Source organism: Leopardus geoffroyi, chromosome C1, assembly GCF_018350155.1.
Source record: "Leopardus geoffroyi isolate Oge1 chromosome C1, O.geoffroyi_Oge1_pat1.0, whole genome shotgun sequence".
Taxonomy (NCBI): domain Eukaryota; kingdom Metazoa; phylum Chordata; class Mammalia; order Carnivora; family Felidae; genus Leopardus; species Leopardus geoffroyi.
The window spans coordinates 11,729,312-11,968,596 of NC_059328.1; the positions used below are offsets into that span (position 1 = coordinate 11,729,312).

General features: G+C 50.1%; 4 protein-coding genes and 2 long non-coding RNA genes across 12 annotated transcripts; 1 reads left to right on the forward strand and 5 right to left on the reverse strand.

Moving 5' to 3' along the window:
- Positions 1-31,191: 31,191 nt before the first annotated feature.
- On the reverse strand, positions 31,192-58,688 carry EPHA2 (EPH receptor A2). 2 transcript variants are annotated; one of them, XM_045475786.1, is made up of 17 exons: positions 58,480-58,687; positions 53,872-53,939; positions 51,500-52,169; positions 43,308-43,463; positions 42,876-43,208; positions 41,979-42,094; positions 41,123-41,276; positions 40,518-40,617; positions 39,954-40,009; positions 39,625-39,750; positions 39,342-39,527; positions 39,094-39,155; positions 38,783-38,992; positions 38,429-38,578; positions 37,559-37,752; positions 36,817-36,972; positions 31,192-32,160 (listed from the first exon to the last, which is right to left on the reverse strand). In XM_045475786.1, the coding sequence occupies exons 1-17, from the start codon at positions 58,562-58,564 to the stop codon at positions 32,055-32,057; spliced, it is 2,928 nt and encodes a 975-aa protein (XP_045331742.1). In that variant the 5' UTR covers positions 58,565-58,687; the 3' UTR covers positions 31,192-32,054. The 2 variants fall into 2 exon arrangements, with proteins under 2 accessions (XP_045331742.1, XP_045331741.1); XM_045475785.1 differs by having other exon boundaries at positions 39,094-39,527; positions 58,480-58,688.
- Positions 45,702-51,564, forward strand: LOC123597248. Its single transcript, XR_006712047.1, has 3 exons — positions 45,702-45,798; positions 46,648-46,738; positions 51,279-51,564. It is a non-coding gene; the product is annotated as an uncharacterized LOC123597248 (long non-coding RNA).
- A 30,286-nt stretch (positions 58,689-88,974) lies between the features above and the next one.
- Positions 88,975-104,818, reverse strand: ARHGEF19 (Rho guanine nucleotide exchange factor 19). 4 transcript variants are annotated; one of them, XR_006712048.1, is made up of 16 exons: positions 104,655-104,817; positions 100,458-100,901; positions 99,763-100,044; positions 99,493-99,601; positions 99,340-99,416; positions 98,769-99,031; positions 97,824-97,984; positions 97,566-97,718; positions 97,136-97,265; positions 96,924-96,998; positions 96,665-96,754; positions 96,326-96,486; positions 93,927-94,085; positions 93,524-93,603; positions 91,570-91,865; positions 88,975-88,985 (listed from the first exon to the last, which is right to left on the reverse strand). XR_006712048.1 is itself a non-coding variant. In XM_045475787.1 (16 exons), exons 2-16 carry the CDS (start codon positions 100,870-100,872, stop codon positions 91,181-91,183), a joined length of 2,418 nt encoding a protein of 805 aa, XP_045331743.1. In that variant the 5' UTR covers positions 100,873-100,901; positions 104,655-104,816; the 3' UTR covers positions 90,782-91,180. The 4 variants fall into 4 exon arrangements, 3 of the variants coding, with proteins under 3 accessions (XP_045331743.1, XP_045331744.1, XP_045331745.1); XM_045475787.1 differs by lacking the exon at positions 88,975-88,985 and adding an exon at positions 90,782-91,338 and having other exon boundaries at positions 91,761-91,865; positions 104,655-104,816; XM_045475788.1 differs by lacking the exons at positions 88,975-88,985; positions 104,655-104,817 and adding exons at positions 90,782-91,338; positions 101,982-102,999 and having other exon boundaries at positions 91,761-91,865.
- Positions 104,819-109,035: 4,217 nt separating this feature from the next.
- On the reverse strand, positions 109,036-112,340 carry LOC123599933. The gene is made up of 3 exons (XR_006713363.1): positions 112,261-112,340; positions 111,626-111,765; positions 109,036-109,381 (listed from the first exon to the last, which is right to left on the reverse strand). It is a non-coding gene; the product is annotated as an uncharacterized LOC123599933 (long non-coding RNA).
- Positions 112,341-118,384: 6,044 nt separating this feature from the next.
- CPLANE2 (ciliogenesis and planar polarity effector complex subunit 2) lies at positions 118,385-122,522 on the reverse strand. 2 transcript variants are annotated; one of them, XM_045475792.1, is made up of 6 exons: positions 122,371-122,522; positions 121,812-121,950; positions 120,403-120,555; positions 119,749-119,873; positions 119,310-119,446; positions 118,385-119,066 (listed from the first exon to the last, which is right to left on the reverse strand). In XM_045475792.1, exons 1-6 carry the CDS (start codon positions 122,371-122,373, stop codon positions 118,817-118,819), a joined length of 807 nt encoding a protein of 268 aa, XP_045331748.1. In that variant the 5' UTR covers positions 122,374-122,522; the 3' UTR covers positions 118,385-118,816. The 2 variants fall into 2 exon arrangements, with proteins under 2 accessions (XP_045331748.1, XP_045331747.1); XM_045475791.1 differs by lacking the exon at positions 122,371-122,522 and adding an exon at positions 122,265-122,366.
- Positions 122,523-132,129: 9,607 nt separating this feature from the next.
- FBXO42 (F-box protein 42) lies at positions 132,130-231,335 on the reverse strand. Of its 2 annotated transcripts, XM_045475793.1 has the most exons (10): positions 231,114-231,335; positions 180,863-181,129; positions 176,953-177,069; positions 165,161-165,295; positions 142,301-142,454; positions 141,025-141,135; positions 139,231-139,327; positions 138,690-138,746; positions 137,925-138,041; positions 132,130-137,035 (listed from the first exon to the last, which is right to left on the reverse strand). In XM_045475793.1, the coding sequence occupies exons 2-10, from the start codon at positions 181,110-181,112 to the stop codon at positions 135,920-135,922; spliced, it is 2,154 nt and encodes a 717-aa protein (XP_045331749.1). In that variant the 5' UTR covers positions 181,113-181,129; positions 231,114-231,335; the 3' UTR covers positions 132,130-135,919. The 2 variants fall into 2 exon arrangements, with proteins under 2 accessions (XP_045331749.1, XP_045331750.1); XM_045475794.1 differs by lacking the exons at positions 176,953-177,069; positions 180,863-181,129; positions 231,114-231,335 and adding an exon at positions 158,036-158,165 and having other exon boundaries at positions 165,161-165,270.
- Between the last annotated feature and the right edge of the window lie 7,950 nt (positions 231,336-239,285).

Below are 239,285 nucleotides of genomic sequence, written 5' to 3' on the forward strand. Positions count from 1 at the left end.
AGCATCTTTATTGCCTTCATCTTCTTCTTCCCTTGGCCAACTGACCCAGAAAGTACCATGCTGGCGACTCAGACCCAGCCACAGTTCAAGGCTGTGCATCGTGCGACCTGCACAAGGGTGCCCAGCTGAGGGGGAGGGCACTAGAACCCTTCCCATCCTCTGGTCAGCAAGCCCTGAGCTCTGGCACGGGCTGTGCCTGCCTGCATATGGGGTGCCTTTTTCTTAACACAAAGGTGTCACCTATTTGTTAAGGAGCGCTGTCTCCACCCAGATCTGCACAAAGTGTCCTATAGGCTAGCAACACTCCTGAGCTCAGACATCACCTGGTCCTGACCCCCACTGTGCAGAGTGGCGACTGAGACCCAGGAAAGATGGAACCGAGGCTGGTTAGGAGCAGAGCCAGGACTGGAACCCCACAGCCAGTGGGACTCCAGGCTCCACCGGGAGGGTTCAGGTGCTGGGTGCTACCTCTGGAGACCAGGCTGTGCCTGAGAAAGAAGGCCGCAGGCTGCACTCAGACGATGTGCATTCCCAGCACAGGCTTGGGACTGAGGGCTTCTAGCTGGAGTGGGGTGACAGGTCAGAGTCATCCCCCACCCTCCACCCCACTTCCCCCTAGGCAACAAGCTGGACTAGGTGGGATGAGGAGAGAGAAAGGCAAGCCTCCAGTCTGATGGAGGAGACACGGCCGCTGTGCTGGGCGTTGGGGAGACTGGGGCAAGACCAAACCCTGCCCTGGAGAAGCTTCCGGTCTGTGAGCAAGCAGGTGGTGTGTGTCCTTAGCACTTGGACAGACATCCCCCAGTTGTTCCACAGACAGGCTTTCTCGTGCTCATCACATTCTCAGTGGGGGAGAGTCCCGCTGACCCAAGTGGGGCCACTGGTGAGGACTTGAGGGCAGTTTCGGGTGCTTGGGTTAATAACAGCGACAACATAATCATGTGCCAGTTGCTGTGCCGAGACCCTTTCTGGTCCCGTCCTGTTAATCCTCCCAGTAACCCCAGGGGTGGGTCCAAGTCCTGGCCACACTGCAGCAGCCCTTAGACCCCTCACTTTCCCCTCTACCTTGACCTCTGGGGGGATTCTGAGCCTGGTAACTCCTGGGGACGGACAGCATCCCCTCCAACCCTGCTTCGTGATGTTTGCACAAGCTCTGCTCCCCCCTTGATCAGTCCACATCACATGTGTCCCTCGGTGTCACCACATAGGTCTTCCTGTTTCTCTCCCTCATTCATCCAATATTTATTAAACCTGTGCCTGCAATGTGTTGTCTGCCCAAACAATGGGATACACTTGGGAGGAATCAGCAAAGTCTCAGCTGTCTTGGGGATTAGAGAAGTTGTCGGCACGCTATAATCCTTGGGCCAAATCCAGTCCTTGGCCTGTTTTTGTAAATAAAGTTTTATTGAAACATACCCACGCTCATTTGTTTACCTACTATCTATGGCTGCTTCACCTTACAACAGCCTGAAATGGGAGGCGCCTGGGTGGCTCAGTCGGTTGAGCATCCAACTTCGGTTCAGGTCATGATCTTGCAGTTTGTGAGTTCGAGCCCCACGTCGGGCTCTGTGCTGACGGCTCAGAGCCTGGAGCCTGCTTTAGATTCTGTCTCTCTGTCTCTCTCTCTCTGCCCCTCCCCCACTCATACTCTGTCTCTCTCTCCTTCAAAAATAAACATTAAAAAAAAAAAAACAAAAAAAAACCAGCCTGAAATGGTATGGCCCTCAAAGCAAGAACGATTTCCTATCTGGCCCTTTGCAGAAAAAGCTTGCCAATATCTGACTTAGAGTCTGGCAGCGAAGAGATATTAACAAGTCACTAAGATAAATACAGATATTGACGGATTGTGAGAAGAGCCAGGAGGGGTGTAACAGGGGTCAGGAATTAAAACAGGGGTGGGGTTAGACTGGCCACCACTGCTTTTCACCTTCCGCCTCTGATACCCCGACCAGGTCATCCAGGGAAGGACGTGCATGGGCAGCATACACAACGTGCCAGCCCACTGGAAGGTCAAGTTTTGGAGAGGAGTGGCCTCCTGGGTTGTGTTTATGCCAGACAGGGGTGAGGGTCCTGCTGATGTCTGCAGCTTGGATCACGGCCCTCATTCTCCCATTACCCAGCCTCGCCTGGCCTCACGCCTCACAGCTTCTGTGTTCTCCATCTCCCCCGGCGGGGGTGGGGGTGGGGGGGCAGAACAGAGCAGGAAGTTCTGTTCCTTTTACAAATGGGGCAACAGAGACTCCTCATGTTTAATGACGTGGCCACCCCTTGCTGAGCTGCAGAGATCTTGATGTCGCGGGAGAGCCCCAGACGGTATTTAGGACACCAGGTTCTTTCCCAGGACTCATGTGAGCAAGTCCGTTCCCCTCTGGGCCTCAGTCTGTTCACCTGTAACCGAGAGGGTTGGAGAGGCAAACTTACAAGCTCTTTTCTGGATCTGCCAGCAGCACGCCGGGGCTCGCCCTCTCCAGGCCTCGGTTTGCTTCTGTAAAGTGGGGAGAGAAATTCTGCAGCTGGTCCCAAGCCAGGGAGATCACAGATGGGAAAGTGCTTTGAGCTCAGAGGAAGAAAGGAGCTTTTTAAACCCAGGGGGTTATTAGGGTGATGGGGATCAGTTGCGTGCTGATGTTTGGAAGGCCCCAGGGCAGTGTTTGGTCTGACCAGCAGAGGGCACTGTGGGGGAGGCTCTGGCCAGATTCTGAGCTGGAAAGCCTTTGTTCCTTCTAGAACAGGGACTCAGGCCCTACTGTGTGCCAAGCTTGCGGAGCTGAGTGTGGGGACATGGCCGTGAATGAAGGGTACCTGAGATGCTCCCAGTCTAGGTTTAGCGGGAGACATGGAACAAACAAATCTTGACACGGAGATGGGAGCTATGGTAGGAGCCAGACAGGCTTGGTGACCCTCTTGCTGGGGGCTCAAGAGAAACTGGAAGGGGTGGTCCAGCCTGAAGCCAGGGTGGGAGGTCTGGGCTGGAAGTCAGAGGGGTGACAAGGGGAAGGGAAGTATGGGAGATGCCTGGGTTTGAACCCTGGCTCTGCCCCCTACAGAAAATTACTTCACCTCTCTGGGCCTCGTGTTCCTCGTGTAACAGCATCTACTCACTGTGCTGTGGTGAGGTTCAACCAGCTGGCTGATACCTCCGGAACACCTCTATGGCAGGGCCTGACCCACGTAAGTTCCTTAAATGTTGCTGTTGTGACCTCAGGTTGATGCTTTGGATCTTGGCGGCTGAAGCCATGAGGGGCTTGTGTCCACTTTGGGGGAGGGTGATGAGGACAGGGCTGAGGATGGGGCCGCCTGGGGAAGAAGGAGGAGAGGACAGCCTGAGAGATTGGGGGGAGGGGTGCAGAGTTGGGGGAGGGTACAGTGAAGCAAGGGAGGGAGTTTGGAGGAGGAAAGAGCAGCCAAGCCCCTGTGCAGCCCCAAATTAAACTCCCTTGCTGAGTCACCTCTCTGGCCCCCTCCTCAGCTGTGTGCCCTTGAGCACACCCCTGGGCCCTGATGAGCCTCAGACCCCTGCTCTGTAAAATGGGGGAATAACTCCTGCATGAAGGGGACTTTAAAGATTTTTCAAGCCCTGGCCTGGCTCTGGGAGGAGCGTAAATGCAGCCCCCACCCCCATCATCTCCTATTGTGCCCCACGAGGGCCCCACGAGGGGCTGCATCAGGCTCTGTCCCCATAGTCACCCAGGCATTCTGCTTAGGAACCAGCCGAAGAGGAAAACCCCTAAAAACGAGCACGAGCACAACGCCGCTGGTCTCCTTTGCCCAGCCCTGCCCAGCCCAGCCCTGCCCGCTCCTGCTTTCCCAGTCCTAGAAGCGGGTGGGGAAGAAATCACACTTTGGGAAAGGTTTTTTGTTTTTTGTTTTTTTTTTTTCCCCAGTGGGTGGGGGCAGCAACCAGGTCACGATGTTGCTGACAGAGGGGCTCCCAGGACTCCACGAGGTGTCAGATGTTCCTGCTCCAGCAGGTAGGATAGAGGGCATCAGAATCCACTGGGAAGCTGGTTAAACATGTAGATTCTGGAGCTGCCACCCCCCCCACCCCCTCAGGCCCTGACTCCCTAGTGGGCTGAGGAGCTGGGGTTGGGGGCATCTGAGGAGGTCCAGCGGTCGGGCTTTGAGAGCTGCCAGGAGGGCCAAAGCCTGTCTGGGGAGGAGTCCGGGGTGGGCTGGGGAGGAGGTGGGCTTCTGGGCTCTTTGTGACAATGGGGGACACTTCCAGCAGGCTTGGGGGCCTCGAAGGTGGCAAGAAGGAAATAAGGGAGTCAGAAGTGCGGGAGAGGAAAAATAGCGACTGGCTCAGTCGGTGGAGCACGTGACTCTTGATCTCGGGGTTGTGAGTTCAAGCCCCATCTGGAGTGTAGAGACTTAAAAATGAAATCTTTAAAAACAAACAAAAAAAGAGGTGTGGGAGAGAAGGTGGGGCAAAGACACACACAGTGACGGCAAGCACATCCAGTTAAAAATAAAAATTCTTGGGGCGCCTGGGTGGCCCAGTGAGTTAAGCATTCGACTTTGGCTCAGGTCATGGGCTCACAGTTCGTGAATTTGAGCCCCGTGTGTTTGGCTCTGGGCTGACAGCTCAGAGCCTGGAGCCTGCTTCAGATTCTGTGTCTCCCTCTCTCTCTCCCCCTCCCCTGCTCATTCTCTCTCTCTCTTTTTCTCTCAAAAATAAATAAACATTAAAAAAAATAATAAAAATTTTTGGATTTCCGTCTCACTGGGTGACGGTCCTTGTGCACACTATTGCTTTTGGTCCTCGACCAGCCTAGGAAGTGGGGATTATTCGAGGACCATTGTGCTGATGAGGAAACAGGCTCAGAGAGGCAAGGCTAGGGGGGGGGGGGTGGATATGTGTCAGCTGGGACTTTGTCTAGGGCTGGTTCCTTTGGGGAACTTCAGAGTAGAGCTTTCTGAGCTTCAGAGTAGAGTCACTGTGATGCCTCCGTGGCCTGGGGACTCAGGCAGGAGGAAGGTCATGGCTGCACAGGAGCAAAGTCACACCTTCTGATCCTGGAGGTCTGGGGGAGGGGGTCAGTCATCAAGAGTGTTTGCCAGGCCTCGGACACTGAAGTCGGGGCTTGGGGGGGGGGACTGGGAGACAGGGCCTCAGTGACACTAGCCACTTGTTCCCTCTAGGGGAACCACAGGGTCTTGCTGCAGGCACCCAGGCCCTGCTGTCTCCCTGATTCTCGCGTGGAAACCCATACGGTACCCTAACGCATGACGGAGTCAGGCAGGGAGGCTAGGGCTGCTCATCTGTGTGTCCTGAGGAAGTGCCATCATGGGACTGTGGCCACTTCCCCTTTGCCCACCACTCAGAGGATCTCGTTCAGAGTCAGGCTCTGGAATGGAGAGCCCGGTCCAAACTTGGAGATGAAGAAGAGATTATCGAGGCTGGTGGTGGTACTGTGCCAGAGGTGGAGACAGGTGGGGAGGCGGGAGCAAAACTCGGTAGGACCTCAGGCTCCCAGCCTCCGAAATCCGAAGAGGTGTGGGAGAGAGGGTTGGGTAATTCTTGGTCCCCAACTGGCTAGCTCCTTCCCAGGCCAGCCTGCAGGCCATTTCCAGCCCTCAGCCCTCTCCCCGCTGTCTCTTCTCCTCCTCCCATTGTCAGCCCCCTCCCCATATCTCCCTAAGCCTCCCCCAACTGTCAGCCAGGGCAGCAGGCCTAGAGCACTTGGTGCAGGTGACGCCTTCGACCTTCTAACACTTCCTCTCCTTTCTCCGTGGGTGCCTGCTGGGGAGGAGGAGGAGGAAGGAGACACAGGGGTGGGGGGAGGGGGTTGATGCAGGGAGGCAGAGATGGGGAGAGCAGATCTCCGAGCAGGAGAGGGGAAGCAACTCTGGGAGGTTGGACAGAAAAGGGACATTCCACTGTGGCCAAGTGAATTAACCCGGCCCTGACCCGGCCAGGCTTACAGGTGGCCGTGAGGATGCGGGGGTGCTTCACCTGGCTTGTACTTAGTGCCCAAGGAAAGTTCGCTGTTATCAGCATTGGGGATGATGGCCTCTCGTGACCTTGTCTCACCCCCTCACTTCTCACCAGGGACACCGCGACTCAGAGAGGGTGTGGGTTCTGTCCCGGGTCACACAGCACTCAGAGCCAGCTGGGCTGGCGCCTCCCCAGGGTGGGTCCCTCAGGGGCGGGTTCCATTGTGCTCTCCCCAGCAGGAAACCGCTGTGCTCAGCAGCCTGGGCAGCGGGAGAGGAGGAACAAGTTTGGCTACGTGACTGGCAGGCCCCGGGGCTGAGCCAGGCCCAGCACCAAGAAAACAACCTGCTGGGGGCCGCCTGGGTAGGGCCGGGGGGGGGGGGGGGCACTAGGATGGAGACCGCCCTGCCTGGGGAGGGAGGCTGTCCTGGGACGAGGCCTGTGCCCCAAACCCACCAGCAGGGAGGCAGCGGGATGCTGACCAGAGGCTGCCCAGGCGGGGCGCAGGCATGTGGGCAGCAGGTCCAAGGGGTACACAGAGCACATGGGGGTGATTTGCACAGGCTGATTTGCACCCAGCTTACAGGAAACTGGGTGGCCATGCAGGAGGGGAGGAGGGCTCAGCCCTGGCCATGGGCAGCTGACTCCCAAGGGGCCCATGCCCACGGAAGCAAAGGTCCAGGAGAGAGGAGCTCCCCTCTGCCAGAAAGCCTGGCTGTAGGACTTGGAAAAGGCGGAGTCCTTCTCTGGGCCTCAGTTCCCCCTGGGGACTCATGGAACCATTGTCTCCCTCGTTGCTAGAAGAGGCTCAGGGCTGGCTGACTCAGGGCCCGGAAGCCAGTGGTGAGGAGAAGGCCCCACGGGCCCAGGTGGCCCCTGGCGTGGCCGGTCACCACGGGGAGAGCACTGAACGCCAGACCCAGCAGTCAGGATTTGTCAGGAAGCAGAGTGGGGCCGCTGAAGGATTCAGCACAGGGGAGGGGAGTGATCAGCTAAGGCTGCTGGGAGGGACCAGACTGGAGGCCAGGAGGACAGAGAGGAGGCCCCAGCTTGGGCAGCAGCAGGGGCCTGGAAAAGGAGTGGGGAGCCAGGTTTAATGCAGGTCAAGTAGATGAAATTAGGAGTACAGGCACAAGTGGGCGGCCTGGGGTCATTCCCAGCTCCTCCTTCCAGCCTGACGAGCTACACACATATCCACGGTGTGTTAAACTCCTTGCATCTTCTTTGAACATAAAACAAAGCGAGCTTGGAACTGGCAAGGAAGCAGGTGTCACAGGGTGACCCTGGGAGCTGGGGGTGGCAGGTGGTGGGCGGAACCTCAAGCCAGAGGGGGGAGACCTGGGTCCTGGATGCCAATCAGTGTCATTAGAGCTGCTTCCACAGCCCTGACCCATTGCTTAAGGGAAGGGAACTGGAAGAGAAGACCCTGCCTGGAAGAGAAGTCCCCTGTGTCTGGGATGAGCCGTGACCTTAAACTTGGCCACAGTCCGTGACTGCCTCACTCCGCTCTCTGAGAGAGGGGGTCCCTGCCCATGGCAGATCCATCCAGCTTATCACCAGTCTCCTTGGACTCTCATCTGTAAAATGGGACTATACTGGTGCTTGCCTCAGAGGGCTGATGGGAGGGAAAAATTAAGCCATGTGCAGAGAGGTGTGGCATGTACAAAGCACCTCACACATCTGGCTGTTGGTGTGGTCTCACCTGGGCCCTGAGAGGCAGATACAATCTACCCATCATGCAGAAGAGGAACACTGAGGCTCAGGGGGGTGACGGGGATTTGCCCACGATCACCCTGCAATTCTCACTATACAGCTCCCAAGCCTGGCTTCTCTGCATGGAGATGGCTGGGGGTGTGTGAGGGGATGGGTGGGGGCGGTAGGCTGGGGGTAGGATCCTCATGCCCTTCACGTGGTATGAAGGAGTGAGGACCCGGCCCTCCCATCCCCGCCCCAGCCCTCTTCTCCATCTCCCCTGGCCTGTCTCCCCTCCCCTGCCAAAGGCAGACCCTGAGACACATCAGGCCAGCAGCCTCATAAGCATCCCTTTCTGACTCCGCTATCCCTCCTTGGGGCTGCAGAGGCTCTCTTGGCTGTAACCCGAATCCTTTCTACCTTAGCCACAGCCTCTTTCTTCCCCCACTGCCTTCTGGGCTGGCAAATGGCAGGCATTCTTACTGAGGCGCACGGCAGCCCACTGATGTGGAAGAGAAGCCACGAACCCCTTCTCCGGGCATCATCTTTTCTGGCCCAGGGGCGCCCGAAGCTCTACCAGCCTTCCCCTCGAGAGGAGCTACAACTCAGAGGAGTTGCTGCGGACCCAAGAGAGAAATCAGGCAGAGAGGGCAATCAGACATCTGGTTCTAAGCAAGGGTCCAGGATCATTCTCCCCCAGCTTCCTTTCTTGTGCCCAAATCCAGCAGGACCAGAGCATTGAATGCCGACCGGAGCCAGGCAGGAGCCAGGCGGCTTCTCCTGGCACACCTGGCCAGGTGAGAAGGCAGTGAAGCCAAGAGCCAGCTCATCGCTTGGGTGTAAACAGCAGCCAGTGGGGAGTTGGCAGGCATCTCCTCTGCCCTTTCCCCAGCCCCCTCCCCTTGAGCCCCGCCCAGGGGAAAGAGGGTGTCCTAACTTGTTGGAGGAGTTTCCATCCCACACCTGTGCCCATACCGGGTGGGTGTGTGGGGTTGATTGAAGGGGGCCCACAGAGGATCTTTGTCCTCCAGGCTGCCCCCCCCACCAACTTCTCTTTCCTGGTGCTGGGAAGGCGCCAGGGTTCTTGGAATGCCGAGGCCCCCACCTCATCCAACCCATCCCAGATGCCTTTGCCACTCATTCCCAGGGCCCACGCCAGCAGAGCAGAGCAAGGGCAGTCTGGGAGCTGGATCATGCCCTGAAGGAGGGCCCCCTTGGCTCCTGTTCCCACCAGCTGAGAGCTGTGTCCTTTAGGAGAAGGGTGCAGCTCCAAGGCTTCCAGAAGCCGGAAGAAAACAAATCTCCACCGAGCATGGGGACCCTATGCCCTGAAGTTCACAGATATTGTCTGGGAGGTGGATATGGCTGCCTCCACTTTAAAGATGGGAAAAGTAGGGGCCCGCGGGTGGCTCAGTCAGTTAAGCGTCCGACTCCTGATCTCCGCTAGGGTCATGATCCCAAGGTTCGTGGGTTTGAGCCCCACGTTGGGATCTGCGCTGATAGCACAGAGCCTGCTTGGGATTCTCTCAGTCCTTTTCTCTCTTGGCCCTTCCCCCACTCATTCTCTCTCTCTCTCTCTCTCTCTCTCAAAATAAATAAATACACTTACGAAAAAGATGGGAAAAGTAAAGGGCACCCGTTGACTCTGTTCCTGATCTCAGGGATCTAAGTTCAAGCCCCACTTTGGGTATAGAGCTTACTTAAACAAATAAAACTTAAAGAAAAAAAAAAAAGTTAAAGATGGGGAAAGTAAGGCTGGTTGCATGAGAGTTTGGGCTCTACCTCATGTGCCCCTGTCTGCCCAATCCCCGGCACACAAGAGCTCAAGGTGTACTTGTGGAGCAGATGAATGGAACTCGGAGCAGGTAAGTGACCTGGTCAAGTTCACACAGCCAGAAAGTCCCTCAGCTGGGGATTAACCCAGGCTAGTCTGAATCCTAAACTCGGGTTGTTTTCAAGACCTTAGGCGCCAAGGTGGGGGCATCACCCACGCACACGTGCGCCCCATCCTGCTGTCGGATCCTGCTCACGCACATACGTGTACCTCCACGCACAGCCCTGGGCCGAGAGCCCCCACCTGCCATATACCACTCAGGCCCATGTAATGGGCCCTCCCCCCAACACCACCAATGGGCACACAAACTTCCTTCTGTGCTGGCCTCTCACACCCTCCTGCCGCCACCCCCTCCTTCACGCCTGGAGAAGGCAGGACGGAGCATGCCTTCTTCCGCCCCCACAGCCTTGGCACCCTCGCTGCCTCCCCAGGCCCCAGGAGCCACATTGGCATCGCTGCTCTGGAAAAGGCCGGGCCACTACAGAGCACCCCTGTTGGGAGGGCACTCCCAATAGACCTGCTTGGGGACCAGCTGGAGTCTTGGGCAGGGTGGGCAGGGGACTCGCTCTCCAAAGCAGGCTGTACATGGAACGGGCCCCTCCTGCTTCCCCACTGGTGGAGGCCCCCCAGGCAGGGGTGGCCAGGGAGGCAGGGACCCCGGGAAGCGCAGATGGCTTGTGCCAAACTGTGCTTTAGACTCCACGCAGTTTTTCATCGAACCCGACAGTAACCCTGGGAGATAGGCACTCATTTATCAGGTACCAGTACGATTCCCATTTTCTGGAGGGGTAAACTGAATCCCAGAGAATTAAGTGCACTGGCCCAAGGTCCCCAGTCCCCGGCATGCGACAGGTATTTGCTCAACATCTGTCTAGCGGATGAAGGTGCAAGAGGGGAAGTGACTTGTCCAAGAGCCTGAAAGAAGGTAGGATTTGAACCCGGGTCTGACTCTGGAGCCTCTTGGCTTCCTCTGTAGCTTTGGGACAGATCGACAAGGCGTGGCTGACATTGGCTCCTCACAGGCACCCCATGTGACGCGGCTAGCTCTCCAGGGCTCCATGCTGTTTCCCCTCATGTGGAGAGAGAAAAGCAGCCCCTGACAGCCGAGCCCTCCCTGTCAGGCTATGCTGTGCCCCTGGAAACAAGTGCAGTTTCACGGATCGCCAACATCAGACGAGGCTGCTCAACGACCTTGATGGATCAAGACAAAAGCGAAACCTCCGGGAGCCTGGGTGGCTCAGTTGGCTAAGCTTCTGATTCTTGGCTTCAGCTCAGGTCACCATCTCACCGATCTCACCATTTGTGAGTTTGAGCCCTGCGTCAGGCTCTGTGCTGAGCTCTCAGAGCCTGCTTGGGATTCCCTCTCTCTCTCTCTCTCAAAATAAATAAATAAATTTTAAAGAAAAAAAAAAAGACAAAGGCAAGACCACTCCGTAATCATGTCTGAACACAGACAAAAGTAACCATGGCCCAAACCACGAAAATGACCAGATGTCCCTCTATCTGGCTAAATGAATGACAGCTGCCTCTTTGCCAAACACAGCTTTCGCTTCAATTCGTTCCTCTTCCCTTCTAGATTAAAATGATCAAGATACCCAGTCACAGCATTACCCCTGCTCCCTGCCAGTGGCCAATCCAGAGCGAGGATCCACCCCCCTGGAATCCTCCCCAGGAGCACCCATCTCCAGCCCAGACCCTTTCTTAGACCCCACCAGCTCCCTCTCACCGGCCCCTTCTGAGGGGTGTGTTCTCCCTCCTCCCGGACAGCAGGAAGCCCGGCGTTGTTGGGGGCGTGGTTCTGGCGGTCTCTGGCCAGAAAGCATCCGCAGAGTCTTAGAACAAGTGAGCAAGATGTGTTTGCTCGGCCCATTTTGTTGATGCCTCTGGAGCCACGGGCCAGGAAAACGACAGCCTCTGATGAGGCGTGACCCCGGAGGGAGAGGAGCCTGTAAGCTCCCTCTGTCCCCAGGAGGCCGAGGTTCAGGCTCTCGGGGCTGGGGAACGGTGAACTCCGGCAGCACCTGTCAGCCCCATCCACCACAGCCCAGGTGTGGGCCTTGAAACCCCCTTCCACCACCACAACCACCAGAAATGGGCATCAGGCATGCGTGTGGGAGGAGCAGAGGAGGAAGTGAGCGCTGAGCCAGGAGTCAGAAGACCTGGGTTCAGGCCTTGCCTCCGCTTCTCATTAGTCACGTGACCTGAGCCTCAATTTCTACATCTGGATAATAGGGTGCGGTGGGGTGGGCTCAGTGGATTAAATAATGGGGGGGAACCCCTCCCCAGCTAGGATCACTCACCCAACTCTGTGTTATAAACTTTTCAGTGGTCAGGACAGAAATCTAGTCTCCCCTCAACTCCTGGCTCCCTTGGGTCAATCAGCCTTCACCTCCCAGGCTTGATGTTGCGGTGACCCGGGGAGCAGGTGAGGGACTGGGGTCCCATCTGTCCCCCGTCACTAGAATCCTGGCTATGCAGAGGACAGTATTCGTTGGAACCTTTCCTCAAAGCTTGGGGCTCAGGGCTCAGCGCCCCCACACCCTATCCGTCCTCTCTGTCAGGGACCCCGTCCAAGTCAAACAAGATGGTGCCCGAGGCGCCACAGGAAGGGCCCCGGGGCCTGTACAGAGGACACTCTGGCAGAGGCCGTTGAGGAAGAGAGTCTCTGTGGCTTCGTTCAGCTCCACATCCTGCTTCTCCTGTGACAAGAGGATGTGGCCTCCCTCCATTCGGCCCGGGGCAGGAGGAGAGGAAGGGGGCCAAAGCTGAGGGAGTGGAATGAGCCAAGGACTGGGACCTTTCCTGAAAGGAATTGTTCAGCACAGAAGGTCAAGGAAGTTTTGCTTTCCCTCAAGTGTAGCCCCGTCTTTGTCCAGGAAGCCGGATGGGGTGCCAAACCCACCTCCCAGCCTCACCCATTGGCCCCCTCCTCCCTCACACCCCCTCCTGATTCCCCAGCACCTCTCGGTGAAGACATCTCTTCATCTCTGTGAAGACACATCTTCATTCTGCCTGGAATGCCCTTCCCTCCCCCATCATTTGCTGGGTAATTGCTCCACATCCTTCAAGCCTCAGTTTAAATATTATCTCCTCCTGGAAGCCTCCCCTGGTTGGATCTCCTTGCAATGTACTCCACAACTCCCTCTGCTTCCCCTTCCCAACCTTGATGTCCCTCAGTTGCAACCAGCTATCTATCACCCTCCTCAAGGGTAAGGGACAGCTTCTGTGTTGTTAGGGCAGAATCCCCAGTGCCTGGGAGGGGCCTGGCATACTATGGGTGCCACATAAATGTTTGATGATGAGTAAATGCAGCAACAGAGACATGGAATCGCAGGACCAGGGACCTTGAGTTGTGAGAGCTTCTGATGGCAAAGCTCTGTGCAGGGCCTTGAGATTAAGAGAACCTGAGATGAATAGAGAAAGGGTGTATTCTGGGCACAGCCTGGGCAAAGGGAAGGAGATGCCAGTGGGAAATTATGGCTTTTGTAGGGGCTTCCGTCTCCAGGAATAGGGGGATAGATATTTTGAACGAAACGTCTACTGAAAACAATTGAAGTCTCCAGAGCCAATTCAAAAAGAGCTTCTTAAAACCATCAACCAATTAACTAGGTGGCAAAAAAATTCCCTAGTGAGAATCTAGGAGAAGGCAAAAATCCAGGGGGGAAAGCCCAGGGTAGAAGACCACATTTGTCTTGAATGCATTTACCAATCTGGAAGAAATGGCCTTGAAACTGAGTTGTGGTTTTGGCAGCCTTATGGGAGGCCAGGGAGGAGACAGGACGAAAGGTAAGCCCAGCTTTTTGTCCAAGATGGGGAGCCTGATACCTGGCATCTTCTTTAAACTGAGACATCCTCAGAATAAGGGTGAACCAGGAGAAAACCAAGCCTTGGGGTGCCTGGGTATCTTAGTCGGTTGAGCATCAGACTCTTGGTTTCAGCTCAGGTCATGATCTCACAGTTCGTGGGATAGAGCCCCACACTGGGCCCTGAGCTGACTGCGTGGAGCCTGCTTGGGATTCTCTCTCTCTCTCTCTCTCTCTCTCTCTCTCCCCGGCTTACTCATGCACATGCATGCACACACACACACACACTCTCTCTCTCAAAGTAAATAAACTTTAAAAAACAAACAAACAAAAAACAAGCCTTGAGTGAGCCCAAGCACCTGGGTGACTCTAATTTTGAACTTGAATTAAAGTGGCCTTGGATTAAAGTGTTTCCGGGTGCTTGGTAGAAGCAAACAAAAAACTCACCTGCAAGGAGGTATCATCATCTTAGGCCTCAGGTTATTTTCACAAATCATTTTCAAACACTGAGCAGAAGATAGTCAAAGATAACCAGACACACAAGAAAATAAGACACAACGAGCAAGAATCAGCACAATCAAAAGACGACAGAGATAAGAAGCATGTAGCATGAGAGAGGTGTTAGCTATAATGGTAATCATATTGCAATATATAAATGTATCAAATCAACATGTCCTACACCTTAAACTTATACAATATTATCTGTCAATTATATTTCAATTAAAGAAGACAATAGAAATAGACCACAATGACTTTAGTTATTGGAATTATAAAGAAATTATGACCTTAGGATCACACGTTCAAAGATCCTGATGGACAAGCTCCTCTGAAAATTCATATGGAAATGAAAGGGACCAGGGTGCCTGGCTGACTCAGTCAGTAGAGCCTGTAACTCTTGATCTCAGGGTTATGAGTTTGAGCCCAAGGTGGGGTGTCGAGATTACTTAAAAAGATAAAATCTTGGGCACCTGGGTGGCTCAGTCATTAAGCATCTGACTTTGGCTCAGGTCATTATCGCATGGTTTTTGAGTTCAAGTTCCACATGGAGGGAGCTCGAGCCCCACCTCAGGTGAGCTCGTGTCCCACTTCATATGAGCCCCACTTCTCTCTCTCTTTTTCTCTCTCTCTCCACCCCTCGCTCGCTTACACCCTCTGTCTATATATGGGATAGAATTGAGAGCCCAAAAACCCACACGTTATGGTCAATTGACTTTTTAAAGTTTATTTATTTATTTAGTTAGTTAGTTAGTTAGTAATCTCTATGCCCAACATTGGGCTCAAACTCATGACCCTGAGATCAAGAGTCACATGCTCTTCCAACTGAACCAGCAGCCAGGCACCCCTGGTCAATTGATTTTTTTAAGTTTATTTAGAGAAGGAGAGAGTGGGGGAGGGGCAGAGAGACAGGGAGAGTGAGAGAATCCCAAGGAGGCTCTGTGCTACAAGCATAGAACTAGATGCAGGGCTCAATCTCACAAACCATGAGATCATGACTTGAGCCAAAATCAAGAGTCAGACAGTTAAATGCCTGAGCCACCCAGGTGCCCCATCAATTGATTTTTGACCAGGGTGCCCAGAAAATCCAATGGGGAAATAGTCTTTTCAAGAAATAATGCTGAGACAACTGGATTTTCACGTGCAAAAGAACGAAGCTGGACCCCTCTACTTCACGCCCTTTATACCACATGCATCATTAACTCAAAATGGATCAGAGTCCTAACTCTAAGAGCTAAAATGATACAATTGTTAGACAAAAACGGGCATGCCCTTGGATTAGGCGACTGTTTCTTAGATATGACATATAAGTAGAAGCCAAGAAAAAGGCAGAAAATTGGACTTCATCAAAATAAAAACTTTCGTGCTTCCAAGGACCATCAAGAATTGAAAAGACACCCCATAGAACAGGGAAAATATTTGCGTCTCAAGTATCTCATAAGGGCCTAGTATCTAGAATAGATAAAGGATACTTAGAGCTCAATGATAAAGTGACAGATAACCCGATTTAAATACGGACAAAGGAATGGACATTTCGCCCAAGAAGATGTGTGAATGACCAATAAGCACACGTGAAGACACTTGACATCATCAGTTATTGGGAAAATGTAAATCAAAACCACAGCGAGATGCCTCTGCACACCCACTAAGATGGTTACAATACAAAAGAAGACATTAGCCACTGTTGGCAAGGGTGTGGAGCAGTTGGAACCTCAGACATTGCCAGTGGGAGTATAAAATTGTGCAGCAGGGGCACACGCCTGGCTCAGTCGGAAAAGCGTGTGACTCTTTCTTTTTAAAGTTTTAAAAAAATATTTAATGTTTATTTTTGAGAGAGAGAGAGACAGAGACAGAGCACCAGCAGGGGAGGGGCAGAGAGAGAGGAAGACACAGAATCCGAAGCAGGCTCCAGGCTCTGAGCTGTCCGCACAGGGCCCGACGCGGGGCTCGAACCCACCAACGGTGAGATCGTGACCTGAGCCAAGTCAGACGCTTAACCGACTGAGGCACCCAGGCGCCCCAAAGCGTGTGACTCTTGATCTCGGGGTCATGAGTTTGAGCCCCACGTTGGATGTAGAGGTTCCTAAAAAAAGTAAATAATCATATAAAAAATGAAATGAGGGGCGCCTGGGTGGCGCAGTCGGTTAAGCGTCCGACTTCAGCCAGGTCACGATCTCGCGGTCCGTGAGTTCGAGCCCCGCGTCAGGCTATGGGCTGATGGCTCAGAGCCTGGAGCCTGTTTCCGATTCTGTGTCTCCCTTTCTCTCTGCCCCTCCCCCGTTCACGCTTTGTCTCTCTCTGTCCCAAAAATAAATAAACGTTGAAAAAAAAAATTAAAAAAAAAAAAAAGAAAGAAATGAAATGGGGCAGCCACTTTGGAAAACAGTTTGGCAGCTCTTCACAAAGTTGAAGACGGAGTTATCATATGATGCAGTAATTCTAGTCCAAGGAAGATACCCCAGAGAATGAAAAACACGCTTACAAAAAAACTTACATTGGGGGCACCCACCTGGCTCAGTTGATAGAGCACGAGACTCTTAATCTCAGGGTTGTGAGTTCGAGCCCCACATCGGGTGTACAGATTATAAATAAATAAACTTAAAAAAAAAAACCCCAACAACTTATACTTGAATGTTCACTAACAGCATTGTGCCTAATAGCCAAAAAGTGGAAACAACCTAAATGTCCATGAACAAATGTGGTCCATCCACACAATGGAGTATTATTCAGCCAGAAAAAAAAAAAAAGAATGAAATACGGATAGGTCAGGAACGAACCTTGAAAACGTCGTGCTACGTGAAAGAAGCCGGACACAACGTCGCATATTGCGTTTATATGAAATGTCCAGAATGGGCAAAGCCGCAGAGCCAGAAAGCAGATCGGAGGTTGCCGGGGGCAGGGTGTGGAGAATGGGGACTTATAGGTATAGGCTTTCATCTAGGGATGATGAAAAGATTCTGGAATTAGTATTGAGTGTACTAAAAATGACTCGAGTGTATGTTTTCAAAAGGTGATCTCCTGGTATGTAAATTATATCTCAGTTGAAAAAAAAAAAAGATCCTTAGAGATAATGTTAGATGATAATAATGGCTAACACCTGTTGAGCCCTAGCTGCGTATCAGACTTGTTGTAAGCACTTTCCAGGCATTAATTCACTTATTCCTGGAGGTAGGTACTGTTATTGCTCCACTTTGCAGTGGAAAACTGAGGCAGAGAGAGGCCACCTGCCCGGGGTCACAGTAAGCGGCAGTCAGGATTCAAACCCAGGTGGAATTCTTCCCAGTACGGATTCTCCTTGCTCATCCAAGCCAACCAGTCACTGTTCATACAGGGAGCTCGAGACCCAGAGAGGGATGACGACTCACTCAGATCACACAGCAACCCAATGGGGAAGCCAGGATGAGAATCCAGAGTCCCCGCCTGGGTCCGCTCAGGAGGCCTTCAGGACCAAGCCTTATCCGGGCTGGGGGTTGCTATTAGGGGTCTGTGTGTTCCAGGGGCCTCAGGAAATTCTTCACGGAGAATAAAGAAAAAGAACAGCTCCTATGATGGAACACCTATCACAAGTTGAGTGCCATGCTCAGTACTCTATGCCTCATCTCAGCGAAGCTTCCCAAAGCCCTGTAACTTCCCCGTGTTGTAAAACTGGGTCCAGCTCAGACACTTGCCCGAGATCACACAGCGGGAAAAATACTGACTCGGCCGTATAGATTAGCATCCGCGTTCTAACCACCGCACTGCGATGGTTAGGAACGAAAGGCTAGTCGAATGAAGAAGAATTAAAGCCTTCCCTGGCAGATCCCAGGTCGACACTGTCCCTTGATGGGCTCCACAGATGCTGGGAGAGGGGACAGGGCCAGGGAAGGATGTTTTGGGGAGACTGGGTCAGCTGTTGGGTTAATCGACAGGTCCCAAGCCTGGCAGAGAGAGGGCCCGGGGACATGGCCAGAGGGGCGGGCAGTAAGCTGGGACTGTGAGTGGCGTCCTAGCTGGGAATCCGGGCAGCAAACAGCTCTGGGCAGGCTTCCAAGCAGGCATGGGCACCCAGAGCTTCCTGCTGTCCCTACCAACCGCCCCCTCCTGGTGGTCGTTCTTCATTTAGGGGAGGCCAGCTGGGCTGGGGGAGCCCCAGTGCGGGGCTCGGCACAGCCCTCAGATTCACCCCAATGCCGGTCCACCCTGCCCTGCCAGGGAGGCTCAAGGAAGGGGCGTGCCTCCTCCCCAGCACCCAGGAGTGCCTGGGAGAGTCAGCAGTGACTCAGGGCAGCGGTTGTGGCCCCAGTGCATTGGCTGCGGCGGGGGATCCCCATGACGAGGAGCCCCCACGTCTGGGTCCCCAAGTCTCTTCCCTGTCAGAATCTGCCAATGAGGACCTTATCTCCCTGCTGACTTGGAGAGGCTCCTCAGTTCTACAGGTCTGGGGTGGGGGCGAGAGGCAAGAAGGCCAGGTTACAGAGTGGCGATCGTCTTTCTCAGGGAGAGGAGGAGATGGGGGTCTGGGTTCCTGGCATGGAGTCACATCCACTCAACTCACATTTGCAGAGAGGCTGTAGTGTGGCCCCTTCAAGTCAGGGCATGAACTCTGCAGCCGACCTCCCTGGGTTCAAATCCCAGCTCATGCATTGACCAGCTGTGTCACTTTGGGCAAGTTACTTGACATCTCTGAGTCTCGGTCTCCCCATCTGTGAAATGGGCACAACGGTGGCGCCTACCTCATAGGATAATATATGCCAAGATAATATATAATATTAAGACAATATATGCAAAGTGTTCTAAACAAAGTGCTTAAAATAGCCCCTGGCTCTTCTAAGTGAAATTTTAACACCCAGTACTCAGCGTCTGGGTGCTGCTGAAAAGCCAAAGTTCCCAGCCTTCATGGAGCTCACGGCCAAGTGGAGGGTAGACAAACTATAATAAGGACTTGAATAAATAAACAAGATCGTCGTGATTTGGGGATAAGTGCTGGGAGGGAAATAAACAGAGGTTGATAGAGAGTGTGGAAGGGGGTGGGGGCGTCAGGAAAAACTGCTCTAAGGAGGGGATATTTGAGCAGGTTCTGGAAGAATGAGAAGGCAACTTGTGTGATGGTCTAGGGAGGGGTGTTCTAGTCAAGGCCAAAAGGAACCGCAAAGGTCCTGAGGCAGGAACGCATTTGGCATGCTCAGGGGGAAAAGAGGGAAAATGAGTATGCTGGATGATTCTTTGTTGTAGGGCCTGTCTTGTGTGTTATAGGATGTTTAGCCGCATCTTTGGTCTCTACCCACCAGATACCAGCAGCACGCTCCTCCAACTGTGACAAGCAAAAACATCTCCGGACATTGCCAGATGTCCTGTGGTGGAGGGCAAAATCCCCACAGTTGAGAATCGCCGGGTTAGGAAGAGAGCATGGTGGGAGGTGAGGCGAGCCAGGTTGCAGGGCCCATGGGGCCTTGGAAGCCACGTAGGAGAGTTGGGGGATGGGGCTGGGATGTGGCTGAGGAGAAGTGGGACCTGCCCCCGCCCCCTCCCACCCCAGCCCTGCCAGGGTGTGGCCCGACCCAGCTCTGCACCAGCCTCCGTGCTGCTACGCCATCTGAAGTCACCCTCCTGGCCTCCCCCAGCCTCCCCTCCTTGCCCCCCTGCTCTCGGGGCATACCCCCAGAGACCACACCCTGGGCTCTCAAGCCTCTGACCTCCTGCTCCTTCAGGTAGACCCCACCCCTGGGATACATGCGAAAGAGGTCCTCCAAAAATTGCCGGGGCGCCTGGGTGGCTCAGTCGGTTAAGCGTCCGACTTCGGCTCAGGTCATGGTCTCACGGTTTGTGGGTTCGAGACCCGTGTCGGGCTCTGTGCTGACAGCACAGAGCCTGCTTCAGATTCGGTGTCTCCCTCGGGCACAAATAAATAAACCTCAAAAATAAATAAACATTAAAAAATATTGCTTGAGGGCTGGGTGACCTCAGATGCACTGACCGGGACAAAAAGCAGGCGTGAGGCATCCTCCCTCGGTCCCCCTCCCTCTGTCCTCACTCAGGGGCAGCCCAGTGGGAAGCCCCTTTGACTGAGCCCCCTTGCCCTCCAGGGCTGCTCCTCCCTGCCCTGCTCTCGGGCTCCCTCTTTGTCAAACTCAACATCTTCTCTCTGGGCAGCTCTTGGGCCTCTCCTTGTCCCCCCACGACCACCCGGGCGTCCCCCCTCATCCTGTCTGTCTGTCTGTCTGCCTCCCAGCCCACCTCATCCTTCTGTCTCTGTCCTTTGCTGTCTCCTCTCTGCTTTGGTCTCTTTCCCTCCCTCAGACCCCCACCCCCACCCCGGCACGCTGCCTCCCCCCCAAGTCTGTCTCTCTCTCCTCCAGTGGCTCCAGTGGTTTGGATAAGCTCAGCTCCCTTCTGCCCAGATGACCTCACTTCCCCACCACATGCATGCACACATGCACTCCCTGTCACACAGAAGTACCCACAGACACAAACTGCACACACCCCCAAACGCGTGCACACACACACACACACGCACACACACACACACACACACACACACACACACACACACGAGGCTCTCCGGCTGGATCTCACTCTGAAGGGCCCAGCCCCGCCCAGACCTGATCTACCTGGCCAGGCCCCTGGGGAAGGGCCAGGCCCAGGCCAGGCTTACAGAAGGCAGACTCTGCTCAGAACCCACCAGCCTACATCCTGCCTGATCTCTGCACACCAGCCCCTCAGCGCCCTCCCGTCAACAGCCTCCCCTCTCCCCCTGGGACTCAGGGGGCCGATTCATGGGTCAGCATCCCCTTCCCTTCTCCACCCTTCCCCACCCTTCCCTCTGCCTTCTGCAAAGGCGGCCAGCCCTGGTCTGGGAGCTGGAGACCTGGGTCCAGCTGGCTCAGCCACCGAGACCCTGGGTGACCTTGGGCTCTTGCCTCAGTTTCCTCCTCTGTAAAAGGGGATCTTGACGTCAGTCTTGAAGTGCTGGGAGGATCAAAAGGGCGACTTCAGCCCGTGCCTGGCACGTAGCAGTTGCTCAGCAGTGACAGGCATGAGGATCCTCTGGATAGCCACCCGCCTGCCTGGGCTCTCAGACCCCCCGAGCCTGGGCCCTGGGCACCTCTGTAGTTAGCCCCCCACTGGCGGCCTGTCTCCAGGAGAACTTCCCGGCAGACTTGGGGGGTCGGAGGGAAGGGGGAGCCAGCCTCCTGCCCTCTAATTTAGATTCCTGGGTTTATGGCAGGAAGCGCAGGGAAGCTGACGCTGTAATTAAGGCGATTCCTGAGGCTGAGCGAGGAGGCAGGGAGAAGAGCCCACCGCAGGGTTGGCCCCCTACTTCTCTCTACCCTCTGCCAGAAGTCCCAACCTCAGGCCCGCAGCAGGCTCCTCTGCCTTAGATCCCCTGTTCCTGCACCCCATTTTGCAGCCCAGGAAACCAGAGATGGGCAGCAGGATACCCAGGGTCACACAGCACATAGGGACACATGCCTGACCCACTCTTGGGGGCCTCTGCCTCTGCCGGCTGTGGTCCAGCCTGGGGGTGCAGGGAGAGTCCAGACACGTGGCTTCTTTGTTCTGTCCACCTCTGGACCCCAGGCCCCCTCTTTCCTGAGTCTCCCCCTCCCCCCACATTCCTGAGGTGTCTGGGCAGAGTCTGGCCAGGGCTGTGGCAGGAGGGGCAGATCCTGCTCAGGGGGTCAAGACCAGGGCAGCAGCCTGGGACTGAACACCCACTTCCAGGATGGGCCTGTCCTAGCTGAGGCTTGGGACTAGACTGGGGCTGCGGTGGCTGGGAGGGGAGCTGGGGGCTCAGGCCCCTCTAACCATCCCTCCCACCCACAGGGCCTCAGAGCTGGAGCTCAGATCATTCTTCCACTCCTCACTGGGGAATGTTCGGCTCCTCCCCTCCAAGCCTCAGTGTTCTCATCTGTACAAAGGGTGCATCCTTTACCGGGGAGGCCAGTTCTGCTCCCTTGCCCTGGAATGACATGCCACCAGCTCCCACGTGCGGTCTTCACCAGCCCCTAACCCTCACCCCCCCAGATACCGCCCCCCCCACACACACACTAGTCCCAGCCCGATGGGGCTCTGTGGCCTCCGCATCCTCCTTGGTAAAAAATGAGGGATTTGAACAGAGTCAGGGGCTCCGACGCTGGGATTTCACATGCCAGTTCAAAAAATGGGGCAGGTGTGGGTGGGACTGTGACTTTTTGCTTTGCCAAGTTGAGATATTTTAAAAAAAAAACATCATCAAGCACAAAGACACAGGAAGAGCCAAGGTGAGACAGGGCACTCACACTCTGGCCCTTTCTCTAGCCCCAGCCAGCCGTGGACATCTTTGCTCCAGACTGCCTCAGATTCTGGACTGAGCTCAGGGCTCCAAACTGAGGGCTGGGCTCTTTGGGGGAGGCGTGTGGGCATGGGTGTGTGAGTGTGTGTGCGTGTGCACGTGAGTGTGTGTGTGTGAGGTGGTGTGTGGGTGACATTCCCGCCTCGTGAAGGGCCAGGCCTGCCTCACAGGCTCGGGGCAGGGCCAGTGCCCAGCCTGGGCCCCACAGAGTGAACCCTGGGGTCTGGTCTCCATATAGATGGAGGCGGGGGTGAGAGGGGTGCCGGGCATTCCTCAGGCTGGGGAGAAAGGGGGCTTTGTTGCCTGAAACCGAGCCACCCCCAGCCTCCTCGCGTGCCTGGGTACTCTGCCAAAGATGGAAAACCCACTCGGGTGGCGGTGGGGTGTGCTGAGCCCTCCTGAAGCCATTGCCTGTCCCCGCCTAGGCATCCCCTGTTGGCTGCACCCTACTCTCAGCCTAGGACCAGACAGGCCCTTCAAAGGGGGTGGACGCCAGCCTGGAAGGAGACTTGACTGAGGGCTGACACCCAAGGAGAGATGGGGTTGGGGCGGGGGGGTGTGTGCCAGCCCTGCGATGCCCTGCCCCCACCCTCAGCTGGGCACTCACACCATCACATCCGGTCCTCACCACAACTCTGTGAGAAGGGTCTGATTGGTCCCATTTTACAGAGGAGTAAACAGAGGCTCAGTGAGGGGAAGGCATGCGAGTTCATTGCAGAAGAGGAACTGCAACGCAAGCCCTCTGACCTCTGAGCTGGAGCCTCAGGGAGTCCTCCTCCTTCTTCTCTCAGAGACACCTGGGACAAGGAAGCGGCCACCTAGCTGTCCCCACGCTGAGCCTCCCTCTCTACTCAGAGAGGCCTGTCCGGAGCGGTCAGCTCTGTGGGGCCGGTCCCGGCCACCACCTTCCAGAGTTTCAGGGATCACATGACCTACAGCACAGGCCAGTGTGGCTCTCAGTAGTGCTCGCTGATGAGTGCTCAGTGATGCCACCGGGTGACCAGTCCTGTCCCTCTCTAGGCCTTGGCACCCCCATCTATGCCCCGAAGCTATCTTTCAGAGACTCTTGCCTGTTCTGGCTCCAGCTGCCTCTGGCTCCTTCTCCCAGCCCAGGGCTCTAGGGGACCCCCACCTCGCAGGCTGACATCGGGGATGTAGGAGGATGTCCTGCCCGCAGCCTCCGCATCACAGGCTCTGGTCCTACACCTGAGGGGGAGGCGGATAAGAGGCGCAGGGCCTGGCATGGGGACAATGACTGGTGGTGACAGCAGGGCCTCCAGCCTGACCTGCAGGCCTGGCTGGGGGAGGTGGCAGGCTCTGGAATGTACAGGCTCTTGCTATGCCCTCCCTTTGCAGCCTGTGACTCACTTCAGACCCGTTAAAACACAAAGCGCCTTCCTTTGTCCCCAGCCCATGCTTAATAGGATTGGGCGAGAGCGGGAGGGGGTATCTGGGGGGGGGGGCACCTCGCCTTCCACGGCCACAATGGGGCCCCGTGACATCACGCTGCCCCCTGTGGTGATGTCAGAGGCCACCACAATGGACCTTCCCAGACAGATGGCTGGGGATGGGGTGGGGGTGGGGGGATGGGGCTGCGACACCTGCAAGTTCGGTGGCTCAGTCCCCGGAGCTGTTCTGAAGAACAGCCCTGAGGACCAGGCAGGCAGGGGCTCCGGGCCCACAGTGGCACACAAATAAATCCACTTTTTATACGTCAACACTTAGATATTTTTTTTTTTTCCAAGGAGACCGCACGATTTTTTAAAAAAACACAACAGTTGAGGTTTTTCTTGCCCACCTCGCCTCCCCCAGTTCAAAACCATCGAGCTGCCTCCTGATGCCCACGCTTAGGATAAAAATCAAATCCTCAGCGGTGCCGCAAGGCCCTCTGCGTCCAGGCTCCTGCCGACCCCTGCAGCCTCGACCCTCCCTGTGGCCCAGGGCCCTGCCCTCAAAGCTGCAGCCACGCTGGTCTGCCTTCAGCCTCTGAGCCGAGCAACCCTTCATTCTCCCGGCTATCACCTCACCCTTCAAGCCAGCTCAGACAGCACCTCCTCCAGGAGGCCTTCCCTGACCTGCCCTACCCTGAGCAAGTTGCTCTCTCCTCTGGATCCCACAGTCCCCGTGCTTGTCAAACCGCAGAATTTATCTTCTGCGTGTTCTTGATGTTTCCCTGGGTCTTTCTCCCCAGCAGCCTGAGGAATCTGTGAGGGCACCCCCTGGGCTCTCCTACTCCCCACCCTCTCCCTGGCGCGTGCCAAGGACCACTCGTTGGTTCCTTCGTCAAATATGCGGGGGCATCCCACTGGGGAATCCAGGGGCCACCACACAGGCTCATGAAACTGGCCGCTGGGCAGGAGGCGGGCGTCAATGACAGATATTTATCACATCACGTGAGCCCACAGATGCAAAGAGTCAAAAGTGCAGGAAAGAAATGTGGTAGGGGGTCCAGGGCACTTTTAAGAGGGGTGGGGGGGGTACCTTCTCTGAGGCCGGACGCATGAGCTGAAAGGCAAGAGAAAGCCAGCTTGTCAGGTCAAGGGTGTGGGGAGGAGCTCCAGTCAACAGATGGCACACAGCAGGCCCTGGAGAATGCCCAAGGTAGGCTCGTTCATGCCAAAACCCATCAGTGTAGGGCGGGGCTCTGGGGCAAGGTGCTGGGTTCAAATCCTGACTCTGCTACTTCCCAGTTTTTGGGCTTTGGGAAAGCCCTCCCTTCTCCATGTCTCATGGTAGGGCGACCAAATAAATTATCGTCCAAATAGGGACAGAGCATGAAAAGGAACACTATCGCTAATTATATGGGACAACCGACCTAAATCGTCCTGGCCAAAGGGGGGGACACAATATCCCCCGCCCATGGGATACTTAGTAGCAGACTTGATGGAGTTCTTTTTTTTTTTTTTTTTTAATGTTTATTGATTTATTTTGAGAGAGAGAGAGAGAGAGCTAAAGCATGAGCAGGGGAGGGGCAGAGAGAGGGAGACAGAGGATCCAAAGCAGGCTCTGCACTGACAGCAGAGAGCCCCGTGTAGGGCTCGAACTCCTGAACCGCGAGGTCATGACCTGAGTTGATGTTGGATGCTTAACCGACTGAGCCACCCAGGCGCCCCTTGATACGGAGTTCTTGAGGAAAGGAAGCTGAGCTGCCTAGAAGAGTCAGGGGTGGACAGACACCTCTGAGAGCATTTCCAGCGGGATTCTCAGCCATGCGCTGAAGGCGGCCATGTCGGAGAGCTGGGGCTGATTTCCCCCAAATCAGTTAGCAGCAGGGGAGGAGGTTCTGGAAGTCTCTTAGAGGATGGGGAATTCCAGCTGGGTCTGGAAGAGTGAGTACAGGCAGAAATAGGGAAGGGGTGCGGGGGTGGGGAGAGCCAGGAAGGAGAAGCCAGGGCGGGTTCGAGGCGTCTGGCTGGCACAAGGGTGCCCTGTGAGGGCGCAGGGTCTGGGGGTGCTGGGCACGGGAGATGTGTCCCGGGGCTGCAGGGGTGTGGCTGTCTGTGCCCAGATGCTGAGGTGGGTCTAACTGACCCCTGAGGCCTGGTCCTTGGAGGGGGGGAAGGACCCCTCTGCCCAGCAGGAGACCTGGTCACGCAGCTCCCGGGCTCTGCCACACCAGTGTGGAAACTGCGTCCGTCCATCGGGCAGTGGAGGCCACTGGGGAATGTGATGAGGCTGCTGAAATGGGGCCAAGGCCCAGGGGGAGAGAGGGGGGCCCCCATCCCGGGCAGGGCGGGATGCGGCCGCAGCTTCCCAGAAACCGGGGTCTGGTTCTGCCGACAGGGACTGGCTGACAAGGCTTGGATTGAGACGCCAGACCCCGGGGGCTGGAGTGGGGCCTGAGGCCTGGGACTGCCCAGAAGAGGGCTGGGGTGGAGGCAGGAACCCCTCATCCCAGCCGGGATGGACTTCCGGCCTCCACATTGCCCAATGAGCACACTGAGCCCCAGAGACGCCGCGGGACGTGCCCAGGGCCCTCGGCAAAATCAACAGTTGTCCAATAGTGTCCCTGACTCTGTTCTTCCTGTCCAAAGGTCTTCCGGCTGCCCTGCTTCCCAGGAACGCCTAAGACCCCCAAATGTCAATCAGCAGCAGGCAGTGGGACGAGAGGGCCCTGGTCTCATAACCCTGCTCTGTCACTCCTGCTGAGGGACCTCGGTCTGACGCCATCACCGTGCTGAGCCTCTGTGTCCCCGTCTGTAAAATGGGGATAAACCCGTGCCTTGCAGAGTCATCGTGATCCTTCAATAAGACAGTGTGGGTCTCAGACTTGGCGCGCTGAGCGGCACACAGTAGGTGTTCAGAAACGCTGGTTTCCAGCCGGCCAGCGGGCACTGTGGCTGTCCGTGCAACGCGTACCCCTCACCAACACAACCCTCCTCTTGGGATGTTGACAATCTGGCCCCACATGGCTCCCCACTGGGTCCTAAGGCCCCCCATTCCCCTCATTGATTTGTTGATGGGGCAGATATTTATTGAGGGCCTATTAGGTGCCCAACACCGCTCTGGGGAGCAGGCGATCCAGGCATAAAGCACCGTGTGAGCTCACAGAGGGCCCGAGCTGAGAACGCAAGCACATCAGACACACATCCTCAACCTCTGTTCCAGCAGCATCTGCCCTGCGGTGGGCCCTATTCCCGGCCCTGGGCCACAGCTGGAGGTGGGGGTGGGGGCGGGAAGGAAGGCGGAGAGCTTGCCCATTCCTCTAGGATTCGCTAATTAATTAGGAGATCTGAGGCGGGTGCCCGGTGATACTGTTTTAACTTGCCACCTGGACCGGTTACAGCTGAGAAAGAGGGCAACCCCCACCCAGCACCCTCGTAATTGCTGCCTTCACCTTCTTCTGGGCTTGGTTGGGTGTATCAAAGGGCTACCAAGGCCCCTGCAGCTCAGAACCCGAGGAGCGCAGCGGCCTGAGGGCCCATTTCCCAGCTGAGGCAACTGAGGTCGGAGATGAAGGTTCTGCTTGGGGTAGAAACGAGAGCAGGGCTGGCATCATAGGGCTGCTCGTGACATGACAGCCAGGGCCTAGGGTGGCGTTGGAGCCAGAACATGGTTTGTCCCGGTCAAATGGGGGAGACTCAGGCCCTACCCACAGAGGTCTGGAGTATGGAGGGCAGGGACGGGCTCTTCTGGGGACATTTTGCCCTACCTTGCCTGGTGCTCTCCCACTTGACCTTTGTTTCAGCTTGGATGGCTCCTCCTCCTCCTCCTCCTCCAGGGAGCCTGCCTGAACCTTCCAGGATGGGTCAGTTGCCTCTTTCTTGCTCCTATTCGCTCACCTCCTCCCCCTCTTAGCCCGGGTCCTGCTGTATGGCCGCCCCTGCCCGCATCTAACTGAGAACTCTCTTCTTTCAGAGGAAAGACAGGGGCTTGATTCATCTCTGTGGCCCCATGCCCAGCCTGGCACAGAACAGGAAATGGCACTGACAAATTTGGAAACGTGGGGAGGTTATGTGGCCTCAGTTTCTCCAGAACCAATGCTTCTCAGATCGTATCTAGGGAGGTGCCCAACATGGCAGAGAGAGGGAGAATGTCCTGTCTTGGCAGTTGAGGGTGGCAAATGGAAATGCATGTTTTAAAGTTTATTCGTTTTATTTTGAGAGAGGGAGAGCATGAGCAGGAGAGGGGCAGAGAGAGAGAGAGAATCCCAAGCAGGCTCCACGCTGTCAGTGCAGAGCCCAACACAGGGCTAGAACTCACAAACTGGGAGATCATGACCTGAGCCAAAACCAAGAGTCAGATGCTTAACCAACTGAGCCACCCAGGTGCCCCAAACATTTTTTTAAAAGTAATCTCTAAAACCCAACGTGGGGCTTGAACTCACGACCCTGAGTTCAAGAGTGGCATGGTCCAGGGGTGCCTGGGGGGCTCAATCGGTTGAGCGTCCGACTTCGGCTCAGGTCATGATCTCACGGTTCATGAGTTCGAGCCCCACATCGGGCTCTGTGCTGACAGCTCAGAGCCTGGAGCCTGCTTCAGATTCTGCGTCTCCCTCTCTCTCTGCTCCTTCCCTGCTCATGCTGTGTCTCTCTCTTTCTCTTAAAAATATATGAATATATTTTTTAAAAATTAAAAAAAAAAAGACTGGCATGCCTTACCAACTGAGCCATCCAAGCGGCCCCAGGAAAGCATTTTATTAGGGGCTCCGTTTCATGGGACCAATACTGCCTGGGTTTGATTCCTTCCCCTGCCTTGCATGAGCCAGATGGCTCTGGCAGGTCATTTAATCTCCCTGTGCCTCGGTGTCCAAATCTGTAAAATGGGATAGCAGTGGTACCCACCTCAAGGGGTTGTTATAACTGTTAAACAATTAAACATGAGCAAAGCACTGAGAGCGGTGGCTGATCCCCACTGAATCCCTGTACAAGTGTTTGCTGATACCTGACCTTAAATTCCAGCAACAAGTTCCTACTGCCCTGGGTCTGTGTTTTCACTGATGATGTCAACGTGGTTACAGTAGTGTTTGCTGGGTTTCTCCACTGTAAAATTTCTGTTTCCTCCTCTTCTTTTTTTAACCCTTTCTACGCTTCCTTTCTTTGGAAGGTTTGCCACTGGGTCCACCGTACATTCAAAGCCTGGATTTGGAATTAACCACCTGCTGGCGGTGAGAACCAGCGTGAATTACGTGGAACTCTTCTATAAGGAAGATCTGTCTAGTCTTATTTTTTTATTTAGTCAGTCATTCAATCATTATTTATACCAGCTTAGACTCATAGATATTTTATTGGGTTTCAATTTAATTCTATGCTATTTGTTCTTTTTCGTTTTTTGTTTTTTTTTTTGTTTTTTCCTTTTAACGTTTAGTCTTTCTTGAGAGACAGAGAGACAGAGCATGAACGGGGGAGGGTCAGAGAGAGGGAGACACAGAATCCAAAGCCGGCTCCAGGCTCTGAGCTGTCAGCACAGAGCCCGACGCGGGGCTCGAACCCACGAACCATGAGATCATGACCTGAGCCGAAGTCGGACGCTCAACTGACTGAGCCACCCAGGCGCCCCGTTTTTTGTTCTGTGCAACTTGGTCTAGGTTTGGCCATTGGGATCTCTTTCAGCCTGGCTCCTGGGTCTGACATCCCCTCATCTGTTTATTTTTTGAGCATTTCCTTACTCTCCCTCCCTCCAGAATGCTCCAGACTAATTCTTGTATTTTCCCTGTCTTGGCCCTGGAAGCGGCCATTTCTCTAAGGAGCTCTGGGTTCTTTTATTAGAGGGTGGTGTTTAGGAGCCAAGATCTGGGGGCTGGACGTGCTTATTGCTGTGGGGGTGTCACGGCTTCTAGGCCTTCTAGAAGGCAGAGCTGGGTTTATTTTAACTTTTTAAAAAATTAAATTTCCCCTCTGGCCAATCATGAGATCCATTGGAGGCTCCAGACAGCTGCCCACTGGCCTTTGAGCACAGATCCCAGTCTGCAGCTCAGAGGCCTGTGCCCTTGGAGGGCTTCGTATCCATCAGGGCCCTGAGGGAGACAGCCCATGAGGCCATCTCTCTCCTGTGCTCAGCCACTTCCTGTGTCCACTTCTGCTCACCAGTGGGGCCAGCGGGTGGCTGAGTTGCTTTGGGAATGGGACTCAGGCCTGGCCTCACGTGCCATTGGGACCCAGCTCACCGTGGGATTGCAGGCTTGCTCCCTGCTGGACCCACAGTTCTCTCGTTGGCAATGGCAGTAACCATAGCCCAATAACAGAGCCATAGTGGCCACCTGGTCAAGCCAGGTAAGGGTCAGGGCCCGGGAAAGGCTGACTCAGCCACCAAGCTGCCACACCCAGCGGCCTAGTGCTAACGGGAGGAAGGCCTGGTGAGACGAACCAGTGCCTTCTTTTCCTTTCCCAACCCCAGCCCCACCCGATGCTGCATGGCTCCCTGATGCTTAGTGGGTCGGACCCGGACCCGGCTCCCCATGGAGGCCACTTTCCTGCAGTGGCAGGGGGTCAGGACAGAGCAGGCCAGTCTTGAGACCCCAAGGCAAGCCGAGCAGCCTCAGAATTTTGCTGTCCCCCAGCTCCAAGCTGAGTCAGGAGGCTGGGGTTCTGGGCCTGCCTCTACCAGTAACTTCTGCTTAGGGCACAGTAATCATGCCTCACCCTGCTTAAAATCTTCAGTGGCTCCCCACTGCCCATACCTGAAAATCCCCACTCCTGGACCTGCCTTACAAGGCCCTGCTTCGTACCCTAATGACATCGAAGTACTTGTGATTCCCCCTTGCACAACCACACGGTTTCACACCTCCAGTTTACTCTGCCTGCGTTGTCCTCTCCTACTGCTCCACTGGCTGATTGCCACTTGTCCCCACAATCCCTACATGTCTCAGTGCGGGAGCCACCCTCCACCAGGACACCTTCCTCCTCTGCCCCAGATCGTCTCTGCTCACCTGGTCATGTCCCTGGCCACCTATATACGACACCTTCCTGAGGCTCACTGCGAACGACCTCGGGCACGCAGGGCGGCAGCGTGATATCATGGAGAAGGCTCAGGGTTTGAAATCAGGACTCTGGCTTCCCCCGAGACCCTCTGCTCCTTGCTGCTGTGTGACTTAGGGCAAGTCACTGCACATCTCTGAGCCTCAGTCTCCTCATCTGTGAGAAAAGCATCTAATTGGGATTCCTGGCCCTGCTTCCAATTCTGGCCTCTGCCTCTGACTTGCCGTGTGGCCTTGGACAAGCCCTGTCCCCAGGCCCAAGCTCAGTTCTCCTCTTCTGTAAAACGGGGCTGCCACAAAATCTGAGTGCTGAGGTGCTAACAAGCCAAAACTCGTGGAAAGCCTCTGTAAACCTCAGAGCCCTACGTGGATGGTCGAAGAATCTATTGCAACGAGCTCTCCAGAGACGTGTGGGAGGGAGGCGGTGGCTGCTCTCATGGTTCTCCTGCCTCCCAGCCCTCCAGAAGTCTAGAGATCAAAGGTGACAGAGGCCTGCTGGCGTGGAGGCCAGGCTCGGCAGGGCCAGCTCCCTGCTCCCTGGCCCCCTGCCCACCTCCCACCCACCCCCACTCCCACACTTTCACGGCGTGTGCCTTGGACAAGAAGCTCTGTTTAAGCGCTCGGAGTGAACTCTCCACCCCCAGCTTCCAACACGGAAGGCCTCTCCGACCCCACGGCTCCCCCAAAGACTCAAAACCGAGATCAGTTTGAACCATCTGCAACTTTATTCCAGAGCAGAAATAAGTCGTTTCCTAACAATAAATATAAAAAAAATAATAATAAATTAAGGTTCGAAAAAAAATACCCAACAAAACAAAATCGTTAACACTGACAGAGTAGTGAATGCTGTCTCAAGGGGAGGGAGACCGGATGGACCGGCCCCCAGCCTGGGAATGTCTGACACAGGCCATCGTCTGTCCCCAGCCCTGGCCAGGCCCCCTGCCACACACACACATACTCTCCACAAAATATAAAATATATATTTAAAAAAACCTCAACACAACCAAGCATCCTGCGAGGGCCCCGGGGAAGCAAGATTTGGCCCGCTGGGGCTGAGGACAGGGCCTGGGGGGCTGAGGAAGGCACCAGAGGGACAGGGGAACCACCGTGGGTCTTGCCCAGCTGAGTTTGCTGGCTGTCTGATTCTCATTCGTGGGTGGGACTTGAGGTACCCTGTTCACACGGCCACAGGCTACCCCTCCCCGCCACCTCCCAAGACAGCAAAGGGGAGGTCAGTTTGGAAATGTCCTGTGTGTCTGTCTGAATGCCTTGGCGGGGCTCCTGCCCCAGGGGGTGCTGGGGCCATGGGGGTGCCTGCTAAGTGCTTGGCAGTCTGTCCTTTGTAGATGAACAGGCCCCCAGCTCGGGGTCCCTGAGCGTCTCCTCAGTTTAGGCCAAGGTGTCGTCCAAGACCACCACCCCCCCCAGCAGAGGCCTCAGGGTGGCATCCATATGGAATAACTAAAAATAAATAAGGTCCCTGGTGGCCCAGTGCAGAGCAGGCCGAGAGGCCACTCCATTTCTTCAAGTATTCTTGGCCGAGGGGGTTCGAGGCCGGCTGGGGCTCAGATGGGGATCCCCACTGTGTTCACCTGGTCCTTGAGTCCCAGCAGGCTGTAGGCGATGCGTTTCTGGTGGCCGGGCAGCCGCACCCCAATCCTCTTGATGTCGCTGTGGGTGAGGAAGGGAGGGAGTTAGGGGCTGGCTGGGGAGAGGTAGGGGAGAGGAGGGGGGCACGGAGGGGGCAGAGGCCTGACGGGAGGTTCTACATCCCGAGAGCTCACTAACATCGACAAAGTTAAGAAAGCGATAGAAGCCCTGATTCTGGGGGCACCCGCGGGGCTCTGCCAGTTAAGCGTCCGACTCTTGATTTCGGCTCAGGTCTTGATCTCACGGCTGGTGAGTTCGAGCCCCACGTCAGGCTCTGTGCGAACAGCCCAGAGCCTGCTTGGGATTCTCTCTCTCCCTGCCCCTGCCCCCCAAAATAAATAAATAAATAAACTTAAGTACCCATAAAGAACAGAAGCACCAACTCTAGAAGCTTCCCCCCCCCCAATCAAATCTGCACAATGATCTGTACAGCAGGTGCTCTTTACATCTCCATTTTGCAGATTAGAAAACTGAGACTCGGAGAGGTGAAGTCACACAGCTGGGAGGCGGAAAGAGATGGAAATTGAACAAGCCGCGAACCAGTGCCGACTCTGGGTCTGTCCTCTTCCCTAGGCAGCACTGACACCATCATCAGTTGCAGGGGAGCGGGGGCAGGGGGCAGGGACCCTCTAGGGGTGTTACTCAAAGCTCTCCCCCCAAGGTCTCTTCCCAGCCACCGCTTTATTTCACCCCTACTCCCTCCGGGTGCCCACTGCTAACAACTGAGGAAGAACTCAGGAACCGCTCCCAGCGGGACCTCGAAGGTTAAAGTTCTGCCGGCTCCCAATGGGAGGGGCTTGCGGGTCACCAGTCAGGTGACCAGGTCGCACTGAGGCAGGTGTTTTCCCTTTAGGAACCTCAATTTCCTCACCTGTAAAATGGGATGAGTACCTAGCCGAAGGCTGGCAGACCCCAGAAACTGGTGGCAGAGAGGGGGAAAAGCGGCATGGGTGCCAGATGGAAAGACGTGCCCAGGAGCCCACAGCCCCCTCCCGCCCCCCTTTCCATGCCTCTCCATCCTCTTATAAAACCACTTATGCTCCCAGGGGCCCTGGAGCAGGATGTTTATTGCTCACTCTGGGACTTTTCTCCTCCACCACCCGCACCCACCAGCCCAAACCCATGAAAACACCCAGGTTTTTATGGGCCGTCTCCTGGCTGTAAATGAAACTAATTATATGGTGCGAGCTCCTGTTTGCAATTCCGGAGACATGACTTTCCCACAGGCTCTGGGAGACCTCGGAGAAGTGCTGAGCGGGGAAGGGCAGACCCAGGGGCGCGGGGAGGGTGGCTCACGGACCTCCAACAGGGGCTGGCTGCTCCCACCATGGCAGGAAGGCCAGAAGTCCGACACCTGGGAGAACGTCCTGACCAAGCACCGCGGGCCATTCTGACCGAAACAGCTAAGGGTGCTGAAAACACAGCACTGCTTTCCCCACGCCTATAGGTCTCAAAGAGTGCTCCCAGGGAAGCACAGGATCCCGAGCCTAACTCCAGACTCACCGACCTTGAAGTTCTCCAGGTGGGGCAGGGAGTCTACATTTTATCGAGTCCCAAAGACCCTGACGTATGGTTTAAGAATCAGGGGGTTATGTGAGCGCTCGGAGGGTTACGACAGAGACCTAGTCCTCTGGGCTCCAGGACAGGCCTGGTACACAGTAGGTCCTCAAGGAGTACCTACTGAATGAATGAATGAATGAATGGCTGCTTTGGGGGACACGGAGCCAGGTCCCCGGGCCGCCCTGAGCCCCTCTCCCTAATCGGTGTAGTTAATCTGACACGGTGGGAGCGGAGGTTGTTCCCGAGACCCACCTGGGAACAAAAACCCTGGGCTGGGAGGCGAGAGGCCAAATTCTAGTCCCAGACTTCATCAAAGCCTTGAGCAGGTCCTGTCCTGTCTTTGGGTCTCAGTTTCTTTATATGTAAAATGGGAAGCTTTGGTGAGACGCTCCTGAGCCACCCACCCCAGCTCTGTCCTCTTTCAACACAAAAGAGACCCCGATACCTTCCCTGCCTCATTTGCTAACCAGAGACACAAAAGATGAGAATCACAGACGCGCTGATGCCTGCGGCCTTTGTAGACCATCCCAAGCCTGTTCCCGCCTCAGCCTCAGTCTCCCTCTTGCCATTCCCATCGACTCTCATCATGGGGGTAGGGAGACACGTGACGGGGGCTACCTCTCCTCTGAGGTCTCTCAAGGCCAACCCCGGTCCTGGGAAATTCAAAGGCCACACCTCCCCTGCCTACTGTGTGCTGGCCTGGCCACAAAGAGTGAGAGAGGGCTCCTGGGGCCTCGCATGTGAATGATCCGTGGCCTCAGCAAACAGTCCGTCGGCACAAGCCCACGCTGAGGGCACGAAGAGACCATAAGCCCCATCGGCCTGTGCCTCCGTCACAGAAAGCTGTAGTGCGTCACCCCAGACACGGGACAGGGCGTTTTCCTGGGGCACAGCGTCCCCTACTTCCTTAGTTCCTCAAAAGACGTGTAGAACCACCAGTCTAGCTAGACCCTCGAGCAACTCCAAAAGAGTGTGGTGGAGGCTCGATCTGAGAAAAGGTGGCCGCCGTGGGACCGCAGGAGAACAAGCAGCCAGCTCCTTGGGAGGGACCAGAGTGGGGTAGGGAAGGGACCCTGGAGCCTAAACCCCGACCCCATCGGGGAAAGTGCTGAGTTCTGAGACCAGCTCACTGCCTCCCACCGGGACTCACGGCCTGTGTAGACACAACCCTCAGGGTAAAAAAGTGCTCTAAGATCCCCATTCATTTCATTTATTTGAAATCAAGAAGGAGGCAGTGGTGGTGAGTCACACAGGCCTGAGCTCTGAGCACCACCGAGCTGGTGGGAGGAGGAGAGAGCATGGAATGACTTCCTGCCTTTATTCAGGCCTTTCGAAACACAGCACACATGCACACACACACATGCACACAGCCTCCCTCCATCCAAGATAGCCCTGTCCCTGCTCGTGGGAAAGGAATTGGCCAAGGAGCACCCCGGGCTATTTCGGGAAGCTTCTAAGAACATGTGTTTCCTGTAAGCACTTCACCTTGCCCTCAGCTCTGCTCACCCACAAGAGGATCTGTGCTGTCCCTGGTGGGAGCCCCTGGAGGGGCAAAGGGGCTGTTCCAGGAGGGGGCCCAGGAACCCTGGCATTTGCCCACAGGCTTCAGGCGGAAAGCCAGGGGGTGGAGGAGAGAGGAGAGTGATGTGGATTAAGCCCCTACGGGGTGCCATGTGCTGTCACCTGAACTGCACCCATGCAATCTATACAGCAGGGAAATGCAAACCAAGGTCCAAAGATGGACCCTAATTTGACCAAGGTCCCCTGCGAGGAAGCGGCAGATGTGGGGCCTGAAGCCAAAGTGTGACTGCACAGCCCGAGCTTGGGACTCTGCCGCTGGCTGGCAACAAAAATATCCTGGGACCCGTCTCCTCTCTCCTCGTCTCCAGGCCTCCCCCCGGCCAGCTCTGTCCCTGTCTGATTCCCCGTCCCCTGGGATGGGCCGTGGCCTGGTTGAAGAAGCTTTGACCAGCCATCAGAAGCCCAGCTGAGCGGTCTTCAAAGCCCCTGGAGAATATTCCTGCTCAGGCCCAGATCCCAGAACTTCTGTGACCCCGAACTGTGGGAGGCCCAGATTGACCCCTCCGTGTGATTCCCAAAACCTCCCAGCCCCAGGGCCCATTCCGGCCCTGACCTTGGACCCTCTATGAGCTGGGCTATTGGGACCTAATGCTATTTTTGGAGGCACAAAAGGCTAAGAGGATAATATCTTCTCCCCGCCGGGGCAGGAAGAGGCGTCCGAGCCAAGGCCATGCCGGGAAAGTTCCCCGATGTTGGAGGGGAAAGCAGAGCTCCCACAGGGCGGCCTGACACAGGGCTGTGCCCTGAGCCAGGGCCGGGGCAACTGGCACCTCTTGTCAGGCTGGACTGCAGGCCCAGAGTCAACCACCTGGGGAGACGTGAAGTCCAAGGGCTCTGCCCGTTTCTTTTCGGCATCCCGGGCAGGAGTGCTGCCCCTACCTGGCTGTGTGACCTTAGGCAAGCTACATAACCTGGCAGCCTCGGTTTCTGCACCTGCTAAATGGGGGAAGTAGTAACATCTACTCACAAGGCAATCAGGAAGTTCAAGGAGACACCAGCTGTGAAGACAAGCCTTTCTTTCCCCCAGATTCCCAGCTACAGACCGTGTGCCCTGAAGTGGGCCACGTAACCTCTCTGAACCTCAGTTTCTCCACGAAGGACCTCCGTGGTCCCTGAGCTCTGGGCTCTGACTGGCCAGGGCTGGAATCCTGCTGCTCGCCTAGTGGCCACGGGACCCTGGGCAAGTCACTGCCGTTCTCTGCACCCCCTTTTCTCACGTGTCTGGCGGGAATATTGACAAGACCCACCTGCCGAGCTAGCATGCATACGGATTCAAAGTGCTCAGGCTCACAGCTGGCGCATAGTCAGCCCTCGATAAGCACTGCTCTTATTACAATTACTATTATTTTCCCATTCTGGAAAAAAAAGATGCAGGAAGACGGAGGGGGGGGGGCGCGGGGGGGTGGGGTGGGTAGCCAGGAACGAGTGCCCAGAACTGCTGGCTGCCGTCCTGGTTCTGCCCTTCCTGTGAAGCCTCTCTCCCCCAAGAGAGAAAGAGAGAGTAAGGGGGAGCAGCGGGGAGGTGGGGAGACTCACTCATTGGTCATCTGCACCACCTTCTCGATGGCAGTGTAGCCGGCCGCCAGGAAGTGCTCTGTGTACTGCTGCATCTTGATGGACTCGAGCCACTCGGACACCGTGCGAAAGGGCACGCCCTCTGAGCCACTGGTGCTGGGCAGCCGGATAGACACGCTGCAACAGGAAGCCCCCACCTGCCAGTGAGGGACTGCCGCATCCAGGCTCCAAGCCTGCTGCTCCCTAAACCTGGGCAATTCGCCCAGCTGCCCCGTGCCTCAGTTTCCTTACCTGGGCAACAGGGAAGCCAGATCAGGCAGGGTTCAGGGAGACAGGCTGGCACGGCGCGAGCCCTCAGCGTTTACAGCTCCTGCTGCCCCCCTCTACCCCCGCTGGCAACGCCACCACCAATAACCACAAAATAATGAAATGTTAAGATTCAGGTTCCTGGGGGCACAGCCCCAGCCTGGCCACCTGCCAACACATAAAACACTTAATCGCCCTGTCTCAGCTTCCTCATCAACAAAAGGCGGATAATTACAGGACCCATCTCATCGGTTGTTTGAATGAGTTAAAACATGTCAGGCACGGCGCACACTGCCCAACACATTTCCCATATATGTCGATGGCGTCCATTGGCATTACCTGAGCCCCTGCCCAGTGTAAGTAAAGCCCCCTGTCCGCTAGCCCTGCCGGCCGCTGCACTGAAGCGGCTCAGGAGTCAAAAGTAGGGGCCGCCATGCACAGAGGATATGGAACTAACCGGGGGTCAAAGTCAGCCAGGGTCTTGAGGGAGTCGGGAGCTCGGATGAGCTTGTCGAGGATGCTGACGATGTCGGCGAACTTGGGGCGGCGGGCGCGTTCCTGCTGCCAGCACTGCATCATGAGCTGGTAGATGGCGGAGGGGCAGTCCATGGGGGTGGGGAGCCGGAAGCCTTCGTTGATGGCCTTCATCACCTGGGAAGGCAGGATGGTCAGGTGTGCCTTCACAGGTGCCAGATCTGGGCAGGGTCCCCGAGAAGGCCCCGTACATGCAGGTGGGCAGAGTAGGGAAGGGGAGCCCCAGAAACAGAGAGGATGGGCCTCCTTTCTTGACTCAGACCACAACTTTCAGAGGTACAGAGGGCTAGTGCTGAGGGTCTGTCTCCAGAGCCCCACGGAGGAAGGGGCACCTGACCCTGCACCCTCCAGGGCGCCTCAGGCTGAAGCCAGCCTGCCTCCAGTCTCGGGACATCTATAGGAGACACTCCTTCAGCTAGGAGCTAGACACACCTCCTTCCCCTTCCGTGTCTCAGCCTCCAGGCTTCGTGAGGCACCAGGCATGTGCACGCACACACACACAAACGCCTATATCACATGCACACGTGGGGGCACACACGCAGGAACGCAGACACCCTCCCCCCACACCCCTCCATCGGCTTGTTTCCTTGTCCTTCCACTGACTATAATCAGGGACTGGGCCTGGAGCCCAGCACAAGGCCTGACACATACTAGGCCCTCAATAAACATTTACTGAATGCACCAGACGAAGATTAGCCCCCAAAATTCTTCTCTGCCCAGCCCCTGGAGTTCAGAAACAGGCAAAGGGTTTCAGTTCGGCTCAGGAGAGGGCGGGCAGGGCGAGGGGGCCTACCTCATGGTTTGACAGCTCCCAGTAGGGCCGCTCGCCATAGGTCATCACCTCCCACATGACGATGCCATAGCTCCACACGTCACTGGCCGAGGTGAACTTGCGGTACGAAATGGCCTCCGGGGCCGTCCAGCGGATGGGAATCTTGCCACCCTGTGGGGGACCCAGGCCCGGTCACTGCTGCCCCTCTGGCCAGCCCCAGGACTCTGGCAGCCAGGCCAGATTTAGTCAGGGCCCCTCCTCCACGCTCCCTAGAGTGTTCTCGCCTCCTGAGGGCTGTGCCCAGGTGCCCAGAGTGAAGGTTGCTTCGCCCTCGAGCCCTTCATCCCCGGGGACGACAGCGGCCCCAGCACTTACGCTGGTGGTGTAGGTGGCCTCGGGGTCATCTTCCAGCACACGGGACAGGCCAAAGTCGGACACCTTGCACACCAGGTTGCTGTTGACGAGGATGTTGCGGGCGGCCAGGTCGCGGTGGACGTAGTTCATGTTGGCGAGGTACTTCATGCCGGCCGCGATGCCCCGCAGCATACCCACCAGCTGCAGCACGCTGAACTCGCCATCCTTCTCCTGCCAGAGGACAGGCCCTCAGCCACCAGCCCCCGAGCCCCCCGGGGCACCCCGGGCACACCAGCCCTGGACCCCCCACCTACCCCAACCCACATCCTCACCCGAAGGAACTTGTCCAGGGCCCCGTTCTCCATGTATTCAGTGATGATCATCATGGGCTTATCTGCAGAGGGTGGACACAGGTTTGAGGGGGTGGCCAGAGTCGTGGACAGGGGGCACCGCTGGGGGTGGGGGTGGGCACAGCTATGGTTGGTGGCAGCCCCTTTCCACCCCCGCCATGGCTGGTCCGGCCCCGGGGCGGGGGGAGGGGGGGGTGGTTTCCCGTCTCCAGCCTGGTGCCAGCCCTCACATTTGGAGACGACACCCTCCAGGCGGATGATGTTGTGGTGGCTGAACTGGCCCATGATGCTGGCCTCGCTCAGGAAGTCCACCCGCTGCTTCTCTGTGTAGCCGGCTTTCAGCGTCTTGATGGCCACGGGCACCTCCTTCTTCCCCGACGCCTTCAGTGTCCCCTTGTACACCTCCCCAAACTCCCCTGAAGGAAGACAAGGTGGGAGGAGCACCTCGTCAGCCCGGGGAATCGAGCGCTCCCAATCGGGTCCCAGGCCCCTCTGCTGGGGCGCCGCACTCACCTGCTCCGATCACCTTCTGCCGCGTGACACAGGATGGATGGATCTCAGTGGTGAACTTGAGCACAGCCTGGTTGGGGTCCTCGTATGTGTGGGGGTCCACGTACGTCTTTAGGGGCTTTAGTTGTTCTGGAAGGGAGCAGGAGGGGCGGGGTCACAGTTTGGGGAGGGGTCACCCAAGTGGAAGGGGAGGCCACGTGACCACCGAGCTCCTGGCCCCGCCCCTTTGAGCCGCCCACCCACGGCAGAGCCCTGGTTGCAAGGCTGTCCCCTATCTCCACCACAGAGCTCGGGGATGGCGGGGCGGGGCATGGAGGGGTGCTGCCTCTCACCTGACTTGGAGAAGTAAACGTCCTCGGAGGACTGGCGGGTCCGCAGGCTCTTCCTCCTGAGAGAACCCCCCCGGAGAACCAAACACACAGAGGGGTCAGCGACCTGCTCTGGCCAGGAGCCTCCTGCTCCCCTCTGGGCGCTTGGTGAGCTCAGCACTCCGCTCAGCAGGCAGAGGGTGCAGGGAAGGCAGCGGGAGAGGCGGGGAGGAAATGAGCAAGCAAGCAGGGCTCGCTCCTTGGGATCTACGCCCCATAATGGCCCCTTAAGTGGCCATAATGAGGGCTTTCCTCATTAGAGCTCCCAGAGCTTCCTGCCTGCGTGTCCAGAGGAAGTGTGGACACACCGTTACTACCAAGAGCAAAGATAACGACCGCCACGTCCTGAGCTCCTGCGGCGTGCCAGGCGCTGTGCTGGGCCCTTTACGGCTGGCTGCCTCTTCACAGCCCCCAGGAGGCAGGGATTAGATTACCATCAGCCCCATTTTCCAGACAGGAAACTGAGGTTCCCGCCCCCTCTGCGTCCCACCTCAGCCCTTGGGAAGCCCGGGCGGGGCTCCAACTAACCTGCGATGGATGAAGACGCCGATTCCTGCTAGCACCAGAAGCAAGATAACGCCAACAACCACACCACCGATCACCGCCATGTTGCCAGATCCTTCCGTGGCTGTCAGGGGAAACCAGCTGATGTCAAGGGAGTCCCCCACGCTCCAAATCACGGCAATGCCGTGGATTTGGATTTGCACCCAAAGGCCACTTGAGGGACCCGAGACATGTGCTGGATGCTTTTACTTGTGACGGTGCATGAGAATATTTATTCCCATTTCATAGATGGCAAATGATAGGTCCTCCCCAGGGAAAACAGTCAGTTTTCCAGGTGTGTGGGACTCTCTCGGTGACACGGGATTTGAACCGAGTCTGCCAATGCCGGACCCCACGTCCCTCCATCTCACAATACTGCCCTGAATGCACGTCCTTGGTCCCCCGCCCCCAGCCCTCAATTCCGCCCCTTTCCCCAGACTTGGGGCTGACCCCCACACAGGGCTATCCCAGGCCCAGGCTGACCAGGAGGGGGGCATTGCTAGTTCTCTGATCCGTTTCTGATCCGTTTCCTCCTCCCTGATGTCCCACCTGCTCTGTTTCAGGGCCCACGTTCCCGGTACCCGACTCACACAACGTCTGGAACTCATGAATCTTGCTGCCGGCCCCCTGGCCTTCCTGCGTCAGCGCCTGCACCTGGACCAGGTAGGTGGTATCCGGAGCCAGGTCGTCCAGGGTCACGGAGAAGCCCTCGGTGCGGCGCACGTTGTAGCTGTTGGAGTCCCCCTGGGGGTGGCCACGGCGAGAGGGGCCGACGATGAGGGCAGGGCAGGGGTATCAGCCCGCCAGAGACCACTCCCAGCCCAGCCTAGCAAGGAGGCTCACTTTCTCTAGCACACTCGACACTCTTCTTACAGATGAGGAAACCGAGGCTCAGAGGAAACGAAGTGAGTCACACAAGGTTATAGCCAGCAGGCGCACGACCCAAAACTCACACCTAGGTCTGTCTGACCAGGTTGGGTCAGGCTTTTTTAAAGACCAGCCTTTTAAAAAAATTTATTTTAATGTTCATTTATTTATGAGAGAGAGAGAGAGAGGGAGAGGGAGGGAGAGAATGAGCAGGGAGGAGCAGAGAGAGGGAGACACAGCATCCGAAGCGGGCTCCAGGCTCCGAGCTGTCAGTCCAGAGCCCGACGCGGGGCTCGAACCCACGAGCCGTGAGATCATGACCTGAGCCGAAGTCGGACGCTCAACCGACTGAGCCGCCCAGGCGCCCCCAAGACCAGGTTTTTGCCTGCATCCCGACTCTCTCTCCTGAAAATTCCAGCGCACTGTGTCTTCTCTCCCACAACACTCTGCTGTGCTGGCCTGGGAGAGGTGACTGCTGGGAAAACCCCCGGCCGCAGTGTCCCCATCTGCAGGATGTGATAAGCCCCTCTGACCAGCCAGTCCCCCTGCCTGCAGCCCAGCCCCGACCCTTCGAGTTACCTTCTTGCGGTAGGTGACCTCATATTTCCACACACGGCTCTGTTGTGGTGGGGGGATGCTCCAGGAGACACTGAGCGAGGTGGTGCTGCGGCCCTCCAGCTTCACCTTGGGGGGCTCTGGGCAGGACAGTGTTGGGGGGGAAGGGTGTGAGGAGCTGGTGGGGGGCAGGGGGGTGAGTGCACCCAGACCCAGTCTCACCCACAGCCCTGGTTCTTTCAGGGCTTTTCCTTTCTTTTTCTATTTTTTTCTTTTTTAATTTTTTAAATGTCTATTTATTTTTGAGACAGAGAGAGACAGAGCATGAACGGCGGAGGGTCAGAGACCGAGGGAGACACAGAATCCGAAGCCGGCTCCAGGCTCTGAGCCGTCAGCACAGAGCCCCACGTGGGGCTCGAACTCACGGGCTGCGAGATCATGACCTTGAGCTGAAGTTGGACGCTTAACGGACTGAGCCACCCAGGCGCCCCTCCCCCCGCCCCAGCTGGGATTCTTAACTTCCAGCCCCAGAGCACAGAGCCGCAGGCGCTGGATCCCGCGGGCTGGCACATTCGGGGTGCCCCATGAATATTTACGAGTGCATAAATAATAAAGTAAAGCGACAGGGGACTCTTGGTATAACCTGTCTGTGGACTGGGCACTGTTCTAAGAGCCTCATATATAATAGTTTATTGAATCCTCTCAATAACTCTATTCTTACTACTCCCATTTTACAGGTGAGGAAACTGAGGCCCAGAGAGGTCACAGAGCTCGGAAGCAACCCCACAGACCATGACTTTAACCACCTGCTGCTGCCTGTCTCCGGACACAGCTGCACCCTGGGTGGCCACCCTCCGGAAGCCCCGCCCACATCCCCCGCATCCCGGATGGCCTCAGAGGCACAGTCGGGCCAGCCCTCACCTGTCTGGTTGATGCTGACACTGGCAGTGCGGAAGCTGCGGCTGGCCACCAGGCCCGAGACACCGTTGCGGGCCTCTACCGCGAAGGTGTAGTTCATGTGCGGCTCCAGGTCACTGACGATCACGCTGGTGCGGGTCAGCGCGTGCGGCGGCTCGGAGTAGCGCACGCTGGCCTCGCAGGGCCCGCACTCGCCCGACTCGGGCCAGCACTGTTCACAGGTGACGCTGTAGATGATGTCCTCACGGCCCCCGCTGTCCTGGGGGGGCGTCCAGCGCAGCTCCACTTTGGCGCCCATGCCCACAGCCGTGAGGTAGTGCGGGGCGGAGGGCGGGCCTGCACAGAGGGCAGAGTTCAGGCCCCGGGAGCCTGGACGTGTCAACCGGCGTGCCACGCACCCCCCGGCCAACCTCCCCGACCCACTGCAAGACTCACGAGTGCAGGGCATCGACGGCAGGTCCTGCGGTGCCCGGAAGTAGCCTTCCTCGCACTCACAGAAGGTGGCCCCCTCGGGGGACAGCAGGGTGTGCACGGGGCACTTCAGACAGGGGCTCTCGGACACCTCGGACTTGAAGAATCCAGGGGAGCAGGCTGGCAGACACAGGGAGAGACAGTTCACCCCCTCAGCGGCTTCTCTAGTGGGACCTTGCCAGGGGACCCCGTGCAAGTTGCTAAACACACCCCTGTGGGCCTGTGTTCTCTCTGGAGAAACATCTTGTGATTGTTACACTGCGTGTTAACCGACTTGGATTTAAATTTTAAAACAATTAAATTAAAATTACAACGAGTGCCTCGTCCCTGTGCTCCGAACCTCCGCACCCTCCCCACCTGCTCTCGAAACAAGGGCCACACCTGAGCCTGGCGTTCAAGGCTTCCGTCTCCCCTTTCGGCTTCCGGAGAATCCGACCTCACACCTGGCTCGGCCCCGGACAGAGCGCGCTGCCCGCCTGCCTCCTCTCCTTTGATCTGTGCAGACCAGCCTGATGGGTCCCCACCTAAGGTTCAAGCTGCCCAGGGCAGTAACTACATCCACACCGTTGGTGCTTGTGGATGGACTCTCACCACCATCTCAGCTGATCAGCCAGGCACACCCGTTCAGGATGCCACCCCTGCAGGTGTTCCCCCACCCCAGGACCCGACTGCCTTCCTGTTCCGGGGCTGGCCCACCAGGAAGCAGGAAAGGCCGGTCCCCTCCTTCCCCCCCTCCCCCGGCATCTTCCGTGGAGCTGCCTCCAGGATCGAGTCATTTCCGCCACTCACAAGGGCCGCCAGGAAGCAGCTTTTCCTCCCCCTGGCCAGGCCGGCTAGGGGCTCAGGCACCTGACTCCAGAGGCTTCTTCCTCCCACCAGCCTGTCCTGCTCCTGCCCCAAGCCCCCTCCTGGCTTCCTAGGCAGGAAGCTGCCCAGACACAAGGCCCACTCTCCAGGGCAGCCCAGGGCTTAGGCAGCTGCTCAAGTGGCCAGGGTGGGGTGGGATCACCCTCTCCTACGACCTCTTCTGCAGCCCTACCATGACTGTGCCTCCCTCCAGCTTATTCTGCGGACAATGTCCTGAGACACCTCCCACCTTGGTGCCACATTCTTTGTTCTGTGGCACGAACCCTGAGATGAGACAAAGCCCCTGAACTCAGGGGACAGGAACACATGATAATGTCTGCCATTGGGGTGGGCAAGAGCTAAGGTCTGAGGAGTCAGAGTGGGGACGGTTCAGCTGGGGCTTAGAGGCTGAGTAGGAGTTCAGTGGGGCAGGGGTGTTGGAGGAAGGTCAGGCCGAGAAAGAGCAGGACTAACACAGAAAACACAGAAAGTACGAGTGGGGGCAGGAAGGCAATAAGGCTGACAGGTTTCCAGGGGCCAGATTGAGAAAGGCCTTTAATGCCAGGCCAAGGAGCCAGGACTTTATCCTAGGGACAATGAGTGCCACTGAAGGACTGAAGGTTTGATGCAGAGCAAAATGGCACGGTCAGATCCACACGGTCAAGAAAATTCTTGGGCAGAGTCTCCCTCCTTGTCCCGTTCCCTGTGTGAGAGGAGGAGGGGAGCAGGACTGGGAGTCAGGGGACAGGACCCCAAGGGCACGCTGGCAGCCCATTCCTCCACGTGCTGTCACGTCCGAACCCCAGCCCGGGCCCTGAAAGGGCGCAGGCCGCAGGGCAGGGGGCTCGTCAAGGACAGAGGGGGCCTGGGACCCAACTCCCGCTCTTGCAGAGCCTGGAGCCCCAGTCGCTAGCAGGGTGCGCTGATTGAGCACCTACTGTGTGCCGCTCCTGGGCCCAGCAAGCATCTGACACTCCTAGTCCCCACCACCAGCCTGTTAAACTGGCTCCCCGTTATCATTCATGCCACTTTCGGGGAGAGGAGTCTGATGCCCAGAGAGGCAAGACCACGTGTCCAAGGTCAACAAGCTCCTAAGACACGAAACCAAAACCTAAACCCAGGACGCTCGACTTTGAGCCCCTCTCCTCCCACAAACATCTTGATTTAGCACAAAGAGAAATCAACATTTCTAAAAGGAGCCCGAAGAGACAGGAGATGAGTCCTGACCCGCTTCAATAGCCAGAAAATCCCAAGACTAATTTCAGAGCAGCTGAGGGTAGCAGACTGGGGGGCGACGGGGGCAGCGGGGGGGGGGGGGGGCGCCTCCCTGACAAAGCTCTTTTCTCAGCCTGGGCACAATAATGGCCAATGCAAAGGAAAGGTAGAATCGAGCCCGGAGTGTTGGCTGGGGAACCAAGCCTCCTACTGTACTTCAGAAATCCACGTGTGTTTTGCATTCCTCCTTATGTATCTGTTACATCACAAAAATAGCTCTCTCCTCCCCCAAATGTTCAAGTAAAACTGAAATTCCAGAGAGCTGGGCCATTTTATGCTGGGATTTCACTCCCCCAAGTGCCCTGACTTGTCCCTGGAGGGGCCTGTGCGCTGGGTAAGTACTGGCTCCAGGTGTCTGTGCCCAATGGAGTGGGGACGTTCAGGGGCCCCTAGAACCACCATCACACCTTCCGGCCCAGGCCCTCAGGCTGGGGAGGGGCCCACAAACCCCCACAGCTCAGGCTTGGTTCTACCCAGAAGGTGTTAGCCACCTGCAACCCCCCCTCCCCGCCCCGTGCCCCCACTCCCCACCGGGCGGTTGCTCCCCAGCGCCCCCAGCCCTGTGCCAAGAGGAGGAAGGTGGAGGGTGGGGGGAAGAGTCGGCTTCCATTCTTTGGCCCCAGAGCCCGGGGGTGGCCTGACTGCTGCCGGCAGGAAAGAGGGAATTTGGAGAGATTTCCGCTGTGGATATGCTAGATAATACAGTGGAGAGGCAGCATCGACAGGGCAAGTACTTGCCTGACGGGAATGTGCTGCCCCCTCCTCCAGCCGCACAACTACGAGGGGCTGTCCTCGGGCGCCCTGGAGGGTGTGCCCGTGCTTGGGGGCGCCCCAGAATCTGCATGGAGGACACCAACCAACAAGCCCCCGCGTCTTTCTGACTTGGTTAGATTTCCTGGCATTCTGGACACGCAAGTGGGGACGGGGTCACGCACTGGGTGTTCGCACATACACAAACACCCATGGTCCCTTAGCCGACCGGGGAACTCCTATGCATCCCTCAATACCCAGCTTGAGCGCCTCTCCACAGCCGTCCCAGACTGCCCAACTTCTGGCCCTCTTCTGCCCCATTAGGGCATCTATTACTCCATCTTCTGTTTACCAAATAGAAGTTGGGCACTTCCTACGTGTCTGGCACAATCTGGGATACGATAGTGAGAGAGATAAACACTTTCTGCTTCAGGGGAATTCACAGCCTGGCTTTCGTGCTCCATTTGAAATGATTTCTGCTCACATGAGGATCTTCTCTGAGACCGGCAGCTCCTGGAGACCAGGTACAGAGTCTCATTTCTATGCATCCCATGGCCCGGCCCCGGGTCTGGCACGCAGTAGGTGTTCAGCTAACGTCTGTTGACCGGATGGATATAGGCGAATGAGCAAATGAACGCACGAAGATGGCAAAGCCTAGGACGTGTACGTTAAACACTCGCCACGGAAGTGAGTAGGGTTGCAGTGCCCTCGGAGGTCCTGCAGGGATGGCGCACCAGGATGCCCACCTGCCCGGCGCCAGAGCCCGGCCTTGGCACGCACACCTATGGAGAGCTTCTCTGGTGCAGGTTGCCTGGCAGGCCCGGGCGCCACCGAGCAGGGGAACTGGGGCACGGTGGCTGCGCCCAGAGCGGCACCCCGGTTTTTCCAGTTCCCAGTGCCCGCCTCTCAGATGGCAGAGTGGAGTGACTTAGGGACACACACCCTCTGGAGTGACGCAAATCTAGCCCCTGGCAGAGCCCCTCCCCCCAGGCCCAACCACCTCCCAAACTGGTAGTGGCGAGGTCACGGGGTCAAGAGGTCATAGTGGCAATTCACCTGGGGCCAGTCACCTCCCCGAGGCTCAGGGGGAAAGCGCGTGGACTTTGTCTCCTGCCCTGACGGGCAGCAAATGGTGACCCAGGAGTCATCGACCCTGCCGACGAGGGGAAACGTCCAGGGGAAATGTCGTCCAGGGGAAATGTCGGCCCCAGGCCCCAGACCCCGGTGGCTTCTCACTCCCCAGCAGGCTCTGGCAGCCCCATGTGGGGATGTCCCCGTGGCGAGCACCTTGCCCCTTTCACACACACCCTGGAGAATTATCTTCAGGCACATTCCTCCACCGTGCCAGAGATAAGCCTGGCTTCCCCCCACCGCCAGCCTCCGCCTCCTGCTGTCTCCCCACCACCAGCCTTTTATCTTCTGTTTGCTTTCCCTGCCTCCTTCCTTCCGTTCAGGGGACCCACTTACCTCCGGAGAGGGAGGGAGGGGCCACCCCACTGAGCTGCCGGGGTGTGAATTTGCCCCCTGTGTGAGCTGAGGGCGGGGCAGGCAGGGCACAGAGGTGGGGAGCGGCCATCCCATCCCATCCGTGGCTCCCACCCAGCAGGCCAGAGGAAACCACAGAAATCAGGCCCGGTGGCACTCCCCAGGAAGGGGACGTGCCCAAGAGTCAACAGCTCACAGAGCCGCCAGCCTGAGGATCAGTCATGTCCTGACTAAGCAGGGCTTCTGCCAACAGCCCCTGACACAGCCTGGGGCCACCCTACCCAAAGACCACCGTAACTAGAGACATCCCCTGCCCAGAGGATGCCTTCCCTTGCACTTTGGGCCCCCCACCCCCACCCCCACTAGGCCTGGGCCACTCAGGACGCCAGCACTAGGACCCTGATCCTTGCTGCACGAGGTGAGGTCACCCAGTCAACAGCTTGCCCGAGCAATCCAGGTTCTTAGGCTTTCAGTAGAAAGTCACAGGAGGTGGACTCTGATCACTAGATCGGCAGGGGTCCAACCCACCCACTTCACAGATGGGGAGAATGAGGCCCAGAGGGGACTTGCCAAGTTCCTATCGTTTATGGGTAGGATACATGCCAGGGGCAGCGAGCTGGGCACAGTACACTGCCCTCCTCCTGCCAGCTGCCAGCTCTTTTGGTCACTAGTCACTGTCTCCTCTCTCTGGGCCTCAGTTTCCTCATCTATAAAATGGAGCTAAAGTCCTCAGCCTTTCTGGGCTTGTGAAGACTGAAGGAAACCATGTGAAATGCTCAGCCTGGTGCCCGGACTGGGGTGTCCCTACGAACCGGGTGACAGGGAAACTAGACAGGAGACATCCCCAAGGAGACTGCCCCTTGAAGGAGCAGGAGCCTCCAAAGAAGGAATTCCTCACGGTGCCCACCTCCAGTTCTGGCCTCCCAGCTGCTAGGCTGAGCCTTTGGCCAAGGCCGCTGGCCACCTGCTCACCTGGCCGGCAGTGCCCACGGCCAAGGCGCCAGGCAGGGCCCCAGCAGCTCAGCTGCCGATGCCAGCACAGGAAGGAGAGACAAAGCCGCCCCGGGGGAGATGACGGTCAGCCTGAGAGACTCCGCTGTCCCCCCCCACCCCCCACTCCGGGCAGGGCTGGGGGCAGGCGGGGGACCGGAGTGAAGCTGGCTCATTCCTGACATAGCTCAGAAAGCTCTCCGGGCAGTGTGCCCACCTGTCCGATCACAGCACCTGGGAGGTGCCTCCCTGCCGTTGTCCATTTAACTCTTTCCTGAGTGCCAAGCTTCCTGGGGAAAGAACCCTGAAAAGGAGCGAACTCTGAAGATGACCTGGGCCAGGTGCTCAGTGACCTCAGGGAATCCACGCCCCTCTCTGGACTCCATCTGTCATCAGTAAAAGCCCCAGTGGGAGAATCTGGGTCCACGGCACTGTGGAGGGCCAGGCAGGGAGGGCGGGCCCTGCACCTGCCTCTGTTTCTCCTTCGGTGTGCTTAGTAACAGCCCCCGATCACCCTCCCTCCTGTGCCAGGACCCGCCATCCAGGGACTACCCAGAGAGCTTGTCTCCTGGCCAGGAGCTGAGTCAGGGATTCCAAAGGAACTGGTCATTTCCCGCCCCATTTCCCGGCCCATCCTCCGGCCCGGGAGCTGCAGCATCACCTGAATTCAAATCCTGATACGACCACACGCCTTAGCTGTGTGACTCCAGACAAGTCTCTTTGCCTCTCTGAGCCTCAGCCTCCTCAAGGTGGGCCGGATTGAGCAAGTGTTCGGATAAAGTGCTCGCCTAGCTCACACCTGCCGGTGAAGATCACTTGTCTACAGGAGTTACTGTTTTTCTCTCCACTGGCATCATGGTCAGGGGCTGCTGAGAACATCCGCAGGGATAAAGAGCAGCCAGGCTGGGGGTTCCCAGCCACACGGTGGCCCCTGGACCACACCGAAGGGAATTTTAATTGTGGTAGAGGGATCTCAAGGAAGAAAATCCAGGACTCCGGGCGGCTCACGGTTGAGAAGGATCCACCAGGAAAGTCAAAGATTTGCTCGTGGAAACCAGTCCTCCCTACCCGGGGCCCATCCAGCTCTTCACAAACAAAGCCTGCCAGAACCCTGACCCCCCGCCTCTAGGGGAAGGAAGGCTGCCCCCCGCCTTGCTGGAAAGAACACCCCCAACCCCAATGTCCACTTATCTCTGCAGGGCCTGAATCACCAGCCTGTGGAAAGTTTTCAGCTGCCCCTCACCCCCCCCCCACCCCCGCATTCTTGTGTGAGGATGTCATGTGGGAGGAGCCTGCTCGACCCACTGGGCTGCCTCGGGGCCCCCCCACCCCGCAGTCATTGTCTGAAACTGGGAGTGTGCACTCGAGGTCACCTAAAGCAGGGGCCGCCTAAGGAAGAGAGACTCAGACAGCAGAGGGGAGCTGGGAGGACACTGGGGTGGTAGGAAGGGCCAGAGCAGAGACTAAGGCACAGGCTTATGGCCAGAAAAGGAACTTCTTATCCAGGGGCTTACAGAGCGTGTTAAGCAAGGTTCTGAGGCTTTAAGAGGCAAATGGAGCCGATCAGAAAAGGCTTCAGTCTCCTCCGACATTTCAACCTACTTCGTGTGTTGCAGGATCTGTAGCTAAAAAAACAAGTAAAAAGCCTTCCTATTCTAGGCCAGAGATGAAGAGAGATTTACCCAAGATCACCCAGTGGGTACGTATAACTACAGGCAACTAAACCCCAATTTCTCAACACCCCGCTTATCTCAGCAAAGAAATTCCCAGAGAGAGAGGATGAGCTGGCCTTCCAAAGGTTGGCCTGCATTCCACAAATGCCCTGCCCCACAGCCATTTCTAGAAAAAGTCACCCATTGAAAAAAATTCCACGTTGCTGTAGAGATTTCCGCTGTCACAGGCCCTGGCCATGCCAAGCCACAGCCTCCTGATGTGAGCTCACAAATGCCCAGGCCCCGTTCCCAGACAGAGTCCAGTACAATTGGCCCCTTTCTGGGTTCCATTTGTCAGCAGAAGATTCATCAGGAGAACCTGGGACCGTGGCCCTGGGGAACGTCACATCTCACACTTCCCTTCCACTCTTACCTCAAGGCACACGTTTTCCAAAAAACTCCCCAGGTGGTTCATGTGCAGCCAGGGGACGGAATCCTGGGTCCAATTCCCTCACCCCGTGTACGAGAGAGCGGCCTGAGACCCAGACAGGTTAAGTGACTTGCCTAAGGTCATGCAGTGAGTTAACAGGGATGGAACGAGCTCCAGAGACTGCATCATGGGTCCACAGCGCTGGTATATAGTAGATATTTAAATTATACTTGTGGGATGAATCAAAAATAACAACCACGCTTAAAAGCACTTATGTGTCAGGCACTGACCTAAGCACTTTACGAGCATTAAGTCATTTGATTATCATAAGCACCCTACAAGGTGGGCACTATGTTTGTCTCCGCTTTACAGATGAGGAAACCAGGCACAGAGAGGTTAAGAAGCTGACTTAAAGTCACACAGCTAAACGTAGAGCTGGGATTTGAACCCAGGCATTCTTGTCCTCGAATCCTTGCTCACAACCTTCCATAGTCTCCTGTTTTTCAGTGTGTCCCTTCTCAGTGAATGAGTGAACGCAACCATAAATAAGGAAACCGAAGACCAGGAAGGCTCTCGTGATTTCCACTAACAGACCCCTCCGCAGGTCAGAGTCCGAGCAGGGATGACCTTACCAGGATCTCACAGTTCCCAGAGCCGATGCTAGAAGCCAGGACCACAGCCCCCACCCCAGCAGCCCCTTTTCCTGCCACCCCTGTACCGTCACTCACCCTGGCAGGCGTCCTCCACCTTCTCGTAGCCCTCCTGGCACAGGCACTGACCGATGGGCACCAGCCACTCGCCATCCACCGCGCAGTGCATGCGGGGCTCTTCGCCCCCAGTTGGCACCACGGCATGGTCCACGCAGGTGCCGGCCACGGTGGCCAGGGAGGGTGCGTCGGAGCCCGCGATGGTCTCGGGGAAGCGGGCCAGGCCCTGCAGCAGCTCGGGGCACTTCTTGTAGTAGACGCGGACGGAGAGCAGCGCCACGCAGGCGCCAATGTCCTGGAAGGCCAGGTAGAAGCCCTTGCGGCTAAGCGGGCCCACGGAGCGTTCCTCCACATTCAACTTCACGTGGCGGGCCTCGAAGTCGCTGCTGACCGTGATCTCGTCGGGCGCAATGGTGTCAATCTTGGTGAACTGGCGCTTCTGGAAGTTGGTGCCATAGTCCACGTCCGACTCGGCGTAGTAGAGGTTGAAAGTCTCCTTGCAGGAGCTGGCGCCCCCCGGGAAGCTGTTGCAGTCTCGCACGGTGAACTTGAGCTCGATGAAGATGCGCTCGGCCTCGCCGCGGTACACCCAGTTGGTGCGGAGCCAGTTGTCCTGGTCGCCGGCCACCACGTTGCACACAGAGTACATGTAGATGGGCATGTCGTCCATGATGTTCTGCATCAGGTCCCACTGCGCAGGGGGGCGGGGGGTGGGGGCGACAGGTTAGTGTGGGCAGGCGCCCGAGGAGAGACTGAGGCCCAGAGGCGATGCCCAGGAGGCAGAGCGGGGCATCGGGATGCTGTTTTATAGTTCTCGCCAAAGGGGTGGGAAACGGAAGCCCAGAGAGGTGCTTCAAGTTTGTCCTCACGGGCTGCAAGTGGCTGAGCTGCGGCCTGTCCCTCTATATGGACTGGGAGCCGGGGGTGGGGTCTGGGGGGTCCCCTGTGACCACAGGTGGATCACTTAAGCTCTCTGAGCCTCCAAGTCTGCATCTGTAGGAGGGAGACAAGGTCTGCCTCGCAGAATTGCTGTGAGGATAGATGACAGAGTGTCTACGCAATGCCAAGCACGTTGTCTGGTGTGGGGAAGAAGTACACTGTCACACTGGCAGCCAGTGTCACCATCATCCTCATCATCATCCACTGTGTGTGTGTGTGTACAGGTGTGAGTGGCAGGGGAAAGGGTGAAGTCAAAAACAAAGGATGATGCCCCACTGTTTTAGCTATGTGCCCCCTCTGCCTCTCAGTCTCCATACCCCCTGAATCACAGCGTTTGGAACCTACGTGCTGATACCTACATCTGGCTCCCAGACGAGACTCTTGAGTTCGTTGGGGCAAGGACTGCATCTAATTCTTTTATGTAACCCCAGGGCCTACCTGGAACAGAGTAGGTGCTCAGGACAATATTTGTTGAGCGAACAAGTGAATGAATGAATAAAAGCAGAGGGGCTGGGGAAAGAGGCCGGGACTACACTATATGATGCTGCCCAAGGCCCCTCTCGAATGCCCTCGGGCCTCAGGTTCCCACTCTGTATAATGACTGGGTTGGATTAGGTGATCTGTATTTCCCCCTGGCTAGACATTCTAGCATCCTGGAAATCTACACAGCTACATCTCAGGCCTGCACAGGGCTAAGGTGGCCAGGGATAGGCACCTGACTCACGCAGAGCTGGCCAGCAGTGGGAACTGCACCCCCCCCCCCCTCCAAGAAACATACTTGTCCCTGGCTCAGGGCCCCCGGACAAACTCAGCAAGTGCCCATGACACAGAGGGGAAACTGAGGCCCAGAGAGCAGCAGTATCTTCCCCAAAATCACACAAGGCTGGGAAAAGGATCCCAGTGTCTTGTCCACCAATCCTGGTCACAGTAGGGCAGGACAGAGGGGAGGAAACTTGGGTGGGGATGAGGCAAAACAAATCAGCCCCTAGCAGGAAGGGGAAGTAACAGCCGGTGGAGAAGGGAGAGAGGCCCAGCAGGAAGGAACTAGATCCAGTTTCCTGGGCTACGGGACCTGGGAGCCACTGTTCCCTGTCTCTCCCTTACCTCTCACCTTCTGGGCTGGGACCTTGAAGATAGGGAACTTTCAACCCTTACCCTCCCAAGAGGTAGGTGGAGGAAACTAGGTGGGGGGTCCTCTGAGCTTTGGCCCACTGGGTCATCCGAGGGCCCCTGCTCTGGGAGGGCCTTCAGCTGTCTCCCCAGTCCTTTCTGCCTCTCAGGCCCCTCCCCTACCTTCCAACCCCCAGCCTACCCAGCCTGGATGGCAGAGCCTGGTGTGGGAAGCGGGACCCTGAGTTCGATCTCTGGCTGAGCTATTTGATCTAGGCTGACCCCATCCTCACTGGGTCTCAGTTTCCCCATCCCCGTGCCCCTACTTGACTTTGAAGGCTTACCCCTTTGCCATATGGGTGCGTGAGCCAGCCAAGTTCCCCTTTAGCGGCGGCAAAGTCCAATAGTACAACTGGAAGAGATGGGAAGGAGGGCCAGTTAGCTCGGGGGCATCTCCAGGGCTCAGGCCATGGTGGGAAAGCTGAGAGCCCCCCAGGAGCCTTGACAGCTTCCTCAGCTCTCAGAAAGAGGCCCCACTATACAGGGTCACTATATCCCAAAGACCTGTCCCTCGACAGACAGGGAAGTAGGGACCTGGGAAAGGGACAGGACCCGGTCAAAGTTACGCAACAGGCTGGGTGAGGACTAGGCCCCCTGTCTCCCAGGCCCCAGCTCCAACCACACCACCCCCCTCCGGTCTGCCCCCAGCTGGGCAGAGCAGGACAGAGCTCAGCCCAGCAGGGGGACAGCAGCTGGGCAGAGAGCTGGGGCGGGTTAACTGACACCACGCCGCCCCGTCTGCTTCCTGAAACAAGGCCCCTCAGCAGGCATGTGGGCCTGGGGGGCACCCATGTCTGCTCCTGCCACATCCCCCCCCCCCACCCCCAGCACAAAACATCCCCAACCCCACCCAGGCCACGTCGCACACATACGCAGCACACATATGTACACACACGTCTCCTGGCACTCCAAGAAGGGAGGGCTGTTAACAGGTGGGAACAGCTCCAGGGAGGAGAGGGGGGCACTGATGGCGGGGGTGTCTGGAAACTGATCTCCCCACCACAAAAGCCACAGAGCAGGCAGGATAAAGCTCTGAACCCATAGGGGCCTCTAGGAGAGGCCCAAGATACACACAGCTGGCAAGGTCCCCTCCCTGGGAAAGTGGTCCGCCTGCCATGTCTTTCTGACCCCTGGCTACTGCCCTACCAGGGGTGTTTGGTGGAACAGAGATGGAAACCTTTAGAGGGGACTTCCAGGCCCAAGAGGGATCAGGTGCCAGGACCATGCTGTCCCCAGAGAGCCATCTGGAGCCCGGGGGAGGGACACACTGCCAGGGGCTTCCCTAGATCTGGCTCTGCCCTTGGGCAGCACCTGTCAGTCCACCTCTGGCTCTCTGCCAGGCTCAGTGGCTGCAGCCATGACCCAAGACCCCAGCACGGTCCCACCTTCATTTCCAAGGAAAGTCCAGGTAGCTTCCAGGCGGTGCCACCCTCCCTAGAGGGCAGGGACGCTGGGGAAACTCAGGCATGGAGCCCTATGCAAAGTCCCCGGATTCGGAGGGTAAGAATCCTCAGGTGGAAGGGGGAAGGGACTGAGCACACTTCCTCTGGACCCTGAAGCATGAAGAATATGGCCTCAAGAGGCAGCATTCCTCAAGACTAGGACTTGGAAGAATCACTCTAAGGGTGGAGCCCGGGCAGGCGGGGGACAGACATGGCCTGATTCACGGATGGGTACAGAGTGAGGGGGACAGAGAGGGTCTTGGAAATCCTCTCCTGGGGTCTGAATGCCTTGCTCCCCTGGTGGGAGGCACCACCACCCGCCGCTGACCCGAGCCAAATCTCTCTAGGAAGGGCCCGGCAGCCCAGACCGGCAAGAGGAAATCCGATGTGGCACCTGTCCCAAGGCTATGGGGATAGAGGAGGGTGGCTGGAGGGGGTGGGGTAGGGGCACGGATTTGTTCGGACATGCCCAGGGCCCAGGCTTGGAAAACTCACTAACCCCACTGGCAGATGGAATGTTCTGGCTACAAAGGGAGGGATCTGGGGGTTCCTGGCTCCAGCTGGGTGGGTAGGAGGACCCCAGTGAGTGCCCCTCCGCCTAGTTCTGCACATCCCCTCCTCCTCAGACAGGTAGGAAGCTGCAGTCCATGCCCCCGAGGGAGGGGGCTCATAGCTCTCAGGCTCTGAAGGGTTAACCTGGCACAGAGGGAACCCCACCACCCCTTCCAGAGTGCACTCCCCTTCCAGCCCCAGGCCTGGCTCTAGAAGTATCACGGGGCTCAATCTGAGAAGAAAAGAAGCCTTCACACAGGAAGGAGGCCTCCCCTGGGGGCTTCCAGCCACAGCCCCCTCCCAGGAAATTCCCTAGAACCGATCACCGGGAACAGGAACAGGAGCCAGGGTGCGGCTCTCTCTCTCCCTAAGCTCTTCCAGGGACTGAGGGCTCTGGTTCCCTGGAAGGGGTGGGGGCCTGGGAGCCTTTTGGCCGCCCCTGGAGCCTTCACTGAGAGGCCCTGGTTAGGCAGGGCCCATCCATGAGCCCTCAGTCCCTCACCCCACCCCTTCTCTGCCTCCAGTTCCACGACAGACGTCATCCTTAGGGGTCCATATTGCTTTCTTTACTCAAACAGAGCACTACCTGGAGGCACCCCCCCTGCTCCCTGCATCCCTCTTTCACCAAAACTAGCTAATTCCTAAAGAAAAGGGGGAGGGCAGGGCCTCTGTGGGGAAAAAAGAAAAAAGGGCAGAGGACAGAGGGCAAGCTGGGCTATTACAGAAGCAAGCCAAGGACTTTCCAGGGCCCCTGGGCACTCTCCAGCCCCCTTCCCATCAGCCACCTCATCGGCACCACTGCATCTGTGCCCAGAGACTCTGCTTCCTCGGAAAATCGGCCATGAAACCACAACACAAGGGGCCCTGGGCTCTAGCAGCTCAAAAAGCCAGATGCTCAGATGTGACCCTCTCTGTGCAGAGGGCCCTGGCTGGCAAGGGCTCAGCTTGGGCCTCCCTCAGTTTCCCCATTTGCAAAAGGAGGACAGATTCAGTGGCTGCTGAGAATCTAACAGGTTCCATCTGGGACTCCAAATACATCCCGGCTCCTCTGCCCACAAGGAGGGGGCGAGAAAGGAGAAGGGATGTGAGCAGCGGTCTTCTAGATTAAGGGTGGAAGGGGCATGTGGTCTTTCTCTCTGCCCACCCCACTCCCATCTGCCCCAGGCAGTTCCACCACATTCAGCCTGAAAACCAAAGAACAAAACCCACTGGCAACTGCCAGCTGGGCCATCACCACTGCCTGCCTCCACCACCACCACCGTGGGCACACCTAGGGAGTCAGCCACAGGGGCTGTTGGAGCCTGAGCAAAAATGCTCCCCCATCCCAGGACCCTCCAGCCCACACCCTTTTCCTCCTCAATCCCATGGAGGGGGTGGGTGGCTAGTCATCTAGGCTGGGGAGGGGGCAATAGGGGGCCCAAGCACCAGACGACTCCAGGCACAGCTTGGCAGCTCGGGGTAGTGTCGGTTCTGCCTAATCCCCTCGCCCCCAGGACAGCCTTCCAGAAAAGCCTATAGGGATTCCAGCTGTCTCTCCCCTTCTCTCCAAGCACAGTTCCCCAAGAAGGGGGAGGACCAAAAGCTGGAGGGTGATGGTGGGGTGGTGAGTATTGGGGATCACAGAAATCCCTGCCACCCACTCCTGCAAGTTGGGACCAGGAGCCCGGACCCATCCAAGAACTGGGACAGGATGCACCCCCTGCCCCACTCCACCTCCACCAGCTCCAGCTCTGGCCTCTTTTCCTCCCAACTTGGAAAAGCAAAGCCTCCAACCCCAGTCTGGGAGACAGAAAAAGAAAGCAAGGCTCAAGGAACCTTCTCAGAGGCCTGGGGTTTCCTCTACACTTCCCCCTGCTGGAGCCTGCGGAAGCCTCGCTCTGCCCAGGCCAACGGGGGGAAAACGTGTTCTCACTGTTGAAAACCGAAGCCGGCCTCGGCTGGGTGGACAGGAAGGTCCTGGGCCAAGGACGGGAGTCCCCATCCTCTCTGCGACCCTAGCTGAGGGGCAACGCCCCCATCCACACACCTGCCCCGCCCAGGGCAAAGTCTGCGGGCCCCTCACACGGCGCCGCTCAGGGAGCGCTGGGGCGGGGGTGGGTGATTCAGTCCCCCACCCCCGGATGCCCGGACTCCCCGGTGGCCCTGGGGTGACGGCTCCACACCTCGAGAGACCGCGCCCCCACCTGCCGCATTTCCTCGTTCTGAGTCACCCCTAGCTCAGAACGCTTGACTTTGGGACTTCCTGTCCGCACTCGTGGCCCCGAACCTGACCCCCGAGCCTGGGAATGCCGGCTGGGAAGACAGGGTGGTTCTGCGTGGGCAGGTTGGCCCGAAACTCCCCCTGCACTCTCCTGCCCGCCTGGAGGCAAAAGGGGGCGTGGAGAAGCCCTCAGGGAGCAGGGGCTTCCGCAGGGGGCTCCTAGCCGGCCAAAGAGCCCCCTCCCCAAAACGAGGGGCCTCCACAGGAATGCTTCTCGGCAAAATCGGACCCAGCGGGTGAGTGAGGACAGGTCACCAAGAGACTGAGCCCGCGGAAACCCTCTCAGACACCCCATTCTCCAAGGGGACCCTCGCGCCCCCGTCGGGACGCGTTCCTGAAGGCGCCGCCCGGGCTGCGACCGCGTGGCCGGCACCGCGGCCCCTTCTCGGCGGCCTCGGAGCCCCGCGCGCCCGGCCGCAACCCCACAGTCCCCGGAAGCCCCGTAACCCGGGCTGGGGTCCCAGATTCGTCGCGAAGGCAGCGCGCGCCCTCCCGACCCCGGCACGCCGGGGCTGGGAGGCGCCAGGTCGGTTTCCAAAGTTGCGCGCGTCACCCCGCGGGGCTCCGGGAGGCTCGGGCTCCCGGGGTCGGGCCGCCCGGGCTGCTGCGGACCCGGGCGGCCCCGCGCGCACACTCACCTTCTTTGCCCTGCGCCGCGGCGGCCGCGGCCAGCACACAAGCCCACAGCAGGGCCAGGCAGGCACGGGGCGCCAGACGCTCCATGCCGCCTCCTCGCCCCCGGCCCGGTCCTCCGCGCCCGGCTCCCGCACGCCCGCACGCCCGCCTCGCCGTCTGCTCGCTCCCGCGGCCCGCGCGCAACTTCTCGCCTCCAGCCCCAGTCCTTAATGGAAGTTGGGTGAGAACCGGCTCCTGTTCATTCATGCCCCGCGTGACGTCACCGAAGCCACGCCCTCAGGAATGTCTTTAAAGGGGCCGGGCTGGCACCGGGGAAGAAGGGAGGGGAGTCCCAAGGGGTTTGGGGAGGACCTTGGGGCCCTCTGGCCTCCCTGAAGCCCTCCTCCCCCCACCCCCCTCCTCCCGCCCAGGCCCTCCCAAGTTGCAGATCCGGGCCGGGATCCTCGGCCCAGACCCCAGACGTGGGGACGGCTGGCCCTAAAGCACGCGCATTCTCACTCTTTGCCCTTCCGATGGGGCACAAATGGGCTAGCGGGGCCAAGAAGCAGTTGCCTCCTCAGCAGCATGCCTCTGAGGGGAGCTCGGAAGTCGACCTGGATGCCCCTCTTCCTGGGACCTCTCGAAGGAGGTCGAGGAGAGCATCTCTGCTCAGGGGCCTTTAAGAATACCCTAATGTAAGAGCCACCACCTCTAGGCACGAGTCAGACATGCATTATCTCGTGTAACTCTCATCTGGGAGGTAGGTATCATTAGCCCCATTTTACAGAAGAGGACACTGAGGCTCCAAAAGCTTTACACACATGCCCAAAGGTCTCACAGCTCCAAGGTAGTAGAGCCAGGATTTGAATCTCCGTAGTCCCTCCCCATGCAGGGGACAGGCAGGCAAGAGGCTGCTCTGTGGAGCGCCCCATCCCCCAACCCTGGCGTGGCTGAATCAGTTGGTCTGTTTCAACACTTTGGAGGGCACCTGCCTCCCACCTGCCCCTTCAGCGAACCCAGAGGCTCCTCAGATGTGAGCTCATCTCCGCTTCTGACTAAAGCCGCTGGCCTTAGTGAAACAAACGGGAAATGTCCTCTGACCCGCCTGCCGGGCCACCCACGGCTGCCTCTTGCCCAATCGCCATTTGGCCAGTTGGGGAGGAGCACCGGTAGCGGGCATGATTCCCTGAGGGGCTCCAGGCCCCTCTGCCCACCTCCTTCTCTTTGACCCCACTCTAGACTCTCTTTGACTCCCCTGGACCTGTCTGCCCAAAGGCCATGCTGGGCTACTCAGGTACCCGGGTCCTCCCTGCCAGATGTGGACATCTTGGCCTCTCGGCCTTGGTGCCTGCCCTTGGGAAGCGGGTCCAGACACCTCCTCTGGAGAAGGAGGAGGGTTAATTACAGGTGTTGGAGTAGCGTAATTAAAGCCTTGGACCAAGATGATAGGAGGAGAGTCTTGGTGTTCTGAGAGTCTGTGAGCGTGCAAGCGTGCATGAGAGTATGTGTGTGTGTGCGGAGGTGTGGATGTGCATGAGTGCATGCACGTGGCTGTGTCAGGGTGTGCGCGGGTGCGTGTGGACGTGCTGGGGGGGGTGTGAGCATGGGTGTGAGCAAGCATGGGCGGATGTAAGAGGAGGTGTGCGAGTGTGTGAGTGTGAGTGTGCTGTCCTTGGCAAGGGTTGAGAACACCGGCCGTGGAGTCAGCCCAGGGGTTTCTGGAGATTTCCTTTCTCCGAGCCTCAGTCTGCTCCTCGGGAAGATGTACGAACCTCCTTCAGAGGGTTATTGAGATCGAGTAAGGACGTGGGTGTAAACCACATAGATCGTGAGTACAGAACACGCTTGTGAAATCCCAGCTGTTGCTACGGGTCTATGCAGTGCGGCCAGAGGAAGCAGTGTGTGTGCTGGGCGGGGCCTGTGGGGCCTCCACGGCACGTGGAGAGAAAGTGTGTGTGTGTGCGCGCGTGTGTGTGTGTGGTAAACGTATGGAGAAGCCTTTCGCGTGTTGCGTTGGCAGCTCTGGGCTGTGGTGAATGTAAGACCCTCCCTGTACAGGTATGTCACATGCCGTGCAGGCTCCGTATGTTGGATGCGACACTAGAAGGTACGCTCCGAGAGTGCAGGGACATTTGTCTTTATGCCTGACCCATAGCGGGGGTTCAGCAAACCTCTGCCCGTGAATGGACTGATGAGCGAACGAAGGCATTGGCAGGTTGTGTGGTGCCTGGAAGTCTCTTTACGTCGTGTTGGCGGGTCCTTTATGTGGCATGTGTAGGTTTCCCCGCGTGGCCCCACGAGGGTGGCCCCACGTGTCAGGGGTGAGGGCAGCCCCTGCTGGCTGTGGGCTGCGTGCCCGGAGGTATGGGCCCAGCTGGTGACTGAGAGTGCAGGGACAGGTGTCGCTCCCACAGAGGCCTGTGGGAAGGGGTGGTGAGGGCGCTGGGAGGAGGGTGGGGGTGGGAGAAGCTTCTTGGTTTTTAGTCACTCACCTGGTGACACGCCCTTCCCGGAGTCCTTCCCGCTCAGCGTGACTGGATGCTGAGAAGGAAAAGTCCTTTGGTGAGTCTTACAAAGGTCTTACAAAGCTGCGCTGAAAAGTGGTATTTATTGTGACATAATAAGCCCTAATGGAGATAGAATTACCCCATAAAGGCCCCAAAAAGCCCGCAGGGCCTGAGTGCCACTGCAGCAGGCAAGGCTTCGGGTACAGGCAGGTTGAGCCTGAGTGTGTCTGTGGGTGGTGGCGCGGGCCTCACCTGCCATCCCCACCTCAAGCCCACCAGTCTGCTCAGGTGTCCACCTTTGCTAGGACTTGGCTGTAGGCTGGGGACAAGCTGACGAGAAAGAAACACGAGACAATAGCTTCACCCACCCCACCTTTGATCTGTGCCTGAGAGCAGCAGGAGAAAAAAAATCATTGTAGCCCACACTTCTTCTCAAGTGCTTAGGGACTCCTGGGTGGCTTGAGCTCCTGACTCTTGGTTTCAACTCAGATCATGATCCCAGGGTCGTGGGATCGAGTCCTGCATCGGTCTCTCCACTGACAGCACGGAGGCTGCTTGGGATTCTCTCTCTCTCTCCTTCTGCCCCTCTCCCCTGCTTGCGTGTGCATTCTCTCTCTCTCTCTCTCTCTCTCTCTCAAAAATAAACATTTTTAAAACAAAAAAAATATTTAAAAATTTTTTTAATAAAATGCTTAAGTGCCAGGCCCAGTTCTAGGTACTTGACCTACACTGACCCCCTTAGTTTTCGTTATAGCCCCACAAGGTAGGCACTGTTACTGTCCCCATTTTGCAGAGGAACAAACTTTAAAAGTTGGAGCTGCCATTCTAGCCCAGGCAGTCTGGATCCACACACCCTCACAGGTACCTCCCTCAGCCCCTGCTTCTGGAAGCACTAAACTCCACAGAACCCCCAGAGCTGTTCCCTGGCCTGGAGTGATGTACCTGCTCTCTGCTGCAGGCGTCTCCAAGGCCCGTCTGATGACTGACGGCCTTCCCTTCAGCCTCTGGCGCCCCCATACCCAGTCACCCCCCCCCCCAACCCCGCCCCGGACCCTGGCCTCAGCCAGTTGAACCTTCTGTTGTCTTTCTCAGACTCAGAACCGTCTCCCCAACCAGACTGTAAGCTCTCCAAGGCAAGGAAGGAGCCTGCTGCCCTTTGCCCTCCTGGAACCAGCTAGAACAGTGCTCTGCACCAGGAATCACTCAATAGATGCTCACATGTGATGGTGACATTCACTTTTTTTTTTTTTAATATCTTATTTTTAACTGATCTCTACACCCAAGGTGGGGCTTGAACTCACAACCCTGAGATCAAGAGTCGCATGCTCCACCGACTGAGCCAGCCGGGTGCCCCGATGGTGACATTCTAAATCAGTTCCCTCCATTTGTTTTGATTCATATTTCTTGAGGGCCTACTATGTGCCAAGCCACCTGCACGTAGGAGAACTCATTAATCCTCCCAGCAGCCCTGGAAGGAAAAGGTAATATCGTGGCCAGTTTTGCAGGTGAAGGCTGAGGCTCAGAGAGAACTGACTTGTCTAAAGTGACACAGCTAGGACACGGCAGAGGTAGAACGAAAAAATTAAATGTGTCCATCTCACCGCAGAGCCCGGTCTCCCCGCTCTTTCCTGAATACACCTTGTGTTTTCAAGCCTGCGTGCCTTTGTCCAAGCTGTACCCCTACCCCCACCCCACCCGCTGTGTTCCTGGTGCTCTTTCTACCTCCAGGATCCCTACTCCTTCTTTAAGACTTACTTTGGAGCAACTCAGGAGAAGGAACACTGGAGCCCCAAGTGTAGGGGAGTGCCTGGTCTACAGGCACTGAGACAGATTTGGGCAAATAACCGAATGTCTGGAGGGTCCAGCAGACCTGGATTCTGCCGCTTAACCGACTGCCTGGCCTTAGCCAAGCCTTATACCCTCAGCTGCCTTATCTGTAAAATGGGCTCACTAATAATGGCTTCCTCCCTCTGGTACTGTTGTAGGATTAGTTGAGAATACATCTGTAAAGCTCTTAGCACAGTATCTGGCACACAGTGGGCGTGCACTGAATCTTAGCTGTTACCTTCCCAATCAAAAGTTACTCCTGAAAAGCCGCTGGGCTCCCCCAGGCCAAATTGTTTCACCCTGGAACAAACCTCAGCTCTCACACTGTTATAATTACTTCCTCACCTGCCCTCCCCTTCAGGCAGGGAGCTCCTTGAGGGACAGAGGCCGGTTTATTCCACCTTGTCATGCCCAGTGGAGCCCGGGATGCAGTAGGCGGTCAGTAAATGCTTGTGGGTTGCACACACATCGCCCACCCCCCCCCCCCGAAATAACACACTCCCCGATTGCAGCCACAAGTGGACTCCACGTTCAGCTTTTCAGGTGAGGTTTTTGGGGTGAACTTGCCTGAGCAGAAGTTTTGCTGAGCTCCCCTGCCCCGATGAGGCGGGTTGAGGTTGGGAGAGGGGTACTTAAATTTGGAGTGGAGGCCGACAGCGTGGGAGGAAGCTCCCCCCCCTACCCTCCACATAATTGCGGGGCTTCCCCCACTCCCAGAGCTGGGTTAGAGGCTGTGCCGCTTCCTTTGGGGCTTGCTCAAGCTTCCTGGGACCCTTTGAAGTGGGTTCCTGGCAAATCCTCCCCAGGGCCTGGATACGGGGCGGAGCTTCGGGGTGGGGCGGGGCCTCAGCCTGGAGGCGCCCAGCAGCGGGAGGGCAGGGGGCTCCCCGTGTGTCTTGGGGCCACCTCCTGCCTGGATTCAGAGCCCCTTCCTCCCAACTCTGGCTTCCGGTTGTCACCCCTCATTTTCTTGCCTTTCCCTTCCCTCTGTGGCCACATCCTCCTTCTCCCCTTCCAAACAAACTCAGCTTAGATGCTCCACTCAAGGAAGCCTTCCCTGACCACCCCGGACCACTGGTATTTCTCCCTTCTCTGAGTGCCAGTTTTTAACCAGGTGTCTTAAACATCAAAGTAAAAGCAGGGTTCACTTGTGGAGTCCCAGTGGTGAGCCAGGGTCTGGCTTAAAGCTTTGCAGCACAGCCTCACCTCATGCACACAAACACTCCCTAGAGAAGCAGGGATGCTACTCCCATTTTACAGATGAGAACTTTGGGGTTCAGAAAAGTCTGAGTCACTTGCTCAGGGTCAGGAGCCTAAAGGGGCAGAAGTATCTTCCAAAGCCCTTGCTTTGCTGTCCCCCCACCCCAACACACACACACACACACACACACACACAGAAGCCCTGGACCATGCGTAACTAGTCACAGCATGTCCTATGAAAGGGAATCTTGGCAGATAAAGTCCAACCTCTGTATTTTACAAAATTGAGGCCCACATAGGGGAAGGATCTTGCTGGAGGTCCCAGAGACAGCATGAAGACTAGAACCCAGGCCTTCTGCCTCCAAAGGCTGTCAGATGGGGTGGAAGGTGCCTCATCAACCTTTGCAACAAGAGAATTTGAAAGATGGAGAATGGCAGGCCTGCCTCAGGGCCTTTGCACTTACCTTCCCTCTGCCTGGCACTCTCCCTCCCACCCACCCTCCCTCACCTCCTTGGGGGCTGCTTGAAGTTCAGCTCATTGTGGTCAATTGCCTGACCGTTCTAGTAAAATGGCACCACCCTAAGCCATACCTAGACTCCCTATCTCCTTTCTTTGCTGCATTTTTCTCTATGGCACTCTCCCGCCCCACACTCTACATATTGTCTGTTGTCTGCCCCATTAGCATGCAAGATCCGCGTAAGGACCCCCAGGTTGTTGCCTGTTTTGTTCATGGCTCACCACCCCCCAACTTTGAATTTTGTTGAGCAAATGGGCAAAACACGTGGTGGCTTCTGTCAATCTTAAAAATAAAACAGCCAGTTATCTCACCAGCAAAGTGGGTTTATTCAGGAATAGTAAAGAATCGCAATTCAGGAAAAGCAAGCCAGAGGCAAGCTTAACAAGCAAAGGAGAAGAATGTTACTTTGTCGAGAAAAAGGAGGAAGTTGGGAGGGGTTGTCCTGAACAAAATCCACTGGAGGAAATCAAGGGTTCAGGGTGGTGACGGCTTCTCATTGGCTGAGTTGCTGAGCAGGAAAGGAAATCTTCCCTCTTGCTGGAGCGTAAAGTGGTACCCATTTGCAAGGCGTATCTCTTCCTGTCCGGGTCTGTGGCTGCCATGGGGAGGTAGAGTCATAGTACACGAAGGCTCCCCCTTTGGGCTTCCCGGCTCCATTTTATTTTTATTTTTTTTAATTTATTTTATTTTATTTTTAACAATTAGAAAGAGAGAGAGAAGGAGAGACAGTGTGTGTGTGAGCAGGGGAGGGGCAGAGGGAGAGAGAACCTCAAGCAGGCTGCATGCTCAGGGCAGAGCCTGACGCGGGGCTTGATCTTGCGACCCTGAGATCATGACCTGAGCCAAAATCAAGAGTCAGACGCCTGAGTCACCCAGGCACCCTGCCAACTCCATTTTAAATGAGGCCCCCCCTTTATTAATATTTATACTTCCTACCAGAGTGGTAAGAGAACTCCCTCAGTGTGATCTGGGCCATTTACTTCTCTCTTTCCCTGACTATTCCTCACTGGTACAGGTGCACCATGGGGAGAGCAGTGGCCCCTCCTCTCAGAGGTGTGTCAAGGGGGGCACAAGCTACCACACACCACAGGGCTCAGCCACAGCCAGAGGCCCAGGATGAATCCGGGAGTCAAGGGGCCAACAGGACTAGTGGGAGGGGGGGTGTATTCCCACCGCTGCAGAAGGTGGGGGCCTTCTCTGAGTCCCGGATTCCCCCCAGATTCCCACATGCCCCATGGCCCCAGCGCTACTCAGCTAAGTATGGCCTTTGGAGATCACTCTGGTCTTTTCTCCACCCTGGTCTCCTCCCTGTTGTGAGTTGTGATGATCCAGCCTGACAACCAGGGTCCTCTGTGCCGTGGGTGGTGAGGAGCTGAGGGCACACGTCTGGCTTCCCACGGCCACACTTATCGTGAGCCCTGGATGAGAAGCCTCACCTCTCGGAGCTTCTGTTTTCTCCTTGGTCAAGTGGGGATAAAAATATTGTGATACCCACCTTGTCGGGGGAGCCATGAAAGTGTGAAGAACTCTTGGCACGGTGCCTGGCATATGGCAAGTCCTCCGTAAATGTCAGCTGTGATTATTTTTATCACTGACACCATATTTGGGGGCCGGGGCTGGCACAGTACCTGCCAGGTGCCGCTACCCCCCTTCCCGCATCCTGACAGTTTGGCAGCTGGCCTGGTGTAGGCTCTGAGGAGGAAGGGAGGGAGGGCAGGGGAGCTGTTCTGCTTGTTTTCTGAGAACCTCCAAGTCTGACCCCAGCCCCTTCCCCGTCCTGAAGGCACGGATGAGAGCACAAGGCCCAATTCACTGAGAACCCTGCCTCTGGTCCCCTTCTGGCCATGCTCCCGGGGGATAACCCCCCCAGGATCCCATCCAGCCCCAAAGGGAAGGGAGGAACCCCACACTCCAGGCCCTTATTCCCACGCCCAGCATCAGGTCTGAGCCCTCACAGTCTACACACACACTAGGAAGTGCTGTGAACACAACCACAGCCTCAGCACCAGACTCATTTGTGTGTCTATGTGTGCGAACGCACACGCACGCACGCACACACCTGTCCAGGCACACAGGTCTCTGTAGGGATCACTGCAGGACAGACAGAGGCTCCTATCCCACGGCACCCCTGCCCCTCCTCCCTATCCTGTCTCCCTCCATCTGTCTATCCATTTCCATCAACCAGTCCCAGTGAGGCCCTGGGCACTCCTTCCTGACTCCCCTCCCCATCTACCCACCCACCCATCCACGAGTCCATCTGTCTGTCCTGCCGTCTGTAGCCAGCCCGGTAGTAACCTTGTCCTATGCCTCATCTCTGTCACAACCTCCCCAGCAAGACCCTGTCCCCTCTCTCAGCAGGGTCTCTCATCACTCACCCCCTGCCTCACCCAGCCTTCCTCCACCCCCTCATCTGTCTCCCTCATCTGTCAGTCTGTCCATCTATCCATCCTTCCTTTCCCCATGGGCCCGGCCCCATCCATCACTTCCCAGACAGTCTTGTCCAGCCAGGTAGTCACCTCTTGGCAGCTGCTGCCTGTCTGTCCGTCTGTCCGTCTGTCTGCCATCCTATCCATCACGCCACAGCCACTTGTGCACGCTTGCCACCGGTCACATATTCCCTGGCTGGGGCCACTGAGGTGCCCCTCAGCCAGCCCTGCGTAGGGGGTGTGCGTGCATCTGGACACACGCGCTCACTTGTGTCGCCACCTCTGTGACCTGGGACACGCATTTGTGCTGAATCCTGCACTGAGGGGGGGGGGGGGGAGGGGGGGGCAGTGGCAGAGACCTGGACACAGCCCTGCCTTGAGGAGCCTGTGCTCATGCGAGTGTGTGTGAAAGAGTGAGCAGAGGAACTAGGAACCTTGCTGGGGGCCCGGGCACGAAGGAGCGGCTGTGTGACTGTGGGTCCTTCCTGTGTATTGTGTGAAGTCGGCCCCTTAGGCATCAGTGAGCTATTCAGAAATAAGTACCTAATTTGAAAGAAGTACCCGGCCTCTATCCTCCTCCCGATCGCTGAGCAGGGGCCTGACCTGGGCCCCAAGGTGAGGGGCCCAGCCCCCCACCCCCACCCCCGCGCCCGGCAAGTCCCTGGGCCGTCCACCGCCCTGCACCTGCCCCCCCCCCGCCCCCCACCGCTGTCGCCGCTACTGAGGGACGAACTCGGAGACGCGCAGAGCGGGGCCCAGCCGGCGGGAGAGCGCGGAGAAGGCCCGCAGGAGCTGGCCACGTGGCCAGGGAGAGGCGCGGGGTGGAGGGGTGGGGGGGTGGAGGGGTGGAGGGGTGGAGGGGTGGAGGGGTGGAGGGGTGGAGGGGTGGGGGGTGCAGGGGTGGAGGGTGGGTGGGGAATGGGGGGGCGGGCAGAGGCGCCGGCGCGCGGGACAGGCGGGCGGGAGGGGGCGGGGGCTCGGGTCTCTGCCGCGCGGGCTTCCCACCTGCCCGGAACGGGGCCCGCCGACCCGCAGGCCCGCGGCGGGGGGCGCCTGGGGGTGGGGGGGAAGGGGGCGGACGCCGCCACCCCGCGCCGTCTCGCGCCCCGCCCGCCCCCGCTTCCGCCCCGCAGGTGTCCTCCTTGGAGGGTCGCCGCGAGCACTTTACGGCCGGGGGGCCCAGCCCCTTCCCCGCTGCGAGAAACCGCCCCTGCGCCTCCTAAACGGGGTCGAACCCGGGGAGGGGCAGCCCCCGTCGCCATGGAGACAGAGGCGGCCCCGGGGACGGCGGCGGGGGACCGGGGCTTCTGGGGGCGCGCGGCGGGCGACCCGGCGCTCCCGTGTGCGTCTTGCCGACAGTTTGCTGGTTCTTCCCCTGGAGGGCGAGCCGCCCCTCCTCCCCATCACCCCGCCCTTAAAAGTCGCCTCCTCCAGAAAGCCTTCAGCCACTACACCTGACCTGGCGGCCTCATAACAGTAATAATTAACAATAATCACAGTGGGCGTTAGCGAGCTTTATCTCGGTGCCAGGCACCGGGCTACCGCTTCTCATTCCTCATCGTTTGTCCTCACACCGACCCTGGAGGGGAGGCAGACGAGAAAACTGAGGCTGGCAGACGTCTGCCTCAGGTCTCACAACTAGAAAACTCCATCCTCCTTCTGGTCTCAGTTTCCCCGTCTGTGGAAGGGGAAGGTTGCACCTGGGACTTGCCAACTGACAAGGGCAGGAGGGAGACCACAGACTTGCTTGGGGTTGGGCTGAGCGTAACACCGCGGCTTTGAAGGTCTGTAGACGGACATGCACAGTTTGTCCCAGCGGATGTCTCGGGCACTTAGGTCCCCGCTGCCAAATTGGCATTTCCCTGGGTGCCAGGGAAAGAGCCTGCGGACCTCGCCTGGGGCTGGGCTGACTTGGGGTCCGCCCTAGAAACGGAATGCTGTTGATGGTGGATAGTGAGAGCTCTGTCTGGGGTCCTGGGAACCCTGCCGTGGCCCCCAAGTTCATATCCGCGTCCCAGTGCAAGGGCATGGGGTGGGGGAGGGAGGTGCTGGCCTCTGCACATACTGCATATCCAGGAATGCTCGCCATTAGGATCCCCAGAACAGCCCTGGAAACCAAGGCTCGGGGAGGGGGAGGGGCACTTGCTCCTACAACTACAGTGTGTGTCTGCATGTGTGTGCAGGTGTGTGTGTCTGTGCCTGGGCGTATGTGGGGGGCAGGCAGGGTGGGGTGGGGTGGGAGGGCTGCCTGCTGTTCCAACCCTGTAATAGAGCCTCCCTGTCTCGCCAGGCCCAGAGGAGCAAGCAGTAATAATTGTTTTGTGTACGGGATTCACCTCGTGTCACAGCCTGAAAATGTGCCTTGGGGCCAGTCTGACAGAGACCCCCCCCCCCCCCCCGCTCCCCAGCCAGGCCCTGACCCTAGGCTGATCCCTGTGGGGGTGAAGGTATGTGTCTCTGGGCCCTGCCTTGCCTTCCTCACCTTCAAATTGGCCTGATGAGGCCCAGCAGGTACAGAGCTGGACTGTCAACAGTCCTGCAAGTTAGCAGCCCTGCCTGCCTCTGTCCTCAGACTGTGAGCCCCCCAGGGGAAAGGGCAGGAACTCCTCCAGCAGACTGGGGGGCTTTTCCAGGTATAGAGTGGATGCCTCTGATCCGAGTAGAGAGAGTCCCAGGACAGAGGCAGAGCCTTCCCCCACCGGCCTGGAAGGGGGGTGCTCCTCTCCAAGGAAGTATCACAGACACTGCCCCTTTCAGCCCTAACCCCTCGCCTCCCCCCAAGACTGAGAGAGGCTCCAGGACAGTGGGACAAAGCTGCCAGGCAGGCTGGGGGTGGGACATTTTTCCCCAGCCCTGTCACCTCCCAGTCCCTCTCTTATCAAAACCCACCAAAACCAGACATTGAAACTCCCAGCTTTCTGACCCCCACACTCCACCCTGCCCCACCCTGTCTCCCCCATCCTGGCACCCAGTGCCCACCACCCACCAGGAAGTCCCAGGGGAGCAGAGGTTAGCATCCGGACCCCTCCTGGTGCCGGTCCCTCCACCTGTCCCTTTCTGCACCAGATGACCGAGTGGGGTGGTGCCCAGGGGCACTGCTCATAAAGATAAAGAAATCTGAAGGCAGGCGCCAGATCAAAGTCTGGCCCGGAGGGTGAGACCCGCTAGGGGAAGTGACTTATCTCTAATCTAGGAGGAGGTTGTAGGACCTTCCACTTTCTCTTCCTTCCCAGGGCTCGGAGAGACCCTGGGCTGATGCCAGCAGAGAAGGGAAACTGAGGCCCAGGGGGAAAGCCTAGCCCAGGCTCATACAGCCAGGCCTGGAGGGTCTCTCCCCGCCCCTGGCGTGCTGGTTCACAGGCCTGTCGGAGCCCTTTTTTCACTAAAGACCTGGCCGCACCTCAGTTTCCCCATCTGAACAGTGGAGGATATCGATAGTGAATCACTTTTATTATACGAGATAAGGACCTGGATGAAGCAGCCGGCCGGCACCGCTGCCTCCCTTCTAGTCTAAAGTCCCTCCCACCCCCACTGGGGCCCCGAGCCCCACTTCCCCAACTTTCTCGAAGGGCGTGTCTTACCTCCCCCAGGCACACCTCACACCTCACAACTCCACCCTGACTCCCCCCACTATGTCTAGCCGGTGTCCCCAGATGTGAACCCTAAGGCCGCCCCTCCTCCTCCAAAGGGAAGTAGAACTTCCTCCTCCCCTCCAGCCACCACCGTGCTGGTGATTCGCTGGGAGGGACAGAGCTGCCCGGCCTGCTGACTCAGCGCCTGGAGCTGGGGCTTGCTTAGCAACGGGCACCAGCCTGGGGCAAACAGCGCCCGGGGCGGCCACACCCCCACCACAGGAATGCAGCGGCATTCCCCGGGGGTGCCGTGGCTCCACGCCTGCAGCTGGGGTGGGGAGGCAGGTGGGCACCTTCCCTTGCCACCTTGGCACCAGGAGGGAAGGGACCGCATGCTGGGGGCCCAGCCCACAGCCAGAGCCCGGCATCCTGAGGAGAGAGGGTGGGAGTAAGGTCGCGAGACTCTGAAATCTTTACAAGCCGGATGACCTTGGACAAGGCCTCTCTGAGCCTCAGTTTCCTCGTCTGTCAGGTGGGGGAGACATAGCGGCAGCCTTCTGATGGCATTGCCAGGGGGACTGGTGGAAAGAATGCCGTTCCAGAGCTTAGCACCAGCCAGCCCCACTGCAAGGATTCAGGGAAAGGACCCTCAGTTACCAAGCCTGCGTCCCCATGACAGAACGAGGGAGGTCTTCTGAGCCTGGGGGCCTAGAGAGAGATTGAGGCCCAGAAAGGGATTTGTTCCTCCCTGAGGCCACACAGTAGGGCCACACTCCGGGGACCAACGGCCCAGTGTACTGTTCCCCCTAACCCTCTACTCCCACCCAGAGCCCTCACTAGCGAGACCCCCATTCCCTTCTCTCCTGGGCAAGTCTGAGTCCCCAGACCCCACTGCTCTCACTGGCCCAGGGCCCCCAGTGCCCCCCTCGGGTGGTCAGGGGAAGGGGCTTCCCACAGGACACCCTCTCTCTCCTGTGTCTGCCCCTGCCAGCTAGGGTCTCGTTGTCCTCTCTGTCTGCCATTGTCCCTTTCTCTGTCTTTGGAAGAGGCCACGGGACTGGGGTGTCTTGGGCACAGAGGAGCCTTGTTTCATGAAGAAAGCCCTGACTGGGAGCCAGGTTACCTGGATTCACACCCTGGTTCTGCCTCGGCCTTGCCGTGTGACCTTGGACCAGTCCCTTCCCTTCTCTAGCCTTCCTTTTCCCGTCGTCACCCACATTGCCTGTGGCCGTGAGGAGTACCCAAGACCAGGAAGTGCCCAACACATAGTAGGGAGCCCCGTGGGGCTGCCTCCAGCCCAGCTCCCCCAGCCTCCCACTGCCTCCTGTAATCCCCCTAGATCTGCCGGCCTTTGATACTCCTGTCGGGGCTGAGCCGGGGTTCTGAATAGGAAGCTGAGGGCTCAGGGGCTCTGGGGAAGCGGCAGGCGCAGAGCCTGCCAGGCCGGCCCGCGGGAGGGGGCTGCGGGCCCCTCGGGCCCCTCGCCATTCACCACTAAGCCTGGATCCGGACTCCTTTGTGCCAAGAACAAAACCCAGGGGATCAGCTGTTCTCAGACCTGCCTCTCTCAGCTCCGGAAGGGACAGGAGTCTGGGCCTGAGGGTGTGGACTGTGCCCCCTCCGCGGGCCCTGGGATGCGGGGGGATTGGCCCCACACCCCAGAAGTTCCTCCTACCTCAGGGCATGGGACTGCATAGGTGAGCAAACCTCGGTTCAAATCCAGCATCTTACTGGTGACGCTTGGGTAAGTGTGTTAACTCCCCTGAGCCTGAGTTTCACGATCTGTAAAGAGAGCATTATGATGGCTCCAGGCCTTGTGGGGCCTGAGGATTCACTAAGACGATGCATTCAGGGCTTGGAAGGGCCCAGGGCCCAGCAGGTGCTCTACAAATACAAGCTGCTATTAAAGTACTTTTATTCTTGCCCAGGTACATGGGGTTTAGGCCAGATCAAGTCTTGGCTCTGAGTGCATAATGTGTGTGTGTGTGTGTGTGTGTGTGTGTGTGTGAGAGAGAGAGAGAGAGAGAGAGAGAGAGAGAGAGAGAAGGAGAGAGAAAGCGAGAGCGAGAGAGAGACAGGGGGCTCTGCGCAAGCCTGGCCAGGTGTACTGGGAGACAAGGCCCTAGACTCACCCACCTGCCTACTCTTCCTTCCAGAAGGCCCTCCACAATGCCCATGGCACATGGCTCGCTCCCAGCCTAGTGCCCTGGGCCTGGGGCCACAGGCACTGAGAGGAGGGGCGGAGAGACCCTGAGCATCTGGGTGGTGCTGGACCCCTGCTGACCGGGCCCCAGGTTGAAGTCTGAGCTTGTTCCCTCTCAGGCTTCCCTCTGGCCCTCAGCCCCAGGCCTCCTGGTGGCTGGTTGCTCCCCGCCTGGAATGGCCAAAACGCTCTGGCAGAGGCATCCCCCTCGGTGGTATCTGAGAAGGGCCTTGGGGGCTCTTCCGGCTCTGGGGCCTCTCCTGGGACCCTCAGGCCTGAATCACTGTCTGGGGACAAGGCTCTGTCGGAGGTGGCTGAGATCAGGCCCCAGGCAGTCATTATTTGAGTTCCAGGCAGGGGGCCAGGAGGCCCGTGGTCACACTCTGCCTGGGGCCTGGGCTCCGGCCAACCGTCAGCCGCTGAGATTGTTGGTTCGGTTTTATTTTAAACAAGAACTTTGAGTGGAAACATGTGTCTCTCCTTCTCCCCCTCTCCCTCTCTCCCTCTCCTTCTCCCTCCATTTCATTCTCAAATATTTCTCTTTTTTTGTGTGCCTCCTTTTCTGTTTTGTTTTGTTTTGTTTTTTTGGTTTGCCCTGTCTCCCCCTTTGTCTTTCTATCTCTTGACTTCTCTGTCTCTCTCTGTCTCTGTCTCTATCTCTCCGTCTTTGTCTTTCTATCTCTTGACGTCTCTATCTTCCTCTATCTCTTTCTCTCCAGCTTTCTGGGAGACTGAACTAGCACCTGACTTCCTCCCTCAGGGTATGACCCAGGCTCCTGGGATCCCACCCCACCCTGCGGATGAAGCCCCCCCCATGGGTTCTGTGGTCCCATGCAGGAATTCTGCCCAGGGAGGACTGAGGGTCCCTTCCAGGGAGTCCAAATCCTCGACCCTCCTGTTTTCCTTCCTAAGCGCCAGCTTCTCCCAGACCTGCCCCTTCATGTGTCCATTTTCTCTACCAGCATTTGAAAATAATTCTGCAGCTGAGTTGTCAACCGGTGATCTGGGCCAAATCTCCCATTTTGCAGCCAGAGAGGCTGGTGCCACGAGGGACTGGGACTGGCCCGAGGCATCAGGGAGAAAATGGGAACAGAGCCGGGCAGACCTAGCTCCCCGCTCGCGGGCAGCATCGCCCCCAAGTCGGGAAGGGGAGCGGCCCACCCCGGACTCACAGTCACCGCACTTCTCAGGCCCCAGGTGTTCCAGAAGGGGGGGTCGGCTTCCTAGGGGGTGACAGAACTCCCCGGAGCGGTCACCAGCACCCCCTGGGAAACGGCAGGCCTTGGCTGGTTGCCCCTTCGCTCCAGGACAGCCTGTGACTGGGTCCCCACCTTCTGGCCCCTCTGCCACTCACCAGGTAGCAAAGAAGAGAGACTGAACATCCAGGGACCGGGTCTGGGCTCCAGCTCAGCCTCTCAGTCCTTGTGTGACTGTGGACATGACCTTTTCCCTCACTGGCCTCAGTTTCCCCGTCTTTGTAGCAGAAGGCTCGTTTTCACTAGGTATCGTCTTGCCCTAATGTTTTATTGTGTTCTCGTCTCTTTCCATGGAAAGAAAGTTCTGGAACACCTGTTCAGCAATGCAGTCTTCCCTCTCAACGGACCCATCTCAACATGACCACCTGCCCTTAACTTCCAGGCTCACTAGTCCCTGGCTGCAAATGCCTTCGATGCCACAAGCAAGAGGAGAGATGCGGAGTGGGGACCGTCCCCGTGACCTGGCACCCCCTCGTCAAAGCTGTGCCCCTTTGGGTGCCCAGGGTCCTGCCAGAGCTCAGGTAGGAACAGGAGGAGCTGCCTGGGTGGCAGAGGGGAATTTCTCCCCTCTCCATGGTGCCAGGAGGTAAGCCAGGGTACCTGAGGGGGATTAGCCAGACAGGGGTGGGTAAGCCTGTCTTTCCAGATTTGAGCAAACTCTGTCATCACCACTGGGCTGTTCTGCCCTCCCTCTGCCCACTTCTGAAAGTGGCCCGCTGGGCCGGGCAGGACAGGGGGGGCTACATGGTCACCTCCACTGGGCCACTCTGGAATCCTTGGGCCTGGGGCCAGGGAGGAAGATCGGGCTGCCCAGGAGCCCCGGGTGGGAAGGGGGTGCGGTGCCAGTCCCCCCAGCTGATGCTTCTTTCTGCCCTCCTGGTCCCCGCCAACATGCGCCAGCCAGGGACTCAAAGGTGTGCCCTTTGCCTTGCTGATCTCCTCACTTCTGGGCTGGAACATGGAAATGACTCACTTTGCAGATGAGGGAACTGAGGCACAGAGTGGGGAAGAGTCTTGCCTGAGTTACACAGACCTGGCTCCTACTGGCTCAGAGAGAGAGGGCTGTTAAAGGCTCATGAATTTTGCAAGCCCGATTTCATTGGCCCTTTGAACTCAGCTGTAAGTATTTACACCAGGGCAATTGGCAACTGACGCAAACCAAGATTTTGTGGGTTTTTTTGTTTGCTGGTTTGCTTTGTTTCTTCCTTTCAGACAGCCGGTGGCGAAACATTTACCAGCTCACCACTGACTGGAGGCCAGCCACAGCTTTTAGAGACAGTGTCTCTAGAAGGGTCCCTAGCTTAGAAAGTTGCGGAGCTTTGCAAGAGCGCACCCTCGTCTCCAGATCTGTCATGGATCTGAGGCTGACGCCAAAGCCAAAGAAATTTCTTCCTTCTCTCGTGATGCCAACAGCTAGCTTCTCTCTCTACTCCACCATAATAACATCCCATCCTGTGCAAGAAGACTGTCCCGGCTGTCCCTTGGGGCAGGGATTAAAGGTACTACAGGGTTCAGAGCGCCTGGCCAGCTCGCCCTAACCTCTGACACCGTGTGATCAATTCCATAAATATTTACCAAGCTCCTCACTTAACCTCCCTGAGCCTGTCCCTTCAGCTGTAAAAAAAAAAAAAAAAAAAAAAAAAAACAAAACCAAAAAACAAGAAAAACTCATCAGCCTGTGGGGCGCTTGGTGGCTCAGTCGGTTGAGCGGCCGACTTCTGCTAAGGTCATGATCTTATGGTCCGTGAGTTCGAGCCCCGCAACAGGCTCTGTGCTGACAGCTCAGAGCCTGGCTCCCGCTTCTGATTCTGTGTCTCCCTCTCTCTCTGCCCCTCCCCTGCTCATGCGCTCTCTCTCTCTCTCTCTCTCAAAAATCAGTAAACATTAGCAAAAAATTTTAAAAAGAAAGGTTCATCAGCCTAACAGCATCCATCCATCCACTCAGCCAATGACTCCCGTGTGCCAGTCAGGGGGTAGTTTGGAAAGATTTCTGCTCGGAATCCTGACTCTGCCACTGGCTTCCGGTGTTAACCTTGGGCCTCAGCCTTCCCATCTGCACACTGACATCGTCTATAAGGTTCCCTTCTAACCTCTCCCCACCTCGGGGCTGTTGCAGGATCGCAAGGGAGGCCTTTGGTGAAAGAACTCTGGGAAAGGCAAACGTGGTCATCAGGGTAACTAGCCTGGCTGGGGACACAAAGGATCAATGGTGGCTCACACCCTGGAGACAAAACACACCCATGTGATTCACACCCACAGTGGTCCCTGTTTCTGTTTACTTGAATGCAGAGTTCAGAAAGCAGGGAGGTGTGGGACGCTCGACTTCCCCTTCCCGATGGGGTAATAACACAGTAACAGCTAATATTTGATGAGCACTTACTGTGTGCCAGGGCCGGTGCTAAGCACACACTTTATCTCGTTTGATCCTTTTGACAAACTGGTATGATACCCATTTTGTAGATGACACAGCTAAAGCCCAGAGCAGGGGAAGTGACCTGGCCAAGGCCGCTCATTTGTTCAAAACTGTTTGTTGATGAGGAGTTACGGTTTCATGGGGCCAGAGTCTGAGTTTGGGAGGTTGAGAAAGCTCTTTTTCTTTTTAAATATATATATTTTTAAGGTTTATTTATTTAAAAAAAATTTTTAATGTTTATTTATTTTCGAAGAAGAGAGAGACAGAATGTGAGGTGGGGAGGGGCAGTGACAGAGGGAGACACAGAGTCCGAAGCAGGCTCCAGGCTCCGAGCTGTCAGCACAGAGCCCGATGCGGGGTTCAGACTCATGAGCTGTGAGATCATGACCTGAGCTGAAGCTGGCTGCTTAACCACCCAGGCGCCCCAGTGTTTACGTATTTTTGAAAGAGACAGCATAGAAGGGGGAGAGAGAGAGAGAGAGAGAGAGAGGATCCAAAGTGGGCTCTGTGCTGATAACAGAGAGCCAGATGCGGGGCTTGAAAATTAATTGAAAAAGTATCTATCGATCCCCAGCTACGTCCTAGGCACCGAACTGGAGCCTGTGGACAGCGGTGAATAAAGCAGTTATCTCTGCCTTCACGGAGCTGACATTCTAGAACGGTGCTGTCCAAGGGAACGTTCTGCGGACGGACTGATGGCTGGATGGCAACGTTCCACATCTGCTCTGTGCCGCGTGGTGGCCACCGGCCACAAGTGGCTGCTGGGCACCTGAAATGCGGCTAATGCCCCTGAGGAACCGGCTTTCATTTCATTTCAATTAATTTAAATTTAAATAGGCACCTGTGGCCGGTGCCTCCGGAACTGGACAGTGGAGCTCTAGGAGGCCAGTTGCAGGGCAGCTGAGTGCTAGAGCTGCCGGAAGAGGCCAAGTTTGCTTGCCTAAGCCAGCTGAAATCCAGCCGTGTGGGCCTCCTGCACCAGACTCACCGGGGAGGCTCAGAGGATGGGGCCCAGGAGGCTGCGTGTTTGCCAGCGTCCCGGGTGATTCCCATGGGTAATAGTTCCAGTTTGAGACCCACTCGCCCCGCTGGGGTGAGTTGGACTTAGGTCTGCCCTCTGCTGGGCTCCCGGGCCGGGACCAGGCCTGCTGGGGGTGGGGGTGGGGGGCAGTGCCCAGCTCAGGGCTTCCCCAACCCAGCCAACCCCGCCCAGAAGGTAACCAGTCCTGGCTATGGCTGAGATCCCTGACCACTGTTCCCTGCAGAGAAAAGAGTCTACACAGGGGGGTTGGGGAGGGCGCTGTCTCTCATCTCACCGATGTCAGCCCGCTCAGGGCTCTGGCCCTAGCTGGTGGGCAGCAGGAGAGACTTGGCCTAGCACCCCACCCTGGTCAAGCAAGGAAGGAAGCAACGGCAGCCCAGCCGGCCAGGGACCAGTAGGGACAGGGGTGGGGGTGACGCAGGCCTCAGGAATTTGAAAACAAACATTTAGCCAACGGAGGAAGAGGCTGCTGTGGGTCGCTGAGCCAGGGCGGGCCCAGTTCCCTCCCTCCCAGGGCAGAGGCGCGTCCCAGCCCTGCTGACAGTGGCCGCCAGTTGAAACCAGTGCCCGGAGAGAGTTTCCACTCCGGCAGGATGGGGAGGCCTTGGGGAGTTACAGGGACCCCATGGGCTCTACCCAGACACCGGAGCCTCCTGGCCGGAGTGACGAGAGGAGGCAGCAGAGAGCAGGGAGTCCCCAGGAGGAGGCTCAGTGGCGACATTTTGCTCATGGAGCCTTTATTGAGCACCCGGGGCATGCCAAGAATTCAGAGACAAAAGCACGCCCAGCTAGGGAAGGAAGCAGACATCAGGGGAGGGTGGTACTGAGGGAAGCCCAGGAGCCTGTGAGCCCCCCGCAGAGGAAGTCAGAGAAGGCTTCCTGGAAGCGGTGGCACTGAAGCCAAGCCCTGACGGACAAATTCCGCCAGGGCAGAACAGAATCTTACTAATCTCACCCCTCCTTCTCCCAAGGCCAGCATTCGGGAGTGGATGAGTGAGCAAGTAACGAGCAGACACCTGGAATGAATGAATGAATGAATGAATGAATGAATGAATGCCGTGAAGCCTGAAGCCCCAAGGTCCAGACGCAACATCTGTCTTTCCACCCCTCAGCCACCAACTTCCTGTATAGCCCCGGGGCTAGGCGCCCACTTAGTACCCAGAGACTCGAGCCAGCCTGCGTGGGTTCAAGTCCCGACCCAGTCACATACCAGCTGTGTGACTTTGAGCGATTGACTTAACTTCTCCTGGGGTGCCTGGGGTGGGGGTGGGGGTCCCTGCTCCACGAAACGGAAGTGATAATACTGTCTACATCGTAAAGTTCCGGTGAAGACTGAGTTCAGACAAGTAAAGCGCTTTGTACAACGTCAGGCAGGCAGCGAGCGCTGCACAAGCGTTTGCTAATACGACTTGGGCCCTAGCTTACTCACTCGCTCATTCACTCGCTTACACACTCACCGATTCACTCCCTCGCGGATCCGCCCCGCACTCACACGCCCCTCCCTCTTTACCGGTCATTCCCCGAGCCCTCCCCAAGCCCAGGCCCTCTCCTCTCTGCCTTCCCAGCGCCCCTTTTGCCAGTCCTGGAGCGTATCTGCCACACCGCTTGCCTGCATTCCCCCCGCCCCCAACCCAAAACAAGCAAGAAGAAAAACAGACCCCCGTCTGGAGCAGGGGTGATGTGCTCCCACCACCAGAACCAGGATGTGGGCGCTAAAGCCTCCAGCAAGGGCTTCTGGGCCAGGGGCTCGCCCCTGGAGCTGCCCCAGAGGGGGGCCAGGCTTCCCGGGCCTCCACAGGGCAGCCTGGTCCACTCCCCCCTTTGGCAGGCCGGATTCTTCCAAATCCCAACCCCTCCCAGCCCGTGCCCCCCCCCACCCCCCGGCGTTGCCTACTCCCCTCCTACATCTCAGACCCCGTTCCCGCCCAGAGCCCCGGACCCCGGTACTCGAGCCAGCCGCCCCCCGAAGCCAGGAGCCCAGAGCCGGCTGACGGGAGAGCTTCGAGGCTGGAACCCATTTCACAAGTGAACAATTCAGGCTGCCTGTTGAGCATGATGATTGCATGCTGATTACTGTTAGATGGGCGAGCTGAAGATTCCACAGCTTCCTTCTTTCCCACAGGCCCCGGGAGAACAGGTCATGCCGGGGAAGAGTCGGAAACGCATTTCCTGAACACCTCCAGCGTGCCGGGTACCCCGCCCGGCACTTTCTATGGTTTAACAGCACGGCACGGGGGGCACGACACCTTGCATGGGAATCGAGGCTCAGAGACGTAAAGGGACTTGCCCGAGGCCACACAGCCAAGACACCTGGTTTTGAAAATCAAACCTGTACCAAGACCGGGGCACCTGGCATTGATGAAGCGTGAGGTGTGTGTGTGGAGGGTGGGGAGTGGGCAACTGCGGGGGGTCCTGGCACCCCATCCTGCCCCAGGGATGAGCAAGGCTGGCGTCTGGGGAACTGGAGAGGGGCTGGGTCTGGGCATGAGGTGATGTTTGGGCCAGAGGGTGGGGCGGGAGAGGAGGAGAGTGCGAGGGGCAGGGCCAGGTGCCCGGCAGGAACAATAGTACAGGGCGGGTAACGGGAGCCCGGCCAGGTCCGGGCTCTTGGGCAGGCCCTTCTGGGCCCTGGAAGCAGCAGGCTCATCCTGTAGAGCCGCCAGGGTGATGCCAGCCTCGATCAGCCAACTCAGCGATTATATCGGCCTCTTCCTGGAAGACTGCAGACGCAGTGGGGGAGCCCGGAAGGGAGGCACCTGTTTGGGAAAGAGGGGGTGTGGGCACCCTGTCCTGCTGCAGCTCCCTCACCAGCATGCAGCGTGTATTTGCCGCCCCCCCCCCCCAGGCGCTCTGGCCGGCCTCCTCGGGCCCGCAAAGCCACTGGATCCAGCCGTCAGAGCTGGCTGTGGTGGGGGCCGAGTCCAGGGTGCTCCAGGGCCTTGAGTGACCAGTGCTGCTGGCCGCTACCTCAGCCAAGCAGTACAGCGTCCCAGGGCACGTCCACACCTGCCCTCTACGGCGCCTTGTTTCGCCCCACCCTGAAAGGGGCAGGCGTAGACGGGTGTTAAAGCAAGGTTGATGTCACATCATTTGGTGTCCTCTTTCTTTGGAGAATGTCAGGGCCATTCTGCCACCGGGCACAGCTTAAGGGGGACCAAACAAAGGCCTCCGTGGGAGGAGGTCTGAGGCATCCCACCGCCGAGCATCACCTGGAGTCTGGACGAGGGACTGGGGCAGGGGCGGGCAGGGCCAATCGCAAGCATTTGTCACGCCTTATAGGGGATAACAGGATCAGGGGACGGGCCACTGCAAACTGCATTATCCCCACACCCAAGCAGGGCACGAGCAAACAGAGGGAGGGCAGAGGCATCAGGGGGGCCAGGCAGAGGGGCTGAAGCCCGGCCCGGAGCAGAGAGAGGCTGCGGGCATCTCAACATCATCGCTCCCCCAGAGATGCCGCGAGAACTGCGGCTGGTGGACAAGCACAGGCTTCGGGAGCCAGGAATTGCTGCAGAGCTGGGAAGGAGGCGGTGGTTATAGGAAAGGGCTTCAGGGAGTAGGCTCTGCTTCCCGTGGGCCCGGGCTCAAAGAAGCTCTGCCTCTCATTTGCTGTGTGACCTCAGGCAAGGCACTTCCCCTCTCTGAGCCTTCCTTTCCTCCTCTGTAAAGTCTGGATGCTACAAATAGAACCCGCTCAGAGGGCTGTTACAGGGGTTAAAGGAGGAAATTGATGCTGACGAAGTGGCAAACGACATTTACTACCCGGTGGTAGGGATTTTTATTGTCCCATTATGTAGCCAAGAACTCGGCATAAAGCCTGGGACCATCACAGGCCCGTGGGGGTAGTCTCCAGAGCCTATGGGGATAAGCATCTTTCAGTCTGAGGAATCCTCCCCTGCCCTCCAGTGCCTTCGGGGCAGTCTCAGAGGGAAGGGACTCTGGACCCAGCGCCGACACACCTCCACACGTGTAGTCAATAAACCTGAAGCAGCCCAGAGTGACCCCGTCTGTGCCGGGATCCCTGAAGGCATCAGAGCCCTGCTCTCAAGGTGCCGACTGTCCAGCGGGAGCAGGGCGCCGCGACGGGCCCTGCGATCAGCTGATGCCCGGGAGGCGTCGCTGTCAGGGAAGGAGGCGGCCCCGACCCAGCCCGGGAGTCAGCACTGGGGGGCTTCTTGGAGGGGGAGGCACAACCAACCGCCATCTTACGCGTCAGACCTCTTCCTCTCAGAGTTGAGACCGGGGCTGGGCACGTGCTCCTACTTTCCGGAGACTGTGCCCTCTCTTGACCCCTGCCCGCCCCGCGTCCCTAACCTCCCCTCCCACCCCGCACAGCGGAGCCTCAGGTGGGCCCATCCCTAACTGCTGGGAGGAGTAGGCAGGGCACCGCCCTCGGGACCCCCGCGTCCCAGCCCGGGGCTCTGCTGCCCCCCGGTGGCAGGACTGAGGAGGACGCTGCGCCCACTAGGGGAAACCAGGTAACAAACAGCAATTACCATAAAAAAGAAAACGGTGATGAGGATATTCACCGCGTTACAGTTTGTAAAGTGCCTTCTCCGTCAATCACAGGCTGCAGGATACTGGACCGAAATCAGATGGGGATTTCAGTCCTGAGTCAGGTTCCAACTGGCTCTGTGACCTTGGACAAGTCCAGTCACCTCCCTGAGCCTCAGAGTTCTCCTCTATAGAATGGGTGGCAACATAGGGCTGTTGTATAAGGATTCGGTGACCCAACGCCAGGGGCACAGGTTGCCCCGAGAACGATAATAGCGCCATTGTGATCATGACACTGGCCCAGTCGGCCGAACATCGCCTCCCTTTTGAATAATGTTTTTTTGCAAAGTCCTTTTTTGAAGCGTCCCCTCCTTTGCTCTGCACTATTATTCCCGTTTCGCAGATGAGGGGATTGAGGCTCTCAGAAAGGGGAAGTCACTTGCCTAGAGCCTCGTGGCTTGTAAAGCAGGACTCAGGGCCAGGCTGGCCTGACTCCAGTCCCAGCACTCGCGCCCCACACCCTTCTTTGGGAAACCAGAAAGCACCTCAGCATCCCCCGTATCCTCATGGCTTCATGTGAATAAGCCGGCCCAGCCTCTGCCCCCGTCAGCCTCTTTCTCCACCTTCTCCCACAAGGCCCAGCAGCTGCCCCCGCCCCTCCTTCCCAACCAGGTCCCCAGCCCTCAGGACAGCTCATGAGCCGGGGGCTTGAGAGTGGCTTCCAAAGGTCACCCCGTCCACCCCCCTGCACCCCGCCCAAGCAGATGACTGTTCATCCTGTTCTCCATGCTGCTTAGGAGATTCCATAACTCCGCCTCCTCTACCCGCCCAGTTGTTGCAGTTCCCACACTCGAGAAGTTCTCTACCGTCTCAGAGAGTCCCTCCTGCTGGTGGCTCAGCCCCTTTCCTTCTGCTCTTCCCCCCCCCCCCCCCCCCACCCAGGAGTGTCAGATACACGGTTTGGGGAGGACACTTGAGACCTGGAGAGAGGAACCCTGGAATGGGGAAGGGTCCCTCGAGGACAGGAAGTGAGAGCTGAGCCCAGGTTCAATCCCAGGTCAGGGCGGCAAGAGTGGCCAAGCTGGTCTCCTGGTGCCCAGGACAGCCTCAGCCCAGGTGGGGCAGCCTCACCCACAGCCTGAGGCCGCCCAGGCCCACCCCCTGCCCCGCTGGCATCGTGTGGCTCATCGGCCTGGCATGGGACCCGAGAAGCAGAGCGTGAAGGCTCAGACTCAGGGGCTGGGTTCAAATCCCCTCAGACCCCTCTAGAAACATTTGCTGAGCCTCCCCTCTGAGCCAGGCACTGCATTCCGCACTGAGGCCAAAGCCAAGGGCCCTGCCCCACGGAGCTCCTGGTCCAACAGGGAGGTGACAATGAGCAAGTCAAGTGAATAAACGAGAAATCCCAGAGTGGCAGGAGGGAAGGTGGGGAGGCCACATATTTGAGAGTGATCAGGGAGGTTCTCCAGAGGAGGTAGCGTTTGGGTCACGGCCGGAACAACAAGAAGGAGCCAGACCCGAGGAAGGGACCGAGAACGCCCCAGGAAGAGGGAACGGTCTGGGCAAAAGCCCTGAGGTTGGAACGAGCTTGGAAAATGGCCAGGGCGGCAAGCCTGTACGGGGCTCCAGTGTGCGGACGCACACACTGCCTTTCTCTCTGAACGTCCGTGTTCTTACCTGTGAAATGGGTTCAACAATACCCGCTGAATATGGAGATGGACATACAGTCCTTATATCAGGGCCTAAGTGGTCATTAAATACTTGGCATTCTCTCATTGCTCTCATAACAGGCCCATCGGTGGCATCATTCAGGGTTCAGTTTCAACACCATCCCCCAGTCCCAAACTCCCCCCACCGTGCACACGGGGCTGCCCGACCCGCTAATTGGTTATGGAAGGGTTCTAGGCCTTGTCCAAGGGCGCTGCATTTCACAGCTTACAGAGCGCCTCCTCCCGCCCTCCCACTGCCCTGCAGAACAGGTGGTTGAGGAAATCCTTGGAGTCATCGATAGCAGAGTCTGGTCCCAGGCTCACAGCCGGTGCTCAGAAAGTGTCAGGTACAGGCCCTGTCGCTGCTGCTGTCCCCATGATGAGCTTCCACGTTCCACAGGCTTTTCTTACCAAACTTCCTTCATCGGCGAAAAGGGTCATTTTCCCGCCCCCCCCCCCCCCGCCCCGATGGTTCTGGCTCACAGTTAAACTGTTGGAATCAGAAGGCAACTCTCCATCAAAGCCCAGATCAAATATTGGAGCGAGAGTCCTTGGGCCCTCCCAGCTGGAAGCAGAGCAGGAGGAGGCCAAGGTCAAGGTCAGATCCAGGACTTGAGCCACAGACTCCTTCTTTCTTCCTGACTGGAAAAGACCTTTTGTCAACTGCTAGTTCCCAGAGGAGGGCAAATCCTGGGTCTCTGCTCTGCCGTATCCTGTTCCGACCATCTGCATGTCAGCCCTCAAGATGTAGCTTGGAGGGCCCTGCCTCCAGGAAGCCCATCCCGATCTCCTGTGAGAGCTGGCTGCTGCTGTTTTCGCCCACCCAGGGCCCCAGGGTTTCTCTACCAGGGTAAAGCTTGTGTTGAAGTTTCACCCCGAGGCATCAGGGACACAGATCTTACGTGTGCAGCTCAACGAACTGTCCCCCAAATGAGCAGACTCCTCCCCCACCAGGGGGACAGCCCCGCCCTGACCTGTACACCCTCAGTGAGTTCTGCCTGCTTTTGCACTTTACGCGAATACAACCATCTGAGGAGTCCTCTTTGCGTCCGGCTTTTGTCGCGTTGTGTCCAGATTACGTCCTGGCGCAGACTTGCAGAAGGTTTCTTCTCATTACTCTGCACGGTTTCCCTTGGGAATAGGCCACACGTTATCCCTTTTGCCACTGGTGAGCCTTTGGGTCATGGCTAACATTTTGGTCATTAATGAACAGGACTGCTATGAACATTCTAGCTCGTGTCTTTCGGGGCATACGCGTACACATTTCTGTTGGGTACGTACCCAAAGAGAGGAGTGGATTTGCTGGGTCACTGGGTAGGCATGTACTCAGCCTTCGCAGATGCAGCCAAACTACTGCCCAAAGTATTGTGTCAGTTCGTACCCTGCCGACAGTTTAGGGGAGGTCCTGCTGCCCCCACTTTTACCAACTCTTGAGTCTGTCTGGAAGCCTCCCCCTGCATTGTGTCCGGTCTCTTGTCTGTCTCATCTCTTACAGAGAGTGGATGCCTCTGTGCCCCCTGTCCCCCGTCCATGGAAGGCACAGATGAGAGAGGAGAGTGAAGGGGACTGGAAAGGAGAGAGACAGAGAGGAAGGAAGGAAGGAAGGCAGGAAGGAAGGAAGGGAGGGAGGAAGAGAAAGGAAAGGGAAGGAAGGAAAGGAAAGGAAGGAAGGGAGAGAAGGGGGAAGAGAATCAACAAAGACACAAGAAGCCATCTCCATGATGTGGGGCTTCATGCTGCTGCCCCAAAGTTAGTGCCTAGTGGGACCGAAGCTTTGGCTCCTGGCTAACCCTGAAACCTCAGCGTGCCCTGTAAATGAGCAATCGAATAAATTTTATTCTCAACAGTTTCCTTTGAGGATAAAATCTTTGAAACAGTAGCTTGGAGCCTGGGATCTACCGGGAGTGGCGGAGGAAAGCAGGATCCCCTTGGTCACTGTAGAGAAGGGGTCAGCCCTGGGTGGCTTCTTATGGACCCCTGGGTGGGAAGGGGGTTCCGGGAAGCCTTGAGATTGGCTTGGACACTGGCCGAGCAGACAGCCTCAGGGGCCAAAACCCCTACCCCAGACATGCCCGCCCCCATCTGTCCTGCCAGACCCATCCCAACTTCCTCCCTCTCCCACGGCAAGCAGGGGCAGGGCCCGAGGTCTTTGGCCAAGGCCAGATACGGAGGCCAGGCCTACCAGGCAGAGGCACATACCGCGGAGAGAGGCGCTACGTCAAGATGCCTTGCCTGGATCTACCTCCTGGGTAGGTGGCAAGAGAGAAGTGGGCCTGGTGGGGTCTTGTGCAGCCCTCGCCTCCCTCGCAGAATGGCCCCAAAGCCAGCCGCCACCCCCCAACCCCAGCCCCCAGCAGCCTAGCACAGACTTGGGTGTCAGCCAGAATCCAGATATGCCAGGGCAGGTTGAACGAGAACTTGTTTCCTCCGCTTCGCCAGTCTGGTGCCAACTTGGCTCTCCCAGTGCAGATTCAGCACTGGGAGAAGCAGAGAGGCCCTTTGGTCCTTACTCAACGCAGGAATCCCATTCCTGGAGTTCCTTAAATCTTTAAGGACGGAGGCCTGATCGTCTCACAAAGGCCCCCACGCTCTGGTTATGTAGCTCTGACCCAATAGAAGCCATCATTTTTGGCAACTTCTTATGGACCAGGCACCGTGTCGATTCACAGAGACTCCATGAAGTAGGCATTACTATCACCACCCCCATTTTGAAGATGTGGTAACAGAGCCTTAGAGTTATTAAGCGTCTTACTTAAAATCACATGATATAGATAGATGATAGAGAAAGAGAGAGAGATGATAGATGATAGATAGATGATAGATAGGTAGATTTCCTACCTCTGTCCAATGGGAGGGCCTAGAAGCAGTGCCACCTCAATAGCAATGAGCACACGCAGTGCCCAGACCTTGGTTTCTAAATACCACTTTTCAATAGAAGATAGTATACTCCTTAGAGAAATGGCTGATTCTAGCACTCAGGCAGGTAAATACAAGGTGATCCCGGAGCATCTCATAGTGCCAGGAAGTAAGGCAGTGCTCGAGAAACAAAAGGAAAAGGGGGTGTCAAACAGACACAGGAGCCTAGCCCAAAAAGCTCCCAATGGCCAAAGTTGGAACAATTTGAATAAAATACATAGCTTAGTATTTAATTATAACTCAAAGGAAAGATGAATAAAAGCATAGGTACATGCCTTTATAATAAATGACTGATTACACAAGTAGGGAAAAGGAACAAATCTTCATTACAGAAGAACCCCAAATAATACATGTAGATATATCCACCAGGAATCGGGAGCATGCCTTGAGTGTGGGTTCCACTTGCTTCCAAAGAACAGAGTATGGAAACGGAAAACAGGGGTGCCTGCCTGGCTTAGTCCGTAGAGTGTGTGGCTCTTAATTTCAGGGTTGGGGTTCCAGCCCCATGTTGGGTATAGAGATTACTGAAAAAAATAAAATCAGGGCACCTGGGTGGCTCAGTCAGTTAAGCGTCTGACTCTTGATTTGGGCTCAGGTCACGATCTCACGGTTCGGGAGTTTGAGCCCTGCGTTGGGCTCTGCGCCGACAGTGTGGAGCCTGCTTGAGATTCTCTCTCTCTCTCCCTCTGCCCCTTCCCCCTGCTTGTATACTCTCTCTCTAAATAAATAAATAAACTAAAAAATTTTTAATTTAAATTTTAAAAATCTTTAAAAAAACACACAAAAAAAGGAAAGGGGGAAAATAGTAACTTCACGATGGGAAAGCCTAGCAGGCACCAGCTTAACCATATAGTCAAAGTTAAATCACCAGGACTAAGTCACGTGGACATGATGTGCCTCCTGAGATCATGTGACGAGAAGGGCACTCTGCCTCTGAGGTATTCTTCCCTCAAACCCATAACTTCTGCCCAGTCATAAGAAAAACATCAGATAAACCCAAATAGAGGGACAGTTTACCAAATTCTGACCAGGACTCCTTAAAATTGTTAAGGTCATGGAAACCAAGGAAAGATGGAGAAAGCAGTGTAGACCAGCCGACACCATGGAGACATGAGGACAATGTGCCACGTGAGATCCTGGACTGGATCCTGGACCAGAAGAAGGACATTAGTGGGAAAGCTGGTGAAATCCGAATAAAATCTGGAGTTCAGTTAATAGTCATGTACCGAAGTTGGTTTCTTAGTTTTGACAACTGTACCATGGTAATGTCAGATGTTAACAGCAGGGGAAACGGGGAAAGGGGCACATGGAACTCTCTGGACCATCTCTGAAACTTTTCTGTGAATCTACAATTATTCCAAAGTAAAGGCTTTATTTTATTAAAAAAAAAAAAAATCATACGGATTGGGGCACCTGGGTGGCTCTGTCGGTTGAGCATCTGACTCTTGATTTCGGCTCGGGCCATGATCCCAAGGTCATGAGATTAAGCCCCATATGGGACTCTGTGCTGAGCGTGGAGCCTCCTTAAGATTGTCTCTCTCTCCCTTTGCTCCTCTCCCCCACTCACACACGCTTTCTCTAAAATGAAATGAAATAAAATAAAATAAAATAAAATAAAATAAAATAAAATATAAAATAAAATAAAATAATATAATATAAAATATAAAATAAAATATAAAATATAAAATAATATAAAATATAAAATAAAATAATATAAACATAATATAATATAATATAATATATAAAATAAAATATAAAATATAAACTATAAAATAAAATAATATAAAATATAGAATATAATAAAATAATATAAAATATAAAATAATATAATATAATATATAAAATAAAATAAAATATAAAATATAAAATAAAATAAAAATAACCGCGTGGGTATAAATGTCTGAACCAGGATTCAAATGCAAATGTGTTTGCCTCCTTAGCCCATACACTCCACCCTCTCCACACCACCTCATGTTAACTTTTTTTTTTAATGTTCATTCATTTTTGAGAGAGAGAGAGACAGAGACAGAGTGTGAGCAGGTGAGGGACAGAGAGAGAGGGAGACACAGAATCGAACTAGGCTCCAGGCTCTGAGCTGTCAGCACAGAGCCTGACACGGGGCTCGAACCCACGAACTGTGAGATCATGACCTGAGCTGAAGTCGGACGCTTAACTGACTGAGCCACCCAGGTGTCCCCAGGAAGATTCTTTTACTTATTAGTTTTAAATTATTTAAATGTTTGTTTTTGAGAGAGAAAGAGAGACAGAGTGCGAGCGGGGGAGGGGCAGAGAGAGAGGCAGACATAGAATTCGAAGCAGGCTCCAGGCTCTGAGCTGTCAGCATAGAGCCCGATGCGGAGCTCGAGCCCACGAACTGTGAGATCATGACCTGAGCCGAAGTCGGACGCTTAACCGACTGAGCCACACCCAGGCGCCCCTACACCACCTCATGTTAGAAGGTCATCCCCAAAAGGTTCTTCATGGGTCTGAGCTTCTCCCCATCTGCCCACGTTTGTCTTCTAGGACCACTCTGGCTCATAGTTTCTTTGCCCCACGGCCTCCTTTTGAGGGATGAGGAGGCTCTGGTCCCCCCACGTGTGCTCACATCTCCAAGCTCATTCCCAGGTGCTTCTACTCTCTCAGATGATTGCGTTTCCATGAACATTGGCCTCCCCAGCAGCTACCACTCCTGTGCAGGAGCCATCAAACTCCACTTGGGAATCCATGGGGTTCCAGGAAAGATAACTCCCCAACCTGGCTCCAGGGATAAAACACATGACCTAAGCTAGGTCTGTCAACACACACCACCCCCCTGGCCACTGTGATCAGCCTAGAGGTAGCCACATGATCCAAGCTGGTCTCATCAAAAAGCATCCCAGGACTTTGACTTGGAACGCTGGGACAAAGACAATTTCCTCCTCCCGTGTTGGATGTGAATAAAGAAGCTCCTGGAAGCCTTAGGATGAAGACAATACCAAGGACCACAGAGTAGAAAAATGGAAAGAGCTGAGTCCTCAGTGACATCAGACCTTGCCTGAAGCCCACCTGCCTATAGACTTCTTAGTTATGAGAACTGTGGTAGGCTGAGAAATGGTCCCCTAAGAGATTATCTACATCCTAATCCCTGGATCTTATGAATGTTATCTTATATGATAACCAAGGGGGGTGGAATAGATTTTTTTTTAATGTTTATTTATTTCTGAGAGAGAGAGAGAGAGCAGGGGAGAGGCAGAGAGAGAGGATCCAAAGTGGGCTCTGTGCTTACAGCAGAGAGCCCAATGCAGGCTCAAACTCAGGAACCGTGAGATCATGACCTGAGCTCAAGTCAGATGCTTAATCAACCGAGTCACCAAGGTGGGGGATAGATTTTTCAGGTCGGATTTGAGTTAAGGATTATGAGATAGATTATCTGGGCGGACCCCAACGCAATCACATGTATCCTTATACTTGGGAGGCAGAGGGAGATTTGACAGAAACACACAGAGGAGAAGGCAATGTGACCACAGAGGCAGAGACTGGAGCGATGTGGCCACAAGCCAAGGAAAGCTGGTACCCACCAGAGCTGGAACAGACAAGGGACAATTCTCCCCTGGAGCACACACCCACTGCAGGACAGGGGACAGCCCTGCCAACACCTGGATTTTGGCCCAATGACACCAACTTCAGATCTCTAGCCTCCAGGACAGTCAGAGCATAAATTTCTGTTGTTTTAAGTCACCTAACTTGTGATCATTTGTTACAGAAAGCTATAAGAAACAAACACAAGAACTAATAAATTTTCTTTAATCTCTAAGCCTATTTGAATCTGAAATTTTGTCAATTGCCGTCAAAAGTAGTCTAATTCATCCACAGCCCTGCTGTCACCCTCCTCTGGTTAAGAAGTGAACTCTATGGGGGCTCCTGGGTGGCTCAGTTGGTTAAGCACCTGACTTTGGCTCAGGTCATGATCTCACAGTCCGTGGGTTCGAGCCCCGTGTCGGGCTCTGTGCTGACAGCTCGGAGCCTGCAGCCTGCTTCGGATTCTGTGTCCCCCTCTCTCTCTGCCTCTCCCCCATTCGCGCTCTGTTTCTGTCTCTCAAAAATGAATAGATGTTAAAAAAATTTTTAAAAAGATGTGAACTCTATAGAAAGACAAATCCCCACTGAGAGGCAGCCAGAGACACCCCCCACCCCCGCCGACCTTTAGTTGGGGAAGTGGGGCAAGGGGTGGGGGTGGGGGGCAGCATCAGACAGCTCACAGACTCCAAGCAAAGGCATCATGGGAGTTTATTTACAGAAAACCCACAGCAACCAGGGCCCATGCAGGCTGTGGCCAGAAGATCCCAGATAATATATACATATATACATACAAGTCCCAGCACCCAACAGCACCAGAGCCAGGCCCCTGCCAGAGGGACTAAGAGTCTGGCAGGGTGAAGGGAGGGGGCCCCAAGTCCTTGCCATATGCCACCTGTGCAGTCCCTATGCCAGAGGAAGAAACCGGCATTGGCCCCAAAGCGTGGACTTTAAGGAACACGAAGACAGGCTATACTCTCGATGCCAGGCCAAGGCGCAGCCGCGATGGCCTGGGGCATGGGACACAACAGGTCCCTCCAGACCTGTCCAGGAGCCGGGCATGATGTCCCAGGCCGCGGCTGCCCATCACACGGGGGGCTCCCCCACTTTGCTGGTGGCGCTTGTGATCCGCTTTTTCTCCCGGAGGTTTCGAAGGCGGGCACTGAGGCTGCTGATCTCTTCCACGTAGGCCTGGGGCACCCACCCCTTCTCACCATCTGCCAGGCGGACCCCCTCCAGCCAGCCTACAGGCACACAGGCCAGGAGCAGCATCCGTGAGTGGCATCGAAGGGACACCAGGGCCAGGTCTGCAAGGCAACGCCTAGGCCCTGATGCAAGCCTTGTCTGCACCCCCTGGGCCGAGGTGACATCATCCCAGCGTCTCCCGGCTCCAGGAAGGACCCTGCCTCTGGCAGACTTGCAGGTGAACTTCTGACCTGTTTTTCCCGACATCCTCCACGAAGGGTATTTCCCACTCTCCCCCCATCAGTCACTCCAAATCCTACACCTTTATGAGCAGGAAGTTCCTCCTCTTGTCTAACTTGATTCCTGCATGCTGTGGTTGATCAACACTTGCACAAGCTTCTCCTGTGATATCTTAGCCATCTAGCTACCTCCTACCCACCCAAGCCCCATCAGGGAGGCCTTCCCAGGAGGCCCTTCTCACCGTCGCTGGTTTGGGTCCTCACTGCCAGGATGTCAGTCTTTTCCAGGGTCAGCTCATCTGGCTGCAGTGCCTTGTATGTCCTGACACACTGAACCTGGGGGCGGTCTGACAGCCCAGGGGAGAGTGAGGGAGTCCCCAGGGGAATGTAAGAGGGGGCAGGGAGGGGTAGGAGGAGGAAGTAAAGGGGTAGGAGGGTGGCCACTGCGGCTTCATTTCCTCTGCACCTCCCTCTGCCCGCCCTGGCCACTCTCCTCTCTTACCCGAAACACAAGCCCTAGGTGAATCCAGCCCCTCCCGGCTTCGCTTATTGCTTCTGTGCCCAGGGCTCTCACCTCCCCAGCTCAATCTGACACCTTGATGCTGACCTCCAGGCCGACGTCCAACTGCCCCCAGACACCCCCCCACAAAACGGTAATGGCCCCTTCATAGGCCCCTGTTACTTCTCTGGGGCTCTCTCTAATCCATCCTTCTCAACTGGGTCTCAAGTCACATCACTCCCCCAGTTACAACCCTCCAGGGCTTCCCAGTCCTCTTCGAATAAAATAAAATCCAGAGTCCTCCCCAAGCCTCCAAAGCCGTGCCTGGGATGGCATTGCCTTCTTGCTAGCCTCCCCTCTTCTCCTCCTCCCCTCTCCCCCTTGCTCACGAAGCTCAGCGACACTGGCTGCCCTGCTGTTCCCCAAATATTCTGAACTCCCTTCTGCCTCAGGGCCTTTTGCACTGGCTGCTTCTCCTCCCAGGAGTGCTTTTCCCCGGATCTTTTCATGGCCGCCCCTCTTCATCCTTCAGGGCCTTTCCCTGACCAACTGTCTGGAAGCTGTGGGAAGCTCACCCCACAGCCCAAACAGGACTCCTAGCCCAAGCCAGAGAACCGGCTTCAGTCTAGGCCCTAGGCTCCTTCTACCACAGCCGGCAGGCTGGCAGTATTGGGAAAACCACAGACTTTGGGGCCAGACCTGGCTTGAATCCCAGCTCCGCTACCCATGGGCTACCTGACCTTGGGCAAGTTACTTAACATTTCTGAGCCTGTTTTCTCAGATATGGGAGGGGGCGGGGGGAGGGGGGAAGAGTCTACTTAACAGGCTTGTCATGAGGATTAAGTAAAGTAAATGCATATAAAAGCCCCTAATACCAGGCCTGACACATGGCAGGTATGGGTAGAAATGAGTTCCCTTCCCCTCCCTTCGTTAGCTCAGCCCTAACTCCCCTGCTCAAAAGCCTTCAATAGCTGCCTGGTATCTGCTCCCTCAAGGTCCTCTGTGATTGGGCAGCACTCTGGCTGACCAGCCTCATTCACACCCCAGAGAGAAGCCTCTACGCCACCCCCCACCCCCTGGCCATGCCGGTTCCTGTCCTCTTTACAACCAGGGCAGAGACGGAGACAGACCCGGGTTCCAGTCTCAGCTCCGCCACCTACTTGGACAGGTCACTCTACCCCTCTGAACCTGTGTTCTAGCTTGTAAAGTGGGTTTCTGTAGGGACGAGATGGGAGGATATAAAAGGCTTTGTCATCTCCAGGGTGCTGCCTGTGCATATGGCGGGGGGGGGGGGGGGGGGGGTGTTGGCCTGTCGTGTGTAAAACCCACCCCTCTTCAAGGTTCTGCACAGCCGCCCCGACCGCCCCGGGGTCAGCTGATCTCTCTCCCTGCTGGGCTGCGGGCAACATGGCACCAGGACTGGAGGACAGGGAAGGACCCAGCCCCAGGGGATGTGGGCCTAGAAGTGGGTGATGGCGGGGGGCGGGGGGTGCAGCAGGCTGCTACCTTGGCCTTCGCGGAAGACCTCCTTGTCCTCCTGGGAGCTGGAGGGGCACATGGCCGAGATCCACCGCTGCTTCTCACTTCTAGGGAGGGGGAGGCTGAGCTGTCACAAGGCGCAAAGTGCAATCTCCCAGGGCCAGAGTGGTGAAACAGGGCTGGGAGAATCGGGTATGATGTCCAGACTCAGGACCCACCCCAGGGCCCACCCCACAGCCCTGTCCCCAAGCCCGTGCCCCACCCAGCTCTGAGCCTAAGGACAGAGCGGGCCCAGAAGCACGCCCCCCCCCCCCCCGCCCCCCACGCCAGCCCCACCCGTGTCCTGCCTCAGGCCACCGTCCTGCAGCCAGAGGTCAAAGGCCTCGTGCCCTCCTAGGGGTCCTCTCTCCCCACACCCAGGCCCACTCACTCTGTCCGGGCCCTCAGCAGGAACTGGTGCTTCGCGTGTTGCCCGTGGAGGAGCAGCAGGAGGAAGACGTGGCCGGGGATGCCCTGGAGCTTGAGGCTCAGATCCTTCACCTGGAGCTCGGCCATCTTGGCATGGACGAACACGGCGAATTTCCCTAGCCTGCAGGGCCCGGGGAGGTGAGGTCAGCCTGGCTCCTCCCCAGGCTCCCAGCCCCACCCTCAGGACAGGTGAGTTCTGATCCGAAGGAGAACTCTGGCTCCCTCCCCAAGGAAACTTGGCTGTGCAAGACAGCACCTCCCTAACAGCCGGGGACCCCATTCCTGCCGGCTCCCTGACGGAAGAGGAGGTGACAAAAGCCGGTCGCTGCCCCAGGTGAGCTTCCAAGTTCTCTCTGCACCTCTCCCGTGGGTCCCTGTTCTAAAGAGCCCACGGAGAGCCACTCGGAGGAGACCCTGCCCTGTTTAGGGTCTGTCTCTCTAACTGGTGTAGAACCTGAACTTTGTCTCTTGTTTGCCCCACTCTATCCCAGCGCTTTGCCCCTCCTGGCCCACAGTGTGGGTTCAATAAACACTTGTGGGAAGAAGGGGCAGGTGGGTGGGTCAAGGATGTCCCACGGGTCCCTTCTTCTCAACCCATCTAAACCGAAGTCAGTATGCCTCGCTCCAAACCGGATCGTTTCACTGTTCCCCATTCCGGGGAAATACTCCATCAGGGTGCCCCGGGGGAAACTCAACCGTCATTCGCGCCCCTTGCCTCCCTCTCCCTGCCTCTTCCCTCCCTCTCCCTGCACACCCAGCCAGTAGCTCCATTAACTCCCTATTGTTCCTGGAATCCACTTACCACAAGCCCCCCCCCCCCCCCCCCCCCGCCCAGTTCTGAAGCATCTATTGTCACTTGGGGACAACTGCCACAGCTTCTGGTCTCTCCCCTTCCAGTCCATCCCCCAAACTGGCCGGGAGTAAGATGTCACTCATCTGTTTCACTCTCCACACTCCCCATGGCCCTCAGGACGCCCAACCTCTGTACTATGACTTTCTTTTTTTTTTTTTTTTTTTTTAATTTTTTTTTTTTTTCAACGTTTATTTACTTTTGGGACAGAGAGAGACAGAGCATGAACGGGGGAGGGGCAGAGAGACAGGGAGACACAGAATCGGAAACAGGCTCCAGGCTCTGAGCCATCAGCCCAGAGCCTGATGCGGGGCTCGAACTCACAGAGCGCGAGATCGTGACCTGGCTGAAGTCGGACGCTTAACCGACTGCGCCACCCAGGCGCCCCTGTACTATGACTTTCAACACCCCAGCTTCCTTCTCCTGCCCTTCCCCTCTACAAACCTAGAGGGGGTTTCATCATCCCCTGAACACAATCTGCCGTTACGCCTCACTGTGACTTTGCTATATATCCTCCCAAACTCCTCCTCTACCTGGCAAAGTCCTATTTATGCTTCAAAACCCAGCTCAGATGTCCCTTCCTCTTTGAAGCTTTACTGATTCTCACCCCATGCCAGGGGATGCTTTCCATCAAAACCCTAACCAGGTGGTTATCAGGATGTATTTGAATTGTTCTGAGAGCTCCTGTAAGCAGAAAACAAGTCTCATTCATCTTTATGTCCCTGGCACCCAAAAGGGCCCGGGAGAGAATAGGGGTTCGGGGACATTTGAATGAATGAGTGAATGAATGAATCAGGAACGAACCCTGCCCATAGTGCAAGGAGTCCATTCTTCATCGCGTCCAGCCTTAAGGCTTACCTCCCTCGGAAAGTCTTCTCACTCATCCCAAACTTACCACTCACAGCTAATGCTGAGCGTTCACCATGTGCCAGGTACTGTGCTATGGCCTTTCCACGTATTATTACGACACTGAGTCTCCCTACCTGGTAGTCTCTATCTTACAGACGGAAGACAGGATAATACAACGGTTAAGAGCCTGGGATCCGACATCAGATGGACCCGGTCTCCTGGCTCCTGCCTTTACTAGCTCCACGACCTTGAGAATAATAAGGGAGCCTACTTTCCAGGGAGATGTTTAAAGAAGTACAGAGAATAATCCACACAGCATGCCTGGCACAGACTCAGCAAATGTGGGCCATCACCATCATGACTCAGGGCGGAGCGGGGGCTCCAGGATCGAGCTCTTAATCTCTGCTCTACTTGGCTTAGGTTCAGAGTAGCGTCCAGTCCTCCCCATACAGTCCAGCCCTTGATTCTTAGGTCTGGGAAATGGAATGGACTCGCCTCACATCTCTGCCTTTCCTGGGGGAGTCTGCAAGGCTCGGGGTGCCTGGGCAGCACAGTCTGACCTGTGGTTCTTGAGCCCAATGGTGGCTGTGGTTGTGAGCCCAATGGTGGGCAAGAAGGGAGCCTGGCTCCAGTCTCCTTCCCCCCACCCTGCCCAGACTCACTCCTTCCGCCGGGAGAGCAGCAAGCAGTCATTGAATAGGTGCAGGTAGACGGCCTTGCTGGACAGCTTCAGCTTGGCAGGGGGTGCCGCGGGCAGCGGTGCCAGTTCCACCAGCTCCCCGTGCCGAACCAGCCAGCGGGCCTGAGAGATCAGTGGGAAGATCTGGAAAGAAGGAAGAGGCAAGGGGGAGGGCAGGTCAGGCCCAGGACAGCAGGGCAAAGAGCACAGAACAGGGAATGGGAGGGGGTGGACGGTGATGAACTGGCTCCCAGTGCCCAGGGGGGAAGGGAATGAGAGTTGCCCCTTTGTGGACCCCATCCCCCCAGCTGCGGACACGCACCTTGCCCTCAAAGTGGATCTTTTTGCTCAGGTGGATGAGCTCCTCTGTCCTCTTCATGGACTGCACACTGGCATTGCACTCTTGCACCAGCTGGGGAGGCCGTGGGTGGGTCACCTGCAGCCCCCCCCCACCCCCCCACCCAACCCCGGCTCCCAGAGCCTAGCCTCAGACTCCCTCCTGGGGACCAGAGGCTCTGATGGCGGGGGCTCATTCAGAGACATGCGGGTGTTTGGGGGAGGCCCTCGGGAGCCGAGCTCACCTCCTTGAGCGCATTGAAGGCTTTGGTGGCCACATCTTCATCTTCTGAGCCCTGTGCTGTCCTCTTCAGGATGTTCTGGAGGGTGGGGTCGGTGCAGTGAGGCAGGCCATGACCTCCACCTATAACCCTGCCCACCCGTGGGTACCCGGAGGGGCTGTGGAGGGCACAGCACCATTTTCCTCACGCGGCCCTCGCTGTAGCCCTCTAGGTACCTCCACGAGCATCTTGAGGCGGGTGATCCTCTGAAATGGCAGGATGAGGAAGGAGGTGAGGGGCAGACGCTGGCATACGGGAGACTCCTCCAGGCGAGCCAGTATGCCAGGGAACTTGGGATTCTCCAGACTGAAAGATGGGGAGGGGGTTGGAGTCACGGATCGGTTCTTGGTCCCACGAACGGCCAGGATCCATGACCCCAGCCACCACCTTGGTTTTTCAGGTGCCTTCTCAGTACATCCCTCCTGCCTCTGGCGCTTGGATCTAACCTCATCCTCGACAGAGAGGCCTGTTCAGGACCTCCTCCCCTCCCGGGTCACCCTTCCTCACCCAGTCCTCTGTACCCACTCCTGCCTAAGACCCCCCTCTTACCCTCCCTCCCCCCCCCTCCCCGCCTTCTCCCCCGCCCTTCAGAGCCTCCCGCCCTACAGCAGGCGCTGGTAGGTGCGCTCCTGGTAGGCCTGGTTGGTGACGTAGGGCAGGTAGACCCGGCGGAAGGCTGGGCAGTGGCGCAACACAATGTCGCACACGCTGAAGCGCAGGACATCGGCCTCTAGCCGCTGCTCCAGGTCCTGCAGGAACCTGAGGGGTCCGGCGAGGGGTCAGGGTCAGGGCCAAGGAGAGAGCCCAGACCTGGGCCCCCCCTCCCCCGCCCCCGCAACACCCCTGACCGGACCACTCCCTCACCTCTCGCTGGTGCTCTTGACCTCAGGCAGTTTGGAGAAGAGCCACTGCTTGTCCTGCACCCCTAGACATTCGCTCAGTTCAGCAGAGCCCAAGAAGTGGCCCACGGCCACCGACAGGCTGTGGATGTATGAGGCCTCGGACGTGATCAGCTCGAACTTGGCCTGAGTGTGGGTGGACGCGGGGTCGAAAGAGCCGGAACGGCCCATCCCTGACCTCGCTTCCCTCCCGCCCTCCTCCCCCTCCTTGCCCCTTCACCCCCCACCCCCGGCTGCGCCAGCCCTGGCCACCACCGCGTTAGACGCCGCACCCTCGTGTCCCCGCCCCTTTTCTAGCCCCACCTCCGAATACCTGGGGGCAGGCGGGTTCAGGGGACCCATCTCCAGGCGCGCGCAATTGTTCAAACCCAACCGAAGACCGTGACTGAGCCCCTGGCTCCACCCACTGGGCGGGGCCCTAGTCCTCCAGGGGCCCTGCCCCTCCGCGGGGAGCCCTGCGTTTAGCCCCGCCCCCGGTCCCAGGCCAGCAGAGTCGCTCGCGCACCACGCGTTTTCCCTCCCGAGGGCTCTGCCCCTCCCCTGTCCTCGCTTTCTCGATCCCACCTCAGCCCGCCCGGCCTGACTCCGCCCCTCACCCCACCCCTTCGTCCGGCTGCCGCCCTCGCCTCCCGCCCCGCTCCCAGCCCGCCGGCAGCCAGCCCACCCTGTCGGGTCCCGGGCACCCACCTTTCTCATTGACGGTCCCGCCGGCCACGCCCCCTTGTGGCCCCGCCTTCCCCGCTGAGGCCCCTGCCCACCTCCCGCCGGTCGCAGTCCCACTGGCCGGGTACCCCAGGGCCCCGCCGAGTCCCGGGACCTCGTCCTCCCGGCCCCGCCCCCCGCGGGCCCCAGCGCCACCTCCCCGGCGGGCAGCCCCGCCCACCCCGCCCCGCCGACCCCCGGCGCCCACCTCCTGCAGCTTGCAGTCGCGCAGGCTCAGCGTGGCCAGGACGCCGCTGCCGCGCACGTCGGGGATGTCCTGCCACAGCGAGAAGGTGGAGCCTCGCGCCGAGCGCTGCGCCCGGAAGGAGCTGCTCGGGGAGAGGTTGGCGCGCGGCGGCCCGGGCCCCTCCTCCGCGCCCTCCGCCTCGTCCCCCGGGCCCTCCTCCTCGCGCTGCTGCCGCCGCAGTTCGCGGGCGCTGGCCACGTCGCTGTATTCCTGGTAGAGGACCGCTGGGCGGGGAGAGGGGCGGGGGAGGGCCGTGGGGCGCCCGGCTGCCCGGCCCGGCTCCTGCCCGGCTCCCCGAGAGCCCGCCTCCCTAAGCGCGCCTTTCGGAAGGTTCGGGTCGCGGGACACGGCGGCCCCGCGCACGCACTCCCTCCCTCCCTCCCTCATCCGTTCCGTCAACGCGGCTGGCGCGCCCCCTGCGTGCCAGCCGCCGCGTGCTTGCTGCTGACATTCATTTCCCTCCCTCTCTCGCAAGATCCCAACCTCCGAACTCCCCCAACCCCCCGGGCCCCCAGCCCTTCCTCCCACGTACTGTTAAGGAGAAACCGGGACTGGCGCCGCTCGCTGGCGCTCCTGGAACCCAGAGCCAGCTCTTCGTGCGCGTCCAGCCTAAGAAAGGGACGGCGTCAGGGCCCTTCTTCGCCTGCACCCCTCCTCGGGCCGAGCTCGAAGTAGGAGATGGTACCTGGGCTCGGGCCAGCCGCTATGGCCGCCGCTCAGCTCAACAGGGGCTGGCATCACCGTACCGTCCGCCCTCGTCTCTACACCGCGCGACTCCCTTCCGGACGCCTTCCCTGGAGAGAGCGAGAGCTGAGGGCGGGTGGCTCCAAGAATGGCGCTGGGCACCTGGGGTGCCATCCTCCAGCTGTCCAGCACCCAGTCTCAGGTGTGCGCCAGGGCCCCTGCTGCATCTGGCTCATGGCCTGCTCTTAGGGCCCAGGGGAGAAGCTGGTACCTTCCCGAGCTGCTCCAGTGCCTGACCCTGGGGTCAGCACCCTGGCTGCTGAATTCCGCCCCAGGCGCAGGGAAGAGTGCAGCCGGGTCATCAATTCAGAGGCCGAGAAGCGCCTCCGCTCAGGCCCCTCCAGGCCTAACCGGGAGGGCCCAGACAGCTCCAGGGGCCTAGGCTCCTCTGTGCTCAGGGCTTGCTCTGCTGCCTGGCCAGGCTCCAGGAAGACGGCATGGGCCTCAGGGCTGCCAGGGAGCTCTTCACGCTGGTACACCCGCATCTTGCGCCCTGCAGGCAAGTGGGGTGAGAGCACAGGCTGGCATCCATCCACTGGGCGCTCTCTCTACTCCTGCCTGCTGCTACCCTGTGGCCCTGAGCAATCTGAAGGACACGCCTCAGGGAAAGGCCAATGTTTTTGCCAGGATGTGGTCCCCCCCCAAAATGGGATCAACAAGAGGGGTAGAGAGAGCACAGTGCCTGACTGCAGTGGGCAAGGGGCCAAGGAGCCCAGGGCAGCCGCTCATTTGCTGTGCAACATCCGACAAGTCACTTGTCCTCCCTGAGCTCCAGTTCCTTCCCTTACCACTAAAACCTACCACTTGTCCTGCCCGTTTGGAGAACTCAGGGGCTTAAGAGTCCCGAAAGAACCACCCAGCCTCTCCCCTATCTGCCCCACTGGGCCACCACCCAGAGTGACTCACAGGCTGACTTCTTCTCTGAGCCGTGGCTGGCCCGGCGCTGTGGCTGTGGGTGCTGGGGACTCCAGGGTCCCTCCAGAGCTGGGGGCTGGGCACTGGGACAGTGTGGCCAGCTGCCAGCCCTGCTGGGCCGCATTCCCCCACTGGTGGAGATCTCGCTGTCTGAGACTCCTGGGGATGGTGGCCATAGCAGCCCTTGGAGAGGAGCAGGGGTCCCCAGGGACCAGCGGCTGCCAGGAGCCTGCAGCTCCTCTGGGCCGACGGGGAAGAGATCCAGACACACAGGGCTCGGGGGCTGCAGCGTGGGCAACTCTGCAAAGGACAGACTCTCCTGCTGGCACACAGCTACTGGGCGGCGGGCAGTGCCACGTGGCCCGGCCAGGTGGGACTGGAGGGTGGCAGGTGGCCCACAGTCCATTCCTCCTTTGCTCTGCCACCCACCTGGACCTGTAGGGGAAAAGGTGTCAGAGGCGGACACGGAACAGCAGGGCTGGCCAGCAAGCCCCCCTTTGTCTTGGAGGCCTGGACAAACCCTTGTGTACCCACATCTGTACCAGCACACTCACACGCCCAACTGCATGGCAATAGCTCCCACTGAAGCTCCTACTCATTTGACACTTACCGAATGGCGGGCCAAGTGCTTTGGATATATTATTGCACTTGCACAACAACCCTGAGCTGATGCTATTATCATCCCCATTTTATAGGTGAGGAGAGCGAGGCACAGAGGTCCTTTGGTATGTGGTGAAGCCAGGATTCAAAGCCAGGCAGCGTAGCTTCTGAGGCTGCGCTTTTAACCACCTCGCACACTTCCAGCTCTCGCTGACACAGGCTCAGACATACAGGTACCTACGCTGTCACACAAACACACGTATGTTCCATGGACTTGCACACACGCTTTCTTCCAAGGACACACACGGACATACACACTTTCACAGATACACTCAGACATTTCACGTTCGCAGGCTCTCACAGTCACACACTTTTTACCCAACTACATACATTCACACCGACTCTCTGTCTCTCATACACACATACAGACACACATGCCGACCCATCTGATACTTGTGTATCCACTCGAGCTCTCACTCCTGTTCCATTCACACTCACACACCAGGATCCAGACACAAACACACGGGCCCAGAAGTCCTTGCCTTGGTGTTACCCAACCTCCTCTCCCGTGCCCAGAGTTACAGCCTTCAACGCTGAGTGGTGCCCACACCCTGCCAAGCTGGCTGGGAGGGTCACGGACTGGCAGGCGGGCCACCACCCGGATCAGGCTAGGCCCTCCCAGGAGAAGGGCAGGGAGATGTCCCCGCTCCCCGGCTTGGGGCGAGAGAAGGGGTCCTTCCCTGCCCCAGCTCCCAGCCCCCGGGATCAAGCCAGCTGACCGGGTCCTCTCTGGGCAGGAAGTCATGCCAAGGAGTCTGCCGGAGCCTCGGGACAGGCCTATTGATTGAGGGATCGCGGCCCCCACAGCCCTTCCCCCGTGGCCCTCCTCTGGCTGCCCTCCTGCAGCCCCCTCACCTCTCCAGCCGAGGGCCTCTGCTGATGTTGCTCTGCTCCGGCAGGGGAAGCCCTCTCTCTGCCCAGCTGGCTGGGGGAGATCCCACCCAGACAAAGAGTTTGATTCATCAAACCCTGTGGTGAGGCAAGCGGTAGGGAGGGAGGGAGCAGGCAGCGGGCTGGGCGGGGGCCTACCCTAGCCTGGCCTCACTGTGGGCAGGCGGGGCAGCATGGACCCCCCCCCAGGGGCCCCCTCAGGCCAGAGGAGCAGTGCCCAGCCTGGCAGGGCAGGGAGACCCAGAGGACAGAGACAGAGATAGGGACCCAGAGATACAGAGACCCCTTAGGCAGCATCTCGGAACGGAGACCCCAAAAGACTCAAACCCAGAAAACCACAGACGCCAAGACATTCAGGGACCCAGAGATGGAGACAGAGAGACAGAGACACCGAAAATTTCGCAGACCAGATACTCAGAGACAGATGAGAAGCACAGAGAAACCCAGGGAGACAGATGAACAAATGTTTTGTGCCCCGCGGGGTTGCCAGTCCAGTGAGGGAGTTAAAACTGAAAACAGTTACAATCTGGGTTGGCAGGAGCCCAGGCAGAGGAACCATCGGCGCTCAACTTGACCTGAGCATTCCAGGAAGGCTTCCTGGAGGAAGTAATGACAAACTGTTCCAGCCGAAATACCCAGGGACCCAGTAAACATAGAGAGGGAGAAAATCTTGACCTGAGAGGAACAGTGACAGTGTCAGTGACCTTGGGAGAGAGGGATGGAAGAGGACCCGGCAGGGGACCACTCTGCACAGGCGCCCAACTGCTCCCCTGCTCTCTTCAGTCCCTGCCTGGGGCGGGGTGGGGCTGCTCCTAAGAGACAGTTACTCCTAAGGGTCCAGGCCCTCCCCACAGGCACAGCTTTAGCTTGTACCTTAAACCTCTGTCCATCTGAGCACATCTCTGTTCCCTCATCTGGTAGATAGGCTAGTCGTGCCAACTGTAAAACACGCATGTGAGGGGCGCCTGGGTGGCTCAGTCGGTTGAGCGTCTGACTTCAGCTCAGGTCATGATCTTGCAGTTTGTGAGTTCGAGCCCCGCGTCAGGCTCTGTGCTGACAGCTCGGAGCCTGGAGCCTGCTTCAGATTCTGTGTCTCCTTCTCTCTCTGCCCCTCCCCTGCTCATGCTCTGTCTCTCTCACTCTCAAAAATGAATAAATGTTAAAAAAAATAATAAAACACGAATATGAGAATTCGTGATAGCATGTACAATGCGGCTGGCACATAGTGGGAGCTTTGTAGTTGATAGTCATTCTACTGAGTATTGTGATTAGTCTTTCTCTAGTCAGGCAGGTGGCTTGACTGCCCCCATCACACAGATGGGGAAAGTGAGGCAGTGAGGATGAGACCCACTCTTCTTTGTAGGAGCATGCGGAATGAGACACGAGACCACTGCCCACCAGAGAGGTCCCTTTCTCTCCAGGAATCTGAAGTCCTCAACATAGAAGTCCTACTTGCTTCTGTAAGGACTCACAGTATTCTATTCCCTTGCATTCTGGGTGAGCCTCTCCACTTGGATTTTGGAAGCTCCTGGAAGGCAGGGAGCACACATCCACTATACCCTTCTGAGTTACAGGGATAAATGGGGGAAGCCTTGGGGCAGGATCACCTGCGTATTAAAGACTTAGAGGAGAAGGCTGGGTGAACGCTGAGGGAAGGCGGTAGAAGGCTTTCTGGAGAGACAGGCTGGAGGTAGGTCCCTGGGGGAGGAAGTCAGGAGTGAGTCAGCCTCCACCTCTGTCCAGACCAAAGGGCAATGGGAATGACCCTGGGATACCAGGGGATACACAGGCTGAGATACCAGCGCTGTGGCCTTCCAAAGATGTGGCCCACTCAACCTCAGTGCTGGGGGACCAAGGAGGAGTAGAGCTCTGTTCATATTACGTGTAGCTCATCTCTGCTGGTGGCGGGGGGGGGGGGGGGGGGGGGGGGAGGGGGAAGGGGGGGAGGAAAAAGCCACAGGAAGAGAACTGGCCCCAAGTAGCAGGGACATTCCCTGCCCCAGACACGATCACAGGATACTCTAGTGCCAATAGTCGTTCTGGAACCCACAGGGGAAAGGCCCTGCCAGAGTCCAAGCCCAGTGTTGACCCCGACTGGCTGTGTGGCCTTAGGCAAGTCACAGCCTGTTTCTGGGCCTCAAGTGTCCCCATCTGTAAAGTAGCACATAAGGGCCCTCCTGGCTGCCCCCTCTAGGAGACCCGTGTCATCATGAGTGTCTCTGCAGGCGGAGAAGGATGGGCAGGGGCCAGGGAGGGTCCCATCCAGTGGGCACTGCTAATCACACAGACAATAGGCCCACTTGGCAAGGCTGGCAGAGAGGGTCTCTGGGTACTACCATGGTCCAGGGAGAGCACCTCTGGCTTCCTGTGCCCGGGTTTTCCCTGCTCCCTCCCTGGTGCCCCTGTCCCGATGCCCAGAGCAGTAGGGCCCTGCCACAGCCCCTCTGCCCCTCAAGGGACAAAGCCAAGTGGCAGGTCGTGGCTGGAAAGGGGATCTAGGCCAAACGGGCTGTGGAGCCCCAGGAGGCCATAAGTGGGTGGGAGCCAGGATCAGAGACCAGGCAAGCAGCACAAAGGACTCACTCTGGAACGACTGACGGGAGGGGTGGGGCTGCAGGCAGCAGGGTGGGGCCCTACCTCAGCCAGGGAGCTCCGTCCAGCCTCCGACACGGTCCAGGGCTCCAGACCACCTGGGGGCTCTGGGGTTGTAGCCGGGTCCTCAGGGGGCGATGTCGGCATGGCCCCCGAGCCGGGCAGTGCAAACTCCTGGGTATTGTGTGGGGCGGGGAGGGGGGAGGCGAAGGCGGAGGGAACCTCGCAGGCGGGCAGACGGCTGTCTCAACGTGCCTGCTCCCCGCCCCCCTTCCTCAGAACCGGTTTGGCCAGTCTGGGGTACTAGAGGGGGGCTGGAACAATAGGAGTCCTATGCCCCGGAGAGGCTCCGAAGGACCCCAGACCGATGTCCTAAAGATGGGGGAAGCACTGCTTTTCTTCCTGGGAAACATGTCACTCCCTTTTCTGGAGCTTCCCAAACGTGAGACACGCTGGGAATGGAGGGGCTTCACAGAGAACCTCCCGAGCCTTGGACTCCTCAGGGACCCTGAGAACTCTGCAGTTCCCCCTCTGCTGACCCTCTCTGAGCTGGCTACCGCATCTATAAAATGGGAATGCTCATCTCTAGGGCGGGGAGATGGAAATCGTGAAAGTTTGGTGACACGATGCATCCAGGACCATCCTGGCCGGCCCTTCCAGCATCACTGCTCTCATGAATGACCCATCCACCCCGGCTGCCTGGAATGACCCACCTTTGCCATTTCCAATGGCCTCCTCCACCAGGAAGCCTTCCCAGACTCTAGTCCACACCAAATGAGCCCTCAATAAACCAACAGCCCAAGTAGGACCAGCCTCCAGTAAGGAGGGCCTACTCTACGGCCAGCAATCTTCCCGAACCCGGGAAAGGGAATGCTGCTTTCTTCCTAATACTCTCTTGCCATTCATTTAAGTGCTCGGTAGTTGTTGCCAGGCACATAGTAGTAATATGAATACGTACACAAATACCAATACTCGTGTTGCTAATAACTTACTGTCCACTATGTGCCAGGCACTGTTCCGAGCAGTTCACACTGATTTACAGGTTTCCCTCCCTATCCAAAAGTAGAGCGTTCCTGTGAAATCTTTCCTAAGCCAAAACGACGTGCAGCGAAGAAGCAATCGTCATTCATTTATTTGGAAAAATGTTTTTAGCACTTCCATACCCCCCAAAAATAACCTCTCTTGGGTTTTTCTGATACTTTAGGACATATCTTGCTAACAGATGCACAAAATAGATGGAGATAAAGCACAAAGCTCGGGTGGCTTGATAATGACATGCTGAGGGTCGCACCAGGGCAAAGCTTGGTGGGGCCAGGCTCTCTGCTCAGGGGGTCGCTGCGTGCCAAACGCTATTTCCCTTTTCACCTTTTTCCGTAAAAGCAAAAACGTTCTGGGGCGCCTGGGTGGCTCAGTTGGTTGGGCGGCCGACTTCGGCTCGGGTCATGATCTCGCGGTCCGTGAGTTCGAGCCCCGCGTCGGGCTCTGTGCTGACAGCTCAGAGCCTGGAGCCTGTTTTGGATTCTGTGTCTCCCTCTCTCTGACCCTCCCCTGTTCATGCTCTGTCTCTCTCTGTCTCAAAAACAAATAAACGTTAAAAAAATTAAAAAAAAAAAAAAGCAAAAACGTTCTTTGGATTTCTTCCGGTTAGCAAAAACACGTAGTAATACAGATCTTCGGGGAAAGCCAAGTCACAGAGCTGCAGACTTTTGAAAAGTTTCGTTTAATCTCTGCCACGACCCTATGAGGTCGATACTGTTACTGCTCCCACTATCACATGAGGACAGGAGGCTTGTACGGGTTAAATCAGGGGAGGTATCACATTAAATGCGTTAAATCTCTCGTTGGCTCTATGAAGTCTCCATTTTACAGATATGAAACTGAGGTTCAAGGGATGAATAACTTGCCCAAGGTCGTGCAGCCAATAGGTGTCAGAACTAATATTCAAACCCAGGTCTCTGACCCAACCCCCAACCTGAGTCCTTAACAAAGGAGTGCATCACCAGGCTTTGGGGAGGATCTGGCGAAAAGTGTGCAAACATCCGTGGGGAGGTGTCTCAGCTCTCCCTACTAAACCCTTTACTCTTAGTCGTACACTGCAGGCCTCCGTGAGCATAATGGGTAGGTGTCCTGGGCCCAGATCCCAACGAACTCTCCCCCACCAACTGGTGACCATTCAATACCGAGTGATTAGGGTCCCTCCACTCCCTTGGCCTCCAGAACATCCCGACATAGTGAAGACACACTACACAGTGTGTGCGGGAACCAGGTGGCACGCTGGGGGACAGAGAGAGGTTTATTGCCCGCATTGCACACAGAGCAGGAGACGGGGACAGGGAGAGGAAGGCAATGCAGGACTAACGGTCTCCCTAGAGCTCTCCCAGGCCAACCTTGGGGCCGCTGGCCAAGGTACTGCCCAAGACCCCAGCCGGAAGCAGAGGACCCCAAATGGAAGGAAGCATCTGGGGAATCCAGGTTTTTGGAAGTCCCCTCCCCACTCGCCCCTGGTCCTGAGCTCTGGGGACAGAGCCCCTGCTGCACAGGACAGAAAGCATGGTGGCTTGGTCAGGGTGAATAGGCGGGCCTTCGAGAGCAGAGGGGACGCAGGTGGGGAGAATGTAATAGAAGGGGCGTGGCGTGGGCGGGGTTTGGCGAGGGGCGGGGCCAGGCAGAAACCGTAGGGACTCCCGGCCAATTCTCTCTCCAGGAGAGGCCAAACCAGAGGGCGGAGCAAGAGGGGGCGGAGCTAAGGTCTGAGGGCGGGTCGAGGGGAGGGCAGGCTCAGAGGGGGAGGAGCCAGGATCCGTTAGCAGCGCGGACCGAAAGCAGCGACTCCCGGTCGTCCGCAGGCTCCTGCTCGGCCAGATAGCGCTTCGCGCTTTACCTTGGCAACCAGGGCGGCTGGCACGTCGGGCACCAGCCAGGCGAGGAGGCGCACGGAGAACACCGCATGCTGGGGGGAGGAGGAGCCAAAGAGAGAATGAGTCCCTTAGCTAGCTGAATGTATCAGTGCAGGGCACCATTCTGAGGGTTTCCCGGGTATTAATTCATTCAATCCTCCCAGCAACACCAGGAGGGGAGTACAATTACTGTTCCCGTTTTACAGGTGAAGAAACTGAAGCATAAAGCAGTTATCATTTGCCCAAAGACACAGGTATAACACTAGGGACCTGATGGAGAGGCAGGGCTGGAGAAAGGATCCTGAGCAAAGCTGGAGGGGTCAGGCCTCCTCGCCTTCGTCCAGCTCTGTTGCCTAAAGATAATAGTAGCCGTGCTAATTGCCTACTGCAATGTGCTGGGCGCTGTGCAAATGCGTGACACCGAATCTTCACTACGACCCTCTAGATTCTATTCTGTAGCATAGCCCCGTTTACAGCTGGTCGGCGGCAGCCAGAAGCTGAACCCAGGTCTGTCCGATACACAAATACCTGGAAGGAGATGGTGAAACCCAGACGCACGGCCAGCAGCTTTCCTGTGCGTCGCGCGAAAGGCCGCGTACCTGAGCTGAGGAGCGCGCGGGGTCCCGCGAGGCTCTCCCGCCCCGCCCCGCCCTGGAGTCTGGCCCCGCCCCCTCAGCCCGTACCCCCTCCGCTCGGCCCGGCAGTCCGCCGCGCAGACTCAGCTTCCGGTCCTCCCGGTTAGGCCCCGCTCCACCCCTCCCACCGGCTCCCCGCTCCGCCTCCAGATTCAGCACCCCGCCCCCAGCCAGGCCCCGCCGGCCCCGGGCTCCGGAGCCCCGCCCCTCCCAGAGAGGCCCAGATCCCAGCCTGAAGGCTCCCAGGGCAGGGCAGTGGTCCTCCTGGGCAAGGTAGGCTGGAGGTGTGGGTGCAGGTGTGAAGTTGACAAAGCTGTACATACAGCAGGCTGTAGTGTTCGTACTCGTACAGGAGACGCGTTAAGTCCGAGGTGAAGGCGACGAGGAGGAAAGCCTGCAGGGCCAGAGAGATTCCAGGGCCCAACCTCCAAACTCACCTCCAGCTGGGCCCAAACCCACTTGTGTGGGCAAGATGAGCCAGCGCCCAGAATCCTAGCCCCCTGCCTCTATTTCTCTATCTCTGACCCTGGAATTCAGCACCCGTTTCCCTATTCCTAAGCCACCTTTCCCAGTCTCTAATCTCCATTTCCCCCTCTGCCCCTGTATTCCCCTCTTCCGCCCCATGCTCACATTCATAATGACCAGAAGGTGGGCCGGAGCCTCAAGCGGAAGCAGGCAGATTCCAATGTCCTGTGCCCGCTTAGCCACCGGCGGTGGATACTCACAGCGAACTTGTGGGTGTCCAAGTCGGATCTCCACCCAGTTGTTGAGCACAGCAAAGAGGGGTGCCAGCAGGAAACCTGCCACAAAGATGGCAATGAACACAAACGGCAGCGCTGAGAAGTGGGGTGTCAGACCTGGGCCACCTTAAGGGCTGAGTGAATGAATGAATGCAGGTGTTGACGTTTCATATTGACCCAATGATGTGTTAGCACATTACAGTTGAGAAAATTGAAGCCCAGGAAAATCGAGGACCAATTTCAAGGTCAATGGCAAGACCTTGGTAGAAACAAATCTGGATGTTCAAGGATGATGCCACTCTGTTGGCCCACTTTGTTGGGAGGCAACAGTCCCGGGTGGGGTAGGGGGTTCTCCCCTGCCTTTGAAGAATGCCATGTAGAAGGAAAAGTAGAAAATCGACAAACTCAAAGAAGAAGACTCTGAAAGTGAAGGTCTTCGTGGAAGGTCTGGGTTCTGTGCATCTCTGGGCAAAAGGTAGAGATGGTCAGAGTTCTATTGGCTATAAGGGGGAAGGCACAGCTTAGCAGGGTCAGTCCATATGCTTCTGTCCCCAACCCACTTTCACTTAATGCCAGCCATGCGCCCCTGGCCATCTTCATTTGAGGATGGCTGAGTAGGCTGGGGACACCAAGATGGGAGCTGAAGGCTTTGAGGTGTATGGAGCCTTGCCTCAGGGCTCCCAGGACTCAAATGATTCCTGGGCACCCCTGTGAGCCCCTGCCCTCACTCACCCCACCTGGTGAGCTGCTCAGCCAGCAAGTAACAGACCTGACCCAAGAGGAGGATCAGTACCAGGTTGAGCACAGTTCTGCTGATTGTGGCAGACCTATGGCCATCACCTGAAGCCCAGCCAGGTGGGTAGGGGTAGGAGGAATCTGAAGATGCCCATATTGTGCCTCGAGTCTAGAACAGTGCCCCCACCCTCTGCTACCCCAAAGGGGCACACACTCGGGTCATGGACATGGGGTTGCCTGTGTGAAAAGGCATCAGCCATTGCTGATGATGGCACAGTAAAATGGTGACTGACACCAGGAACCTCATCACCACACAGAGCGGGGCGCCAGCAAGGAGGTTGTCAGAATTGGAGGGCAGGCCCCCAGGATCCCAGCCCACTCTGGAGGGTATGGTCCTTCCAAAGCAAAGGCCCAAAGCTCCCTCACCATGACGAGGATGACTGAAGAGCTGGGGAGTAGGTGGGGAAGGCGGGTGCAGTCCTTGAAGGACTCCTTCAAGCCTATCACTGGGTCCTGGGCCCAAAGCAAACTCTTTGGGCCCAAAGCAAACACATACATTCCTGTCCAAAGAGGCGATAGATATGCTTCCTGCAGCCCGACAGGCTGGGTGTCACAACCCTGGGGTGGGGGGAGCCCCCATCTTTTTCCGCCTGTGCAGGGAGCTCCGGAAGTACAGGAATGAGGTTCCATTTATTTTTGTTTCTGCAGGGCCTTCCCCACCCCTCAAGGGCCTGGCTAAGAGCCTGTGGATGGATGGATGGATGGATGGATGGATGGATGGATGGATGGATGGATGGATGTGAAGGTAAAAAGAAATGTAAACAACAAATGGATGCACTTGTGGGAGAGGGCTGGATAGACTGACAGATGGGTGGGCAGTAGGAAGACAAATGGGTGGGTAAACGGGACAGGCCAACAATTGGCACGTGTCTGTAAGTGGGTGCACAAGTGGGTGAGTGGAAGGGCAGGTGGGTGCATAGATGGTTGGATGGCTAGGTGGGTGAGCAGATGAAAGCCGGGTGGGATGGATGCTGGATATAATGTGTAATAGATCATGGATTAGTATGTTTGGTAACTTGTAACTGACTGCATACTATTCTACAGTAGATACTGGATACAATGTGATAACAGCCTGGACAAAGCCCGAGCCCTAATGGACTTTACAGTCTAGTTGGGGAGACAGACATCAAACAAATAAGCACAAATACGTAATTGCGAAGAAGTCCTATGCAGGAACGATGCTAAGTAAGAAGAGGGTGGAAAGACAGTGTCCCACAGTGGTGGTGGTGGTGGTGGTGGTGGCAGGGAGGAACCATGTGTGCAAAGGCAGGGCCATTCTTTAGGTCACATGAGTTGTATACCGCACTATTCTAGGGGGCACCATTCACACTGACTGTTACCTCAATGTTTCCTTCCTGCTTTTTCACTCCCCCCACATCTGTTTAACCTAATGCATCCCATATGAGAATGCATCCTACTGGAAGGCTTTGGGGAGGACAATGCACAACATGATTTGTGTTTTCAAAAGATCACCCTGGCAGCTGAAAAGAAATTAAGTAGGGCAAGTCCAGGAGCAGGGAGACCTTTGGAGGGCTACCACAGTGGTTCAGGTGAAACGATGGTGGATGGTGGCTTGGACTGGGGACAGGGGGCAGGGGAGGGAGTGGCAGTGGAGGTGGAGAGAAGCAGATTCAGGATCAATGATTAGGTGTTTGGATGGGCTGGTGGGTGGCTGGCTGGATGGGTGAGTGGAATGCTTCCCCCCTTCTTCCCTGTGCCAAAGTTTCTCTTTAAGACCCTAAATGCACCCAGTCTTTAACCTCACCAAACCTTATATCATCTTGATACCAGGGGCAGGTGGAAAAGTAACCTGGGAGGTGTAGGAAGGAGCCAGATTTGGATCCTGGAATTTTGGACTCCAAAGTCTAGTCTCTTCCCAGCATGCCTTGTGGTTTGTGAGAACTCTGGGAAATGGAGTTCTGGACCTGGCGGGCTGAGCTGGGCCTCACCTCCTCTTCCTGGAAGTCACTGCGGTCCCAGTGGTGGACAAGGGTGATGCTCTTGCACTTCCGGTGCTCCAGGAAGGCCGTGGCCCACAAGGACATAAAGATGCTGAAGAACACAGTCCCCAGATAGAGAAGTAGCCCAACTGCAAGAAAGGGCGAGGGGACATACTGCAGGGCCAGCACTGCCTCCCCACAGCCAGACCCAGGTGTCCCAAACACCTACCCATTCCCTTGCTCTTGTCCCTGTCTCACCTTGCCATGGGGCAGATCTTGGAATTATTCCATACGGCACAGGTATGGCAGAGTGGGCACATGAGGAAGGTACGCTCATGGCACAGATCTGTTCCCTATGAGCAAAGTTTCCATCCTGGGAGAGTCTATCCTCAACCAACCATCTGATCTGGCCCACCCAGCCGGTCCTCCTGCCCCTAGCTCCAGCCACTCATGCTGGCGTGTTGGTGCCCATGACAATAAGGCCAGAAATAAAGACCGGGGTGCCCACAAGGGCAGCAGGCAGGCAGCAGCGAGGCTGTGCAGAAGCCTGACAAGACGACAAAGTTTGCGAGCCGCCATCTTTGTACTTGACCCCAGCTCCCAGCCCCCCCCCCCCCCCAGTGCCAGGTAAAGTAGATGGCCACCTTCTCCCCAGAGTACCCTCATACAGCAGGGGCTGGTACTTGTGCCAGCATCTCCAGCAAGCCCAGCAGGAGCACAGCAATTGGTGAGGGGTGGAGTCTGCATCAGGCACCTGGTACCTGGGCGGGTCAAAGGGCCCCAGGCAGATGAAAGGAGAGAGGGCTGCAGGGTTCCCTCCTGATGCCCCGGCAGTGGGAGAGAGCTGAGCTTGGGTCATCTCCAGTTCATGCAGTGGGAAGGCTGCAGGGTCAACTCCCCTGGCCAGTAGACGGGAAATGGCCATCTCTGTGCATTTCTACTTCGCATAGACTGCCACCTGCCAGAAAGAATCCTGGCGTCAGCTCCCTCCCCTTAAGGTCCCTGCCCCATCCCCCCCCCCCCCCCCGCCACCCCCGGGCAGTTGTCTCACCACCTCTGCCTCTTTGTGTTGGAGAAGTAGGAGTCGTGGGAATCCCTGCCTAGGAATCTGTGAGCAGAGCAGGGGTCAGAAGCCCTCTGCCCAGTGCGAGACCTAACACAATGGGAGTGCAGAGTCTAGTCTCTAGGCTGGGGACACAGGGTTGAGATGCGCCAGTTGCTAAAGCCAGAGAGCCCATCTCCCCACAAAGCTCAGCCTGGGCTGGTGTGTTCCAGCCAGATGAGCACCTGAGGGGGGCCGAACGGGTGGGAATCAGGCACTGGGAGCCGCTAGGACACCGACTGGCTAAAGACCTCAAGCGAGTTAGGCGGGAGTTGCCTCCGCGAGGAACTAGGGAGTCAAGCGCCCCGCCCCTCTGCGGAAGGCCCCGCCCCTCTGCGGAAGGCCCCGCCCCGCCCCGCCTCTCCCGGCTCGCGAGGAGCTGCGGTCTGGGCTCCTGCAGAAGTCCCGCCGCCGCTTGGCCACGTGTTGCTGCAGAGAGTTGCTCAGGCGCAGGCGCCGCGGCGGCCCTGCAGAGCGGTCCGAATCCAGGGTGGGTCGGGCCTGGGGGAGGAGGAGGAGAGCAGGGTGACGCGCGCCTGGCAAAACTCGGCGACCCGGCCGACCCCTCCCCACTCCTCTCATTTCCTCCGCGTGGAACAGGAGCAGCTCCCAAGGCGCGCTCAGCTTGGCGAAGTGCACGGCGGGCCAGAGCCCTGGGCCTCTTCCCTTGCGACCCTGGCTGGGAGGTGGCAGATCCCGTTTTGTGCGAGGGTCCTTTCCGGCCTGCAAAAGCGCCTTGACGGACGCGTTTTCGCGTTTGAAATTCAAATGAGGAGGGAACTAGCACCTCCGTGTATAAACGTGGATGACGCTGAGCAGGCCGGTGTCCTAGAGTCGTGGCTGCTGTTTCTCGTGTATTGGGCATCTCCAGGCCCTGGGCTGGGCGCTGGACACACTTCGCCCGCTTCAAGCATCACAGACCCTCTGGGTTGGGGGTGGGGGGGGTGGGGCTGACACCACGGTAAAGCCCATTTTACAGATGAGATGCTGAAGTCGCTCACGCAGGTCGAAGAGCGTATTAGGGGAGCCCGCGCTCAGCCTCGGGGACAGAGCCCGCGCTGCTCGTTCCCGCCGCGCGCGCAGGTTCCGCTGGCACTTACAGTGTCAGGGCCACTGGGGAATCGCAACTGCTGTGACCTCCACCCCACGGGGTGGGAGGGCAGTTGGGAACTGTCTGCCTCACTTCCCTCCTGGGCCTATCAGTCCCAGCGAAGCCGGAATTAAAGGAAATAATTTGTGCTGCAGCAAGAAGGATTGGGTTTAGCTCCAAGGCGGAACTGCCCATTGCAAGAAATGGACGAGAGATGCCACGGGATTGTTCGGCCGAGGGAAGAGGGGATTTAAGAGCGGGATTGTGGGTTGGCTGCTCGGGCCTCGGGGGACGTGTCTCACCGATTTCGGTTATCCTGCCGCGGGAAAGGTTGCCCCCGGAGTCGGAGGCACAAATGTTGACGCAGGACGCGCAGAGACGGTCGTCGTTGGGGTCCTCGTCCACGGTGCCATCACCGTCCTGGGCACAACAGGACGGGAGGGAGGGCGAGAGGACCGGAAGCGGTTACTGGTGCCAGGAGCTTCTCCGTTCTCCGTCGCCCCTGCTGGGCTGCCGCTCGGCCCGCCCACCCCTGGCTCAGTGTGCATCCAACCGCCCTGGCGCAGTCGACCGGTCTCCCTCCTCTCCAGCCCAACCGCCACCACTACCATAAGAACAACGACGAAGAGAACAACCGCCATTTATTGTGCCCTTAACTTGGTGCCTGGCACAGCACTAAACATTTCCCACACATTTAGCTACAATCCAGAGAAATGCGTGCTACTGTCCTCTTCATTTTACAGATCAATGAGTGCATGGGAATTGAAGTGAACGGCCCAAGGCCCCAGTTCTCCCTCACCTTCCTTCTGGACCCCCTCTCCACCCCCAGCCTCAGTCAGTCCTCTTTGCTCCCAGAATCCACCCCAACTTTCTAGAATAGAGTTGAACACCAGCTTCCTCCATCCCCACTGCCCCAGCCTCTGGGTCTGAGGTCACAGGGAGGGAAGAACCTTCACCACTTCCCAGCTTCACTCCCCATCTCCTGGTTGGCCCTCTGGGGGTCTGGCCCCAACCTGTCCTAACCTCTGAGCCCCCCTGCCTCCATCTGGGCACTTCCCCACCCCCCCCCCCAAGCCTGTGCCTGGCACAGGGGCATCACAGCTGGCACCAGGCTGCCTAGGGAGTAAGGAGATCCAGGGCAAGACCAGAAAGCCCCAACTGGAATCTGGACTCAGCCAGGGCCCCGGAGGCCCACCCAGCAGCCTTTGCAGGGAGGGGGGATTCCTGCAGCCCCTTCCTATCCTGGGGCCAGCTTCCTCACCTGGGGTCCTCCCTGCTCCCCAAGAGGCCAGCCAGCCTAGGCTGGCAGTGAAGAAGAACTCACTTAACAGCTCAGCTCAGCCGGACCTGGGAAGCTTTGGGGGCGGGGTGGGGGGTGGAGAGGAAAAGGGAAGGAGAAGGAGGGGCCAGCACTGCATTTCCCCTCCTAAAGACAGCCCCAGGCTTCACAGTTGGAAAAATTGGGAGGACTGGGAGAGGGCCTGTGAGGGGCTGAATCCTGAAGACTGCATTAGGGGATGAGGGGGAGGGATGGTCCAAGGGAGGAGAATGCTGAGGGCTGAGAGCATCAGGGCTGCTTCGTGGCTCTGCAACCTTGGGCAAATGCTTGTCCCTCTCTGGACCTCAGCTTCTCTGTCTTAGTCTGTTCGGGCCGCTATAACAAAATACCACAGACTGGGTGGCTTATAAACAACAGAAATTTATTTCCCACAGCTCCGAAAGTGGGAAGTCCAAGATCAAGGCTCCAGCAGGGTCCTCAAGGACCCTCTTCCTGGTTTATAGTCTGCACTTTCTGTGTCTTCATTGGGTGGAAGGGGCTACAGAGCTCTGTGGGGTCTCTTGCGTAAGAGCACGAATCCCATGCGTGAGGCTCTGCCCTCTTGACCTCCCAAAGGTCCCTAAAATACCATCACATTAAGGATTGGGATTTCAAAGTATAAATTTTGGGGGGACGCATTCAGACCATGGCACTCCCCATCTGTAGGCTCTGCTGAGAGCCTGTTTAGGGAAGGAAGAAACAGTAGTAGATCCTGACTCTGGGAACAGCAGTGGGGCCAGGCCACAGCAGAGCTAACCCCCACCCTCGCCTCAGGAAAAGATGATGGCTCCCAGCGGCTTCCCTCCAGAGCCCCAAAGTTCAGTGGCTCCAGGGCCCTCCAGGACCTTTTCCCAAAGTCAGGGCCCACCCCTGACCCAGTCTGGGGCATCATCACTACCCCTTCTTTCCAGGGAGCCTCAGGGCCCATGGAGGGGTGGGGTGAGTGGAGAGATACTTGCCCTGAACTGCTGTGAGGCTTAACCTAATGGAGGAATTTGGGGCACCAAAGCAGGGAGAAAAGATGGCCTTGTGACACTTCCCCGCAGTGGCCCCTCCCTCCAAACCCTGAGAGAGGAGCTTTATCTGGAGCCCAGACCCTCTCCCTGGATAACACACCCAGGACCCGCTACAGACTGTGTCTACAGACAGCTACAGCTGTCCAGAGTTTCAAGATGGCCCGAGCAGAGCTTCAAACCAGGTGGGAGGGCCCCGCTGAGGGCCGTGAAGCTGGCTCGAAACCACACGCGTGTGTCTGCACGCTCTTCTCACTCCCTTTTCACGTGGCCCTGCCCAGGGAACACACTGTAAGTGCAGTCACCTGCTATTTTGATAATGGCTCCCAGCTCTGCACTGCCACGGAGGAGGCCTCCCGGATAAGCAGTCTGCTAAGTGCTGAAGGGACACGGCGGCAGGGCTCGCAGGGGCACAGAAAGTGGTGCTGGGAGGGCAGGTGGCCGGGCTCCCGGTCCCAGTCCCCCTGGCCTCCCTACCTTGTCCTTACGCAGGAAAACAGCAGAGAACTGTTTACCTCCTTGGTTTGGGGGGAAGATGGGTGACAGGGTGATTCTCTGATTGGGGCAGGGCTAACCAGGAGAAAACTGGCCTGCGGGTACAGAGCAGGGACCCAAGAAGGATGCAGTAGCTTCCTTTCTAGGGGAGTTTCAAGCCCAGAGATAACTGGCTGGTGCTCACAACACAGGCACCTGTAGCTAGAGCATCACATTCAGGCCCAGAGGTGACCTTCACCGGGTCCCACTCCCAAGCTTTGCTGTTGCCTCCCGGGTACGGTCTACTGGAGCTAAGAACGGAAAAGAATGGGCTGGGCCGGCTGCCTGGAAGCAGAGCTGAAGCCTGCAGGGGACAGGTCTATGGCTCAGGAGCTCAGGAGCGGGAGCCAGCCCACCGGCTGTGCCACCATGAGGCTTAGGGTCCCGCACAGGGACGTTCTTTCTCTGGGGTATGGGACAAGCTCAGGACTCAGCTCTGAACCAGCACTGGTCCTTTAGGCCCTGGAAGGGGTGACCGACGAACCTGTGGGTGGTGCCCAGGGTAGCAGACATGGTAAATGCCATCAGGCAGGTGGTCAGTGTGCCCAGGAGGGTGAGCCCGAGTGGGTTATGTATGAACGTCCTGCGTGTGCCAGCAGGGGGTGTGTGCACATGGGTGGAGGGCGGTGTTTTAGGCCAAGGGCTGGTATGTGTGAGCATGTGATCATGCCTGTGAGGATTGGTATACAAAGCTGCCAGGGCTCCCCTCTCAAGAGGCGGCTCCAAGGGTCTGCTGGCTTTGGGGGTCACATATCTGGGCCCCCAGGTCCTTCCAGCTGGCTCAGACTCAGGCCAGGCCTCAACCCAGGGTTCCAACCAGGGGGTGTCCGAAAGTATAAAGGTCCTCTGCATCAGCACCACCCCTCCCCCCACCCCATACTTTAGCCTGCATTCACGAGTGTCTCTGGTGGATGGGGCAGGGGTGAGACACAAGAACGGGCACATTCCCTCACTTTCCTGCTCCTGCACTTGCTGGTTTCCCACAGGGCAGAGCTGCCAAACAGGGCACCTCACTCCCTGACCCCACCTGGTCCAGTCCCTGGCCCTGCCCAGTGAGCTTTCTGATACCCCAGGCTGGCGGGGCCCTGCTTCCCAAGCCTAGCCTGACACCTTCATTTTCTTTCTTTTTTTTTTTTTTTTTAATTTTTTTTTCAATGTTTATTTATTTTTGGGACAGAGAGAGACAGAGCATGAACGGGGGAGGGGCAGAGAGAGAGGGAGACACAGAATCGGAAACAGGCTCCAGGCTCTGAGCCATCAGGCCAGAGCCTGACGCGGGGCTCGAACTCACGGACCGCGAGATCGTGACCTGGCTGAAGTCGGACGCTTAACCGACTGCGCCACCCAGGCGCCCCGACACCTTCATTTTCAAGAAAGGTACTGCACGGAGGGCTCACCCCCTGAACATGAAGGTGGACTACATTTCCCAGCCTGCCCTGCAGCTCTGTGTAACCATGTGACTGGGTGCTGGCCAATGGAAGGTGGGCAGAAGGCACACCCCCAGAGGCCAGGTCCCGGGAAACCTCCTAGGTGACCTTCCACTAGCAGTCACTCCCCCTCTGCTGACTGGATGCTGATGCCCCAGGGCAAACTGGGAAGCCATGTGTTAGAGACCTCAGAGTCAGGTTTCATTCAGCAGAGCCCCCAGATCCCTTCACTTCCAGCTGAAGTGAGGCTGAGCAAGGAAAACACTTCTATAGAGTAAAGCCACTGAGATTTCAGGGTTTATCTGATACAGCAGATGGTGTTGCCTCAAGGAATACAGGCTCTTGATTGAAGTCACTTGGGGTCCAGGGCCTGGCTGGGATGCCCCCCCTTTCCAGTCGCCCTTTCTGGGAGGACAGCAGGTGGGGGTTGCGGGAGAAGCTTGAGCCCTAAGGTTCTGCCCCTATACTTCCTCAGTTTCCAGAGCCCAGACCCTCCAAGGCGGAGGGAGAAGGCCAGGGGGCCCCCGGATGCCCTTAGGCCACTGACGCACAGAGCTTCGTGTCCCCACCTCACTGCTGTGATTTCTGCAAGGAAGGTGCCTCCTCGTCCTCCTGACAGGCCCCTCTGGCCAGTCCTCAGGATAAGGTCAACGTTCCTGCCTCAGCCTTAGGACCTGGTCCTGCCCTCTGCCTTGGGTCACAGTTGGGAGTAGAGATCAGCTGGGGGAGTTCTCTGAGGTGTCGGGGAGCAGGCCAGCTGCCACCTGGTCCTGGTGCCACAGCTGTTCCGCCAGGCCGTTGAGCACGTGGGCAACGTCGGCCAGCCCAGCCCACCCATCCAGTGTGCGCCCATCTGCCAGCCGCCGCCCCGGCACACTCTTCACCCGCAAGAGGGGCAGTTCCCAGGCCTGCCGGAAGGCTGTGAGGTCACGCTCAGGCACATCAGTGTGCATGTACTGGTCAAATCTGGAGGAGGGTCAAGGAGCCTGGCCGGGTGTCTCTGCTTACCACCTCGTCGCACCCAGCCTCAGCCCTCTTCCCCGGAGCCCCATCCGGTGGGGGCTGGGGGGGGGGCGGCTGCTGCAGCCTTTAAGATACTGTCCATGGGCGTGGAGCCCACAGTTAGGCAGAGGCAGGGTCCCTGATCCCCTTGCTCTGTGCCTTGCCAGGTGTGGCCTCAGACTGTCCTAGGGGCCACCCAAAGGATACTTGGAGCCGATGACCATCCTGACAACACCAGGGGCGTCGCCTGCTACTCGGGCCAGCTGTCCAGGGAGGTCTTCAAAGGAGGCACGGTCGGTGAAGGAGAAGAGGAAGAGGAAAGCATCTGTCTTCTCCTTGCAAGCCTGGGGAGGGAGAAGCCGATGTGAGGCTTGTAACCAGGGGGCCAGAACCTCCGATCAGCCGCAGGGCCCTGAGAAGTCTCAGCAGATCCCCTCCTTCCACAGGCCCAGAGCAGGGACTGGCTGGCCCAGGACAGAGCTGGGGCTGAGACCCGGTCCCCACGGCCAGCTCAGCCTTCTCCCACCCGGGGCAGCACCCCCAGGCCACACCCAATTCTGCCTCCTGCAGACCGGGCAGGTACTCAGAAGCCCACCTCAGACAACCAGCTCCTCCCGGCCCCTCCCAGGCCCACCTGTCTGCTCACCGGCAGCATGTGGTCGAACTTTTTGAGTGCAGACTCCCCGCAGTCCCAGAACTCAAAGCGGAACATGACAACACGGTCACTGGCCTGCAGTTTGGCTGGCCAAAATACCACGGTGGTCTGGATGCCTGGGGGAGGGTCAGCTATTCAGCATGGGAGAGGAGGAGTGGAGAGGGGCCAGGGGCCAGGAAGAAATAGGAAGAAGATACGTCCCCGGTGGGTCCACCAGCTTGGTGCGGGAAAATTCTCAGGCTGATGGGGGGAAACCGAACTGCTCTAGAAGGGTCTCCAGCCTGCCAGAGAGATGCAGCCCCAGCCCCAGCTATGACAAAGCAGTTCCACTCGTACGTACGAGGGGACCCAGACGTACTGGATGCTGGAGGATCCAGTTGCAACCGGCTGGTCAATCAGCATCCAACGGAAGGAAACCGGAAGAGAAGATCGGTGTTCCCTGAGCACCCATCTTGTGCCAGCTCGGCGCAAGGCATGTTACCAACACGATCTCTAGTACCAATCCCACAATACACTGGGGTTGGAACTATCATCTCTGACGAATAGAGGAGCCAGTGAAACGCCTTTCCAAGGTTGCGGAGTAAACGATGGGTCAAGGGCCAGTCTTTCCTCCACCCCAGGGAAGGCCTCCAGGGACGCACTCACCAGCGGTCTCATGGTGTACCACGGGTACCTCTAGGCCAGCCAGCTTGGCCACCAGTGCTGTCTTGCCCACGCCGCTCTTTCCAGACACGAAGATCTTGTAGCTGGCTGTGTCAATGGCCACGGGTGGGGGCAGCACTGGTCGTTCCAGCAGCCCTGGGACAAGAAGGGAGCCAGGTGGGGTCAAGAGGTCAACCTGCGCTTGCCCCATCAGACCCATCAGCTCTAAGGGCTTTCTGGTGCCAGCTATCCATGGTTCTCTATACTCGGTACGGAGGCCTGGGACACAGGCAGGGTCCCTGGATGAGCTCTGTTACAAACACCTGTGTTCTGTTAGGTGCACCAACGCCCATTCCAAATAATACCGAATTACTTTTCTTTAAAGTTTGATGCACGAGGGGCACCTGGGTGGCTCAGTCAGTTAAGCGGCCACTTTCGGCTCAGGTGGTGATCTCACGGTTTGGGAGTTCGAGCCCCGCACTGGGCTCTGTGCTGGCAGCTCAGAGCCTGGAGCCTGCTTCGGATTCTGCGTCTCCCTCTCTCTCTGCCCCTCCCCTGCTGGCGCTCTGTCTCTCAAAATAATAAGTGAACATTACAAAAAATAAATAAAGTTTGACGCATGAGATTGTTTTTATTGATACTATTATCACCTGTTCGAGATTTCCCACATGTAAAGGCAAGGTTCTTCATAATTCTTTCCTCAATGGAGAAATATCAGCAAAAATATTCTGTTACTATAAATAAACTTGTTAGAATCAATACACTGAGATCTTTATGAATGCTTTTAGTTTGCAAAAAAAAAAAAAAAAAAGGTCTGAATTATGATACATGCATAGGCTTAGCATCTGAAAGTCCTCAGCTGTGGGTTGCCCTGTCATTCTATGGTCTTAAACCTCCTGGTGCTTTGTTTCTTCTGGCCAGAGCTGAGCCCTCACAGCAGATGCCAGGCCCCTCTGCTGACCTGTCAGCGCAATGCTGGGTGAGGTGGCTTCATCCTGGGAGATGTGAATGTCTAGTCTTTGAGACTGTAGGGTATGGAAGAGGCTTGCCTCTACTTACCAGGCTGGGTCTCGGACAAGTCTGTAAGGTGTGCTGTTGAGGGCAGGCGGGAGTCTGTTGTGCAACATGCCCAGCAGAGGGCCTGGCACAGAGGTAAGAACTCAATCAACAGCCTCTCTGGTGACAATGTTCTTGGCAGGGTTGGGGCTGTTTCCATGCTCCTGGCTCTGATGGTGGAATTCGCTCTAAGGAGATTCGGGGGCCCCAGGGATAGGGCTTCCAGGGGTCTCCAAGGTTGAGGAGTGTAGTAAAGCAGGCCCTCACTGCCCTACCGGTTTGCCACCTTCCCCACCCCTCCCAACAGGTGACACTGTTCTTCCAGGGGAGTGACAGGCTTGGGGGCAGGCACTTACCGAACACCCGTCTGCGGTTCTTGCGCAGGATGCAGGCTAAATACTCCTTGCCCTCGGCGCTCTCGTGCCAGTCTGGGACAATCACCGAGCCCGGGGCGGGTGGTCTGGCCATGGCCTGGCACCGCGACGGGGTAGAATGCTGAGTAGGGGAGGGGAGAGGGTAAATGTCCTGAGCTGGACCTGCGATCCCTCTCAACCTGCTCTCTGACTCTTCCTCAGAACCCCAGCTCCCTCCTTGGGGTGGGGGGGGGGCGGGCGTCATTTACTGCACCTTATTATTAGCGCTTATTATCCCCATTAGCGCTTTTGGAGTCCCAGTTTCCTTTCATGGTCCTGGGGGGTTACACACTCCCCGTCTCCCTCTTATTACCCAGACGGTGCAATTCCATAGTCCCTTCGTCCCCATACTGCCCCCTGGACAGCCATCGCATTATTGCCCCGGGGGGCACTTACACAACCCCCCTCCCTTGTCATCTCGGGGCAGGAGCGAGGGGTTTTACACAGCCCTGTTTCTCCTCTGCCTCCTCGATCCCAACTCCTGGGGCCACCCAGCCCTCACCATCAGAAGTCCCCGTCGGCGAACGGGCTCAGGCGGAGCTGGTCCCTTTAAAAGCCCACCCGCGCTCCCGCCGCCCAGACCGCCCGGGTTGCTTCCGCCCGGCCTGCGTCTGGCTTCGGAGCGCTCAGCCTGCCTCGGCGTCGGAGCTTGAGGCGCATGTGCGGAGGCTGTTGTCAAGGAGACGCCGGGGGCGGGACTGGCCCCTCTCTTGTCTGCCGCTACCACCACGCGGGGGCACCCCGGACGGGGCCTAACCCTCCGGGCCGTGGGTCCTTTCTATTGCTCAGTCCGATTCCCAGGCTTTCCTCCCAAAACTTGATCAAATCCCCCTCCTCCAGGAGCCTTCTCTGCCTCAGTGACTCAGTTTCTTCTTCTATAAAATACTATTACCTCCTAGGGTTTTTTTTTGTTTTGTTGTTGTTGTTTTTTTTATAACAGTGCTCAGCCCATAGCAGTGCTCAATAAGTTTAGTTAGTGTTGTTTATTATTATTGTGATCGCTCTATTAATTCTGCTCGTCAGAACCTAGAGATGAATTAAAACACCTATGGCTTCGTAAGTGGGGAAACAGCAGCTCAGAGAGGTTAAGGGACTTGCTCAAAGTCTTAAAAATGAGTCAGAGGGCCACAGGAATCTACCGGCCATTCATTTATTGATTCATCCCATCCATTCAACAAATAATTACTGAGCACCTATTATGTGTTCTGCCCGTTCTAGGCACTGGCAATGGAAAGACAAGAAGTACTACCCTTCTGCGGCTGACATTTCAGCACTGAGGCCATGAGCCCCCCTCCACCCTTCCAGCAATGGGCACCGACCTGTTACCAGAAGGTGGGGGTGCTCAGTAAATGCCTGTTAGTTGGACAGGATGCAGGTGGGTCCTTGCTGAGAGGTTATCTATTACACTTAATTTTTACCAGTATCTTCGGGCAAGTAGCACGAAGATTTGTCCTTCAAGTAGGAAAAATTTGTCAAGTAGGACAAATCACTGCTTTGTAAGGAATAATCTGTAAGTTAACCTTTATTGAAGGCCAACTCAGTGCCAGACAGTGGGGGCTTTACAGAGGTTAACTTCGTTTAATTCTATAAACAAACTTGTATGGGAAATATTATCATCTCTCTTTTCTTTTACAGGTGAGGAAACTCAGACAACATGATTATCTGGGGTCACATCACACAGCTGGCCAGTGGCAAAACTAGACTCAGAACCCAGGATTCTTGGACTCTGAACATCTGTTCTGCCAGACTGGGTCTCGTGTTTTTTTAAACTTTGTCCCCAGCCACTAGGAGGTCCCTTCTTAGTCATGCCGAAAGCAGCCAGAGGGCCATCAACCCACAAAGCATCGAGGTCCATTATGTCCGAGAGAGTAGAGGGGACGTGGCCGTATAAGACAGGGTGCTTGCTGTCAGTTGCTTCCACTGCAGCGAGGCGGAAACATAACAAACGAGCACTGATTTCTCCGGGATTCTGCAACTTGAAACCCCTGCCCACAGTCCCAGGCTGCTCAGCTCCCTTTCCTGCCGTTCTTACCGCACCTGCCCAGACTCAGGATTGGTCACGCTGTGTGGAGCGCCCTCTCTCCGTGGACCTGAAGTGTCTCCATGGCAGGGCTCAGATCTGACTTATCTCTGAGTTTCTGCACTTCATCGTTAGCCGTGCCCTGTCTTGGCTCTTGGAGGGCTTGGAGGGCTCGGGGAGTGTGAGGAAATGAAGCAGCTTGGCAGGATGAGCTTGCCACTTATCCTGGAGGCCAGATGTGAAGTCCTCTTGGACAGAGGGGGAGGCCAGTGATCAGAGGCTCTAGGGGCCAGAGGTTTTTGGGGGAATCAGCCTTCACCGCCCTCAGGAGCTCATGGAGAGGACACTTGGGGAGCATCAGGAGCCTGTTCAAAACATGGGTTCTTGGAGTCCATCCTCCAGAGACTCTGCTCTGGGGGGCCAGATGGGTCTGTAAGCTTGCATGTGAACACGGGGCAGTTCAGAAGTTGGGTTCTGTATCAGTCCGCTGCGGCTGCCGTAAGAGACTACCACAGACTAGGCGGCTTAAACAGCAGAAATCTATTTCCTCGCAGTTCTGGAAGCTGGAAGTCCAAAATCAAGTTGCCAACGGGGTTGGTTTCTGGTGTGGCCTTTCTTCCCGGCCTGCAGGCAGCCGCCTTCTCAGTGTGTCCTACAAGGTCTCATCTCTGTGCACACATACCCTTGATGTCTTTTCCTTTTATAAGGACACCAGTATTATTGGATTAGGGCCTTGCTCTTATTACCTCATTTAACCTTTATTACCTCCTTAAAGGCCCTGTCTCCAAGTAAGTCACATTGGGAGTTAGGACTTAGCATATGGATTTTGGCCGGGGGTGAGGGGAGTCACACACAATTCAGTCCATGGCAGGGTCCACAGACTTCACTTAGACGTCACTGCTGGTGAGAGAGCCAGTCAATGGTTAGAGCCTGGGAGTGAGGTGGTCAGAATTTCGTTTCAGAGGATGCTTGTGGACCATTTTGGTCTAGTGAGTTCTGCTGTCCTGTGCCCCCTCTGACCATTAAACTGAGTGTCCCTCTAAAGCAAAATGTTTCTCCTCTCAAGCCCTAAGGTGAAGCAGGTGGACCATCTATCTAAAGGCCCATATGGTGTAAAACTTTCTGATTCATCTACTCATTTGTTCATGGTTTGGTGTCCCCCATCTCCCAAATTGATTGAGCACCTTCTGGACAGGGCACCATAAGGCCTGGATGGGCAGACACACAGGCCTGAGGCCCTCAGGGGCAGGGGTGGGTGGGATGCCCAGGAGGATGAGTGGAGGAGGGACAGTCAGACTTGGGTGTCCGTCTCTTCTCTTGCCTGGACACTGCAGCTGTTTCCTGTAGGTTTCCCTGCCTGCCTTCTGGAATGCCACGGAGGCACCAGAGTCGTCTTTAGGCAAAGTCAATCCAGCAATGCGACACCCATGCTTATAGTTTTCCAATGGTTCTCACTGCACTCGGAATAAAATCCAAACTCCATGCCGCCAAGGCCATCTGTGGCCATCTGACCACCTCTTGCTTTCATTTCAACGGTCGCGCTTTTCCCCTTGCCCGATGCCCTCCAGCGAGCCCGGCCTTTTGTTCCCACACAGGACCTCTGCCCTCCAGTGTCCAACACCCAGACCTCCCTGCATCACCCCCACAACCTCCCGTGGATGGCTGCTTCACCTGCACAGAGGCCTTCCTCCTCCCCCACTCAAGGATTCGCCCTTACCCTCCGAGACTCACTCCTTCACGCCCTCCTGTTCTTGATTCTGAAATTTTATCTTTTAAAAGATTTTTAAGTAGTCTCTGCACCCAACATGGGACTTGAACTTACAACCCCAAGGTCAAGAGTCGCGTGCTCTACCAACTGAACCAGCCAGGCGCCCCTTGATTCTGAAATTTTAAATTTATTGTCTCTCTCACCTAGAACATAAGCTCCATGAGGCTAGGGGCCTTGTCTTTTCATTCTGTTATACCCCTGTATCGGTTTCCTACACCTACAGTAACAAAGTACCACAGACTGGGTGGCTTAAACAACACAAATGTGTTTTCTCAGTTGCGGAGGTTAGAAGTTATATATCAATGGGTCACCTGGGTGGCTCAGTTGGTTAAGGGTCCGACTTCAACTCCGCTCATGATCTCACGGTTCACAAGTTTGAGCCCTGCATCAGGCTCTGTGCTGACAGTTCAGGGCCTGGAGCCTGCTTCAGATTCTGTCTGTCTGTCTCTCTCTGCCCCTCCCCTGCTCATGCTCTATCTCTCAAAAGTAAATAAGCATTAAAAAAAAATTTTTTTTAAAGAAATACATCAAGGAGTTGGTAGGGTTGGTTCCTTCTGAGGGGCAGGAGAGAAGGATCTGCTCCAGGCCTCTCTCTTTAGCTTGTGGGTGACCATCTTCTCTTCACGTCTTCACATCACTTTCCCTCTGTACAAATCCGAGTACAAATTTGCTGGTCTTAATAAGGACACTAGTCACACTGGATAAGGACCCACCTGAATGGCCTCATTTTAACTTAATCACCTCAGTAAAGACCTTATCTCCAAATATGATTACATTCTGAGGTTCTGCGAGTTAGAACTTCAATATGAGAAGGGAGGGAGGCAGAGGGACACAATTAAGCCATAATAACCCCTACTAGCTAGAATATGTTGGACATATAGTAAAAACTCAATAGAAACGTGTTGGCTGACTGGCTATGGCTGCAGCTTGGGGAATGGCCTGAAGAGGGTGCCTGGAAGAAGCCACCAGTTAGGAAGCCCGGCAAACATTACAGGCACGAGTGGGTGAAGACATGTACTTGTCAAATACGTATGAGCACTCCCCGTGCCAGGCCAGACACTGGAAAGACGACTGTAAAGGAGATACAGACCCTGTCCTTGTGCATTCCACACTCCGCTGGGGACAATAATCCAATAACCAGGGAATTGCACTTATAAGCAGGGCGGGAGGGTAGATTAAAAATGTCCAGATTCCATTTAAATATAGGGTTTGGGACTGGAGCTGCCAAATCATCCCCAGGGAGGTTTTTTTTGAGCCTGGAATGTGCCAGGCCTGTGCTTGGCAGCAAGGTTGGTGTCCTTGACCCGGACAGCCTCATGTGTCACTTCCCTGCTTAAAACCCTCTAATGGCCTCCCACTGCACCTGGAGTCTTGTCCACACCTCCCTCCCCATGGCCTACAAGGTTCACTGGCACCCTCTGCCTTCACTCACATGCCCCAGGCACTCCGGCGTTTCCTCTGCTCCCTGAATTTGTTGAGTTCATGCCTGCCTCTGGGCCTTTGTTCCTGCTGTTTTCTCTGCATGGCTGCTCTTACATTCAGGTCTCAGCTGAAACGTCTCCTTCTCAGAAAGGCCTTCTCTGATGAGCCCAAGCCCATCACACTCTGTCACATCCCACTTTAATTTTCCTCGGGATACTCATCTGGAATGGTCCTGCTTAGCTCTTTCCACGTTTGCCCCTTCTCCCTCACCCCCCACTGAAATACCACCTCCACGGGGAGGGCCAGTGCCTGGCACACAGTGGCATTCCTCACTTGCTCCATGCAGGGATGAGTGCCGGCCTCCTCCCCCCTTGATCCAGGCAGCCACCAGGCGCCGCGTCCTCTCCCTACACATTTAACATCCTGTCCTCTCTTGGTTGCCACTGCCTGGGCCCAGATCCCACTCCCCCCCTGCCTCTCGTCCCCATCTCCAATTCATTCTCCAGTTCTGCCCCGTGCACTCCAATCTCACACTGACCTTCTCAAGATTCCGGAAGGGCTGGTCATAGTTGGATTTCTTTGCAAAGGCTCTTCCATCTACGGAAATACCCTTCTCCTTTCTTCCTCTGGCACTGGCCACAGCCCCTCTCACCCTTGGGTCTTGGGGTTCCCTAGCACCTTATCTGATTTCTCTCCTTCTACTGGAGCAAGTACAAGCTTTTACCTTGGCAGACTCAGATGTTTAAGAAACAGAGCTTTGTTTCCTGGCTTGATTTAATCTGTCTGCCGACATTTTAATCCAATAATTTCCTGGTAGGTAAACTTACATTCAATGGATTTCTCATTCTCTACTGTTTAAACTCCATCTCCTCGAGGTTATTTCTTTTCATCTCCCCCTCCTCCGGCCCTGGGGCTCATGTTCAGTGTGTAGGAGGTGTTGCCCAAATGCCAGGGAAGCATGTCTGTGGAGGGCACCCACTCCTTGGGTGTCCTCTGTCCTGGACCTTTGTGGGCCTCCCGCTACTGGGAGAACTCTATGCCATCAGTCTGCCATGGCCCCAGCTGTGCGGGCCTCTCCTCCCACTGTGGATTCTGCTCATAAGCTTCTTTCCCTGCTACATCTGAGGGGATGACCTCTGGTCAACAGATCCATACGGGTCACTCTGTACTGTCCTCAGCCCCAAACACCAGCCCCTCTGGATATGCCAGACCTCCCACAGCCCTTCTGCACCTTTCCTGGACCACAGTGAGTCTGTCTTCCCAGGGTGAGGCCTGGAGGCCCGCCAACACCCTGCATTACTGCCTGCCAGAGGCCAGGCCTGGGATCCCTCAAGAAAGGCTCTATTCTCATTTCAGTGGGGGTGAGGCTGGGGCAACGAGAAACCCATCTGTTAGCTCTCTCTGGCTTCCCAACAACTGTCCTGCCCTTGACTGGCTATGTTGGTTACAGACAGTTCTGATTCTGCCTCCTTTGTATCTTTTTAGTACGACACCTGGACTGTCTTTGGCTTCTGGAGCTCAGGATTTGTCATCTTTGTTCAGCCCAGTGTGATGCCTCCCTGGTTTGTGATGAGGCTGTGAGCTCCTCCAGGAGCAGGCCTCTTTTCAGCCATCTGAGTCCCAGTGCCTCGAGGGTCAGTGTGTGCTCAGGTGTGCCGAGAATGACTGACCCCGAAGGGCAGTCCTGGGCTCTCCTGGCCTTGCTGATGGGTGGGCAGCAGCTTCCTTCTTCCTTCCAGGGTTCTGCCTGGTAAGGTCTGGTCCTCAGCCCTCTTTCTCTTCCCTGCAGTGGGCGGGGGCAGACAGGTTCCCCGGTGGGGAAATGGCACACTCTGCCAGGCTTCTGAGGCATTTACTTGTAACATCGGCTCAGCTTTGTGCATGCTGACAGGACCTGGGCCCACAGCCCAGCCCAGTGGAGACAACACTGGCTTTCCCATAGCTGGAGGCTGAGGCAGAGAGGGCGGGGGGCGTGGGGGGAAGGCAGCCTGGGACGGTGTTCAGACATGTGGCAGAGGCCAGGGAAGGGGCCCTACCCAGGCTCTACCAACAGCGGGAGGGGAGAAATGGGCATTTTTCTCCTCCAGCCCATTCAGTTTCCCTCTGAAGTCAGCCTCTGATGGAGTGCCCAGGCCACAAAGCCTTTCACGAGGTGCCCCCAAGTGGTCTTTTGGGGAAGCGCACCCACTCCATGGACCAAGTTACTGCTGGATCCAGCTAGCTAGGCCGTTCATCTGTGAGGCTAGCAGCATCACCGCCGCTTGAGTGACAAAACTGAGGCTCAGGTGGGACCAAGGGACCCCCAGGTGCCCTCTCAGCTCTTGAGTTGTGAGATGACTTGTCTCAGCCCAAAGTGACAGCGCCAGCTTTTGAAACCAAGGTCTTTTCTGGTTCAAAGCGGCCCTCGTCCCTGTCCTGCAGCCTCTCTAGGAAGTCCCTTCTGAGTGGAAAGGGCACGGAGGGGTCCCTTGGCCCCATTCTTGACCAGATGCATACCTCAGCTCTACCTTCCCTTCCCGTGAGAGTTAATCAGTCTCTGCTTGAGCACCTCCAGCAATGGTGACATCATTACCTCACAAAGTATCCACAAGAGCACTTGGCTGCTTTTGTCAGTGGTATATTGTGGGCAAGTGGGGACAGTTGTGGCCACTGAGAGCAGAAGGCAGACTTAAGCTAGGGATGCTCCCTTGTTGTGGGGGGCGGTGGCAAGGCATAGAGAAGCAAGGGTCCGGTCCCCCGTGGCAGCGTTACAAGCAGGCCAGCCTGCAAGATTTTGAGGTGATGCCTCCTGTCCCGCTGGACAACAGGGTGCTCAAAGGCTGGCTTTTTGCAGAGGCTCCCAGATGAGGGTGATGCGAGGCAAAGCCTTGGGCTGCAGAGCTGGCTGACGGTAGCGACCTGTGCGATGCCTTGGCCTCCCAGTCTGAGTCAGTGATTCCTGCACTGCCGACCCACAGAGCCAGCTGGAGAAGAGTGGCCAAGGCCTGGGAAGGAGAGAGGGCAGTGTGGAGCTGCCCCTTCCCTGCTAGGTGCTGAGATTTACACCCAAATGTGCAAAGGCCTCTGGCCTGCAGACACCCAGGGGAGTGGCGAGGGAGTCTTGTGCTAGGCCTGCGTGAGAAGGCAGTGGTCGCCACCTCCGGTCAGGCCTTGGGAGAGTCACGGATCTTCTCTGTTCGTCTCCACATTAAGGTTTCTCCCCAGATTGGCATGTCCTCTCTTCTATGCTCCCACACACTCTCTGACCTGGGGCTGATCAGGCTGCTGTCAAGTTCAGGTCATCTTTGGAGCAGAAACATGCTCATCAGTGGGTAGGAGCATGGCCCTTGGCAGGGACAGACCGAGTTAGGATGTGGTCTGGGAGGCTGTGGAGGTCTGACCTATCCTGAAGACTGGGCACGGGGGGCCTTCCTCAGGCACCGGTGTTTGCCTCCTTCCCCAGGACCACCAATCAGTCACCCCTAGCACCCTACCCACCAAACACAGCCTCCTCCACAACATTCCATACATAGACTGCCCGGGCAGTGCTTGAATTCCCCCAATGGTGCCAAACTGGTTCTACCTGATACATACAGTTCTGGCCATTGGGAGGAATTTCCCAATGATGCTGAAATCTCTTCCCTAGAGCTTCTACCCGCCGGACCTTGTTCAGCCCAACAGACCCACCAGGGACAAGTCCAACCCGTCCGCAGGGCGACTGTGACAGAATTCAGAACAATCATGCTACCCCTTGCCAATTCAGTAGCAGCCAGCACGTGGTGCTGGGCCATTTGTACCCCAGGGCCCTTCCCCAGACCATGCTGTAGTTTGCTATCCGCCTTAAAGTATGGTAAACGAACAGACAGCATCAGACCACCTGCTGTTAGAGGTGGAAGGTTCACCCCACAGCTTGGGAAACACAAACGTGCAGACGGGATGACAGCCGCAGCTCCACAGCACCTGAACCTGGGACAAAGTTGGTACAGTAACCGCTGAACGAAAAGCCCGTGCTGGTGCTCGGCCCAAAGGCCCGTGGGTGTGAGGATCTGGCAGGTGGCTTCAGCACTGGGGCAGCCCCCTGCCCTGGTGGTGCCTGTCTCCTCCCAGGCCCCCACACAACCGGGCAGACTCGTGTCGTCGGTCCCTAATCGACACTTCCAAACTGGGAGCCAACCAAGTGCGCCCTTGCAACCAGGCAGAAGGACACCTCACGTGCCGGAGGCAGAATTCAACGAGCACACCGCAGAATGAAGTCCGGAAGGGAGATTAAACGATGAGACAGTTCTGACCTGATTGATGGCAGCAGCTGCTACTTACTGCTCTCGAGAGGCAAAAGCCCCAGAGGTTCTCACGGTGACATCTAAAAGATGACCCGGACGACCACAGACACGCATAATCCTCAGCAGGGGCACGCTCGTGATGGTTTACACAACGAGCCCAACCCTCTCCTTCACGATCCTGTATTTTTCTCAAGGGTTAATTACAAACACCACCCACCACCTAACGAGCTCTCGCCGTGTGCCAGGGCCTGTGCTAGTGCTTTCGTATTCAACTTCGGTTCACCCTCACGATCCTTTCAGATAAAAACAACTAAAATTACAGATGAGGAAACCTGTATCCAAGGGGAAGTACTAACAGGGGGAAGGCGAGATCAGGTCAGAGGCCTCTAGAGCCACAGGCCTGCTTCTCACCACCATCTGCGATTATGTCCCAAGATCCAAGGGCTCCGTGTCCTCGTCTTGCCCAGGAGGCCAGTGACGGGGTGGCTGTTGTCCTGGTCCCCGGGGCCTCCGCTCCAAGCTGATCACCTCTCTTAGGTGTGCACCACAGGGTAGTAACTGAGGCTCTGAAACACCAAGTCCTTCAAGCAGGACTGAGGGAGCCGCGTCATTGTTAAATGGAGCTGTCCCTGGGGAAGGGCAGCTCTCCACCTCAACCCCAAAACACACCCCTCCCAGAGGAGGAGGGAGTCTCCCAACTACCCTGCTTTCGACTTCCGTCTCCAACCTCAACTGCTTGCTACTACAGCTTTCTTTCTTCTTCCTTTTCTACTAATAAAACAGTTAAGACAATTCTGTCCGTTTTGTTTTATTTGTTAAATTGCTAAAAAGTCATCAGGGAAAACCTTAACAAAAAATGAAACAGACAGAGATTTAGATATTAGTGAAGTCCACTTTTCATTCCTACACTGTTACGTGCCTAAGATGACCATCTCAGGGGAAGCCACCTGGGACCCCTGAGTTGCAGGGAAACCTCACTCACAGCACCAGCTTCGCCAGGGCACGATGGGTGTGCGCTGACATGTACCCTGGTTGGTGGGAGGGGAGCAGAGCGAAGGAAAGAGAGCAGGGGTGGAGTTAACACCTAGGGGTTGCTCTCACTTGACAAGGGACAGAGTGAGAGGGAGCCACTTACTGGTGACCGTGCAGAACATGCCTTCTGCACTTCGCGGGGAGGCTGCGCGGGATGCAGGCCTCAGAGTTCGGCTTCCTTGCCCCTGGGGGTATTCAGATCCTCCCCACTGACTCGTGCACTGGTAAGAGAGCACAGACAACGCAAAGCAGAGCACATCACCATGCCAGGATCACCACAAGGACAAGGACAGACAGACAAACCCACCAGGAACATCACTTTTACGGGGAAGGAAAGAAGCAACGCAGACGGAAACACAGAAAGATAAAGTCAGAGGACAGGAAGTAGCCCTCTGTCCTCCAACAGCTGGTGGCTTTCTGTTCTCCAAAGTCAAGACTTCTCAAGCTGGTTTTCTTTCAGCCTCCTCTTCTTCTTTTCTCTAAAGAGTTCCAACACAGTTCCTAGGATAGTTCATGGTTTTAGCTCTTGATACAGAACTCAAACATTAAAATCAGATCAATCCGCATGAAGGCTGGAAGGAGAGTGAGCCTAGTATTACAACTAAATTTAAGCTTGTTTCAACACCTCATTTGTGCTCCTAAAATATACTATTTGGGGGGGATGAAGGGGTGTTTATGCAGCCCACCATCCACATTAGTACAAATGTGAACGAAAACACAGAACCCTCTCTGCTGCCCAGCCTGTAAAGTGAGTTAAGGGAAGCTCCGTCCAAGAGGCAAGGAAGACACCAAGACTCTCACGTGAGAGTCTCAGCAGGGTGGCCGATGAAGCGGACAGGACATGGGGCTCACAAAGGCACACTTGCAGGAATGGAAGGGGTTAAAGCTTCAAGTAGAAACAAAATGTATTTTAAATACTTAAATACTGATAAATAGTTGCTAATTTAGGTGGTCCTGAAGGCTTAAGAAATTGTCTCCTTTTTCTCAGTGAATTTTAAGACAAAACTGGCGTCATGTCAAAACCAGAGTTGTGGTTAGATGTGACCTGGCGGAAGCACCCCCGGGGGGCTGGAAGAATGCTCTCCGCAGCCGAGACGCCTGGAGTCCCAGCGCGCGCGCGTGCGGCTTCACAAGGGCCTGAGGACACAATCGCCTTGACTGTGTCGAGTCGCTCTCCTAAGGTATCTGCCCACAGCGCCCAGGAGCCACCGAGACCAACACCACCGGGTGCGGATGAGGCAGATTTTTCTTAAGGAGCTGTCAACAGCCTGGTTCGGAGCGGTGTAGACAATACTGGATGCCACGGAGTGCCGAGGAGCTGGTTACTTTCTAAGAGCATCATCATCTCCACTGCCTCCCTGTTTGGGGAAAACGGAGGGAATCCACAAGCTAACAGCTGGCTCAGGGAGGCCACAGGACAAAGGGAATGATCACCAAGTTGAGAGTCTGAACTTTCAGGCTTCCAAATACTTTATATTTCAATAGGAACTGAGTTAGGAGATGCTGTCCATGCACAAGTGCAACGTCATAAACAAGGTTCAGCAATGGCAATAGTGTAGTATCTAATCTCACAGGCTGCTTTATCTTGTGAATAAGGACCCCACATGGTCTAACAGTCTTTGCCAAAGAAGGACCGGCAACAGCCCAAGAGCGAGGAGTCTGGAAAGCTAAGTGCTGAGCTGTGAGTAGGTGCACACCACAGCAAGTAGGCTTGGTAGTTTCCTCATCTAAGGGAGCACATGGAACAGTTTCTGGAACACAGACCTCTCCCTGCGAGCTGGCCCCTTCCTGCGCTTGGCACCACAGGGGCTTTCCCACCAAGACCACATTGTAAAAGCTAATGGCCAGGGGAAAGAATTCAACATGATGTAATAGGAGAAAACACACTTATCAGACAGACTGCTAAGTGCTGGCCGAGAGCCAGGACCCAGGGCCAGCTGTAGCAGGCTTGTGCTTGGGAAATGCTAACAAGAAAAAGGGGAGTGTGAAAGATGGGAAATGCAATGTTTTGAAATTCAAATCCTAAGGGCACAGTAAAAATCCTCTTTGCACTGATGAGAAATCACCAAGAATCCACATTTAAGTGGTGACATTTGACTTTATTCTAACATCTCCTACGTCCAGCCCATGGTTTAGAGACTGGTAACTTCCAAGAAGATTGGTAAACTTGTAACTTCCTACGTCAACCAAAGACATGCTCCAGTTGGTTGCACTTTATCTCAGAAATGGCGTGAAATAAAAACCCAAACCTTATTTGTGTCATACGTGAACAGCACAATCACAAAGGAGGGGCTGCTCCCGAGGTCAGCCTTGCAAAGACGTTAAGCACATGATGCTCAACCCAACCACCACTCAACAGCCAGGCAGAAAAACGCATGTCACGACAAGGGCAAAAATCATTTCTAGAAGGAGCTATTACTAGGATTTCCTTCCAGGATCAATTTCCACACTGCATGAATATGGACGGGTGGGCCCCATGTGCTCTGGAAGTAAAAACAAGCCCCAAAGGGAAAAAACAGTATTTTTTGATGCTTCAAGGATTTCTCATGATACTGGCATCTTGGAATTCCCTACTAGCCTCCTAAGTGATACCAGAGAAAGGGTTCCAGAAAAGAAATATCTCTAAGAGATTTCCCTGGGCACCTTAGCTTTGTAAGAGAAACAGAAAATGAGAAAGCTTTTAGGGCTTAAAAAAAAAAAATCCACATATGCCCCCCCCACCCCCCCCAAAAAAAGAAAAGAAAAAGGCAGCCTCTGAGGATCAAGTTTTAAGGGAACAAATGTGGTTTTTGGCAACTTGCAATCAAATACGATTGTCAGAAAATTCCAAAATCAGACACCAAAATGTTTTTTCTGAGACACAGAGGGAGCACGCAAAAGACCAGTGGACACTAGGTGGACAGGCGTGTCTGCATAAACATCGTCTCATGGTGATCCTGGCACACACATGTGGAAAAGAATTCCCGGCTGGGTAACTCTCCTCAGTCACGAGGGCAGAACGGGGCCAGGCAGAGGGCATTACCGCTCGGGTCCTCTGTGCTTTTCAAGGGAAGGGAGGAACAGTTCTCTACAGGCTCCTTTCCCCCTGCCAGCTCCTGGAGCTCGTGGGTCTGGAGCCTCCACCTGTGTACCTTACACACGCTCTTTCTTTCTCTAACTCCAAGAAGGCCACGTAAGGACTTATGGGGGCTCTTCAGTTGCCTTAGGTTACGTTCTGACATTAGTCTGTTCCCTAAATTCTTGGTCTAGTTACCAGCAATGTAGAAAAAGGCAGCCGAGCCTCTGCTAAAACACAGCAACAATTTGATCTGAACCAGGACGGAGACCTCTCCTTCTCTGTAAACACAGTTGGCTATATAATATATATTTATATATTTATATATAATTTTTTTCGTAATGGAGGTTTGACCCCAGCCTGCAGTGAGTGAGGTTGGGAACTGGGGGTTTGGTTTATGGGGTAATTCTGTCCTTTGTTTTCCCAATTCGCAGTCCAAATGCTTGCACACTGGAAAATTAAAAGCCACAGAAAGGGAAGGGGGTTTAGAACATATTATCTCTTTGCTCGCACAAAGTACAAGGCGTTTGTTTTTGGATAGTACTTCACATTCTGTTTCTTGTCCATGAGTCCTCCAAATATGATGAGTTCGCCCCTGCCTTGTACCACTGTGTGCAGGCTGGTTTCAGGAGGTCCGACCACAGAACTGCTATTAAATACTTTCCATTTGACCCGCCCCTTCTCCTTGGTGTCTTTAATGTCTAGCACGTACATCTGCATGGGCTTGCAGTTCATACTCTGGTACAAAGGTTTGCCAACATTCAGGGACTGCGGAGGGTGGTGGCCCAGGCGGCGGGCAATGGGAGGTAAGGAATGCCCATCCCCTTGGGCAGGCCCTGGGCGAGGGACGGGCACTGTTTCTCCACTGCTCAGGTTCTGGTTCCCGGGGGAGCCTGGAGAAGACCCCAGAGGAGGACTTAGTGCTGTGGACGCTGAGGGGCCTTTGGATGACATTGCTTTGATGGCTTCTAGGCTCCGACGCAGGGCACCAGGGGAGACAGCCCCTGCAAGGGCACTGGCCACGTGTGGTGGGGTATGCACACCATTCGTCTGTTCGGGAGGGTGTCTCGTGCTTCCCCCAACTGTCCTGTTGTCCACACCATCCATATGATTGCTACTCGAAGTGGGTTTCAGATCCCAATTCAGATCTATTGATCCTAACCTCAGATCTTTCTGATCTGGTAGTGACCCTCGTCGGGGGGCCAAAGAAAGTCCCATTTTGAGGTCATATCCGTCAGTGGTAGATGGAGTGCTAGGAGACACGGCCTGCACAGGGCTGTCCAAGGAAGAGCCACCAATCACTGCTGTTCCTGGAGACAAATTCCCACCATTGAGGATGGGGGAGCCATCTCCTCTGGCTGGGGACAGGCTCCCTTCCCGGGAACTTGAGGGGGTCTGCCTTTGAGCTCTGGGCCTCAGAGTTCCCCAGCGGCCGTTAACACAAGGAGCTTCATCCATACTCCTTACTGGAGACTGAGAGCGGTACTCTCGGGTTTCGGGAACCAGGGCTGGAGGAGTGGCGCTGATAGGTGATGGGCGAGAGTTCAAACTTGGGCTGAGTGGGGCTCTCCCGCTAGGAGCCTGACTGAAGACCACCACGCACTGCCCCACCTGGAAGACAAAAGACCTGTGCTCAGTTCTGATCATTCGTCTCAACGGCAAACATTTGATCATGAGCATCTGGGGAGGCCAGGCATTTTGTAGGTACCTGAGACACCAAGATGAAAATAATGGAGTCTGCCTTCTAGGCTAGAAGGGGAGATAGACATGAGGATCATTTTTGCTGGAGCGTGACAGGTGTTACCATTAGAGTTGTATGTACAGGACAGGGGAGGGGTGGAGGGAGGAATCAGTTTTGGTTTGGGGACCCTGAAGAAAGGTTCATAGACAAAGAGATGCTTAAAAAGCTAGCACTAGGGGCGCCTGGGTGGCTCAGTCGGTTAAGCGGCCGACTTCGGCTCAGGTCATGATCTCACGGTCCGTGGGTTCAAGCCCCGCGTCGGGCTCCGTGCTGACAGCTCAGAGCCTGGAGCCTGTTTCAGATTCTGTGTCTCCCTCTCTCTGACCCTCCCCCGTTCATGCTCTGTCTCTCTCTGTCTCAAAAATAAATAAACGTTAAAAAAAAAAAAAAAAAAAAAAGCTAGCACTAAAAGGATCAGTGGGGTATATGGGGTGGGGTGGGGAGCGCCTGGCTAGGTCGGTCAGGAGAATGTGCTACTCTTGATCTTGAGGTTGTGAGTTCGAGCCCCACGTTGGGTGTTGAGATTACATAAATAAATACACTTAAAAGAAAAAAAAAAAGGATCAGTGGGGCCCACACAGGTTTCTCATCTAAAGGTTCATATATGAGGAATGCCCAAGGAGTTATGGTTAATGCCCACTTCTTTTATGATGTCAAGGTGTTTTTCATTTCTATACAAATTTGCTTGGAAGTCTGACGAGCTAATGTGGCCCTACAGTTAGGACGTCCCTCTCACTGGCCTGTCAGTCCTCTGCTCACCCGGCAAGCTGGATGGCACCACAGTTCTGGGGCCCCATGATCTTCATTTTCTACCTTGAGTGGCTGCCAGGCCCAGGGGCCTGAATGCATGTGCAACAACCAAGCATCCTTGAAGAGCTGTAAGAGAAGGACCGACAGGAGGGCTCAGGTGTGGTACAGGTCACAAAACACACACACAGTTGGAATCTCAAAGCCATGCTGTTTGGTCTAGAGAGTGTGTGGGCTCTTCAGAAGAGCAAAATTTTTGGTTAGCCATTCATTCATGCCCCTTCATTTATTCATATACCACCACTGGCCTGGAAATATGAAACTGTGCTTGGGACCTACGAATGAATTTTAAGTGGTTCTAAATTTTGCCTGTGGTACAGCGCGTGTGTAGGTGGCGTAAATAATACATATCCATGACTTTCTGAATCTGCATTCTTAAATAAATTCCATGTAAACTGTTTTTCTGTCCCACTCCTCCCAGAAACATGACAGCAGCATTACAGCCTAAAAGAGGAAGCAGGAGTAGGGAGAATATACAAATATTTAAGAGACGAACATCTCTGATTAAAAGCACCTCACCCCCCTCCAAAAAACAAAAACAAAAAGCAGATCTCAGCCAGAAAATACAAAGGTTATATATATACCCAAAGTGAAAACGTATTCTCTAAGTACAAATGTGGAAATGGTCTTATAACTGCTTACAAGGTGACACAGGGAAACAAGTTTCGAACACTCAGCAACGTGTGCATCGGAATATGCCACACCAGCAATACTCACAGCGTTGGGACCGCCACACCCTCCAAGGATTAAGATAGTTGCATCATCTATGACAATCTGGGGAGAGGAAGACATTTAAAATAAAACTACAAAGACACAGGCACCTGACCTCCTACGCATCAGTGGTATATGAAAACAGCCTACCCAGATCCCAAATGAGAGTATTCTAGTCATCGTAAGCTCTCCAGTCTCCCCAAACCATGTTAATTCTGATGTCTGGGGGCAAATTACTGATGATTCACCTGAATGGATATATCCTTTGTTGATCAAACATTAAAATGAGCGTACCAACCACATAAAATGCAGGGTTCTCTTGAGAAATGAAATAGCAAAGTAAATGCTTTGGGGAGAGGCATAATATAAAGCCACTAAAAATTAATACAACCCATTAGAAGTTGAAAAATAAATACCAGCAAAAAAGAACGACAAAGTCTCTTTGGCTTATGCATGTTGGCATCTTACCTGACTCCCTCCTCCCTTTCCCATCCTAACAGGAAGATGCTACAGTGTTTGCTGAATAGTTATTTTAATTCCTGAGCACCTGAGATTGGCCACCTCGAGGATGAGGACTGGGGCCGGAGATGTTCGGCTTGGACCACGCCCACTGCTCGAGGTCAAGGACCCAGACATCGTTGCTCCTATAAGATAAGGACAGGAGAATGAAGGAGTCAGAAGCCACCAGGGACCCCAGAGCTGATATAAATGAAGTTACATTGATATTTTATTTATTATTATTTTTAAGTAGGCTCCATGCTGAACATGGGGCCGGAACTCACAACCTTGAGATCAAAAGTTGCATGCTCTACCAACTGAGCCAGCCAGGTGCCCCTTGAAGTCACATTTATAAAGATGCCTAGCAAAGTGCCATGCTGAGGCCATCTTAAATTATATTTTTCTTCCCCTTCTTTCCCTGGAACCCACCTCAAGAACTTCAAACCTTTGTTCTTCCCACTGACCCGTAAGTCCTCTTTTGAGTCAAACCTACAGCGACATACTAGTATCTAAAGTAAGAATGAATTTTCGTTGGAAGTTTAATTGGCAACAGCTACTGGTCAAGATACAGTCTTTCAAAAGCAAAAGCCACAAGGAAGAGAAAAAAACTGATGCAAAAAGTAGCTCTATCATTGTCTAGGAGATAAAGATTTGTCAATTCTGGCTATACAAATTAATTTCACCGTGGCTAATGAGATTTGCAGTTTTATCAAGGACAAACTGGCATCTCCAACCCCCAAGGGACCGGTACGGCAAGGACAGACTCCAGGAAGGCAGTCTCTATTTTACAGTCATCTTGCTAAGGTCGTTCATTCACATAGAGGAACATGGAATAAGAACTCTAATACCGTAAAGCCCTAAACTGTCTCAGCTGAAGGGCAGCTCGCGGTGTCTCAACTGTTTTTTGTTTTTGTTTTTTTAATTTTTTTTCCCAACGTTTATTTATTTTTGGGACAGAGAGAGACAGAGCATGAACGGAGGAGGGGCAGAGAGAGAGGGAGACATAGAATCGGAAACAGGCTCCAGGCTCTGAGCCATCAGCCCAGAGCCTGACGCGGGGCTCGAACTCACGGACCGCGAGATCGTGACCTGGCTGAAGTCCGACGCTTAACCGACTGCGCCACCCAGGCGCCCCATCAACTGTTTTAAAACAGGAAGATGTGGGGTACGCTGCCTGACAGGGAACAGGGTTGGGTCTGGAATGGTTTTACTGCTGACAGCCCATCAACCTGCCTTTCAGAGCACAGGGAAAATGACCACTACTGCAGCTACCACCAAACCAGATAAAGAGGGATTCAGATGGATGGCTCTGGCTCTTGATGTTGGCCTGAGCTACTGAGTCATGGCCAGAGATGATGAGGATAGTGGGTGTATCAGACCTGACAGATTTCTTGCTCCTACCCACTCCCCCAACCCATCCTATCTGGAGAAGGAACCATTTTCACCAGTCCTGTCAATCTAGCTCTCTCCTCTAAAGCCCAAAAGGGCACAGGCGGGCTCACAAAGGAGAGCAGGTAAAAGCACCCTGTGCTTCTTGGACAGTAGCCTTCCGTAAGCACAGGTAGAAACAGACAAGGTGGAGGCTATCTCAGAATTTGATCCCACCGAATGAACCACATACCAAATAAAAAGATCCTACACAGCTCTGACTTTATGGAGGAAGGTTTCCAATGTATTGCTCTATGATGAGGGGATCAACAACTGGAATGCTAGGAAGCAACACGTGGTTGGATTAATTAGAACCATGCTCAGGAATACGAACCTGACTAGTTCACGCTTCTGACCTGTTATTCCCAGGAGTATTTACCTTCAGGTTGATAGTCAGCAAACCAAATGTACTTACATTTGCCGGGATCCTAAGGAGCCACCAAAGACAATCATTTTATCATCTATCACACAGGAGGAATGGCCAGCCATGGGAGGTGGCCCATGGGTTGTCACAATGCAGTTCCACCTAATATAAAAAGACAGAAAGAAGCCAAGACGTCAGCACCACCTGGTCGTATGTGTTTCAGGTGGCAGCAGTAAGTCAGTATCCACTTGACGCGACGATTCTATCACCTTCAGTAGAGATCCTGGTAGGATAGTAAGTGGAGGATGGCAGAAGGTATTTATGCCCTTCTTAGAAACCTGCTAAAGCTATATTCACTTTCAAGTTCTCAGTGTGTATGGCTTGGAGGTTGAGTGGAGAGAGGACCAGGGAAGCCATCATGGCTCTTCGCCGCTCCAGGCTAGTGTGCTAAAGGAGCATCACCTGTACTTCCTTCTACAGGCCCGATCAGCTGCAGCTACCGAGAGCCCTGTACTAAGTAGTCTGTTCCAAGAACAAAGGAAAAAGAGTCAGGAGTCAGTCTTGGGGACACAGAAGGAACAACGAATCATCTGAATCCACAGCACACCTGGGGACTTACCAGCCAGAACTATTCTCCAACTGGCACATTCATTTCTCTAGGAAGAGGAATAAATCTCTTCTACTTTTATGAATAAAGGTTCACAGCTTCAGTTTCTTTTTCTTTCAAAAAATTTTTAACCTTTTCTCTAAACTTAACAACAACAACAACAACAAAAATGTTTTAAAAACGTAAGCTCTATACCCAACCTCTACCAGCCTGAACTCACGACCTGGAGAGCAAGAGTCACGTGCTCTTACCGATTGAGCCAGCCGGACACCCCTTAGCTTTAGGTTTTCAGGGGGTCCTGTAAACTCTCTGAAACTGTCAGCAAAATCTATGCATATGTAAATTTTTTTCCTGGAAAAGAGTCCATTCCTGGTCACAGAAAAGATTCACTTATTCATATATGTATGTATATATAAAAATGTGTGTGTGTGTGTGTGTGTGTGTATATTTTTTTTTTAATTTTGAGAGAGAGAGAGAGAGCGCGTGCGCACAAGCAGCGGAGGGGCAGAAGGAGAAAGAGAATCCTAAGCAGGCTCCATGCCCAGTGAGGAACCCAGAGTGGAGCCCAAGGAGGGGCTGGATCTCAGGATGGCAAGATCATGACCTGAGCTGAAATCAAGAGTCAGACGCTTAACTGACGGAGCCACCCAGGCACCCCAGGAATCCATTTATCTAAAATCTTTTATTCCAGATTGGAAGAATCTTATCTTTGTGGCTTACCAGTTTTTAGAGGGTGAGTAAGTATGTATTTCATCAAAGAATCTCTCTGGTTGGTGTAGGGGATAAGGGCTTGGCCGCGTCCAGCCACCAAACAGCACCAGCAGGTCCTTGTACACGACCAGAGTTGCCCCAGCTTTAGGGGAAGGATAGGACCCTAGGAAAGTCAATAACACCATCGTCAGGATTCAGGGTCTCACAAGCTGTAGGGAGGTTGTCTACATATGACCATTCCCTGGAAGAGTCACAAAAGGGGAACCTATACCATAAAACATAAGGGAAAGGCAGAGACAAAACTGGTTTGCAGGTCTGACAGAAAACCATCACCAATTTATACATTTTTTTTTTGTATAGTTGACACACAATGTTACAACATAGTGATTCCACAAGTTTATACACTATGCTAAGCTCAACACAAGTGTAGCTACCATCAATAGCTACATCAACTATTACAATATCACTATCAATTTATACATCTTTTATAATTAAAACAGAGAAACCTGAATTAGAGGAAAGTTACTTAGTTTGCTTACCTGAAATGAGGGATGAGAGTACCTATCTCATAAGGCTGTTTTGGGTATTAAATAATACATCTGAAGCACACAGCACAGTGCCTGGCACCTAGTAGGTGCTCAATAAATGTTGACTCTCCTGCCCATCCCTTTAATAAGCTTAACAGACATAACAAAGGAAAGAAAATAACAGATCAAGGAGTACATATACAGGCTAGTTCCTGGATGCAACTTAAAATATACAATAACTGCTGTTACCCAACACAGGTAAAAAGGGAGGCACGCAGTTCTCATTTGTTAGCATAGTGGCCTCTAGGCCTCTAACTGTGGGCTTCACTAGCACAAATGGGGGCGAAATTTCAGGCGCAGTATGAAGACATTCCAGTGAAGATGTAGGCCACGGTACCAATGGTGGCTATGAAGGCCCTCCAGGCTGGATCTGTGAGCTTTGCTGACCAAACTTTGGAACAACAAAAATGTGGCTTATGCTAGAAAACCTTATGGATAACAAATGTCACACAGGAGCATGATCTTTCAGAGCCCTTTCTGCATTTATGTAACAACTGCTAGTTCTCCCAACCTCTTACTCTGCATGCCAGAGTAAGTTTGCTTTAGTTTGCTTAAGACCAAAGAAATTTGTCTCAATACATACGTAAATATGTACATATGTACCCAGGTGTCAGTAAATACTAATATTCAAGAAAAAAAATTGTTAAAGCTGCAGGGTCCCTTAAAAAAGACAAAAATCATCAGCAGAAGGAATCCCAACAGTGTATTAACCTCATGGCAGCGGAGGTGCTCCCATTCCGGGAGACAGAGGTGCCTTCCCCTTCAGCAAAGGGTTTTTGGGGACACGGTGTTGATGACAAAGTCTCAAGGCTGAAAAAGCGGAGTGATGGTCTTCTTGGGATCCAACTTAAGAGTAACTTACCAGGTAATGAGAAGGTACCAATTCTCAGAATATGGAGTGGGCATCTCAGAGTACGATGTGGCATCAGCTATTCTGAATACTTTCCTAATAGAACAGACACCAATCCAGACAGGATCTGACCACAGAAATGAGTCTTCTCTAGGAATGATTCTCCTGTCAATCGGCAGCACAGACTGAGGTCATACTGGCTGAGGTGTTGCATGAGTTGGCTCTTGCTACCCTCCTACCCCCCAGGTATCATGACTAAGGGGGCTATTGTCCTTCACAGAGTCTTGTGATTTCTGGGGTAAACTTTTTGCCTTCCCGGGAGGAAGCCTCCTAGACCAACGAGAAAACCTAACTAATACATTGGTCTAGTTAAAATGTTAGTATTATCCCCAAATTATTTAATTTGTGAAATATCAAACAAAGCTTCAAGTTCGTACCCTTACCTTGGAACTCGTAAATACTATGAAAAAGTTGGGAAAAGCTTAAAAAACCTACCAGACTAAAATCTGGGTTTGGACTTGAAATACTGGAAATCCTGGCTTTTAAAATCAAGTGTATAAAGTAAAACAGCACCATTTGCAATGAAATGGATGGAGCTAGAGAGTATGATGCTAAGCAAAATAAGTCAGAGAGTGACAAATAAAGAAGATATGGGGTGTGCGCGCGCGCACACACACACACACACACACACACACACACACACACAATGGAATAGTACCTGGTGATCAAAATGAATGAAATCTTGCCATTTGCAACAACGTGGATGGAACCAGAGTGTATTATTTGCTAAGTGAAATCAGTCAGAGAAAGCAAGTGTCACATGATTTCACTCATATGTGGAATTTAAGAAACAGATGAACACAGAGGAAGGGAAGGAAAAATAAGATAAAAACAGAGAAAGAGGCAAACCTTAAGAGAGTCAAATACAGAGAACAAACTGAGGGTTGCTGGGGGGAATGGGCTAAATGGGTGATGGGTATTAAGGAAGGCACCTGTTGGGATGAGCACTGGGTGTTCTATGTAAGTGATGAATCACTGGGTTCTAGTCCTGAAACCAATACTACACTGTATGTTAACTAACTTGAATTTAAAAACAAAACAAACGAACAAACAAAAAAAAAGGTAATCAACAGGAGAAAAAAAAAAAAAAAAAAAAAAAAAGACCAAACAAACAAACAAATGAGCAAAAGGAAAAAGAAACCAACAAACAGACTCGTAGCTGTAGAGAACACACTGATGGCACCAGAGGGAAGGTGGGCAGGGGCATGGGTTAACTAGGTGAGAGGGGATTAAGGAGCACACTTGTGATGAGCAGAGGGTACTGTATGGAAACGCTGAATCACTATATTATGCACCTGAAACTAATACTACATACACTGTATGTTAACTAACCGGAAATTAAATAAAAGCTTAAAAGAATAACAGCAAAACATGGAAACAATCAGGGGCACCTGGCTGGCTCCATCGGCGGAGCGCATGGACTACTGATCTCAGGGTTGTAAGGTGAAGTCCCGCGTTGGGCCTAGAGCTTACTTTAAAAAAATTAATTAATTAAGTTAGAAGACACGGAAACAACCAAACAGAATTTATTTTATTTCTTGAGAGAGAGAAAGCAGGGGAGAGGGAGAGAAGGAGAGAGAATCTCAGGCAGGCACCATGGCCAGCAAGGAGTCCAACACAGGGCTTGATCCCACAACCCTGGGATCATGACCTGAGCTGAAATCAAGAGTCGGATGCTCAACTGACTGAGCCAGCCAGGCGCCCCCAAACAGAACTTTTCGTTGAACACTTGTATCAAATTTATATCAAAAAATTTTAAGTGCATATACTTTCAATCAGTAATTCCATTTCTAAGGATTAATCTAATGATAGCTGGGCAAAATGAAAAAAGAAATAGATACAAAGATGCTCATTTAAAGTGTTAAAGTAGACCAAGAAATATCCATATAAAAAACCAGTATGTAGTAATTAAAAATCATGCGGCTCTGGGGGCACCTGGGTGGCTCAGGTCATGATCTAATGATGTGTGAGTTTGAGCCCTGCATCAGGTTCTCTGCTGTCAGCACGGAGCCAGCTTCAGCTCCTCTGTCCCCCTCTCTTTCTGTACCTCCCCTGCTCGCACTCTCTCAAAAATAAATAAACCTTAAAAAAAATTCGGTGGCTCTTTATTTGTCTTGGAACAATCAACGCCCATGCTTTATTAGGTGGAAACTGAAAGTAGCAACTGACAGCGTGTCCGTGTTTTAGGGGCTATGGGGATGGTGGGAATGGACGGGTAACTTGACTTTTTCCTACTTTTTTTAAAGTTTATTTATTTATTTTGAGAAAAAGAACACGCGCACACAGGAGACAGCGAGAGAGCAAGCAGAAAGGACAGAGAGAGAAAGAGAATCCCAAGCAGGCTGTCAGCGGACCCATTATGAATCATGAGACCACGACCTGAGCGGAAATCAAGAGTCAGAGGCTTAACTGACTGAGCCACCCAGGTGCCCCACATGACTTGATTGTTAAGAGAAATTGCAATTACAACTAATGATAATGACTAATATTTATTAAGCATGTATCATATGCTAGGCACCTAAGTGCTTTGCATGTATAAGCTAATTTAATTCTTCCCCCAAACTCCTAGTTTTATTCCCATTTTACAGATGAGAATACAGAGGCACAGCTCGTATAAATAGTTTACCCAAGGTCATAGAACTAATAAGTGGTGAAGCCAGGATTCTGATCCGTTTAGTCTGGATTTAAAACTCATTCTTAGCCATTGTATTAAACCACTCTTCATGCATACGGAGATATTCCTTCTGAGTAGATGCCGTAAACAAGTCAGATACCGTAAAAGGTGGGAGTGTTTCAAAGCTGAAAAAGCACTTTCCTAAGTCTTAATTAATTAGGTAGGCCACAGAGACAGAGTAGATGAGAGGTTAGTAAATTGAACAGAAGGCTATTCTTAGGACCTCTTTTTCTCCACAAGGCTCCGGGTCACACCCTACCTCTATTACAGGACCCTTTATTTGTCCTCGGGACTTTCCAAGGAAAGGTAAACTGGGGCCGGTGACAATGACAACTCAATCCTTATGGATTATCTTAGGTAAGGACTTTCCAAAGTGATTTCACACAAATATCTTGAGCTTTTCGAAAGCCAAAACCCTTCCCTCTACTTCCTATCCCAAGGAGTGGGAGAACTCCCTCATCCAGTATTTCCAAGGCCTGTTTCATGTCACAAATACACACTTTAATTTCAACATCTTAGCATTTTGAGCCAACTAAAGTAGGGTCACACTTAAAGTTAATTAACTGTGTTCCTCCACCTAAATTTGGAAGTGGGAAAAAATTACCATAAGAAAACAAATGAAGCAGCAGGAGAGGGCAGGCAGAGAATTCAACATACAACCTCTATATAAAATTGTTCACCAAGGAGAGGTCAAAGATACTGGTGCATCAAATTTTCTGCGACCCCAATTATGCATATAATGTTTGCATTTGTTGCAAATTGAATACTTTTAAATTCTTGTTACTTTACTATTTTTTTTGTTTTTTTAATGTTTATTTATTTTTGAGAGAGGGACAGAGAGAGACAGAGCGTGAGAGGCAGAGGGGCAGAGAGAGGAGTCACAGAATCCGAAGCAGGCTCCAGGCTCTGAGCTGTCAGCACAGAGCCTGACACAGGGCTTGAACTCACGAGCTGTGAGAACATGACCTGAGCCAAAGTCGGACGCTCAACCGACTGAGCCACCCAGGCACCCCAAATTCTTGTTACTTAAAAATCAACAGTGTGAAGCCTCTCTAAAAAGTCCCTAATTTTATCATTTCTTTCTTTTTTTTTTTTTTAATGTTCATTTATTTTTGAGGGGGAGAGGGGAGGGACAGAATGTGAGCCAGGGAGGGGCAGAGAGACAGGAAGAGAGAATCCCAAGCAGGCTCCATGCTGTCAGCACAGAGCCCGATGAAGGGCTCAAATTCATGAGCTGTGAGATCATGACCTGAGCCGAAGTCAGATGCTGAACTGAGCCACCCAGGCGCCCCAATAAATTTTTATTAACACACACCTGCCTACCACACCACAGACTGATTCACTGGGAATCTGGTCTGGTCTAAGGTACTCTGACACTTGCAGACCCTCCACAGTTAAAAGGCCCATCATCATCATGGTGACATATGATGAAATAAATCCCCTGCCCTCAAGAAAACTTATACATGAAAGTTTTATACTCATTAGGACGTTTCTTGGCCTACCTTCAACATAATGAGGCTACTGAGCCTCCAGACAGACTCTAAAATCGTTGTATCACAGAAGTAGAGGAAGTAAGGGTGTCACTCCCATGCAGGTTCTCATCGAGCACCGCGGGACCAAATGTGCCCACCAGCAAACTTGGAGGGACATGTTACTTGGGCCTGTTCCCCCAGAGCCGACGGTTAGCCTCATAGGCTTCATTCCCCAAACATACCAAAGGTCTCCTAATCACACAGCAGACATGATCAATGGAGCACATCTCTGAACGAGGCACGAGCCAGAAAGGCAGCTGTGAGAAACTGAATAATCAGAGAGGCACCCTATACACAGAACTAATATTCCCTAAAATTGCTCATTAGTTCAGATGTTTCCCAAGGTTCCTATGAAATCAGGAAATCTCACATGCGGAAGACAGTGGTAGAATTACAAGGCATTCTTGTTTACTTTTGCAAAGATGGTAAAATGGTGAAGCAATTCCAAATTCTGGTTTGGTTTCTTTGCCACTTTCCCACAGCTGGAGTTTCAGAACCAAGGGCTAGAAGAGCAGCTCTACTGCGGGTACAAGACAAAACAAGGACTGGTTTTAATTAGGGATGCCTGTATTTTATGCATGACTAAAAAGTTATTTCTACATCTCTATACCATGATCAGTCTTTGTTAATATTATTGGGATGTTATTACAATGGTCTAAACAACAGCCACCATTCCCCTGGAACGTTAGTTCTCAAACTCCAGCTTCTGCTAATAGGTGGAGGACTTGTTACAATGCAGACTGTGGGCCTCACTCTGCGCTTCCTGTTTAGTGGGTACGGGGTGGGGGCCTAGAACTTACATTTCTTTTTTTTTTAAATTTTTTTTTTTCAACGTTTATTTATTTTTGGGACAGAGAGAGACAGAGTATGAACGGGGGAGGGGCAGAGAGAGGGGGAGACACAGAATTGGAAACAGGCTCCAGGCTCTGAGCCATCAGCCCAGAGCCCGACGCGGGGCTTGAACTCACGGACCGCGAGATCGTGACCTGGCTGAAGTCGGACGCTTAACCGACTGCGCCACCCAGGCGCCCCTAGAACTTACATTTCTAACAAAGCTTCCAGGTGATGCTCGTGTTTGGGGACCAGACTTAGAGAACCATGGTGTAGAGTTAAACCATCGTTGAGTGAGCCTTTAAATAGTGCTCCAAAATGACATTAACGTGGACTATATGCAGAATTTTTTCTAAGCATACTCAGTATATGACTACACGGAATCCTTCATTATGGTGAACAGAGTAAGGACAAGGGTCCAAGGTGGGCTTCCCTTGACAAATGCTTTGCTCATGGGGGTGCTGAAAAGAACACTCACATTTTCAGTATACAAATATTCTCCAGTCGTTCTCGTCTCTATGTCACTGAAGTTACACTTTGCAAAATAAATAAAAGGAAAAAAAACACGTTCTGTCTACTGGCTTTCAGGCAAATCACTTTAAGACTTACTCATAGCGACATAGGTGAGCTGCTAATAGTTCTCCATGACTCTGAAAACAGAAGATTTAAGACTAGGAATTAGGGACTTCCGGGAGGTAAAGTCTGAAAACAACTATGAGCATGAAAAATTTAACCATGGGATTCATGAGCATACTGATAAATCCAGAAGAGAAGTACTAGGCAAAATCTTTACTTTGCTCATGGAATTCCAGAATGTTGTACCATGTGGTTCTTTTTTAAATTATTTAATTATTTTTTTAAATTTGAGACAGAGAGAGCACGCATGCACACGTGTGTGCGCACAAGTGGGGGAGAGGGGGCAGAGGGAGAGAGAATCCTAAACAGGCTCCACGCTCAGTGCAGAACCCTACACATGGCTCACTCCCACGAACATGAAATCATGCCCTGTGTTGGGCTCTGTGCTGACAGTGCAGAGCCTGCTTGGGATTCTCTCTGCCCCTCCCCTGCTCTCTCTTCCAAAAATATAATGTTTTGTTTTGCAGATTTTTAAAAAATGTTTATTTATTTTTCAGAGAGAGCAAGCAAGCACATGCATGCGTGGGGGAGGGACAGAGAGAGGGAGAGAGACAAAGAATCCCAAGTAGGTTCCGCGCTGTAAGCATAGAGCCGGAATCAGGGCTTGAACTCACGAACCACGAGATCATGACCTAAGCCTAAACCAAGAAAGAGTCAGACACTTAACTGACTGAGCCACTCTGAACTGGTTCTTATCTGGCAATCAAAAAGTTTTCCCTAGGATGCTTTCAAATCTTTTACAGTAACAATGCCAAAGGGGGCATTCAAGAGTAACTGCTGAGGTTTCAGGTCACAGTCCCACCTCATTCCAGCCACTCTTCGCAAACACTCGCTTCCTCAGGGTAGCTCCAAAGAAGCTCCATCTGCAGGACGGAACTGGCCTCAAGGGCAAAGCAAGACCAGACAGACCAGACTGACCAACAACCAAATGGCTCAGTTTCTTTTGTGTGGCTACTTCTTCTCTGTGGTAGCCAGGAGCCTTGAGCTGGTGTGTGCACAGTGGGTAGGGGAGATGCATTTTGCTGACAGAATCCAAGCTGGGTCTTGGGAAGCCGACCAAGCCTTTGGCTTGATAGAGCTGTCATTATGGTAGTGTGTGAAGTAACTGACCTTGATAGCAAGAGTTCAGAGGTCAGGAAGAGAATAATTTGGAAAGGCATTTCCCAGAACACCATATTAGCATCTGAATTAGAAAACCTAGAGGGCAGGAGAGGACAGGCTGGCATCGATAACTTAGGAGGGGAGAAATTCCTTAAAGAAAAACTACTGGAGTTATAATTTAACTGCTTATATCTCTAAACTGTTGGTTTTATAGGTAATACTCTGTCATGGAAACAAGAAAAGCCATGTTTCACAGTTTTATTATTTGAGGAATGGAGAGACAAAAGGAACACTGAGAAGAACATTTTACAATCCCTGAGTGTAAAGTCCATCTTGGGCTGTAAACACCTAGAAGACTAACTGTTCAAAATGTTCTCCAGGAAAGACCACAGGGGTTCTGTCTGCAACGGCAATCAGTCTCTCCCCGATAATGAAAACATTTTCAATTTACCATCAATGTGGCCAACAGTAACTACAAGAAGTCTTTGCATTTACAGAGACACCCTCAGAAGATACAAGTATATGGAGCTTATTTGACAGAAACAAAGTAGGAAACAAAGTTGCTCTTTGGTAAAGTCTCTACAGAATCCCTACGCTGCTTTCCAGAACTTGGTTCTAGTCAAGTGTGCTATTTAAACTCAGTCTAAAATAGAGACTTCAGTTACTCACAAAGAACATGGTACTAAATTCTTCTGCACAGGCATGGCTTTCTTTGGGACCTCTGCCAGCACATCCCTTCCCACACTAGGCTAAAGAGCCTCCTGGAGGGGGAAGGGTACTGTATCAACCCCAATCCCAGAATTTAGCACATTGTGTTGAAATTATCCATTTAGACTCTCCCAATAAGATTATACTATCCTAAAGGGCAGGAACTGTTTCTTATGAAAATGCTGAACTAAACCCAATCCTGGAAACCAAATGGTTATAGATTCCTCATGAGGTGGGATAAGAAGTGGCTCAGCGGGGCTCAGCAAACTCAGCAGGGCTGAGGGCAAACACTTTTCTGGGTGTCTCCCTTACACTGCCTTTTTTTTTTTTTCCTTTTCCTATTTTATTCTTCAGTTGTAACATGGCCAGAAAGTTACTGATTGATATCAAAACAACTCACTAATATTAAGACAAAAGCTTGTCTGGATCTTGGGCTTCAGGGCATACATTTTCATTATTATAATTATACCTACACTTTAAAAACATCGCTCCTTGGGTCATCCAAAGCAAGAGGAACATCCAAAACAAGAGGAACTTTTGTAATGGGCATGAGAAAAGTTTAGATCCTGTATGATTGCATATACCACAGGCGTTAAAAAAAAAGAAGAAGAAAAAAAAGAAATTCCATATTGGCATTGTTTTCACTTCTAAATAAACCCATGAGAAAGGCCACTTGATGAATAGGGCAGTACTTATCAGCTAAAAATTAACAGCATGAAAACCCAATAATAGTTCCTTGTTACCATTTCAAGTGGTCTTTTGATCCAATTTCTCCTGGAAGAGAGGAGGTCCACAGTCAGTTTAATCAGATAACTTGTTAATTGCAGTTCTAATGGGGGTTGGAGAGTGGGTACTCTTTGAAGTGGCTCTGTTTAGAAGTAAAAACGATGTTGCTAGTCATAAAGTTTCTGGCCTGGTGTCAAAACAGGGAAATCCTAGTCAGGCAGGAGAGAGCCAGACTGAAATATGGTATAATCTATATATTCTCTCCCCTGGAAGACTGAGGTTTTACCCAGACTTGTGCTATGCACATTTTCCCACTCTTCTCTCCAGTAGGAGATAATGTATACCCACCTCAGAAAAGTATGTATCCTGGAAAAATCCCAGCATCTGAACTTTATAAACAAACGGGAAGAGTTCCTTCCTTTCCTAGGGGAACCCCAAGGCTCTGCTCTCATTCACCTGTCCTGAGACCACCACAGACCCAGGTTGTTCTAGGACTGCAAATGGCTAGAGGAGACAAGGAGAAATCACCGGCTCATATAGATTAACTATGAACGGGTCCAGGGATCGGGAAGGAGCTAATATAGTAATATATTGCAAAGAACTGAAAGTAGTTGCCTAAGTAACATCCTATGCCTTCTTCACAGAGATTAGTACATGGAAGTGCTGAGCGCTGGGTGCCTTCCTTCTATGAAAACAGAAAAATATTTAAGATACTTCATAGGCGTTTTAATCAAAAGCACATCATCAATAAAAACATGTAATTGGCATTAAAAATAAACTGTAACAAATTGTGAACAGAATCCAAATTCATTAGTTTGCTACCTTTCTCTTCATGAATCAGATTTCCTTTAACAATCTATCCATCCATACAGAAGTCCTGGATCGATATAGTTTATAACTTACTTTAAACACCTCCGTCTACTCTCTTGTATCACCAGTTAATTTTCTTCCTAGTGCATTAGATTTTCTTTGTATTGACTGATTTGTTTATGGGCTGTCTTCCCCCCAAACAGACCTGCGTCTTGTTCACTCCTATATCTGCCCCAGCTTGGACAGCACTGGGCGTAAACATTCAATAAATAAAGGCATGAAAATGAATAAACAAAGGGATGAAGGCAATCCCTTTTCAAGCTTTGGGAACTTGAGGATAACTTCTGACCACTCTCCACTCCCTAGCTAGTACTTCTGTATATATACAAACTGAACTTGATCAGATTCTACATCTCCCTCCATCTGAATACTGTATTGCATGTAATCTGAACAAAAACTATGAAAGGTAGATATCACCATCTCTATTCTAAAGGTGAGGCAAATGAGATGTTACATAACCTGTTTACGGTCACCGGTTACTAAGCAACAGAGATCTGATGCAAACCTGTGTTTGCCTGGCACAAAAACCAAGCTCTTAATGTTATTACTAACCAGTCTCCTTCCTTCTCACAACATATTCCTCCCATCATTTTAGGTAGGGAGGCCCTAATTATGAGCAGTACCTTTAATTATTAGCCAAGCAGTCTTTCCTCCCCCAAATCTCTATAATACTTAGTTAGATCATCAGATCTTTCTACTTAGAGCAGGATTAAGTGAATAGAGAATTCTCTGGGATACTCACTGTATCTAGAATATGTCTTATTTTTTTTTAAGGTTTTAAAAAAGTAATCTCTACACTCATTGTGGGGCTCAAACTTACAACCCCAAGATCAAGACTTGCATGCCCTACTGACCGAGCCAGCTAGGCGCCCCTAGAATATTTCTTAAAGTTGACATGGTAGGTCTTAAGTAAGAAATGAGTGATATGTCCACAAACAAACTCACATAAGAATGTTGACTGCAACTATATTCAAAGCAGAAATAACCCAAGTATTCATCAACATTAGAATAGGTTAAAAAAAAAAAAGTAGTATATTCACATTACGGAACAGTCACAGCAACGAAAAGGAATAAACCCCTGATAAATGCAACCGCACAGATGAATCTCAAACAGACCAAGATGAATCTCAAGTCTCTTAGAAGTCAGAAGGTGGTTACCTCAGTGGGGAGTGGTATTGACATGAAAGGGCATGAGGGAACTTTCTGAGGTGACAAGTATTTTGTTTCTTGATCTGGGTGATAATCACATGGGTGTACACACAGTTTAAAAAGTCTGAGTTGCGCAGAGAACAAATCTAAGTTAAGATTTGTTCATTTTACTGTATGTAAATTATGTTTTAATAAAGTATTAAGAAAAAAAGACTAGCTAATGTCAGAGCTGATAGAATGAAGTGAACTTCACACCGTCACATGGCATCAGCCACCGTCACATGGCATCAGCCACTCCTTTTACCAGGAAACAGAAAGACCAATCGAGGTCTTTGAGAACATATTCCTTCCATAAAATGCAACCACGCTGTAACTCATATATGTAAATAAAACAGCAAGAAACAACTTAAGATTGGGCAATGAATTTCAGAAACATTACTAAATGGGAAAGAAGGCAAAAAAGGAACACAGCATAAAAGCCGACAAATCAAATATAAAATAGCCCATAATCACTCCTAGAGAGAACTATGGAACAGAGGAAATTATCAGGCACACTGCTTGTTTGAAAAAGAATTAATTAAAGCAGTATTTCAAGAGTTCATTTCCCAAAAAGGAGATGAGAGGTAGCTTCTAAGTTTTGAAAAGTTAAAGTAGTCTCTAAGAACCTAAGTTGATATTTCAAATTAGTAAATGACCAATCACAATTCTCACCCACCTAGAAGACCAACCACCCTGCAGATTCTTTACAAAATCTCCTCAAGGTCACAAGAACTGAAAAACTTGAAAAACCAGCCCAATCCTGACTGTACAGAGAATAAAGAGCCAAATAATAAGCACTAGGGCATGAGCTGGTGCAAGGCACTGCCGAGTCTCCTAGAGACCAATAGTGTCATGGGGAAGGAGTCAGAAATGACTCTAGCATAGTATCTTTTGTGTTCCCCCACATAAGATTAGCCTTCTGCAATTTCACTCAGGACACAAAATAAAATTAAGAAATCTGAATAGCACTGGAGATAGGGATAAAGCATCATACAAAATGAAGTCTACTGTGCTCATAAAACACCAAGTGCTATTGGTGGGGGGTGGTTATGTGGATACTTGAGAAAAACAAACACTAGATGGTCTGAGAGTCTCACTGCACAGGAAATGCAACCAAAAACTGCCTGTCAAGAGGGTAGGCAGACAGGATAACAGTGCAGGTATGGAGGCTCAGAATTCTAAGGAACGTCACTGCTTATGCTCAGTGACACTCAGACTTCTATCTAAAATAAGAAAAGGCAGGGGTGTCCAGGTGACTCAGTTGATTAAGAGTCCAACTTCGGCTCAGGTCATGATCTCATAGTTTGTGGGTTTGAGCCCCACGTTTGGCTCTGTGCTTGACAGTGTGGAGCCAGCTTGGGATTCTCTCTCCCTTTTTCTCTGCCTGTCCCCTGCTCTCTCTCTCTCTCAAATAAATAAACTTAAATTTAAAAAATAAATAAACAAAATAAATAAAATAAAATAAATAAAATAAAATAAAATATAAGAAAATGTTTATAGAGTTTTAAGAAAGGACAGAAAAACTCATGAGCTGGACCAAGTAAATAAAAGTGAAAGGATGCAGAATTTTCAACATGGACAGATTTTAATACATTTTGGCAATCAAGACATTAAATAATCAAGAAAAGATCCAGGGGCGCCTGGGTGGCTCAGTTAGTGGAGTATCCGACTTCAGCTCAGGTCATGATCTCATGGTTGTGAGTCTGGGCCCCACATTGGGCCCTCTGCTGTCAGCACAGAGCCTCTGTCCCCCTCTTTCAAAAATAAACATTAAAAAATTTTTTTAAAAAGGGGCACCTGAGAAGCTCAGTTGGTTAAGTGTCCGACTTTGGCTCAGGTCATGATCTCGCAGTTCATGAGTTCAAGCCCCACACTGGGCTCTGTGCTGAGCCTAGAGCCTAGAGCCTACAGCATGCTTTGCATTCTGTGTCTCCCTCTCTCTGTCTTTTCCCTGCTCATATTCTTTCTCTCCCTCTAAAAAATAAATAAACATTTTTTAAAAATTAAAAAACAAACAAACAAAGATCCATAGGTTAAAATTAGTTGGGCCTTCTCATTCATAAAGAAAATATTAAAACAGTGAGGTCAATGATCAGTTTTTAGCACAGAGAACAGAAGAAGCTTGGATTGTATTTGAAAGTCCTCTTGTTAAATATGGTCCAATATTTACCAGTTGATAGGCATCTACCTCTCTCTCATCTCCACAGAACTGGCATTCTCAGAACATAATGGTAAGTTTTAAAAATGTATAAAGTGTTTAGATTCAAAACAACACTACAAAGTAGAATCTAATGCCTTTGAACACACTGATAAGTTATTTAAAAAAATTCCACATCCAGCTATTTCAATGTCAATACTGACACCTGGGACCTAAGCCAAGGGAAGGACTGGGTGATCTTTTCCAGAACACACTCTCCTGGTTAGCTGTTCTGGGTATACCTGGTGCCAGGTATCAGTCCCACACTCCCTTCTTTGTTTTGACATTTCCTGAACATGTTACGACAGGCTCAGGAAAGGCTAAACTTTTCTACCAGACACAGGACAGCAAAGCTTCATCAATGGATCCAAGAGCCCTGTGTGCACCATTTTTCAAATATCATTTACAGAGTAAGAGAAACAATAACACTCTGGGCAGTTATTTCTGGGCAGTTCCAGAACTTTCCAGCTTTAAGGATATTCTGGCCTTCCCACAGACATCTGATATGACCAAGATTCTTTCTTTTTCTTGCCCAACTCCGAAAGTAAACTAGCTTTTCTGCTAGATTACTCAGTGATTTTGGAAGATGTGATTATTTGTTTAGGAAACAGTCTTAATGAAAACAAAATTATTTCCAATAGAGCTTTTGACTTTGCACGGCTGGAAAAATCTTGATGTGTTAGGTCAAAAAAAAAAGATGTCTTCAGCATTCTGCTCCCCGCCAAAAGAAATTTGAAAAGGCAAATCATATTGATATTTGAAAATTCTCTAAGCTGTGAAAAGGTTTCCTCAAATGACATATACCCTTCTGCTCATTATCCTTTTCTGACTCTGATGACAGACATAACGGCCAGAGCGCTTAGTTTTTCCCCCAAATTCAATAGAATATCAAGGACCAAGGGCAACTACAAATAAAGGGAATCACAGGAAAAGAAAGAAAAGCAAACTAGGAAAAAGAATTTTAAAGGAAGGGCAAAAAAAAATTTTTTTTTTTATAGTAGAGAAATCTAATAAACACTATCTCAGCCAGGTGATCAAAGTTAAGATCAATGGTAAAAAAATTATGTTCATAGTATGTACCCTCAACAGGATGTGATAAGGACATTTTACCACTGTGGTGTTCCTCCCCAAAACCTGTAACTCTAATCTAACCATAAGAGAAACATCAGACAAACTCAAAACGAAGGACAGTCCACAAAATACCTGACAGTACTTCTCAAAACTGTCCAGATCATCAAACTAGGGAAGTCTAAGAAACTATCACAGCCAAGAGGAATCTAAGGAGACACAAAGACTAAATATAATGTATCTTGGATGGGATCTTGGAACAGAAAAAAGGTATTAAACAAACAAAAGAAAAAGAACTGGGGAGCCTGGGTGGCTCAGTCGGTTGGGCGTCTGACTTCAGCTCAGATCATGATCTCACAGTCCGTGGGTTCAAGCCCCGTGTCAGGCTCTGTGCTGACAGCTCAGAGCCTGGAGTCTGCTTCAAATTCTGCCTCCCTTTCTCTCTGCCCCTCCCCTGCTCACACACACTCTCTCTCTCTCTCTCTCTCTCTCTCTCTCTCTCTCTCAAAAAAGAGAATAAAGTACAAACTTTAGTTAATAATAATGTATCAGTACTGGCTCATTAATTGTCATAAATGTACTACACTAATGCAAGCTGTTAACAATAGGGAAAACTAGGTGTGGGGCATATGGGAACTCTGTTCTATTCTAAAATAAGTCTATTTAAAAAGTTTTTTAAAACGTGAAAGAAATTATAGAAAAATAAAACTACTCACAGCATGGCAGAGGAGAAACAACACAGACTTTAGAGACAAAATCTTGGGTTTCAATCACTGCTCCATCATTTATTGGCTGTGTGATCTTAGGTAAATTACTAGGTGATTTTCTGAGCTTCAGTTTCCTCATCTGTAAAATGGGGATAATAGCAGTGCCAACCTAACTGGGTTGGTTTGAAGGTTAGATAGTTTGTTTGAAGAATCTGAGACAACCAACGCCCCACCCCTAAAACGCTTTCAAGGGTGTCATCCGTACACATTTCCTCAGACAGCAGTCCACTCCTGACTAATCAGAGTAAAAGGTAGCTGTTTCTACCAAGAAGCAGTTAAGAGAACACCGAGCAGTCATCCTTCTTCCTTAACAACAGTTTAGGAGTCTAGCTTTGAGCATTACACACTCACCTAACAGACTGCGATAACAAAGTGAAGTCACAGATTGTGCAGTAAGAAAAGCCAAAAGATTTTGGAGGGATCCAGAATTTCCAAATTTAGCTAGGGATATTTTCTCTTTTTTAAAAATGGAGATCCACCACTCTATTCCCAACCTCTTGAGACTAGGTGAGGCTGGTATGAGGCAGAGGAATCTATTTTTTTTAGTAAGCTTCTTCCCAGGCTACTTGGACAAAAGTGACTTTTGTCAACCTGTGACTTTTAGGAACAGTGATCTTGTCTCTACCTCTTTCACAGAGAAGAAACCGAGGCCCAACGAATACAGAAGTGATCAAGGATTAAGTTCAGAGGCAAGTGGCTCCAGAGTGGCAAGGGTAGCCTGGTTGTGTATCTCTGTCCCTGAGTGTTTTCTAAAACAAAGGGTCTGAGCCATAAGCCATCACTTGGAATTTCATGTGTGATTGATAGGGTAGAAACTGAAAAGCAAAAAAGTGTATTGGACAATAAGATTCTTACAGGGAGAGTGTAGTGGGAAAATCAACTGTGCTCTAGGACTCGTTAACAGAGAAGACAAGTTGAGTCTTAAATCCTTATCTAACATTTATCAACTCTCCTACCTGTGGAAAATTCTAAAACTGAAATTTGTTCCCCTTTTGTAAATGGGTGTGGACTAATCTTGAAGTTCTGAAAACGAGAACACTCCAATTTTAAGTGCAAAAATGTGTACTTGAACATCTCTACTTTGATTTAAAGTAACCAAAAAAGGCCGTGACTTATAATGTTATTATACATTAAACAGATGCCACGATTAGCTTCCGTCTGACTAGAGGGTATTTTAGAAACAGTGTTTAAAAATTAGTCTTTTGAAGGACCTGTCCCAAGAACTGTGCATTTGCTGGGGAATCAGCACAGGCTGATTAAGAATTAAGGTGTTCCCTTAGCACAACTCCAGAAGGTAGAAGATTCAACTTCCTAGAACACCTGGCAAAGACTACAATGTAGACAATCGTACATTCATAATCACCGCCAGGATGTTCAATGGCCTGTTCTGCTCCCCCTCGGTTATTTTATCTAAGCGATAAAGCAATCAGAACTTCTACCGGTTCCCACGTCTACCCATCCGCCAGCATCTGTAATCACATACTCCTTCCTGCTCCTTGGGATAAATGGTCAGTGCTCTCGTCCATGGCCAGCCCTCTCCCTTTCTTACCCCTCGAGGACAAGCTCCAACAATCCTTCCTCTCTATCCACATCGAGTCTTCCCTCTAGATCATTCCCAGCAGCATGAATATGCTATAAAATCTGCCATCTTAAAAAAACAAACCTCTCCAATCTACATTCCCCTCCACTCAGTGCTTGGTTTCTCTGCTCTCTTTTACAGCAAAACTCTTCAAAAACGGCAATGCACTGTTTACACTTCCTGTCTTCAACTCCTCTCTTCCCACTGTCTTGAAACCATTCCAAATACACTTTCGTCCTTATCACTACTTGAAAATACTCTTCACTCAACCTAAGGACAATTCTAAGTCCTCAAATGACTTGACCTCTTCCTTGAGTAGGACCTGGCTGATTATTTCCTCCCCTCCCAGAAACACTTTCAAGTCTGGTGGCTTCTAAGATGCCTCATTCTCCTGTCTTCCCCCACCCACCTCCACAGACATGCCTTTTCTAGGTTTTTGCTGTTTCTCCCTCTCTCCCTGATCCCCAAACAAAGCTATGTCCCAGACTTACCTTCTTCTATCTTCACTCACTTCCCTGGTCATCTCACCCAGGGAATCCATGATGCTAATCGCTCCCATATGGCTATCTAGACAACTGTCTCAGGCGTGCAGGTCTCTCTGGAACTCCAGACACAACTCCACCTGGATGTCCCAATGTGTGTTTCAAATGTAATGTGTTTTCAAACTGAATCTCTCATCTCTCCTGAACTTTGCCGACCTTGGCCACCCACAGCCTTTCTTACCCATCTCAGTTAATGGCAACACTATTCCTTCAAATACCCAGGCTAAAAATCCTTAGGACTGCCCTTGACTCTTCTCTCTTATCACACTCCACATCCACATCATGGGCAAATCCCACTGGCTCCACTCAATCCATCCAGTTGTTAACTTTCTGCTAACACCCTAACCCAAGTCACCATTTCTTGTCTAGATTATTGCTACCACTTCTTAGCTGGTCTCCTCATTCTTACACTTGTCTTCTTATACACTCTTCTCAGAAACCTAAATGGCCAGTCATTGCACTCAAAAAATGTGAAAAAGTCCCCACGACAGCCTGAAAGTCTTATGTGTATGACATATTTCCGTCCATTATTTGTCCAACCCCCCTTCCTAGAACATTCTCCTTTGTTCACTCTCATTCCTCATTACCCCTTGACTGTCCCAAGCACACTCCCACCTCCAGACCTTTGCACTGGTTATTCTCAGTTTGGAATGTTCTTTTACTTAGCTATCCATTTGGTTCACTTCTGTACCCAGTCAAGTCTTTGTTCTAATGCTACCTTCTCCATGAGGTCTACCCTTATCGACCTAGTTATAACTCCCTATTCCTGACCCTCCTTACCATGCTATAATTTTGCCTCAGTAGCAGTAACCATCTTCTAACATACTATATTATGTTATTTGGCATTTTAAATATGTCTTCCCTCATTTGGATTTGATCTCCACCAAGAGCGGGATTTGTGTCTGTTTTATTCACTCATGTGTCCCCAGCATCTAAAACAATGCCAGGCACAGAGTAGGAAATCCGTAAGTATTTGCTGCAAGAACAAATGAAGGATGAGAGTAGAATTAACAGAACAAAAGGAAGGACTGTGCTGTCGTTTACGGGACGTCAAGCACTCTACTTTAAACATCAAACTCTCATAACAACTAACTACATGATACCACCACTGAAATGTGTAAAGAAATAAAAAAGTTAAACTTCTTCCAAATATTTATTGCCCATTTTAGGGAACGGGCCCTCTATCTACCCAGCTGTCAAACCTGAAGCATAAGTCAGCCTTGACCGGCCCTCTGACCCTCCCACAGCCAATCCAGCAAGAAGTCCTGCTGATTTTATCAGAATTTCAGCTCAAATTCTTCCATTTCCCTTTACCTCTACTCCTAGGACTCTAGTCCAAGTCATTACATCCCCTCACCCATACCATGTGAGGGCCTCCTAGCTGTTGTCTCGGCTTTGTCTTCTTGCCTTCATCAATCCATTTCCTGAGTAGCAGCAAAAGTGTTCTTTAAAATGTAAATTGGATCATATTCCTCTGCTTAAAATCTCAAAATCTCTCAGATGCTGGAGCGTGAACGAGTCAGCTCCTGTTTACATCTCAGCTCCACCTGGGCCACTCTGCTCCTTGCTCAGCATACTATGTCTGTCCACCAAGGTCCACTTTCGGGTCCTCTTATGTGTGCTATTCTTTGCTGCCCCAGGGCCTCTGCATATGCTGGCCTCGCTTTTTCCACTCTTCATCCTTCAAATCTCAGCAAAAAAAAAAAAAGTTGCCTTCTGTTTAAAGTAGCTCTCCCCCTCTTATTCTGGCTCATTCCTTGTTTTCTCCATACTTTGTAATAATTTGCTTGCTTGTTTTTGTTCCTCCCCCATTACAGGATACGATATACACTTCATGAGGGGAGGGGCTACAAGACAGCTGTTAAAAGGAAGCAGGGGGCACCTCACTGGAAGCATCTGAGAAGTACTAGCTATAGGTAGGTCTGGCTCAGCCGGAAGAGTTCTCATTCTAACATTTGTCACCACCACACTCCCTCTAGATGGAGTGCTTCTATCACTGCAAAAGGAACTAACAACCGGGATTCAGAGGCAAGTCGCATTAATTCCCCCTGGTTATGGACTGAACTGTGTCCTCTCAAAATTCGTATGTTGAAGCCCCAACCCCAATGTGATGGCCTTTGGGAATAGGACGTTTGGGAGATTAATGAGATTTAGATGAAGTCACAAAGTTGAGGCCTTTTATAATGGGATTGGTGCTCTTATAAGAAGAGGACGAGACACCAGAACTCTGTCTCTGCCAGATGAGGAGAGAACAAGAGGGCAGCTGTCTCCAAGACCAGAAGACAACCCTCACCGGCACCCTGATCTCAGTCTCCTAGCCTTCAGAACTGTGAGAAATAAAGTTCTGTTGCTGAAGCCCCTAGTCTGCGGTATTTTGCTGTGGCAGCCTGAGCTGGCTAGGACACCACCCTACGTGGCAGGGCTCCTGTCTCATGTCTAGGGGCAGCTGATAAACAAGGAAAAAGGCACCTGATGCAGAAGCACCCTCCAGAAAGACTCTCCAGATGAAACTGCCCCACTGCTTGTCTGCTACTCTTCTCCACACGGCTACACTTTCAAAGACTGAACCCTGTTGAGGTTACGGCTTTAAATACCCTCTGCTTACAAATATAAGTGAGGGGACTCCACAGCTGACACCCTCCCCTCAGTCACTTTCCAACCTGCCCACCTCCGTGCGCCAGAACGGGTGAGTCAGGCACACCAAGGCGTATCAACAACGGAGTGCTGTTCAGAAAGACTCACTGATGTTTCAGTGAGGAAGTCATTTTGGCTGGGACTCATGACAGCACACAGAAGCATGTCCTCAGGCAATCTTCCCATGGGATTTCTGCCCGAAGGAGAATCTCACAGGCTTCTTTATTAAAAACTAGTGCTTGTTTGTTTAAAAAAGGAGACATTTCAAAAAACTGTCTTCCCCCCTTGAAAACTAGGCTCTAATTGTAGATTACAGTGAAGTGGCAAGCAGATTCTTTGAGACACTTTGTTAGAAAATTGAACCTTCAGGAGCTTCTATGTTTTACAAAAGGAAACAGTCTACCATTGTATTTTTAAAGTCAGTTATTTCTCTGATACTTCTACCTTGAGGATCTCAAAACAGAGTCTTAGTGGTTTAAAAAAAAAAAGAAAGTCCCACGTCTACCTTACAGAGGGAAATTAGGGAAATAAGCCAGTAGGTAGCAGTATGCTATGAAGGTCCCACAGTCCAGGGCTCCACTTCTAGAAGGAAGATCAACCCCCAGGCCAAAGTATCAGAAGCATAGAGCTTGGTTACACAATAGAGAAGGGGCAGTATTGGCGTTTTGTGACTGGAATAGCCAAAACTGCTCTGGAATGGGACCTGGACACCAAGTACAGTGGCAACAGGATGCTGAAGCTGAAGAAATCTTGGACATTTTAGATCTGTGATTCCAAATATTAATCAGTATTGCTCTAAGTGCAAGAGGGGACAGGGGGCTAGAAAAGGAAACTCTCCAAAGCACACAATTCTAAGGGCCCTAAAACAGCACTAACTTCCAAAATTTTTAAGATTAACACTTGGTCTTCTTTCTAATGATTTTAATAAAGAATTCCATCTGTACAAAACCCAGCCCCACCTGTGAGTACCTGCTGTCAGTAGGCTTCTACTTCCTAGATTTGTCTATTGCAGGGGAAGGAACAGGAGCTTACAGCTTTGGGGAAGCAAATTATAGTTTCTTCTCTTAAAAAGGTTTTAAGCCCCTGGCTTAGACAATCATAGCAGTCATTCCAGAAAAAAAGAAAAGCATAAACTAGCCATTTGAAAACAGAATCATCTAATCCTACTCCGTATTTGTCCCAGAGAGATGCAGTCATCTGTTCACTGACAATGCAGACTTGGCTATCATGGCAGGAGATGAAACTCAGGTCTCTTCACTCTTAGCCTAGGCTCTTTCTACTATACCAAGTCACTTCCCATGTAGTTATCAAGCTAGTAAATCAAGACCTAAATGAATAAGGAATCTGCCCAAGAAAACCTGAGTCTCCTTAGTCCTAGAGTGAATTCCAATCTTGAAAAGCCACATGAATGTCTGGGAAAAGCTTGTCAACAAATCTAATAGAGTACTCTATGCTCAGTGGACTCTTATGTCTCCAGCACACCAGCCCCTTCGGTCTTACGGCTGTGCCTTTTCAAACTGTCCTGCCTCAAGAGTGCAAAAACAAATCCCCGACAGGTTAAATCAAAAAGGAGAAAATAATCAGGCTCCTGGGTGGCTCCTTTGGTTAAGTGTCTGACTTCGGCTCAGGTCATGATCTGATGGCTCATGAGTTCAAGCCCCGCGTCGGGCTCTGTGCTGACAGCTCAGAGCCTGGAGCCTGCTTTGGATTCTGTGTCTCCCTCTCTCTTTGCCCCTCCCCCACTTGTGCTCTGTCTCTCAAAAATGAATAAATATTTAAAACAAAAATTTTTTTTTAAAGAAAATAATCTAGTTTCTTTCTGCCAGAATTTCGGCATAGTGGGACTATGCAGGAATGTATCTACTGGAGAATCTTCCCACATTCCTGAGTCGTTAAGAGTAACCAGCAGAGGCATGTTCCATACACTCCCCAAATGTCTGAGCTGGCAACAACAAAAGATATTCAGAGATCTCAGCCCTGGAACAACAGCTTCTGTCAGTGAACTACCGTTCTCACGATGCTGTGTTTCTGCTTACTTCAACTTCATACCAAAAGGCACATCACACCAGTGCAAGGACTTGAGAAAACCACACAAATGAATTCACACAGTAGTACAATTCTGGCAGGGCACCAATACGAGTAATAAAGCATAATTTTTTTTAATTCAAAGACCTTATACAAACACATTACTTTTAGCATTTACACAGATTTGACCTGGGACCTTAGTACCAGAGACCAACACCAAAACAGATCAGATAGAATGTCCATGCAAAGGGAGTTACCTGGTAAGAAGGCAAACATCAGCACTTTAGCTCTTACCTGAAGCCAAAGGTCGGATCCACTCTTTGCTATTTAGGTCAAGTCTCCAGAGGTCATTAAAAGCAGCATTGCAGCTGCTCTGGGTACAGCCTCCAAACACGTACATAGATTGATTAGCATCATAATAGCATGCACCTAGAAAGAAAACAATAAAAACATAACTGATGTTCAATACTGAAGCCTCTCTGACACCTTAACTGTAACACTTATCTTTCAAAGATCAATAATTTCAGCCATTCGGTGACTCTGTGGCCAGGTACCAACTTTCTATAACCAGCCTCTTGTCTTCAGATTGGTTAATATCATATTATTCTTTAAAATAAGGTCCAGCAAGGGGCGCCTGGCTGACAGTTGGAAGAGCATGTGACTCTGGATCTGGGGGTCGTGAGTCTGGGCTCAGTGTGGGGTGTGGAGATTATGAAAAATAAATAAACTTAAAAAAATAAAGTAAAAGAAAGCTCAGAGGAAAGCTATAGAAATATCATTTCTGAGAACACTGAGCAAATTGACAATGTCACCATTAAATAAGACCATATAATTCCAGCAAGAGCACACAAGAATTCAGATTATGGGTGCTCAATGGGTAAAATTTCAGTACAGCTGCACAATTAACCTAAATCTGCATCCTCACCCTCTGGGGCTAGGCAGAGAGAGCCAGTGCTAATGGATGCACTCTGTCCTCCTGTTTCTCTCCTCCAGCCCTCCTATTATTGCTTTTGTTTTCAAATGAAACCTGGAGCACAAACTAATAAACACATCTTTACATGAAGAGAATGACAGAAAACCATTTTAATCGATGCCATGAAGTAACCACACATGAAGATCAATGTATCTCGGGGATCTCAGAAGTAGGATGGTCCCCAAGCTACGGAGAGAACAGCATGGAGGTCGTTAAGCCGAAAGCCACCAAGGTGCATCAGAAAGCCACCAAGACAGGCTGTTCGGTGCTACACAGAAAACCAGTGAAGTAACATTTAAAAAGCATCCAGGTCTCTGAGAAGAGCCTTTTCAATCAGATGATTATACACTCCTCACCGACAGACACCATTCCAAAGAAAAGGGGTAAGGACTGTGAGAGGGGCTGGGCTGTACCTCCAAAACCAGAAGGACCACAGCCAAAGTCTAGAGGAGAGGCACTGCCACCTTGTTTTGCCCTAAAAAGTTCACTTAGTCTCTATTCTTTGGAAACGATGACCCCACTCCTTACAGACTTGCATTTACCGTCTTGGATCTCAGGAAGGGGGCCAAGCAAAACTTTCCTTTCCATTCATTTCACGCATACTGGTGGGAAAAAAAAGAATTCTCAATGTTCCCCTTACGTAAGAGTAAGAGGAAAGTGAAAAGAAACTCAGAGATTCAATCCACTAGTGCATGGTTTCAGTGACCAGTCAGCTTATTTGTAGGTCTAGTGCAGTTTAGCACACCTCTGTTTTTAAGATCTCTTCTGAACTCTGGCACCACTTAGTCAAGTTCAGAAAAAGAGAAATGCTACTGCTATAATTATCTCTGTGATATGTACTAGCTCTGGGAATAACCCTCCTTTTTTTTCTTAAGGAACCTCTGCACTAGAAAGGCCAAGTCAGAAAACTTCAGGAGTTAAGAGGTACCACAGTAGTGTATTTAGTCGCTTACACCCAGTGATCTCAGCCAGTGGAAGGCACAGATCTAAATCATCTTGACCTCTGACATTGTGCAACAATGGAGCTGCAGACTTTTCAAATTAACAGACACACTACAGTATATGAAGATTTAAATGATCTTACACTTTCCACTAACTTTCTTTGCCTTTGCAAATAACTTCTAATCTGTATGTTTTAAAATCCACATCACAGGGGCGCCTGCGTGGCTCAGTAGGTTAAGCATCTGACTCTTGATTTTGGGTCAGGTTATGATCTCTCAGTTCGGTTCATGAGAGGAGCCCTGCGTCAGGCTCCCGGCTGGGTGTGGAGCCTGCTTGGGATTCTCTCTCTCCCTCCCTCTCCCTCTGCCCCTCCCCCCTCAAAAAAAATCCACATCCTAACAAGAAAATCTATTAAGAAATAAAATCCTATGAAACTCCAATGCTCATATTTCAGATTGGTTAAGAACTGCAAATAACAAGGGGCACCTAGGTGGCTCAGTCAGTTAAGCATCCGACTCTTGATTTTGGCTCAGGTCGTGATCTCACGGTTGTGAATTTGCGCCCTGAGTCAGGCTCTTCACTGACAGCAGGGAACCTGCTTGGGATTCTCTCTCTCTCCTTCTCTCTCTGACCCTCCCCTGCTTGCACACATGTGTGTGCACAGTCTCTCTCTCAAAAATAAACGAATAAACATTTTTTAAAAAGAACTGTAAATAATGAAGGATCAAGTTTAGCTGATATTAGACAAACAAGAAGGATAATTGCTAGAGTCACGTTTCAATCTCCACTGAAGGAGCTGAGCTTCAGATATCTTGGTCTTCTCATATCTTTCTTGAATTAGCTACTCCAACAAATTGACTGAAATTTTGAACGGAACCAACTGGTACCAGGCATAAAAGAACATTCTTTTCTTCTTGATAACCCACACTTACGGAAAATAAATTAGCAATGTCCTATGGCCTCTGAAACCTTAATGTGTGTCTATTATAACAATCTTTAATAAGACAAATCTGTGATTTCATAACTAAGAGTCAAGGGCTCATTTATGTCTCCCCGTTCTTCAAACATCAACTCTTGGCAGCTGCTTCCTTCATACAGCAAAAGAGCACAGTGCCTTTATTTTTCAAAGAGGTAGCAAACATTCTTCTTCTCTATTTGGATTGAAAACCCAGCCAACAGCCGGGCCCCATGAGGTCCTTGCCACATGTATTTTAATCCTATACTAAAATAAGGCAATCGGCATTCTCCTGCTTCTCTTGGAACAAACAAAGGTTTCTGGAAGAGGAAGGCATAGGCCAAACTGTGCAAAGCTAGCAGGACTAAAATGACAAGTTTCACACACCGTATTCTCAACGTCTGTCAGTTAATCAGCAATGAAGCTTAGAGAGGAAGAGAGTCAGTTTGGGCAGCTATGTTTAGAACTCCAATATAATGGAATAAGAAAACAGCCATCAATAATACCCTCAAATATTTTAAGCATCCTACTAAGCTTTTGTTTATTGTCTATTTTTATTTAAGACATCTACATGTTGGTCTGGGTGGGTGTGGGGAGACTCAACAAGTTCAATGGGCCTTTTAGAAAAAATTAAGAATTTAAGCAAATACCAGTGCTCAAGTAGTCATTTCCCTTTTACCAACGTTCTCCACCCACATAGTTTTCTTTTCAAAACATCTAGACCAGTGGAATGTGCAATACGAAAGTTACAGTTCATAGTACAGTATGAATACTCTAAGTAACATTAAGAATGTTTATTCTAGGGGCTCCTGGGTGGCTCAGTCAGTTAAGCCTCCGACTCTTGGTTTTGGCTCAGGTCACGATCTCACGGTTTTGTGGGTTCAAACCCCACATTGGGCTCTGCGCTGGCAGTGCGGAGCCTGCTTGGGATTCTCTCTCTCCCAGTCTCGCTCTGTCCCCCCCTCCCCAACTTGTGCGGTCTCTCTCAAAATAAATAAATAAACTTAAAAAAAAAAAAAAAAAAGAATGCTTATTCTAATTGCTACATTTCTTCAAATTTTCTGAAATGGCTTGATTGCTCCATGAACAACTATTGCAAGACATACGTTTCCAGTTAATATCCGATAATCCCTACTCGAAGACAAGTCAAATATTCATATCAACACACAGCAAACCAGTAGTTCTTTGGCATCCTAAACACTTGTGTACTGTAGTATACTCCTCTCTAGTGCAAGGTCTTCCAGTTGTTTCGGAAAGTCACTTGAGAAATGTTTACTTAACTCTAACTTTTGCATTCAGATGTTAAATTCTCTTTTGTTTCACACTTGTTTCCAGGGAAAGGTCCTGAGGCATGTATCCCATGCTCAGAGAGACTATGCTGTCATGTGTCTCACGTCTACAAGCCAGGACATATTTGATAAGGCCTGTAATTACATAACTATGGAACAAGCAAGGCTGGTTATCCCGTTTGGGCCTGCTTAGCTACTACAGGAGCACAGCTAGCATGGGTGTGACATGACCTGACCCTATTTGCAGCCTTCACTGAAATACAAAAAGCACGATGCTGGAGACTCAACAGATCCCTGTATTAATCTGAAAAGGACATTCTCTGTTAGTCAAGGTTTGCATGATCGGTCACGCGCACACTCACCAAAGAGTTAGGAAAACTGGCTTCATTTTCCTTCCCCTCTTTGTCCCAGACTTTTAAACAGGAAAGAAGCTGTACTGCTACATCTTTGTTACACTTAATTTCACAGAATTCAATGATTTCAACTATGGACCAAGTGTTGTGAAAGGTGCATGGATGTCTAATACCTGGAACCTGCTTGTCCTCAAGCAGACAACCATTTGAGGAAGAGATCTCTTCACCACTCTATCATTTTGCAGTTAAAAACATATTTTTGGGGGCGTCTGGGTGGCTCAGTTGGTTGAGCGTCTGACGTCAGCTCAGGTCATGATCTCACGGTTCGTGGGTTTGAGTCCCTCGTCGGGCTCTGTGCTGACAGCTCAGAGCATGGAGCCTGCTTTGGATTCTGGGTCTCCCTCTCTCTGCCCCTCCCCCGCTTGCAGTTGCTCTCTCTCTCAAAAATAAAATGAACATTAAAAAAAATCTTCAAAAAAAAAAAAAGAAGAGCCAAGGAATTCTTCTTGGCTCTTTGATTTAAACTTTAAATCAAGTTTAAAATTCTTCTTTCATATGCAGCCTCTCCAACACAGACAATTATGGCGACAGACAGATGGTAATAAACAGTAAAAGAAAGGCAAGAGCAGTGTTTTAGGGGTGTATAGGCAGAGGAAAAAAAGATCTTAATCTCCATGGCAGGGAATCTGACAGGAGCTTGTGAAGAGGTGGCTTTTGGCTTTATCTCTGAGATGGGTTTTAGAGGATAGAACATTTTAGTCCATTAACAATGGGCAAACAAGTCCAGGGACGAAAAGGGGAACTGGAGGGGAAGGGAGAAGGAAATCAGGGCATCCGAGCAAGGCCATCAAGTAGGGAAGTGTAAGACCTAACAAGGAGTCTCGTGTGGGTGGAGCCTGGCTGTGTGAAGATGTGGGAGAGATTCAGGCTGAAAGAGTAAGCTGGGGCCTCGAAAGCCAAGGGGAGTGGAAACTCCTCCATCAGCGTGGAAAGACTGAGGTTTTCTGTTTTTTGTGTTTTTTTTTTTTTTTTTTAACGTTTACTTATTTTTGAGACAGAGAGAGACAGAGCATGAATGGGGGAGGGTCAGAGAGAGAGAGGGAGACACAGAATCTGAAACAGGCTCCAGGCTCTGAGCTGTCAGCACAGAGCCCGACGCAGGGCTTGAACTCACGAACCGCGAGATCATGACCTGAGCCGAAGTCGGACGCTTAACCGACTGAGCCACCCAGGTGCCCCAAGACTGAGGTTTTTTAGCAGAGGAGTGATGAGACGGGTCTGATGCTTCACTTACAGTGGTTCCCAACAGGGACTCCTATTATTTTAGGCAGGTCCATTCTCTTTGTGGAGGAGCAGCCCATTCACTGCAGGACACCGAGCATTCCCACCTACTAAATGCATACAGTGCTACCCAGTCAAGCAAATGAACAATGACCTTACACATTTCCAAATGCCCTAGGCGGTGGCACTGTCCCCAGCTTTAGAGATGGTTGCCAACAGTGTCTCGTTCAGGTTCAGATGGAGAACCTGAACTTCTTATTTATGCAATCATTTAGAAAAGATTTAGGAAAGATAGAATGTAATCATTCTAATGAGTAATGTAATCATTACTCACATTCATAAATGTGAGTAATGGGAAAAATAAGGAAAGATATGAGAGAGATTGCAGAGATGAACAGAATCAACAAGATCTGACTTTTGTTACTGAAGGAAGAAGAGGAATTGAGGATAAATCCGAGAATTCACACTTGTGTAACTGCGAGAATGATAATGCCATTAACTAAATTATGGAGAGGGGAAAACTTGGGAGGAACTACTGAATTCCACTTTTAGCTGACTAGATATGAAGCATCTGTGTATCTCTGTGGCAATATGAGCAAAGAATTGGAAATGCAGATCTCCAGCTCAATGTGAATCAGGAATAAGAAATACAATTGAGGGGTATCTGGGTGGCTTAGTCAGTTGCATCCACCTCTTGACTTCAGCTCAGGTCATGATCCCAGGGTCATGGGATTGAGCTCTGTGTCAGGCTTCACACTGAGCGTGGAGCCTGCTTGAGATTCTCTCTCTCCCTCTCTCCCTCTCTCCCTCTCTCTCTCTTGCCTCCCCTGCCTGCCCCTCTCCCCACTTGCTTGCTCTCACTTGCGCTCTGTCTCTAAAAAAAAAAAAAGAGAGAGAAAGAAAGAAAAAGAAAAAAGAAATAAAATTGAGCTCTGGGGAGAAACATGCAGTAGGAAGAGGAAGGAGCTAAGGAAAGACATTGAAGGAATTCCTTGTTTTCAACCTATTCTGAAAAATGCCCATTTCTGTGTAACAGTTCTCTTCAGTCTGCCAGCATGCAGAGAGAAAGGTAACAGTGAGAGATGAGCTGAGAGAGAGGAAACGAGACACACAGACACCTTTTTAAAAAATCTATGGCACCTTTGGGGCGCCTGGGTGGCTCAGTGGGTTGAGCGTCCGACTTTGGCTCAGGTCATGATCTTGCAGTTTGTGGGTTCGAGCCCTGTGTCGGGCTCTGTGCTGATGACTCAGAGCCTGGAGCCTGTTTCAGATTCTGTGTCTCCTCTGTCTTTGCCCTTCCTCTGCTTGCTCGCTGTCTCTCTCTCAAAAATAGATAAACATTAAAAAACTTAAAAAAAAAAAATCTATGGCACCTTTTCTTGGATTTTAAATGAAGACATGAAAAAAAATTTAAGGTAAAAACAAATATTGAAATTCACCAACCTCTGAATTTCTGTGAGATTACTCACTCTATTTTTCTTCTCTATGTCCCCTGCAAATAACTGTCACTATTTTGTAATGATACTCTTTCAAAAGCTAGTTAATTGAAAATTTTTTTTCTTCTCTCATTAGAAAGCTAAATTGTCGGGGCGCCTGGGTGGCTCAGTCGGTTGAGCAGCTGACTTCGGCTCAGGTCATGATCTCGCAGTCTGTGAGTTCGAGCCCCACGTTGGGCTCTGTGCTGACAGCTCAGAGCCTGGAGCCTGCTTCAGATTCTGTGTCTCCCTCTCTCTGACCCTCCCTGGTTCATGCTCTGTCTCTCTCTGTCTCAAAAATCAATAAATGTTTAAAAAAAAAAAAAAAAGAAAAAAAAAGAAAGCTAAATTGTCTGTCCGTGATAATTACTCACCCCTGAATACTTCCCAGCTTGGTTTCTACTTTATCCAGACTCACTCCATTTCCCTCACTTAGGGTTCTTAAAAATACTTGTTTCAAAAAGCCATCTTAAAACAGTCTTTAGAAACTCTGTCTCTGCCTCTCATTCCAATTATCTGTCAGTAACTGAAGTTAACCCTCCCTCAACAACAAATACTGGATCTAACATGGATTCTCCTGTAATTTCATTACATATCCTTTAAAAAATTTATTTGTTAATGGTTATTTATTTTTGAGAGACAGGGAGAGAGAGACAGAGACAGAGAATGAGTGGCGGAGGGGCAGAGAGAGGAGACACAATCTGAAGCAGGCTCCAGGCTCCAGGCTCTGAGTTGTCAGCACAGAGCTAGATCTAGGGGCTCAAACTCACAAACCCATGAGATCATGACTTGAGCTAAAGTGACTAAGCCACCCAGGTGCCCCTCATTACATATGCTTGACAAGGATTCATTTATAGTCTTAAATGAATTAAGCATTTAAGTGTGGATTCCTGAAAACATTCAAGTCCGTTTCAAAAACTATTTTTGTAGTAAGAAGGAGAGGAAGAGAAAGGGGGGGGGGGAGGATGAGGAGGAAGGAAGGGAGAGAGGAAGAGAAGGAAGTACCAGTAGTAGTAACAGTAGCCTGGGCTTTGTTTTTTGTTTGTTTGCTTGCTTTTTAACATTTATTCATCTTTTGAGAGATAGAGTGCGGGGGTGGGGGGGGGGTGGGGAGAGAGAGAGAGGGAGACACAGAATCCGAAGCAGGATCCAGGCTCTGAACTGGCAGCACAGAGCTGGAGGTGGAGCTTGGACCCACGAACCATGAGATCATGATCAGAGCCAAAGTCAGAGGCTTAACCAACAGTGGCCCCTGTTTCTGTTTTTAATGTTTATTTATTTAATTTGAAAGAGAGAGCAAGTGGGGCACCTAGGTGGCTCAGTCGGTTGAGCGTCCGACTTCGGCTCAGGTCATGATCTCACGGTTCCAGCCTCAGCCTCGCGTCGGGCTCTGTGCTGACAGCTCACAGCCTGGAGCCTGCTTCAGATTCTGTGTCTCCCTCTCTCTCTCTGCCCCTCCCCCACTCATGCTCTGTCTCTCTCTGTCAAAAATAAATAAACATTAAAAAAAAATTTTTTTTTGAAAGAGAGAGCAAGTCAGTGTGAACAGGGGAGGCAGAGAGAGAGACAGAGAAACCCAAGCAGGCTCCATGCTGTCACCGCAGAGCCCAATTTGGGGCTCTATCTCACGAACTATGAGATCACAACCTGAGCTGAAATCAAGAGATGCTCAATGGGCTGAGCCATTCAGGTGCCCTGTTTACGTTTTTTGTTTTTCAGTAGTTGCTGTTAATGGCCTTTTCCACTCTGTTGACATTTGCACTAATGGTACAAAAGCAATGCAGAGTAAAACTGTTACAGCCTGTGCAAAACTCAAGGCAGGGGCATTAAAACAAAGAAAACCAGTGCTGACTTCACAGACCCCCAAAAGGGTCTCACAGATTGCCCTCTTCCCCAGAGGCCTAGGAATCACACTTTGAGACCCACTGCCCTAGGGGGGTTACGATAGCAAAAGTAAAACAGCTCCTGGAGAGAACGGAGAACACGGCAACCATCTGGCCTGCTCCTTTGATCTATTTAGATCCAGTTCCAAGACAATGATAAATTATAATTGTGTACTGAATTCTCCTCTGGAAATGAGAATACAATACAGGGTTTGGGACAGCCAGCCTCCAAGATGGCCTCCAAAGGTCCTCACAGCCTGGTATTTACCCTGCTGGTCAATATCTGTGTGACCAATAGAACGGATCAGGAAAGAGGTTCATTTCAGAGATTAGGTTGTAAAAGACACTACAGCTTCTATCTTGGTGTCTCTCTCTCCCTCCCTCTCTCTCTCTCTCTCTTTCTCTCCCCAATCATTCATTCTTTCATTCTGTGGGTAGCCAGCTACCAAGTCATGAGCAGCTCCACAAAGAGGTCCAAGTCCTTTTTTTTTTTAATGTTTATTTATGAGAGAGAGAGAGAGAGAGAGAGAGAGAGAGAGAGAGAGAGAGTGCGCAAGCATGAACAGGGTAGGGACAGAGAGAGAGGGAGACACAGAATCTGAAACAGGCTCCAGGCTCTGAGCTGTCAGCACAGAGCCCGACATGGGGCTCAAACCCATGAACTGCAAGATCCTGACTAGAGCCAACGTTGGATGCCTAACCGACTGAACCACCCAAGTGCCCCCAGAGGTCCAAGTCCTAAGGAACAGACGCCTCCTGTGAACAGTTACTTGTGTGAACCTGGAAGCAGAGCGCCCGGGCCCCAGTCAAGCCTTCAGGTGACTACAGCCCTGACAGACTGGCTGCAACCTCATCAGAGACACTGAGCCAGAACCTCCTAGCTAACCACTCCCAGATTCCTGACCCTTGGGAACTCTGTGGGATAATAAATGTTTTAAGCTGCTAAGTTTTTTAAAAAACATGAATAACCAATACACTCTCCTTCCCTCAAGAGTTCCAAATATCCACAGTTATCATGATAAGCTCTGAGTATTGTACAGAAGTACTGAAGCACTACAGTGGACACCTGAAAGTAACATAACACTGTACATTAACTATACTGGAATTAAAATTAAAACCTGAATAACACAAAAGAGTTCAAAATTAGCAGTAATATTCAAGAGTATCAAAAAGTTGGGGCACCTGGGTGGCTCAGTCGGTTAAGCGTCCGACTTCGGCTCGGGTCATGATCTCACCGTTCATGAGTTCAAGCCCCATGTCAGGCTCTGTGCTGACAGCTCAGACCCTGGAGCCTGCTTTGGATTCTGTGTCTCCCTCTCTCTGCCCCTCCCCCATTCGTGCTCTGTCTCTCTCAAAAATAAACATTAAAAAATTAAAAAAAAAAAAAGAGTATCAGAAAGTATCAAAATCAGTATTTCAGACAACAACATAGGCTCAGAACAGGAAAATATTTTCTATGAGCTAAAGAGTTGAGAGGTTTCACGAAGGAGCCAGAACTTCAATGGAGTCTTCAAGGAAAGGCAGGCGTTAGCTAAGTGGATACAAACACTCCAGGGAGGAAGAATCCAGCATGGCAATGTGACAGCTTGAAAGAGGAGAGCTCTTGGGCAAAGCTGGGAGATGATGTGGTAAATCTGAACACAGGTCAAATTAAAGAGGGCTCTGAATATAAGACTAAGTTTAGCTTTTATCTTGTAAGCAACAGGCACTGAAGGTTTCTGAACTGGGAAGTAATATAATTAAAGCTGTAATTATGAGAAAGTATTTAGAGCTCCCTCACCCCCACCCCACTGCCACGAGCTTTCTTTATGGAGAACCATTGTTAATATACCTGTACTGGCCTAAGATATACCACATCTTAATCTCATTTTGATGAAGGTATGAATCACTAATAGAATAAAATGGTGTCTACAAAAATCAAATTCAAATGGAGAGTTAATTCTAGAATAATCTAAAAACTCTAAATTAGGGGCACCTGGGTGGCTCAGTCGGTTAAGCATCTGACTTCGGCTCAGGTCATGATCTCACGGTTCGTGAGTTCAAGCCCCACCTCAGGCTCTGTGCTGACAGCTCAGAGCCTAGAGCCTGCTTCAGATTCTGTGTCTCCCTCTCTCTCTGCCCCTCCCCTGCTCACGTGCTCGCTCTCTCTCTCTCTCTCTCTCAAAAATAAACAAACATTAAAAAAATTTAAATAAAAAATAAAAACTCTAAATTGTGTCTTATTTACCAGAGCATTTATAATTTTACTATTTAAATTGACATTTTAAAATTAATACCCTTCATGTTCAAAATCTTTGTGTGATCCCAGCCAAATTCAGTGTTGGCTAAACATATACTATGTTAAAATAAAGAATTATTTCAGGGGCGCCTGGGTGGTGCAGTTGGTTAAGCGTCCGACTTCAGCCAGGTCACGATCTCGCACTCCGTGAGTTCGAGCCCCGCGTCAGGCTCTGAGCTAATGGCTCAGAGCCTGGAGCCTGTTTCCGATTCTGTGTTTCCCTCTCTCTCTGCCCCTCCCCCGTTCATGCTCTGTCTCTCTCTGTCCCAAAAATAAATAAACGTTGAAAAAAAAATTTAAAAAAAAAAAAAGAATTATTTCAACTCTTAGTGTTAAACTCTGGCTACTCCCTAAGCAGGATCTTGGAAACACCTTCCTGTACTTCTTTGATATCCTCTTACTTGATATCAATGTTCAAGTCCAAGATAACACCTTGACCTCTTTGGGGTAGAGATACTAGAAAAATTCAAATATAAAATTATACCAAGGTGCCTATGCTGTACTTAGGCTCACACTCTTCCCTGATTCTGAAGTTAATATAAGTCCTCATTTTACATTCTCTTCACTAAAAAGTCAAACAAAATACATGCCTCCAGAGGAATTTTTGGAAATATGACCACGGGCAGGATGGCATCTACTCTCACAGTAAATACTTACTGTGTGAGAACCGTTGAGTGATCGGGGTTCCAGGATAAGGGTAAGTCCGACTCTCCCACTGAATGTTTCCTTCCTGGACAGCCTTTATGAAACCGTGATAACACTGGTGGGCTACACCTAAAGACAAAAATAACAAATGCTTCAGCCTGGATACTTCACTTTCCAACCAAATTATTAAAACTGCATCTATTAGCTGTCACATAACTTCTATAAAACCTAAGTTTCTTATTTTTCATTCAAAGTAAGAAACAGAATTTCGAAAGTAGAAGATCCAATCCTTTCACTTTACAAAGGCTCAGGGTGGCTAAGTGTTACAAAGGTCAAGGTTACAAAATTAGCTCACACTATAACTCTGCTCCCCTTTATGTCATATCTTAAAGCAACACATTAAAATAACTGGTAGAGGCACCTGGCTGGCTCAGTCAGTAGAGCACGTGACCCTTGATCTCAGAGACGTAAGTTTGAGCCCCACGATAGGCATAAAGTTTACTTTAAAAATAAGTAAGTAACTGGGGTGCCTAGGTGGCTTAGTCAGTTAAGCATCCAACTCTTGCTTTTGGCTCAGGTCATGATACTGTGGTTTGTGAGACAGAGCCCCAGTCGGGCTCCATGCTGACAACACAAAGCCTGCTTGGGATTCTCTCTCCACCTCCCCCACTCACACTTTTTCTCTGACTCTCTCAAAATAAATAAATAAGCTTAAAAAATAAAATTAAAATTAAATTAATTTAAATAATTGGAATTGTTTAAACAAAGCAAAGGGACTGGGGGTAATTTAGCTTTGGGAGAAAGAGCACGGTAAAACAGCGTCTGGAATATAAAAAACAGGTGTTCATAAATGCCTATGGTTAGACCACGGGAACCAAGCATATTCCGTCTTAATAAACGAGGAGACAATAATTAGCTTACACTGAATTATGAAATGATGAATTTACAACTAAGGAAAGCTGTTTTAAAAAGTGAGCGCTTGTACTATAATGGTGGATACATATCATTATACATTTGTTCAAACCCACAGAATGTGCACCCCAATGTAAACTCTGGACTTGGGTGATGATGATGTGTCCATGCGGGTCTGTCAACTGCAACAAATGCACCGGGGTATGTTGATAGTAGGGGAGGTTGTGGATGTGGGAAAACAGGAAATGTCTGACCTTTCTGCTCAATTTTGCTGTGAATCTAAAACCACTCTACAAAATAAAGTCTATGGGGGCGCCTGGGTGGCTCAGTCAGGTGAACGTCTGACTTGGGCTCAGGGCATGATCTCACGGCTCATGATTTCAAGCCCTGCTTTGGGCTCTCTGCTGTCAGCATGGAGCCTGCTAGGATCTTTGGAGCCTTGGTCTCCCTCTCTCTGCCCCTTCCTAGCTTGAGCTCTCTTAAGAAAGAAAGAAAAATAAAAGTCTTTGTTTTTTAAAAGGTGAGAGCTTCATGTTTCTGGAACAGTCTATGTTTTTAACCCATGAAATGACTACCTTATTTCAAAGAGCAACATTTTGAATGAAGAGTACAATAATTTATGTTACACTTTGAAAGAATGTATCATTTTTTAATTCATGTCACCTTAGTGGATCCTTAAGCAGGATCACAGTATTTAAACATGTTTTCCAATGATGATTACTATCCTTTGGCTGAACTCACAGTTAAGAACTGGAATATTAAAAGATAGTCATCTTTAATGTGTGACTACAGTGCCAACTATACTCTGATGAAGAAAGTAACAGATTTGAAAATGTTGAATTGAGGTAAGGCAGTAATGAATAAGGGACACATACACAATGATAGAGAGGGGGAAAGAAGAAGCTATCCTGGCAGTGACTTCCTTCTCCCAGAAGATCTAAGACTGTGAGTGCTAGGTTAGGGTTCCTCCCTCTTTAAAATAAAAAAGTGTGTGTGTGTATAAATGTATGTATATATGTATGTATACATATATGTATGTGCATATACATACATATGTATATATACATACATACATATGCACATATCTATGTGCATATGCTATATATATATAGACACACACATACACACATATCAAAACAGTAAGAATGCCATATAAAACCAAGAATAAACTCATAACTTTGATTAGATCATAGCCCCTCATCTGTGATTCTTCCACCTCTATTTTAGAGGTGAAATCATCTATTTTCGCAGGGTAAGCATTCAATCTCTACTGAAGGGTCCATTAAATCTGCAAAGAGAAAGCAAGCATTACCAGTTGTAAGCAGATGAGCACAGGACCCAGCAAACGGTTTCAACACAGCTGGTCCTCAGCCTTCCAGGTTGGGTTCTGAGCAATTGACAATGACCCCATGCCCCATGAGAACCACCCTGATGAAAGGAAATGACTTTAAGACTGATTCTGATCTAAAGGTTTTTTCCTGTCATATTTCTGACTGCCTGTTCCCACTAGGAAGGAACAAACTGCTTGATCAAAGTTTATTCAACTGGCTTGGTCTTCATTCAAAAATGGTCCCTTTCCAGTTAAAATGTAACTGTAAATGTAAAACTGTAAATGTAAAAAAAAATAACTGCTATCTATTAAATTAAAAATACACCACCCCTGTTAAGTACAACATTTAGCTAAAGTTGAAAACTTGATTAGAAAATGGAAGACGGGTGTGTGGGTGGCTCAGTCTGTCAAGCTGCTGGCTCTTGATTTTGGCTCAGGTCATGGTTCTTGGGATCAAGCCCTGAGTAGGGCTCTGTAGACTGACAGTGAGAAGCCTGCTTGGGATTCTCTTTCTCCCTCTGACCCTCCCCAATTCATGCTCACTCGTGTGTTCTCTCTCTCTCTCCCTCTCAAAATAAATAAACATTGAAAAAAAAAACAAAAGAAGGGGTGCCTGGGTGGCTCAGTTGGTTAAGCATCTACCTTCAGTTCAGGTCATAATGTCATGGTTTGTGAGTTTGAGCCCTGCATCTCTGCTGTCAGCACAGAGCCTGCTTCAGATTCTCTCTTTCTCTCTCTCTCTCTCTCTCTCAAAAATAAATAAATGTTAAAAAAAAAGAGAGAGAGAAAAATGGGAGAAGAAGAGGAGAAACTCATTTTTAAAAGTAAAAGAGGGACGCCTGAGTGGCTCAGTTGGCTAAGCGTCCGACTTCGGCTCGGGTCATGATCTTGCGGTCCATGAGTTCGAGCCCCTTGTCAGGCTCTGTGCTGACAACTCCGACCCTGGAGCCTACTTCAGATGCTGTGTCTCCCTCTCTCTCTGCCCCTTTCTCACTCACATTCTGTCTGTCTCTCTCTCTCGAAAATAAACATTAAAAAAAAAAAACATTTTAAAAAGTAAAAGATATGCATAGAGCCTTTATCACTTAGAGATAAAATAAAGCAGTAAATACTTGCACAGTCCCATATTTGCCACAATTAGCTACTTTAAGAAACAAAATGATATCCTCTTAAAGAACACGGACACTAAAGCCAGACTGCCTGAATGTGGACCTTCGATCCCCCGTGATACCCGTGTGACCTTGGGTAAGTTACTTAACTGTGCCTCTCACACTCTTGTTTCTTCACCTGTTCAGAGTTTTCTGTGAGGACAGTAAAGCAGTCACAACAGTGGCTGACAATGGTAAGAGGTATATTAACATTAGCTGTACTGTTATCCCACATGCATCCCTACTTCATCTGTTCAAGAACAACACAACTTACCAGACCAACTCTAAGAATATGCAAAAAAAGAATCCACATTTTAAAACTGCAAGTTGGATTAAATGCTACAAAATCCAAGCTGTTCATAAAACTAACCAGAATTAAGAGAAAAGGAAAATGTACAGTTAATTGTCTAACACTAAATTTTAGAACCACAATAAATTTAAGGGAGAAAGGAGAAAACGAAACTGGGACCTTGAAAATAAGCCATTAAAACAAATTGAAATAGATAAATAAGCCTTCCACTTTGCACAGTACCTTTGATAAGTCGATACCACTGTTTGCAGACAAGGGCTGCAGTTTTGTGTTCCTGGTATGGTGAAAGAAAGGACAGGATATACTCCAAAACCTCTTCTGGCAGCTCAGACATGGGCCTATTATGTCTAGTCTCTTCAACCTCCAGTACTGGGTGGGGCTCCTCATCTTGCTCCATTGTCCCTTCCAGCACAGTTTCTTCTTGGTCCACGGCCATGAAACTGTCATCTTCACTGTCCGAGGAGCTGGCCATGACATTCCACTCAACAGCTATAGTGGGAAATGAACAAACATCAGCATACACTGTCAGAAGCTCTGAAATAACTCAGGCACATGCATCCAAGCTGCACATGATATTTTTTAGACCCTCGGTGTGAAATCTGTTCTCCAGCACTTTCCCACACTAGTTGAGAGCCACCTTAATTTGACAGGTAGAGCTCAAATACCAAGCCCATCCCCAAAATCTAACAAATCCCTAAAGGCTTCTTTATTATTATTATTATTTTTTTTTTTTTTGAGGCTTACTTATTTGAGAGACAGAGAGAGAGAATGCATGCAGGATGGGCAGAGAGAGAGGGAGAAAGAATCCCAAGTAGTCTGCACACTGTCAGTGTGGAGCCAATGCGGGACTCGATCCCAGGATCATGACTCAAGCTGAAACCAAGAGTAAGACACTCAACCAACTGAGCCACCCAGGCACCCCTAAAAGCTTCTGATTATATTTTTTCTCTCCACTGTAAATCAGAATGACAGCCGAGTTCTGGCATAACCATAAAACACGAAAGTTGTTCCGTAACAGCTCCTCTAAGGCAAGCATCTGACTGGCAGACAGCAAAAGGAACAGCAACTAAACTCCCTTGGCAGTAACATGATTCAAGACCTCAGACTTCAAAGGAAAAACTAACTGAGGGTCCTATAAAGAGTAGTAAGAACATTCTGAGGATGTGGATTAAGAAAAGTTTTTCTTGGGGCGCCTGGGTGGCGCAGTCGGTTAAGCGGCCGACTTCAGCCAGGTCACGATCTCGCGGTCCGGGAGTTCGAGCCCCGCGTCGGGCTCTGGGCTGATGGCTCAGAGCCTGGAGCCTGTTTCCGATTCTGTGTCTCCCTCTCTCTCTGCCCCTCCCCTGTTCATGCTCTGTCTCTCTCTGTCCCAAAAATAAATAAACGTTGAAAAAAAAAATTTAAAAAAAAAAAAAAAAAAAAAAAAAGAAAAGTTTTTCTTACAAATTCTTACATAAGACAATTCACTTACAAGGATAATAAACGTTCCAAGAATAGGCTTACCCAGCTAAAATACCAAATACTAGGCAACATTTGTATTAGAAAACATCAAAACAGATCTAGGGAGTAAGAAACCAGAAACAATATATATGCCCATCAACAATGTTACAGATAAATTGTGGTCCATTCACACAATGGAACTTCTGCAAGACACCCACACAGGTAACTCTCAAACACAACACTGAACCAAAGACAGAAGAGTGCATACTACATGGCCACACTTCTATCAGATTCAAAACCAGGTAAAATTAATTCATGCTCTTCAAAGTGAGCGCCGCAGGGGTGCTGGTGAAGTTGTTTCCTGATTGGGTAATGTTATACGGATATGTTCAGTTTGTGATAAATTCACCAAGATGAGCACTTAATGTTTAATGCACTTCTCTAAAGTTTATCAAAATAAGCCATTATCAAGTTACCTCTTGTGAAGGTATTTAAAAAAATCATTATGATTGAGTTTTAATTTCTCTATTCCCTAAATTTTCTAGAAAGAGCACAACATGCTGAAATATACATGCAGAGGCAAGCAACTCATTCACACCATTCCCATGATGTTTCATGCACAGCCTGGGGTAAAAAACAGTAAAATGAAGGGAGTAGGGTGATTTATGTAAGAAGTGTGTCACAGGTTATATTACCCAGGAAGCAAATGCTAAAAAAAACAAAATTCGGAATGAAAAAATGTTTCATGGGGAGAAGTCTTGTGAGAAGAAAAAAGAAGGAAGCAGGACTGGGCGGGGGGAGCAGAGTGTGATGCAGATTTGACAACGCCTGGAACAAGGCGGCCATTTAGAAGGCTCCAGAATGCAGCATATCTGTCATTGCTCTGCTCAGCCATGGCTGGGGGGCTGCTCCAAAGCTGAGGCTGACCCTGAAGAGACTAACAGCTTTCTTCAGTTACACTCCTTACAGATGGGCAGGAAGTCTTTTCTTGAAAGGACATCTGAGTTTGTTTTCTTATTTTCTAATACACCTATTCCCCTTGACCACACATACCTACCCAGACCATTCACTATGCCATTCACCTTACAAATTTCCAGCATTGCCTCTAGTACTGATGTAAAGAACAAAAAATAATGGGAAGAGAAGAGTGATTCTGAAATACACTTGGGGTTTTGAGAAAGATCTGAAATGTTCCAGGGGCACCTGGCTGGCTCAGTCAGCAGGGCACGCTACACTTGATCTCAGGGTTGTGAGTTCGAGCCCCACGTTGGTTACAGAGATTACTTAAAAAAATAAAATCCTTTTTTTATTATAATTTTTTAAAAAGAGAGATAGGGCAGGGGAGGGGGCAGAGGGAGAGGGAGAGAGAGAGAGAGAGAGAGAGAGAGAATCTTAAGCAGGCGTGGAGCCTGTTGTGGGGCTCGATCTCATGACCCAGGACTATGACCTGAGCTAAGATCAATAGACGCACACTCAACTAACTGAGCTGCCCAGGCACGCACCCCCAATAAAATCTTTAAAAAACAAAACAAAACAAAATGAACAAAGATCTGAAATGTTCCCAAAGGTGAGGGGGACAAGGAAAGCAAAGAAGGGAAGCTTCCCACCTCACCTTGCCACTCCTATAAATCATACAGGAAATTGCGTACATCTTAAAAACTGGAGGGATGATCACATTAAGGAAATGAAAACATGAATCAAGTCATTAAACTGCTTCCAAGAAACTCATCTATCAAATTAGCTCATGATAAGACAATGTATCCTGGCAGAGTGGCTGCTGGAGTCCTGCTGATGGTGAAGGACTGGTGACGAGCTATACACATAGTGGGGCAGCCGAAATCCCCCCCCACCCCACCCCCGCCGTTGGGGCAGCAGCAGAGGAAGGTGGTGGCAATGTCTTCCACTCCCCTGCAGCAGGGAAGGAGTGTTTACTGTAGGTTTACTGTAACCATAGCACATAAAGGATCCTAGATAGTTGCTCCCCACCTTGGGTGAGCGGTTCTTCCACATGCTTAACTTGCTAGAGGAGGTCTTTCCATTTCCAGGTCCAACACCTACCCGAAAGAGTACAGTTTGGGGTACAATATAAAACAAAAATTAAAAATTTTTTCTGGGGGATAAAAAAGGTACCTTTTACTACTGGAAAAAAATTACTTCCCGTATTCCCTCTTTTTCTCCCCTCTACAAGTTATCATTTCTCACCTCTCACTGGCTATCTTCCCTAATTTATTGACTTTCTCATATTTTTAACTCCCACTCAGCTCTGGAACTCACCAAGGAAAAGAGTCCAAAGAAACAGATTCCTTAAGTTTGGCTGCATCTTTCACATTTGAATTAAACATAGTATCTCAAATATAGTTGTTCTTTACTCAACAACTTGACAGACTGTGAGTCTAGGGTCTGCTTCAGAACAAACTGAATCAATGAAGACTGCAAAAGGTTATTTGTATAATACTATTTTTCCCCCAAGCAAAATAAATTTGTTTGGCTCAATAAAACAACTTCTTACTCCCTTTAGTAAGCCTACATAAAGGGATGCAAACTTTTGTAATGCCCAGTTTTAAGTTAACTCTCACCATTCAACCATTTTACTGTCCACAAAAGCACCAAACCCGATGCTCCTGGGGGCATGTTTGCGAACTTGGCCTTGAGCACAAATGCCAGTGAGAACACACAGGGATGGGCTCAGATGTAATTCCTTGTAATTACACTTCCAGGACCAATTTGCACGGTCCCTCATTTTCACTTCCATGATTAGGTAATGAAATCATCACTCACATTCCCACAGGATATGGAGGCATTTTGAAACAGTTTTTTTTCATGCCAAAAGAAGCCCTATAAAACATTTCACATGCAATTGTTGTTAACTCACCGAATGTGGTTTTCATGAAGTATTTATTATTTTTTAAGATTTTATTTTCAAAGTAATCTCTACACCCAATGTGGGACTCGAACTTACAACTCTGAGCTCAAGACTTGCATGCTCTACAGACTGAGACAGCCAGGTGCCACGGTTTTCATGGAGTCTTTTTTTTTTTTTTAAAGATACATTTTTTTTTTTTTTTAAGTAATCTCTAGACCCAACATAGGGCTCAAACCAACTCCGAGATCATGAAGTCTTTAAAAAAAAAAAATCTTCCATACCCTTCACGTTTGTGTGAAGCCTTCTTAGTTTCCCCAAGTTTTGGGGACAAACATCAAACAAAGTCGGTTTACTGGAATCTGAGCTTCTTGAGGGCAGAGACCATTTGCCTGGCCATCTTGTCTCACTAGCACTAGACATTCAAATTAGCACAAGGACTCACAACACCCTTGTGCTGACTTCCTGTTAGTTCATAATCGAAATTACATCGTCAGTACATCCAGGAGTAGCAGACCCTACCCTTACATGTTATGGGCTGCTGTCAAGGTAGTTTATTGGTCAGAATGGACATCTCTCTCTGGTCCCTTGAATTTTGGCCTTTTAAGGTGTACACTGGCCTGTGAGTCTGCTGCTGGACTCCTGAGCCAGACCCAATGACCCTTGGCTAGATCAAGATGGGTGGTATTAGAGAAGCCATTTATTTGGCCCAGTAGTATCACTACTATACTATACTATATACAGTATACTACCTGACCACATCCAACTGAATACAAATCACTTTCAAAAATCCAAATGCCCTGGGGCACCTGGCAGGCTCAGGCAGTAGAGCATGTGACTCTTGATGGCAGGGTCAAGCCCCGCATTGGGTGTAGAGTTTATTTACCGGAAAAAAAAAAAAAAAAAGATCCAAATGCCTTGCCTTTCTGAAGTATAAACTAAGGTTAAGATTTTGAAATGGAGAGTCTGCCTATATAATGCTGTGTGATCCAGGGTAAGTCACACAGAACAACGTGGGAAAACCTCTTTACCCGTAAGTAATGAAAATTCCCTACCAATATGAAGATTCTATAAAGGTAGCAGATATCAACAACTACTCTGAACTCCTTGGAGGAAAGTGATTAACTTGGAAAGAGTTAAAATCAATTCACAGAAATTCAGGATGGGAACAAAACTACTTCGTTATCCATGTAAAAGTTATTATCAGATCCTAGTACAATATTTGATTAACTATGCCTTGGTTTCTGTACATTAGACATCTGACAATCCTTTTGGAGTAAACATGTCTTTATGGAAATCAAAATACACTTCACCTACCTAAAAGGAACCTGAAGATTTAAAATGCAATCAAGATTGGGGCCCTTGGGTGGCTCAGTCCAGCACTGACAGACCGGAGCCTGCTTGAGATTCTCTCCTTCTCTGCCTCTCCCCGTCGTGTGCATGCTCTCTATCTTTCGCTCTCTCTCTCTCTCACTCTCTCAAAAACAAACAAACATTTAAAATGCAATCGAGATTGGGGCGCCTGGATGGCTCAGTCGGTTAAACGTCCGACTTCAGCTCAGGTCACGATCTCGCGGTCCGTGAGTTCGAGCCCCGCGTCGGGCTCTGGGCTGATGGCTCGGAGCCTGGAGCCTGTTTCCGATTCTGTGTCTCCCTCTCTCTCTGCCCCTCCCCCGTTCATGCTCTGTCTCTCTCTGTCCCAAAAATAAATAAACATTGAAAAAAAAATTTTTTTTAATGCAATCGAGATTATTCTTCACAATTTCAAAAAGCTTTTCAAAAATTCAATAAGGGAACCTCTTACTGACAGTAAAATAAAGCACTGAGACTTAACTGAAAATCATGTGGCTGAATTGAATGGAAAAGCACCCCAGTCATTGCTCAACATGAGGGCTTCTGAGGCTTCTGGATATCGATATGAACTCATGAAGTTACCCACCTTAGCAGTACTAACATAACTAAAAGGTATTAAATTCTACTCTTAAAAATATAAAATACTGTTAAGTGAAGATTTATAGAACACCACAAAATGATTCAATCTAAGATAACAAGACCTTCTTATTAATAACATACATTATCATTGTACTAAGTCAAATGAAAGAGTTATAGAAAATGGGAAAATGGGAAAATGGGGAGGGTACCTGGGTGGCTCAGTTGGTTAAGTGTCCAACTTCTGATTTCGGCTTACATTATGATCTCACGATTTGTGAGACCCGCATTGGGCTCTGCATTGACAGCATGGAGCCTGCTTGGGATTCTGTCTCCCTTTCTCTCTGTTCCTCCCCTGCTTGCTCTCTCAAAACTAAGCAAAAAAAATAAAGTTAAAAAAAAAAAAAGAAAATGGGAAAATAGAAATGTATACCTTCATGCGTTCAACAAATATCAATGAGACATTTGCTATACATGAAAATACTGTGTGGGGTGCCTGGTGGTTCAGTCGGTTAAGCATCTGACTCTTGATTTCGGCTCAGGTCATTATCTCATGATTCATGAGTTCAAGTTCCCAGTAGGCTCAGCGCTGACAGCATGGAGCCTGCTATCTCTCCCTCCCTTTCTCTACCCCCCACCTCTGTACAAGCACTCTCTCCCTCTCTCACAAAATAAATAAACTTAAAAAATAAAAGAAGAAAACACTGTGCTTACATCCCGTGAGATTTAAAAAAAAAAAAAAAAGAGAGAGAGAGAGATGCCACCCCTTCCTCTCAAGGGGATTAACATGTTAAGAACTAAAGGCACCTAAATAAAGAACAGCAACACAGGACAGACCTGTGGTATGAAACAAGAAGCTTTAGCAGTTCAGGTAAGGAGGAGATGGCTTCCAACTAGTCTGAGCAGGAAATTACACAAAGGCAAGCATTTCAACTTTGAAGAATAGGCAGGATTTCGGAGAATGAAATGGGGGAAGGTGGAGGGATAAAGACCTTCAAATTACTCTCTCTTGAAATGATATGCTTTGCTACTTTCCACAACTACCTTTAGGACAAAGGTAAAAACTATCTCTTACTTGATGGGTGTTTTACCACTTGTACACACTACTTACTATTTTATCTACATTAACAGAAGCTCATAATCTGGAGACTCCTTAGTTCCTGACAGTCAATGTTGTGACAAAGTCTAGAAATAGAACAATTCGGCATAACGACTGTTGCTATTAGCAAACTGTGAGCTATTTTGACAAGCAAATTCAGAGAGCTGTTTCCGTAAAGCGCTCCAAACCTAAAAGAGATATCAGGTGCAGTAATTTTTTTAAGTGGCTAACTCATCAATGTGTTATCTAATGAAGACTCTCTTCAATGAAATAGAGAAATAAAGTATTTTGCCAAACTACCTACTTAGTATACTTCTATTCTTCACAATGGCTGATATTAAATGAAAGCACTTTATGACAGAAATGGACCAGTTCTCAAGGAGTTCTCCATATTCATATGTAGAAGCTAAAGGATTTGTTATTACTAAGTATAAACGGTCAAGAAAAATGTGCTGGTTTCGTATCATGAATGGAAATACTCTAGGTTCTGAAAATTCTATATGGAGGAACCATATACTCTAGGTTCAGCAAAATGTTTCATTTGGTAGAAAGAGTATAACAGAACTTTAACATGCAAATTTGTATTGTGTGAGAGCTTGAATTATTAGATTTTTTTTAATCTTTAGATTTTAGGAGAAGACAGTAGTGATTTACAAAGTATAGAATAATTTGGATTGTAATAATTTAACATATAACAATTTTAAACAATAGGTTTTCATTTGAAGTACAGTATAAATCATAGAGGAGTTAGAGGAGAAAAAAGGTACATTAAAAGGGTGCCTTATTCTGGGGTGTCCTGGGTGGCTCAGTCGGTTAAGCGTCTGACTCCTGATTTTGGCTCAGGTCGTGATCTCACAGCTCATGGATCAAGCCCCAAGTCAGGCTCTGTCTGCACGGACAGTCGGGGCCTGCTTGGGAATCTGTCTCCCTCTTGCTCTGCCCCTCCCCCACTCACATTCTCTCCCTCTCTCTCTCAAAATAAATAAATAAACATTTTTTTAAAAGGTGCCTTATTCTGGGTTTGGAAATTCTTTCCCTCTCAAAAATAATTATTTAAGGGGCGCCTGGGTGGCGCAGCCGGTTAAGCGTCCGACTTCAGCCAGGTCACGATCTCGCGGTCTGTGAGTTCGAGCCCCGCGTCAGGCTCTGGGCTGATGGCTCAGAGCCTGGAGCCTGTTTCCGATTCTGTGTCTCCCTCTCTCTCTGCCCCTCCCCTGTTCATGCTCTGTCTCTCTCTGTCCCAAAAATAAATAAAAAACGTTGGAAAAAAAAAATAATTATTTAAGACATTAAGAAAAATGGGGGCATCTGGGTGGCTCAGTCAGTTAGGAGTCCAACTCTTGATCTCGGCTCAGGTCATGATCTCGCAGTTTGTGGGACCAAACCCTGGGTTGGGCTCTGCACTGACAGCATGGAGTCAGCTTGGGATTCTCTCCCTCCCTCTCCTCTGCCTCTCTCTTTTTCTCAAAATAAATAAAAATTAAAAAAATAAGAAAAATGCAAAAGGAGCAAACAACCATACTGTAACAGTAGTAAACTGTATTAACTCAAAGTTGACTGTATCAGGCTATAGGAAATGCTCAGAACATACATACCTCTCTCTACATGCTATGGCTCCCACAATACTGCATACGTGCCTGCAGTACTAGAAATTACTACACTGCAGTCGTCTGCCTGCCTCCTACTCTACCCTTAGGGCAGGATAGAAAATTGTTTTCTGCATCCACACAGGCAAGCCCTCAACAAAAGACTGCTGAATGAACAAACACAACTTTATGAATTGATTCTTGAGTCAAAAACAAAACCTAAATGTTAATTCCTACATATTCTCATGAAAGAAACAAACCATATCAAAAAGATAAAAAGCAATGAAATCAGAGTTCAGATGGCTAAAGACTAACAAAACCAGAGAGCAGAGAGTAAAAAACGGGCCTGAATAAGTGGGAATTTTTACTCTTAAATTAAAAACATACAGTATCAGGCACCTTCCCTCTGACAAGAGAGGACTGCACAAAACCACTGCATGCCAGGGTTCTCTTAGCCTTTTGCGGAAAGATTCTTTCACAGTGGTTCCCAGACTTCTGAATTTCATAGATCAGCGATTTTTTTTTGGACTGATATAGGGTCAACAAATTTTTATTTTCCCAAATAAGGACAAGGGGGAAAGAAACACCGTATACACAAATCCTGCCATCTAATATAGTTTCACAAAAGGACGTTTAAAAACCTGAACAAGGTGGAAGATCACAGTGTTTGAATCAAAGGTTTCCCTTCCAAGAAAGGAAACCATACACACATATACACACTTATGCACACTCCCTCAAGGTAATAAGTGTGGATAACTATTTTTGGGAACCACTATTGTGGTTTGTGGGGGAAACTTTAACACTTTGCTTTGTGGGGAAAAAAATCCTACAATTAAAATGTTATATAATCTGAATTTAAAAATTTTGTTAAAAAAATTTTTTTTAATTTTTTTTTTTTTTTTGAGAGAGAGAAAGAGTGGAGCGGGGCGGGGGGGGGGGGGGGTAGAGGTGGGGCAGAGAGAAAGACACACAGAATGTGAAGCAGGCTCCAGGCTTTGAGCTGTCAGCACAGAGCCTGACACAGGGCTCGAACCCACGAACTGAGAGATCATGACCTGAGCCAAAGTCAGACGCTCAACTGACTGAGCCAACCAGGTGCCCTTATTTTCTTATTTTAATTCCAGTATAATTAACCCACACTGTTCTATTAGTTTCAGATGTACAGTATAGTGATTCAACAATTCTATACATTACTCAGTGTTCATCACGGTTAAGTGTACACTTCAATCCCCATCTCCTATTTCACCCCCACCCCACCTCCCCTGTGGTAACCATCTGTTTGTTCTTTATAGGTTAAGAGTCTGTTTCTTGGTTTGTCTCTCTTTTCCTTCACTCATTTGTTTTATTTCTTAAGTTGCACTTTAGTGAAATCACACGGTATTTGTCTTCCTCTGGGTTATTTCACTTAGCATTATACTCTCTAGCTCCACCCATGTTGTTTCAAATGGCAAGATTTCATTCTTTTTAAATGGCTGAATAACATTCCTGTGTGTGTGTGTGTGTGTGTGTGTGTGTGCGCGCGTGCATGCGTGTGTTGGTTCTTTATCCATTCATCTACTGACAGACTCATGGGCTGCTTCCATAAACCGGCGCCTGAGTGGCTCAGTCGGTTAAGTGTCCAACTTCAGCTCAGGTCATGATCTCACGGTCAGGCTCTCTGCTGTCAGCACAGAGCTTGCTTCGGATCCTCTGTCTCCCTCTCTCTCTGCCCCTTCCCTGCTCATGCGTGCATACTCTCTCTCAAATAAATAAACATTAAATTAAAAAAAAAAAAACAATGCTTCAATAAACACACAGTGTGTGCATCCCTTTGAATTAGTGTTCTTGTATTTTCTGGGGAAATACCCAGTAGTGAAATTACTGGGTCACATGATAGTTCTGTTTTTAATTTTTTGAGGCAACTCCATACCGTTTTCCACAGTGGTTGCACTGGTTTGCATTCCCACCAAAAGCGCAAGAAAGTTCCTTTTTCTTCATATCCACCCTAACACTTGTTGTTTCTTGTGTTTTTGCGTTAACCAATCTCACAGGTGTGAGGTGATATCTCACTGTAGTTTTGATTTGTATTTCCCTGATGGTGAATGATGTTTAACATCTTTTCATGAGTCTGTTGGCCGTTTGTATGTCTTCTTTGGAGACATGTCTGTTCATGTCTTTTGCCCATTTTTTAATTGGGTTATTTGGTTTTGAGGTGTTGAGTTGTATCAGTTCTTTATATATTTTGGATACTAACCGTTTATCAGATATGTCATTTGCAAATATCTTTTCCCATTCTGTAGTTTTGATGACGAGTTTTAGTTTTGATGACTGTTTCCTTTGCTGTGTGGAAGCTTTTTTATAGTTTATTTTTGCTTTTGTTTCCCTTGCCCAAAGAGATCTATCTAGAAAGCTGTTGCTGTGGCTGATGTCAGAGAAATTGCTGCCTGTTCCAAGAATTTTTACGATTTCAGGTCTCACATTTAGATCCTTGATCCATTTTGACTTTAATCTTGTGTATGGTGTAAGAAAGTAGTCCAGTTTCATTCTTTTGCATGTAGTTGTACAGTTTTCCCAGCATCTTTGAAGAGACTATTTTTTTCCCATCGTAATACTCTTCCCTCCTTTGTCAAAGATTAATTAACCATATAATTGTGGGTTTATTTCTGAGTTTTTTATTCTATTCTATTGATCTATGTGTCTATTTTTGTACCAGTACCATACTGTTTTGATTACTACAGCTTTATAATTATAGTATCATGTCATCTGCAAAGTAAGAGTTTTACTTCTTCCTAACCAATTTGGACACACTTTATTTCTTTTTGTTGTCTGATTGCTATGGCTAGGACTTCCAGTACTATATTGAATAAAAGTGGTAAGAGTGGACATCTTTGTCTTATTCCTGACCTCAGGTGAAAAGCTCTCAGTTCTCCCCACTGAAGGTACTAGCTGTGAGTTTTTCATATATGGACTTTATGCTCCCTCTGAATCTACTTTGTTGAGGGTTTTCTTCACGAGTGGATGTTGTACTTTGTCAAATGGTTTTTCTGCATCTATTGAAATGATCATATGGTTTTTATCCTTTCTCTTTTTTTAAAACATGTTTTTATTTGTTTTTGACAGAGAGAGAGAGCGTGAGTTGGGGAGGGAGAGAGAGAGGGACAGGATCCAAAGCAGGCTCTAAGCTAACAGCAGCAAGCCCAAGTGGGGCCCAAACCCATAAACCACGAGATCACGACCCCAGCTGAAGTCAACTAAAGGGCGTCCCATCCTTTGTCTTACAGATGTGATGTATCATAGTGATTGATTTGCAAGTATCAAACCACCCTTGCATGCCAGGAATAAATCCCATTTGACTGTGCTGAATGATTTAATATATTGTTGGACTTGGTTTACTAGTATTTTGTTGAGGATTTTTGCATCTATGTTTATCAGAGATATTCGCCTCTCGTTCTCTTTTCTTACAGTGTCTTTATCTGGTTTTGGTATCAGGATAAGGCTGGCCTCATACAATGCATTTGGAAGTTTCCCTTCCTCTTCCATTTTTTTTTTTTTTTTTTTTTTGGAATAGTTTGAGAAGAATAGCTATTAATTCTTCTTTAAACGTTTAGTAGAATTCACCTGTGAAGCTGCCTGGTTCTGGACTTTGGTTTGTTGGGGTTTTTTTGATTACTGGTTCAATTTCATTGCTGGTAATTGGTCTGTTCAAATTTTTCTATTTCTTCCTGCTTCAGTTTTGGTAGGTAATATGTTTCTAGGAACTTATCCATTTCTTCTAGGTTGTTATTTTTAACAAAACTAGCTCTTCCCAGTATACTGGGAAACCATTCCCTAATGATACTAAATCAGAGACAACGATGGCTACTGGCAGGAATACATAAAAGATAAATGCAACCCGATTTCTTTTAGAAATATCTTAGCTGTTCTTTTCTTTAGTTGGGTTTTTTAATAATGTTTTTTAATTTACAAGGCTTTGCATTTACAATACTTTCACTCTTGTGTTTTCTCCACTAAATTCTTAAAGTCTATATATATATATTTTTTTTAATTTTTTTTTCAATGTTTATTTATTTTTGGGACAGAGAGAGACAGAGCATGAACGGGGGAGGGGCAGAGAGAGAGGGAGACACAGAATCGGAAACAGGCTCCAGGCTCTGAGCCATCAGCCCAGAGCCTGACGCGGGGCTCGAACTCACGGACCGCGAGATCGTGACCTGGCTGAAGTCGGACGCTTAACCGACTGCGCCACCCAGGCGCCCCTATATATTTTTTAAGGTCTATATTTTTATTAAGATTTAACCATAGCACTTTTTCTTCTTTTAAACTGTAATTGAGTATATTAGTCACATTTTATTACTGTTATTGGGAGTATTACAGTCAAACCAGAGTTTCAAAATTTTTCATAGAAACTAAAGTTTTAAGCACCAGGTTCTCACACAAGATGCTATTTGTGCTACTTAAAAAACAAACAAAAAAACACAAGTCTAAACTTCATTCCAAAATTATATAAGCTAGAAAACTCTTCAAGATCCAGTAGAAAGTCTGAAATAATAAAGAAAACAGAAGTCTCTCCTGGGTTAAAGATTGACTAAAGCAACCACCACCTCATGGCTTCAGTTTTAAGAAAGGCTAACACCTTTCTGGTTCACTCATCCATTGCAGATCTATTTCAATGGAAGGAGAAATTTTTCTAAATCAAATTCATTTTACTTTATACAGGTAAATATTTGTATAAATACTTCCTTCAGAAGAAGAAATTCATACATAAGAGGAAAAAAGTTTGGGGTACCTGGGTGGCTAAGTTGGTTAAGCGTCCAACTCTTGATCCTGGCTCAAGTCATGATCTCATGCTTCATGAGATCGAGCCCTGAATGGGGCTCTGCGCTGGCAGCACAGAGCCTGCTTGGGATTCTCTCTCTCTCCCTTTTTCTCTGCCCCTCCCCTGCCTGCTTATGTGAGTGCACTCTCTCTCTCTCAAAATAAATAAACACAGGGACACCCGGGTGACTGAGTAAGTGTCTGACTTTGGCTCAGGTCATGATCTCACAGTTTGTGGGTTCAAGTCCCGTGTAGGGCTCTGTGCTGACAGCCCAGAGCCTGGAGCCTGCTTCAGATTGTGTCTCCCTCTCTCTTTCTGTGCCTCCCCCACTCCTGCTCTCTCTCTCAAATATAAACATTAAGATAATAAACAGAAAAAAAAACAAGTTCAAGAATGTATTGAATTTAATAATATTTGTCAATTAAAATTTGTTTTAATGTTTATTCATTTTTGAGAGACAGAGTGTGAGTGGGGGAAGGGCAGAGAGCGAGGGAGACACAGAACCTGAAGCAGGCTCCAGACTCTGAGCTGTCAGCACAGAGCCCAATGCAGGGCTCAAAATCACGGACTGTGAGATCATGACCTGAGCTGAAGTCAGATGCTTAACCCACTGAGCCACCCAGGTGCCCCTGCCCCTACAATGTTTATTAATTTTTAATGTTCAAACTCTTTGACTTGGCAAATTTTAATTTCCAGGTATCTTTCCAACACAAACATCCATACACGTGCCCAAAGATGTATGCACAAGAGGTCTGTGGTATCTTCTTTGTAATGACAAAAACTTGCGACTACCTAAATACCCATTAACAGAATGGCTAGATAATGCTGAATCTAAATTACAGAATTAGAACACCAGTTTTTAAAAATATGGGTATTTCAGCATATACTGACATGAAGAGATCTCCAAAACAAACTATTATGCAAAAAATGCATAATACCATTTATGTTAAAGAATAAATCAGGGGCACCTGTCTGGCTCAGTTCGAAAAGCATGCGACTTGATCTCAGGGTTGTGAGTTTGAATACCATGTTAAGTGTAGAGATTACTAAAAAAATAAATAAAAACTTAAGGGGCAGCTGGGTGGCTCAGTCAGTTAAGCGTAACTCTTGGTTTTAGCTCAGGTCATGATCTCATGGTTCATGGGACTGAGCCCTGAGTTGGGCTCCAGGATCCAGGAAGACAGCAAGAAGCCTGCTTGGAATTCTCTCTTTCCTGGTCTCTCTGCCCCTCTCTGCTCATGCATGCGCTCTTTCTCTCAAGATAAATAAACTAAAAAAAAAAAAAAAAAAAGAATGACCTTTAAAGAAAACTTAAAAAAAAAAAAAAAGGGAATAAATCAGTGGCTGCCCATCAGAATCCCTTGAAAACTATTAAAATTCAGATTCCCGATCACTCAAACCAACCATATCAAAATCTCCGGGGCACACAGTGGAGGGGTCAGTAGATCTCCATCATTTTTATCTTTTTTTTTTTTTTTAATATTTATCTTTGAGAGAGAAAGAGAGAAAGAGCGCACATGAGTGGGGGAGGGGCAGAGAGAGGGAGACACAGATTCCAAAGCAGGCTCCAGGCTCTGAGCTGTCAGTACAGAGCCTGATGCAGGGCTCGAACGCACAAACCATGAGATCATGACCTGAGCCAAAATAGGGACGCTTAACCGACTGAGTCACACAGGCGCCCCCCATCATTTTTATCTTTAACGAAGCACCCAACAACTCTTTCACAGCCAGTTCAACAACAAATGAATAAACATAAATCCATGTAGTACCCCATAAACACAGAAAAATTATCTAGAAAGGCACACATCAAATTTAAGACATAATCTCTGAGGAGGGAAAGATGGAGTCTTTACCTTTTTAAAATTAACTTTTAACAGCCAAAAATGTCATACATACAAAACTGTATAGAGGTGTAGCCACTGTGGGAAACAGTATGGTAGTTCCTCAAAAAATTAATCATAATTACCACATTCTATAATCTCATCTCTGAGTATATACCCAAAAGAACTCAAAGGAGGGACTGAAACAGGTATTTGTACGCTCATGTTCACAGCAGCATTGTTCACAATAGCTAAAGGTGGAAACAACCCAAATGTCTATCAGCTGATAAATTATAAGTCAAATCTAGCATATACGCACAATGGAATATTCTTCACCTTAAAGAGGAATGAAATTCTTACACCTGCTACAACATGGAACCAAGCCAGACATACCGCAGGATTCCACTTATATGCGGTACCTAAAGTAGTTAATACATCCAGATACAAAGCAGAATGGTGGCTGCCAGCGGGGAGGGGAGGGAGAACAGAGAGTTGTTATTTAATGGGTATGGAGGTTCAGTCAAGGAAGATGAAAACATGCGGGGATGGATAGCGGTGATGGGCAACAATGTGAACATATTCAATGCCACTTAACTGCACACTTAAAATGATTAAAATAGTAAAATTCATGTATATTTTACCACAATTAAAAAAACTTCATAGACATAGATACACAATTTAAAAAATAATAAAATGAACCACTTCGTACCCACATCCAAGTTAGGAAATATGACATCACCAGGACATTTAGAAAGCCTCTGTACGCCCCCTCGTTACCATCTACCTCTAACTCAACCATAAGTAATTACTGTGCTATTTTCTCTATCACTCTCTTACCTTTCTTTATAGTTTTGCCACATAAGGATATCACATAAAAATTTATTCCTAAGCAATATATTGTTTAGTTGATGGATGTAGTTGTAGTTCATTTTCAACACAGCGTAAAACTGTTGCATGAATACATCTCAATTTATCCATTCTACTGCTGAAAGAAATCAAGGTCTCCAATGTTTGCTCTTATGAAATAATGAGCATTTTTTAGTTTGTGTAGATTAGGAGTGGCCTCCAAACTTTCTTGACAGCAAACAAAATAAGAAAACACATTCTACCTCATAAATCAGTCCACCTACACCTACAGATAAATAATTGGGAATAAGTTTTTCAAAAGTAATACCCTTACAATGAGGTACACTGACATTTTCTGTTGTATTTAACACTTAAGAAAATTGTTGGTCAAATGCTATTAAATTGCCTTCATTCTTACTAATGGGCTGCAAACCATAGGTTGAAAACAATGCTCTAGAATACATATTTAGGAGGGGTGTCTGGGTGGCTCAGTTGGTTAAGTGTCTGACTCTTGGTTTCAGCTCAGGTCAGGCCCCACATCAGGCTCTATGCTGACAGCATGGAACCTGCTTGAGATTCTCTCTCCCTCTCTCCCTGCCCCTCTCCCACTCTTGTGAACATACTCTCTCAAAATAAATAAATAAATAAATAAATGAACTTAGACCACATATTTAGGAGTGAAATTGCAGGGTGCAGGTACAAGTGTGTGCATCTCTCCTAGGTAATGTCAAATTGTCTTCTAAAGTCATTATTCCAACGCACACTCCCATCTGCAGTGTATGTAACAAGTGATTTTAATTTAATTTAGTTTTTTAAAGTTTATTTATTTATAAGTAATCTCTACCTCCAACATGGGGCTTGAACTCATGACACCGAGATTAAGAGTTGCATGCTCTTCCAACTGAGCCAACCAGGCACCCCAATTTTATTTTATTTTAAAATCATAGGGGTGCCTGGGTGGCTCAGTCAGTTGAGCACCTGGCTTTGGCTCAGGTCATGATCTTGCCATCTGTGGGCTTGAGGCCCGCATCAGGCTCTGTGCTGACAGCTCAGAGCCTGGAGCCTGCTTCCGATTCTGTGTTTCCCTCTCTCTCCGTCCCTCCCCTACTCATGCTCTGTCTCTCTCTGTCTCTCAAAAATAAATAAACATTAAAAAATTTTTTTATTAAAATAAAAAATAAAATCATAAATGGGTTTTAAAAGTTTATCAATTGTTTTTGCTGCAATTACTAAAATGTATGGTTTCCTGTTAGTCCGTTTAAGTAAATTATATTGATTTTCCTTTTTTTTTTTTTTAAAGTTAGTTAACTTATTGGGGCGCCTGGGTGGCGCAGTCGGTTAAGCGTCCGGCTTCGGCCAGGTCACGATCTCGCGGTCCGTGAGTTCGAGCCCCGCGTCAGGCTCTGGGCTGATGGCTCAGAGCCTGGAGCCTGTTTCCGATTCTGTGTCTCCCTCTCTCTCTGCCCCTCCCCCGTTCATGCTCTGTCTCTCTCTGTCCCAAAAATAAATAAACGTTGAAAAAAAAAATTAAAAAAAAAAAAAAAGAAAAAAAAATAAAGTTAGTTAACTTATTAATTAATTAATTTATTTATTTACTCTTTACACCAACATAGGGCTCAAACTCACAACCCAAGATCGAGTTGCATGCTCTTCTGACTCAGCCAGTCAGGTGCCCCTACTAATTGATTTTCTAATGTTAAAACAAGCTTGCGTTCCTGAGATAAAATGGAATATGATTTATTCTATTTTTTACAATGCTGGATTCAGTTTACTAATGTTTGGTTTAGAATTTTTGTATCTATGTTCATGAGAGACATGGCCTATAATTCTTCTTTCTTCTATTGTCTATCTCCAGTTTGAGAATCAAAAAGTATGCTAGTTTCATAAAATGATTTGGGGTCAAAAAATAAATTAAAAAAACTAAATGATTTGAAGTCTGTTCCTCTTTCCCCCATTCTCTGGAAGAGTTTACTTTTATAAAACGGGGAATTATCTGCTTCTTGAATATTTGGCAGAAATCACCTGTAAATCTATTTAGGCCTAGGGTTTTCTTTTTGAGATTTTTCTGTCCCGATTCCATTTCCTTTGTAATAGGACTACTTGAGTTTTGTTTCTTCTTGAGTTAATGTTAATAAGTCCTATCCTTTTCTAGAAATTTACACTTCATCCAAGAGAAAACTCACTAGTCAGAATCAACTATAGCTTTCATTACCCACATAATTTAAACTTACGACCACTGCCAAAACATAGAAGTGAGTTACACAGATGTCATCTAAGTAATGGGTAAATGCTCTTAAGTAAGATATATATCCTCTGAAAACTTTCAATTTCTGATGAGACATTTAAATTTTCTAATCTCAACAGATGTCACTAAAAAGTCCTGTTCACTTATACAGACTTCATCTCTATGACCTGCTTCCAAATTTCATTTTAACTTCCTTTCTTCCCACTACATGATACACTACTTGAGAGAAGAGGCCAAGTCATGTTCATCTTTGTAACACCTGGCACATTAGCTGGTACCTTACCAATGAGTATTTTTTAATGAATGAAGATTACAAGTTACAAGGTCCCCTACTGAAGAGATTAGTGTTACTGACTCACTTCTGGTTGCCACTGTTAAGATGTTTAGTGTTGAAGGACTCCTACTGAACAATACTTTCACATGGCCCTCCTTGTGATCAAAGGCACAAAGCCATCTGAAAGACAGCCTTAGTTGGGAGAAGAACATTAAACAGGTTTGCCTTCACTAATGCATTAAGTTACTAAGTTAAAAATAAATCTTCAACTACTTGCTGTAGGTAACTTCGTGCTAACCAAATGAGTCAACCACCTAAGAATAAAACTGTAAAATGACCAATAGGGATAACACCCCAAAACAATCAAGGGTAAAAATGCTAAGATACTATTCAATGCCAGATTATGAATACCTGTCATCAATTCAATCACAGATTCAGTAATGCCTGGAATCTTCAAAGATCTAACTGTTCCTTTATGAAAATCTGCATGTTAGATTTCAGAGCTTAGCTGATAAAACAAAAAGAAAGAAGCAAACCCACCCCCCAAATTGCCAACTTTTAATAGTGATAAGTACTAGAAGAAAATTATTAGAGGGAAGCCAAAATGAGGAAGATAAATGTTAGAATCACAGCACTGTAGAGTTAAAAGTTAGGGCCAGACATCATTTTGGCCAAACCATATTATTTACCATTTTAAAATTCTAGTAAAACTATCCCAATCCACCTTTGTCAAAACCCACAGAACTTTACAGCACAAACAGTGAAACTTAATGTATGCAAATTATGGGGCGCCTGGCTGGCTCAATTGGAAGAGCATGCAAAGCTTGATCTCGGAGTCACGAGTTTGAGCCCCATGTTGGGTGCAGAGACTACTTAAAAAAAAAAAAAAAAAAAAAAAAAAAAATATATATATATATATATATATATATATATATAATGTACACATATTTTGACAAAATTCCTTATTAGGAAGGAATGAGACTGACAAAAGAATCTAACTGTATTACAAACACATAAAAGAGCTGTGGGTGGAGGAAACCATGCTAACCTAAGTAACTCTGAAAACGTGTGACATCTGTAAGACTACATACAGAAGGCACTGCAAATAAGCACTAGCTTACTGTTTCTACTAGCGGAAGAAGTTGTTTCCTACAGGAGCACAGTTAATAATTCTAATACAGCTATACACATATACTGGACTTGAACAATTAAGTAAAGTTGATGGCTGGAGCCAAGTTCCTCACTTTTGGGGTAGGAACTCACAGATAAGCAAGGAGAAGGTTTAATGATCATGTGATAATGCATTAATATAAACTCATGTTTAGCTTCATATAGGTACAGATGATTACACACAGAAATATTTATAGATTTATGTATATACATGAGTTAGTATACACCCATGTATTTCTTTGTTCTGTCAGCTGAGAGGGCAACAACATCCCCAGTAGCAATGAGCATACCTTAGCACCCAGATCTTAACTTCTAATACCATCCTCCAGTAAAAGGAACTAGGGCTCCTTGGTGAAATGGCAGAATCTACGAGTGGGACAGAAACTGTACAAGATGAGCCTGGATAATCCTGTAGTGTCAGGAAGTAAGGATACAATCCCAAAACAAAACACTTATAAGATCATGTCTAAGGGACATGCAAGACAAATGAAAGAGCTCCTAGTGGTCAAAGCTAAACCATTTCAAGCACAATATCCATGAGTTTATAGTAATATAAATGATTGGTTAAAAAAAAAAAAAATACAGAAGACAAATCCCCTTTGCAGATTTCCAAATAATTTATGTAGATTCTCCCCCTTTCAATAGGTGGGACTTAATTTTCCCTATCTTCCTAAACTTCTCTCCACCTAGGTAAAATTCTTATTAGCACACAATGTAGCTAGACACTAAGGTAATTTTACAATAAATAGAAAATACTTTCAACCAGAAGACTACTGCATAACGTCACTCTTCATACCTTGGGCAAATAAAACTGTGTATACCTATGCCAGGAAATTCATAATGGGGAAATAAAGGTTAAAAATAAAGAAATAAGGGTGCCTGGGTGGCTCAGTCGTTAAGCGTCTGACTTTGGCTCAGGTCATGATCTCACAGTTCGTGAGTTCGAGTCCCACATCAGGTGAGCTGAAGTCCTGCTTCAGGTAAAACACAGGCCCCAGGTAAGCCCTGCTTCTCTCCTTCTCTCTCTCTCTGCCCCTGGCTCACTTGTGCCCAAGAAAGAAAGGAGGAAAGAAAGGAAGAAAGAAAGGAAGAAAGAGAAAGGAAGGAAGGAAAGAAAGAGAAAGGAGGGAGGAAGGTGGGGGGGGGGAGGAAGGAAACAAAGAGGGAAGGAGGGAAGGAGAGAAGGAGGGAAGGAGTGAAGGAGGGAAGGAGGGAAGGAAGGAAGGAAGGAAGGAAGGAAGGAAGGAAGGAAGGGGCACCTGAGTGGCTCGGCTGATTAAGTGTCCGACTGATTTCAGCTCAGGTCATGATCTCATAGTACATGAGGTAAGGGCAGAGCCTTCTTCAGATTCTCTCTCCCCCTCTCTCTCTGCCCCTCCCCTACACATGCAATCTCAAGATAAATAAACATTAAAAAAAAATTTTTAATGAAAACCAACAAGTACTTTCCATTAAGAGCCATCACCAAGGCACCCGGCACCTCATTTCCAACTGGCATGATTTCCAAGTTGTGTTTGTCTACCAAGCATTCCTTCATATTTGCACACCAAGAACTAGACTCTGCCAGTTTTGGTGGCCGACTTGATAATGAGAGCTGACTTAATAATAATAATCACAAGACCCCCTTGCTTACAAACTATTTTTCCCTTTAACTAAAGTGAACTATCGATATTTCTTAATATATATTCAGATCCTATGCAAATGAAAAATAGAGATTTTTGGTAAAAGAGCTGTAGGACAGAAGCACAATCTTAAGGAAGCAAGGCCTCAACTGAACCCCACGACAGGATTTTCTGAAGCCCAGTTTTGATCACATTATTAAGCAAACTCTTAAGAGCTTCTATTCATTTCCTTTGAGAATTTTCTTGGAAGGATAAAAACATAAAATGCTGACAAGGAACTCATTGTCCTCTGTGATGGACTAAATGTTTGTGTCCCCTTCAAATTCATATGTTGAAGCCCTAACCCCCAATGGTATTTGGAGATGGGGCATTTCAGAGGTAATTAGGGTTAGATGAAGTCAAGAGTGGGGCCCTTAATAGGATTAGGCCCCTAGTAAGAAGAGCTGCTAGAGAGCTTTCCCTTTCTCTTTCTCTCTACCTCAGACCCCAAAGAGGTTACATGAGCACACAAGGAGATGGTAGGCACTTGCAAGTCAAGAAAAAAGGCTTCAGGGGCGCCTGGGTGACTCAGTCACTTAAGAAACTGAGTCTTGGTTTTGAGCACAGGGCCCACTTGGGATTCTCTATCTCCCTCTCTCTATGCCCCTTCCCCACTTGCACTGTCTCTGTCTCTCTATAAATAAATAAATAAATAAATAAGCAAGCAAGCTGAAAGAAAGAAAGAAAGAAAGAAAGAAAGAAAGAAAGAAAGAAAGAAAGAAAGAAAGAAAGAAAAAGAAAGAAAGAAAGAAAGAAAGAAAGAAAAATAGATAGATAGAAAGAGGCTTCAGGATGAAAACTACCTTACAAGCACCTTGATCTTGGGCTTTTCAGTCCAGAAATATGAGAAATAAATTTCTGTTGTTTAAGCCACCTGGTCTATGGTACTTTGTCTTGGCAGCCCAAGCTAAGACACTCTCCTTCCAAACACCTCATTGAAAAAAATGCTAACATAACTACGTAGGAAGTAAGCCACAGTGGATTTATAGTATAATAAACTGTTTAAAATCTTATGGTTAAGCAATCTCTACACCTAATGTGGGGCTCGAACTCACAACCCCAAGATCAAGAGTTGCACACTCCACCAACTGAGCCACCCAGGTGCCCCAACAAACTAACTTTAATTTAAATTTTACTTATAAACCTTTTTTAAAAAATGTTTATTTGGGGTGGAGGAGGGGCAGAGAGAAGGGGACAGAGGACCTGAAGCAGAGGCTCTGCCCTGACAGCAGAGACCCAGACACAGTGCTCAAACTTGAGAACTGTTCAAGCTCCACGATGGATGTGAAGATCACTTAAAAGTAAAATCTTAATGGGCACCTGGGTGGCTTGGTCAGTTGAGCATCCAACTTCATCTCAGGTCATGCATGATCTCACAGTTCATGAGTTCAAGTCCCATGTCGGGCTTTGTACTGACAGCACTAAGCCTGTTTCAGATTCTCTGTCCCTTTCTCCCTCCACTCCTTCCCTGTTTGCATGTATGCACTATCACTCTCTCAAAAATAAATAAACATTAAAATTTTTTTTTAATAAAATAAAACCCTGGGGTGGCTCAGTTGATTAAGTGGCAACTCTTGGTTTCAGCTCAGGTCATGATCTCAGTTTATGATTTCAAGCCCCACATCAGGCTCTGTGCCAACACTGCGGAGCCTGCTTGGGATCCTCTCTCTCCCTGCCCCTCCCTGGCTTGCACTCTCTCTCTCTCAAAAAATAAAATGAATAAACATTTTTTAAAACTTTTCAAAAATAAACATTAAAAATAAAAATAAAATAAAATAAAATAAAATAAAATAAAATAAAATAAAATAAAATAAAATAAAATTCTACAAGGCACCTGGGTGGCTCAGTTGGCTAAGCATCCAACTGTGGCTCAGGTCATGATCTCACAGTTTGTGGGTTCAAGCCCTGCATCAGGCTCTGTCCTGACAGCTTGGAGCCTAAAGGCTGCTTCGTATTCTGTCTCCCTCTCTCTCTGCCCTTTCCCAGTTCACGCTCTGTCTCTCTCTCTCTCTCAAAAATAAACATTAAAAAATTTTTTTTAAATAAAATTTTTTTTTAATAAAATAAAATCTTGGGGTGCTTGGGTGGCTCAGTTAAGCATCCGACTTCGGCTTAGGTCATAATCTCACAGTTCGTGAGTTTGAGCCCCACAGCAGATGCAGTGCTGATAGCTCAGGGCCTGGAGCCTGCTTCAGATTCTATGCCTCCCTCGATCTCTGCCCCTCCCCAACTCGCACTCTGTGTGTGTCTCTCTCTCTCAAAAATGAATAAACATTAAAAAATTTTTTAATAAGATAAAATCTTAAAAAAATGATATTGCACTTATATGTTAAAAATTTTTAATTTCTCCAACACAGTAGGAAAGCAGACTACTACTCTTATTATTGAATGAAGATCAAATATATCTACTTTAATCCAAAAAAGGGGAACATTTATGGAATAGATGAAAAGATTTAATGGACTATACTTTGATATGTCATCTGGACAGAAAGTAAAGTTGTTCTACTGGACCTTGGAAAATATATCTTATTTGGTTTAATTCTTCCTATCAACAATATGAATGTTTTGATTAAATGAATAAAATTACTAAGGAATAGCTACCAAAGCATGCCAGGGATTTAAGAATAAGATTAATGTCTCGTTCTCACAGATTTCAATTCAGTCGTTTTGAACTACTTGTTCCTGTAATAGACTAAGCTCTTTTCCCATCGCTGGTCTTTGTTCTTGCTGGCTACCCGCCCCCCTTCCTAAAATACCCTTCTCCTACTTGCCAGCTTGGCAAATTCCTACTTGTTATTTAAGAATTATGCCTTGTGAGATCCTCCCATCCCCTCCAGCTTATTAAATATTCCTTCTGGCGTTCTATTCATTTTGTACAGTATCGTCATTACCTAAGAGCTGTATAAATATTTGTTGAGTTAGGTGGCCTACAAGACCTAAGCCAACATTAGATAAATAACACAGATAGTTCCTACTTTTCATCACTTCACAAGTTACAATTCTGCTCATTAATAACTCGCCTAATTAAAACCCATATTTCACTTCTTATTGCTATGGTTTCCAATAAAGTCCAGACAAAGAAACAGCACAAAAAGCACTCAAGATTCAACATATACAGCCCAAATTTTGCTTCCAGGCAGACAATATACTTTAAGATAAGGGGTCTAGGAACATGTGAAAATGACCAATGCCAACTGCCCTTTTTTTATGTGCTGCCTCATACTGTCCTTCAGATGAGTAGTGTGATGGCTACAAATCTTTAACACTCTGTAAGGGTCCACACGTTTAGGGGCACTTGGGTGGCTCAGTCGGTTAAGCCTCTGACTCTTGATTTTGGTTCAGATCATGATCTCACAGTCATGAGATCTAGCCCAGCATCATCAGGCTCCATGATGAGCTTGGAGCCTGCTTAAGATTCATTCTCCACCCTCCGTTTCCCGCCCCCCCCCACCCCCCAGCCAGGTGTGCACGTGTGTGCTCTCTCTCATAAAAAAAAAAAAAAAAAAAAAAAAAAGGAGTCGACACATCTGAAAGGATGGAGTCAGGAAAACTGATTTCCATCTTTGGCCTTTAAATTTGCTGTGACCTGAGAGAAACCGATTTTGCATACCATATCAATTATTTGGTTAAAAAAAAAATCTACCAGAAATTTCAAATTGTGGCATTTTATATCATTTCTATAAAAATAAATGAAGCCTGTGCAAAATATAAATGTATTCAAATTATTAATATTGAATTCAGCTATCAGACACAAATATGTGAAGGCAAAATTTTGTACTTACTTAAAATTGATGCTACACTTAAACTAATGGCCTCATACAACACTTTACTGGTGTTTGAAGTCAAAGGTCAATTGTATGGTCTGTTCTAAACAGCTGACTTTAAAAATTCTTTAAAAGAAACCCACAAGAACGTAATATAAAACAAAATACCCCTGATTTCACTGTTTCACATGTACTATTCTGGATCAGTTTACAAACTTTAAAATAAAACTGACATACATTGATAGACTTCCCACCCACACAATAACATTATCATACAAAAGAAAGATAATAGTTATGTTATTAGGAGTTATTTACTTCTCTGTTACTTCTTTTAAGCTGCAAACCATAAACCTAACCTTCAGGAGAGATATTCAGTAGAGAGTGCATGAAGATGAACCATATAGGCAAACAGGTATATGGAAACATTCAAATACTCTTATTCCTATACACTGAAAATCTCTGGATGAAAGCAAATCCCCATTAAATGGGAGTGAGTGGTATAAAGGTAAAAGGTGACCTTGATATATTATCAGGAAGGAAAGAAAAAGTTTTAATAAATAAATGACCTAATTTTATATCAAGCTGGTGGCATAACATCACAGAGAGAGGAATTAATTCAAGCAGTTTTAAAGTACAGTGTTTTTGACTACATATCTTCTGTGAGTTATATTTTAAGTATAAAAGTATGGAGTACCTGGCTGGCTCAGTCGATAGACCATGTGACTCTTGGTCTCAGAATCCTCTCTCTCTCTGCCCCTATCCCATTTGCACACACACACACTCTCTCCCTCTCTCTCTCTCAAAATAAATAAATAAATAAACTTAAAAAAAAAAAAAAAAGAATATAGATACCCTACAGGATAAAGCAAATAAACATGTTAACAATATTAAAAAACAAAAACATTCAGCATAAACGAAGATATACAAGTATAAAATTAAAGAGGTCAACTAAAAACCCTATAATTATACATTTGAATCATAAGTATCAGTAGAGAGGTATCAGGGTGGTTCAATTGGTTAAGCATTCGACTTTGGCTCAGTTCATGATCTCACCGTTCATGGTTTCAAGCCCCGCGTCGGGTTCTGTGCTCACAGCTCAGAGCCTGGAGCCTACTTCGGATTCTGTGCCTCCCTCTCTTTCTGCCCCTACACTGCTTGCACCCTGTCTCTCAAAAATAAACATTAAAAAAAAAAAAAAAAAAAAGGTATCAGTAGGAACTCATTTTTTTCCTCTTTAAAGAAAGCATTTCAGGGGCGCCTGGGTGGCGCAGTCGGTTAAGCGTCCGACTTCAGCCAGGTCACGATCTCGCGGTCCGTGAGTTCGAGCCCCGCGTCGGGCTCTGGGCTGATGGCTCAGAGCCTGGAGCCTGTTTCCGATTCTGTGTCCCCCTCTCTCTCTGCCCCTCCCCCGTTCATGCTCTGTCTCTCTCTGTCCCAAAAATAAATAAACGTTGAAAAAAAAAAATTAAAAAAAAAAAAAAAGAAAGCATTTCTGGGGTGCCTGGGTGGCTCAATCAGTTAAGTGTCCAACTCTTGATTTCAGTTGAGGGCATGATCTCATGGTTAGGGTACTGAGCCCCCACGTTGGGGGGTCACACTGAGTGTGGAGCCTGCTTGGGATTCTCTCTCTCCCTCTCCCTCTGTCCCTTCTCCACTTGAGCTCTCTTTCTCTCCCTCTCTCAAAATAAATAAACTATAAAAAAAAAAAAAAAGAAAGAAAGAAAAAAGCAAGCAAGCATTTCCTGGGGCACCTGGCTGCCTCAGTCAGTAGGGCATCCTACTCTTGATCTCAGAGTCGTGAGTTTGAGCCCTGTGTTGAGGGTAGAGATTACTTTGAAAAGATTTAAAAGCAATGACCTCTCAGTAGTAAAGAGTACCCCAGAACCTAGATTGTGGCCTTTATATCTTATTTTTCACTAAAAAGATGGTCTCCTTGGAGAAATGGCTGTTTCTAAAATTGGGGCAGGAAATGTACAAGGTGAGCCTGGAACATCTTGTTGGGCCCAAAGCTAGGAGACTTATTAAAGACTAGTGTAGGGGCGCCTGGGTGGCTCTGTCAGTTAAGTGTCCAACTTTGGCTCAGGTCATGATCCCTCCATTTGTGGGTTTGAGCCCTGAATCAGGCTCTGTGCTGACAGCATGTAGCATGGAATGTTATGGATTCTGTGTCTACTTCTCTCTAACCTTCCCCCACTCGTGCTCTGTTTCTCTCTCTCTCTCAAAAATAAACATAAAAAAAAAAAAAAACCTAATATAGTCATGTCAAAAAGTCATGGGACCCAAATAAAACTCACTCCCACAGGCCTGCGAGGAAACAATTTGAGCATCAAAACCACAAAAAACAAAACTACTACGGATTAAAACATGAAATATATAAAAATCTGTATGTTTATAACGCTACTAAAAAAAATTCTAATGGTTACCAGGGGAGGCTACTAAAGGGACTAATTCATGATTACTCTAAAATTACTCGAAAAATAAGGGAAAGAATAAGTCCCTTTCCTACTTTTCCTACACTAATCAAGAGAGTAACCAGTTAATGTGGTAACGTTCTTTCTGGAAATTCCACTTATATGAAGAAGAACACAATAAGAAAATTACCATTTTGCAATCCCCAAAATAATTTATAGTCAACAAACAGGTACTAAAACCATTCCATGAAAGATTAATGGAAAATATTCTAATGGAGATATGGGGCTACTATCATCTGAACCCAATGCTCAATCTGAACATGGTTAAAACTGGAGACCTCTTGAGGTGCCTGGGTGGCTCAGTCAGTTGAGAGTCTGGCTCTTGATTTTGGCTCAGGTCATGATCGCAGGGTTATAGGACAGAGCCCCTCATCAGTCTCCATGCTGAACATGCAGCCTGCTTGAGATTCCCTCTCTCTCCCTCTGCCCCTCTCCCCCACTCACGCATGCACTTTTTGTCTCTCTAAAATTAAAAAAAAAAAAAAAAAAAAAGAGACCTCTAGAAATTGTGCATCATGAGCCAAACAATGGCAAGTCTGCAGGACTGAGGACTGCCTGTGAAGGGTTCTTGCTTTAAATTTTTAATTTAAACATTTAGCCTCTAGATCAAGCTAAATGATACCATAAACAAGTTATCAGATAAATGCAGACTATGGTATATTCTGATATTCAAAAGACTGATAGCCCAAGCTGTCTGCCTAGAGGCAATTTTTATATTCAATGAAGTAAGGGGGAACCAAAAGAGCCCATTAGCCTCTGAGTTGAGGACACAGATAACAGGGCTCAGGGAGGCTGAAGAGTTTAGAACTCTAGGGCAAAATTCCAGAAAGGAAGGAAGCTATGCAGAAAAAGAACTAAAATCTGCATAGCATCCTCTTGAATCTTTGCTAAGTATTGGGCAACACATGCATAGCAAAACTCCACAAAGTCAGGCAAAGAATGACAGGGAAGTTGTAATCTGGTCAACTGCCACAGCTCACAAGCAGAAAAATATTCAAGCTCCAGCAAGTCAGAGTAAAGAGTCCTCAGTGATCACTTGAGATACTCAGTAGAGACCTGCGAGGGTTCACCCCTTAGTATAGGGCTGAACTGTCTCTGAAATGAAGACTACTGTAGATCTATTCCAGCAAGACTTTAGGCCAGATCTCAAAAACATGAAAATGATCAGCAGGTAACTTAACTACCAAAACAAAGCCAAAACACTCACTATAGAAAGACAACAAAAGCCAGACACTCATCCAACACCCGACCAAAAATTCTCAGATGTGCCAAGAGACAAAAAGAAAAAAAAAACAAAAATAAACAAAACCATACTAAGAGAAAAGTTAGTGAACAGAACAAACCTGGAAATGGCAAATGTAACTAAAAGATAAGGACATTAAGATTTTAAGAACTTTATTACGCTCAAGGACTTAAAGGGAAACATCACTATAACAGAAAGAAACTGGAAACATTTCAAAGAAAAGAAACTTGTAGGGATGAAAAATACAATATGTGAAATGGAAATATCATTGTATACAATTAATGGCAGATTAGAGCATGCAGAAGAAAAGAATCAGTTGAAATTTAAGATACAGCAACACAAAGTGTCCAAAATGAAATACATAGGGAATAAAGACTGAAAAAAATTAACAAAGCTTCAGTGACCTTTGGGACAAATACCAAATGGTCTAACATACACATAATTATGGAAAAGAGGGGAGGGGCCAGATAAAGATTTTAAGAAGTAATGGTGAAAAAATTTCCCAATTTGATGACAACTATAATCCCAGAGATCCAAGAATCTGAACAAACCAAACAGGATAAAAACACATACACAAAGACAAAATCACACCAACGCGTATTATAATCAAATTGCTGAGAACCAGTGATGATGACTGTCAGAAACTGTAGCAGCACCCGGGTGGCTCAGTGGGTTAAGTGCCTGACTCCTGATTCGACTCAGTTCATGACCCCACAGTTTGTGAGTTCAAGCCATGCACTCGGCTGTGTGCTGACAGTCATTTTTCATCCTGTAACATGTATTGCTTGATTTCCAAATGATTTTAGAATCTCTAGTTTCACTTTGATGGAAGAGTTTGTTACTGTTACTTTGCATAAATAATATTCCTATTTTTGCCAGAGTAGAACATTTTGAATGTAAATAAAAAATACTGTCTTTTAAATTTTGAAAAGCAGGGGCGCCTGGGTGGCTCAGTCGGCTGAGCATCCGACTTCAGCTCAGGTCATGATCTCGCGATCTGTGGGTTCGAGCCTCGTGTCGGGCTCTGTGCTGACAGCGCAGAGCCTGGAGCCTGCTTTGGATTCTGTCTCCCTCTCTCTCTCTCTGCCCCTCCCCCACTCATGCTCTGTCTTTCTCTCTGTCAAAAATAAATAAAAATTTTTAAAAAATTAAAAATAAATAAAAATAAAGATAAAATAAGTAAAAAATTTTTTCGAAAAACAAACATTTTTCTAATTATGTTATGTAAAATTAACATTTTACAAACAATTTAGTATGGAAACTACTTTTACTGATAAAGTAACTAAATCTAGACAATTTATTTATACTAATGCTCATTTGCTTGTATTACACTAAAAGAGAGATATATTCTTATTTCCCTCCAAAATGATTGACAGCTGATTTTTTTTTTTTTTTTTTTTTTGAGAGAGAGAGAGAGAGAGAGAGAGAGAGACAGAGGCAGAGGGAGGGAGAGAATCCCAGCGCAGAAGCCCAAGGAGGGGCTCAATCCCATGACCCTGGGATCATGACCTGAGCTGAAATCAAGAGCTGGACTCTCAACTGACTGGGCCACCCATGCACCCCTATAGCTGAGTTCTTGACTACAGTATTCCAATTCAGGAAGCCTAATATAATGAAAACTTTCTTTTAAAACCAGCTTACCAGAATTTATAAGTTCTGTTTATAGAGTGCAGTGTTACTTGAGGAAAGCCTAGAATTATAGTTCTAAGTGTTTAATTTTATAAAGAAAAGCCTGCTTAACTAAAACTGCAGGTTAGCATAAATATCTTCTTATTTATAGTGGTATGGCCAGAACCAGGAGCTATTTGCAAATTTAAAGAACTGACAGGAAAAAAAGTATTCAGAATTTAAACAACACAATTACAAATTCTACACATGTTTGCTGTCTACCAGAATCTGATTTAGAAAGAAATATACAATTGCATGCATGTATACACACACACACACACATATATATATATGGGGAGTGGGGGCGAACACTTGAGATTTAGATGTTACAAAAGATTTTTGTTATTAACCTTCACCCACAGTGGTACTGATTTAAAATTTGTATTAATCAAGATGTAGTCATTTACATGCAAAGATAGAATCACTAAGACTCTTCTATTTTAAATTTTCAAGTTTTCTAGTCAGAACTGACATTGGCAATTTCTTACATTACTGAGCCCCCTCTGCTGGTTTAGCAGCAGTAGTTATCCAAAACTTAGTTGCAGTACTAATGAATACACTTCCATTAAATTAATGAAATAAATTTTTCATTATGTATACATTTCATAAAATGCATATTTTCAGTGTAAAAAAAAGTTACATTAACGTTAGACCTAAAAAGGGAAGTCATTAGTAAAAAAAATTCTGTACATTAGTACAGAAAGACATGCTTAACCAACTCTTTTTTTTTTTTTTTTTTTTTTTTTTTTTTACTTATTTTTAACTCTCTATGCCCAACATGGGGCCTGAACTCTCAACCCCAAGATCAAGTTGCATGCTCTACAAACCGAGCCAGCCAGGCACCCCTTGACTAACTCATGTTTACAGTCACAAAAATGACTTCATAAAACAAAATCTAATTTGTACAATATTACTCCTTTAAAAATAAAACTTGGGGGTGTCTGGGTGGCTCAGTCGGCTAAGTGTCTGCCTCTTGATTTCAGCTCAGGTCATGATTTCACAGTTCGAGAATTCGAGACCTGCATCAGGCTCTGTGCTGACAACGTGGAGCCTGCTTGGGATTCTCTCTCTGCCCCTCACCTGCCCACATGCATGCTCCCTCTCTCTCAAAATAAATAGACACTTAAACAAAAATAAAATAAAAATAAAAATTGTTACTTATATTAAATACCTACACAACAAAACTATCACTATATCGTGTTAGAAATACATGAATACATAGTAAAATATACTAACATGCATGGGAATAATGATCCAAATTCATTATGGTTAGACATCAAGGCAATTGAGATTGGATGGGGAACATACAGGGCTTCAACTGTTACCTGTGTCTTATATTTTTTAGAACAATCTGAAGCAAATACAGCAAAAAGACAAACTTGATAAAGCTACAATGTTTAAAAAATTTTACTGCCCCTATAAGTATCTTTCTGTAAAACGTGGTATAAGGCATTGTATTTCTTAAAAACAAAAACAAAACAAAACAAAAAAAAAACCCTAGGAAAATGAAATATCATTCTTGAATCACTCTACTAGGTACTTCAAACTAAGTGTGTTAAATCTTCTAGTGAAATTAGACAAGAATCAATCTTATGGGTGGGAAAGATGAAAAAATTGCTAGGAAAGAGGTTTGCTTTTTAAAAAGCAGGAAGAACAAAGAAATGTATTATTGGTTACATAAAAAGGTGAATATATTTAATGCCACTGAACTACACATTTAAAAATGGCTAAAATGGTTAATTCTGTATTATGCATACTTTAAATTTTTTTTTTTTTTACGTTTATTTATTTTTGAGACAGAGAGAGACAGAGCATGAACGGGGGAGGGGCAGAGAGAGAGGGAGACACAGACTCGGAAACAGGCTCCAGGCTCTGAGCCATCAGCCCAGAGCCCGACGCGGGGCTCGAACTCCCGGACCGCGAGATCGTGACCTGGCTGAAGTCGGATGCTTAACCGACTGAGCCACCCAGGTGCCCTCGCCTACTCTATATAAATAGGATCTTTTTTTTTTCTTTTTTTTTTTTCAACGTTTATTTATTTTTGGGACAGAGAGAGACAGAGAATGAACGGGGGAGGGGCAGAGAGAGAGGGAGACACAGAATCGGAAACAGGCTCCAGGCTCTGAGTCATCAGCCCAGAGCCCGACGCGGGGCTCGAACTCACGGACCGCGAGATCGTGACCTGGCTGAAGTCGGACGCTCAACCGACTGCGCCACCCAGGCGCCCCTATGCATACTTTAACAACAAAAAAGAAAAGTATTATCAGTCAAGCCAGTTTAAGTTGAAGCGAGACGAATTTTACTGACAGGGAAAAACACTAAGGACAAAAATTCCAAGTGGGAATTCCTGCTGAACAGCAGAAACCCAAAACTGAAAGCACAGCCGACAGCACACTGATGTAACTCTATCTCAGTCATGGATCAAAAAATACGAAAAACGGCACAAGAGAAAAAAATATTTTTTTGTCACACCTACGGACAAAAAAAGTGAAACAGCAAACCTTAAATTTATTTTGAAGGACACATTTCTGAAAATGTCCAACTTCATCTGTTATCACTATTTTGATTCCTCAAATTGTTTAATTCTTGATGACTATATATTCCCCTGGGTCTTTATTACCTCTCTGACCCCTCGTTCTGAGGGTCTTTTCTCCTTTCATACCTAAATGTGGAGGTGGCCCCTAAAATTCCATTTTGCTTTCTCTTTCCTTGCCACATTTTCTCCTTAGACAATCACATGGTTTCGAATATAACCACTAAATGACTCACAAGACTGTATGATCCTTGAGGTTACAGACTGCTGTGTCCATCTAATATGCCCAGCAAAGGCAGAACAAATGTTCAAGACAGATGGATGGACGGACAGGAGAATCACCCCACAACTCATCCGTAGGCCTGATTCTCCTGAATTACATCTCTCCACTTTCATATTTTTATTGCCTTCTGGATAGGTGATGCCAAATTCATACTGAACACTCTTCCAGCCACCTGTTTATCCTCCTGCATACCTGACCCAAAACCTAGCGGCCATCTTTTTTTTTTTTTTAAGTCTATTTATTTCAAGAGACAAAAAAAGCAAGCAAGGGAGGGGCAGAGAGAAAGGGAGGGAGAGAGAATCCCAAGTAGGCGCCACACTGTCCGCAGAGCCCAACACGGGGCTTGAACCTGTGAACCAAGAGATCATGACCTGAGCAGAAATCAGAGTCCTACGCTTAACGACTGAGCCACCCAGGCGCCCCTAGCGGTCATCTTTTATCTTTCCTTTTCTCTTCCCTCCCACATCTAACCTGTTGCCAAATTCCACCCCACCCCCACCCCCCAGCATTAGCCCTTCTTCCCACTTCTCTCCACTGCTGCCTTAGAGGCCCAAATCATCTCTTAACTAAACTACTTTAATAAAGAGGAGGACTTGGTTTTTCCACTGCTTACTCCTTCCTTCTCCAATTTATTATTATTTTTTAAAGTAATCTCTACACCCAACGTGGGGCTTAACCCCACGATCCTCAGATCAAGAGTCGCATGTTCCACCAACTGAGCCAGCCAGACACCCCTCCAATTTACTCTTTAATTCAGAATTAATTTTCATGTGCAAATCTGGATCAAAAACTTTCATCAAGTGGGGGGATGGGTGAAAAAGATCAAGGGATTAAGAGATCTAAACTTCCAGGGCACCTGGGTGGCTCAGTTGCTTGAGCTACCGACTCAGGCTCAGGCCTTGATCCCACAAGCTCTGCACTGGGCTCCCCCCCTGAACATGGAGTCAGCCTAAGATTCTCCTTCTCCCTCTGCCCCTCCCCCCTGCTCTCTCTCTAAAATAAAGATACAAACTTCCAATTATAAAATAAATAAGTCACAGAGAAGAAAAATACAGCATAAAGAATGCAGCCAGCAATTGGCAATAATTTTGTATAGTGGTAGATGGTGGGGACTACACTTATCATGGATGAGCACTGAGTAATGTACAGAATTATCAAATGAGGGCTCCTGGGTGGCTCAGTCAGTTCACTGTTCGACTTCGGCCCAGGTCATCATCTCAGTTTGTGGGTTCAAGCTCCACACAGGGCTTTGCGCTGACAGCACAGAGCCTGCTTGGATTCTCTGTCTCCCTCTCTGTCCCCACCGCCCGCACCCCCCCCCCCCCGCCCCGGCTCATGCTCTCGCTTTCAAAAATAAATAAACAAAAAAACAACAAAAAAAAGGAATTATCAATGTTGCACACCTGAAACTAATATTGTATATTAATTATACTTCAGTAAAAAAAAAAACTTTCATCAATTACTAAATGCTTTCTCTTTAACATTTAAGGTCTTTAGCATTGCATTTTTCGTGTTTTATTGTAAAACATACATAAAATATAACACTTATTTTAAATATATATTTCAATGGCATTAAGTGCATTCACATTGTACAACCATCACCACTATTCATCTCCAGAACTTTTTCATCACCTTAAACAGAAACTCCCTATCTATTGAGCACAAACCCCCCGTTTCTCCCCTCTCCTCTGCCCCAACAACTCCTACTCTACTTTCTGTCCCTATGAATTTGACTGTTCTAGGTACCTCATATAGGAAGAATGGTATAGTATTTGTCCTTCTGTGTCTGCCTTATTTCAGTTAGCACACTGTCTTCAGGCTTCATCTATGTTGTAGCATATGTCAGAATTTCATTCCTTTCTAGGGCTGAAGAATATTCATCATACGGAACGCTGGCTGTAACATTGTATTTTAATATCCTGTTCATCTGTCAATGGACATTTGGGTTGTTTTCACCTTTTGGCTATTGTGCATCTGCTACTGTGAGTATTGATGCACAAATACCTGTCTGAATTTCTACTTCAATCCTTCTAGATATAAACCTAGATGTGGAATTCCTAGATCATATGGGAATTCTATGTTTACTTTTTTGAGGAACTGGTATCCACAGCTAGCATAACACTTTAAAGTCACCACAACGTGGGTCAAATCTCACTTTTTGTGTGCTTCTCCCACTCCAGCCTAGTCCTCTATTATTTGACAAACTAAATTTCCATAGAGCCTCTTCCTCCTGCCTCTGTGATCCCTTGTCCTTGATGCTCTCTGTCTGGGATACAATTTCATACATGCAAATCTGCCTATACTTCAAGGCTGGCTCAAGCACCACCCAGTCTAGAAAACCTTCCCTGATTGCTCCAACTAGAAGGGATCTTTTTCTGAATTCCCTTTATATTTCCTTCTTTCTACCGTATATGATAATCAGGTACACACCTTTCCCAGCAAGTATGGTTCTATATCTAATTATGTATGTACTGCCTTTAGTAACTAGCAGTAGTAGACAATGAATAAGTGAACATAACTGATAACTCAAAATTTTTCATTCTTAAATTTTATTTAAATCCACGTTAGTTAACATAGAATGTAATATGTTACATTTCAGGAGTGGAATTTAGTGATTCATCACTTACATATAACACCCAGTGCTCATTCCAACAAGTGCCCTCCTTAATGCTCATTACCATTTAGCCCATACCCCCACCCAACTCCCCTCCAGCAAACCTCAGTTTGTTCTCTGCATTTAAGTCTCTTATGCTTTGCCTCCCTCTCTCTTTTTTTATCTTATTTTTCCTTCCTTTCCCTAATTCAAAATTTCCAATCAACTTGAGGGCTGTGAAGGAAAATTAAACCATACTTGTTAAAATCTTTTTTAAAATGTTACCTGCCAACATTTTAAATGCACATGCCAGGGATCCTTGGGTGGTTCAGTTGGTTAAGCATCCAACTCCTGATTTTGGGTCAGGTCATGATCTCACAGTTCCTGAGTTCAAGCCCTGCCTGGACCTATACAGCGACAGCACTGATAGCACAGAGCCTGCTTGGGATTCTCTCTCTCTCTCCCTGTTTGCCCCTCCCATACGCACATGTGTGTGTGCTTGCTCATGCATAAGATCACTCCCTTAAAATAAATAAATAAATAAATAAATAAATAAATATCTTCCAAATTTTCAGTAAATCCAACGTGGTTCCAATTTTAAATATAAAAATACAAATTTAAAAGTAGAATATTCTATAGCCTAACTTAAAAAAAAAAAAGACACCTAGGAGATTTTATAATATTTCTGCCAAAAATAAATATTAAAAAACTAGCTATTTTGTAATGTTTAGAATCAAAGTGCTAAATCGTTTACATATTACAACTGTGTATCTTTAAGTAGAGGACAGAAACAAATTCTGTATCAATGGGTGCTCTACAAAGACAACTGAACATCAAGGCTTAACGCTATAATTAAAATTGTTCTAAAACTGAAACTTGTCAGACTTTTGTTTTTGGCTTCACTACTTTAAAAGTGAGCAAAAGATGTGCTCGCTTCGGCAGCACATATACTAAAATTGAGCAAAAGAAGACAACAAAAGAATACATAAAGTATGGTCCCCTTTACATAAAGTTGACAAATAGGCAAAACTAAACTACTGTCTAGAGATACATACGCAGGTGATAAAACTATCGAGAAAAGCAAGGAAATTATCACAAAAGAAAGAATAGTGGTTACTTCTGGGGCACCTTAGCATAGAACCCGCTTGAGATTCTCTCTCTCCCTTTACCCTCCCCTCCCCCATTCACACTCTCTCAAAATAGATAGACTTTAAAAAAATAAACTTAAAAAAAAAAAGAATAGCGGTTACTTTCAAAAGAGATAAATGGATGTAATCAAGGGTGGGGTGCACTGGAGTGCCTCTGGTCTCTAGCAATATTCTATTTCTTGACTTGGTTGGTGGTTACATAGGTGTTCGCTTATAATTATTCTTTAAACACATATTTCATGCATTATTTGGAATGTCTCATAATGCTTAAAAATCTAGCTGAACCTAATCTTTAATACTATTTAATAATAGCATGTAAAGATTTCTGCAACTGAACTTTTATCCTGAACAGGTGCTCATATATTTCATCTGAAACAGTTTCAGGGGTGCTTGGCTGGGTCAGTCGGTGTAGCATGTGACTCTTGTTCTCGGGGTCGTAAGTTTGAGTCCCACAAAAGAACAAAAACTTTAAAAATAATAAAACAAAATAGTTTCAGCTAATAGTGTACAGCAAAACCAACCTGCCAAAGGCACAAAGAACCACCAAATCATTAGGAACTCAGACAAAAAGGAGGAAATCTCACTAGAAATCTCTTAAGGTTCCAGTGCTTCTCAAGTTGTAACATGGATCTCATTAAACTACAGACTTGGACCCAATAGGCCTGGCGTGCAACCTGACATACTTTTGCATTCTAACCCTGGTGATGCCAATGCTGCCAGCCCACTGACTCTGAGTATCAAGTTCTTGAGTAACCATTAAAATGTGGCCGGTGTCAGGGGCACCTGGGTGGCTCAGTCAATTAAGCGTCTGACTGTTGACTTCAGCTCAGGTCATCATCTCACTATTTGTGCGTTTGAGCCCCACATCAGGCTCTGGGCTGACACTGCAGCGCCTGCTTGGGATGCTCTCTCTCCCCCTCTCTTTGCCCCTAACCCCCCTCAAAAATAAATAAATAAACTGTAAAAAATTGTGGCTGGTGTCAAGATAATAAACGGAAAGGGAATCAACAGGTATTGAGAGTATGTGCCAGCTGCCTTACCCCAACTCTGTAAGGGGCATATGATCAGTCATGTTTTACAGATGAGGAAACAGGGCTCAGATAAATTACTTTGCCCATGATTACACAACTTTGTAAAAAATAAGAATTTGAATCCAATTCTATGACTCCATTTTTTAAAAAAGAGGATAAATCAGGCTTTGAAATTAATTTAAAATAATTCTCAAGGGGCGCCTGGGTGGCTCAGTCAGTCAAGCATCCGACTTTGGCTCAGGTCATGATCTCACGGTTCGTGAGTTCGAGCCCCGCGTCGGGCTCTGTGCTGTCAGCTCGGAGCCTGGAGCCTGCTTCACATTCTGTGTCTCCCTGTCTCTTTGCTCTTCCCCCACTCACACTCTGTCTCTCTCTCTCTCTCTCAAAAATAAATAAAATTTTAAAAATAAATAAATAAATAAATAAAACTTAGCTTAATGTTCTCATTTATGGTTTTCCTGTGCCTTGCATACTTTGGTAAGCAATAGGTTTAAAATATGGCTAATAGGGGTGCCTGGGTGGCTCAGTTGGTTAAGCGTCCAACTTCAGCTCAGGTCATCATTTCATGGTTCATGGGTTCGAGCCCCTATGAGGCTCTCTGCTGTCAGCGCAAAGCCTGCTTTGGATCCTCTCTCTCACTCTCTCTCTCTCTGCCCCACTCACCCCCCTCTCAAAAATAGACATTTTAAAATATTTTTAAAAATTAAAAAATGGCTAACAAAATTTCCAGAAAAATATAAAATATAGCAGGAGATCTTAGAGATCATAGAGCAATTGAACCCGTATTTTACCAGTGAGGAGAAACCGAGGTCAGAAAACATGCAACTTCCTAAGGGAACAAAATAGAACCTGTGTCTCAGTGCTCCTTCTAACACACCATACCAAGATCTATTTTCAACAGAACAGCAGTAAAGCATTCCTTACTGATGTTTACCAAAGACTGACTAGAACAAATCCAGCACATCCACATAACAAAAATGCTGTGAAAATGACTAAGGATTACCTGCTCCGTTATGACAAGATCACTAAGACACAGCAAGAAAGGTGCTGAATAGTGGACATAATACGGCAACCTTTTGTGCAAGAAAGGAGTAAAAAGAATATATGCAGATATTTGCTGATTCTTGCCAAAAAAAAAAAAAAAAAAAAAAAAACCTGGAAAGGCTAAGAACTAACAAAACTTAACTTAGGGGTAAGAGGACAGTCCAGGCCCCAACCATGTGGCACATCTTGGCAAGTCCTCCTCATGGTCCCGGCTCTGCAAGTGACAGCATGCTTGAGGTGGTGACCCCTCCTCCATATTCTTCAAAAGTTCTGGTAACACCACCTACCCCTTAAGTTCCCCTGACTCTTGAGACAAGACTTTCATCCTACAGCTAGGAATCTCTAAGCTACACCCGACTCTTTTTTTACTGTCTTGCATCACAAATTCTCCACATTAAATCTCCTCTATTTGAATACCCAGTACGTTTTCCATTCTCTTGACTGGATCTTGACAGAATGTTAAGGGCAAAAAGAATCACAAAGGAATCTTAAATTTGCCTCAGTAATTTCATTAGAATATAGATACTGTCTATTTTTTAATTTCTTATGTCTATTGGAAGAGAAAGCAAATAATAAATGTGAACAGTACTTAAAAACCAAGATTTCCAGTTAAAGAGAGACAAATATAAAATCTAAAGAAAAAAAACTGCAATACGTTCAAATTAAACTGGAAATATCAATATGAAGTTCTCATTTCTAAAAAAACAAAACAAAACACATTTTCCAAGTGGCTCATCTAAAGGACCCAGAAATAATGAAGACCCAGTCTCGATGAGCATCCCTAGCACTCAGATCTTGGGTTTCTAGTGGCATTCCCTATAAACGAAACTAGGCCTTCCTAGAAAAATGACTGATTTTAGGTCAAGGACAGGAAAAGTACAAGGTGAATCTGGGATATCTTGCTGTGACTGAAAACAATCCAAAGACCAGGGAGAGCATTAGCATCAAAAAGACTAATAATGGCGGCAACTAAGTGTGAAATAATGAATAAATAAAAATCCATGTACCTACGGTGATGCAGAAAAAAGCAGAGAAACTTACTTGCCACCACTGGGATGACCAATTGTTTACTAAGAAAATCTACAGTGAAAAGCAAAGAATTAAACACTCTACCCGATTAGGAGAGATTTTTAGTAGCTCATTCTCATTTGGTAGTTCCTTGTGAACTAGTAAGTGTGGAAGCAAGAATAATAATAATCATCCTTCTCCAACCTCCAATGAAACAACTGATTCAAACAAGGATCATTAATGGATGCTAAAACCAACAAGTGAAAGACAGTTGAGAAACAGTTTACTTACATTATGTTAAATTGCCACCCCATAGATTACCTGATCACTGTAAAGGGAAAGCTTTACAATACAAAGATCAAGATTTTCACATTAACCAAGTGATCAAATTTTGCATCATTATCATGGAAAAACATGACATCTAGTTTGATATGAGTATAAGATATGACAAAGGATTGCAGATATAAATATAATCAAGCCTTTAGAGTTGTCTTAAAAGGGGATAGAGTAGTTAAATGACACAAGGAAACACTAAGACAAATCACAAATGTGGAAACGTCTATCAGAGAACCAGACTGGTATCTTCAAAAACCCAATGTCATTTAGGGAAAGAAAAGGGGAGAGGGGTGTCAATGAGGGGTGGGCTGTTTTAGATTAAGAAGCAAAAACTCAATAACAGCCAAATGTAATTTAGGAATCCTCATTGGTTCCTGGTTCCTACTTTAGTCCTCTGCAGTTGTGTTCTCTCTGTCCCCAAAACTGAACACTAAACATTCAGCCTTGTGTCTTCCAGCCTTGTTATTACCCTTTTACAGAGGCCTTCTCTAAACCACCTAATCTTTTTTTTTTTTAATTTTTTTTTTTTTTAACATTTTTTATTTATTTTTGAGACAGAGAGAGACGGAGCATGAACGGGGGAGGGTCAGAGAGAGAGGGAGACACAGAATCGGAAGCAGGCTCCAGGCTCTGAGCCATCAGCCCAGAGCCCGACGCGGGGCTCGAGAACTCACGGACCGCGAAATCGTGACCTGAGCTGAAGTCGGCCGCTTAACCAACTGAGCCACCCAAGCCCCCCTTTTTTTTTTTTTTTTAACATTTTTTATTTATTTTTGAGACAGAGAGAGACAGAGCATGAACGGGGGAGGGTCAGAGAGAGAGGGAGTAAACCACCTAATCTTTTTAAAAATATAATGTATTGTCAAATTGGCTTACACACAAAACCCAGAGCTCATCCCAACAAGTGCCCTTCTCAATGCCCATCACCCATTTTCCCCTCTCCCCCATACCCCATCAACCCTCAGTTTGTTCTCCGTATTTAAGAGTCTCTTATGGTTTGCCCCCCTCCCTCTGTTTGTAACTTTTTTTTTCCCCTTCCCTTCCCCCATGGTCTTTTGTTAACTTTCTCAAGATCCACATGAGTGGAAACATATGATGTCTGTCTTTCTCTGACTTGTTTCACTTAGCATAATACCCCCCAGTTCCAGCCATGTTGCTGCAAATGGCATGTTTTCATTTTTTCTCATTGCCAAGTAGTATTCCATTGTGTATATAAACCACATCTTCTTTATCCATTCGTCAGTTGATGGACATTTAGGCTCTTTCCAGAATTTGGCTATTGTTGAAAGTGCTGCTATAAACATTGGGGTCCAAGTGCCCCTATGCATCAGCACTCCTGTATCCCTCGGGTAAATTCCTAGCAGTGCTATTGCTGGGTCATAGGGTACTTTTTTTTGTTTTTTTGTTTTTTTGTTTTTTTTTCAATGTTTATTTATTTTTGGGACAGAGAGAGACAGAGCATGAATGGGGGAGGGGCAGAGAGAGAGGGAGACACAGAATCGGAAACAGGCTCCAGGCTCTGAGCCATCAGCCCAGAGCCTGACGCGGGGCTCGAACTCACGGACCGCGAGATTGTGACCAGGCTGAGGTCGGACGCTTAACCGACTGCGCCACCCAGGCGCCCCTTTTGTTTTGTTTTGTTTTTTAACGTTTATTTATTATTGAGCAACAGAGGGAGACAGAGCATGAGCATGGGAGGGACTGAGAGATGGGGAGACACAGAATCCAAGGCAGGTTCCAGGCTCTGAGCTGTCAGCACAGAGCCCGACACAGGGCTCGAACCCACAAACCACAAGATCATGACCTGAGCCAAAGTGGGATGCTTAACCAACTGAGCCACCCAGGCGCCCCAGGGTAGTTCTATTTTTAATTTTTTGAGGAACCTCCACACTGTTTTCCAGAACGGTAAACCACCCAATCTCAGTCTTCCCCTTCTATTCCATGTCATTACCCACATCCCCCTGTTTTATTTTCTGTGTTGTAATTACTATCAGAAATTTTGCTCACTCATTAATTGGTTTCTCCAATCTCAAAAGTAAGATCCAGGAAATTAAAGACCTTGCCTGTTTTGTATATTGTATCCCTACTACCTTGAACCATCCCTACTCCCTATCCCATTATAGCATTCAATGGCAAAAAGGCAAGAAAGATTCAACAGATACTTGGGATCACACAATATCTCAGAAAACTCATGAGGAACATAAATCTGTAAGAATCAAAAGCATATTCTAAATGAATATCTGAGTGCCTAATACATAAGCACTAAATGTGCCAACAGGGCACTAAAAATATTACATATGAATTACACTGTATGATATATCCCTTTTAAGCTATTTGGCAGAAATTAATTAGCACAATTTTTATCTTGGATATTAACTTTAACCTAATTGTGCAAGGACAAGTGGTTCAGTGGTATAGCATACAGGAGACACTATACAGAGCTGCAGACAGTAGTTAATGAGAAAGGAAAAAAAGAAGGCTCCCTACCTGGGAAGATGAATGTTCTTGTACAAATGAGCATAATATACACAAGAGGCAAGGCAAGGTACAATGAAGGTCAGAGAGTTCAAAAGATAAGTGGAGGAAAGAGGCAATGAGTTACCATGTTTTTTTTTTAAGATTTTTTTTTAACGTTTATTTATTTATTTTTGAGAGATAGTACAAGTGGGAAAGGCACAGAGAAAGACACACACACACACACACACACACACACACACACACACACACACAGAATCCAAGGCGGGCTCCAGGCTCTGAGCTGTCAGCACAGAGCCCCCTACACAGGGCTTGAACTCGTGAACCACAAGATCATAACCTAAGCCAAAGTCAGATGCTTAATCAACTGAGCCACCCAGGACCCCTAGCTATTTATTTTTTGTAACTTCTACAACCAACCTGGGGCTCGAACTCACAATCCCAAGATCAAGAGCCGCATGCTCCACCAACTGGGTCAGCCAGGCACCCCTCTCTGTCCCAGTTTCGATGTTCCATAAAAACAGCATAATAGGGGTGCCTGGGTGGTTCAGCTGGTTGAGCATCCGACTCTTGATTTCAGCTTGGGTCATGATCTTGTGGTTGTGGGATCCAGCCTCCCAGACATGTGCGCATGCACACCGTGTGTGTGTGTGTGTGTGTGTCTCAAAATAAACATTAAAAAAAAAACAATATAATAACGTCTAAGATTTGGATGTTTACTCTTTACTAAGCAATGTGCTAAGATGATCACATACATTCCCACATTTAATTGTCCCACAACATAGGTATCAGTATCCTCATTTTATAGATGAAAAACAGAGAAGCTAAGGTCCATATCTAAGGAAAGAAGAACTATGAGCCTCAGTCGACCTAGGACCAAAGCCTAGGATCTTAATTACTATGTTAAAATAAATGGTTATCAGGCCATCCTACAGAGCATATATAAACTATGAAATTACCTTTTTTAAAATTGTTATTGTGATAATACATACATAACATACATACACACCATCTTAACTATTTTTAGGATACCTGGGTGGCTCCGTCGGTTAAGTGTCCGACTTCGACTTAGGTTATGGTCTCATAGTTCGTGGGTTCAAGCCCCGCCTCGGGCTATGTGCTGACTGTGCAGAGCCTGCTTGGGATTTTCTCTCTCCCTCTCTCTGCCCCTCTCCAATGAGTGTGTGTGCTCTCTCACTCTCTCTCAAAATAAATAAACTTAAAAAAAAATCAATCTTTCTCCAAACAATGCACCAAGAGGTTCATTCTGGAAAAAAATTCCTGTTCCCAATTAGCAACATGAATCAAGCCTTTATTTATTTATTTTTTTTTTAACTTATTTATTTACTTAGAGAGAAAGAGTACATGGACCGGAGTAGCAGAGAGAGGGAGAGAGTGAGAATCCCAAGCAGGCTCTGCACTGTCAGCAGAGCTGACAACACGGGGCTCAAAGTCATGAGCTATGAGATCATGATCTGAGCTGAAGTTGGACGCTTAACCAACTGAGCCACCCAGGAACCAGGCACCCTACATGAACCAAGCATTTAAAATGAGAATAACAAGGGATGCCTGGATGGCTCAGTCGGTTAAGTGTCTGACTTCGGCTCAGGTCATGATCTCGTGGTTTATGAGTTTGAGCCCCTTGTTTGGCTCTGCACCGACAGCTCAGAGCCTGGAGTCTGCTTCAGATTCAGTGTCTCCCTCTCTCTCTCTGCCCCTCCCTGACTCACGCTCTCTCTCTCTCTCTCTCTCTCTCTCTCAAAAATAAACAAACATTAGGGGCGCCTGGGTGGCGCAGTCGGTTAAGCGTCCGACTTCAGCCAGGTCACGATCTCGCGGTCCATGGGTTCGAGCCCCGCGTCAGGCTCTGGGCTGATGGCTCAGAGCCTGGAGCCTGTTTCCGATTCTGTGTCTCCCTCTCACTCTGCCCGTCCCCCGTTCATGCTCTGTCTCTCTCTGTCCCAAAAATAAATAAACGTTGAAAAAAAAATTAATAAAATAAATAAATAAATAAATAAACAAACATTAAAAAAATTTTTAAATAAAATGAGAATAACATGGGAAACACAAATTTGGAAATAATGTCATACCAATGAATTCCTTAAAATAGTTGAAATAAAAATATCCTAAATAGGGGCACCTGGCTGGCTCAGTTGGTAAAGCATGTGACACTTGATCTCAGGGTCATGAGTTCAAGCCCCACAATGGGCATAGAGCTTACTTAAAAATAAAAAAAAAATTTTTTTAAAGTATCCTTGGGGTGCCTGAGTGACTTAGTCAGTTATGTGTCCAACTCTTGATCTCGGCTCAGGTGATCAGACCACAGTTTGTGGAATTGAGCCCCGAATCAGGTTCTGGGCTGATGGTGTGGAGCCTGCTTGAGATTCTCTCTCTCTCCCTCTCTGCCCCTCTCCTGCATTCTCTTTCTCTCAAAAATAAATAAATAGAGCACCTGGTTGGCTAATCCAACCAACTCTAATCAAGAGTGTCCAACTCTCAATTTCAGCCTGGGTCATGATCTCATGGTTCGTGGCTTTGAGCCCTGCATCAGGCTTCACATTGATGGTGTGGAGCCTGCTTATGGTTCTTTCTCTCCCTCTCTCTACCCCTTCAGTGCTCTCTCTCTCGCTCTCTCTCTCTCAAAATAAATAAACTATAAAAATAAATTAACTTTTTAAAAAAGAATCCAAAATATTGAATATTCTAAAGGAATATTAATAGCTGAAATGTAAATCTTGTTTGCCTTTATTGAAATTAACTGAACTACCTCAAATTTATTTATTACTGGAAGATAAAATAAGTTACTGTCCAGAAAAGTAAAATTTTATGTAAAAATTTATGAGCAACCAATACTTTATATAATATCTATATATTTATCATAAGTAAACAAGCATCAAAGCACCACAAGATTACTTCCACTTTGGAAGTAAAACATAGTGACACTGGAAAAAATTAAATTAAAAACTTGGGAGAAGGGGCACTTGGGTGGCTCAGTTGGTTAAGCATCCAACTGTTGGTTTCAGCTCAGGTCATGATCTCACAGTTTCGTGGGCTCTGTGCTGACCATGTAGAGCCTGCATGGGATTCTCTCTTTTCTCCCTCTCTTTCTGCCCCTCCCCAATTTGTGCTGTCTCTGTCTCTCTCTAAATAATTTTTTTTTTAATTTCAATAAAATAAATAAATAAATAAAAACCTGGGAGAAAACTTTACAAATTAAAAAATAGAAATTCCAGGGGCGGCTGGGTGGCTCAGTCGGTTGAGCATCTGACTTTGGCTCAGGTCATGATCTCACGGGCCGTGGGTTTGAGCCCCGCATCGGGCTCTGTGTTGACAGTGCAGAGCCTGGAGCCTGCTTCGGATTCTGTGTCTCCCTCTCTCTCTGCCCCTCCCCTGCTCATGCTGTCTCTGTCTCTCAAAAAAATAAATAAATGCAAAAAAAAATTTTTTTAAATAGAAATTCCATACAGAACAAATCAAAATTCAAAGCAAATTTGCCTTCTAATACATGCATGAGTAAGGAAGTGTAAAATTAAACTACATGAATACCACTAAGTCATAGTTTTATAAGACATTTAGAAGGTCACTAAAATCAATTTAGGTTTTTTTCCAACACTTTTTTTTTTTTTTTTTTTTGGCTTACAGTAAGCTATATGCCCAATGTGAGGCTTGAACTCACAACCCCAAAATCAAGAGTTGCATGCTCTTCCAAATGATCCAGCCAGGTGCCCCAAAACTGGGCAAGTTTTAAAAAATATTTTATTTTTGTAAAGCAATCTCTACACCCAACATGGGGCTGGAACTCACAATCCCAAGATCAAGAATCCCATGCTCTACCAACTAAGCCAGCTAGGCACCCCTGGGCAACTTTTAAATGACTTGTCCATTGTCCTTGTACATGTAACAAACTCACAATTACAAAAAAAAAAATAAGTGAACACATCACCTTCACTTTTCTGTCAACCACAGCATTAAAGCCCTCATTTTTAGTGTTGAGTGTTTACATGGTAACATGTAAACATGAGTGTTCCCAAATTGTAAATATTCAATTAATACTGCACCAAAGATTCTACACATCCAAAAACTCAAAATTTTCGCAACATATGGGACAACATGCTTAATTAATTATAAAACTACCACAGTACTAAGATGAGGAACTGTATTGGGATGCAGAAACTCAGTATCACAGATTCTAAGCAATCTCAATCTACATAAGTAGATTCTATAAAATAGCTTAGTATAGTTCTGGTTTAAATTATCAACTTCACCCAAAAAGGCAAAGGACTTTCTCACTCAATTTATTACTGGGAGAAGGGAGACAGTACCAATAACCACTTATAATCAATATTCTAAGGGACTCACAACTAAACATTAACCAAACATGATCAAACTAAAATCATACAGTGCTTCTTGTGCCAGTTGAGAAAACAAAAACAAAAACAGCACCACTCCAACGTTGTCACCATTCAGTAATCTGAGATATTTTAACTGCAGCTGCAATGTTTGTGTTTGCTGCCTGGCGTATGACTCACTCTCAGGTTCTCCCAAGACTCTGTTGGATTTTTGAGAATGCAGAAATCATACCTGGGGCATACTGTGTGGGAGGTGTCATGACACTGAATGAATAAAAGGGGGAAAGAACTCACGATAAAAAAATTTTTAAGGTCTTATAAAAAGCAAATCACTCACAAAAGGCAGATTTTTCTGCAGCAACAGGAAAGAATGGGGAGTAATCCTGGTCCTGAGAAGCCTTCCTTGACTCCCTTGGTTGGATTTTGAGCACTTCTCACTTCTTACGCTACAATATACTTAACCAGTTTCCTTGTCTGGCTCCCCAACCAGACTATAGGAAACTTGAGATCAAAAGGTGTCTTATCTTAGAATCATTAGTGCCTACTTCCCAAAATGCCCAGCATATTTAGAGGGCCCTCGGTAGGGATTTTCATGAAATTCGTCATCGAATAATCAATCTTACGTTTACCTTTTATTTTACAAAGAACTTCACAAAACATCACCTCTTTTGACTCACGTAACAATCTTGGGAGTGGAAAAGGCATTAGTTAACCAGACAGCTTCTGGTTTTATAAAGAATTGTTAATGCACAGACTAAAACAACCCTGAAATCACAAAAGATAATCACGTATGTGTTCATCTTTGGAATACCTTCTCCTTGGGACCTCAATATTCTTGTAAAACCCAGAGGTTTTACTAGCATTTTCCGTGTCTGCTCTTCATAATAGGTAGGAATCACACACCGCCCTGAATCGTACAGGAGAGTTTTAACTACATAAAGCAGTGTTACACAAAGGCTCTTAGAAATCAGACAGTAAAGAGCATCCTAAGCTATTTTTTTTCCCCCTGATCCTATTCTTTTCGTGACTCTGGAAGGGTAAAGAATTGCAAAAGGCCAAACGCTGGAGAATGAATGATGTCATGGATGTCATGAAGTTGCATCAATACCTGGTGATGATTTAGCACAACAATGCAACACATTATGCCAAGATGCATAATGTCAAACGATCGGGATCTTTTACTGCATTAATTTCATGACTCTTCATTAGCAAATTGAAATGTAAAGTGGCTCTCAAATGTTCTATGATGAAGACGTTATCTGCTCACGTTTATGTCCTTATGGAAGGCACTAAGAAAATCTACAAATTTCTATGGGAAAGGCTTTAAGGGAAAAAAAAAACAAAGAATTAGCTAATATTAAACCAAACAGTTGTCATTTTAACAATTAAAAGCTTTTTGAAGTAAAGGAAACATCCGTAGTCGACACAGATTAAGATTCATACTGGGTTTGTCAAAAGCAAACAGTTTACAGGGTATAAAATGACAACACACAATACAAAGGACACCCAATCAGATTAGACACATGAATATGCACAAAGTTAGGAATTTGACACAGAGTCACTACTCGCTGTAAAAGCTACAGGATGCATTTTATTTGTTTTTTTTTTTCAGGATGCATTGTAAATGTCCAGTTCTAAATGGGGCATTTCCCCCTCTAATTTCCTTCTCCCTTTACCTATGATGTCATCATTTTAAACATAAGCAAAGCAAATTTAAGTTACAAAGGTAGTCGGTGTGTCCAAGCCCAAAGCCATCGCCTCAACAAACGCCCATATAGCACAATTCCAACTGATTCCATCATCCTTCAAGGAAGAGACCACAAGGCTTCCAACCGGCTTCCCAGCGTGAGATAAACGAAATCCAAATCTCCAAATTAGCAATTGCACAACAACAAAAACTTACTCTCAGAAAGGAATAACAGGCATAGCACAAGGCCCCTGCCAGCAACTGAGAACTGGTAAGGTGTCTGAATCTTCACCCCGAGCAATCAGAATCCCACCATCGAAACTCCGAAGACTTCGGCAATTAAGAAAAGCAGCTTTTATTTTCCTAATAAAATTCGGGGAGATTTAACAGACAAAAAGCAACCGGCTACGCCGAATCCCAAAAATACAAAGGTTTCAGACAAACGAAGGCTTCACTAGCACCTAAGTGAGCCTGCAGAGACCACGAAGATCTCAGAACGGGCTGTTCTCCGCTTACAGATCCGTTCCCACCCTGCACCGTCCCCTTTGCACAATTCTCACAGTCACAACGTGGATGGCTGTCTCAATCAAGGAGACCCGCGGTTCCCACTTCGCCGGAGGAACCCTCGAAAAGCTAGGCGGTGAGACCGGCTGCTTGCGTCTAATTTTTCAAAGCCAGTTCCAAAATCTTTCCTTTGCAGCTTCAGCTTCAAAGACGCTGGCCCCCTCGCCGCAGCCCCAATTTTGGAAGGCACCGGGCTCCGGCTCCTCGGCGCAAGGCGTTACGGGATTCCGGGGCTGGGCGAAAGATTATCTGACACCCTTACAGCCATCCTTGCTCCGGTCAGATCCCCTTTCGTGGCCCCGGCGAGGGGACGTGTACCGCCCTGCTTGAGGAGAGGGGCCGGGTGGAAAGGGGCACTCCTCCTCCCTGCCCAACCCAGGGAGGCCGAGGATGACGACAGCAAGGCCCCCAGGCCAGCCAGCACCGACCCCCGCGCAGGATGCGCGTCCAGCGCGGGACCCGGGACGCCCCCTGCCCCCTGCGGGCCTGGGGCATAAAGGGCAGAAGGCGCCGGCTCCCCGCCGCGGCCCCAGGAGGGGGAGAGGCCTCACCTGGCCCAGCCCGCGCCACGCTCTCGGGTTCGCGCCGCTGGCGACGGCGATGAGGGAGCCGGGGACAGGGCCAGAGCAGAGGCGCTTCGCCTCAGGCCGCGCTTGCCGCACTCAAGCTCCTCACAGCTGGCGGGACACCGAACCGCCCGGAGCCGCCATCTTCCTCCACTCAAACGCCGCCGCCGCCGCTGCTGCTCTGGCCAGGAGAAGACAGCGCGGAATGCGCATGCGCTGGGGGCCGGCGCGGAGGAGGTGCTCGCACATACGTCAGCGCGGCGGCCCCGCGCGAGGCGGCCTGATGGTGCGGCCATGTTGGGAAGGGTTGCGGTCCTGGGCAGAGGCTCTCCAGGGGTTAGAACGCCGCCTGGGGGTGTGAAGCTGGAGTGAATGAAGGGTCGCGCTTCTGCGCCCGCCTTCCTTGGATCCCTGGCACCGACCTCAGAGCTGCACCCACCCTCTCTGGCACTGCCTAGGGGCAACTGGGCAGTTTTCCCAGAGGCTTGGGACTGATAGACCCCTGGCCTGGAATTAACTCATTTGGACCCCCGGAGGCCTGATGAGAGCAAGGGAGGGCAGTGGTGAATGGAAGTACTCTTGGATGTCAACTGAAGAAGGGAAACAACGTGCCTTGATCGGGCAGTCGAAGTGTCCCTTAACGGAAGCAACCGCTGTGTGACTTGTTCCTACAGCTCCATTTATCAGATGAGGAAAACTGAGGTGCAGAGTCGTATAAGTATATTTTCTCAAGGCCACACATCTGAGGGGCAGGGTGAGGGTGGGGGAAGCAAGACAGAATAGGCATATATGATTCGCAAGCTCCAATACTTTACGGTATCACTGTCACCAGGCGGCGGGGTCCAGCAAAGTACCCCTTCCAAGGGAGCAACCTGGTGTGTAGGTGAGAATCTTCATGAACTCATGCGTGGTCTAAGGAAATGCCAGAGATACAGAGCCCAAGGGTTTCAGTCTGCACCCCTTGTACCTGAGACCGGAGGAATCTTAAGCTGCCAGCCCACCACTCTGGAATAAAGTGGACCTTCTGGGACACCTCTTAGGACGTAGGTCTGGGTCAGAACCCAAGTCCCCTCTCAAGTAGGGAGGGCAAGGTGCTACTGAGGAGACTTGGGTCAGCCTCAGAAAGCACTGATCTGTGTTCCTCAAAGGTGAATAATGCAGAAAACCCTGGGGACACACTCACCGAATCCCAGTATGAGAAATACCGATTTAAGAAACTCAAGTCTTTCCGGGGCGCCTGGGTGGCTTAGTTGGTTAAGCATCTGACTCTTGATTTCGACTCAGGGCGTGATCTTGCAGTTTGTGGGTTTGAGCCCCATGTGGGTCACTGCACTGACGGTGGAGAGTCTGATGGGGATTCTTGTTCTCCCTCTCTCTCTCTCTCAAAATAAGTAAACATTAAAAGGTTAAAAAAAAACCCTCAAGTCTTTCAGGTAGGAAGCATGGAAATGTCACTGTGTAAGAGAAATTTGGCAATTGCAACTGGCAAAAGAAATAGTAAAATACTGTCATTAAAGAGCACGTGGATGGCTCAGTTAAGCCACTGACTCTTGATTTCGGCTCAGGTCACGATCTCGCGGTTCATGAGTTCGAGCCCCCCCATCGCGCTCTGCACTGACAGTGCTGAACCTGCTTGGGATTCTCTCTCTCCCTCTCTCTCTGCCCCTCCCCTGCTTGCTCCTTCTCAAAAATAAATAAGCATTTAATATAATATAATATTATATTATATTATATTATATTATATTATATTATATTATATTATATTATATGATCTTGTCATTAAAAACCCAAGCATAAAAATTGCCATAGAATTTGTGACTAATCCCACCACCCGCCAAAATACTCTATAGAGCCCAATGTTAGAAACACTGAGCTGGCTACTAACTGCTTCCTTTTAAAAATGCAGGTTCCAGGGCTGGCCTCAGACCCCACTTCAGACTTTTTCTAAAACTTTCTAGGGCTTCTGATGCCCGGATTGGTTTGGAACTGCTCGATCATGTTAGAACAGGTTAAAACATAGAACTACTCCACCCTGAATCTCCTAGCTCAAAGACAACAGATACTGCTCTGTTTTGTTCACAGCTTTATTATCTAATACAGAGATTGGCATACAGTAGAGACTTGCTAAATATGTGTTGAATAAGTGAACACACTGGGAATTTGACAACTGAGAGAGCATTCAGTCAGCAAATATTTAGTGAGTGCCTGCTATATGCCAAACCATGTAATATGTATAGTAATATTTTTTATTTATTTTATTTTATTTAAATGTTTATTTATTTATGTCGAGAAAGAGAGAGCATGCATGCACGTGTGCACATACAAGTGGGGAAGGGCAGAGGAAGAGAGAGAGAATTCCAAGTAGGTTCCATGCTGCCAGTGCAGAGCCTGATGCAGGATTCAATCTCACAACCGTGAGATCGTGACCTGAGCCAAAATTGAGAGTCAGTCGCTTAACTGATTGAGCCATCCAGGTGCCCCGGTAATATATTTTTAAATATATTCATGGAGGAACCCATAGAAGTCCCCTACGTTACTGGGAGAGAGAGACAATAAACAAGTAAATAGACCAAAATGAAAGGATAAATTGTGATAAGAATGAAAGTATTATCATTAAAACAAAATTGTCAAAAATAATCACAGCTGATGTTTATTTGTTGGTCTTATGAATAGTCAAACTGCTGAGTAGGTGCCATTTTGTGCTTACTTTGCGGCTGATGAAACTGAGGAGGGACGCCTGGCTGGCTCAGTCAGTGAAGCATGCAATGCTTGATCTTGGGGTTGTGAGTTCAAGCCCCACGATGAGTGCAGAGATTACGTAAAAATAAAATCTTTAGGGGCGCTGGGTGGCTCAGTCGGTTAAGCGGCCGACTTCGACTCAGGTCATGATCTCGCGGTCCGTGAGTTTGAGCCCCGCGTCGGGCTCTGTGCTGACAGCTCAGAGCCTGGAGCCTGTTTCAGATTCTGTGTCTCCCTCTCTCTGACCCTCCCCATTCATGCTCTGTCTCTCTCTGTCTCAAAAATAAATAAACGTTAAAAAACATTTTTTAAATAAAATCTTTAAAAAGAAAAGAAAAGAGAAGAAAAGAAAAGAAAAAAGAAGCTGAGGCATACAGAGATTAAGTAGCTCAACCCATGATCACAGGCAGAGGTCTGAACCCAGGTGGTTTTACGTCAAAGCCTTTGTTGTTGTTGTTGTTGTTGTTGTTGTTAATTTTGTTAATTATTTTTTCCAATTTGTTTGGAAACAACATTTACTATCCTACCCTTTTTAAGTGTAGCATTTGTTGGTATTAAGTACATTCATATTGTGGAACAATCACCACCATCCATCTCCAGAACTTTTTTTTATTTTTAATTAAACAAAATTTTTTAATGTTTATTTATTTCTGAGACAGAGAGAGACAGAGCATGAGTGGGGAGGGGCAGAGAGAGAGAGGGAGACACAGAATCAGAAGCAGGCTCCAGGCTCCCAGCTGTCAGCACAGAGCCCGATGCAGGGCTTGAACTCACAGACCGCGAGATCATGACCTGAGCCGAAGTCGGACGCTCAACTGACTGAGTCACCCAGGCGCCCCTATTTTTAATTTTTTAAAAAATTTTTAATGTTTATTTATTTTTGAGAGAGACAGAGCATGAACGGGGGATGGGCAGAGAGAGAGGGAGACACAGAATCTGAAACAAGCTCCAGGCTCTAAGCTGTCAGCGTAGAACCTGATGCAGGGCTTAAACCCACAAACAGAGAGATCATGACCTGAGCTGAAGTCGGTCACTCAACTGACTGAGCCAACAGGGGTGCCTCCAGAACTTTTTTCTAAAGTGTAGTTTGACACACAACATTATGTTGGTTTCAGGTATATGATATAATGATTCAAAATGTGTATACATTGCAAAGTGATCACCACAATATATCTACCACGTGTTACTGTTACCACAGAGTTGTTACATATTTTTAACTATATTCCCGATTGTACATTGTATCCCTGTGTCTTATTTTATAACTAGAAGTCTATACCTTGTGGTCCCCTTTTCCTATTTTGCCCACTCTCTGACCCCTCCCTCCGGCAACCACCAGATTTTTCTCTGTATCTATCAATTTCTTTCTGTTCTGTTTTGTTTGTTCATTTGTTTTGTTTTTTAATTTTTTCAAGTTTATTTAATTATTTTTAAGTCATCTCTACACCTAATGTGGGCTTTAACGCACAACCCAAGATCAAGTGTCCCGTGCTCCACTGACTGAGCCAGCTAGATGTCCCTGTTTTATTTTTCAGATCCCACATGTAAGTGAAATCATACAAGGGTGCCTGGTTGGCTCAGTTGGTTAAGCATCCAACTGTTGATTTCTGCTCGGGTCATGATCTCCCAGTTTGTGATTGAGCCCCAAGTCGGGCTCCGTGCTGACAGTGCAGATCCTGTTTGGTATTCTCTCTCTCTCTCTCTCTCTCTCTCTCTCTCTCTTTCTTTCTCTCTCTCTCTCTCTCTCTCGGTCTCTGTGTGTGTGTCTCTCTCTCTCCTCCCCTCCCCCACTTGCACACGCATGTGTGCGCTCTCTCAAAATAAAAAACCGAAATCACGCAGTATTTGTCTTTCTCTGACTTAGTTCATTTAGCAAAATAGCCTCTAGGTCCATCCATGTTGTCACAGATGGCAAAATTGAATTCTTTTTTTTTTTTATGGCTGACTAATATCCAATTGTACAAATATATCACACCTTTATCAGTTCATCTATCGATGGACACTTAGCTATTATAAATAATGCTTCAATGAACATAAGGATGCATGTATGTTTTTGAAGTAATGTTTTTGTTTTCTTTGGATAGATCCCCACAAGTGGAATTGCTAGATGTTATGGTAGCTCTATTTTTGATTTTTTGAGAAACACCCATACTGTTTTCCACAGTGGCTGCACCAATTTACATTCCCTCCCATAGTGCACAAGGGCTCCCTTTTTCTCCACTTCCTCACCAATACTTGGTATTTCTTTTCTTTTTCATAACAGCCATTTTCACAAATGTGAGGTGGCGTCTCTTTGTGGTTTTGATTTGCATTTCCCTGATGATGAGTGGTGTTGAGCCTCAAAACCTTGGTTATTGAACCCTATACAATGTTGCTTCTGACAAACAGGAGGACAGAAGATTGAGGCCAGTTTATATATGGTCTGAAATAGCAGCAGGAAAACTGGATATTAACTTCTATGTCATGGAGATTTGGGGGTAGGGAGGCTATGTGATGAAAACAGTATTTTAGAATAATCTCTCTGCAGTGTGAAGGCCAATTGGGATATGATTGAATACAATGAGACAAGAGACGAGAGGGCTGGCTGTCGCCTCTCTAATAAGTGTAAAAGAAAAGTTTTCCTCCAGAGTCGATTCCGATAATCAACTACTGAAATTAATTTCTTATGTATATACCCATGTACAGTAAGTAAGCTGTAAACATAGAGCGACATTCAAAGGGTGCAAAAGGACATACAAAAATTAAATCCATGCTACCAGTCCCCTAGCTACCTTTTTCCTCCACCAAAGCAACTACCATTACAAATTCCTTGTATCTTTCCAGAGATGTATACGCCAACAAACACATACACATATAGGGGCTCCTGGTTGGCTCAGTGGGAAAAGCATATGACTCTGGATCTCCAGGCTGTGAGTCCCACGTTTGGGGTAGAGATTACTTTAAAAAGCGAAACAAGGAGTTCGAGCCCCGCATCAGGCTCTGGGCTGATGGCTCAGAGCCTGGAGCCTGTTTCCGATTCTGTGTCTCCCTCTCTCTCTGCTCCTCCCCCGTTCATGCTCTGTCTCTCTCTGTCCCAAAAATAAATAAACGTTGAAAAAAAATTAAAAAAAAAAAGCGAAACAAGTACACATACAACATATAAACAAACAAATAAATAAATACAAATAGCAGCAAGCTATACATGCTGCTGTTTACCTTGCTGCTTTTTTAAAATAATAATTTTAAAAGAATGTTTATTTATTTTTGAGAGAGAGAGAGAGACAGAGCATGAGCAGGAGAGGGGCAGAGAAGGAGGGAGACACAGAATCCGAAGCAAGCTCCAGGCTCCGAGCTGTCAGCACAGAGCCCCACGCAGGGCTTGAACCTACGAACCATGAGATCATGACCTGAGCCGAAGCCGGACGCCCAACCGACTGAGTCACCCAGGTGCCCCCCAATTTTTTTTAATGTTTATTTTTGAGACAGAGAGACAGAGTGCAAGTGGGGGAGGGGCAGAGAGAGAAGGAGGCACAGAATCCGAAGCAGGCTTCAGGCTCCAAGCTGTCAGCACAGAGCCTGACATGGGGCTCGAACCCACGGCCCATGAAATCATGACCTGAGCCGAAGTCGGACGCTTAACCGACTGAGCCACCTAGACATCCCGGATGCCCTGTACCATATATTTTTTAAATAAATTCTCTAGAGGTGGACACTTGTCTCTACTGTTTTGTGAGTATAAACAAAGTAGCAAAGCATATCCTTGTACTTTTGTTATTTGCATATGAGCAAATGTATCCACAGGGAAATTTTCTAGAAATGCAACTGCTGGGTCAAAAGGCATGTAATGTACACTTTGAATATTGGTAAGATCTTTCTTTCTTTCTTTCTTTCTTTCTTTCTTTCTTTCGCTTGCTTTCCCATTTATTTCTTAACACAACTGTCTACCTAGCATCAGTTTGTGCATTAGATGGAAAGTTTCCTCACTATGGGCTTTGCTCTTAATTCCTATCACATATCAGAGTGTTTTATCTGATGTATCAAAGGTGCCTGCAGTTCTGAGTACAAGTCCCAAATGTGAATAGTGTATCAAATGTATTTCACAGGAAAGAGAAACTCATGTTTTAGGATATCTGCACCACTACTGCAACTTCTTGGACTTTCCCCCTGGTCGAAGAAAATCACCACCGCTTCCTCAATTTCAGAACTTATTTGGTCCCATCCCCTCATTTTACAGATGAGGAAGGGACTTGCCCGAGGTCACAAGGGGTCTATATCTAGCGCTGGTGTCCAGCTTTAGTGGAACAAAAGCTATTTCCTTTGCCACATGCTCAAATGGTTTCCAAGGTCTCTATCTTTCTGCTCGCCTGGAAAATTCAGTCTCAGGAATGTCCAACTAATTCCTTTGTGAAGGTGCAATGGCAAATATAACAAAATTGTAAGAAACTATCTCCCTCTGCTGGTAACATTCTACAACTACAAAGCCTTAAAAAAAAAAAAAAAAAAAAAAAAGCACATCAGCTGCAATGATGAAAAATTAATCAAACCTCAAGAGTGAGACTTTGGTGAGGCCTGATAGACAATCTCATCCTCCTTGCTGTCCCCAAGGCCCAGTCAGGATAATTCACTTAAGAGAACAGGTTCACAGAAGAATGTATTCAAAGTAAATATAGCTCCAGGGGTGTCTGCTGGCTCAGTCCATAGAGCATATAACACTTGATCTCCAGGTTGTAGGTTCAAGCCCCACGTTGGGTGGAGAGCTTACTTAAACATAAAAATCTTTAGGCGTGCCTGGGTGACTCTGTTGGTTAAGAATACGACTCTTGATGTCGGCCCAGGTCATGATCTTTCAGCCTTGCCCTGAAGTGTGCCTCCCCCCACCCCCCCCCACCACCTCTCAAAATAAATAAATAAACTTAAAAAAAAAAATCTTTTTTAAAAAACCCAACAAAGTAAACATAACTCCAGAGAGTGAACAAGACAAAATGCTTTTTCTCTGACATTGGTCAGGCTGTTCATAATATTTTATTATATTTTATACATAGAGAATTTGAATTGCTAATGGAATATCCAATGTGGAGATGCCAGTAAGAAGCCTAGATTAAGAGTTGGTAACACCAGGTCAGGTCAGGGCTGGAAGTCAACTTTGGGAGTCTTTAGCATTCAGTCGGGAGCTTACATCATGAGCATCTATGTAAAAACCATGGACTGAGGACATACCCAGAGATTATCCATATTTCAGAGACAGGAAGTCATGAAACCAGAATTAGTAAGCATGTCACTTTAACTTCTAAATAAAAACTAGTAACATTTAACACATGATTGCAGTTTATTTAATAATTATTAGGAATGCAAATTGCAAAAATTCTTGGGGTGCCTGGGTGGCTCAGTCGGTTGGGTGTCCAACTCTTGGTTTCAGCTCGGGTCATGATCTTGGTTTCGTGG

Coding starts and splice junctions, on each gene's coding strand:
- EPHA2 (XM_045475785.1), bottom strand. CDS start 58,564: ATGGAGCGTCTGGCGCCCCGTGCCTGCCTGGCCCTGCTGTGGGCTTGT. Junction 53,940..58,479: donor CGCGGCGCAGGGCAAAGAAG/GTGAGTGTGCGC, acceptor CATCTCTTCCAG/TTGTACTATTGGACTTTGCC. Junction 37,753..38,428: donor GGGAGCTGTCAAACCATGAG/GTAGGCCCCCTC, acceptor CTGCCTTCCCAG/GTGATGAAGGCCATCAACGA.
- ARHGEF19 (XM_045475787.1), bottom strand. CDS start 100,872: ATGGACTGTGGGCCACCTGCCACCCTCCAGTCCCACCTGGCCGGGCCA. Junction 97,266..97,565: donor CGCACCTACCAGCGCCTGCT/GTAGGGCGGGAG, acceptor CCCATCTTTCAG/TCTGGAGAATCCCAAGTTCC. Junction 96,755..96,923: donor CCTTCAATGCGCTCAAGGAG/GTGAGCTCGGCT, acceptor CGGCCTCCCCAG/CTGGTGCAAGAGTGCAATGC.
- CPLANE2 (XM_045475791.1), bottom strand. CDS start 122,285: ATGACAAGGGAGGGGGGTTGT. Junction 120,556..121,811: donor GAACCGCAGACGGGTGTTCG/GTAAGTGCCTGC, acceptor TTCTTGTCCCAG/GGCTGCTGGAACGACCAGTG. Junction 119,067..119,309: donor AGGATGGTCATCGGCTCCAA/GTATCCTTTGGG, acceptor ACCCTCCTCCAG/ATTTGACCAGTACATGCACA.
- FBXO42 (XM_045475793.1), bottom strand. CDS start 181,112: ATGGCCAGCTCCTCGGACAGTGAAGATGACAGTTTCATGGCCGTGGAC. Junction 142,455..165,160: donor GATCCGACCTTTGGCTTCAG/GTAAGAGCTAAA, acceptor TGACTTTCCTAG/GGTCCTATCCTTCCCCTAAA. Junction 137,036..137,924: donor GGTGCCATCCAGCTTGCCGG/GTGAGCAGAGGA, acceptor TTTGTCTTCCAG/GTGGGGCAGTGCGTGGTGGT.